The sequence below is a fragment of the Salarias fasciatus genome, chromosome 19, assembly GCF_902148845.1.
Source record: "Salarias fasciatus chromosome 19, fSalaFa1.1, whole genome shotgun sequence".
In the NCBI taxonomy this organism is placed as follows: domain Eukaryota; kingdom Metazoa; phylum Chordata; class Actinopteri; order Blenniiformes; family Blenniidae; genus Salarias; species Salarias fasciatus.
The window spans coordinates 8,033,261-8,295,211 of record NC_043763.1 but is presented as its reverse complement, the minus strand read 5'-3'; the positions used below and the strand labels follow the sequence as shown (position 1 = coordinate 8,295,211).

The 261,951-nt window shown below is 44.1% G+C and overlaps 17 protein-coding genes and 1 long non-coding RNA gene across 29 annotated transcripts; 9 read left to right on the top strand and 9 right to left on the bottom strand.

Annotated features, from left to right (window-relative positions):
* Nucleotides 1-18,711: 18,711 nt before the first annotated feature.
* clic4 (chloride intracellular channel 4) lies at nucleotides 18,712-35,112 on the bottom strand. The gene is made up of 6 exons (XM_030117279.1): nucleotides 34,768-35,112; nucleotides 24,629-24,738; nucleotides 22,084-22,209; nucleotides 21,783-21,889; nucleotides 20,902-21,083; nucleotides 18,712-20,403 (listed from the first exon to the last, which is right to left on the bottom strand). Exons 1-6 carry the CDS (start codon nucleotides 34,834-34,836, stop codon nucleotides 20,239-20,241), a joined length of 759 nt encoding a protein of 252 aa, XP_029973139.1. The 5' UTR covers nucleotides 34,837-35,112; the 3' UTR covers nucleotides 18,712-20,238.
* A 1,547-nt stretch (nucleotides 35,113-36,659) lies between these two features.
* On the bottom strand, nucleotides 36,660-46,643 carry srrm1 (serine/arginine repetitive matrix 1). 3 transcript variants are annotated; one of them, XM_030116342.1, is made up of 17 exons: nucleotides 46,546-46,643; nucleotides 45,604-45,693; nucleotides 44,489-44,611; nucleotides 42,393-42,563; nucleotides 41,791-41,891; nucleotides 41,482-41,706; nucleotides 41,203-41,388; nucleotides 40,947-41,078; nucleotides 40,613-40,821; nucleotides 40,308-40,385; nucleotides 39,335-39,421; nucleotides 38,994-39,132; nucleotides 38,801-38,890; nucleotides 38,241-38,720; nucleotides 37,966-38,155; nucleotides 37,611-37,787; nucleotides 36,660-37,508 (listed from the first exon to the last, which is right to left on the bottom strand). In XM_030116342.1, exons 1-17 carry the CDS (start codon nucleotides 46,564-46,566, stop codon nucleotides 37,398-37,400), a joined length of 2,610 nt encoding a protein of 869 aa, XP_029972202.1. In that variant the 5' UTR covers nucleotides 46,567-46,643; the 3' UTR covers nucleotides 36,660-37,397. The 3 variants fall into 3 exon arrangements, with proteins under 3 accessions (XP_029972202.1, XP_029972203.1, XP_029972204.1); XM_030116343.1 differs by having other exon boundaries at nucleotides 37,615-37,787; XM_030116344.1 differs by lacking the exons at nucleotides 44,489-44,611; nucleotides 45,604-45,693; nucleotides 46,546-46,643 and adding an exon at nucleotides 44,124-44,386.
* LOC115406366 (uncharacterized) lies at nucleotides 42,802-62,529 on the top strand. Its single transcript, XR_003933528.1, has 3 exons — nucleotides 42,802-42,873; nucleotides 45,848-45,865; nucleotides 62,516-62,529. It is a non-coding gene; the product is annotated as an uncharacterized LOC115406366 (long non-coding RNA).
* tdh2 (L-threonine dehydrogenase 2) lies at nucleotides 47,519-50,385 on the bottom strand. The gene is made up of 8 exons (XM_030116347.1): nucleotides 50,193-50,385; nucleotides 49,649-49,691; nucleotides 49,493-49,563; nucleotides 49,244-49,393; nucleotides 48,994-49,166; nucleotides 48,805-48,895; nucleotides 48,438-48,707; nucleotides 47,519-47,736 (listed from the first exon to the last, which is right to left on the bottom strand). Exons 1-8 carry the CDS (start codon nucleotides 50,383-50,385, stop codon nucleotides 47,591-47,593), a joined length of 1,137 nt encoding a protein of 378 aa, XP_029972207.1. The 3' UTR covers nucleotides 47,519-47,590.
* Nucleotides 51,753-57,397, bottom strand: LOC115406362 (myotubularin-related protein 9). Of its 2 annotated transcripts, XM_030116345.1 has the most exons (11): nucleotides 56,877-57,397; nucleotides 56,576-56,632; nucleotides 55,866-55,974; nucleotides 55,648-55,773; nucleotides 55,011-55,184; nucleotides 54,719-54,936; nucleotides 54,477-54,638; nucleotides 54,212-54,353; nucleotides 53,218-53,438; nucleotides 52,955-53,106; nucleotides 51,753-52,829 (listed from the first exon to the last, which is right to left on the bottom strand). In XM_030116345.1, exons 1-11 carry the CDS (start codon nucleotides 57,059-57,061, stop codon nucleotides 52,729-52,731), a joined length of 1,647 nt encoding a protein of 548 aa, XP_029972205.1. In that variant the 5' UTR covers nucleotides 57,062-57,397; the 3' UTR covers nucleotides 51,753-52,728. The 2 variants fall into 2 exon arrangements, with proteins under 2 accessions (XP_029972205.1, XP_029972206.1); XM_030116346.1 differs by lacking the exon at nucleotides 56,576-56,632 and having other exon boundaries at nucleotides 56,877-57,396.
* fam167b (family with sequence similarity 167 member B) lies at nucleotides 58,915-61,387 on the top strand. Its single transcript, XM_030116348.1, has 2 exons — nucleotides 58,915-59,367; nucleotides 59,767-61,387. The coding sequence occupies exons 1-2, from the start codon at nucleotides 58,930-58,932 to the stop codon at nucleotides 60,028-60,030; spliced, it is 702 nt and encodes a 233-aa protein (XP_029972208.1). The 5' UTR covers nucleotides 58,915-58,929; the 3' UTR covers nucleotides 60,031-61,387.
* Nucleotides 62,530-63,965: 1,436 nt separating the features above from the next.
* lck (LCK proto-oncogene, Src family tyrosine kinase) lies at nucleotides 63,966-79,895 on the top strand. The gene is made up of 13 exons (XM_030117108.1): nucleotides 63,966-64,152; nucleotides 65,666-65,778; nucleotides 66,425-66,485; nucleotides 67,317-67,407; nucleotides 68,426-68,524; nucleotides 68,659-68,762; nucleotides 69,173-69,322; nucleotides 69,416-69,568; nucleotides 71,100-71,279; nucleotides 75,519-75,595; nucleotides 78,330-78,483; nucleotides 78,597-78,728; nucleotides 78,837-79,895. Exons 2-13 carry the CDS (start codon nucleotides 65,671-65,673, stop codon nucleotides 79,031-79,033), a joined length of 1,506 nt encoding a protein of 501 aa, XP_029972968.1. The 5' UTR covers nucleotides 63,966-64,152; nucleotides 65,666-65,670; the 3' UTR covers nucleotides 79,034-79,895.
* A 1,113-nt stretch (nucleotides 79,896-81,008) lies between these two features.
* LOC115406845 (probable histone deacetylase 1-B) lies at nucleotides 81,009-86,147 on the top strand. 4 transcript variants are annotated; one of them, XR_003933573.1, is made up of 14 exons: nucleotides 81,009-81,145; nucleotides 81,834-81,946; nucleotides 82,028-82,145; nucleotides 82,973-83,047; nucleotides 83,137-83,275; nucleotides 83,377-83,518; nucleotides 83,593-83,685; nucleotides 83,780-83,888; nucleotides 83,986-84,126; nucleotides 84,295-84,403; nucleotides 84,653-84,783; nucleotides 84,872-85,024; nucleotides 85,112-85,205; nucleotides 85,297-86,147. XR_003933573.1 is itself a non-coding variant. In XM_030117086.1 (14 exons), the coding sequence occupies exons 1-14, from the start codon at nucleotides 81,094-81,096 to the stop codon at nucleotides 85,322-85,324; spliced, it is 1,455 nt and encodes a 484-aa protein (XP_029972946.1). In that variant the 5' UTR covers nucleotides 81,009-81,093; the 3' UTR covers nucleotides 85,325-86,147. The 4 variants fall into 4 exon arrangements, 3 of the variants coding, with proteins under 3 accessions (XP_029972946.1, XP_029972945.1, XP_029972947.1); XM_030117086.1 differs by having other exon boundaries at nucleotides 85,154-85,205; XM_030117085.1 differs by having other exon boundaries at nucleotides 84,872-85,042; nucleotides 85,154-85,205.
* On the bottom strand, nucleotides 85,603-90,494 carry tmem54a (transmembrane protein 54a). The gene is made up of 6 exons (XM_030117088.1): nucleotides 90,322-90,494; nucleotides 88,494-88,690; nucleotides 88,292-88,351; nucleotides 87,928-88,125; nucleotides 87,632-87,769; nucleotides 85,603-86,612 (listed from the first exon to the last, which is right to left on the bottom strand). Exons 1-6 carry the CDS (start codon nucleotides 90,332-90,334, stop codon nucleotides 86,475-86,477), a joined length of 744 nt encoding a protein of 247 aa, XP_029972948.1. The 5' UTR covers nucleotides 90,335-90,494; the 3' UTR covers nucleotides 85,603-86,474.
* Nucleotides 90,495-98,720: 8,226 nt separating this feature from the next.
* On the top strand, nucleotides 98,721-106,763 carry pabpc4 (poly(A) binding protein, cytoplasmic 4 (inducible form)). The gene is made up of 15 exons (XM_030117570.1): nucleotides 98,721-99,383; nucleotides 101,515-101,708; nucleotides 102,697-102,812; nucleotides 103,786-103,925; nucleotides 104,008-104,102; nucleotides 104,184-104,321; nucleotides 104,392-104,487; nucleotides 104,572-104,841; nucleotides 105,382-105,472; nucleotides 105,624-105,719; nucleotides 105,841-105,971; nucleotides 106,052-106,142; nucleotides 106,229-106,359; nucleotides 106,446-106,565; nucleotides 106,645-106,763. Exons 1-14 carry the CDS (start codon nucleotides 99,191-99,193, stop codon nucleotides 106,545-106,547), a joined length of 1,884 nt encoding a protein of 627 aa, XP_029973430.1. The 5' UTR covers nucleotides 98,721-99,190; the 3' UTR covers nucleotides 106,548-106,565; nucleotides 106,645-106,763.
* Nucleotides 106,764-108,287: 1,524 nt separating this feature from the next.
* Nucleotides 108,288-112,323, top strand: ppie (peptidylprolyl isomerase E (cyclophilin E)). Its single transcript, XM_030117330.1, has 10 exons — nucleotides 108,288-108,327; nucleotides 108,765-108,863; nucleotides 108,962-109,005; nucleotides 109,809-109,835; nucleotides 109,946-110,027; nucleotides 110,108-110,211; nucleotides 110,300-110,423; nucleotides 110,514-110,699; nucleotides 110,824-110,966; nucleotides 112,104-112,323. Exons 1-10 carry the CDS (start codon nucleotides 108,297-108,299, stop codon nucleotides 112,170-112,172), a joined length of 909 nt encoding a protein of 302 aa, XP_029973190.1. The 5' UTR covers nucleotides 108,288-108,296; the 3' UTR covers nucleotides 112,173-112,323.
* A 752-nt stretch (nucleotides 112,324-113,075) lies between these two features.
* Nucleotides 113,076-114,497, top strand: gjb10 (gap junction protein beta 10). The gene is made up of 2 exons (XM_030117685.1): nucleotides 113,076-113,146; nucleotides 113,566-114,497. The coding sequence occupies exon 2, from the start codon at nucleotides 113,674-113,676 to the stop codon at nucleotides 114,460-114,462; it is 789 nt and encodes a 262-aa protein (XP_029973545.1). The 5' UTR covers nucleotides 113,076-113,146; nucleotides 113,566-113,673; the 3' UTR covers nucleotides 114,463-114,497.
* A 5,941-nt stretch (nucleotides 114,498-120,438) lies between these two features.
* gjb3 (gap junction protein beta 3) lies at nucleotides 120,439-123,712 on the top strand. Its single transcript, XM_030117159.1, has 2 exons — nucleotides 120,439-120,613; nucleotides 121,303-123,712. Exon 2 carries the CDS (start codon nucleotides 121,373-121,375, stop codon nucleotides 122,231-122,233), a length of 861 nt encoding a protein of 286 aa, XP_029973019.1. The 5' UTR covers nucleotides 120,439-120,613; nucleotides 121,303-121,372; the 3' UTR covers nucleotides 122,234-123,712.
* A 131-nt stretch (nucleotides 123,713-123,843) lies between these two features.
* hmgcl (3-hydroxy-3-methylglutaryl-CoA lyase) lies at nucleotides 123,844-130,366 on the bottom strand. Its single transcript, XM_030117157.1, has 9 exons — nucleotides 130,240-130,366; nucleotides 129,955-130,038; nucleotides 129,760-129,867; nucleotides 129,547-129,642; nucleotides 128,999-129,147; nucleotides 128,834-128,897; nucleotides 128,567-128,755; nucleotides 128,329-128,454; nucleotides 123,844-124,537 (listed from the first exon to the last, which is right to left on the bottom strand). Exons 1-9 carry the CDS (start codon nucleotides 130,333-130,335, stop codon nucleotides 124,436-124,438), a joined length of 1,014 nt encoding a protein of 337 aa, XP_029973017.1. The 5' UTR covers nucleotides 130,336-130,366; the 3' UTR covers nucleotides 123,844-124,435.
* Nucleotides 130,367-132,580: 2,214 nt separating this feature from the next.
* zbtb8a (zinc finger and BTB domain containing 8A) lies at nucleotides 132,581-136,772 on the bottom strand. Its single transcript, XM_030117664.1, has 4 exons — nucleotides 136,617-136,772; nucleotides 133,910-134,784; nucleotides 133,399-133,568; nucleotides 132,581-133,306 (listed from the first exon to the last, which is right to left on the bottom strand). The coding sequence occupies exons 1-4, from the start codon at nucleotides 136,679-136,681 to the stop codon at nucleotides 132,983-132,985; spliced, it is 1,434 nt and encodes a 477-aa protein (XP_029973524.1). The 5' UTR covers nucleotides 136,682-136,772; the 3' UTR covers nucleotides 132,581-132,982.
* Nucleotides 136,773-137,143: 371 nt separating this feature from the next.
* On the bottom strand, nucleotides 137,144-143,879 carry gale (UDP-galactose-4-epimerase). 3 transcript variants are annotated; one of them, XM_030116834.1, is made up of 12 exons: nucleotides 141,470-141,590; nucleotides 141,021-141,094; nucleotides 140,806-140,935; nucleotides 140,493-140,617; nucleotides 139,459-139,572; nucleotides 139,145-139,321; nucleotides 138,961-139,074; nucleotides 138,239-138,305; nucleotides 138,038-138,123; nucleotides 137,866-137,943; nucleotides 137,606-137,720; nucleotides 137,144-137,443 (listed from the first exon to the last, which is right to left on the bottom strand). In XM_030116834.1, the coding sequence occupies exons 3-12, from the start codon at nucleotides 140,924-140,926 to the stop codon at nucleotides 137,379-137,381; spliced, it is 1,062 nt and encodes a 353-aa protein (XP_029972694.1). In that variant the 5' UTR covers nucleotides 140,927-140,935; nucleotides 141,021-141,094; nucleotides 141,470-141,590; the 3' UTR covers nucleotides 137,144-137,378. The 3 variants fall into 3 exon arrangements, with proteins under 3 accessions (XP_029972694.1, XP_029972692.1, XP_029972693.1); XM_030116832.1 differs by lacking the exons at nucleotides 141,021-141,094; nucleotides 141,470-141,590 and adding an exon at nucleotides 143,792-143,879; XM_030116833.1 differs by lacking the exon at nucleotides 141,021-141,094 and having other exon boundaries at nucleotides 141,470-141,601.
* A 16,882-nt stretch (nucleotides 143,880-160,761) lies between these two features.
* insm1b (insulinoma-associated 1b) lies at nucleotides 160,762-163,614 on the top strand. Its single transcript, XM_030117722.1, has one exon. It carries the CDS (start codon nucleotides 161,047-161,049, stop codon nucleotides 162,610-162,612), a length of 1,566 nt encoding a protein of 521 aa, XP_029973582.1. The 5' UTR covers nucleotides 160,762-161,046; the 3' UTR covers nucleotides 162,613-163,614.
* Nucleotides 163,615-165,370: 1,756 nt separating this feature from the next.
* Nucleotides 165,371-261,623, bottom strand: ralgapa2 (Ral GTPase activating protein catalytic subunit alpha 2). Of its 4 annotated transcripts, XM_030117720.1 has the most exons (42): nucleotides 261,329-261,623; nucleotides 245,278-245,385; nucleotides 244,798-244,847; nucleotides 236,313-236,370; nucleotides 234,697-234,740; nucleotides 234,345-234,525; nucleotides 234,068-234,183; nucleotides 233,258-233,396; nucleotides 232,704-232,912; nucleotides 231,768-232,007; nucleotides 230,749-230,931; nucleotides 230,391-230,525; nucleotides 230,149-230,297; nucleotides 229,889-230,000; nucleotides 229,318-229,555; nucleotides 228,216-228,395; nucleotides 226,311-226,457; nucleotides 225,803-225,925; nucleotides 224,343-224,413; nucleotides 224,164-224,254; nucleotides 223,855-224,028; nucleotides 222,541-222,723; nucleotides 221,712-221,905; nucleotides 221,530-221,628; nucleotides 221,221-221,376; nucleotides 217,075-217,203; nucleotides 215,709-215,837; nucleotides 215,509-215,567; nucleotides 214,427-214,535; nucleotides 204,837-204,947; nucleotides 204,508-204,576; nucleotides 204,111-204,248; nucleotides 201,553-201,730; nucleotides 199,342-200,176; nucleotides 198,703-198,774; nucleotides 197,417-197,540; nucleotides 197,170-197,325; nucleotides 193,985-194,143; nucleotides 191,589-191,716; nucleotides 173,822-173,943; nucleotides 170,016-170,057; nucleotides 167,832-167,967 (listed from the first exon to the last, which is right to left on the bottom strand). In XM_030117720.1, exons 1-41 carry the CDS (start codon nucleotides 261,432-261,434, stop codon nucleotides 170,053-170,055), a joined length of 6,009 nt encoding a protein of 2,002 aa, XP_029973580.1. In that variant the 5' UTR covers nucleotides 261,435-261,623; the 3' UTR covers nucleotides 167,832-167,967; nucleotides 170,016-170,052. The 4 variants fall into 4 exon arrangements, with proteins under 4 accessions (XP_029973578.1, XP_029973581.1, XP_029973579.1 ...); XM_030117718.1 differs by lacking the exon at nucleotides 170,016-170,057 and having other exon boundaries at nucleotides 165,371-167,967; XM_030117721.1 differs by lacking the exons at nucleotides 170,016-170,057; nucleotides 222,541-222,723 and having other exon boundaries at nucleotides 165,371-167,967.
* Between the last annotated feature and the right edge of the window lie 328 nt (nucleotides 261,624-261,951).

Genomic DNA, 261,951 nt, shown 5'->3' with positions numbered 1-261,951 from the left:
TGACGCTGGTCAAACTTTGAAATCACAGATACCCATGAGCAATTGGTTGGATGAGCTTCCTCCGTGGCAATCAGGAATTATAACCACCCACTCATCCACTTTATATACACCCAGGGCCGCTACGAGTCATTCGGGGTCATTAAACACAACTGCTGTGTGCTAAGATAAAAATAACGGACAAAAACTGGAATAGATTAGTCATGAGACCTGCAAAGAGAGCATTATATCTATAAATCCCCCCCAATGCGACAGCAGCACAGTAAACACTCCTCTTACAAGACTCACAGCGACCCTGCTGAGGTGTTCTTCTGGATGAATTCTCTGAAATGTCCAGTTTCATCCACTAAAAAGGGCTGTAACCATCAACTCAAAACATTTTCTTCAATTTCCCCATCTACACGTGGTGAAATATGCGATTGCGCCCAGCTGAAACAGCACGTCATGCAGACCTTGGCATCACACTTGTTCTCGAAGGAAACAAATTAAAGAACAATAATCCGGAGAAGTAGCAAATTAACACCTGATATAAACCGCCAACCGCAGCAGAGAGCCCAGAATTTAACCTTGTGAACCTGTTCACCCCGTCAAAGTTATGTGAAAACAAAATCGCACAACGCATTCTCGACCAGCAAGTTTGATTCCCAGTATGCAAATTCTTCCCAAGCACAATGAAAGTGCCAACACAGGTGACTGATTACAAGTTTGCACAGTAAAACTACATGAATTTCCCTCTGGGATTATTTCAGTATTTCTATTGTGTTAATTCTAGAAACTGTCGTACCACAAACAACTGTTTGCAACACAAAGTTCAGAGGCTATATTGTAAATATGTGGCTTCACTGAAAGTCCTGACCAGGTAATCGTCATTTTCGTAACAACACCCTCAGAAGAAGAATATATGAGGCCACACTCTGATCATTGATGGCACAGAGACAAACTCTTTTACAGTGGAATTCGGCAAGGCCAGATGAATTTAAACGCTGAGCTAAGGAGCCGCCTTTTAACACTCCATTGAAGATGCCAAGATATAGCAAGCAAAAATACAGATTCATTCAAATCTGGACTCCCACTACACTGTTTATTGAGAACCGTTCTCTTACCCGACAACATTTACAACACAACACATAAACTCACATGGAATGACCAGCTCCATAGGTTTTATTATCCAGTCTATGTATGGTGTAACATCTAAAAGAGGGCATTTCAGTACATCTGCACAGTGTGACCTTGAATATGCAGCTGTAGAAATCTGATATGAGTGTAAAATATGCATATTTTCCCCTTTTTTCCTGCCCTTAGGGTGTGAGAAGGAGTTTTTTGATTTGTTCATGTTAATAACAACAATAAAGTTCTTGGAAAGAAATAGTTTATTAAAAAAAATTGAGTGCAAAAAACGGAGTTTTAAATTCGATAATGGTGGCAAGTTCCTGTAATTTTATCTATTTTTGAAGATTAATGTATATATTCATGAGCGTATCAATTCCCTCCATTCCGTGTCCAGGGGTAGAGACAGAAAATCCAAGGAGCATAAAATTTATGTTGGATTTTATGTTGAAGTGAAGTATATGTAGAGGTTTGATGGGAGAAGCACAATAATTGTTTTATGAATGAAGGTGGTGGAAAAAGACAACTATCTTATCTAAAAAAAACAAAAAAAAACAGGGAAGAATAATGAGTGATTTATAGCCTATAATGAATCTTAAAGCACAACAAGAAGAGACATCTAATGAAGTAGAGCAGACATTAATATCCTGCACATCACCTTGGTCTAATAATGGAGGAAAAGTAAACCTCATCATCATCATCATCACAACAGCATCTTCTTCAAAAAGAAAAAAGTGTTGGCAGGTTTTCAAAATGGGGTTTGAAAGTCAAACTGTCATCAAGGATGATACCGAGGTATCAGAAAGCAGAAACGTGCATTAAAGCTCGGTTCTGCTGTTCACACTCAGGTTAGATTCAGATGAATTATTCACCGTCATATTCCTGAAAATGATTAGCCTCACTGTAAAAATCAAACCCATTATGGATGTTGTATAATTTTGAAATTCAATGCTTGAAAGTCTGGTTGGAGAGAGATTTTATAGCCTAACAGGGGAGGTGTGGAGAGTGCAAACATTAAAAATAGAGCCACAGTGTATAAATCTCGCCTAGAGACGCCCATCAGCTGCGGAATGAATGAGTAAAAACCCCATAAAGATACGTGGGACCTGATTTCGTGCCAGCACATTTGGATTGTTCGCGCTGAGCGTCTTTGGCCTCATATAGAAAATACCACACATGCCTGTGTCTCATAACTCCAAACAGTTCATTTGTAGTTTTTTTTCCCCCCCTCAATAACCTAATAATCATCTGGTTTTCTCCCATTAGTGGGACTCTCTCTGGCAATTACCCACACCTCTCAAAGGCCCGACAACGCCTCAGCTGTCAACACGCTGGTACCCAGAGCGTAAATAAAGCGCGGCTCAGGAATCCAACACCGCCCCGGCAGTCTCCGCGTTAGCGCACGTCGGCAAGTTGTCACTTGTTAAAAACAAAACAGGAGAAGTTTGGTATGTCTGCTGCCTGCATTTTTTTTTTCACAGCTATGTGCTGGTTAATTTATACCGGGCTGATGGCATCTGCTCGGCCCATTTGAAGCCGAGCCGCGGGATTAAACACTTGAGATGCTACCTTACGGGGTGGTCCGATTTCATCAGATGTGGTTAACCTGAAATGCAATATCCACAATGCCTTGCTCTTAAACTAATGCCACCTGTCGATGTGTCATGAAAGGGCCTTCACTTCTAAATGCTTTTGTTTTAGTCTAATTTTTCACTCCATTATTTTCCTTGTTTCGGCTCCTCTTTGTGTCTTTTATCTTTTCTTCTCATTCAGGGCCTTTTCTTTCCTTCTGTATGGCTGACGGAGTGTGTGTGTGTGTGTGTGTGTGTGAGTGTGTATGTCTGCGTCAGGCCGTCTGTGGGGCCGACATTGGCAGGACAACAAAGCCTCAGGAGGCACACACATACATACACACACGCACGCACGCACGCACGCAGCCTCGACACACACTGTATTCAATTAACTCGGCACACTCAAAGCATTTCCACACACACACACACACACACTTACACACACAATCCCCTGCTGACAGATCTCACACCACCCTCCACCCACACCGTCTGAGCTCCACGCTGCAGCGGACTGGATGACAGTCTTCCTTCAGGTCTCCTCAAAGATTCGCTCCTCGCAGATCCACCCCCCCCGCCGCCGCCGCCGCCGTTCAGGAAGCACAAAGAGAAGATGATAAGCTTTCAATTAGGCCCGGCTCAGGGGAATTTTCCAGCTGTCTTCACACACTCGGAGAGACCAGACTGGTCCACATGTGGGGAGCAGAGGAGCTCTCATCTGGCTCCGACTCTCCGCTCCCCGCTTCCCGCTCGGCTTCGCCCAAAAACTGTAGCTCTTTAGGAAAAAGGTTAAACGTTTGCCCGGCCGAGGCTTCGTGTCTGGATGCAATTGTAGTCGCAGGCATGATGAATTGGTTTACAAGAGGACGCAAAATTGGTTTTTAAGTGGATGAAATCTAAAGAGAAGTGGAGGCATGAAAGCCCAAGTCTTTCAAAGAAAAAAAAGTAAAACAATCAGAATCATTGAGGAGAAAAAAAATATTTATTCCAGTGAACAACACAAAGTCTGGATGTTTTAACAAAATCAAGCGTTGTCCCTCCCTGAGTTTTAACTTTAATCATCAGGACAGAGGAGAAAGATTAAAGCTGCATTTAGAAATTCAAATGAGAGAGAGAGAGAGAGAGAGACAGTGAGAGGAGCAGAGCAGGAGGGGAGAGAGAGAGTTTTGGAAGAAGCACAGAATCGTTAAACCCCTCTCATTTCTCATGAACACAGTATCCCGTGTCGCTTCTGCGGTACCTGCATACGAAACCCATTAGGGCCTCTCTTCCAGCCGCTGACCTCCTCTCCCCTCCCGGACCCGTGAGAAGGAGCGGGCTCGGACCGGCTCGGTTTGGGTGCCTGGTACATGACCAGAAGTCTATTTTCTAACCGGCCTGGTGGTGGGAACGGAGGCTACCGTCCAAAATCAGGGTTCCCACAGATTGACCGAGAAACGCAGAGGCCAGGGGCTAAGAAACCGCGAGAGCTGTGATGCAACCGTTCTCACACGGACGGGGCCGGCGCCGACCCGCTGACATGGAGGGAGACATGAAGAAACAGGGCTCTCCCAGATCGCAGGGATCCCGGGGAAGGTGGTTTCTCATCCACGGCGGGTCTACAGAGACCACTCAGTGTTGCGATACAATAAGCAGCTCCCGGTTCCCACAGTGGAGCGCCTCTCCACGGGGCCGGAGGAGCCGCTATCAGATCGATCCGGAAAACTAAATAATTTCTGGAACTCAGGCTTTGTGACCAATGCAATCGCACAAGTAAATACCCTGAAAAAAGAGACTGCTGCTTCTCAGAACACAGGATTTGGAGCTTTTAGCATGCACTGTGTAACAAATGCATCTATGACTTTCATGTTACTTTGCCATCAATGAGGTCGCCAGCCTTCACTGTAGCTCTCAGATTGGCACTTGCAGCTACTCTCACTGACGTTTGCTTTAATTAACATAAAGAGCCTACCTCACTGGCCTGGAGCGTAGCCTCTGTTGGTTGTGAAGACGTCTCCGGTGAGACGTGGAAAGTTCAAACATGTTTGATTTTCTTAGAGATCTTTTCCAGTCTCCAGTAGATCTTTGAGACGCCTCCGTTAGTTGTGGCGACGTCACGGAGACTCATTTGTTCCGTGCTTGGGGACACTGGGAAGATGTCACTGTGACATCTCCATGAAGTCTCCGAGACCTGCTGGAGAACCAGGAGGCCGAGGAGACGCCAAAGCAACGTCTACAGGAAGCTGGCTGATGCTGACTGACCCACTTGATGCCTCAATGAGAGCAGAAGCCATTTTTTTTGGTCTCCAATAGGCTCTCAACTGCAGCTAAATTCTTGTAATTTCCACTCTTTGCAGTCCACATCCAGCAGTCTCTACTGTGAAATCTTGTGGGTCAGTTTTGGTTTCACATCTCCCTGCACTGTCGTATGTAAGACGTAAATGAATGGAACAGAAACGGGAAGTTTACTTGACCTCAGAGGAGAGGAGCTGAATGACTGTGATTATCAGTGATTATCTCTGAAAGGAAGAACCACAAACAATGTGGCTGTGCATGAAGCAGATGATGATGACAGCGCGGAGGAGTTGCGTCGACACGTTACTCACTCTTTCTTTAATGAGCCTTTCAGGTTCCCGACAGCAGAAAAACTTTTTTAATGTTGTGTGTACATTTCATAGCCTGTGCTTGAGTTTTATTTATATCCTGAGTTCTATACTTTTTTTACAACTCTTGTTACTCAAGTGCAACTAAAAAAGTGGCAACATTGCTTAAATAGGGACGACTTAATTTCTAAGAACTTTCCTTGACTTTTACCGTGCAACCCAAAGATAGAACTGACGAGAGGCTCTTCGCATTAAACGGCCTCATGACTAAACTTGGGCCCACTCGTATTTTCACACTCATCTCATCGGCGGAAACCAAGAGAAGAGTGACTCATAACCAGAAGGCCGCCTTTAAAGATGCCCGGCACACGGCAGGAGGGTGGATCTGTGGCCCGCTCATGGTTAGAGGGTATTCTGACTGAAGCCACAGCAGCAGGCCGACCTCCATTGTGATGTCCTAATGGTTTGGGTTTAGATTCCTCCCATTGCACAATGACCACAGCTGTCTGCGTCTAACCGACCAGTCCTTAATTTGATTACTTCATTAAGGGAGTGAAGTAAAACATTTATAATAGCTTGAAGTGTTTCAGCGTTTATCGTCGACTGGAATAATGAAATGACACGCTTTTCAAAGTCTGATTTCAGATATTGCTTTCGCACTTTACCAGTGAACCACAATATGTTTTCAGTAAAAGAGCAGGGCAGCTTCCCAGAAACAATGTTTCCCATAAAGATTCATGAGAATTGACACAAAGTTTTTTTTCCTCCTCTTTCTGTCCTTTTTTTTTTTTCTCACAGAAAACTGAAAATCTGAATAACGATCTGTACATGCGAACACAGCTTCCTCTATAAAACAGGAAATCGACATACACACAGTGAGTCTCACACACAGACACACACACGCAACACACTGCAGCTCTCTGCCAGGCACGCCCCCATTCAGAGTGGAGGGGCGGCAAGGAGGCGAGAAGGGGAAGCAGGGATCCCAGTGGGGCAGGTCTCTGTTCGCCTCAGCAGGGGAACTCGCTAAATTGGCCGTTCACATACACACTTTCTATCTCTCCGTCTTTTTTTCAACCATGTACGCAAGCAGAGAGAAAAATAAGGATGATTGCTCAAGTCTGTTTTGGATCACGTGGGAACACAAATGATCATAAAAAGCAGGGTGGCTTTTCTTTTCTTTTTCCGTTTCTTTTCTCTTTCCCCCCCCCCCCCCCCACTGTCTTCTTTGGCGGCTTCAAAGTCAGATTGCCACAACTGTTTGCACAGATTTCTTGGACGCTGCCACAGAGAAAGTAAATTAAACTGCAAAACTGACCGCAGATCTACATGACTAACTCCCCGTCGCCAGGGCTTGTGTATCGGCAAAGATAGCAATGAAAACCACTGAAGCACAACTGCAGTCTCTTAAAATTCACAAAAGCTGCCAGCCAGGGCAAAAAACATTCAAGGAACTTTAAGAGACCTCCGAGCTTCAGCAAACCAAACCTGAAAATCACTCAAGTTCCTTATCTATTGACGGAGCAGACGAAATTGGAACGTGCAAGAAAGCCGTGGTAACCCTGAACTTACGCCACAGAAATGTAATAAAATCATTATTCAGTGAGACGTGTGGGCCAAATTTAAACACATTTCCTTAAGGAGTTTTGGAGAATAATGAGAATGTGATACACGGCCAGACAACTGAATCCTCTATCTGCAGCCAACAGAAACACAAAGTACTCCTTAAGTTGGACAACTTTATGTTTGATCATCAAGAGTTTCACATTTTGGCAAATAAATGTGAAAAACTAAATTGTTTAGACTTTAGTAGCAAATACCAGTTCATCTGAAGCTATCAATGAGAGAAGAAGAAAAAAATCATAAAACCCCAACAAACAGTCCAGTTTTTGAAGTTAAGACAGAATTTTTTGTTTTTTCAAAGATGCATCAAGGTTTTTCTATTGGAGGAAGGTTTGGACTCCTGGACTCTTTAATTTAAAGCCACGCTGCTGTGAAGGATGCAGTATGCAGCTCAGCATTAAAAGGGTGACACTGTTCAACCGTGTGCTGATTTTGCTTTAAAAACTATGAGCACTTGTCAACATTAACAGCACGTTTCTAGTCGAGTTAGCTCCCAACGTCAAACACACTAATGCAGCCCCATATTATCAGAGATGCAGAACTGAAACTGTGCTGAATTACAGGCCAGAGGGTCACTTTTATTTTCAGTTTAAAGCCTAAAGCAGCCAGTCAAAATGACTGTTATTAACAGTGTAAAGCACTCTGGGAAGGCTAAAGCGAAGTGAAAACAGACTTCACTATGCACTGTGATCACAGTGATTTCTGAATCCATGCAGTGGTTTTCAGATTTTCTTAAAGCACTGCCGTACAGAAGAACACAGATCTGACATCTCTTTCCTAAATTCCTAAAGTCATGTACTTTATAGATGGGAGTGGTGGAATTTTCATCATCTTCACAAATTTTACAAAGGTTCAAAGTTAGATACCTTTCAGAAAAAGATCGGATCTCTTACTTCTAACATCTGTTATGCTGTCCAAGTTCGACGGAGAAATAAATGGGATAGCAAAATTGAACCGGATATATATTTTTGGTACTGGGTTTGGATAATTCGGGGGTTGTCAGTAAAATGAATTCTACAACTGTTGCCTTTATGTTTTTGCACTAAGGCTGTTTTATTTTTTTCCCCCATTACACCGACAAAAACTTCAGTAAAACAATGTTTCTTTCAGCAAAATAATTCAGTTTTACCCGTCATTTTTCATCGTGATGTAGAAAAAACCTTAAAGGGGAAAAAAACATGTCTGACAAGGGGCAGCCTACGCTACGACCCTTCCATTTATTTATCTTGCTGTTGCTAATGGGTACGAACCACATCTGACTGTCACTCTGGGATGTGAGAGTAAATCCAGGGATTACAAGTTGAGGCTGATCCTAAATCCTGAGTTTCATTTAAAAACGCAACTTTCTTTTTTTGGGCTTTTCACAGTTCCACAATTTAACCAACAGTTAAAGTCAGGATATTAAAAACTCAGAGGATGTAGTAATAGCTTCAGAGTTGTAATCAAACACAAATGTCCTTTTCAGAGTTCTGATGTGACACTGACTCACCAAAACAGTATTTTGCGACAGACCACATATATACATGACTAATACCCTTTTTATCCTGATTTGGTTGTAAAGAAATCAGTGAAAACCACGAAGGAACCACAATCGACAACTTCCTCTAATCCATAAAGCGCTACCAGTCAGAGCAACGGCTTTGAAACATCTTTTCTTCATTGGCGGAAGCGTCACGAAAGAGCTTGACAATCCTGACACCGTCGAAGAGTTCGAATGTCACGAATCTTTTGTTCAATCAAATCACTGCTGTGTGACTTATTGTCACTGCTTGACAGGTGAGGTATCTGTGCTGTGGTGCGTCTGTCTGTCTGTCTGTCTGTAGCCTGTCTGTCTATGTGTGTGTGTGTGTGTGTGTGTGTGTGTGTGTGTGTGTGTGTGTGTGTGTGTGGCAGTGTTCCACACCCCCGTGTCTGACCGCGGCTGCCCTGCAGGCCTCTCCAAACCAGTTCCCATGGTTCCACGGTTCCACTATAGTGACTGTGCACTTCCTCGGGGGACACCTCCCACTCACTGGCTTGTTTTCATCCTTAATGGCAGATCGACTTACACACTTTACAGTCCATGCATGTGAAGTAAACAGTTTACTGTTTTTCTTTGCATGCATCAGCATGTGGAGGAAGACCCATCGTCAAATACAAGGGTGTTGGTGCGTGTGGGAGGTTTATACATATACATACGTTGGATAAAACCGGTGCATGTGTGTCAGCCTGCAGACACCAGACACCTTAATTTCTGCCCCTTTTGTTTTTGCCCATGAGGCAAAGGGAAAAGATGAAGGAGGAAAAATATCTTTCAAGTATCTGGAGAAGTTAGAAAGCGTTCAGATTCGGGGAATAATTGCTGAGATATAACAGCCAAATGGGCCGTGGAACAAAGAGGGATTGTGGAGTGATGGAAAATGAAGCATTTACATTTGGGGCCTGGTAATGACGGGGCTTTCCTGAGAGATGACAGTGAGGAGGAGGATCAGAGAGAGACGGAGAGGGGAGAGAGGTAAAGCAGAGAGAACACATCAGATCAGGAGGCGCCAATTACACAGCTGATCTGCACAGGCTTTTAAGGCTGTAATAACGGCTGCAGACTGTGACACACTCTGACCAAAGGATTGTGCATGCGTGCATCTGCGGACACGCTTCATTCGCAAAGCCTGCAGGTGTTTGTGCTTTGTGGAAGCGCGTGTACCGCGGCTCAGCGGGGGGGGGGGGGGGGGGGGGGGGGGGGGGGGGGGGGCCGCGGCAGCAGAGCAAAGCCAAGGGGATTTGGGCTTTGGGACGCCTTTGCGGATTCATCCGTGTTATCAGGTGCGGCCTTCAGGCGGGCCGCGCACAGCGGGGGCACGGCAGGCCTGAACATAAACACAGTCCGTTCTTAAAAACCATCCATCACACGGATCCACCCGGGAGTAAAACCCATCAATCTCTCTCGGCGAGACGGACACAGAAAAAGATTACTGAAGACATCCCAAAAATATTTCTGGCATATGTTTGGCTGCTATGGCCGACGCCTGGCTCGCTTTGACATAAAGAAGACATTCACTGCTCACAGAACGAAGCAACACACAATGGCGTTCTCCTGGAGTTTACTGAATTTCACTCTGCTCAAGGCATTTTGTGTTTTGCCAACAAACGTCTCTGCAGTTTTGCTTTTGTGGTTTTTGGAAATGCCCCCACTTTTCCGGCCCTGCTCCAATTTTCTTTAAATACAGCCGTAATTGGTTTGATTTCCTACCTCCGGCTTGGTGGTGGAGCGAGTGGGGATGACAAGCTGTGGCGGCAGCGAGCGGGGGCCAAGTCAAAGGGAACCCGGCCTACAGTAAGCGAGCGGCACGCTTGGGTGGCAACATAGTTTGACTGGTCCTCATTTACAGGCTGTTTATGGGTCTCTCTTGAAATTCCATCAGTTGAAACTGGCATAAAATCAGCACTGAGGAGTCCTGAATACCTGGATGTGTCTGACCTTTCTCGCTTATACAACTGACTGTCACAACACTGAAAACAAGTTCTACGGCATTATCGCGAACGCATTCCAACCCCCAAATCAAAACCAGCCACCTACAAAAAAAAAGTCCTTTGTGATTCCTCTCAGGCAGACAAAAGAGGAGTATGAGTGTGGTGCTCATCAAGCAGGCGTGAGTAATCAAAAAGGAAACAAGACGTAGCGTCTGGGACAAGCCAAGGAGGCCCCTACTGATGTGCAGCCAGCTCATTGTTCTCTACTCCGATTGTTTCCCGCTTGGCTGGCAGAGCATTGAGCGGTCTGCCAAGCAGAGGAGCAGGCTGGAGATGTCCTTGAATTGGAGGACCGCCGACATGCCCCTCAGGTGGTATTTGTCGAGCACGGGGGCATCCTGGAGAATTACTTTCAAAGAGATGCTGGCAACCTTGACAGAAGTCTTCAGAAATAAATCTAAACTAATGAAAACCAAGTCCAGTGACAATAAATAATATTGACTAAAGTTTCACTTGGGAGAATTGCATATCTAGCAGCGCGATCCAAAACATATGGCATATTTGTGTTTACCTTTGAGTGTCCACATGACCTAAATAAAGCAGTAAGTGGTGGTTAATGTGCGCCAAGGGGGCGCTTGATTTAAGAGCATCAACAAAACCAGAGAAAAAATAAATTGAGACCCTCCAGAAATTAAACCAACACCTTGAAATCTTTATTTTAACAGTAGTATTTTCTGTAATCAAGGGCTTTCACGGTCAAAAAACTGTTGAGATGCTTTCAGGATACAGACTTAATATGAAACTCAATGAGAGATATCTGTGAAGATTACAAACGCCACGACAGATGTCTAAAAAGCTTCAGGCTGAGCTGGAACGATCCAGATCACTGGTTTCAGCCTGCACCACAAGCCAAGCACTAAACCAAGCAAGGCTCCATGGGCCAAGGCCGTGGAAGACACGACGACTGAAGGAAAGGAACCAAGTAAACAAGAGTTACTGTTACAATAACAGTCGCCGATAAGCCACTGTATTTCTCTGATCATGTTCTGAGAACTGATGAAATCGAAGCAGAGCTCTCTGGGAATGCAATATACTGATTTGTTTAGGGTAAATGAAGCTGATAAAAAAACGCAAATATGCATCCTCTGCTACATCAGAAATATGCTATGAAATGAGAAAATGACCCGAGAGTCGAATGCTGTGCAGTGTGAAAAAAAAAAACAGTTTATACCTAAGGCCCAAAGATTTCAAGCCAATTAACCACCCTCCAGTTAAAGGTCCTCATGGGCGAAATACAAACAGACACCCTCGATGACTGAGAAGGCCAAGCGCACATAGAGGGAAACTGGATCTGCACGCTGAAAAGTCTCAGTCTCGGGTAGGAGAGGTGTTGATTTTTACTGTAACCAGCAGCAGGCCAGAGAAGGCCTGTCATGGTGAGTCCAGGGCCAAACAAAGCCTTTTAATATAGGATGGAGGACAGCAGGGGGGGGTTGTCTTCTTTACGATGGCTGGAAAAACAACAGACACGTTTCCAACCAAAGCAGGAGGCTGGGATAATGCGGCCCGGCCACAGAAGAAATGGACCCAGGAGGCTTCCGTAGCCGGAGCGCTGGTGCGGAGAGAACACAGGGGCTTGTCCAAAAATGGCACAAGAGCGTGCACACACATACACAGGAATGCGCACAGCCTTCCCGGCAAGCAAAAGTCATCTTCGGTGGAAAAATAAGGTAACCGATGCATTAAAGGCCAAGGACTTTGAGGGTTTGCAGGGACACGGCGGCATGAAAGAGTCGACCACAGGGTAAAACAAACCACACCATACCCAAGGAGAGGTGGCCTTTGTTAGAACTGATGGGTCAGGGGAGGAGCGTACGCATGAACGTTAATGTCTGATGGTGTTTGTGTTTGCATTTCACTCTACTCTCAATTGTGTGTCAGTCCCCTCCACATATCAGATTGGAAGTTTGTGCATCACCAGAGCCAGACTTAACCAGTAATTACTGTGATCTGAAACAGTGTAGGCCACAGTGTCTTTTTCTGCACATAGAAGGGACCTAACTCCCAATAAACAACTTTTATAAAAACAAGATGGCTTTAAAAGCAGAACCAGAAAACAGCTCAACACAAAAAAAAAAGCCTGCCTAAACCCAGCCCACTTTGCCTTTCATGCTCGCTGAGCCTTGTGGGTCTGTTGCCTTCCAAACAATGCATTTCTAACCGTGCTCCTATTGAGCCCCATTCAAAGTATCCAGCCACGGGTCTCTCCTCATTAACTGAACCGTGCAAATGTTTTGAGCTCCTGGCACCTCTTCATGTTTGTCGGCGTGAGACACGGCTTTGACTGCACACAATCCCGGACACTGGGTTTACAGGGAGAATGAGGCGCAGACTTTACAGCTCAATCGAACAAATTCCCAAAAGCCTTACAAGTTGATCCAACTGAGGGTTTACCAGGACCAGCGTAGCCAGAGAGGCACTGACGACAACGGTAAACCAGCCCTTCGGCAGTGTGATCTCCGCTTGTGCGATCCTGATGAGCTGGCAGGCTGGAGAAGTAACACCAACCGTCTTATTAATGCTTAAAGCATTCTGACGGAGCCTTTTGTTACTTACTTAAACCACACTGCCGCCAACGACCTAATGGAAGTCTAAAAGCCATTAGGCTAGAGGGGCTTAGCCGATACCAACCACGCACAGAGGCTATGAGAGAGCAGCTAAGGGCAATCAATACACCGCCCCTCATCCTCTTCATCCTGCCGCCTTCCTCTTCCAGTGTTAATGCTGAATGTCATAGCATCCTCCATGGCTGCTGGCGAGTAAAGGAGACGCTCTGAACCAGATCAGAGAGAACCCAGGGACAGAGAGTCGGCACCTGCAGCGTGGGCAGATCTTATACGGCAATTACCATTGGTTGCAGGTTATTGCCTTTTGCCCCGGGCTTCAGTTGAGTCTACTGTACTCTCATGTCTATCATCTCGGTTCAGCTGCTTCTACCAGCTGTCCTTTTAAAGACAGCACAGACAGAAGAAGGAAAAAAAATGCACAGAGAGAGGAGCTTTACAGTCAGTAAGGGGCAGTATAGTCTGTTGTCGTTTTGCCATGGAGACACGGCAGGGAGGAGCCGGCTGGGGTGTTTCTCTTTAAAGGCCTATGCAGGGGCTGGCTGGCATGAAAAGGAAAAACCAGTGAGCTGGAGACGGATGGCAGAACCAAAACTTCAAAGACCCTCATGTCCTGCTCTCTCTAGTAGATGTTCTGAGATACTAATCTGGAGAGGAAACCAGCAAATAAAAAAAAAAAACAAACACCTGGAACTACTATCAAGATGTCCAACAGAGGTTCCCTGATTCCTAAAAGAACAATGGGACTTTCACAGCATCGTAAAAATACTCTCATATACACATAGCACAACACACAAGCACAACCACAAAGACAGCAATAAATCAGAGACAGATACAAGCCCCGGGCTGTGACACACACTGCAAGGTGAATTCTGCTCGGTGTGGAGCGAAGGTTGGGGTGTGGCTGCTGACAGGGCAAAGCCTTTTATGTCTAATAGTTTTTTCCCGTCAGACTAAATAAAACAGGTCACTATTGTTGCCTTATAAAGAGACTAAACAACCCGGACAAAGACGGCTGCAGGCATGAAACCCGACGTCACACAAGGCGTCTTTCAAGTACGCAGCTGATGAGGGTTCATCCCCCCCCCCCCCCCCCCCCCCCCCCCCCCCCCCCCCCCCCCCCCCCCCCCCCCCTTATCGCTCTAATAGTTACTCACTTTGAGATCCACATTTCCCTCCTTATCCCTCACTCCCACTTTTCCTCGCAGACACAAACACACCACCTCATGCTTCCTGTGAAAAAAAAAAGTGCTGACCATGTAAAGGAGATAAGAAAACCCCCAGGAGAAGAGTCTCTCAGCTTGGAGAAGGCCCTTTCCTCTGGATCACTGTGGCTGACTCCCCTCTAGTGGCCGAAGTGCTGAACTGCAGTTCTGCTTTGGAAATTTGCATCCTTGAACCCTCACTGCACCTCTTTACCCGCCAACAGCTGCAGCCAACCGCAGCTCCACCGCAGGGTGTGACTGCAGGACACAGATGGGGTGAGCTGCAAGCAAAAGAGGGGGGAGGGAGGGAGGAGGCGAGGTGGGATTCTTTCCCTTTTTCTGTGGGCCGCCCAAGGGGGTCCACCACAGGCCCCTATCTCCCCACCACAGTAGCCACCGAGCCCCGGAGAGAGAAAGCCAAACTACCACATTTTAATGAGGGCTAAAATAAACAATGTGAACACACAAAACCCACCCGGCGAGCTGGCTGCAGGGTGAGGGTTAGGGGGTGTGGCGGGTGACACAAGGAGCTGCTCTATGATCCTAACCTTGTGTCAAAGAGGAATGAAATTTCACATGCTTCCAAATCACACGCACATTTACATAGAAAATCATACAAAAGCAGCAATAAATTACCTTGGAGAATGCGATGAGACATGACACCATGCATGAAGCAAGACACTGAGAAAGGCCGCAAGTAGGCTACTGTATTTTCAAAGAATTTTCTGTCATTTCAAAAGTAATATTTAGGGTTAAATTTTAGTTCTCGGCATCATAAACATTTAGTGTTAATAACACCTCTTAAAATCAATGAGAATAAGTGAATTCTAGGTTATTAAAACATTAAATTACGCAACGTGAGGATCTTCCTGCACGTGCATGTAACACACATAGCAACTTCGTCCAGTGTTTAGTTCGTTTGAAGCAAAAATTTATCCCGTATCGTCATGACGGCCGTAAGCAGGGTTAAAATATCCCAAATGTTGCCATTTGCTGCATTTGAAGATATAACATAAGGATAATCTCGAGTTTGGGGCTGTTTGGTGACACTCTGCGTCAAACTTGAAACATGGACATATTTGTGCTGGACTGTCAGAAGAAGACAGGGACGTGAGGTTTGTTACTCACATGATCAAACGATTACTCAAATGATGTATTGAAAAAGTTCAAATAAATGGTTTTGCAATAGAAGCAAAGTAGCGTTTTCACCTGTCACGTGCTCTGAGTGAAGCGCACCTGATTTAATCCAGATTATCACAGGATATCCGGTATTTTCACTGAAGAACTAAAAACAGTATGGTTTTCTTTGTTTTTTTGTTTGTTTGTTTGTTTGTTTGTTTTATTTTCAAATTAAATACAATAAGAAAATGATTTCAAATCGGTCGTAGCCTACTGCAAAACTGCAATAGATTTAATGATCAGTAAATGAGGACTGCTGACACACACTTCTTTTAAATAAGGTCTGAAAAGACTTTTATTTTCTCAGACTTTACTGTATATTCAACCTTAGATTTTACCTATTTTACTACCCATGTCTTGATAAAGGTTTAACGTCTTTATTATGCCTTTCTTAATCACATTGTTTGAATTTATTTCCTCTATTTCTTTTTGAGACTTGCTTTGTGTGTGACACAGTGATCTAGATAGAGAAGTTGCTGTTCATCTCTGTAACTGGAGAATTTATTGTCCCACTTTTGTCCTGCCTGCATCATTATATTCATTACATTTTTGATTGATAAAACATAAATATCTAAAGCGTTGTTTTTGTTTCTTACCCTCTATTTCCATTATGTATCAGCATTTTCTATTATTATTATTATTATTTCTTGCTTTTTGTTTTTGTTCTAAAAAGTGTTGGAGTGTTGGAGAGAAAAGAAAAAGAGTTTATTCTGATATTTTATTATTCTGGCTCAGCCAAGATTAAATTAGGCTGTTTGGCCCTTGAACTGAAATGTGTTTGACACCCCAGGTGGTGAATGGAATCAGCAGGTTTCATAAATACTTTTTTTGTATTTTGAGCCGCTCGTCTTACAACATAGATTATTTTACAGTGTTCTCCGGAAGCTCCCTACACAGGCCTTTGTGCTGTCAATCAGCAGCGTGAATCAAATGCGAGCAGACGTACAGCCACATCAGATGTCAGGTGCACAGAGTCTATATGCAAAGAAGCTTTTTCACACATTGTAGGTCGAAAACCCAGCAGGGATATCAGTGTGTACCCTTGAGCGAGCTACTTTACCAGTGTCAATATTTAGTCAGCTGGATAAATGGGTGTTGTGTAAAAACCTGCAAACTGAACTGGCAGCGCACAGGAAGGGGATGCCAGAGAGGGACGGCTCCGCCGAGCTATCCAACGTCAGAAAACACACTGCTGGCGAAAAGTGAAAAGCATGAGGGCAGAGAGGAAGGTTTTATTGAGATGCCAGAAATCCTACTGAGTTACATTGTTCCCCCTAAAGCAACATAGAAAGATCCCAAAATATCTTTATAGCCGACTTGTTGGCTCCCTCTGATGGTGCAATAACAAAGACACTCACACACTCCTGACCCTGCTAACCTCCATCTTTATTCCAGCTTCACCTCTGAAACTGAGTCTGAACTTTGGAACTGGGCGTTTGAACTTTCATTCAAAAGTCAGAATAATGTCTAAAAGTCCTTTTACAACAACAGACATAGACACACACAGACACACACACACACACATGTCTGAGGAGAAAATCTCAGCCACTCATGGCTACTCCTCCATTACCCAATTACACAAACACACTCTTAATGATGGTGTGGTCTGAATGATAGCCAGCACTGTGTTCATTCTAACCTCTCTCACACACCTTGTTGTGTCTGGGTGAGTTTCCTCCTTCTACAAGGGTAGAGCGTGTCTCTGTTCTCCAGTGCGCCGGGAGTCGAGAATGTCTGAGGGTGAAATGTGACACTTTAATGATCTGGAGACCATCCAAAAACTCAACGCCCCCACACCTTTTTTTTCCTTCTTTCTCTTGCATAACTTTGGCTGCAGTCAGACCCACAGAACAGACTTGTTTGTGCTCCAGAACAGAACAGGAGGGAATTTGCTGAAAAACATCGGCGGGTCGGCTGGAAGAGGGCGTCTTCAGGGGAAGGAGGTGGCACCCACAGTGGGAGAACACCCACACGAGACATTCCTCGCCGAGAGCTGGCCGAAAACAAGCACACTGTAGCCCGGAGGCTCATAAACTTTTAGTCTGTTTCTGAATCAGTGACCACAAGGTGTGAAAAACTCAGTGTTTCATTATGTTGTTTGTGTTCACCTTTCAGAGTGAAATAGAAGTAAGTTCACCTTCATGTCCCTGGATCCTTGGGGGATTTTTCTTTCTAACATCTACTGCCTCAAAACATGCAAAGGTTCGAGACATACTGATGAAAGCAGAAAGTCACATATTTATCATCACATTGAATTTGAATCCAGGGCTTCCTCGGTGGAGTTTGCCCAGAGACAAACAGGAAAGCTCAAATCATGATGATAAATTGCCTGCACGTGTCGCAGCCCTGAACTGAACGAAGCAAGATAGAACATGGATGGATGGATATGATTTATGTGTGGATGCCACAGAATAAAGCCTGTTTTAGAAAGTGGCCACATATGCATCAGACCTCTGTGGAAATGTGAAAATATCTGTATTAGTCTGTATATTTCCGGAATATTTTTGAATTTTGAATGTCTTTTAAGCACCTGTAGGCCTGAACACTTCAACTTGTGCTCATTTCTGTATAATTTTCAAAAGTTAATCAAAAATAACAAATGGTCAGGCAGATTGCCACTGTGCCGTATCACTGTAACGTATTAATTTATGCATGAGACTAATATAACTATTAGTGCTGTCAATTTTAATCGCGATTAATCCATTGAGGTCTGCCAATTGGGTCAAAGAAAAGAACTAGAGGATAATAGTGTTTTTTCCTGACATTGGGACTGATTTATGAGGATTAGATTCTTCATTGCAATTAATCTCAACTTTAAAAAAGTTAATTGTTGACAGCTCTCCATGAATTAATCACGATTAATTGCGATCAATGCGATTAAATTGCGATCAATGCGATTAAAACTGACAGCACTAATAACTATTAAGCCAAGCCAAAAGCGTAAAGTGATTAGAATTCACTCGGTCTGAACCAAGACTGAGTCGACACTTTCAGTATTGTTAAAACACTTTTCTTTTCCATTGCGAGCCTGTACAGCTCCTCAATCAATGCAAGTACAAAGTCGCCACCTCCATCTGATCTGTTGCAGTCATCAATGAATGCTATAGTAAATGTTTTGATGTTTCATTGGAATGTAAAGCACCCGGAGATGCTAAAATGAATTTAATTTAGCCTGAACAATCTAATCGGTTCATTCATATCCTCTGGAGTGACGTTCAGGGCTGCATGACCATTTTCCATCCATGCAATCATCATCTATGGTTAACACACTGTCTGGGGTGGATCTTTAAAAACAGACCAGAAGGTTAAGAGCATACAACAATGAACAAAACGCTTTAGTGTTGAGTCCTGTGTAGCAGTAAAACAGAGCCTCAAACTGTGCCAATAAGAAGTTTATTTCAATTCAGTCAACATTGTTAAAAAAAAAAAAAAAAAGCCATGACATAGCTTGGATTTTCCTTTGTACAACGCAGGACGCGCATTGTAACGAACCGACCTCTATAAAACAAACCTTACTGCAAAACATCTGCAAGGACAAAAATAAGTAAGGCAGAGAGGAGCTGCTGAATGGAGAGCTCCGACCCACGCAATCAGCTCGTTTTTTCCTCTGAACTCCGGTGAAATGCATCAAATTTACACATCGAAATCCCAGTAATGAAAACAAATATTTACAATTCCTTTTTAGTCAGATTTGTCTCATAACAAATGCCTGAAAAAGAAAAAAATGGTGGCAAACGGGACAAAAACAAAATCTGGTTTTGTTTCGTCCACGCTAAAGCACTTTTTGGAGCTACTGTATCAAAGCATACATTCGCTACCGTAGAGATCGACCTACACACTGAAGAAAATGTGGAATCTGAGCAAATGTTGTTGATTAGTTTCAATCATCAATATCTTAAATGCCGTCAGACTGCACACACTCCACACGGGCGTGGTTTTCTTTGACTCGTCCAATCCACAGCGAGAACAGAATCATTTTTGGTCCACAATGTGTATTTCAACCTACTGCTAGTCAGTACAGTCGAAGTAAAAACCTCATGGTAATCCTCGACTCATGTAATGGCGATGTGGCGGCTGACATGTCTGCGAGCTACATATGGTCGATGTTTCTCCGAGCTCAGGCTCTTCCCGAGGACGGATCCTACAATTCTACTGAGCTACAAGTCCTTTATGCTCATGAACGGCAGGTAAGCTTTACCTGCAGTTACAATTCTTTACATTAATAATAAACAGTTCCACGTTAAAATAAAGCAAGTCTCAGTTGATATGTTGACCGCTGAAGTTGGGATTACCTTGTCAAATACTCGAGGCGAAAGAAAACACTGAAGCTTCAATACTGTTTGAAAAAAATCTCTTAATGAGCCAAAAGAGACAAAAAAAAAAAAAAAATTCAGTGTTTTGTTTGAAAGCAATCTAAGAAAAAGCAAATTCAGTTTTAGACAACAGAAACACAACAGCTTGTGACGGCTCCCCTGCACACAGTGAAAGAGTTGGCTTGAAGGTCACTTGTCAGGGAGCGCGTCTCCAAACGCTCCCGGCCTTCCATGACTGCTGAAACACGTGTGGTTGTTTCTTCGTGGCGTCGCAACATTCAGCCGCGGAACGACAGAACATAAAGCTTTTTTAAACAGTGGAAATGGAACGAGCGCGGCCGTTGGTAAGTCGACTGAACAGACCTTCATAAAAACCGGAGGGCGGGCGTCAAAAATACAAGAACGAAAACAAAACGGGTTCATGCAGGTTCGCTCTAGATGAGGAGAGAAGGAAAAGAAGTCCAGAGTTCATTTGTTTTTTTTCTTCTTTCTCGTGAATGAGCACATCAGTTCTGGTGGAGGAGAAGGAGGGGGGGGGGCATGGACAGTGAGGGGGCGGGGCTTATGGTGGCGGAGCAGGGTGGAGGGGCTTATTTGACCAGCCTCTTCGCTACGTCTCCGTAGGCGATCTCGATCTCCTTGTCGCTGGGGCAGGTGTTGGTGAACTCGTCGCGGGTGTAGGCGTTGTTCAGGTACTTCCAGATGGCCGTCATCTCCTTGGGGATGTCGAAGCCTCTGTACTTCTTGGCGACCACCTGATGGAGATGGAGGAGGAGGAGGAGGAGGGGTCAGACCACTGTCCAAGCTATAATCCCAACCTGCAGCAGCAGGACCCTCTATTTCCCGGTGAATTCACATGCTAGAGAAAAACATCCTCTACTGTAATCATAGTACCAAGGAAACTGGTTCAAATCTGTTGACGACGATCCTTCAGCATCCTGGAGGTTGCAGTGAAGGCGAGTTAAAATACAAGATCTTGAAAATTCTACCTGAATCCTGATACTACTAGAAAGCAGACCAACAGGCAGAATTTGACGTTCTTTCCACAGAGCTACTGTTGTCTTTGTTTCACTCTCCACACTCTCATGCTGTGGTTCTGCCTGCTCTCCTCCCACAATGCATCTATCAGATCAGATTTTGTATTTACTTCCAGTCTGTCTTCTATTCACACCAATACAATATTGAATTAATGATGTGTAGCAGCAGCACCACCTGAGGATTGTGGGACTCCAGACTCGTCACAGCCTGCTCACCTTGACTATGTGCAGCTTGGGCAGCAGGTTGCAGTCAGCCAGGGTCATCTCATCTCCGTCCAGGAACCTGCGGGTGGAGACCTTGACGTCCTCGATGCTGTTGTGGTCGATCTCGTCGGGCAGCGGCGAGCGCAGGTACTCGTCCAGCTTCTGCAGCGTCTTCAGCAGCCCGCGCTCCAGAGCTGCACAGAAGAGGGGGGCGTGTGTTAAGTGCTGCTCAAAAACAAATACAGGCGCTTATTGTTATGCGCTAATCAACCACACGAGGGCGGCATTTTATTAAAAAACGTGCACAGAGGAGGATCTTCGGTATCTGATTTACCATATGAGTTCAGCATAATGCACCCGCCTGCTCCTCAATCATACACTATGTCTGAAAACACACTCATTTGACTGCACAGGTGATATGCTGTCCAGCTTCCATCAATCTGCAGATTATTCATTAACAGAAACTATGATATGAACGTGAAGAAATTGGCTTCAGGAGTCCAACAGAAGTCTGAAAGGTGATTTGAGGGCAGATATCAGTGAAACACGAGATTCAGCCTCTGACTGTTGACAGAGTTCACACATGGTTAAATATTTTCCCCAGGGTGGAGAAAACATGTCAAATCTATTCTGTCCAGGTTCGCGGTGTCATTTATTCTAGATTTTTTTTCAATACTCCACCCAATTTAAAACTCTGTAGAACTGTATCCTCTATATTGTTTTAAGTATTCTGAAAGGTTTTCCAATACATAGAGGCTGTGTGTGTGCTTGTGTGTGAGATGTGCTGCATAGAAACTCACTACACGAGTTCAAGAAATCTTTATTCAAACATAACCTGTGCACAAATCTACCCATGCGTGCATACATGTAAAGGACTGGTGAAGTTAACACACCTTCATTTCCATCTGGTTTGGAGTTCTTGATGTATGCAGAAAACTTGGCAAAGATGTCCATGCCGGCTGTGTTTGACTCGGGGTGCCTCGCACCGAGCTTGATGTACCTGCACACGACACAACAGCAAGGAAAGTGTGTGTTAGAAAACCATGTTCCCCAGTGAACTACGGAATATATTAGTTGTTCCTGAGACTAACATTGAGTTTTGGTTTCTTGTGCGTTTCTGATGAAAAGTATGAGGAGCCAGGGCCGGTGTGAAGGTGTGGCAACCCGTTAGCGCAGAGGTGAGAAAGGACTCACTTGGGTGGGCAGAGGACGTCCTCCAGAAACTCCTCGATCTTGTTGACGTCGGTTTTGACCTCTCCGTTGAAGGTGATGAAGGGCGGGTGTGTGCCGGGAGCCAGGTTCTGGAGATCGGCTGGCTTCCTGCAGGACAGAGCGTATGAATTATAAACACTGATGAGATGTGTGAAGAAAAAGAAACCCGTCTCCAGTTAATAGGGGAGCTGTGACCAGTTCAGAGACGTAAAGCTCAATGTCACTGCTTTATGAAGTTCATGCATTTTCTACATCTCATAAATAGTCTGGGAGTTATCCTGCCTGGATAAGAAGACAAGGATGAATCAGTCGCAGACAAAGGCACCTGGAAACATTGACTTTTCGTAAAAAATGTTCCTTCGACCTTCAAGATAAGAGTCCTTTAAACGACTGCCTAACAAGCAAAATAAACAAGATAACTAAACTGACATGCGATTTTGTATTAAGGCTAAAAAGTTATATTATGCCCCAGTGCAGTGTGCTAAAGAGTCCCAATTTATCATAGAATTAAACAAACAAGAATTTGAAAGTGTTGTGAATAAATGACAAACTGGCATCACGTTTGAACATGTTTTTCTTAAAGGATCCGGCGTATTCTCCGTGCATGCGTCTGAGCGCGACTGTGCTCTCCTGTCTGTGTGGCCTTCGAAGCAGCACATAATGTACCAGATGTCTCTGGCAGGCAGATGACACTGACATGCAAACAAACACACATGATCATGTGCTGAATGAGTATTCCGAGCACATCCCCCTCGGTACAAAGCCAGCGTTAACACAAAGGGGTGAGTCAGCAGCTGGAGGGCCCGCGTGAAGAACGTCTGACAGTAAATATGAAACCGAAATTACAAGGAACATGTCCATTCATTCAGATTGCAGGTTTTCATTGCCGCAACAGGCAGCTGAGGTTTAGGACGGGCCATTTAAGGGCACAAGAAAAGGGGAAATGACTTCAACTCTTCGGCATGCACATGGGAAGTTTTACCAACACCCACCAATAATCACTGAGGAGCTGCCTTCAAATCCACAGGAAAAAAATATTGACAGAGCAGCCTTGAACCAAGACATGAACTCAGGAAAAAGAATGGATTTACAGCAGTGGCAGCCATGAAATAGACAATGTGTACTGTTCTTTTATTTAAATACTATAATAAAAAAAAGTCATAAATCGAGCAAACAGAGGCTTTTACAAGACGGTGTCCAAGTATTGACTCAAGAGCACACACACCACACAGCATGGTTAGGTCATGGTCAGGTACATCCGTCATGCACGGTGGATTAGTGGTTTACACTTGCGCCTCACAGCAAGAACATACCCAGCTTTCAGTGCAACGTTTGCTGTTTTTACCCGGAGTGTTCAGCACAGTGAGAACGGGCAATCAGCGACTCTAAAGTTTTAATGTGTGCGACTGTCCGGGTAGATTTAGGATACACCCCGGGAGGAGTCCATCCCAGAGTTAGCTGGGATGAACTCCAGAACCCCAAGATGGACAACGTGGTAAAGAAATGACAGATCTGTTGCGTTTTTGAGCCCTCGGAGTCGCTCTGCTGAGGCAGTCCCCGTCCAGACAGACTGCACTTTGGAACGAGTAACTTTCAGTCTGTGAGTCAGAGTTATATGAGCAGTAAAAAAAAAACAACCATGCCATAGATACCAACTAGGCATCCATCCCACTGCTGGATATGACCAAAGATAATATGGCAGTATTATACTCCAATTCCAGTGGTGCTGAAAAATTAAATAAAAACTAAGTACAGGCTCTCCGTCAGAACTTCGGCAGGAAGCGAGCCGAGTCACGGACCTTAAAATAGCCTCTCAAGAGTCTGCATGTTTATTTTTCTCCAATTTTCTGCGGCATGGGAAGGGGTCATGGGAAAACCAAATAAGTAGCAGGGAAACAGTGATGGCGTTCGAGGTGGGGCTGGATCAAAGAGTTACGGAGAGGCTCAAGTCTCCAAGGAAACGCCCAGAAACACTGCTGCACACCAGCAAAGGCGGGAAGAGGAGGGGGCGATTATAGGAACCAGTCACAGCAATGGAGATGATGGAAAAAAAAAAAAAAAAAAAAGAGGAAAAGGCATGTTCCAGTTTTAAACCCTGTCAGATGACTATTTAGAATCACACAAAGTAATTACTGTCAAGCATTAACCACTGCATGCAGTCATGCACAGTATGTGGCATGACTGTGTGAAAACGAGCTTCTTTTTTAAAGTCACTATACAGATATGAAAAATACCTCAGATGCAGTTCTGTTCAATAACCACAAGCATGAGCTGTGCTTTTAATGTCGCTCCAAATCACCTAAAACATTGGATGTTTTTATCTTTTTATTGTTTCCACTGGTGAGAATTACAACCTCTTTTAAACTTCTACAAAGAGGACTAAAACAAACCTGCGATAACCCACATCAGCCCCACTGTGTGCAACGAGCAAGACATGATGCATCCATCTGTACTGTCAGCTGCAATATCTGGCCAGTTTAAATCAAAACACTTGTGATTGTTATATCTTGAACTTGTAAAAACTCACCTCTTGAGGTCCACCGTGGTGACGTTGAAGACGACTCCTTTGAGCCACAGGATCATGAAGAGCCTCTGAGAGAAGGGGCAGTTCCCGATGCTCTCGCCATCACTCCCCGCCTTCAGTAAACACAGAGAAAAGAAGATTTTAATCTCTGGGATTTCATACAGGTGACATTCTTGCGGACTGAGCGCACAAAATGAATGGAAACATCCGTGATTTAATTACTGCAGGCATAAAATGCAAAATATCTCTGAGTAGGATGTGTGACTGATAACAGTTTATAGCTAAGCCAAAACAGGAAAAAGCCTCAACAATCTTGACAGATCTCTGTTGCGGCGAGTGTGTTTCACTGCACTCACCCCACACAGGGTCTATTTCAAACAATGTTCCTTTCAGGCTCCCCTCGATACGACTCCGGCAGGAGGGAGGGAGCGGAGAAGCGGCCTCCCCGTTTTAAAGGCTTCTGCACATTTCCCCTCCATTAATCTGCACAACTGCGGCCCGAGGGTAAGGGGAAACTGCTGGAGTGATTAGGGCCTGAGATAGGCCTCTTGTTTCCTCTTCGGCCAGACTGCACAAACACAAGGCTGAGCAATGGCTGGAGAGTGAGATCAGTGAAAGTGGCGTGTGTCCTCCAAATTAATGACGAACGCTCATCAGAGAGAGCTCTGGGAACGAGATTAGAACTGGGCATTAGTTCAAAAATCAAGTTTGTTGTTTATTTTTGGGGAACAATGAAAAGCCGCAAAATGGTCTGACACCCACAAGTGATTAAAAAAAAAAGTTAATGGAAGTGGATTTTGTTCCCCTCTCCCACTCAGCGGTAATGGGAAACGCTATACGGGGGAGTGGCAGACTGTCAGAGATATCGCTCATCTTCCCAGCAGGCATTCTTTCTCACCGTGCAGTACTTTCATTTCTCACTACTAACTTCACATCATCCCTCGTCCTGCTCAGCTCGCAGCCATGTAGGGACAAGTGTCTGGATTCCACATCAGAAAGCAGAATAGGCATTTCATTTCATCAGCCAAGCTTTGAAAGGCTATCTTAATAAAATCTGAAATGCCGAGTGATGCAGTTACCTCTCTTTTTCGAGATAACTATGGAAATTTGATTTAATCCACTTCAAAGACTGCTACGTAACAATCTCCGTCATCTTTTCAGAGGAACAGAGGGTGGATATCAGGCCTGTTGAGCTGTGCCACTCGTTTCACAAGGACACGCATTGAGGTCATTCAAGTACTGAATATCAGGAATGCACTTTCACATTTAGTGCCTTGCTACAGCAGAGCCTCTAACAAAGGTTTCAGTCCTTGTGTGATTCACTCACAGGTTCACAGATTAAGACCGTTTTGCCATATTTTCCATTAAGTTATTTTAGTTTTGACACGAACATGTGCGACAGACGCAGGTTGTCTCAATAGAAGACTTTGTCTGGCGGAGTTCAGCCAGTGCGGCAGCTCCTTGCTGGTGCGGACAGGCCGGCTGCTGTTGGCCTCTGCGTGACGCCCAGTGGGATGGCTCTGTTTGATCTGCCTGCTGCCTCCCATTGTGCTGTCACTGTCCTCTCCCGCTCCCTTTCCCCCGTCTGAATTCAATATCTGAAAAGCTCGGATTAGATCACTGCCATTGTTCGTCAAATGAAAGTCCCCTTTTCACACGTTACATGATTCCATTCCAAAAGCAGAGCGCAGCCTCTGAAGTCTGAGCGTACCGCCGTTCGAGGCCAACGCCGGACCCGACTGGCCTTAGCCAATCCTCACGGAGATCAGAAAGGCATCAATGGGACGATTACTCTATTTTCTCGGAAGCGCCGCGCCTACGGAGAACCATTCAGTTCTGGCTGAAGGGTGGCAACGCAGCGCAGCAACTGTTCCCATGGCAATAACCCCAGCATATGACACAGAGCAGAGCCCTCACAGCAGGGGGGGGGGGGGGGGGGGGGGGGATTACCCATTCACAGGTGGACTGTAGGAAGTCAGATCATCTCCTGGTAGAGATTAAAAAGAAATGCAAAGCAGGTGCGGGGACATCATTTGGAAATCAAAAGACGAACTGTGCTTCCGCACCGCGAGCCGATTTTGAGTTCATCTCAGTCCCGCGTCTCGAGTGGTTCAGAAACAGGCCACAGCAGCTGAGAGAGACATCCTGCACTTTTTCTTCCTCTCTCCCCGCCTCTTCTCGGAGACATGGCAGGCCTTTCGGCCCTCTGGAGTCTGCAGGACGACTGCGGCTCTGTGCCAGAGAGCTGCTGCACGAGGAGAGGCGAAGATACTGCAGGAAACCAGGAGGAAATTAGGGATCAAATGTGGCGCCGCCATACAGGAGAGAGAGGCGGCAGTAATCAATGCATTAACTAAGAGGAAAAGCTGCAATCTGCAGAGGCCGTGCACTTTTTGGCCCACTGCTCATTTCTTCCTCCTCCTCTTCGTCTTCTCACCCCTGTTATCCCAGTCCCCCTATCCTGGGCCCCTCTGCCGTTAGAAGGGGAGAGGGGGGGGGGGGGGGGGGGGGGGGGGGGGGTTGGGCATTTAGAAAGGAGGGAGAAACTATTCCAGAAATGTGCTGCTTCTCCTGCCGAAGAGGGCGCTTTGTTCAGTTTAGATGACGATGTGGCTGGAAGAGACGCTTTTTCCCCCCCGCTGTTCATTTGAATCAGCGGCTGCCCTACATTTTGCCCGGTGAGCCAAATTTAGGTGATCATCTACAGCGTTTTGCTGGATAACACCAGAGTTAATCTGCTTTCAGAATATCAGGCAGTCGTAGCTCAAAATAAAGTTACAAAAACTTTCAGGACAGCCCTCGAGATATCGTCCTTTTTTCATCTAACGCTCTCCAGCAAGCTGCAATTATAATGTGACATTCAGGGGAAAAGGCTTCTGGAGAGCTTCCTATACACCGACAACACAAAGCTCTTTTTGTTTGTAGCACTTTAGGTACGTCATCTGTTAGCAGGGAGAAAAAAAAAAAAAGGAAAACACTCCAAAACACCCGAGCGAGAGGCGAAATTATGTCAGAAGAGCCCCTTATAAGGCAAAGCACAACAGTTGAATAAGAAATGCATTTTCCAAAAAGTAAACTGAGTCACTTTCCAATCCAAGAAGCTTTCACAGCAAAAGTACATAGCAACAGTGTGTAGCTTGTGATTTTTTTTTCCTCCAGTGCTAAAGATGACTCAGATTTTGCAGATGGTCGCACCGTCTTGGTCCCAGATTTCCATGTGGTGTGAAACGGCTACCATAGTAATAATAAGGTCTAAAAAGGCAGCAACAGCTGGCCGCTAGCAACAGACTCTCCAGCTTTATTTAGGCTCGTCGGATGGCAAGTCAACATATGCCTGTTTATGCGATGCCAGGCGCATACAGCTGCTCGGTGGAGGCTGTGAGTCATGTTCAAAGTTGGATGTTATCGAGGAGTCCGTGTCCAGGACAGTGTGTGGGGCCCACACAAGAGGACAATGAGATTCCAGTCAAGCGTGTGTGTATAAGTGTGTGTGTGAGGGGGGAAAAAAAACATCTCCTCATTGACCAGATGAGGTCATACCTCTTAGCATTTCCCCTCTGACCGTGCCCATGTGCTCACTGACGCAATGTTCAACATCCGAGCAGCAACCGGCATGATTCAAGGCCTCCACATGTCTGAGTGGTGATTATCACTCACTTAGCAGGCACAAACGGCATCTTCCTCCCAACTTCAGCCCCATAACATTTTAACAAGCAACCACATAAAGAGCAAATCCACTCCTTCCCTTTGTCACTCACTGAAAGGCTCTCTGGCGATTATCTAAGAGACGTTCTGTTTCAGAGACAATGTATCCTGTTCATGTTGGCCACGGTCCTCCCAGTCTCTGCTCACCGCCTAATTTTAGCAACATGGTGGCCTGAGCTTCCACACACACACACACACACACACACCCCTCCCTCCTCAACTCACTCCATATTCTAAATTGGCTGAGCTGCTCAGCAAGTTCAAGCCACACTTGACCGAATAAGGAACCAAAGATGCAGCAGGCGCTCCAGCACTCCCACCTCCTCCTCCTCCTCCTCCTCCCCTCACTGCCTGACGTGAAGCAGGAATGTCCGTTGGTGGGTGGGCAGCCATAAAAGCGTCATGGAAACGGCTCACCCTCGCCACGCGTTCGCTGGACAAGCGCGCAGGTGGGGCCGGGGTCTGGACGATGGCTGAACTAAGGAGTTGGACCCAAAAAGTGTCTATTTTTGACATGGCTGCTCAGATCACGGTGGCCTTAGCCGAGTTTGCAAAATGGAGACATATTGAACAATAAGAAGAGTCACATTCCCTGGGTCTAGTTCCAGAGGAGGGAAGACATCAGGGTAGGCTGTTCTACTGTCAAAAGTATTAAAGAAAGTAAAGTTTTCATAAACTTTGCAAGTCTGACGCCAGCAAGCGCTTGTTAGTAAAGTGTTAAAAATAACGACTTGGGCTGAACGGAGTGAGTGACAAAAGCTCCCATCATGCTCCGAGGGTGAGTGTGCAGGCGAGACTGTGTCTGGAGGAACATGGAAACGGCATCACATCCTCGCTGTGGCTGTGAGTCAGGCTGACGTCACCCAGTGGAAACCTTCAGTCAGACACAGGGCTACTGTGCTGGAGCGCTGGATCTCCACCTAAGAAATCCTGCGGAAAAGCTGGAGCCCGACGTCTAAAATCATCTCAAGGCACAACCACGCCGCAGGACTGACGAAAGACTAGTCAATAATATCAGAACAGCTGAATTTAGCCTCATAAAACGGAGATAACTCCAACACACACACACACACACAGCTCGGGTTTCTCAGTGTACAGAGTGAGTGTCGGTGATGAGCAACACAGATGCCGAAAGACAAACAGCCAGCCATGTGGGAGCGAGCGTGAACCAACATTCATCCACACTCTGGCTGTTGTTGCAAGTGTCTAAAACAAACAGCAGGCTGCAAACTAAAACAAGCCCCAGCACCACCTCGCAATCCACAGTGCACATCCACCAGCCCCAAGGCGGACTCACACTCCCTTACCAACACACACAGATGCAGAACAAAGTTATACAGTTCAATGAAAAAGAAATGGAAAACTGGGAAATAACTTCACAGTGCCAAGTTGAGATGATTCAGTATCATGTTGAAATAAAAGCTTTTACCATGACCACACAAACAGTTCCTCATCAGTCATTCAGGACAGAGAGCCTCTACTCCGACTTGCCACTGGGCCGCCTTTCATTGCCAGTCTGGTACACGGCGCTCTGCTTTTCACATCTCGGATCATGCACAAGTCTTGTGCTCTCCTTGCCTCCTTCTGCCAGGGCTTCAAAGACAAAGGCAGCCTTGCTGGATCACTCAGACACTTGACACAGCATCATGCAGAGCCAAAAAGGAAGCCCCTGGTCACCTTATCCCATCTTTAATGTTTGGATGCTGCACTCTGGGTTGCATACCCTTAGGTAGGCTCTGAAACACAAGCAGTCAAGATCGTGTGGAGTGGGATTGGGTTACACTTGCAGCGAGCCGGGCAGATTCCTCATTTAAAAGGAGGGAGTCGCAATTCTTCTGACAGTGCTGGTGATACAACAGAGACAGAGCTAGAGGCTTCACTGTTTACTCAGAATCTTGACGTTACAACTGCTGAAAAAAAAAAAAAACCCAACTAAATTCCCATTAGATGCTAAGAAAAACACACTAATCCATGAAATCAGACTCTATAGTTGGCTCATTTCCTCAGAGTCTGCAGTCTTCTGTACCTTGCTCCAGGCTGGACTCACTTCCTGTCAGGCAGTTCATATGAAAACAGCTTCATTAACTTTCAGCTTTCTGAGTGGGCCGCCCAAACGAGACAAGTTCTTCCTCCATGTAATGAGCTTCTAAAAGGTGGATATGTCTACTAAACATTATTACAGGGTCACAGCAGAATTTCCTTTTCAGTAAATGGTTATGTCAGGGTTTGGTCAGTGTGGATTTTCATGCCGCCATCGGACAGTAGTAGATCATCAATCTACAATGATATCAGCCTTCCAGGGGAGGTTAAAATGATTTGGGCCGCAGTGTTATTGAAGCACAGAGAAATAGAATTTGCATGTTATCCACAGCGTAAGGAGCTTGAACAAGTGGCAATAATGAAGGTGTCTGGACTAGCAGCTCATTACTCGGACTGGCTGTACCGCCCTTCCAGCCTGAAGGAACACTCATTAAACAACAAAGATAAAAACATTCGGAACAATGAAGTGGCGCTCTGAATACTCTTCAGTGTCATGCTCGTGGTGGATTACAGAACATTACAACCTGCTCTGTCTATGTTTCAGTCCTTTGATGCCAACATCGACGTTCACGTCATTCAAAGAAAAAACAAAATTAGCTGTACCTTGCCTAATAAAGGAGAAGGATCTGTTGTGTTGTCTTAAACCGAGAGGTATCTGATTTTAAGACTGTTACTTCAGCATATGTTCTACTCTCTGCCTTCTTTATCAGTTAACAAGCGACAAGTGTTTCCATATGGCTGATTGCCTTTTGATTTGCAGAAGTAAAAATCAAGCTTTTTTTAACAACTTTTGTTGACTTACTGCTGATGTTTTGGGAAGCAAACTGGCTCATTCCTATGAGATTTGCATTGAGAACACAATAACAAGAACGTGCATATGATTTCTGGCTCTATGCAGCCCTCTACTATGAAGACCACTCAGTTTTTCTTATAAGATTGTTAGGTTTATAGCTTTCTGCTTGGCTCCATGGCAGCTTCTTTCCCAAGCTGGAGATAATGAGCTCCATTTTGAGCCAGAAACAAACTAAGATGGAAGCAGATCTGCCACAGTTTTGTTTGTACTGTGGAACCACCAAAGGAACTTTTTCCATCAGCTTTTGTTAATTTTTCTTGGACCGCTTCAGATGACCATTAAAAGTTACATTCTAATCTATGAGTTACAGTAGACCTCCTGCTTCGACAGGCATTGAGGTGAACTATGGCAGGACTCAGAGAAATTTAGATCATCTAATCCAAATGATCCTCTGCAGTAAGTACCCTACTAATGGATAAAAACACAAAGACAGATGTCAAGCCAACCCTTGTAACTGATGTAATAACACACTACCAGATCGATTAGGCAAGCGGCCAGACAGCCAGTCAACCAGTGACTGACAGGTGCTGCAGAAGCAAATTCACAGAGCTGAAAACAACGGCACACAGCACTTTACAACAGCAACAAGCCGTTAATCTTTGTTCCCTCACTCATGATGCTGATGGCAGCATTGCTACTTGGGGAAAATAAACTGCTCCATTGATTTTTACATAAAAAAAGAGCAACACCGAGTTGCCTCAATCCCTCCCAGGAGGTGAAGGTATGGTTTATTTAAAGATTACGATCAAAACGCAAACGAATGAAATCAGGTGGAGAAAAAGGATTACACAATGCATACAAGCAACACTTGTCCTTGTATGCAGTTAAATGCATTAATAGGGTCATTGGGTTTCCATAAAAATGGTCCATCACAAGGTATATGACTGATGTCACATGTTGTAACTGATAGCAGAAGCAGGACATGGGCAGAGCTTTCATAGCCCTTTGAAATAAACCGACAGACTCTGCACACTCAGTGGTTTTGTCACAAACAAGCTGTGACAGACTTAAATCACATGATCTTTTTCTACAGACTGGAATGGGTTGACAATGCTTCATCCTGATCAGGTCAACAGAAGCGCTGCATTGTCAGGATCTGTCCTTGGCATGCGGCAGGCGGTCCACGTCTGTGGTTCCCATGCGAGTGTCCCGAAGGACATCCACAAACAGACGGGCATTATACCATTCAGAATTTCATAAGCAATACTTAAACATGCTTCCTGGCCCCGGTACAGACGCTGCTGGCAAGAGCAGGGACGTCTGGAGGCAGCAGAAGGCTCTGCGACCAGCCGTGTGATCCTGGCGAGCGCTTCCCCCCAACAAACACGCTGAAGGAGAGATAATGCCCGTCTGTTTCTCTTCACTCATCTGTATTCTGTTCTCAAACATACAGTCGGGTGAGAAGCTGGTGGAAAATGACTCACTTAGCATGCACGTCCTGAATTAATTTAGGGAAGCTTTGCATGGCGGCAGGGAAAAAAAGTGAATGAAAACTGAAACTAATGTGCAAATGGTGAAATACACAGAAAGAATAGCAATAAATCACCACCCTGGAAAATAAGTGGCACAGTTGAAGTCAATTTTACAGGGAAAAAAAAAGAATTGAGTCTAATGACTCAGCAATAAGATTCAAGAGTGGGAAAGCTTTCAAAACAACTGAGCTATGGGATATCTCAAGGCTGCCGTTCTTTGATCGTTTTCGACACAAGACATCAGCATACTGATAGGCATGAGTAAAACCATACTGAAACTGATGTGGCGCAATCCTTTCAAGGGTCAAACCCCCCCCAACAAAGTAATTAAACTTCGTTTAAACGAGCTGAGAGCAATAAACAGATATGATTACGAACTTGACCACCACGCCTTCAGTTCAGCGATGAGCAAATGTTAATATCGCCATAGCAATATGACAGCTGTTGCTACAAACACGACTTGTAAAAATGCAAGACCGGAGTATTCTCCACTGGGACGGTCAGCTGATTTTAATGTGTAAACCTCGCTGTCGCGGCTCAGCCTACACAAACACGACCCTGTGGCACCCTGTGTTCTGGATGTGTAATTAGTGAGCTCGGAGATGTGGCAGCCCTCCAACAGATCTGACACCGCAGTGTGTGGAGAGCACACACAGTTTGTTATCAGCGGTTCCCAGAGGCCTGGCTCACAGCAATGCACCTATAGCAACCTGCATGCCTGCCTTTGTCTCCCGTGACTGTGTTTAATGCGCCTCTGTGAGAACAACGGCATCAATAATAGATGTGGACGTGTCAGACACAGGTACTGGCACGGACGTCCGTGGACAGGGAAGGTTATTACGCAAAAAAAAAAAAAAACTGCAATGGAAGAAAGTTTGGGCAGCAGTGTCCAGAGAGGGAGGGGTGGAGAGGGAAGAGCTGGCCACAAGTGTAAACGTTCCAGACCTTGGGATGATGTAACCTCTCCTGCAGGCAGTGAAAGGTAGTTATGGAAATGGTGGAAATGGGAGGCAGTTTGCTCCCATCTGTTGATTGTTAAGTTTAAACTGTGCCGCCTTAAGAAGACTACCCCTCAAAAAAAAAAGCAGGAGATTCATGAGAGATATGGTTTATCCTGCGTGCCAATAGCCATAAATAATAGCAATAATATATCATGCTGTTTAAAAGCATTCCAAAGATTTCAACTAAACATCTACAGTTTGCATGTGAAAAATCTGGGGCTGCAAAAAAAAAACAAGAACCCTGCGCTAAAACATCAGTCAGCAACATCATCCACCTCCTCTCCCAGGACTCCAAAGCTTCCACCCACAGCCCGACCCCCCCTTTGTCCCCTCTTTTCTTCTTTCCAGTGCTGGTTTCCCGCCCTGGAAAGCAACAGGCTGAAGACAGAAAACAACCATTCACAGGCTTCCACCATCATCACGGTGACCACTGAGGCAGAGATGCATGACTGCACTTTTGAGAGTAAACGGTAGCGCCTCAAAGCCGACAGAAAAACCTGATAATATTAATCTGAGATTAAAAAAAAGAAAGCTATAAAGTGCTGAACTAGCAGGAAAATGATGCAGACAGATTACAGTAGTTAAGGATCACACATGCGAATGGTGACATTTAAACAGTCTTAATAGATTTTTAATTTATCCCTGCACACTGATTACCGATCCCTGTTATAAAACATGCATTCAGATTTCTAGAATGAGACTGGACGTGTGCAGTAGAATCCACACGTTTAGCGTGCTGCGTGTCCATCCATCCCACGAAGGTGCAGAGCAATAATCCAGCCGCTGCAGCCCGGGTTACATTGTGGAGGCTTTTGTTCGCAGCATGGCAGGCTGATCCGCCCTGCTCATGACACTGCAGGCTCCACATGGCCACGATGCACCTCGCAATCCAACTCAATGCGGCAAAGAAACCTTTCTGGAGCAGCTCCTAAAGTGAGAGAGTCACAGCTAGCCTGACCCAGACAGCAGTTCACACTCCTCCGATCGGTTTATAAAAGCCTGGAATAACGCGCGTGTGAATCCCAGTGCGCTCGTGTGGATGAAGACGGGCAACTTCTGGCTCGGTCTTACCTTCACGAACAGCTCGATAACGGGCTCGTTATCCGCCTTCACCCCGTTCTGCGGCACCGACAGCGACATCGTGGCTGCTACGTTCAAGTTTCCCCGCTAAAGATGACTTTTTGTCCCTTCGCTACCACGCCCGACTCCGAGAAAGACCTCTCTCTTCTCCTTTTCTCTTTTCTCCTCCAACCCTTTCTGTTTGTCCTCCTCGCGGGGGGGGGGGGAGCCGGGGTCCTGGAAGCAGACGGAGCGGGAGAAGGAGGCGGCACCGCCGGGTAACAATAGTTGTTGGGCTGCTGTGAGTCTGGAAGCTAGCTGCCTGCAGGCGACCACAGCCCGGCCGGAGGAGACTGAGGATGAGGACGACGGGAGGAAGACACGGGAATATTTAAAGGCGTGATGTCATCACACGCGCGAGAGAGGTAGGAGGGTTCGAGAAAGGCGCGTGCGCGCAGACCGAGGACCCTCAGCCACACACGCCCTGCTTTGAATTTTATTTAATTCTTTTTTTATTAAGCTTTCATTCAACCACTCACATTACTGTAACCAACAAATATTTTTTGGGTAATTTTTATCAATGTTCCAACTTTTTGAAACAAAAAAAAAATCTGCTTTATATCTTCGTTCCTTTTTCAAAGAAAAAATACCATGATGTAATTTTTTTATACTTAATTGTTTAATTGATACATGAGTTGTACAGATAAAGTAATTACATTTTGATTTCAAGTACATTTTTGCACAAAAAACCCAGAAAGATTAGCTTCTATTTTAGTTTAGCTTTAGTTGCATGTAATTTGTATGGAAGCATCTAACCTGCATTTTTTAATTAAAAATTATTCTAAATACGAGATTTAAACAAATGTTGACAATTTAGCTCTACTAACTAATCTGGGAAATGTAACTTTAAACGTTATTTCGTACATTAAAAAAACTTCCTCTAACAACACAATTGTTATAGGAATGTGGTTAAAAAGTAAAACTAATTGGGCGCGTTGTTTTAAAACAACTGTATCGTTATTTGTAATTGAGAACAATTTAGTCAATGTGGTTCAGTTTAGAATTTCTGGAAAAAAGTGCATGTCCTATAATATAGGATTACCGAAAAATAGTCATACATAAACTCCATATGCATGAGTTGAGTGCTGGTGTTGCATGGAAAAGGAGTTTTTGTTGCTGTTGCTTGCGTTATTAATCAGAATCCTAATCATCTAACCTGGTGCAAAACAGCACATCAGAAGAACTTTATTACAGAGGAACAGTTTGTACTGTGGTGAGTGAAGATGAGTTTTCTCAGCAGAAAACAGCATGGCACACTTTAAGCTTCACTAGGTGAAACCGCATCAGAGCAGAAAAATCCTGCTGCACCATGCAACTTTTATCAGCTGGGTTAAGATACAAAAAGATAACAGATACTCAAAAAGTGATGACAACAGTTGGCAGATGCGTGATAAAGTCCAACAAGTTCATCAGCTTGCTCAGGACCTGATGCAACTCAGCAACTTTTAAACTAAGAATTGGATCATGCAGGGCTAACAATGAATTTAATAGTGAAAACAGAGAAGCTTAAGTTAATTTCTACATTGGAATAATGGGTATATTAAAAAAAGATGAACGCCCATTCTCTCTTCTGTAGACAAGCCTCCAGTTATTCCCCATGCCCTGTCCAGTCTTTCAAAATTTCACACCTCTAAGTTGCATCATTCAATAATTACATCAGAAATGTTGGATTTGCTTTTAAATGCTTTTGAAAAGTGAAGGATTAAGGTGCATAAACAACCTAAAACAAGTGGAAACCATTCGTGAGTGACGAGCCAATACTCCCACTGATCAGGCAATCCGCCCTGTACGGGTTTCTACTCCTCACCATCAACAGTTCGAATCACGACATCCAAAAACACTTCTCCTATAAAAAGGTTTTATTTCTGAAAGGATGACAAGGTGACAAGAGCCAAGGTTACTAAATACAAATCATACTATTGCAGTCCCACAAAGATTAGCTTGGTACAGGGGTACAACTGAAATTGCATATCAGTCAGTTTGGAAGAAAATTTAAGCATCAGATCATTTTAGTCTTCAAAATAAAATTTGAAGGCAGAATAAGAAAAAAAAAAAAAAAAACAGGTTAGAAGTTGCCAAACATGAAGTTACAATATTGGACGAAACATTCTGTTACTGCCTCTTTAAGAGCACTCACAGCTGTGTGATGGTTTCCCAGCACTGAGAGCAACAGTCACCATGTTGCTGTCTGGTGGTTCTCCCCCTTCGCTTCAAAAGTCTGTGGCTCATGCACATCAGAGACAAATCACTGCACATGCAATCGTTTCCTCAATGGATACAACTGGAGACTGTGGAAAATATTATCAACCTGCCCAACTCAAAACATTAGCTTTACCTGTTTCCCTGTTCAACAATTAAAAAAAAAAAAATTATGGACAACACAAGCCTCTTTACAGTTTAGGTAACACTAACCAACAAATCAAGCTCTTTGAAGAAAAAACACACTCTTCAGACTGTACCAAACCGGTAGAAAGAAAAACAGGATTCAGATCTCAACAATTTGAACATTCTAAAGCTGAACCAGGTTGATGGCAAACATCAAAAGTGAGAGGAAAATATTCAAGAGGGAGCCGCCCTTGTTTTCAGGACATCTGTGATGGAGACAGCTGGGCCTTCCTCATGGAGCGCAGAGCCTTCTCTCTTAGGTGCTTTTCCAGGTCGTCCAAGCTGTCGTCGACTTCACTCTCCGATTCCTGAACAGAAGACGACACACACTTTTCACTTGACGCGCGCTTCCCAGGGCTTTCCTGCGTAGCAGGCGTCACCCTCCTGGTTCCTGCTGAAAGCTTCTGTACCTTCCTGGATTCACCGTCCTCTTCCGCCACCTGGTTCTCTTGTCCGTCTGCAGGCGCGGCGGCGCTGCTGCTCTTCTCCTTCTTATGCTTCTTGTGTTTCTTATGCTTCTTCTCTTTCTTGTGTTTCTTCTCCTTCTTCTTCTTCTTTTTCTTTCCGCTGACGTCAGCATCCGAATTCTGCATTTGGAGATTTTGTGTTTAAAGCAGGTTTCAGATATATTCTGTGCCTTCAACTTTTATGCATTGAGGACATGAAATACTTTCTTGAAAAAAGTAATTTGAAGTGCTTTCTATGTGATTCAAGAGTTCCTACTGGAAGCCTGATATCACAACACACTGCTACTGAAAGACCCACCTTGTTTGGGGACTGGCTGGCGGAGCCACTGCTGGGTTTTTTGGCAGGAGGCGGAGGAGAGCCACTGGCAGAGCGCGACGGCGAGGGGGAGGCAGAAACCGGGGCTGGACGTTTCTGAGCAACTGGCTGAGGGGAGACCGATCTGGATCTGGAGGGCGCTCTCCTTATAGGCTGCGGGCTCGGAGAGGGTCTGCGGGAGACGGGAAGGTGACGTTAAGGAAAACAAACACCACCACACAGTTGTTTTACAGAATGAAGGCTGGCTGGTCGCGTACCTCTGGTTGTTGCGCGGCTCTGGGGTGCGGGACACTCTGCGGATGAGTTTACTAGAGTGTGAGGGCGACTGCTGCCTGCGCTGGTTAGATGGAGATATGCTGGAGGTAAAACGGCCCTGGGGACTGCTGGAGCCCCGAACGGTGCGGCCGCGGTTGGCAGGCAACGGGGAGAGGCGTCTGGAAGCTGCAACGGGGGAGCGAGCGTCCCTGCTCGGCCGGGAGGAGGGCAGCATGGGGCTCCTCCTCTGCCTGGGCGGAGACGTGGAGGAGGGGGGCGAGCGTCTCCTCGGGGCTGGAGAGCTTCTGCGTTTGGGAGACCTCGACGGGCGACGCTTGTTTACTGGCGAGGAACGTTTTGAAGGTGAACTGGACACCTTCCTCTTCTGCGGAGGTAAAGGCGAGGGGCTATAGCGGCGCTGGATCGGGGGGGAGTATCGCCTCGGGGATGGAGATCTACGGCGAGGCGGTGGAGACGGAGACCTGCGAGGCACCAAATGAAGTCAAAAAAGCCGTCCGAATCGTGAAAACACCAGCTCCTCCTGCGACAGAACATATCCTACCTGCGTCTTGGAGGAGGCGACGGAGATCTGCGGCGCCGTGGGGGGGAGGGGGAGCGCCGTCTGCGCGCAGGAGAAGGAGAACGTCTCTTCCTGGAAGACGAGAAGGAATTCACAACAACTTCAGATCTGAGACGAGCGGCCTCATTTTGGGGTCATTTAGATAATGACGCGCAGACTGTGCCAAGTATCTGACCTTGGTGGCGAAGCATCTCTGTGCCGTCTCCGGGGAGAGGGCGTGCGGCTGCGTCTCCTCCTCACTTCACCATTTCTGGCGGGCGGCCCTGCCGCCGGCCTCTTGGGCGCCTCGTCTTCTGAAGAGGAAGATCCTGAGTCTGAAATCACACAGGCCAAAACATCAACAGCTGTTTTATTGTCTCACTTTGCTGGATGCAGTGAGAAAAACAATGACCAGGGGCAAAGCTCTGAAAGCCCATGCAACAACAGAAGACGAGCAGGATGACAGGGACAGACACTTTGCCAGAAACAATGTGAGGGCATGGCAGACAAAAGAACAGGCGAAAACAAACTCTTAACCTGAAGACGACTGTTGATTCTGTCGGCGATACTGACGCCGCTGCTGCACCGAATCTGCCGTTGCCCCTTTCTCATTTTTATCGTCCTCTGAAATGCAAAGCATCAAGCGTCCAATCAGTGTGAGCAAAAACGACAAAAAGGATGATAAAAAAAGAAAAAAAGAGGGACATGTTCCTGATGCCTGCATCGCTTTGGGTTCAGTTAGCACACATTGACAGAACTAGTGAGCCAACTTTTTCTGTTTTGTTGTGACACTACAGGGATAAATAAATTAACAAAGCAATTTGACATGTTGAGTTAAAATGGAAATGTTACAAGTGTTGGGCCGAGTTACACAGATAAACCCTGGTGGTTGGAATCATGGCTCCTGTGAAATAACAGCCCAGCTGAAGATACAGGTGAAGCAGATCCATTTTCACTCATGTGACAATGCTGTGGCTGCTGATGACATATCTGTGCTTAAAGTCACAATAACAACTGACCATTTGATATTAAACTGTTTTTTGAAGCTGTGTTGTAAAGAAAAGCAACTAAAACCACTTTCTGTCCAGCCAACTTGTTTTTTTTCCACTAAATGTTCAAAATTGTGGATTCGGTGATCAGTTATAACCATGAATGATGTAATTTATGTCCCACATAGGTTAAAATACCACCTCGCCCACTGTCAACCCAGAAACCCGGAACTGAACGAGCTTTGTGAAAAGAATAATCTTTCTTCTCTTATTGGCATCATAATGACTACAGTGTATTTATATTGCAACTTAAACACAACATGCAGAGCAAAACAACCTGCAATGGGTTTAACCAGGTCAACACTGGGGATGTGCACCATTACTCAGCTAAACAATTAAACGTTCTCTTCCTTTTGTTGACTGGCTGATCAGCCAGCCAGGTTTCCACATCCCTAGTGAACACCAGCATCATGCCTCTTCAGTGCATCAGGTAAAAGGACAGGATGGCGACTGGAACTCACCCGACTCAGACCCTTCAGATGGTCTGACTGGCTTCAGAGTATCCGGAGAATCAGGCCTTCCCTGTTTCCGCTTAAAACCTAACAAAAAAGACAGACAATAATAAATACATAGTCATTAAAAATCATGATATATGGCAATACTTTCATACTGCGATAGGAAAAAAATCACTTCAGTATTACAAACATAACAGTTTAAATGCAGAGATATAATAATATTCTCATTAAACTCATATAAAAGGAAGAACTGCACCAAGAGATAAAGACAATTTTCCTCTGAAGCTGCTTGAAAAGCTTGAGGATCTTACCAGATGATCTGGGCGGGGAAGCTGAGCCTCGACCTCTTCTGGCCCGCGGGGACGGGGATCGCCTCTCCTTCCCCGCGGGGCTGATCGATGTGTCCAGATGATGGAATTGTTTGCGAGGTGGGGTGTTGGATATTCTTTTCACTGCTTTCTTAGGGGACCGTGAGCCAGAGGAGCTGCTGCCAGAGGACGAAGCAGAGCGAGTGCGCCTTCTGCAGGACACGAATGACAATGACAGTTCAACATCTTCATGGCAGGTGGTAACGTGCCAAAAAGGAACACGATAAGACCTAAACATGTTGCATCACATCATATACACCCTGTCCAGTGCGCTGACCTGCGGACTGGCGAGCGCCTGTGTCTGTGTCTGGAGCCGGAGCCGGAGCCGGTGGGACCACGTCTGGGAGGACTCCTTCGACGAGGAGACATCCTCCGCCGGGGACTTGGTCGTCTCCTCGGGGAGTAAGATCTAACAACGCCGACAAGAAAAGTTGATGGAAGCTTCAGCAACCTTCAAATCGCTTTGCTTTTTCACAAGTGAAAAAAAAAGAAAAAGAAAAAGTGAAAAGACACTGCAACAAAGGATTCATCACCTGGAACGGGAGCGTCGTCTGCGCGAGCGGGAATGAGAGCGAGAGCGGTGGTGAGGTCTGTCCCTCCTGGAGTCCTTCTCCCGTTCACGAGAACGAGGTCTTTCTTCTTTCTTGTGAGTTTTCTCAGGGGAAGATTCTTTGACTTCAGCCACCGAGTCAGCCTTAGCCACCTCCACAAGTGGATCACTGCAGGAAAAATAATTGATAAGACAAAGCGTCCTTATTTATGACCAATTTCCCCAAGGGGATCAATGAAGAACGCAGCAGTGTAGCACTAACCTGGAGGAGGAAGCTTCCTGGACGACTGGCTCTGGCATCGCTCTCCCCGATGTATCCGGCTCTGCGGGCTGCTCCACAGGTTTGGTGGCCAGCTGCATGAGGGGAGGAGGGGGCGAACTGCCGCCGACTGGGCTGGGTTTGCGTCGTGGGGAGCGAGACGGGCTGCGTTTCCTGTCCCTCTTCACTGGTGACCTTCGTCTCGGTGATGGCGATCTGCTCTTTCGCCTGACGGCAGAAAGTTGGAATATTCATTCATCACTGTGCTCGTTCTACTTTCACAAACTGGTGATGACATGAAGTATTTCTCACCTTCGTGGGCTCTTTGACTGAGCCCTCTCTCTTATTTCCTTGTCCTTCTCCTTCTTGTCTTCATCCAGTTTCTTCAGAGATGCAAGTTTCTCCTGTTCAATCTAAAATTGAATGAAAAAAATTAATACTAACAGTGAACTGTAATGTATACACACACTATTACTTGGTGTTAATGCTGATTTCAGAAGTGTTTCATTCCTGTTGAAACACAGTAGCATCTTAATAAAATTAGATACAATGACAATGAACCATACATGTGCTTAGATTTATTACATGAACTGAAATATTTAATCTTTGCTTTATCCATTTATCTTGGAAACATTATCAGAAACAGATTAAAACATTTCATGATCTTAGTGGGATTTTTGTTAACTACTCAGAAACCATCATAATCGAATTAATAAAGCTTGAATGTTTTTAGTTTTTGTAGAAATAACTGAACAATTAACCTTAGTATAGTCCAAAAGATTCAAGAATTAGTATCATACAAACTTACTGACAAATACTACAAAGAATAAAGTGTCTGAATAAACACTTTCCTCCACACGTCGTCATCTACTTCTACTAACATTCTAGCACACTGGAGCTACCGTAAGGCTCACCTGTCTTTGTTTAATTTCCTCCTTCTTCTGTTCCAGAAAAGCAGAGGGGATGCCAGCAATGTTCTCCTGGGCGCTCAGCAGCAGGGGCCAAAGGTCCTTCATGAACTCGCGGGCATTCTTCCCATTCAGGAAGCCTGTCAGGTTGATCTGCATCATCTTGCTATCCGGGTGCTGTAACATACACACGAAGGGGAAAAGAAAAAACACATATAGCCGTTGAAACAATTGAAGTTAAATACATCAGGGGGAGGTACGGTCCAACAAGTGGCGCTCCTCCCTCCTACTCCTCTCTAAGCTATGCCTTTACATATTTTTTTTTTTAACTGTAATCAAAACATGAAATACTCTCGACTACAACATTTATATTCCCAGGGTCCAAAATTGGACTAAATGCCATAAGAAAATACAAATGTGACATTTAAACTGCACTCACAAACTCATAAAACTGAGGATGTGAGTTTTCTGAGAGGAGACATACTTAGTAATCTACAAATTGCATGCAATACTGCTGTTGTTAAAATACACAATCTAGAGTCTTTGACAGTGCTAACCCACTAACCCGCTTCATTACATCCCTGAAATGTTACCACCCACCCCTTGTTCTCCAGTCTCCCCAAAGTCTACTCTTCAGGAGTTTAACAAATAGCCACAATACAGAGTGCATTAAAACCCAACAAAGCAAGTACAGTTCCGGTGTCTTCAGTGAGTCCCGTGGGATCAGTGGGCAGGGAGCTCCCTTGGCTTGCTTCCGCCTCCCTACTGCTTGAGACTCAACCACCATGAGCTTAATGTTATATCATTTATCTAAATTGCAAGAGACGAACAAGCAATAATGAGTACACAGTCACACAAAAGTGGGCTTTATTTCAACAACTGATAAGAATTACTCAGAGATACTGCAATTGCAATATTATTTTCTTTACAATAAGCATCAGTACCAATTAAACTTAGCTTCAACACCCCACCCAACCCAACACAAACAAAACACAAACAAAAATAAAGAGATCAAAAATGTGTATGTGGTGCCAATGTTCAAAGTATATCTTAAAATCTTTCTTAAAAAAAATGAAAGACATAACTTAAAGCTTCAGTATTTTAACTGATTTGATAATTATATAGTATTTGATCAAATAGACATATTTCTCTATGATGCAAACGATGAAAATTGCATGTTATTGGGACATTATCTGTCATTGTATGTGTCAGTGGGGTACAAGTATGGCAGTCCTGGACATTACTTCACTAATAGTAGAAAAAAATTGACAATTTACTCTTAAAATTAAATGTACAACATCAGTGGGGATTTACATTAAGCATTCAGGAAAAAGGGATTTAAATATTTAACCTTAATAATAGTATCCTATCAAGCGCCAATGTGAGACGTCTTCTGATTTTGTATTGTTTTGGTGACCTCCAGTGGCTAAAAACTTGTTGCACTTTCAGATCTCTGCAATGTGTGGTTGTGAGTCCATTAAATGCAGCTCCAACCACACTGAGCAGAGATGCAAAACACTTTAAACTCCCAATGAGGACAGTCAGAAAAACAATACTTTTCAGTTTGGAGAATGTAAAGAAAAATGTGTTGAACATGTTCTGAGGAAAACTCTAAACGCTATTGGCTGATTACTGCAGTAGAGGTACTCTGCAGAAACCTACGCAGAGCATAAGTATGGCATTGTTCAGTTGTGTCGTTCACTGACATGATATAGGTGATCCCTGCATACAACTCACCTCAAACCACACACTGCATCATGAAGGGAGAGTTGGGCTCAGTGACTTTGGGCTCAGGAGAGAGCTAATTAGGTGTTGGTGCTATACTTCTGATGCAAGGTATAACATCCATATTGGTTCAGGCCTTTTAAATCATAAATCACATCATCATTAGAAGACTGCTGGATAAAGGCACTTTGTCACATAACAACAAAACATGGTCAAAAATCATAAATCAGCTTTACACCAATTGTTATTTTACCCATTCAATTTCAGCTTGACTAGGATGTGCAATTATTGGCTTTTAACCCTTCTAATTGACAAAGTAATGCCTCCAAATTTACAGTTCTGAAGGAAGGAAAAAGAAACACAATGAAGGACATTACCTTCTCCTCCAGCTGGTTAAATATGAATTCTATGACGACGTCGTCTTCAAATCCAAGAATCTCTGTCACTCGCTGGGTTATCCAAGGCTTGATGACTTCTAGGTTCACCTTGTGCATGTCCACCTGAAGATAAAGCAAACCACCAGCTTGTTCATACTGGTCATGGTCATCTGAACCAGGAGGGCAAAGATTTTGCAGCATTACAATCTTCAAGAGCTACTCTTTTTGATGAGGTCTTTCATTGGTTTTCTTTTATGTTTTGATCAATGAGATGTCAGTGTTGTTTGCAAGATCCAACATGTGTTTGTTCAGTGATTTACAGATTTGACATGACCCTTTCAAGAATTAATTTCTGTCCATTTCTCTATAAACTTTAATCATAAATACAACACACCTCATGGACACGTAAGCAGATCAACCACAGGAAGTACAAAAACAAGATATAAATAGCATCAGGATGAAAGTCTCACTATCAAGGCTGCAGAACTTGTGAGGCTTACATTGGATGGATTACAAACGCTGAATCACCAGATTTAAAAGCACACATAAACGTCATGTTACTCTTAACATTTTTTTTTGTAAAGAAATGCATTATGTACAAAACTTTCAGAACATTGACATATTTCATCACATCAATACTACAAAAGTACATCATCATTATTGATATGTAATTTCTCTGCAGCTTCAGATCCAATGACAGCAGCATGGACTATGTGGCACTTCCACTAAATAAGCTGGGGAAAAGGAGTTTTAATGCTACTTATACTTTCAGTTTCAGACTCCTTAAACTTGAGTAAAAAAGTTGAATTGCATTTGAATCTCCAAACTTGTGATCCTAAGACCACTTCTCTAGCCTCCAGGACACCACTGCCCAAATATTAAAATGATGCTGTGAACAAAAAATACTAACATATTAACAACTATTCTTTATCTCTTCTTCTTTGGCAACACAAAATGAACTTCATCTATTTGAGCCTCCACAGAGTCAGACCATACATGAAACAAACGTCATTTACAAGGGTACATCAAGCGTTCCCTAGTGAAGAATCTAATACACAGCGGGAAAAAAAAACATTTGAAATAAACATATCTTGTCAGGATTGGAGATTATTTACCTTCTTGTCCAGACATTCTGCAAATTTCAGCTGCTTCAGCAATTTCTTCTGCTTGTTGCTGAATCGGTTGTCTTGCTCCGCACTTGTACCCTACGAAGAGAAAGAAACACAAAACATTCAATGAAATACAAGCAGACTTGCACAAGGCAGAAGATAATTGCATGTGCATGCACATCATATGAAGCACGTGACCAGGCGGGTCACTTTAATTACCGTATATCAGTCCAGTATCACGTTTGATAAGTTCATGTACATAAAAACTGTTTTGGAAAACGTAACTCAGATTGAGTTATTTAAATACGTACGGGAACCGGAAGTTTAACTAAACAAGGATAATTCATCATGCTAGCAGACACAAGTGAAGCTAGCCGCCAATTTAATCCTCCTGACGAGATAGGCTAACTTCAGGGCCAATCTAGAGGCATATTAAAACAAGTGCGTTGACATTCACACTATATTAGACGGAATGATACTGTTGTTACTCTGCATATTTCCAGGTTCTTTTGCGCAGGTAAACGCCGGGGGAGTGGTGGTGGTCGTGACCATCCAGCGGAGACCGACGCGACACACCGCCCGGCCGCCATCTTTAACACGGGCTAGCATGTTAGCTGGTGTCTAGTTGCTGCAACAATGTCGCCAAGTTACTGCATTAAAAATGCATTATAATAGCAATATACGGCAATGCAAGGCTACGATACAGTATACAGCCCCGTTTACAAATACACATGATTTCCGGAAACAGCCTAACTAAAACAGGACTGATGGGAAAACAGAAGATCGGTTGTGTCCAGTGAATAGACGTCTCCCTGGCCGTCCCATTTCTTACCAAATGGCCCTCCACATGAAACTATACGGCTAAATATTTCAACAGACTCACACTACACGGCATCGGAGATCAGCAGGAATGCATTACGATTTCAGATAAAAGTTTAAAAGTCTTACGCGGAAGAATCCCGCGTCCATTATCGGTGAAAATTATTCGTCACAGGCGAGGGAGACGTGTGTTGCTCCGGTGAAATTCAGAGGGGCGAGCTGAGAGGACAGAGCGCCCCTACAGGAGGCTGCTGGTACTGTAGCGGCACATGAAAACATTACCGCCCCCACAGGTCACTGCCAGTACTGCAGCGGCACACAAACGTGTGTGTGTGTGTGTGTGTGTGTGTGTTGCAATGCAATATTCAAGAAAATAAAATGACTATTGCAGTTTTACAAAATTGTTTATTACTCAATGCTTGATTTAAAGAACACTGCATTTTGATACACTGTTTATCAAACAAATTAGGATTTATTTCATATTGGTACAAATTCATAATCAAAATCACACTGCTGGCAAAAGAGGCAAAAGAATACAGGTCTCCTGGTGGATGCCTCAGCAATGGTAATAGTTTGTATATAGTGTGTGGCTTTTATGTTTGATAGACTATATATGAAAAGACTGGTATTATAAATCTGAACAGATAATATGTTTTTACTGAATCAGGTATTTAAATAATCCTGTCATTGAAATTTAGTTTGTTACTTTGCATGCTAAGCTGGTCCATACGTATTCATCATTGTAAAAGACATTGTAACAGACAATTGTGCTCATGCACGTGATATACATGACTTAGCCTTAAAAAAAGATGCATTCCTCTGTTCCATATGAGGCATCATGTGTAATGTGATGCGTATGCCACGATGATAAAAAACAAAGATGAAGAGAAGGTCTGACAGTATTTGATTCCCTGAAAAAGACTGGAATATGAGCATATGTGGTGTACATGTGAATGACGCCTCACTTCCTCTTTGTATATGAAGAGATTTTGACTGAAAATTTCTGTTTTACAGTCAGTCCCTGGCTGGCACACTGCTAAAATGTGTCAGGGACACAGGAAACAGAAGCAGACAGTTTGTAAAAGTGAAGGAAAATGAAGTGTCTTCTTGGTCAATGCAGGCTGAAGAAAAGCCAGTGGTGGGGCATTGGTCAGTCTCTGCAGAGCAGGTTTTGCTAGCTGACCGGCAAACCTTCACTGGTCCTCTTGTCTCGAATGGAGCGCAGCATGTCAGAAACCAGCTCCTCCAGCCCGAAGGCCGGGGCCCATCCCCAGTCCCTCCTGGCATTGGAGTCATCGAATCTCACAGGCCAGCTGTCTGCTGCAGAGCGGCACACAAGAGTACAACATCAGTTCAGTGACCTCTGTTTTTCCAATTTTCAACATTTGATTTCACTTCTCAGTCAGAGAAATGCATCTGAACATGATCACATTGGAAGATTTTCCAATGGGAAGGTGGTTACTCGACATGGCAGTGAGCTTGTAGTGCGTAAATACATTTTATTTCCCGAGTTTCATTTAATCCCCCTCTTGGTTTGTTATTGCTATGTGAACACTATTAACTAGAAAATGGAGACTCATAACTCATAACCATCCCAGCTATCAGCTGCATAGCACATCATTGGAAGTCATTGCTTTCAGTGATGTACAATGTGGCTGAATCAAGAGAATCAGTTTAATTCTCCTGGAGACAGAATTGGTGTGGGGTATCACAGGATAAGCTGTGTTGATATGTTTCTATGCTGATGACACTCTTCAGATATTCTTACAATAAGTCAAAGCCATTACTATTCCTAATGTCTGAGTCTAATCAAGTGAGGCAGTGAATGCTGGTCAGTCAAAAGAAATGTACAAAGAGCAGCAATAAAGTCCAATGCTTAACTAGTTAAAGTGGGAATTTCTTGCCAGACATCATTTACAAATATAAAACAGTTTTTTCACCTCTTATCACTAATAAATCTTTGTCACTGTTAGTCATATCACTTGGATTTCTGTTTTCAAGAATGTGCATCACACTCGTACCGATTGTCTGGCGGACAGAGTCGGGGTTGTAGGTGACCTTCAGGTGAGGGAGGTGCTTTCGGATTTCTTGAGCTACCTCTTCTGGGGTGAAGCTCATAGCAGCTATGTTGTAGGTACGCAGCGACAGCTGGCACTCGGGAGCCTGCATGAACTCTATTGTAGCCCTGTGGCAGTCGGAGATATGCATCATGGGAAGGCGGGTATCAGGTCGCAGGTAGCACTCATGGTGGCCTGTGCTGAGAGCGTCGTGGAAGATCTGAACTGCATAGTCTGTGAAGACAGGGCTGGTCAGGAATGTGTCGTCCATTGAGCTTTTTGTGGCATGTTTTTACAACATGTCCTGATGACCGGGGAATGTAAATGATACCTGTTGTTCCCCCACCAGGAGGAGTGTTAACTGATATCACACCGGGGTAACGAAGGCAACGGAAGTCCAGGCCGTATTTATGGTGGAGGTACTTAAGAAAAGGAGGAAAACATTGTTGAGAATTGGCAGGTAATACAGTTATGCCATCATATATGTTCATGTTAAAACAATGGAGATTTAAGATCTTACTTCCCCCATCAGTTCTCCGTGGACTTTCGACACGCCATAGATGGTTCGGGGTCTTTGAACACAGAGATCGGGGGCCGGATCACGAGGAGAAGAGGGACCAAAAGCTCCAATGGTGCTGGGAACAAAGAGGCGCAGGCAGTTCTCCAGAGCCAAGTCCAGCACATTGTGGAGGCCTGGACAGAAAGGGAGAGTTCAGACCCTGATTATCCTGAGAGACCCTGCTCATGGAAACCGTCTGTAGCAGCCAGACCTGTGATGTTGATCTTTCGTGCCAAGGCGACGTTGGCCTCCCCCACGGCGCTCAGCAAAGCGCTGTAGTGGACCAGCCAAGTGACGCGATTGTTTACAATCAGCTCTCGTAGGAGTTTGTAATCCAGCACGTCAGCATATACAAATGGGCCTGAAGGGGAGTGAGAGTGAGAATCAGAGCTGATTGAGACGTAGTTTTCTGTGAAGTGTGAAAAACCACTGGAGGAAGGGAGCTGAATCCGGTGTTTACCACTGTTGAAAACATGCGGCGGCGGCTTCTTGATGTCCGAAAGAATTACGTTCTCCGTTCCATATTGTTTTCTAGACAGTAATTAAAAAGTCATGACAAGTATATACTGGACATTTACATACACTTGGAAGTTTCAGAAATTTGAACAAATCTCACCTCAGCATTTGTGCGAGTCCAACACCCAACTGGCCAAGACCACCTGCACAGAGACAAGGTTTAGGATTTGACCTGCTCGGAGGATAACAGATCACAAACATGTCAGGAGATGGATGGAAATAAAATCCACTTCTTATTGTATGGTGTTTCAGCTGGAAAAAAAGAACGTTTTTTGTTTGTCCCAATGCTTTATCCGCAGACAATAAACGACAACAGGCTATTCTTCTCACCACAGTCCCTCACCAACCCTTTTATGTCACTAGTTCTGTCTGAATGCACACCTATTGTGACACTCCAGCCACCAGAACAGAGTGAAAACAACACAGCACATGTCTGTAGTATTTCACTCATGGTGTTGATGCCACAGTGCCACGAAACTGTCACTCTTTCACTCCCATGCTCATTTCATTTATATCTATAAATCAAGTTGGAAACTAACAGAGTATTTACAACACTTGAAGAGTCATCAGCAGGAAAGCCATAGCTACACTATGTTTTTTTTTTTCTCATAAATGAACAAATGAAATGTTGTGATGTGTCTGACCTGTGATGAGGACGCGGGGGTTGTCCTGAGTCGGCTGGGGCCCACAGGTGTCACGGGTGTTCCACCGGCTCGTCTGCCTCGGAGAGGAACTGAAGGTGCGACCAGGTCTGCCCCGAGCCCTGCCGAGACAGCCTCGACAAAACAGACCCAGCACAGCCACGGGGGGCCCGCAGACCCACGGGCCGGGCGTCATGTCCAGCTACAGTCCTTTAAACAGTGGAGCTGAGAGCAAAAAACACCAGGAGAATCACATCAAACCTGTACCCCACTGTGAATGTCAACAAACACAAAAACAACAAATGTGATTCTATAGAAATATGCAATAGAAATTATACATTACCTGTGTGCTGACAAATATATAAATCCCACTTACAATTTGATAATCCAAAGGCGGCAGGTTCAGTTAAGCAAAAAAAGGATATTTTGCTCCGAACTACGTTATGAAATAAAACCCAAAAAGGCAGCAATTAAGTGTCAGAAAGAAAAGATGACCATCCAACTTGGTCCGTGTTTCAGTAAGCAGTAGGTAAATACACAGGTGCAGAAAGTCATGCTGGGCTATGTGGTTCTTTGTGTGATAACGGGGGCTGGTGGAAGTGACAGAACAGGACTACAGTGTCCGGCTTGCAAAGCTGCATGTGTGAAAACATGCTGACTTGCTGTGCACAGGATTTCTATTGTGTGGAGTGTTTAGCTGAGCTTAACAGGACTGGAAGGCGTGTCTGTCACACAGCCTTCTTCTCCTTCTTTATCAAAATGAGAACTTTTTTCAGCATTGCAACTACATTTTCAAGCTAAGCACAGACGCAGACAGAGGTGGCATTTAATTTCTTTTTATTGCCCTGAATGGCAGTTTGTTTATTGTTGGAGGACACTATTTGTCACACGGAAAAAGATGTTCTGTTCCGAGAAAAAAGGGAAAAAAACAATCTGGTTTTTGGTTTTATTGTCCGTCGTGTCTTGAAAAGTGATGACAGTAGTCAGGTTTAAGTTCTTGAATTTATATATGACTGAAACTATGTCTGTACGCTCGGCACTCCATCGGATTTGTTCAAAGTCTCACCTGGTCGTTGATTCTGTTGGTGATTTTCAGGAACAGGGTGATGAAATGCAGCAGAGGTCAGGAGGGCATAGTGTGTGTGTGTGTGTGTGTGTGTGCGTGGGGGGGTGGGGTGGGGGTAGAACCTCTGCTGTTTGTGGATGAAGCTATCTGTTGTTGGCGTTCACTGGAACAGTTCGAGTGCGAGGTGGTTTGGATGCGGATCTGCCCCTTCAAATCTGAGTCCAGGGTGGGGAGTTTAACTATCTTGGGGTTTTACCGGGAGTGATGGGAGGAGGGAATAGAGAGATGAAGCGACTTTGAGGCATCAGGTAAAATGAGCCACTCAGTTTGAACGTCCCAACGCTTTAAATCCAAACAGTGTGACTGAACGGTACCTTCAGCTCATTAGCTGCTAAGACTGATTAGTGCACATATGTAAATAGAAATATGAAAAACTTATTGACTTCATCAAGTATAACATCATGGACAAAAGTTGACTGAGAGTGATTGTTTTTCTTATTTATTCAACATTAATAGCACAGATATTTACAACATATTTAAAGATGTTTTTTTAAAAGGCTGACTTTCAAATGCTGAAACCAACTGAGACATACAGATGTAAACAATGCTGGTAAGCCATCGTTAATAACTTTTCAAGCATTTTTAAATGCGTGAATAGCTTTAAGGTTGAAAGGTGTGTTTCAGAAATATGAATGACCTCTGGTTTAAATATTAACCTTAACTTTTTGTGTGTATTTTTGTAATGAAATGTAAAAAATACACTCCATGAAACAGAACAAATAAAGGCACTGGTTAAGCTGACTTCCACAGAATTTGTAAACACAATGACATTTCATGTAGCTGCAGATGTTGCTTTTTTTCTAAACACTTCCAAGTGCAAAAGCCGAGTCAATATGTATTTATACCTGACATGTTGGAAGATCCACATCAATGCAAAAGTCCCAGTCGAGCGCAGAAATTCCACAGAAATGAAAATGGAAATATTGGAAAGACAGTTTTCCCAAGGGAACGGAAGCCAGATCAAAGTGGTTATTCAGTAATTACCACCGATAGTGCAAATGCAGCGTCCAGCAGGGATCAGGAGTTAGTGAAAAAGCGCAACGGTGGCGGTATCCATTCTGGAATGCAAAAAATAAAAAGATAAAACTAGTCTATAAATACTCTTCAGGGAATTCTTTCAAGGGGACACTACCTCCTCATCATGGGGAATATCAGATCAATGTGTTTTGTTTTCTGAAGTTCAGTTGGCTTCATGTAGAGTCTGACGAAGAGCCTGACGTTCCAGCTGTTCTCCTGGCTGTGCGGGTGTATGACTGGGCTGGCTTTAAAAAAAAAAAAAATCCATGCTCCCACATTATCTTATGAAATAAAAACAATGTTGTGCTTCTGTGGACATTGCGGTGTGTTTTGAAAATGATAATGCTATTCTGACTTTAATCCTCTGGTAACATCCCTCCTTGAAATAAGTGGGAATCATCTGAGCATCAGCTTCCCGCACTCGATGACCATGTTCCTGATTTCCTCCTGAGCCTCTTCCAGGTGACGAGTCTGTGGCGTCCACCGCAGGAAGAAGCCTGGCGATCAAACAGAAACAGTGGGTCCAAACTTTACAAACTAACAAGCCCATCATGACCACAGTAGAGGCTGCAGCTCCACTAAAGCTGTTCAGATGTGAAATGATGGGAAGTAGACATCTCACCTCTCCAGAGCTGTAGGGACTGAGGGTGAACTGAGGGCCAGATAGCGAGTTCAGTGGGCTCATACAACGGGTTACAGTAGTAATCTCTTTCCTCAAGCCTCAATAAGGCTTGGAATAAACAGTGAGTCTTGGTCTTCACTCCCAGTGTACATCTATACAGAGAGGAATGAGTGAAACACAGAGAAAACAGCTTTGATGAGTCATTTCATTGGGAGGATCTTTACATGACAGAAGCGATCAATCTGAATGCTAACTGAGCCGACCTTTCCTGATCGCTGTTGCACAGAAAGGTGCCGTAGTTTGAAGCGTAAACCTCAGTGGCCAGTCGCAGGAGCAGCGCCTCGGAGAAACCCAGCGCCAGCGGGAACTGCCGCCACAGCTGCCACACGCAGTCCAGCAGCAGCAGGAAGAGCGGGGACTCCTGCTGGAGGCGAGCGTGGGAGAAGGCCGAGCGAGCACATCTCTGCTGGAACGGGTGGCCCGCCTGCAACGACAGAGGAACCCCGATCACGTAAACACACACAAACACGCTGTTATTCGATTTGGACATGCGGTGATCACAGGGTAAAAATAAAAGACATTTAATTAATAGATAATAATATAGATAAGAATTTTAACCAACATTAATGTATTTACAGGAATAGTTGTCTCAAACATAACAAGGCTTTGGTTATAAAAAAAATAAACACTTGATAACATGCAAATATACTGTGTAACATAGCAATGGTCAAAGTACAAGACTGTAGAGAAAACTAAAATCATAGATGACTGATTTTCAGCTCAATGAACTGAAAATCTTTTTTTCAGCAGGCTGATTTGAGAAAGTAATTAAATCTGAAAGATAAAGAGGAATACACCCATGAGCAGTGCAGACTGAGGCGGACATTGTTATTTTTGATGGTATTTCCTGTCAGGGGTGAGCTGTGGAGCAATATCCTTTCTGCGAGAGATTTGGTCATAACCACATATGTACTCAGCAGTTTGGCCTTCAACGGCACTGGATATGTTGTTTCTTCATACATACGAGCTGCATTTAAATTTATTTTACATTGTTGATAATCCTTAATGCTCTAAAAGGGAATGGCAGTCAGACGTATTTACATCTTGTGATATTGCTCAAGACAAATTATTTCAATTTTGTTTTAGAAAAGTCTATTTTCTGTTAAAAACTGTTCTCTGTATACATAGAGCACAAGTCCCTATATGAAAAAGACGTTTAGGCATCTTCTCGTACCAAACACACGCTTCAGTCCTCACCTGGACCCACTCCCTCTCCAGCAGAGCCAGGAAGCCCTCCATCGTACGACAGTGTGGATCCATGATGATCTGAGCCAGAGTGCTGATGAGCAGAGAACAATCTCTCCCCTCGGAGCCGTGGACCAGGACCGAGTGACCGTCCCTTGATGGAGACAATGGACTTATTGTGATTCGGCTTCTTTTCATGGACAAGAAAACGCACGGAACATAAAACTACAACAGATTCCCTGTTCGGGAAGATGAGATGAATAAAAACCAGCTTTACCTCTCCACGCATTCAGCCAGCAGGCCGGCGGTAGACAGAGCCGTCTGGATGTGAGACAGCCACTTAGAATTCTCCAGCTTACTGAGCCACCGGTCCATGTTGTGAGACTCATCGCCACAAGCCTCCACCACTTTAATCAGGCTCTCCTGGAGGGCTTTACCCCTGCGCTCACACATGACGAAAACTGGATGAGAGAGGTGAATAAGACCAGCGTCTCCTCCCCTTACACGGTTTATACTCACCTCTCCATCTGCCTGTGCAGCCTCTTCCAGCAGCTGTAGCTTGATTTGGACTCGAACCCTCCACCGGTCATGCGGGCCTGCTGAGCCTGCTGACTGGAGCGGGTATCGATGACGTAGCCTTTGTCAGAGTCTCCCATCACGGCCTGGAGGAGGAGCTCGTCCTCCCTGCAGCGCTTTCTGTTGGCTCCGGGTAACGGCTGACTGCTGCGCATGATCACCTGCAAGCGATTTCCTCAGTTAGGGACGTTAGGGTTAAACCCGGCGGCCAGAGGGGGAACGTGAAACAGCCCACCATGCCGTTCTTCTTGTGGTAGTAGCAGAGGACAGGGAAGCGCCCTCCCTGTCTGAATTTGGCCGCCTTCTTCAGCGTGTCGTCGTCTACGCCGTTTGGCACGATGACCGCTGGGGGATACGAGGGACACACCGAGTAGTCTCTGTTCACACTGCTCAGCCTCCAGCCCGCCTGCTGCAAACAGCGGAGAGAGACATTTTACATTTTCCTGAGACAAATGCGTCAACGGGACATAAAAATGTAGATGAACCAGTTCCTTCTGGATGAATAAGTCACTAGGCCTGACCTGAATGTACAGATATTCTACATCTTGTGGACATGAAACACACACTGTGGCCCTCGAGGTCCACCCATCACCACAGCAACTCGCTCGTCCCAGAGGAAGATGTTCATGCGTGAACACATGAATTCAAGCTGTGTGCAGCACATTCTGGAGTCAGTGGAAAACAAATGAAACCTAAGCAACAGGGATATCCTGAATGTTGACCCCTACTTTCACCCTCCCTGACATTTTCCTGTTACTGGATAAGGTTTGGAAAAGGTTGCCAGTGAAACTTTTGTGTCTACAGTTTTTTTTTTTTTTTTTTTTTTACGGTACATTCTTTTACAACAGAAACACATTTTATAGGTTCCTTACAAGTGCCTTCATTTGACTGTAGTGTTTTTCAGGCGATGAGAGCCCCCACTGGTCCTGCAGGCTGAGAAAGGCCGGTCTGTAAAAGAAGGGGTACATCTCGCACACGCAGTCCAGACAGGACAGGGTCTGGGGAGGGACAAAAGCAGACAGAAGTACTGAAATATGTAACCAACATGCCATCACTCTCCTGTGTGTGGATATTCTTTAAGACAATATACCTCAATGGAGCGTGCGATGTTGAGACACTGTTCCATTCCTGGGATGTCCAGCTGGAAAACACGCAGGTCTTTACACTTGATGGTGATCGTCCCTGATGATCCTGTCATCCTGTTCGCAAATACATAAAAACACACATGTGATCCTCGTACAAAACAATGAAAACAATACCCAGCGCCGGGGTTTCGGTTTGAGCGATGCAGGACGCTTGACTGGCGACAGAACAGGAAGGCCAACCCCAGACATCTGGGTGTTCTGTGTGTGTGTGTGTGTGTGTGTTTGTGTTACTGCATGGTCTTGTGTTTCTGTATTAGTGGGGCCATGAAAACGTCATGCAGACTGTAAGGCACAAACAAAACACAAAGCTCCACAATAAATGATTGTGAGGGTTTGGGTGTGGTTGTAGGTCTGAGGTCACAATTCATTTTACGGTCGGGGTCATACAGTGGGCCAGAAAACACATCAGATCAATATTAAGGCTCCACAAAGATAGTTAAAGATAGATGTGTTCGTATGGCAAGCAACAAATGTGTGAACAACACTTGTCTACAGTGCAAAATATAACACGTGATTTTAGCACAAGCTCAGAAAGTTTCTGTTAGAGGCCAGCAACACACAATGTGACACACACAGCTGCTGTAATCTTAATGACAAGTTTCCTTCTTCGACACACATGTAGCAAACACTGAAGCCAACACCAACAAAGTCCAACCTTTCACTGAGGCCTGCATTAGAGAAGAAGCCAGAATAGCCCAAGAGGTTTTCCACACTGGTTCAAAAGATGTGAGGCTGGAGTTAGACACGGATCATGCACTGATTGGAGGTTAGTACTTTGTTTTAAGGCAATCAAGCACGTGAAACTGAAACTGATCTGTCTCAGTTCTGATTTTATATCTGAATCCAAGTAGAAAAACTGAAACAATCCTTTTTTTTTTCTTTTTTTTTTAAATATTCGTCCAATTTAAATCTTTGAGGTTTAATCCTCAATCAATCGCCCTTATTGATCCCTTCACCTTTTCTCAATGGCATCGATGTTCCTGAGGAGCAGTAGAAGCTGGCGGGATCCTCCGTCCTCCCGGTCCGAGAAGAGCAGGTGGTGTCCGGTGATGCACAGCGTGCCCCGGCCCGGCGGATTCAGCGGCTGCCGCAGCACCACGTCCTCCACATTGGCGGTCTTGATGTGCTCGGAGAACTCCATGAAACAAGCTCGGACCCTCTTCCTTTCAAATCTTTCAAACTGAAGTCACTTCTGTTTTTTTTTTTTTCCTCTTAATGGAGAAACTGAAAGTGCGCTCTCTGCCGTGCGCGCAGCGTTCGGACGCGCGGCGCTTTCACTTGCGCGCTGTTTGCTTGTCGATAAGGAGCCTATAAATAGAAGAGGTTTCATGTTTTTCTCAGCATCGCTGCCAGTTTATGTGGCGACACCTTGCTCGCCCGGGGGCCTGCCGAACACTGAGGCCGCTCTGGAAATGGAAAATGTGCCGTTCGAGGCCACAAAAGACGGAAGTGCACGTTTCCTGAGAAGCGGAGACTGAGAGATGTGTCACATCTTACTTGTAAAACAGTTCTGCACGGTGAACGTTGTTTGACACACCTGCAAGGAGAGAAATGGCCACTGGATGGCGCTAGGCTCAAATCTAGAAAACTGGTTTTCTCAGTGGTCCAAATAATCCTGATGATTCTGAAGGCCGCAAAAATGTTCAATTTGTAGCCAGTTGCATCCCCTGAAAGCGCCGTTTCTACTAATGAAATTGAAAATGTGAACTGTATGTCTCTGATTTTTGTATTTCGAATGTTTAGTTAAAAAAAATGTGCATGAGACAGGACAAAAATATACAAACCTTTACAGAGATTTGGGTCTGGATTTTTTAAAATGGAGTTATAAGCATATTATAAATCAAAGATGGGAAACTTTGATTATTTTCAGGCTGGACTACACGTTCATGAACAAAATTTTTAGTTTGGGATCATTTCTTTGCAGAGTTTGCATGTTTGCCTTGTGCATGGATCAGTTTTCTACCCGATACCTTGGTTTCCTCCCTCCAGAAGATTGCATTTGAGGTTCACTGACGTCTCTAAATAATGAATGTGTTGTGGCTGTTTGTCTCCCTGTTTTCGCCCACAGATAGACTGTATTAAACAAGTGGGAAAAAAAGGCAAACGGCAGTATAATAACACAGAAATACCAACAACTTTGTGTTTTTCCACTTCGTTCTTGCGTGAACTACATGAAAATCAAAATGTTCACTTTGATGTAATCTTAAAAAAAAGAAAGTAAGAAAAAAAAAAACCCATGTCTGAAATTTCTCAGTGCAGTCGGAAATCAGATAATGTTGACTGTCACTTGGGCTGCAAAATGTCTGCAGCCTCCAGTTTGCACGTTTTCACAGTCTCAGTGCGGCGTTGAGGTGGCTAAAGTTCACTGCAGTGTCTTCTTGCAGTGTGATGTACAGTTCTAGTTCCCAGTTTACATGAGAACATTAGATTGTAAACCACAGTCTTTGCTTTTATGTTCCAGAAAAGTTTCACACACTGATGACGATGTTTTGATAATGACAACCGAAAACTCCAGAAAGAGTCAAGCTCCTTTTAGTCGTCGCTGTTAGTCGCACAGGCCCATTCAGTATCTGGTTTGTAGGAAATGTGTCTCCACCGATCTTGATAAGAGTGGAGGAAACACACTTTATACTTTAAAAGGTGAGTTGCTCAAACAATAACTGCAGTACGCCATAATTCAGCTTAGCCGTGTTTCCATTTTTTTATATTTAAATCGATGCATTTCCAAGAATTTGTACCAACAAAAAAAAAAAGTGTATGCCTCAGTTTACATTTTTAACTTGATATCGTTGTCGTGTTATGTCTATTAATCTCACTGAAAATGTGTGATTGCAGGTGGACAAAGTGAAGTTCATTGTGATGTTTGCACTGCAAAGTCACTTGGCGGCCAGACTGGACAGCCAGGCGGCCCTTTTCTGACACGCAAACCATATGTTTGACACCCCTGCTGCAAAAAGTTCTCGGAGAAAATCTCATAAATTGCCCACGGCCTCCCTGCCCTGCGCGGGGATGGGCGGTCACTCCTTGGTTTCTCCTTATAAAGGCGCGGCGCAGGACCTGTTGCGCTCTGATCCCGGCTGCCGCCGCACCGCACCGCTCCGGGTCTCCAGCTCTCATTCACACTCGGGGAGGGGGGAAATGATGGACTTTAAAGAGTTCGGGGACGAGTCCTCGGAGGGGGACGCGGAGGACCTGGACAGCGTGAAGGCGCTGACGGAGAAGCTGAAGCTGCAGACGCGCAGACCCTCCTATCTGGAGTGGCAGGAGCGCGTCCAGAGCGGACCGTGGAAGGACGCGCACCCCGCAGAGGGACCCGGCACGGGGGAACCGGGACAGGACGTGTCCGTCCCGGCGGTGCTGAGGAACGAGAACTCGCAGCTGGTTGTGCGCAACATCTGCGGATTTGACACCATCGATGATGCTTTGGAGTTTCTGAGAAAAGAGCTGGTGGGTTTATTTCATTCCTATAATAATACTTGAAGTGAAGCAATAACACGTGAAGGTGTCACGCCCATTCCACAGAACGAGGGTTTCTCTTCCTCCTTCACCTGCAGAACAGATAGTCATCTCTCCAGGTGTCAGTGATTTGCTGTGATGAACACTCGGCTTGTCAGACTGAATGCAGTCTCAGAGCTGGAACATAGTTCAAGTTTATCACACAATAGATTGACTGTTTTCCTCTAAGTCCCAGGCTGCGACCCATATATTCCTCATGCCAGCGATTTACACCCTTTGATTAGAAGATTAGAACTATCACCTGCATACTTTCTCACAAAGGCTGTTGTTTTTCCACCTCAGCCTCCACCCCCTCACCCGCTCTAACCTTTTGACCTGCTCTGCCCTCAGAGGGAGATGCAAGTCCAGGACAACCGTCTGGCCCGTCAGCTGATCCGCCTGCGGGGGGAGATCCACCGGCTGAAGGTGGAGCAGGTGTGCCACCGTCACAAGGAGATGCTGGACGACGCCACGTACGAGCTGGAGGAGTGCGGCGAGGAGTCGGACCTGCTGTGTGACATCCCCATGAAGGCGGCCTTCGCCCTGTCCACCCCTCTCAAACATCTGGGCCTCACCAAGATGAACATCAACTCCAGGCGCTTCTCGCTGTGCTGAAGCTGCTGAGGATGTCCCCATCGCCCTGTCGCTCTGTGTACACACTGTTTGTGTTATTCCCCCTTCAGGAGGTGTCGGGCGGACACAGTGAAGAGAGGCTGCCAGACACTTAGACACACCACTTCAGTTCAGCCTTGGCTGGATGTTACACAGACAGCAGACCTGAAGGGCCACTTATTTACTCCACAGTCTGGTTCCTATTGTGACTGTTTTGTTTTTGTTTTTTGGGCACAATGCAAGAGCATAGATGAAGATTTATTTGTAGAATTCAAGGAGGAATGGGCATTATGTTAATAACATGACTGTTTGGTGTTACATTGAAATGGATAGAAATGGTTACATTTAGCTTACAGAGACTTTAAACCATTGTACTGCAAAGCAGTGATGACGGCCTCATGCTCTCAAAACCGTGAAAGTCGGCATAAAACAGAATCAAGTACAAAACACACTCACACACACACACACACACTCCAGCTACTGGAGTCTTCACTGGGCCGCTGCCTCCAGCAGTATCCTCACAGGAAGCCGGGGGTCGCCCTGCAGCATTTTTACACCTCACAAACCAAAAATATCTTCACAGCCTCGTCGCTGCAGTGACAGGATCCAGTGCTCTGCGTCTGATGCATTTTGTTTTCCATGACCGTGTCCAGATGCCGCCGAGCACAGACTGCTATACATGGCTCGATCTGACATAATGTAATCTGCTGCTCCGGCGGCTCGCCGGATGACTTGTTAGACTTGGTTAGTGGGAATCCACAAGCATGATATAGTTTGCTGAATGGTAGAATGTGTCATGGTTGTTGTTATGGAACATTTACTGACATTTTTACAACTCTTTATATAATAAATGATGCAATTGTAATATAAAAGTATCTACTTTTCAAATTATTTTAAATCCAAGATGTGTTTGAATAAAAATTACTGTTGTTTTTCCAATAATTAAATACTAAAACACACTTTTTTAAATATCAAAGCAGAAACAAACGAGACAATCGAATCATACACTAATTTGACCCAGAGCAATAACAACTGATAAATAGTTTGAAGTGGAATTAAATAACTTTCATTACCATTGTTTAGAAATTATTGGAAATTGTCTCACAAAGAGTGAAGATTTCAGTAACATGCTGCCCTCAGACTGACGGTTACTAATGTCTGCTGAAAACAGAGTGGAAAAAAAAGTTATGAAAACAGTCAATGCAATATGTTGAATAAAGGCTGTAATTAGAACTGAATGTTAGTCAACATGTACAGAAATTTCGATTTTTTAAAATGCATGTGTAAAAATCAAGTTGTATTATTTTGTAAGTAATTAAAAGCATTTTTTAATAAAAATATGACTTCATGTTCCTCTGGATTACATGGAATTATTATGCAGACAAGCTTCTATTACTGTGCTTTCAAAAAATGTTTGAATTTATGTCATTACCGGACAAAGAACACAAGATTTTACTGTTGAAAAACTTATTTGTCCAGCTAAGAGTTTAAGTTGAGCATTTGTTGTGAAGAAGTCACTGTGAAGTGATGTGTTGCTGTAACATAATTTTTTTTGGCAGTCACTATCATATTGCTATTATACCTTTAAATTTGGAGTTGCAGAGCTGTCATGTTACAAATTCACTTGACTTGTGTTTACTGGAAGTGGAGCATCTCAGTTCAACTCCTGACAAAAATGTAAGACGACTGACTTTAGGTAGCATCACCATCGGCATGTACACACAGGAGCAGACATGTATTTAGTCTATGTCTCATCGCAGCAACAACAATTATGACAGCATACTCAACTCAAATGTTATGTTCCGGAAAAAACTACTTCGATTTTTAAGCTTTAAGTCTGAATTTCTCAGTAATATACTGTATATATAAAACAATTATCTTATCAGTGCCGACAGATCAGCTGAAACCACCCACAAATTGCTTTAAAATGCAGTGACAAGATTTCGAAGTTTACTTTTGGGTTATTTCAGGATATTTAGTTTATGCAATCTGGGGTAAATGTCACCACATGTTCCATTAGATCCGTCCTGCTCATCCCGCCTCGGTCCCAAGGCCAGCCGCTCACAATAGTGTCTTCTTTCCCTCCACGTGATGCTCGTGATACCCAAACGTATGAATGGAGCCCCAGAGGCTTGTGCAGAACCACAGACATTGTGGGACATAATTTGTTGAACAAGAAACCAAATATGCGTTGGCGGAGTGAGGTCAACGTGTGAAATAAGAGCAGAGCTGGAGGAGCTGAGATACTGATAGTGCGGCGTACGTCAGGTCAGCGGCGACCTCGTACGGGACCTCGATAGAGACCGAGATGGAGACGAATACATAAATGTACAGAAGCTCAAGTGATACACCTGGAGGCTTTCCTCTGAAGTTTATACTTACACAATAAAGAGATGCAGACTGGTGTTTTTTTTAGGCCACTATTTGCCCTACAGATGGTTTCCATTCAACGGATTCCCCTCATCATACATCATATGTGGAGCCGAAGAAAAAATATGCATTGACTGGTTTATCGTGAAGCAAAACAAAGCGACACGACGCAAATGAGTAAGCGTCGCAGGCAAAACAGACGTCTCACTCACGGTCACAAAGAGGTCGGCACCTGCAGAGCGCTGGAAACCTTTCTGCCTATCGATGGGATCGCACATACACAGAATGCGTAACAGAAATGTGATTTCCAACCACATTTGGAAGTAGTGACAATCGAGGTCGAGAGGAAAATAGAAACATCTTTGAAGCCTCACGAGGCCTGGTGGTAACGCGGAAGACGGCGAGGCTTTCTCCAGTAGGTGTTTACCGATTAGTGGTATGAATCATCCTAATGACATTTTACCAATAAGCGATATCATGAACAGAGCTGGTTTACTCAGTTGGACAGTCAGACAGTCTCTCACACACACACTCACACTCAGATCTATGGGGAATGTATAGTCACCAGTGAGCAGTTTGGGACTGTGAGAGGAGAAAAGACACACATGCAGAGGGGGAGCGAGCAAACTACATAGAAATCCCCCATGCCCGGACTCAAACCAAGAACTCTGTTGTTGTGAGCTGACAGTGCTAACCACTACACTATTATGCATTTTTCCCCCCATTCATATTAATTAAAGTGAGCTTCTCAGCATAAATTACTATCAAAACCTTCTCACGCCAACTTTGATTCACCCCCTCATGCAGTAATGGAAAAAGAGTGAACTCAGGTGGCTTCATATAGAGAGTGACTTTACATGTGCTTGGCGGTCTTATGAGCACACGTTTCTCTGTATTTCCTGTCAAGTTTGGACCAACATCCTGCCCGTGCACGCTGCGTCGCAGCACACTTTCACCACAATAGAGGAGCTGCGACCCACAGCGCGAACAGACTCAGCTCCACAAAAGGGCGACAGCATGGGACTGAACCACCGGGAAGGCTCGAAGTCTGACTGAAAGACTCCGTGCTGTGGCAGTGTTACTAATTTTAACCAAGAAAATCAAGTTTTAGAAGATTTTTTTGGCCTTAAGCAGCACAGTTCAGCAGAGTTTTGATTATTTTAAACTACATCTTCTTTAAGTTCAGTCAGATGTCATCAGATCTAGATCACAGAATACTTTTAAATAACTTTCTTTTCCACATTCATGGTGCTCCACACCTCAAAGGTCGGCGATTTGTCTCAACGCCTACCACTGAATCCTACACATTTCTTTAACAGCGGCGCGCTGGAACGTTCACGCCTTGTTTCCCACTTTTGGGAAAAGGTGCCGCTGCCCTGACCCCCTTTACTGTGGAGCCTGAAACGTTGCTTGCACACAGCTGCATGGCGAGCACCTGTTGAAGGTTTGCAAGAGCAACCCTCAACCCTTCAACGACAGGAAACTCTCTGGTTTGTGTGTGTCTCTGTGTGTATCTGTGTGTATCTGCGTGTGTGTGTGTGTGTGTGTGTGTGCAGACACCACAGCAGCACGCCCGAGACTGAGATACTTAAATTAAGGGAAGCGGATGATGACATCTTCATACCTAAGCTTCACCGGTTAAAAAGCTTCTTGCTCAATACACCCGTTGATAAATCGAGCAATAAACAGCCTAAATGGAGGGATTTGAACTTTGACATCGTTGGACTGGAAAAGAAATACTTCAAAATTCAACAGGTGAGTCTTGCATTTGTGATCGTTACAAGTTTATCTTTATGATTTCAGTTTCAAGGACAGAGAAGTGACTGGATATCAATATTGTGTGTTATAATACACATCTTACAGATACTGGATGTTTTGTTTTGATCGTGATCATGTAAAAATGACATGAAGCTAAAGAAAAGAAACATTTACAAAACGTTTCCTACATATGCTGACATCGATCTCTTATTCGCATTTGTGTTGAATGGTTTAACAAAGATTAGGACAATAAGCCTTGTGTAGAAATTTTAATTCCAAATAAGATACGACCACATAAGAGACATTTAATTAATGATGTAAACTGCTACAGTTGTGGGCTGATGGGTGTGGGCTCAAGGTTAAAAAAACGGAAACAACGCATCGATTTCAACTGTGAAATTCTAAACTTGGAAAAACAATTCTATTTGAAGAATATGTTTTTAGGTTCTGGTGACATTGTGGTTGACCTTTTTTTCAGTTCTCTAGAAGACTTCATATCTATACACCCATTAATCTGTGCAAACAGTGAGAATCAACAGCGTCTGTTGAAAGGGGGCTTCAGCTGCACATCCTAAAACAGAGGGCAGACCCTCAGTGGAAAACCCTGACTCCTGTGACTTCTTAACAGCCAGTGTAGGAGTGCTGACAATTCAGGAAAAAAAAAGCACTTTTTGGTGATCTCCCTGCGATTGGTTCTTCGGGCTCTTGCGGCGATCGGCGGTGGGCTTGTTACTGCCGGGTCAGGCCTCTCCGGATCTTTCTCACGGCTCTGAGCCTTTGGGACAGACGTCTGCTGCGATTAGCCCACTGACCCTGTTCCACGGGGGGCCCGATGGGAGCCAAGAAAGCTTGAGAAAGATTGTTGACGGAGAGCAGCAGAGAAAAACCCGACGCGGAGCACGTGCAGACGCTGGATTATAAGTGATTAACACTGGTGCACTTCTGAAAAAGTTGGCTGTTCGAGTTTGAATCGGAGCTTTACAGGCCTGTAAAGTTCAGCTCTGCACAACATGTGCTCACATGAGGAGCTGTTGTATTGTAGGTGTCTATTCTGTGAAGATTCTGTGCTAAGTTACATCTCATCCAGGTATTAGACTTAACTTCATTTATCACTGATCCTCCATTTTGAGGCAAGGCCCTCCCTCGCTTTCGACTGCGGCAGTTTCCAGAAAACATAGAGGTTGACATCGGTTACCGGTGCTTTTGACTCACAATGACTCAGTTTTTGGTAGATTTAATATTTAAAATAGCTTTAACCCCATCAGGAGGGAGATGTAAAGCTCTGCCGCAAACAACATACATTGATGCACTAATTACTAAATACCTAAATCCATGTAACATCATTTTCTAAATACAATTGTTAAATTTCAGACACTACGCCACATACAAACCACACAACAACTGAAAATAGACACTCAACAGATTATTTCTGACAAGGGATTTTTTTCCATTTTTTGAGAAAAAGCATGAAAAATGATGATATTTTTCAACCAAATATTTAAAACCACAGAAAAGATGGGCTGTAACTGCAGCTCGGACTACTCAGACGGCGAATGGATGGAGAACTTGGACGAGATCTGTGAACACTGCAACTGCCCCATATCGCCCCAGTCCGGCAACCCCGTGAGTACCATTGACCGTGTGTGCAGTTTCTCCATATCAACAGTGTCAAAACTCATTTTCATGTCAGTGGGCCACATCCATCCCAGTGTGAATGCAGTTGGGCTGCGCCAACATTGCATTAAAAAAATTAAATGAAATTTAACGGCAGTGAACTCCTCGATATCACTCTTCTTGAAATTTTCCAAGAAAGAAATGTGCAATCTAAAATCCTGTGAGACACACTGGTTCTCTCCAGACTGTTGCGTGATGCTGGATGATTTCTGCGGCCTTCAGCGAGCGTGTTTGATATAAATTTTTTTCAGTTCAGCACAGGTCAGAATTTTTGTTTTCATTTTGTTGTGAATACAATCTGTTATTCTGACTTTGGTAGAGTTTGTAGCTTACGTAACTGCAGGGGAAGTTCTCTTTTGTGTGCGCATAATTAAACTGAAGCCTTACTACTCCATTAGCGTTGTTTGCTTCCCCTCTGCGAATTAGATGTCCCATTAGATTAGAAATAAAAGAGAAAACCACCTGTGTGTGGCACAATGCAGTGAGCCAGTGAGACAACAACAAACTGGCTTCGATTCAGAGTCCCGATCTGCGGCCAGATCTTGCTCTTCGGTAACATGAACACAAGTCTAATCTTGTTTTCCTCTCTCACCAGTACACAAATCAGCTGATCCCATATGCATCACAGTGTTCCCCTCCTACGTCTCCTTTACCAGGTAACATGATGGATCGCATGTTTCTCCTCGTGGCTGAGTATCTGCGGCTGAGCGTGTGTGTTTAATAGTATTAATAAGTAACATGAGGAAGTGGGTCAAATTAAATTCATTTGTCATCACATAGCCTGGAGTCACACTTCGGCTTCAGAGGGTTTAAAAAACTGAACATATGATACTCTTGACTTGGATCAGTGAAACCACATAATAAAAGCCTTTGATAGACTTAAATAGGGTGTGAAAGTACAACTGAAAATATGGCTAATTTCAATGACCTGTACTGGAATTTCACCCATGGCACATAATAAGCAAGGATAATAATCTATTTCATTTTGAAACATGTTTACTTACAATTGATATATTTTTTTACTGCTCAGTTTACCATTTCCTTCAAGTTGCAGTGGAGCCAAACTATTTTCTTGTGTGATTGCGCGAAGAGCGGTTAATTTAGTGAAAAGCATCAGACAGCAACATGACTTTCTCCGGTGCTGTCACATACTCCACATCCCATATTTCTTCGCGAAAGTACAGAAACTAATCAGTGTATGCAGGAATTCGCTGCAGCTTCGTGTGTGGTCGGTGGAAACAAATCACACTTACTCCAGTAATCAAGGAAGAACAACAAATCCGCGCTGAAGATATAGCTTTCGTGAGCTCAACTGTTTGTGTAGAGAAATGCGGCCGTGCAGCGAACATTAACAGCAACGAGCAGCCGTTACGAATCTGTCACTGCGGCACGACTTGGCAACCCAGTTTTAAACCATGACAAAATGTTAGAAATATCAATATTAATAGAATTCAAAGAGCAAAAACCTTTTTGGCTTCTTTTCGTAGACAACCTTGTGGTGGCCATATACAGCTATGAACCAACACACGAAGGAGATCTGGGCTTTGAGAAAGGAGACAAACTCAAGATCATCAACAAGTAAGCTGGCAGAAACCTTCAGTACACACCAAAATATAACGCTTGAATACTCTCAAGGGTAAAAAATATGTCCATCAAATGTGAGTCATTCTAGTTTCCTGGTGGTCTGTGAGGACACATACAGCGGGTATTGTTTTATAAGAGGTGGGGGGCAATTTGCATCAAGTGTTGATTCGTTATGAGTTCCACAAATACAACTTTGTGATGCTTAAATAACCGGACGTTCCCAACACTGCTGCTCTTCTGGGGCGTTCCAAATGCAAGGGAAGGAAAAGGAAATCAACAAAAGGTTTTATAATACTGTTAATGTGATATGGTTTTAAGTCAAAACCTGAAAGGATATGTTAACCGTATCTGTTCATTTTGTGATCGCAGGGCGAACTCATGCAAGTGAAGAGTCGTGTCTGTATTCATGATGTTCAGACCATCATAGAAAAAAAGGGGGTACTTTTTACCATTCCCACAGACGTCAATATAGCTTAGGCTGAAATATGAGTCATTAATGAGATAACACTGAAGACAAGCTGCCGTCATGAATGCTGTCATATCAATGGAAATTCCACAATGCCCACTCATGTGAAGAGGAGTTTCCTTCATTTATAGCCATGCATACAATTTAATATGTATACATATTACAATTTTTTGGTTTGAATGCTGATCTCAACAAAGCAAAAATCATATTTAGTTTATTAAGATCAACATGATTTAGTAAACGCATCCTGTAATGATGTAGTGAGACAAAATTCTAAATTATGAACAAATGTAAATAGATAGTAATTTATATTTTGAAGAACATAATCTGATGACGAGTCAAAGGTTTAATAACAGAAATATAATATGAAAATGAAGCTTCAGCTTGACATTGTGATCTTTTAAATGATGAATAACCTACAAATGGTGACGTGATTCACTTACACAAAATGCTGTTGCCGAGGTTTAGGAAGTTGAGCCTGTCTGCGAGGCATCACGGACATATGAACCATGGTATCACTGTTCCTTTCTCTCTTCTGACCTCCAGGGATGACCCGGAATGGTATCTGGCTGAGTCTCTCATCACAGGCCAGCGGGGATACATCCCTCACAACTTCATCGCAATGACCACAATGGAGACTGAGCCGTACGTCACACAGGAAGCGCAGCGATGGCCCCATGTCACTCAACCCCCGACACCATCTCGAACGACGCACATCCCTGAAGGAAGGGAAGTGGTTAGCTTCAAAGTCTGATAGGCGTCTTGTGTTTGCGCTGCAGGTGGTTCTTTAAGAACATCTCTCGAAACGAAGCCATGCGGCTGCTGCTCGCTCCTGGGAACACGCAGGGCTCCTTCCTCATTCGGGAGAGTGAGACGACCAAAGGTGAAATAATCTTTGTGGCATCTTGGCAGAGCTTATCTGCTGTTTTTTTTTTTTTTTTTTTTTTTTTTAACACAGTGGTTTCTCAGCAGTGTGTCTGAACATGATGTTCACAAACATTAACTGAAAATGAACAAGTGAAACAAGTTAGATCATGGTCATTATGATTGGTATCGTATTTCCCCCCCTTAAGTCATATTGTCTCATTGTTTCTAATGTTAGGCCCATTTCCCAGAAAACCCACTTCCTGTTTCCTAATGTGCCTCATGTGTTTGATCTCAGCATGTTATCTGCACAATTAATCTTTTTTTTAATCTCATTATAAAAAAGTTGAACCGAGCCTGAAGCATCAGCCCTACTGAACGAATGAGTACTATTTCTTCAACATGCTCCCCACTTTCTGCTTTCCCCAGGGTCGTACTCCCTGTCAGTCCGAGATCTGGACCACAACACCGGTGAGGGAGTGAAGCACTACAGGATCAGGAACATGGACAACGGCGGCTTCTACATCACGGCCAAGATCTCCTTCAACTCCCTGAAGGAGCTCGTCCAGCATCACTCAAGTGAGTTCGCCTCCCAGTGTCGAGAAACTATTTGTCACTGCTGTGGTCTCCGCTGACACAGGTTTGAACTTATTTTCTCTCTGTGGCATCCAGGAGACGCAGACGGTTTGTGCACGAAGCTGGTGAAACCGTGTCAGTCGAGGGCACCGCAGAAACCCTGGTGGCAGGACGAGTGGGAGATTCCCCGAGAATCCCTCAAGCAGGAGCGCATGCTCGGAGCCGGACAGTTTGGAGAAGTGTGGAGGGGTGAGTTTATCTACCGGTGTCGCTTCAGTGTTTGCAAGTTTTGTGGGTCTCGCACAGAAACTGACTGCTTAGTCTTTATTTGACTGTGCGTCTACCAAAGAGGTTTCAGAAGGGTTTTTCCGCAGTGTCTGCAGAATGACTTTTCTCATTGTAGGCTTGTTTGGGCTGGTTAAATGAAGAATGAATTTGAGGCATCAACCCGGTTACGCAACGTCGCTCAAACTACATTAATCTAGCTTTTTGCATGAGCGCGTGAATCAGAGGAATTGTTCCTAATGATACACGCAGGTTCAGCGAGATCAAAGTCTTTTCATCAGGAGGGTTTTTCAGTAGACAGATCTATACCACAAGACCATTTTACTCCACCAGCGGGAATAAATATCCCGCCGTATAAGAGCCACACATGGTCAGCCATCCACTTTCTATTTACATCACGTCTTCCATGCAGTCTGGAAACTATGCTTGTCTTTAGTTTCATCCAAACATTGGTTATGTGACATACTTACATAATGGGACCAACTGTTTTTTCATGAAGACTTGTCTGTGATCGAAACATGACGCTAATGTGGACACGATCTTCAACGCTGATAAAAGAAATGGGGGAATGCTTCGAATAGTAAATATAACTTGTTCCCAGCATTGCTGCGCTTCATGCAGGGTGTGTGTGACTGTCGGCGCTGAGGGTAAAACTGGTTGGATGTGGATCCGGTTGACACTGATGAGTAGATTTTGTTTGCATAATGTGTCATGTGGGCCTGGCGAGGCACATATTAGACCACAGCCGAGAGAAGTGCTTGTGTTTGTAGTTCTCACAGGATAAACTTGCCGCGTCTACTTTTACAGTATACTCAATGGCGCTAATGCAGAACAACACTAGATTTGCATGTCACGCCACACACAAAAAAGAAAATTTTACATTTGGCACTAATTCAGCTCAATTCAATGAAATAATCCCAACTAAAATGCTTATGTGGTAGAAATTAACGTTTGATTTAGCTTAAAATATTAAAAGTGTTACTAAAAAAGTAACCCATGGTTGAATATATATTTATTGAACAATATTATTAGTTTTATAGCCATGCAATTATTCATTCATGTTTGTTGCTATAGTCATTTTCTGCTTTTGGAAACAGAAATTATGTTTGCATAGCTCAAATAATGTTGTTGGTACTGGAAATGTTGGCAAATCATCAGTTTGTACAACGCACCTCATAATTGGTTAATTATGTGATCATTTGAAAACGTGCGCAATTATATTTCTGGTTAGTGAAAAAAGTTATAAATTATTTGGTGCAGATCAAATGTTTGCTTTAATTTATTCTCTAGTTATGACTGAATAATCTGAATTTTAAAAATCAAACAATTAAATGTGTTTTAATTTCTATGTTTTAATCTAAACATAAACTAAAAAAATAAATTAATTTAGTTTAATTCAATTTGTGTGTGAACTTTTTCTTCAACTCTCCAGTCACTTGCTGTGAAGTGATTATCAAAAAAATAAATCCCCTCTATCGTATCTGCCTGTTTCCAGGTGTCTACAACAATGACAGGAAAGTGGCGATTAAGAAGCTGAAGATTGGCACGATGTCGGTGGAGGCCTTCCTGGCGGAGGCCAACATGATGAAGAACCTGCAGCACCCTCGCCTGGTGCGCCTCTTCGCCGTCGTCACACAGGAGCCGATCCTCATCGTCACAGAGTACATGGAGAACGGTGGGTGGAAAGGACCCCTGTAGCAGAAACATCAAACTCAGTTTAATCAGATCCATTCCATCTCAGCAGAGGAACACATGTTGCAATTTGGAAAGAAAAATAAATATAATATCAACATGATGCCTGCAGGAGCAAAATACAGTAAAATGTCACAAAACTGATTCCTGCTGCTTTAATAGTGATGATATTTCACAAGAATGAACGGCGGCAAGCTTTCATTCTCCAATCTGTTCGGGTGTCAGTCTGTACTACTGTGACTGAAATACCAAAATTCTCACAACAAAAAATAGTAGCAACAGTTGATTTGAAAATAATGTTTTTAAAGAAAATCTAGTAAATGATTTCTTCTTAATTTTTCAACTCAGACAGGCTGCAATGAAAACTCGGGCGACCTTTTTTTGGCTCTCAAACTGTATGTTTGACACCTCTGACCTAGAGTATTTTATTATCATGTTATCAACACTGCACATCGATGTATTACTGGAAGCATGCAAAGAAAAAAAGATAAATGTTGTCTCTGGGTTTTTCCGTAATGTGAACAGACATTTGAAGGATAATTAAAAAGAAATCCTCCTGTGATCACGCCAGCTCATTTCCGCTCACTTCAGTCGACTGAAATATGCCCAAGCCTGCCTGAAACGAGTTTTTTCCTTAATCCTCCGCCCCGTCGCCGTGAACACCTCAGACAGCGGTGGCGTCACTGCGCCTGAAGCAAACGCCGAGACACGGTGTTGTAAGTGGGTGCAGTGGTACAGATGTTCAGGATTAAACATGTCGATCTCTTATCGGACTCTGGGCGAGAGCGCAACGCTTGAATAAAAGGCTGGGCTGCTTCGTCTGCTGCAGCGGTTTAACTGGGTCATTATGTTTTCACATGCCTGTCCCAATCCACGGATTCTGTTGGACGACATCAGATTCTGTTGGGTATCTGATGTGAGATGCGTATGGCTGGAGCTCTGCAGTGTATTCTTCACTTCGCCTGTGTTTGGGAATGAAATGCAGCAATATGCACAGACGTGAATGAAGGAGCAGCAGCAGCTCATGAACCTGGCTTCTCTCAGCATGCTGCTCTGCTGAAGTGGCTCAGCTTCTGATAGGCTATTTTCAGCTTCTCTCCATGATCCCCCCCCCCCGTATTCGCTGCCGTGTGCGAAAATGTTTCGAAGCAAATGTGAACTTTCCCTTGGTTTCCGGGCCCCTCCAGACAGGTTACTGGTGTTTACACATCAGGGGGGAAGTCTCTGCTGGCCAGTCTGGGACCACGGGTGTTAAAATAGGAGAGGGTGAATCACCACTTTATTGTTCTCAGAGACCTCTGATGATGCCTGGCACTCCTCCAGGATCTGTGATTCTCACATGCACCGACACATGGGCACAAAAACTGGAACAAAACACACAGCCGCAGAAGAAAAACACACTCTGTAGTTCTCGGTCAGGTAACAGAACACAGAAATAAGGCATGCAATTGCTTTAAAGTGTTTTCAGTACACTGGATTTCATTAGAGGGTTGACTCCAGGGTTGGAGGTTTGTTAATGTGGAGTTTCATTGTTCTGCCCATGATTTCTCCAGGTACCCTGCCTTCTTCCCACAATCCAAATAAACACTTGTTGAATTGTCGACTAAGTTCTGAGAAGTTGTATGTAAAACTTTGCATGAGTGTGTGATCGTGCATCTCCTATGTTTCTCCTGTGAAAAACTGGCTGTGATGTATCGCAGCGCTAAATTGGATTGAGGAGATAGAATCTAGAATCTACTATCACCTGCTAAAGCCCGACGGTGTTTGCAGATCAAACCAGTTATTTGACTTGACTTACTTTAGTCAAACACGCTGAAACACATTGAAACACTTTGAAGTGCCTCGGGGTGTGGCGGTGATCACTGTCGCTTCACAACAAGAAAAACTGGGTCTTTCTGTACGGAGGTTGCATATATTATGATTACTTCCATCATTCACTCAAAAAGCTGTATGCTCGGTTTATCTGTGACTTGAAAGTCTTCTTAGCTGAGAGTGTGTGTGTGAAAGTATGAAGCACAATGTCAGGTTGGATCAGCTAAAGATGAACTGATGTCCTTAAATTTTCAACTTTAGCGACACTAATTGTCCTTTATTAATCTTATGTAGCATTTTATACATTTTTGTTTTGTTTTTGCTGATCCGAGGTGATGTTGTGCATGAGATGTAAATGTAAGTAAATGTCGAAAAGCAAAAGTCCAAAAATGAACTTAAAGGAATACTCCACCCAAAAAACGATTTGGCCTCATTTTCTACTCACCCTCATGCTGAGAAACACTCTGGAGCACTTTTTTGACGTTTCAAATGCAGTTAGAGATGTTTGGGGATTTTCGTTGTCAACAAACAGGGACCGACAGAGCCCGACAGAAAAAATGGTCCATAAAATCCACAAAACGTTCCCATTTTCCTTCATACTGCTCGTCCGCTGTAATCCAAGTGTCCTGAGCGCGTAACGTCCATAATTAATTCTTAACGAGGTCATTTAGTACATTTTAAGAGCCCAAACAGTGCGCTCTGTACAGCTCCATTGCATGTCTGCACGCGCACCCTGAACTACGGAAGCCGCGGCAGACCAAGCAACACGCTTGTGCCCTTTCAGCAGGACACCGAATTCAAAGCTTTAAAACAGTAGCCAATCACTTTTGTGATTGTCCACAGCTCGGTTACTCACAGCAGAATATATACAGCGGAACTTCTTCTTCTACGCTTGCAATTTAGAAAAGTAGTCGCTGAAAGCGCGCAAGCGTCTGGCTTGGTCTGCCGCGGCTTCCGTAGTTCAGGGTGCGCGCGCAGACATGCAATGGAGCTGTGTGAGAACGCCCTGTTTGGGCTCTTAAAATGTACTAAATGACCTCGTTAAGAATTAATTATGGACGTTACGCGCTCAGGACACTTGGATTACAGCGGACGAGCAGTATGAAGGAAAATGGGAACGTTTTCTGGATTTTATGGACCATTTTTTCTGTCGGGCTCTGTCGGTCCCTGTTTGTTGACAACGAAAATCCCCAAACATCTCCAACTGCATTTGAAACGTCAAAAAAGTGCTCCAGAGTGTTTCTCAGCATGAGGGTGAGTAGAAAATGAGGCCAAATCGTTTTTTGGGTGGAGTATTCCTTTAAGCTTGTAGAAAGAAAAACGTGACTACCTCCTAATCAGATGAACTACTTTGAATGTTTGTGTGCGCAGTGCAATGTAGCGTCCACTGTGGCAGCTTGTTATTGGATTATGTTCCCCCCTCCTCGGTGCATGCGTGGTTAGATTTACACATAGCCATAAGTCAGTGTTGTGACAGTCGTTGTAAATCTTCTCTGTCATGGTCTCTTTGCTCAGTAAAGACTTTTCCCACACATATGAAACTGATTCCGGATCTTTTTTATTCTGACCTTGAGGATCTTTTCAATTCATATTCACCGTGATTTACAATGGAAAATACAAAGAGGGATGCTGTCACAAACACAACAACAGCCTTTGCAGCTGAACTGAATGGCGAGGCTTTGTATGGCCCTCTGTGAGTGGCCTGTAAACCAGCAGCCGTGCTCCTGCATGAGACTGCCTCTTTGTCTGGGATCCACGTGTGAACGGGACACAAATGTCGCTTCTGTTGTCGCAGCGGAAAAAAAAAAAGAAAATAAGGACAGCTCAAAGTTCCTGTCTTTTCAGTTTGTCCTGTCTTTTTTATTATTACCAATGACCACAAAGATGGAAAATAACAGGCGTGTTGTCCCGACTTCCCTTTGTGACCTTGACAAAGAGTCCTACTCTCGCTCTCAGACTTCAAACGTAGGCTTCCGGACTTAAGAGGAGAAGTGAATGCCTCGTCTTTCCTGGCACGGTCATTCCTCTGAAACTGTTTCCCTCGGTCTGACTGGGCTGGCCGGTGTGCAGAGGTATTGTTTCACGCTAATCAAAGCCAAAACAAAGTCAAATGTCAGAGACGATGCATCAGCATGAGTGACGATCCGTGCACTTCCTCTGAGTGTTATGTTCGCTGGTTTGAGCGGCTATTCTGGGCAATCTCAGATTATTTATGTCTGTGGGGAATCATGAGGTTATGTTTTCGTAAAGGAAAATCCCATTAGTCTTCTGAAGAAATCATTCCTTTTGCAGCAATACCAGTTTCTATTGTTGTTAAACCTTTTGAATGTAGTCAGTGCGTACTAATGCAATCCTAATTTGTGCTATTATAAATTAACCCAAACTATAATTTCATTGTGTTTTCCCACAGGTAGCCTGGTGGATTACCTCAAGACAACAGAAGGAAGCTCTTTGCCCATGAACACGCTGATAGACATGTCATCTCAGGCAAGACATCTCTGTTTACTACCAACGTCCCTGTCCTCTTATCTCCACAGTCCTTTCACTCCAGTCAACAGATTCCCTTTCATGTATTCCTTGACTTCCTTCTCCCAGTTTTATCCTTCTGGGCAGGAAACAGTTGTCATGAGCCTCATTCAACACTAATCTTATAATCAGAACAGAACTGGGTGTGTGTGAGTGCGTGTGTGTTTGTTATAAATGAAAGATGTTCAACTGACACAAATGAAATTGTATTAGTAACAATTAAACAGGAGAAAGAAAAGGACACAATGCTAATTGATAAAAGATAAAAGATCAACATCAGGGTGTGTTCAACAGGTTTAGAAATTAAATTTGATGTTGCAAAGTCATTTGTTTTACTGTTTGTGTCCATTCTTAATGATAAAGAATTTAAGAGAAAACAAAACTTTTTCTTTCATTCATGATTATGTCAAATCATACAAATGACTAAACCTGGTCTTTCACCCTGTAGCACATGTAAACACCCTATTTCAGAGTCTCAGATTCCTGGGATGCAGGTCATGATGTAAAAATAATTAGGTAATGCAATTTGTTTACTTCCCTCCGTGCCTGTGCTGTCTCTCTCTGGATAGTCTGGCATCACACCACAATCCAAATCAGCTGCAGGCAAGAATGTGTGTGATTATCTGCTTCATCCAGGGTTTGCATGAACAGGCTGCAGGCCCCACATGACTGCAGCTACATAAGACTTTAGGTGTAGATCTGCTGCTTTGTGGAGATCTATTGTTAAATAAGTAAATCCATCCATCTTCAATGCGGCTTTTTGCCAAGTTGGACCAGATCCCCTGGTGAGAGAGTCAGGGTCCACCCAGCACAGGTCACCAGGCCAGCCGAGGCCGAACACAAACAGACAAATCACACATTCACACCTGCAGGCGGCACAGAGTCACTTATTAACCTCAAACAAATGTTGTAGGACTGCGAGAGGAAACAGAGGAATTATATGCAGCCAGTAAAAATAAGCATTGCAGAAGCTGTCAAAGCTCCAGCCCAGTGGCAGCATTGATCATGTACTTGAACTAAGAGTCAAATAATCCCAGCTGTGACAGTGAGTGACCTGGGTGTGTGGGGTCCATTAATGCTCCTCCTCTGAGACAGTCCTGCATGGTGATGAGACAATTCACATCATCCTCTGTGTGTTTTTTTTCATCTGTTTTAGTTTGTTGTTACAATTGAGAATGTTGAACACTTTACTGTTCCAAAAGTCAGCTTTATAAATGGCATTATTTTGGAATAATTACATAATCAAAAGTTAATTATAAAACTTGATTAACTAATTATGAAGCCAAATACATAACATTGTCCTCATTTCCTCTGGCTCACTGTTTATTTTTTTTTCTTTTTAAATGAAAGTGAATGTAAAATGCTTGAGAAGGAACTTTGACTTGCATGTGTTGTCAGTGCGGGAATGGAAAACTTCAACCACAGGAAGACAGACTGATGTTTCAGCTTCTAAAATGACAAAAGGCTCCTCGTTTGCACAGCTCAGTGTGGAGTCTGTGCAAGAGTCCTGTGGTGAGCGTATTTTACAGACAGGAGGCTTTCCAGCCAGCCGTCACGCGCTGGTGACATCTGTGGTAAAAGTAACTCTAACCCTCATGTGTTGGGCAATAAAAAAAACTTGAGGAGATAAATGCTCTGGCTTTAGCTGCAGTTTTGGAAACATTGTCCACATCTGCAGACGATGTACATGTATGCAATCAAAAAAGATCAAATGACTAGTTACTGCAGGAGTCGAAATCTGATCCTGTCTGATTTAACAAATGCAAAGAAGTGATTGAAAGCGAAAACAGGATCCTTCCCAACCCAACCTCGTGAATGGTGCAGTGCTGGAGGTGGTCGTCATGACAACGGCGAAGGTTTATGAAACACACAGACACATCGTGCGTACATCTCAGGGTTTTGACCGACCCTCCAGGGCCGCCGGCACCCATGTGACAGATTCTTGCTCCTGAGATGTTCCAAACCACTCCCACAAAATTCAAACCAATTTCCACAGATCCCTTTCATGTGGTGATTTCTCTGTATTTTTTGACACCTCTTTAAAGTCGTTCATTAGCAGAGATATCAGATTCCCTCTGAGGTGTACAGTCACTGGAGTGATAAGCCAGTTTATGCTGAGGTCGAAGTAGGACTGCTGCTTTTTGCACAAGGAAGTGGAGCTGCAGGGGCCCGACTGTGCAGCTGGGTGGGGTCTGGAGGTGAAGGGCTTTGAGGAACTGACCTGGGGAAGTGGTAAACTCCCTGGCTTTGTAATCTTACTGCTCATCTGTCCAACACACACACACGCAATGTTACAGAGTGCTGAAGAATGCACAGGTCCCTCATAACCGACCATTTAAGGCTTGACGACGCAGGTACACAAGTGTGTATACAGGTATACATGCCTTATACACACGTATGAACGACACGACTTGTCGGGGCCACTCATGGAAGCGAGGTATCCAGGGCTATCTTAACCCGTTCATATTTGAAAGATGAGCAGCATTTTGGCTGCTGAAATATTTTGTCAGACCCCTTGAACCACTGACTGTAAAACTGGAACACACGTACACACAGGTTCATGCATCTGCCCCCAATTGTGCACATGCATTGCCTTAGTTTCATTTACAGCCCCCCCCCCCCCCCCCCCCCCCACGCACACACACACACACACACACACACACACACTTCTCTAATAATGTGCTGCCCCCTGCAGGTGGCTGACGGAATGGCCTTCATTGAAGAGAAGAATTACATCCATCGAGACCTGCGAGCTGCAAACATTCTGGTTTCTCATGAGCTCATCTGTAAGATTGCTGACTTTGGACTCGCACGACTCATCGAGGACAATGAATACACAGCCAGAGAGGGTAAAAAAAAGATCTTAACTTTCATCACACATACACAGTTGAAAAATGATGAAATATGTCCTGTTGCTCAGGTGTTCAAGTCTTGAGAATAAAGATTACTTCTTCATTCATAGGTGCCAAGTTCCCCATTAAGTGGACAGCTCCAGAGGCCATTAACTATGGCACCTTCTCCATAAAGTCTGATGTTTGGTCATATGGGATTCTCCTGACAGAAATAGTGACATATGGACGCATTCCTTACCCTGGTAAATACATGGATTTCATTCTTTCTGATTGAATACATAACACTATTCCATGAAAAACTTGTTTGGTGTGTGTTCTAATTGCTGCAAATTCTCTGACTTGTTGTCTAGGCATGTCCAACCCAGAGGTGATCCAGAACCTGGAGCAGGGCTACAGAATGCCGAAGCCAGAAAACTGTCCCGACGGGCTCTATAATGTCATGTGTATGTGCTGGCAGGAGAACCCAGAGGACAGACCTACTTTTGAGTACCTGAGGAGCGTCATGGAGGACTTTTTTATTGCCACAGAGAGGCAGTACCAGGAATAGCTCGGCTGGAGCGTAGAAAAATAAAGACACGTACTGAACCAAACTCAAGCCTGTGTGGAAGGGGAAGCTGGATTTTGATGTGCTCCTTGAAGAATGCATGCCTTTCGACAAACTTCTGTGGTATAAAGTGAGATTTCCCAAGTAAGAGTACTTTGTTCCTGCAAGAAAATGTATTCTCAAGTTGTCTCTTATAAATCAATCACTTATGGAGCTGTGAACCTGCACCAGAAACAGCTGGACTGCAGCCAGCTGCCGAGAGCAGAGTAACCCCAGTCTTGCCTGAATAAACAGGGGAGTGTGTGATAGCGCTGGATAAGAATCTGCTCCTCTGGTGCTCATTATTAACATGTAAATAAATACTGTCAACTGCTTCTTCAGTGTTTCACCTCTGCAATGTAATGAATGTTTTTAAATGTTTCTGCTTACAGTAAAGAACTTTTACGAGGTGTTTGCTTCTTGCTGCATTTAGAAGGACTGACGCAAAATAAAATAAAATCAGGTGGAGCAGTTAAATAAAAAAACTTCACATTGGGGCATTATGTCAGAGCTTCACGACCTTCCCAAAATCACAGGAGACATACAGGTTTGGGACCCACTGCATTATAGTTCAACAAAGAGTGCTGAAATCATGAATCATTCATTTGGCTCGTGAGTTTATTTAATATATAGGTAACACTGACTTGCCAGTGTACTGTAGCATCTCAAGAATAGTTTTATTCATTCTACCATCTGGATGAGAAGGTCTTTTTCCTGATGTTTGACCGCCATCTCACAGCATCCACATGTCCAAATGTTGAAACTGATCCCAATTCCTAGTTTTTCAGTTAGTGTATGGTAAATGGTAAATGGTCTACACTTATATAGCGCTTTTCCTCTGCATTAGCAAACCCCAAAGCGCTTTACACTGCATTAACACATCTACCCATTCACACACACACCAGTGGTGGCGGCCGCCCTGCAAGGCGCTCAGTCCATCCACTGGGAGCAAGTTGGGGTTCGGTGTCTTGCCCAAGGACACTTCGACATGCAGAAACAGGAATCGAGCTAACAACCTCCCGATTGTAAGACGACTGCTCTCCCCACTGAATCACAGCTGCCACACAGTATGCTGAGAACATTTACTGAGGTACTGTCGAGAACAGACTTTGACATTATGCGAGCCGCTTGTGGACCTCAACAGCCAAAGAGGGGTCATTCAGAGTACATGTTCCACAGAAGTACTTCATACTTGTGGATGTACATTGGTTTAATTTGTTGTATTCAAAGTTTAGGAGTTGCAAATGCATCCTTTTATTATAGATATAGTATGTTTATTTTGTGCACTAGTAAGGAAAAGTACCTGAAGATTTGATCTTCTACAGTTAAGATTTGAAAATTAAATGCTCACCCTTGCTCAAGAAATACCTGACTGCTGTCATTTGATGCAACTTCATATTTGAATACATCCTTAATCCTAAATATCCCACAGAAAACTTGAGTCTTTTTATGTGACATTTCCATGTTATTTAGGTTTTTTTCTGGGTGCTCCAGTTTTCTCCTTCAGTCCAAAAATGGATGTGCTTCTTATTTAAACCATTTGAGATGCACTTTTGTAACATTTAATAACTTCTCCAGCTCAGTGTCGCAGTGTACTGAAGCGTATCCCAGTTATATATGTGCAACCTTAACACACTCACAGTTACACTAAACAGGCAATTAAGTCTTTCATTAACCTGAAATAGCCTACATGTTTTTGGACTGGAAATCCCAAAGAAAACTCCCATGCACATTCAAGAATAACATGAAAACACCCCAAAAGGCCCAGATTTTAACATACAACTCCATGCATTTCTGATTAATTATATTTATTAGAGGTAAATTTTCATGTTTTAACAGTATTTCCACAATTTAAGCGACAGACAGATAGATACTGCACCTTGTCGCCGCTGCTCTGTCGCCCCCTGCCGCCAGCCGCTGGCACTGCGCCCCTCGTTGACTGGCCGTGGTACAAACTCTCCGCCTCTTGTCGCTGTTGTCTCCTGCGGCGTGTGCGCTGAAAGCCAGCCAAAAAGGACTAAAAAATGGCGCTCACTTCCCAAGGAACAAAGAAAAAAGTTTGCTACTACTATGACGGTGAGTACTCTCCGGGCACACGCTCCGGGCGACGGGATGCACTCCGGTACCGAAAGCGGGCACTTTTTGGCCCCGGCGGAGATTTCCGCTTCTTTAACCTCCTGCTAACCTGGCACGTTAGCTAGCATGGCTAGCTTGAGCAGCTCCGTCTCGTACTACTCATTCGCTGGCTCCACACGCACACTCACATACACACGCGCTCTTTGTGCACGAATATCATCTCCCCACTTCCATCAAGTGCTCGCGCTGCTGTCGAAACCCCGTTTTGCGCCGTTTCGACCGATTATTTGTACTTTAATTAGATTAGTTACTAGCTAGCGTGCTAACAATGGTGATACGAGCACTTCATTGTCATTACAATTAGTTAACACCGAGCTAACGCTCAAGAGGCGCAGCCTGGCTTCCCCTTTCATACCGATTTCTAAAACCTGATAGCTGGGTTTTATTCGCTTTTTTTTTTTTCCACTCACTATTGGATTACTCGGAGTATCTGTGGCGTGTGCAGTTCCGTGAAGATTAATTGATTTCAGTGTCCACGGCAGACGTGCACACAAAGGTGTTGTTGAATTCCTTCACTGACTGTTCAGAGCGTGAAAATCCTCTCCACAGTATCATTCTATTGGTGCAGTTATGCCTTAGTTAATTTCAGTTTTTGCATGTTAAATCGATCATTTTGTTCTCATTTCAGGGGATGTTGGAAACTACTACTATGGCCAGGGCCATCCCATGAAGCCCCACAGGATCCGCATGACACACAACCTGTTGCTAAACTATGGCCTCTACAGAAAGATGGAGATCTACGTATGTGGAATGGAAGACACACCTCTCTCAGAAAGCGTCTGCTGTGTTTTCAGGGTCTATATTTTCCTCTTGTTTGTGCAGCGTCCACACAAAGCCAGCGGAGAGGAGATGACCAAGTACCACAGCGATGATTACATCAAGTTTCTGCGCTCGATCCGGCCGGACAACATGTCAGAATACAGCAAACAAATGCAGAGATGTAAGTTTGTTCAGCTGTGTGATCTAGGCAGAAGCCGTGTTTGTCAAACTTAATAATCTATTGCGATAAAGGGATCAGATTTTCCAATATACATGAACACTACATGTACAGGGAATGTCATCCTTTTCATCCAGTGGATCAATCCAGCAATGTTTTGTCTTGTAGACTTTGGCCATTTGTGACATGTATTCATGATTCTGCTTGGTAGAAGCCCACCGGCATTGAAAAAAGATTTGTAAGCTGCTGGTGGACTTGGTTAAGCCCGTCATTATTGCAAACTTTACAACTGTTTCTAGAATTTATAAGATTTTAATATGTTTAAAAGCAGTTTTCCAATGACCAAGAATGACATTTTTTCAAATCTATATACTTAAAGCATGTGACGACTCCACATAACAGACATGAACCCAGAGCTCCGGCGGTGGGAATCAATCTGATGAGGCATTTACATGGACCTTGATCGAATCATAAACGGGGTTACGCCACTATCTGAACATATTTTCAGTATTCTCTAATTGTCTCGAAGAGTTGCAAATTTATTTTTAGATCAGTTATTGATTGGATTGCTTTCGGATCATGTAGCTGCAACTATTGTTTGATACCTTTTTAAAAACATGCATTTATAATGTTTTCTGTCTGAACATGGATCTGACCCTGGTTTGAGGGATAGGAAATTCTCTTTTTTTAATTAATTTATGCTGTTAGAAGTCATATTGATTCTGGTTCTGTCAGTTCAGGCATGTTTCATTGTTGGTGCCAATACTTTGACATCCTTAAACCGCCCGTAACACATCATTCTGATTGATTCTGCTCTGTTTGCCCTGCAGTTAATGTGGGGGAGGATTGTCCTGTGTTTGATGGCTTGTTCGAGTTCTGCCAGCTCTCGGCGGGGGGCTCAGTCGGTAAGTTTTTGGCAGACAGTATTTGTGCCATCATCACATGACCACTGAACAGCCTGTTTAATTCTCCTCTCGTGGTTTTTTTTCTCCAGCCGGTGCCGTCAAGTTGAACAAACAGCAGACGGACATTGCCATCAACTGGGCTGGAGGTCTGCATCACGCCAAGAAGTCCGAGGCCTCTGGTTTTTGCTACGTGAACGACATCGTGCTGGCTATTCTGGAGTTACTGAAGTGAGTAGAAAAGTCCACAGAGCAGCTACGGAGAAGTCTTCTTCTCGTTAATTGAGTGGTAGTCACTGCCCAGTGTGTAATCTTTATTTGGTTTTCTTCAGATACCACCAGAGAGTTTTGTACATAGACATTGACATCCATCATGGAGACGGTGTGGAGGAGGCTTTCTACACCACCGACCGTGTCATGACTGTGTCCTTCCACAAATACGGAGAGTATTTCCCTGGAACCGGCGACCTCAGGGTAAGTCTCTAATGAATGTGGCTTAAAATAGGAATATGAGAACGTGGTGTGCTGATACTGTCTGTTCTCTTCAGGACATCGGGGCCGGCAAGGGTAAATACTACGCTGTGAATTACCCGCTCAGAGACGGGATCGACGACGAGTCATATGAAGCCATATTCAAACCCGTGAGTGAATGAGACGCTTTGTAACTGTTGCAAGTTGAGAGTTTGATGTACAGAAGTTTTTGCTCCTGAGACCGGATGTTTGTGGTTGGCGTAGATCATGGCGAAGGTGATGGAGATGTACCAGCCCAGTGCCGTGGTTCTGCAGTGTGGGGCCGATTCCCTGTCAGGAGACAGGCTCGGATGCTTCAACCTCACCATTAAAGGTAACCACGCCTTTCAGGGTTTAGCCTTTTCAACAGATTAACAAATAACAGCAGGGTTCTGAATTTTCTGATGGATTTGTTTCCTTGTCACGCTTAGGACACGCCAAGTGTGTGGAGTACATGAAGAGCTTCAACCTGCCGCTGCTCATGCTGGGCGGAGGCGGCTACACCATCCGCAACGTGGCACGCTGCTGGACATACGAGACAGCTGTCGCACTCGACAGCTCCATCCCGAATGGTGCGTCAGTGTATTGGTGTCTCACTGCATAAATGAACCACATAAGAAATCTTTCTTTTTCATAACAAGACATTAGATTTTCTTGGCCGTATATTGAACTGGTGGATAGCCTGCAAAATCACAAAGTAGTTCAACAATATTTAAAACTTTCTCTTTAATCCTCCACAGAGCTCCCCTACAATGACTACTTTGAATACTTTGGGCCGGACTTCAAGCTGCACATCAGCCCCTCCAACATGACCAATCAGAACACCAATGACTACCTGGAGAAGATCAAGTAAGCTCAATCAGCTCGTCTAACTTTCATCTGAATAAGTGGAAGGACTTCACTTTTTTGAGTTCTGATTCAGGGTTTTTAGATGTTTGGGAAATTACTGGTTAAAATCCTACAGCCATTGAGGTTAGGCTTGTGAAGGCCTCAGGACGGCCATCTGGTGTAAAACTTGTGGATCACATGATTTGCTATGAATTCGGAAGAAAAAGAAACAGAAGTTTTATTAAATCAAACCTGTAATCGGTCCTGTAGACAGCGCTTGTTTGAGAACTTGCGCATGCTGCCTCACGCCCCTGGAGTGCAGATGCAGGCCATCCCGGAGGACGCCGTGCAGGAGGACAGCGGAGACGAAGAGGAGGAGGATCCCAACAAGCGCATCTCCAGTGAGGGTCCCTCCACTCATCAGTCCGCCTCCACACACTTCTCAGAGCCGCAGCGCTGTTTAATCCCACTCCGTCTGATCACTTCCAGTCCGCGCTCATGACAAGAGGATAGCGTGCGAGGAGGAGTTCTCCGACTCGGAGGATGAAGGCGAAGGAGGCCGCAGAAACGCGGCCAGCTTCAAGAAAGCCAAGCGAGCCAAAACCGAAGGAGAGAAGGAGGGTGAAGAAAAGGAGAAGAAAGGTGAGGAGGAAACAAAAGGTATCTATGCTTTTTTTTTCCCTTCTCATTTAGTTTTATCACATCAAATTCTTAATATTTACTTTAAAGCTAACTTCCTGTAATGAATGTTTTCCCTCCGCCACTTTAAAGAAGTGAAAGAAGAGGAGAAGGTCCCAGAGGAGGAGAAAATGGACACGTCAAAGTGAGAACCCACCACACACACAATCTGAACATGCTGCTGCGCAGGTGGGTACTTCATGGTGGTAATCCTGTGTTTCCTCTGGATCCTTTAGGCCTAAAGAGGAGTCCAAGACCCCTTGAGTCTTTCAGCACCCAGCGACGCCCATGCAACAGATCAGTGAGGACCGTAAAGCAAGATTATTTTGGATAAATCATCTTTTCTGGCTGCTGCAGAGGGAAATCAGTGAAGGACTTTACCTTTTCCAAGCGGGATTCTCCTCCCCGAAAACAGGGCGGAGAACCAAACCTTTCAGTTCTGTTTTTTTTTTCTTTTTTTTCCTAGGACGCCTTTTCAACCTTGCTGTTGTGGACTGAAGTCAAACTGAAAGTTTTCAAGTATGATTTTGTATAAGTTTTCAAGTTTGTTTTTATGCTTTTTTTTTTTTTTTTTTTTTTGCTTTTTCTCATGAACAACTCTGTAAAAATGGCTTAGCACAGTACATACACACACACGCACGCACACACACCTGCTTTTATATATCTGAGGATTTAATTTATTTAAATCATAGATATTTTTGGCTACAGTTTTCATGTCTTTCTGTCCCACCTTTGTCCCGTGCCTTTAAATACGTAGTTAAAGCATGTTGGTACAGTAGATCCTGTTTCTGTAATATATTTGTGTCGCTGGGCTCGCCTGCTAGGGTCAGTGATAGGGTTGCATTCTCCTGAGTAGCTACTACATGGCACTGCATTAGCAATTTCCATTCTTATGTTTTTGGTTATTATTTAGTACGTGCTCTTTATCATTGCTAAATGTGAGGGGCTCCTGCCTCACAGTATGTGTTTTTGTGCTGTTAAGTTTGTGTTTCACTGAACTTTGGACCTGAAAGTCCGATGAAAAGTGAGACAGATGTCTTAATAATTTGTTGTATATATTTGTACTCTTGACAAAAATCAGTAAAAATGTTACCGAACAAAGAAAAGAGCTTGAAGTGTTCTTCTGAAAAGTGATCGGCTTCAATCACAAAACACTGAAGGCAGCTGTGAAATGCTCTGACTGAGATTAGTGGAAGTGAAATTACGAAAAACAGACACAATCCAGTTTTTAAAAAGGTCATGATACATGTAAACAAAAACATCATTTCAAACAAACATCAGTAATGTTTCTTAAAAAATAACTGAGGAAGATAAGATTTCCTTGAAGTATAACTGAGTAACAGATGAATGATATATCACAACTTCAGAAGACAGTATTTTAATCCTGCTGATGAATCCAGCAGTGTTTAGCTCTTCAGAGCCACTGACTCTGCTCCGCTGCAGCGCCGCCGTGCAGCAGGTCGTCCTGCTCCGCAGGCTCCGACTCCACGTCCACATCCGAGTGTTGAGGTGGAGGAGACGTCGGCGTTTCGACCCGCCGCTGAATACGCACCTGAAAAATGGCACGAGGTGTCACTTTACACCTACTGAAACAGTACAAGTTATTCACACCCATTATTCTATCCTTTTTAATTGCAATGTTATGTAATTATCAGCTGGTTTCACAAATATATAACCTGATGCCTGAGAAAAATAAAAAAAACTCCACATCTTTAAACAGCCACCAGACACAACCGCTTTCTGACAAGCCTGTTAAAACGTGCCTTTCTTCCGTTAACCATTATTTGAATAAATCACTCTACAGGAGAAGAAATGTACACAACTCAAAACCTGAGCAACTTGTCTGTGAGCTGCAGTCGACATTTTCCTTCCTGACAACACACTGTTTAGTATGTGGGTGTGAAAATATTACTAAATTAGGCTCAATAAAATAGGCTGTATTTTGTTGTTACATGATGACAAAAATCTGGATGAATTGTATTGAATACTTCTTTTTAATGACACCTTTAAGATGTCGGCACGTCTGCACCCCTTATGTCTCTTTGTGAGTCTTCAATTCAAAGTCACACCGCAGTTAGTAGATATCAGTTTACTGTTAATATCACATATCAGGAAATAAAAATCAACAAATCGACGAAAAGTTCCCAGCAGCCACATGACTGAGCACATCTCCCACAAGGACTTATGGGAATTTTGTATAAAAAGCTGCACAGTAAATAAGAGAAACTGAACTCTGGACACTTAAATCATCCTGCAGTTATGTGTGAAACCGATAAGTGATTGATTTTTGGAAATTTGCAGCGTGCATAAGGGGATGGGGGCTGCCGGTTCCTCATGCTGCTTTAGACTTCAGAGCTGCTACACAGCTGGAAACAGATCTATTCTAAATATTGAGACGACTTTTTTAGGTTTTTGTTGATTCCAATCCTTAATTCTAATAATCCTTGATACAAAGCAGTAAACAGGTTTACTGAGTGTTACAAACTTTGTCATTTATCTGCTGAGTTCCTGATACATTTCAGGCCGCAGATCAGCTCATGACTAGTGCTGCAGGTCTAGTTAAAAGCTTACCCTCTTGGCCCGGATCGGCCTCCTCCTGCAGGGACAGAGGTAAAGGAAGGAAGCGCTGGCAGCAAAGCAGCGGAAGGAGAACACCAATTCCACGACGGACATCAAGATGAGCGGCACCCACAGAATGATCGTAGTCCCCTGAAGGACAACGAAGACGCCAACAAATTATTAAACATTATATAATCTCTATGAATGAAGTAAAAATTGGAGAATCCAACTATAGCGGGGCTGCTTGGCCTCACACAAATTATGCTATTAAGTTTGTTTCTGGATTCTCATCAAATTATTCATCTTACGTAGATACGGGTGGGATCGAAGGGGCATTCATATGTGATGCTGGAGGAGCCGACAACAGGGTCAGGAATGACGTTGCAGTGTGTCAGCAGGCTTCGTCCCTTATGAAGAATGGCTTTCACTACAGAAACCGACAAACCGAGAGTGGAGGCGAGAGCCAGGAGACCCCCAAAGAGGCTGAAGACAAGCAGCATCCACTTCTGGAAAGGCATGAAACAAAATGAAAGGGTATTTTAGGAGGAATTCTCTCACTTCTATATTCACACAGTGTTACTGTTCATTTTCTGTAAAAAAAACAAACAAACAAGGAGAGCGTTAACAGGTAAATGAAGGTAGGTGCTGAATGGAACAGAAGACAGTCGGTACCAGGATCTTGTTTTTCTTGTTTTTGGACAGAACAATGGCCGTTATCCCACTGATAATTCCCTGAAAGAAGAAAAAGAAGTTTGGGAAACTGATCCATACAGAATTTTCAGTCACAAACTGGTGTGTTAATAAAATAATATGCAGATATTTATCTACCTCAGAGTCTGATCATAAATTGCACTGTTTATGCCCCATCGCTTACCAGCAGGCCCGCCACGATGGCAATGACATTAGCGATGGCGTACACCATAGTCCGAGCCTGAGCGTGCACGTTGATGTGCCTGAGCACGGCGCCGTGCACCAACGCGCCGAGAAGAAAGTTGACATGTCCCACCAGCACGAGCCCCAGCCCCATCTTCATCAAGGTCTTGCTGTCCTTGAGGCTGGCGCAACACACTCCTGGAGCGGGCAGAAATGTGGTATTTTGACAGTTCAGTGGGATCAGTCCCCAGCAGAGTGTGTCAGACTGCTGTTTACACTGCCATCCCTAATCGGCAGATGTAAATGCCAGCTGTGTGTACGCCATTATGTGTTGGTAGCAGGAGCTAATGAGGATCAGCAGGCGCACAGGCTTGTTAGATGTGATCTGAAATGTGCATTAAGCTGTGACTCCGGCACACTGTGGGAGCTCACTGCAGCGCTGTGGTTTCAACAGAACACACACACACACAAAAAAAAAAAGGGGAAGCGAGGCGGCAGTTAGCGTGTGACACTTGAGAGCAAAAGCAGATACCACAATTATCTCCGACCCCTGCAGAGGTGGTTGAAGCTCTCACACGCTGCAGACGCTTCATGGTGATGGTTTTTTTTTTTTTATTCCTTCTGCTTTGGAACGGTAAAACACCCCCACAACACTAAGGAGGTTAATATGAGACAATCTTTAAGCCAACAGGACAAAGCTTTAGGGTGGGGTGGTCTAATGTTCACCACTGTGTCTACCTGCCCTGAGGGGTCAAGTAAACACCCGCTGCTGCTCTGTCTCATTTATTACTGCAGGGTGGTAGAATAACTGGATGCATGCACAGTGTTTGTGGTCATAATATTGTTAGTTTCGCATTTGTTGCCAGACACATTTTCAGCGTGGTGTACAAAAGTGTGGTAGAGCAGTTAGATCAAGTATTCATGTTGATGCGTGCACCTTTTTCTTTTATTTGCACGAAACAAAAGTATAATACAGAACTGTAAGAAATAAAAACCCCAGGAGGTTAAATGCAACATTACTGTAATGACAATAAAAATAAAAAAAAATGATGAAGGAACAACAAGTAGAGAAAACTAACAAAGGAGCGACAAGCACCTGCACAATAATCAGAACAAAAATCATACCTGCAGTCCAGCTGTGTACCACTTACTTTTTGCAATTAAAAGATATATGATGCTACAATCAGTTTCCAAATGAGCTCAAATCTTAATTATCTACATAGAAAAATGTCTAACTTCCAAAAATGTCTCAGCCCTAATATGAATAAAAATCCTTCAAAAAGATTATGAATTTAAATAATGCACATTTTAAATCAACTTTGGAAGCCTCGACAAATTCCAGAGAGCCAGACTGGATGCTACAGAAACTCACAACCATCACCCAACAAACAAAGCTGGTATTACTGACATATTACACACACTGAACCTAACTGTATTTTCACAAACAGGGTATAAGATTTTTGTGTTATAATGCACCTTTATGTGATTTATTCTGCCTGGCCATGTCTCACATGTTGACTGTGTTTTGCTACAGGCAGTTCACAGCAACTAAATCCATCCCACGAACAGTAATCACTCCCTCCTGTTTCACTTTCCCACTTGGAAAACATTATCAAAACTCCATATAAAGCATGGCGCTAATTGGATAAGTCAACTACAACGTGAAGAGTGAAAATACACAAAAAATAAGGTGCATATTGAATGCTGTACAACAGAAAGTAAGTTATCAGTGTTTTTTTTCCCTTCTTTTTTTCAGTTTACAAGCAGACAGACCACACCTAAAAACTTCAGCGTGCATTCTGCCACTTCCGCGAAAAGTAGGAACTTACCTGAATTCAGCATGTTGGACTGTTTATCCCGCCTCAGCTCACGATATCAGGAAAGTAGCGTTTCAGTCATTTTTCGGGGCTTTTTGTCTTCTCGTCTTTCCGCGGGTCGTCGTGCTGCTCAGCTGCCGCTCACCTGAGGACAGACAGCCAGGCTGCCTGTCACTCACCTGCGAGAAGCCCCGCCCACTGTGCCATTAAGCCCCGCCCCCTGCACCCCCGGTACAGGAAGTCATGCAGCTTTATTCACTCCACGTTTCATGCATGTTCTCTGTCAAGGCTAAACCAGAGCCGTGGATATTTATTTTAATTTGACCCTAATTGTGGAAAAAAAATGAGCCCTTCTTGATCTTTGGTACAGTGCCTTCCCTGAAGTAGTTCTCAGCTGACTTTGTGTCATTTTCAAAATAAAATAGGTATTTCAACAAAATGTATTTTCACTTATATTTAAGTCCAATTTACACCATGTAAACTTTGCTGTGGACAAATGTGAATGCTTTATATGGGAGAAATGTCATCTAATGGCAATGCGGAGAACACAGTAAACCGCTTTTATGAGTAATTAAATAAAATTAAAATGTATACATTGTTACTGCAGTTGCATACAAGTTCACGTTTTCAGTAATTTTCTATTATCAAAGACAAGATAAAAGGCATACATACACAAATTACAGAATTGTTTTAAAGATCAAAAGCTATTGAAAAAAATTTACATTTTAGTGGGACACTTTTTTAATCCTTGACTTTTAAATCATTTTGATGGTATATTGTATATTTACATTGTATGCACTGGTGGTCAGAAAATAGCTGCTGGCTGCTCTTTTGGGTGGAACTGAACAAAGAAAACACATTTTTCTGTGCATGCCCTGTATATACTACAGCAGATCGTTCTTGTTTTTTTTATTTTCATGAACTCAAATTAAACTGTTTTACTATTCATGGCCAATGAACACTTTGCACCATGCAAAAGAAGACAGACAATATAATTGGTGTTGCAAACAGAAAGGTTTCAGGATTGGATGTGGCTGCAGGTGAACTTGCTGTCAGCCTCATCAGTTTGATTTTCACCAGCTGTTGCTCGGCCTGCAGGCCTTATAAACGGCACACCTGTCCTTGCAGAGCAAACAGAATTGGGCCAGTTTGAAGCTCATGATGTGGATGCTGTGGAAAGGCCTGGTTCTGGGTCTTTTTGTTGGAGATTTCATTGCAGCTCAACATGCGGGAAGATATCAGGATGCTGCGTTTCCTCCAGATTTGTCACGCTTTTTTGAGAATTTCATGCCATTTCCGTTTGAACGAAGCCCAGGTTTTATACCGTATGATTCCAATCTTGGCCCCTGGAGGACCCCGGAGATTACTATGTTTGCTGACTTACCGCCCATCATGGCTGTTCCCAGGGTTGAAGTCTTCTGTGACGACTCGACGCTCACAGTGGTGGTTGATAAGAGGTCATTTGTCCATACATTGGCCAAAGAGGACTTGCAATTGGGAGATAGCTGTTCTAGTAATTCGGAGCGGCCAGATAAATTTGTGTTTTCTTATCGTCTTGATCAGTGTGGAACCACACATGTGGTAAGTACAGCAAAATTGGTCACGGGTTTCTTCCCCATGCTTATATGCTTTCTCAGATTTAAAATCTGTGTTACAGATGCAGGGCGGCCGACGCGTCTTCACAAACTCCCTTCACTTGAATTTGAAAAAAACCTCTGCAAACTGGTGGCAGACTCCCCCTTCTATGCACATCTCCTGCATGCCAGTGAGGTGGGTTGATTGCTTTAGAAAACTCCTGCAGCTGGTAATTAATGAGATCACATTTTTATGTTTTCAGGTCAAAATATCCAAACGCTGCCTGGACACCACCTGAAAGGAAGAGACATTTCAACATCAGCCCCATGAGTTGTGAGTAATGCTGCTTTTTTCAAGTGCTTACTGCACTCGTGGATTATTCAAGGTTATATTTGTCCTGCAGTGTCTTGGAGCCGTTCGGCAGAATCAAATCTTTATGAAAGAGGCCAAGTCGTCAACCTGCAGATTTCTGCCAGCATTAACCCGGATCAGCAGCTTTTCATTCAGTCCTGCTTTGTCTCTGCATCCCCTGAGCCTCGGACAAGACCCAGGCATGCAGTCATATTAAACCAAGGGTAAGCAGACAAATTGGCAGCCATCTTCTTCACTACAACTACAACTGCTTGAAACTTTGTTTTCTGCCAGGTGTGCAACTGCAGTAGGATCTCCTCATCCTATTGTACAATTTGTGACGTCGGACAGAACAAATGTGGTCAATTTCGTTCTGAATACATCGCAACTCATATCCGAGGTGAGCATTATGGGATTTTTTTTTTCCAATTCTTTCAGCTTCTAGATCTTAACTTTTCTTTCTATTGCAGCTTTACATCCACTGCACTGTGCTTGTCTCAGACATTGGTGTCACATATGGCTCTAAATCCTGCAACTATAATGCGATTCGAGCAAGGTATTTGTGTACATATCAGGGTTGGGGGGGGGGAGTTTGAATGCATCAGGGTTATAGTGTCAATTATCTCTTCAGGTGGGAAGAACTAACTGGTGATAGAACGGTGTGCGATTGTTGCAGTTCAATGTGTAAAGGCCTTTGGTTTCAGACCCTTCCTGGTAAGTATTTGGCTTTTATCAATTGTGACCTTAGTGGAGTTAAACAATCGCTCAGTGCAAGCCTGTCATTTCAGGTACCAAGGCCACAGTCAGCACTGGCCCCTTAATCATTGTAGACAAATTCGATAATCGAAGTCCTACGCATCTTCACCATGAACCACAAACAATGAGTGAACCTATTCCCAACCACACCGAGATGGAAACTCCTCATCTTGCTGAAGACGTCATTCTTTCTGGTGCTTCTGTGTCAAGATGCAAACTCTCATCTCCCGGACGCGGCGTAGTGGCTGTGAGTCAGAACGGCGATGGCAGGCGGACACTCTGGCTGCCTGGGCAGGCTGCTGAGGACTGTGATGACTCTCCCCCTCGAGACGTCTCGCCGCTTCCGTCGCAACGAGGAGACGGCGTGTCGAATGGCGTTACTGACCTGCAGACTCCAACTCCACAACAAGAGTCTCCTCCAAATCTGAGCAATGAGCTGGAGGGAAGTGCCATCATATGGGATGCACATGCTCTAACGCTGGTGGATGGGTGGCCCGTTTCTCCACAACCAGGCATTGCCCTCATTGCTGAGGAATTCAAAAGAGAAGGAAGGATGGGAGATCCTGTGAAGGGGAACACAAAAATGGCACAGGATGACGACTTTCTCCCAACAGAGGTTGGTCTTGACATTATGGTGGTTGAGGATGTACCTTCAGCAGAGGTTGTGAAGAAATCCCAGAGGAAAAAGCGCTTTTCAGATGTTAAAGTAAATGGCAAGCAGGATTTTAAGGAAACCAGAGATGAGCCAGGTTCAACGCATGAAGATGACCGAGCAGACATAAAACCAGTACATCGTGCCAAGTTTGAGTTTTCCGAGAGTGCGGATGGTTCAAAGAAACTGAGCTACGAGGAAGAAGTGACGAGGCAACGACGGGGCAGAAGTGTCATCAGAGGTTTTGTAAGGAATATGAGAGAACGACGGGAGCCAAGCCTGAAGGGGCTCCGATCAGCATTCCTGTCCTTGTTGAGGTAACTTCTCAGTTTAATGTCATATTTCATGTATATCTCAAAGTGACTAAATCTGTTCTTTTTCTCAGGAGGCTGGACAAAGAATAACTGAAGCTTTCTATAGCTGCTTCTTTAACTGAATAAACATTGAGCAATATTCTGGTTTGTATGTTTTAACTTTCACACATGGGGATGCAGCTTGTATAATTTACAAGTCTTAAACATTGTTAAAAGCCCTTTATGCATTAGTGCTTTAAGGTTAATGCCACCTGAATTGTTTTCTTCACATGGCCACAAAGGTGTGACAAGGAAAGCGACACTCTGGGGGGAAAAATGGTTGAGGGTTCAAAGGGTAGCATGTCACTCCTCCAGAACTGAAGTCTCCATATCCCAGTATTTGACAGGAGCAAATCTAACGGGTAGCAAATGTGTGGAAGTTTAAGGTCTCACTCGTCTATAAAGATTCATCCTTGGAGGGACAAATGACAATCGAAATCTGTGCCCTCATATTTTTGCGAACAATGACTGGAGATGATTTCCAATAGCGCAACTGTTGGAGTAAAATGATGGTACAAGATGCAGCCTATTAAACCACATTATGAATTGTTAAAAGAACTGAATTAACTTGTGACATTAGTCTCTTGTCGGCAACTAGACCTGTTCTTGTCTTCATGATTGGCAGTGTAGAACTAGATGTAAATTCGCTGTAAAGGATATTTATGCAGGTTTTTCAATTTACCAGTAATACTAAATGATGGTGATGAAATTAGGTTTTGGAGTGGACCACTAACTAGCAGTGGACTGCTTACAATTGTGCTGAATAACTAACTGTGCTGAAGAAATGGATATCACCATGACCACTCTGGCAGCGGTGGCATGTCTAAGCTAATGCTAATGCGTGATGTCATACAGTTTATGCCTTCTTTGCTAAAGTAATTGATAAAATGAGAGGCAAATCATCTGTTTAATCAAATGTTATTTCCAAATTCAACATCCTTTTCAGTGGCACAATGGGTTTGAGGATAGTTTGCATGTTGTCCCTGTTAGTGTGTTGGTTTTCAACAGGTACAGTCCTCCGCCTCCACTACACATCCAAAACAATCCATTTCAAGTTAATTGGTAACCCTAAGTTGCCTGCTTGAATGTGTTTTCAAGGTGTCTCCCCTACCTTTTGGATATTCAGCTAGGATCTGCTCTCATGCCCTGCGACCCTGAATTGTCTAAAGAGGATGAACTTTCATCGGCCATTCTTGAAGCAATAAATGACTTTTGTTCGCAGCTGACAGAGGCTTTAATTTTGAAAGTATAGGCAAAGTCTCTGAAACGCAATGTTATGATCCAACAATTTGTTTTGTCGTGTTTTCTTAATTTTCCGTGACTGTCTTCCATGTAAGATAACAAATTGCACCTTGTTTACAATAATCATGTATTTTAGGATGAATTGAGTGTAGGTGCCTGTATTTAGTAGACTAAAGGAATTAAAGCCGCAAGCGGCATTGGACGGGACCTCGCCCTCTGGCAAGGTGGCCCGACTGAGGTCGTCCTCGTACCTTGATGACCGAAGTCCAGGTCACTGGGAACCTTGCTCCTCCATAGACTTCCAGCACCCTGTCACCGAACATGGAGTTGTTAGCATCTCCCATCCACTAACATGTAGCTGTTAGCATCTCACATCCACTAACATGTAGTTGTTAGCATGTCCCATCCACTAACATGTAGCTGTTAGCATCTGTCACCCACTAACATGGAGTTATTAGCATCTCCAATCCATTAACATGTAGATATTAGCATCTGTCTTCCACTAACCTGAAGGTATTAGCATCTCTCATCCGCTGACATGTAGCTGTTAGCATGTCTCATCCGCTTACATGTAGCTGTTAGCACTGAAGTCTCAGTCATTGGGAACCTTGCCACTACATAAACATTCATTTTCATGACTTGACCTCATTTCTTGTTGTAATTGGGCTTTTCTTTGGAATGAATTGTTTGCTTTTATTTGGTTTTTTGACACCTGGACATTATTTATAGGTGTGTGCCTGCTCATTTATTCACTCAGACAAACATCATGCAGCTTGGAGTCCTTCAGAAGTTATTTAGATCCAACCGATTCAGTGGGGGCCACGGCAATGGAGCTTCCCGCACTGAAGCTCCGAGAGTGACTTCTTACATCGCTGAAACTGTGAAAGAAGGATGAATTTGTTGTAAAGAAGGTTGAATACTATGTTTTTGGCCTTCAGAGACCTATATGACATGACTGAAAAATAGCATCATATGTACCCTTTAATGACAGCTGCTGTCGACTGCACTGCATGCCCATATATGGTCAGTAGTGGACTTCCTGTTGGATTTAGGTTATTGTTGTCAATGGGTGATTTTTAGATCTCGATGAGATGAACACATGAGCAATTGGTTTTATCTCTCTACGACATTCCTACGGGCTGCAGCGGCCATTTTTTCCAAAAATGTGACTTTTATTTTGAAGGGCATATAAAATCCACACTGTGTGACTTTTGACAAAGTTTGAAACATCGTTTGTAGAGAAGCTTCTCCTCTTTCAGGCCGCATTACTTTGACGTCTCTACGACAAACGGTCTCGGACAAGATAATTTTTAAATGAGGAGTGATTTTTACTTTGAAAGGGAAATAGCGGACTTCCTGTTTGATTTAGGTAATGCATGTCAATGGAAGATTTTTAGATCTTGATCAGACAAACATATGAGCAATTGGTTTGATTTCTCTACGACATTCCTACGGGCCACAGCGGCCATTTTTTCAAAAATATGACTTTTATTTTGAAGGGCTGATAAAATCCACACCGTGTGACTTTTGAAAACGTTGTGCACATCGTTTGTAGAGAAACTTGTCCTCTATCAGGCCACGCTACTCTGACATCTGTACAACAAATGGTCTTGAGTGGTATAACGTTTTCTTGAGAAGTGTTTTTTACTTTGAAAGGGAAATAGCGGACTTCCTGTTTGATTTAGGTAATGCATGTCAATGGATGATTTTTAGATCTTGATGATACAAACACTTGAGGAATTGGTTTGATCTCTCTAAGACATTCCCACAGGCCGCAGCGCAGGAGTTTTTTTTTTCTCAAATTTTACACTGAAAGGGAAATAGCGGACTTCCTGTTCACTTTAGGTATAGGTATGTCTCTTGGTAAATTGTAGAGCTCGATGAGACGAACTCATCCATGTTGATTTTATTTATCTGCGACATTCGTGCGGGTCGCCCTGTCCATTGTAGTGTTGCAAGTGCGTTTTCAGACTTCAAACTTTAAGGGTTAATAAAATCCACACCCTGAGACTTTTGAAAAAGTTTTGAACATCGTCGGAAGAGAAGCTTGTCCTCTTTTATTTGGCACCAACCTGACGTCTCTGCAACAAGCGGTCTCAGAGCAGATAATTTTTAAAGGAGGAGTCATTTTTTGCCAAATTTTACACTGAAAGGGAAATAGCGGACTTCCTGTTGCATTTACGTGAAAATTATCTAGGTCGTTATTTATAGATCTCGAGGTGACGAACGCGTGAGCGGTGGTTTGATCTCTCTGCGACATTCCTGTGGGCCGTGGCGCCCATTTTACTGTTTCTAGGTGGCGCTAGAGAGCGGATGGGGTTATGGGGTTAATTTTTTAATTTTATCAAGTGGTCCACCGGTCCACATGTGCGTGCCAAATTTGGTGAGTTTTCATGCATGTTTAGGGGGTCAAATTAGTGCTTGAGTGCGTCAGTAAAATAATAATAATAATAGGGGAAACAAACGGACGAAGAACAATAGAGGCCTTGCCCTCAGGCAAGGTGGCCTCAGTTGAGGCCACCTCGCCCTCGGGCTCGGTCCCTAAAAATATACCTTACATTCAAAATGATTAAAGTCACCAGATTCACATATTAAAATGTCTTTGTATTCCTGTTGAATTTTATAGTTTTCTTATTGTCTTATTTGAAATCGTACTCTTTGTTTCAACCATGGTTGTGTGAAAGTGCTTTATTTAAAAAAAAAAGTACCATGTGACATAAATAAAATCTGCATTAATAAAGAGACACATTCTATAACTTAAAATACCTGAAATGGTTTCTTCTAAGTTATGATAATACACAAATCAGACTGGGCTTGTCTAATTTGTCAGACATTCATTCATTATCTACTGCTTCTTCCCTTTCGGGGTCAGTTTGTCAGACATTTTAAATCAAATAACTTCAAATATTTTAACTTATCTCTGAATCACCTGCATCTTTTTGGACTGTGGGAAGAAGCTGGAATGCCGGAGGAACCAGGTAGAACACGCAAACTCCAAAGGACTGGACACTATTTGCCTATTTGAACCCAGACCTTCTTGGTGTGAATCGAGAGCACTGACCACTGTGCATCCATTCTCCAACAGCCATTGAAAAATTACTGTATGCTTCCAATCCAGATAATTTTCCATTATGAAAAAAAAAAAAACTGAAGAAGGAGAAAAATCTACTCTTGCAACTTAATCCAAATATGCCTGCATTAGGGAATTATTGTGAATTTTGAAGATGTAATCTGTCAGCTTGTAGCCCTCACTCTGTTCATTGGCTGCAGCGGCGGGAGTCTGCAGCATTCCCACCCAGATGTCGCTGTGGGGAGCAGAGCTCTGTAGTTGGGACAGCAGTGTGCGCTCTCTCTTTTACACCGCATGCTCAGTGTTGTGGTTTTTTTTTTTTTTTCCTCTCCCAAGTTTGACCCTGGCCACTATTTCCTCTCTATAAAGTGCCCATGCTTTCCTCCCAGCAGTCTCTTTCCCCGGCCACAAAACAACCGTGAGTGTCTAACTCACTGTTCTTGAAAAACTTAAAATAAAAAATATACAAAAAAATATAAAATATACAAAATCTTTATAAAAAACAAGTACCGCAATACTTAAAAGAAAAAAAAAACATACATTTAAAAAAAATAGCAAAAAATTAATTTCTTGAAAAAAAAAACACAACCAGGAGGCCTCGGGCTCATCCCGAAGTTGGTGTCTTTTTTTTTTTTATTATTTAAGGAAGGAATTCATCAGAAGACGTCGATCTTTAATTTTCTTTTTTCTTTTTCATTTTGGTCTTTTTCCCACTGCGCTGCGTGTCGGAGCCGGCTGCCTGCAGCGTGTCTTCTCCTGACTGAAGCGCGTCTCTCGCCCGGATTACACTTCAGGGGGCTTCTTCTTTTTAATTCTTTAGGCTTAAATTTCTCTTTTCTCTGAGGGGAGATCCGCTTTTATTCACTGGCTGACGTCCGAGATATGAACACTGCGACCGGGAGTTATCCGATGGCTTCTCTCTACGTTGGCGACCTGCACCCCGACATCACGGAGGCTATGCTGTATGAGAAATTCAGCCCCGCCGGCCCGGTGCTCTCCATTCGGGTCTGCCGCGACATGATCACCCGCCGCTCGCTCGGATACGCTTACGTGAACTTCTCGCAGCCGGCCGACGGTAAGAAACGTGCACATAGCATGCATCCTTGCAAATATTGACAGTGTCAGCGCATGTGCTCGGCGGGGGAGCTCTGCTTTAAACTGTCTGCATAATGATAATAATGATTATTAAAAAAAAAAAAATGAACACCTTTGCCTTTGCAGAGGACAGCCGGTTGACCTAAATAAGACTGCCCCACTTCTTGTGATGTATCACTTAAAGCACTCAGCATATAGGTTTCCCTTTAACTGAGCAACAACTGTCATTTTTATTTCTGCATTGTGGTCTGGTTATACTTCTGCTTCTGTCTTATCAAGCCCAAAACGACCCATTTCTGCTCCTATTTAAAGGGCCAATGAGTGAATTCCCATTGCCCCCCTGCTGCCATAGCCACTGAAAGGGACAAGCACAGCTGAATCACTTCTTGTCAAGCCAGTTCCATGTGTTCCCCTAAAGTATTCCTATTATTTAAGACTTGATCCTGTTTCTACTTAGCTGTAACTCTAGCTTTATAGTCACAATTACTTAATTCCTATTTTTTTTTTTGTTTATTGGCTTGCCTGTTATGAATCTATTAATCTCACTACAGATGCATCAACAATGTTGTAAAGAGTCTTTGTTTCAGAGACCTCCCGTTTACTGTCCATGCTCTCAAAATGTTGAGCAAAGGTAGCAGGTGTTGGACATGGGGGGAGGGAGATGACACTGTTTACATTGTGTGAGGCCCCCTCTTCTCCACATATCAACAAAAAAACAACTGTCACGCTGTCGCATCTTCACCACGCGGTGACTAAAAATCTGGCACGGTGATAGGTTACAACTTAGATTTCTTCCAGGAAGGTTTTCGCTTTCATGTGAGAAAAAGCTGCAAGTGAGAAGACACCATTTGGTGTTGTTGAGGGGGGGTTTCGGGGTTGTAGGTGTGGGGTATTTAAATGACGTCCTAACACGTGTGTGTGGCCTATGACATCCGAACAATGTAAATAGAATTAAATAGGTATACCAGAGGAGCACTGGAAGTGGTATAAGCCTAAATCTTCTATAATTCTTTTAAAAATTTGTCGGATCTCTTCACACGTCGATTGCATGTGTGAACATTCGCATGACCCGGTGTTGCTCATCTGAGCATTCTTGTTGAATGTGTCTCTTCCCCATCAATGGTAGAGAATGCTCTACTCACACTCCATGCCAGCACATACCTCTCAGGACCCCTCTCTAAATATAGACCTTCTCTCTGAGCTGCTCAAAAGTTGCCTGCTCGATAATACTTGAATAACAATAACAAGTGATTCATGACTTTTGGCGTTTTACAATACGATACATTTCACTGTTTCACATGATCTAACACTGCATTAAAGACACAGATTTTAGAAAACACTTTGACTTTTTTTAAAGCGACGCTTCCCTCTCTGAACCTTCCAGAAGTGTGTGTGTATCTGACAGCGATCACACACCTTCCCCTCAGCACACAGGTTGTGAAGTACAATTGCGAGCCGAACTGCTGATGCCAGCAGACGCAAGGCAGCTCCGTTTTGTTTACCAGACACTTTTAGCTGGAAAGCCTGGCCTCTGTATGAGTGTGTGCGCGTGTGTGTGTGTTTCACTGTGGTGTGACTGAACAAAAGGCTCTTTGGCACGTGTGCCCACATTGATGTAAGAGTTGACGCTATAGATAAAGAGGAAAATAGTATAAACCCACATCATAGGCCTAACAGAGTGGAGACAATTTTAGAAGGTTTTCAAAGTGAAGCTTTGAAGCGATCCTGTTACCTTTTTACTCAGTACCAGGTCTGTATCGTGGTGATATTCGCACGAGGGCCTGGTGCGCTGCTAACCGCCTGCTGCTGCTGTGTGCGAGGGAGACATGTGCTGCCTGCTAGGCCACTGCAGCTGCCCCCACACTCGTCCCAGCTGCTGCCAGACGGCCCATCAGCCCGGCCACATGCTCCACTGCAGTGTCTCCACCGTACTGCACGTGTTTGCTAATAGGCTGGCGGCAGGGATTCAATATTGTGGCGCACAAATGTGGCTTTTTTTTTGTGTGCGTTTGCTGTCATTTGTGCGAGTTTTTGACAAAACACACACACCCTCATGTTTTGTGCCACCTGTGACCTTTCCCTTCACCTCCATATCTCTCCTCCCTCGCCAGCCGAGCGGGCCCTGGACACCATGAACTTTGACGTGGTCAAAGGGAAGCCGATCAGGATCATGTGGTCCCAGAGAGACCCCTCCCTCAGGAAGTCGGGCGTCGGCAACGTGTTTATCAAGAACCTTGACAAGTCCATCGACAACAAAGCCCTGTACGACACCTTCTCTGCCTTCGGCAACATCCTCTCCTGCAAGGTACAAACGTCAAACATGTCAAGCATCTGTTCGCTGAGAAATTTTAATCATACACTGAGAAAATGTCTCCTCAGAACAAACACCATCTGAACACCTTCAAACTGAAATGTTTACTGAAGTAAAGTGTTCTTCCAGCAACACTTACCTCATTTTTCTTGCTATCACTTTTAATAATCAGCTCAGCTTTAATCAATATATTGAAATCATTATTTCTTATGTTTATTTTTGATAAGACAAGCTTTGCTTTTCTGTGAATTGTCACTCATATCTTCCAGATTTCTGTAAATCTTTGTGTACAATAACATGTTTTGTGTTTGGGCTGCTCCCTTCTGGGATCTCCACAGCAGATCATGTGACAAGCATGTTTGATTTGCCACAAGCCTAACATCTAGGTCACCACGGCCTTTCTTAATTTCCTCATATAACTTAACTAAATCGATCTCACCAGAAAATCACTGATGAACTGCTGACAAAGTGCAACAAAGAGAACATATCTTAGCTTCAATGGCCTCCTACATGATGGTTTTTAGGTCATCAGGCTTTGCTGTAAATGCCTCAATGTTAAAATCCTGTTTCTGGCAGGTTGTGTTACTGATTTGAGGATCCAGACTAAACACAGAGAGACTGATCTTTGCTGTTGTGGCTCCTCCGTTGCTCTAGATGTTACCTGCTAGAGAAAATCAAACGCATAGAGCTAACCTACAGGCTAACTGGAAGCTGCAGTAACTCTCAGAGGCACCCTCACCTGTATATCAGAATAAAAGAAGTCAAACTGAATCCTGATTTGCATCATTTCAAATTAAAATCAGTCATCCAATCATGATTGATTTGGCTCCTGACTTTTATAAGCTAATAATATCTGCTGTTTTGTTTCTCGTTGTTACTCACGTTGTACGACACGCTACACTCTGTGGCCTTGGCCGACTTTACATATTCGTCCCTATACAAATACAGATTTGAATAAACGAATAGTTTTCCTCTCTTGTAGGTGGTGTGTGATGAAAATGGCTCTAAGGGATACGCCTTTGTCCATTTCGAGACCCAGGACGCAGCCGACCGCGCCATCGAGAAGATGAACGGCATGCTCCTGAATGACCGCAAGGTGTGAGTGTCTGATCACGTTGGTGTCTGGGACAACGGGGCGTTTTTGTTTCTGGCAGTGAAGGGTTGAACCGCAGCAGAAGAGTTACACCGCGTTGATGTCATGACATCTCATGCGCGTCCGGCGGTGATTTACTTTGTGTCTCATGTTAAAAAAAAAACCAAGAAAAAACCAAACCCTGATCTGTGTGTTCTACATTTGTGTTGAGTGAACTGACCTGTTGTGTCTTTTATTCCAGTTGGTGGGTTTGAATGTGAATAATATGACTAACGTGCTCCTCTCTCACCACCGCCAGCCTGAAGATAACCTCTGAACTGAGAGATAACACACTAAAACCTCTGACTCTTCTTTCCTCCCAGACCTCTTTTCTGTTGCCTCATTCGCCCACTTGCGGTCACCCATCTTTAGAGCGTTTGTGCGTGTGTGTGTATGTGTGTGTGTGTGTGTGTATGACCACGCTTGTGTGTTTTAGTGATGGATCGAATGCAGGAATGCAATACTGGATGGCGGAAGGGGAGAGGTCATCGTAGCAAGGTATATAAGATCATTTGGTCCTCCTCAGCTTTCCTTTGTACTGTGAGACTCTGTTCCTCCACCCCCCTCCATCCACCTCCTCATCAAGTTTTGGACCAAGACTTAAGCTGGTTGTCGCCATCTTGTCGAGCATGCCAGCATACCTGCCTGCCTCTGGTGACCTTAACAGCAGCTGGATGTTGTTTTCTTTCTTTTTTTCATCGTTTCTTGCTAGGAATGATGGGTGTTGAAATGCCGTTGTGAATTTGTCTTGTGGATGTTGTCCTTGTGCTATGTGCTTGCGGATCTCGACATTCGTTACCTGGAAGCGCGGATAACCACAGTCCTCTTTAGATCGGGGGGAAAAAAAGGAGCTCAAAAGAAACGGAGCCTGGTTTGGTGTCCGAGCTCTTTCCGGGACTATTTTACAAAGAGTGTGCTTCGATACTCTCCCATCTTCAGGTTCGTGGGCCGCTTCAAATCTCGCAAAGAGCGAGAGGCCGAACTGGGCGCCAAAGCCAAAGAGTTCACCAACGTCTACATCAAGAACTTTGGGGACGATATGGATGATGACAAGCTGAAGGAGCTTTTTGACAAATATGGTAAACTGAGTAGAGATTGATATGAATTTACCAAGAATCCAAAAGTTCTGCTATTTCATTCACTTGTTTGCCTCGTTTGTAGGAAAAACACTCAGCGTGAAAGTGATGACAGACCCAACCGGCAAATCCAGAGGCTTTGGATTTGTGAGTTATGAGAAACACGAGGACGCCAACAAGGTACTCTGAAGCCATGGAAATGTGGCAGGTGTGTCTTTATCAGGTAGACGTGCTCTCTGATAACTGTGGCGTCATCCAAAGGCCGTGGAGGAAATGAATGGCACCGAGCTCAACGGCAAGACTGTGTTTGTGGGCAGAGCTCAGAAGAAAATGGAGAGGCAGGCCGAGCTGAAGAGGAAGTTTGAGCTGCTGAAGCAGGAGAGGATCAGTCGCTATCAGGTCTGCAGAAGCTACATCCCAAAGAAAATTAATCCAGAAACTTGAAATTAAACTTTGCCTTTTCCTTCAGGGAGTTAATCTTTACATCAAGAACCTCGACGACACCATAGATGATGAGAAACTGCGCAAGGAGTTCTCTCCATTCGGGTCAATCACAAGTGCCAAGGTGTGAGCAGATCTCGCACACTGTACATATGTCATCAAAATCTGTGTGTTTTAAGCCACTAAGACGGTGTGTTTCATATTTCAGGTGATGCTGGAGGAGGGCCGCTCCAAAGGCTTTGGCTTTGTCTGCTTCTCCTCGCCTGAAGAGGCCACCAAGGCCGTGACCGAGATGAACGGACGCATCGTGGGCTCCAAGCCCCTCTACGTGGCTCTCGCCCAGCGCAAAGAGGAGCGCAAAGCCCACCTCACCAACCAGTATATGCAGCGCATCGCCGGCATGAGGGCCATGCCGGCTAACGCCATCATTAATCAGTTCCAACCCACCAGTGGCTACTTCATGCCGGCCGTGCCTCAGGTGTGAGAATCAAACCAAAACTCGTGTGTTTGACCTTCATGTTGCTTTTTAAGTTATTAAGAAGATGCAGGCAGGTCATTTTGGTAAAAAAAAATTGTTTACATTAGATAATATGACCACTCAGCACTATTTCCTTCAGGTTTTCTTCCAATTAGAAAATAAAGCTAAATTTGGTTTTTACATTCACATCCAAGGATTTTCTTTCTGGGATTGCTAAAGTATTTTTTATTCTGTATTGTCAGGTACATTGGCTCAGGATTTGAAATTATTGTTGAGTTTTGCCTAGATTACAGATTTATATGTGTCACATGTTTTTTGCAGATTTTTAGTGCTTGCAAAAAGTCCCAAAACAGTTTTAATAATTGAGTAAAGATAGATTTTTCACACATTTAGCTCAAAAATATATAATAATTGTCCTTTTGAACTGTTTTTGGAAAAATACTGCCAACACCGATTAATGTTTGCCCCATTATCTGTTTGATTAGGGGCTTTTCTTACCTGTTAATTTTTACATTTACCTTTCTGTGACATCCCCATTAGGCTCAGAATAGGACTACCTACTACGCGCCCAATCAGCTTGCTCAAATGCGACCCAACCCCCGATGGCAGCAACAAGGCGGCAGAGGTCAAGGTGAGCGTGTGATGCACAACGGAAGATCTGTGTGCGAAGCAAACCCTCAATTACTCTGAAATCATAATCATTTAATCACGATAATCATCTGTTTGGCAGATGTTTATACGCTCATTAAAGTCGTTTCTCTCCTTGCTGTCCTCACTGTCAGGTGGTTTCCAGGGGATTCCCAACTCGCTTCGCCAGCCGGGACCTCGTGCCAACCTGAGGCACATGTCCCCAAACAGCAGCACACAGGGGCCGCGAGGTGCGTGACGAAATACTCTGGACGTGGTCATTTCAGGAGTTTTGCTTTTAGTTGATCTCCTAACAGTCTGCCAATCAGCCTCAGTCAATTCTGCCACATTTTGTCTCCCTTGCTGCGCCAGCTTCTGGGCAGAACATGGCTCCTCGTCCCTCGATGAACGTCCCCGGCCCCCGGGCCATGCCTCCTTACAAGTACGCCTCCGGTGTCCGTAACCCCAACCCCCAGGTGGTGCAGCCCATCGCCTTACAGCAGGTATCTAGTCATCCCTGTCATCTTAACACCTAAACCTGAAAGCGCTTGGTATTGCAGTGGTTTTTCTTTGTGCTCCTCAGGCTCAGCCAGCGGTGCACGTTCAGGGTCAGGAGCCGCTCACAGCCTCCATGCTGGCTGCTGCGCCGCCTCAGGAGCAGAAACAGATGTTAGGTAGGAGTCGTATCCCATGAAAAAACAGTAATGCTTCTCTTTTTCACCTCTTTGACTCTTTCTTTTCCCTTCCTTTGGTAAACCAGGGGAGCGTCTTTTCCCACTGATTCAGGCCATGCATGCCAACCTGGCAGGAAAGATCACCGGCATGTTGCTGGAGATCGACAACTCCGAGTTGCTACACATGCTGGAGTCTCACGAGTCTTTGCGTTCTAAGGTACGTCACCACCTCAAATCATCTGGCTGTCCCTGTACTTGACGGTGCCTCCACTCGTGTTTTGTGACATGTTGTTGTTCACACAGGTGGAGGAAGCTGTTGCAGTGCTGCAAGCCCACCAGGCGAAGAAGGACGCCACTCAGAAGGTGGGCAGCATGGCGGCGACCACCGCTGCCCCCACTTCCTGAAGACTCAGCATTACCTCGGTATGATGACATAAATAAAGTAAAGATAATCATTGCCATTGATTTCTGATGCTAACGAGGTTTTTTTTTGTGGTTTCAGGACACCGAAAGACCAGCAGAGATGAGGAGAAACAAACAACAATGACTGCAAACAACAGATTATACAAAAAGAAATTAAAAAATATTTCTAATTCAAACTCTACTTGAACGTTTTGAAAATAGAACACTGCATAATTTTCTAGTTCTGTAATAAAACTGAAAAAAGAAAAGTAATAATAATAATTATGCTAATAAATCACAAGTGAAGGTCCTTCACTTTGTGGCAAAGGAGAGAAACCTTTTTCTAAAGGAAATGTGAGCTCGTTTATCTTTGCTTGAAGGCTTTAAGTTTGATTTGATGATAGATCTCCTCCATCCTATCATGTGTGTCACGGGTGTGTGGTAATCTCAATAAAGGGATGATTTATCAAAGTTTCCTGCTCTGTCATTGCTTGCATGTCATTTCTTTAACTCTTTTTCTTTTACTTTGTACTTAGTTTTGTTCCTATAATAGCTAGGAATCAGAATAGAACAGTTACAGGCCAGAAATTTTCTATTTAAGCATGTCCAGTATGAATCTCACAAAGGGAAAGGCAAACATTGAGCAGAAAGGTTTTTTTTTTATTATTATTTTTGCTGAACTAAATGCACGTGTAAATAACCATTCAGTTTCAACACTGATATTTCCCACAGTGTGACTCACATCACCGTGTCATGATTTGACTGGAAACTTGAACAAAGGTGTTGTTTGTCATTATGTGTAGTTACACCACACTTATAGGTGAAGTGACAGGCCACACCTATTTTTTGTGTAATCCTATTGAATCCAATCTCCCTGCCAAGAAACTTCTGCTCGACTTTTGAGTATTGGGGCTAATTTTGTTTTTCTAAATGCTGGTGCAGTTCAACCCTTTATTTGATAGCTTCTACATTTCTTACAATTTCATTCAAGCTAATAATTGCACTTGGAATATGAATAAATTATAAATAATAAACTATTTAAACCCTGTGGTGTATAGTGGAGCAGTGTCTGCAGCTGTCACTTCAACTTCAAATACTGGTGGCGACTTTCTGGATGGAGTTTGCATGTTCTCCCTGTGTGTACATGAGTTCTCTCCAGGAACCCCAGTCTCCTCCCATAGTTCAAAAACATGCTCATGAGATCAGTTGGTGACCCTTGGTGTGACCCCGCTGGGGTCAGCTCCAGTGTCTCACAACTCTGCACAAGGTAACGCAGTATTATAGGAGAATATGGAGGATAGGCTTGTTTGAACAAAGCATTGTGGACATAAAACTTTTTTCAATGCTATGAGTGCGTCATAGGGTTGAGGTTAGAGTACTTTTTGCACATTTCATTACAAAGTTGTGCAAATGTACTCAATTGCATTGGGTAAAAAAAAAAGGGAGAAGTCATGGTGAGTTAATAAACTGTTTTCCAAAGTGAAAATTGCGCATCAGCGTACTAATTTACCTTTAAATGTATTGAAATATCCTCAGGCGACCATCTGGACACTGGTGTTTGAATAAAGGGATGCAGTCTCTCTGAAATATCAACTTTCACCCGGTTTATTAGGGGTTAACGTGTGATATAGTCAGTGAGACGCTTCTTCCAACAGGGGGCGCTGTGGAGGCGGCATCTTGCAGGAGGCGGGGCTTAGCTTCGCTCCACCAATGAGAGGCTGCCGAGGTCAGAGTTGAAAGGTGAAATCCAACATGGCGACTAACAAGCGGGTGCTGTATATCGGTGAGTTCCTGCTAGTTTTCACTAAAGATACCTTTAGCGTATGCTAAAAAAGATCACTCAGCATAAATGATTTAACGTGAAGATTAAAAAACAAAGCAGACTCGGCCAAACATAAATTAGAGACTTAAAAACATTAAAAACTTTCGAGAGAAAAATCACCGGTGTTTCGGATGAACTGGTTTCCTCGTTAACTGTTGCAGATGCTACAAACATCAGCGATCTGGAGTTTGCATAGACTTAAAACAGTAAATTCGGGCGCTTAAAATGATCGTACAAAGTTTTTTTTACTTATTTTAATCAGGGCAATAAATTATAATAATGAAAAACTATAAGTTACCAATGCTACGTGAAGCTCCGTGAACGCAGCAACACCACGAACAATGCAAACACAACAGCTTGTTCCTTCAGTCTGTCTGACTTCTCCGTCTTCTCTTCAGGTGGTCTGGCTGAGGAGGTGGATGAGAAGGTGCTGCATGCAGCTTTTATTCCCTTTGGCGACGTGACAGACATCCAGATCCCCCTGGACTATGAAACAGGTGAGATCTTCTGCTCAGAAATGTCTTGAAGCTGCAGAATAAATCAAAAATAGCAGTGGTTTTAAGCTCATTCTCTTCTGTTTTTTTTTTTCTTTCAGAGAAGCACAGAGGGTTTGCTTTTATTGAATTTGAGCTGGCTGAGGTATGTACAGGTTACTCTGGAACACTAAAACCAGGCTCCAAATAGATTTTAACATCACATATCCCCATATATTTGCACATTCAGCATATCTGCAAAATCTTTATTATAGACTTGACAAGTTTCAGAAGCATGGTTTAATACACGAGTTGGAGTCTTGATTCGTTTTGGCTGCACGCACACAACATTCCATTCTGTATAAATTTTCATTCGTTCTAATCACTGGAACAAGATTGTTAACTCTTGAGATTTTTCTTGAAGTAGTTTTACCAGTGGCGAGCTCACAGTCACTCTCATTTGCAGTAAAAATACAATTACTGGTACTAAGGAAATGGGTCTTACATCCGCTTATTTGGTACACACCAAGATTTGAATGTCAGCCTTTCTATAAATCCTCTTAACAGAGCTGAGGCAGCAGAGTTTGTTTTAACTTAACCAAACCTGAACACACATTTACTAAATATTGCATGGAATTTAATCAAGTACTATGGTTTTGGGTTTGACCCAGGCTCAACAAGGGTTGTTTTTTTTTAACGACAACACACTTTCAGACAACACTGAGGTCTCTAACAATGTTCTAACAGGAGTATCTCTGAAATGTGTTTCTAAACATTACTCCAGTTTCTATTGTAATATCTGTAGTTGATCTGAGTTAATTTTGGAAATTGTTGCGATATTAAGTCACTAACCAACAAAATAATGTGATCATTCCTCCAATAGATGAATTATTACTAAACTTAATTGTTTGTTATAACATAGTGGGTCTGTTGCTGTTAATGTCTCTGTGCTGGATGTTTCCTCCGCAGGATGCTGCAGCAGCCATTGATAACATGGTGAGTGACCTAAATAGCTGCTACTCCAGTGGAGTTTCTGTGACCTATTTTGACTGAGCATTCAAAAATTTGCAAGAAATAAATCCTTTCATTTTCACTTTGACAACCAGAACGAGTCGGAACTGTTTGGACGGACGATCCGCGTGAACATCGCCAAACCGATGAGAATCAAAGAGGGCTCCTCTCGACCAGGTGACGTATTACAAACAAGCATTTTGGGGCTTCTTCTTTTCTGCGACGCAAATCTCACTTTAAGTTGGACTTTCCCTCAGTGTGGTCTGACGATGACTGGCTCAAGAAATTCTCCGGTAAAACCTCCGAGGAGGCTGAGGCAGAAGCAGCAGCCGGTGAAACAGAAAAAACGACGACAGAAGAGGTGATCAGGCCGTCTTTCTAACCAGTGGCGTTGTTGGTTTGGAGTGGATAAGTCTCGGTACGAAGACGGTTTCAATTTGTTGTTGCAGGCGGAGCCCCCGGCTAAAAAAGGGAGAGTCAATCCGCAGGTCTACATGGACATAAAGATCGGCAACAAGCCAGCAGGAAGGCTGCGCTTCCTCCTGCGTGCCGACATCGTTCCCATGACTGCAGGTCTCTAAGCATGAATGCGGAGAATTTGACATGAACCATAAAGACATGTAGAAACTGTGTTTACCATAAAAATGATTTGTTTTCCAACAGAGAATTTCCGCTGCCTGTGCACTCACGAGAAGGGCTTCGGCTACAAGGGCAGCAGCTTCCATCGCATCATCCCACAGTTCATGTGCCAAGGAGGCGACTTCACCAACCACAACGGCACCGGGGGGAAGTCCATCTACGGCCGCAAGTTTGACGACGAGAACTTCGTCCTCAAACACACTGCTCCAGGTGAGGAGGCTCCTGTGTGTTTTTAGATTTGGGAATGAAGCTCCTGGTTTTGTTTACTGACAGGTTTCTGTGGCAAACTGGCTCAATGCTGCTTTTTTTTTTTTTTTTTTTCCCCTGCTCACAGGCCAGCTCTCCATGGCCAATTCCGGGTCAAACACGAATGGCTCTCAGTTCTTCATAACCACTGACAAAACAGACTGGCTGGATGGGAAACACGTGGTGTTTGGAGAGCTGGTGGAGGGGATGGACGTGCTCCGGGCAATGGAGGTACGGGATCCAGGGACTGGATGAGTCATCCTTCTATACTGCTTTATTAATGTTTTATAAATCCTTATTACATGATGTTCTAATATTTCATAAACTGCAATTAAATTAAGCTATTCACTCTAAATTCACCCACATAGACATAAACTACAGTTCAAATGTTGTTATGAGTTATTGATCTGTGCATAATGCATTCACTTATTTGAAGCAGGGATCATAACATTTTGATCAAAACAGTCACAACAAAACCACGAACATTATCAAAGCTATACAATAGATTCAAATCACTGAAAACAATACAAAAAAACAAACAATATGTGTATGTTACCAGGTAATACACAAGTCATCAGCAGCTCATCATTTCCATCTCTCTGTTAATCTGTTGAGCGTCACAGAGTACTGAGCCCAATCCCAGCTTTATACACATCAATGACTACTTCATATAATGCAACCGTTTTTTTTTTTTATACAAATCATAGTGAAGGCAGTTAACACTCTTAATAGGTAGCCAGTCAATCACAGGATGAACACAGAGATGCAGAAAGAAGCACAATCATATTTAGGAATTTAGAATTATTAATTTACTTGCAGAAATCTCACACTTGGATTAAACATCCAAACTCAACACGGTTTTATTTCTGTTACAAAGCTGAAACATCACTAAGGGTTTCACTATAATTTCCTAAAAATAGTACAAGAAACAAACAGAGAGAATGAGATGAAAGCAGGTCTGTCTAGAAGAAGGAAAAGTATCTGTTTCCAGCTCAGGAGGTAACAGATCTTAGCTTAGCAATTTTTTTTATTGGGGGAAAAAAAATAACCCAGAAACAGCAGTGATATTTCCTCTTTCCTGCTGCCGCATACTAAAAGCCAGTATTTATATTGTCTGATGAGCTCAACTAGACCTGAACATTTTCACCATTGTCATTCAGGAATTACTGTTATGAGGAAGTAGTGGTGAATGTATTTCATGTTTCAAAAAAAGAAATATTTTGATCACACTGTTAAAATGTGCTCCAGAATCAAAACCGCACATTAGTATTTTCTTACTCTGCTTGTTGAGTTTTAAAACTGTCTTCTTGTTTTTGTTTTATTCGGGTAAATTGATCTAAATCATCTAAATCTGTTTTCTGTCTTCAGGCTCAAGGATCAAAAGATGGCAAAACGAAGCAGAAAGTGGTCATCTCTGACTGTGGAGAATATGAGTGAACGGAGAGAGCGCTTGCCTGTGTGTGTGTGTGTGTGTCTGTTTGTAAAGACAGTATAACTCTGCAAGTCCGGAGTGTGTTCTTGGTCTTTTGTACTTTGACGCCTCGTCTACTGCCATGTAAATATTCCAATAAACATTTTTTAAATAAGAGCTCATTTTTCTTTACAAAAAAAGTCATGTTGTCTGGATCAGTTTTCATTGAGTATATTTAATATTTTAAATGTGCTTTTACGAGTCAGCCTTGTGTGTTTGTTTCAGACATCAAAAATGACTTTCTATAGCTATGTCTTAGCTTTTGAAGATATTAACTGGGTCCATCAAACTGTTCTTAAAATTATTACTTCCAAACTATCGATTTGCCCTCAATATAAAGTTCAATGGAAATTCTCTGAAGAAAGAAAAAATCCTAAGTAACTAGCAACATCTTATGAAAGTCACAATGCAGATGAATGGACTGAATAGTGCAAACAGAAAATCATGCATGAACAAACAAATGAAGTGAGAAAAAAATTGGCCTATTTATTTCTAAATTAGTCACAGAAAAGAACCAGGAGAGGTTCTCTCTGTCAGTGTCATGACATTGTTCAAACAGAATCCGTGTTTTGAAGTTTGTCGCAAAATATGTACATATCACTATTCCATGCAAAGGATATGGAAGGAATGTATTCATTTAAGACACTTGAAGCTCAGTAAATGAGTAAATACGTTTTCGTTTCAGATTATTTGTTTCACGCGTTATCATCGACCCTTTTAAAACCTTTCCTTTAGAATACGGGTATTATTCGATGTTGAAAAGCGGCAGAATCCCCCGGGCTGTGTGGAGGTGCCACACCTGGGCAGGTTGAGAGGTGAGAGGACACAGACAGCAGCAGCCCCGCCTCCTCCTCCACTCCCGTCCTGTTGAGAAATCCGCAGAGATTCGCTTCGATTCGAAGAGGCTCATCCGGACTCCGCTCCTCCGCTCCGAGACACGGTCAGTATCCACATCGAGAAATCAAACCCGGGTTATCGTGAAATGTTCGGCTTGTTTAGGGCGTGCGATTTATGTTTTCTACTCGGTTTTTTTTTTTTTTTTTTTTTTTTTTTTGGATACGCGTAATTACGCACGGAATGTGGAAAGTTGGCGGAAAAGTTTAGCGCAGTCTGAGGGAAACGAGAGGCTGATTCTAGTGAGAGCAGTCCGGATTGTGTTTTCACACTGAGCCACATGTATTTTTTTTTTTACTTTATTTAACTGAATATTCGCTGTTCTTACATTCCTTTTACGCTCGATTAAACCAGGCGGACACGTGAATGACTCACTTCCAGCCTACTTTGTTTGCCTGTTGACTCTGTTTTTTTTTTCTTCTTCTTCTTGTACTGTGACACGTCTGTGATTTCCTTCTCTCTCAGACTGCTGGATATCTGAAGCTCGCCTGTGGCGTTTCAGCCGTAAAGAGCTTCCCCCTGCCTTCTGTCACCTGGAAGACGAGCGAGCAGCGTCTGTGAACAGAGCCCGTCATGAACTGGGCATTCCTCCAGGGACTCCTCAGCGGAGTGAACAAGTACTCCACGGCGTTCGGCCGTGTGTGGCTCTCCATCGTGTTCCTCTTCAGGGTGATGGTGTTCGTGGTGGCCGCCGAGAAGGTGTGGGGGGACGAGCAGAAGGACTTCAAGTGCAACACGGCGCAGCCCGGGTGCCACAACGTCTGCTACGACCACTTCTTCCCCGTGTCCCACGTGCGGCTGTGGGCCCTGCAGCTCATCTTCGTCACCTGCCCCTCGCTCCTGGTGGTCATGCACGTCGCCTATAGGGAGGACCGCGAGCGCAAGCACCGGCTCAAGTACGGCGAGAACTGCCGCCGTCTCTACAAGGACACGGGGAAGAAGCGCGGCGGCCTGTGGTGGACCTACGTCCTGACGCTGGTCTTCAAGATCGGGGTGGACGCCACCTTCGTCTACCTCCTCTACCACATCTACGAGGGCTACGACTTCCCCTCGCTCATCAAGTGCGAGCAGAAGCCCTGCCCCAACAAGGTGGACTGCTTCATCGCCCGGCCCACGGAGAAGCGGATCTTCACCCTCTTCATGGTGGTCACCAGCCTGGCGTGCATCTTCCTGTCCTTCCTGGAGATCATCTACCTGGTGGGGAAGCGCTGCCGCGAGCTCTTCACCTCGGTGCACCACGCTCACCACAGCATGACCAACACGCTGTCCAGCGGCAGCAACCTGATGGAGCCCAACGCCCTCAAGGCGGGCAAGAACACCCCCGAGACCCCCGCGCCCTCGTACAGCGTCGCCATATCCTGAGAGACGGACCAGAAAAAGACTTGATTCAGAACAAAGCGGGACACAAGATCCGCGTCTCCTCGTTCCTCAGACAGCTTGGTGTAGATTCGTACGGTCTGAGGCTGCACTGCTGTAAAGTTTAGTTCCCTGTTTCCAGAGAGTTTAAAATTCTGGACTACAACACGGATGTGTCATTAACCTGGAATGTGTGCACTATTGAGTGTTTCCCTTATTTTTTCTTTTTTATTTTTAGCAGATGGATATCTGTTATTACAGTGAGTGAAAGAGAGATCAGGCCTGGAGATGAATTGCATGAGTCACTCAGTGGTTTTGGAGAGTCGCCTCCGGTTTTACAAACGCGTGTGGTTTCTCTGTGTAAGATTTTCCCCCTGCTCACGGCCGCCCGCCGCGTGTTTGTCCAGCCCATACTTGAGAGTCTTTTCCCCCCTGAGTTGGACTCTATGAACTTGTCATAATTTATCAAAAAGGTTCGAACAGCTGTTCCTGTGCATTTTACTGTGCTGCTTCTTTTTTTTAATTTTTTTTGTGCCATGATGTTTAAACTACAGGCAGTAGAGAGCAAACAGGGACACTTTTATAAACACAGGTGTTAATAATATCAAGATGTGCATATTTCACTGCACTGTGGTGAACGTTGTTTATATTTGTGAATATTTTTTTCATTAAAGATGAATATTTTTTGCTTTTTGAACACGTTTCTTTGTTGCTGAGTACAATAAAGACAGTTCAGGTTAATGTACAGTGGTATAGAAGTAATAAACGCTTTAGGAGGGTTTTTAGTGGACTGCAGAACGAGGCACCCTGAGAGATGTGTTGATTCTGCACAACTTGTGTGGTTTAGCTGAGCTCTCACACTTCCTTTCTTCAGCTTTTTTTCCATGTTCTTCATGAAGCTCTCCCTTCCCATTGGCCACACGGATCGCCTTGTTGCTAAGAGCGGCGCGCTCATTGTTTTGGTTGATTGGTACTCTGTGGAGGGCGGAGGAGGAGTCTCCCACTCCTCGGTTTGTTTCATCTTTGCTGACGTGTGGACCCACCCAACGCTGGAATTCCGTCCGTCGGCGCAGCCTCAGAAGAGGCGATTCCGATTATTTGTCCAGCAGTGTGCCACAGGAGCGATGGACTGACGCTGAACATGGTTTCTTTCTCTTTCTTTCACTCTGTTTGCTCTTTCGAGATGGTGAGACTCCTCTGGCCTGGCACTGCGACGCCGTGTTTAAAAACTCAACAGCCTTTCCACAAACAGAGATGGGATTATCTGTTAACAGTTTGCCGCCGAGGCCAGTTTCAGATGCGCTCTGGGTAATGTCAGAGTCAGTTTGAGAAAGGCTGTTCCTGAAATCTAATTCTTTACCTTCGTGCCATCAGGAACGAGACAGACAGCAACCTGACTCCTCAGCCAGATGAAGGTCAAGATAAGAGGAAAAAAATGGTTCGAACATACATTATGAGGAGCTGCTGCTGTTTTCAGGTTTATAGGAAAACACATCAGGAAAGAATATAAATATGCTAAAAGGTTCATCTATGTTTGGGATTAAAATTAGACAAGTCACTATGGCCAAATTTGCAATGTGTGTGATTAGAAAGTGTTGAGTTAGTCATCACTTTTACACTGGACTGTGTGTGTGTGTGTGTGTAAGTGCAATAACAATGGAAACAGGCCCAGAACCTTTCAGTGTTTTCATGGTCTAGGCCTTGTTGACCCCCCCCCCCCCCCCCCCCCCCCCCCCCCCCCCCCGCTTTTTGAGGAGCTTGTTTTTAATGTCTATATTTTTTCAGTAAATATTAATATTAGGTCTTGTCACAGAGTCAACATCAAATCAATGAGCCACAGGACAGGAAAGTTCGCCACAAAATATTGTCACAATTCAACTTGTTTCGGATGACCTTTGCCATTAGATCATACGAGCCAGTTTCATGCGCCAAACGCAACTCCAACCTCAAGGAAATGAAAGTCAAAAAAACCCTAAATTGACAGTTTCGATGCTGGAGCTGTGCCACATTTCACCACACACACAAACTTTACAGGAAATAAAAGCAGAGATTCCACAGATGGATGAAGATTTGACCTCTGATGTGACTGTGACTAACATCCAGGTCTCAGACAGTCTTGCAGACATAAATATAACTTCAGCTTTATCTTCTCTATGCGGCTGTGAAGCTTTTTCAACATTGAGAAGACGAATTGGCACCAATCATTATTTTTCCAAAACATTGTTATCACTACCAGGTTGAAGTGGGGACAACAACGATTCCATAAACAATGAGCCGAGCTAAAACATTTCACCAGACTGTCTGCTAATCTGAATGCAGCACTTTGCTGGATTTTGATGGGATTTTTTTGTGGTAAATCCTGCTCATACGGCTTGACGGTGTGTTTGCATGTTCTGCCTGTGTTCTCTGATTTTCTCCAACAGTTCAAAACAAGCATTAAAGCTTGAGTGGTGGCTCTAACTTGCCATATAGGTGTGTGATTGAACATGTGTCTCTCTGTTATGAGTACTTCAGACAGTTGATCAGTACCTACATTTTGACAAAGCGAACAAAGACTCTCAGTATTTGAAACTCAAAGGTCTCTTTCTTATGATGCGGCCTCAGTTCAAGTCGCCGTGATTCTCCTTGTTTCTGCCCTAACATGATCGAGTCACTGAGCAAACGAGCCAATAATTACTCTGAATAAGAGGCCATCAAAGCTCGTCCAGGAGTATCATTTGTCATCTTATCCCAGCTTCCTCTGTTCTGGTAGGTTTCCTTCCTCTCCCAGCGGCGGCAGCGAAAGAGTTGTGTTTGTCCTGTCGTGTTGGTCGGTCTTGTTGAGACTCGCAGCTGGCAGAGGTTGAGTCACAGGGTGCATTTCTCCAGGCGTGGCCCCGGCAGACTGCCTGGACCAGTTCTCAATCTCAAGCTTTGAGGAGCAACGTTTTCTTTCCCTCCCCCAGCCATTATGCAACCCACTGCGGTGGAGTCTGGCCGGGAAGATGTTGTGTTGATGCTTCCAAACTCAAGGCCAGATGCCTTTCCTGAAAAGCACAACGGTCCAACAAGTTTATGAGAATGTCTTTGTGTAATCCTGTTTAATCATCAGTGTTTTTCTAACAGGAGAGAAAACAAACACAATAAAAGGGTTTGTGTTTGAATTGAATGAGAGTACATATTTAAAGTGCTGTAATCTCAACGGTTATCAAAGTATCAAGATGATTTCTATCTCTGTTTAGTGTGTGACCATAAAACGAGGGCAGCAGTGATGCGAGAAGTCTTTTTTTTTTAACGTCCTGAATCGGTTCTTTCAACAAAAGTAGTTCATCCAGCCTCTGGCTGCGTAGTCTCCTCATTCACTGAGCCCAGACAGTGATGGATTCTCCTCTTGATCCCCATCTTCCGGACCGAAGCAGCGCTGTCGCTTTGACAAACACACCAAACTTTTTTTGTAATAACATTTTCACCAGATTCTCCCCACACATCAGAGATGAACGCTGACATCGGGTCTTTTGCAGCGGGAAAGTTTCCAGCAGGTTTGAGCGTCGGATGATCACTCAGGACGGACAGTTGTTGCATTCAGCTTGTGAATCTCTAAACACACACAATTCCTTTAAAGAGAAAACATGCAAGACAGTTTTCAGAATTGTGTTTGTGTGTGTAGACTGCACAGAGGCGTACCTCACTGGTTCGTGTCTGGATCGGGCTTCAGCGGCCTTTCTGTGTTGAGTTTGTGCGTTGGGAGGCTTTCAGTGGGTATTTTCAAGTTTGCTTCCACAGGCTAAAACATGTGTTTGAATTTAATTGGTGACTAATCTTACATAATGGCTCACAGCAGGCTGAGAGGTCAGATGAATTAAGGAATTGATGAAGAGCTTATTGAAAGATCTGGTCTGTGCTGGTGCAGCTACAAACTTGCCTACTCAAGTCTTTTTTGGCACTTGGAGGGTTTGGAGTCCCTTCTATGTTCTCCCTGTGCATACATGTTTTTTGTATGTTTATCCTGTTATAGACTAGTGACCTGTCCAGGATGTACCCTGCCTCCATCCATTCACTGATGGGTAATTATTTTGATGAAGAAGTATAGAAGGTGGTCTGTGATTGCGGTTATTTTTTCTTAACACATTAGCTGAGCTCTCAGCACTGTGTGGTCCAATCCAACGATCCTATTCAGCCGAAATTACACCAATTATCTGAATCATTCAGTCATCTTTCAGTAAACAGGAGTTTGTGATAATAGTAACAAAGTTGCTATTCACTGAAGACCACAGCTTCACGCCCAATAGACTTTTGAGTTTAGGGTTGAGAGTGTCTGAAAAGACACTTTTAGAAACTACATCTCCGGAATCCAAACACCACCTCGTCTCTCTGAAATATATAAAATCCCACGTGCACACTGAGAATGAAGCTGATACTTTTCCTGCACACATGCAACTGATCATCTATAATAAACAATGCTGGGTTCCAGAGTCCTGCTTATGCTCTCCTCTCCCTTGTATTTAACAGTGCTCTTCCAGAACAGAGTATATTTTTCCGACACCTCATCCAGATCAATAGAGACGCATGTTCATTAGCTTATTCAAAAATGTGAATTTTATTTGTACATTGTGATTATGATTGGAAAATCTAAACACACTCCCTATAAAAAAAAGGACATTCTTTACATGATGTTAAGTATTTCTCTTCAGAAAATCAAAGAAGAAAGTGAAACTAATCTAGCTTGCGTGTCTGGTTTTTACTGCTTTTTCTCTTCCTGCAAACTTTGACCTTGGCTGAAGGATGTTGCTGCTGAGAGCCTGAAACGAACCCAGTGGAGATATTTAGTGACACTGAACATCTGTCAAACTTGACCCGACTTGAGCTTCAACTTGCTCTCTTATCCTTTTGTAATCACGTAAACATGAGCTCCAGCTCTGAAAGCAGACTCTGGTGGGCAGGATCTGGCAAGTCGCAGCCCAGCCCTGGCTTTTCAAACAAGGTAATCCCTGGTATGATTCACAATACGAAGGGGCTTCTATTAATGTGCAAATACACACCAGTAATAAAAAGTTTTTCACTTCAGAACAGGAACAAACGATGGTCTGAGATTGTAGGAAACAGAAACGCTGTGAAAACACCAGTCTGGCTGTGAAGTAGAACAAAACAAAAAGACAAGAATCTCTGTTCTTACAATGAGGATGAACTTTAGCGTACTGGGAATTCATGAATTGTTACAGTGTCATCAGAGAAGAAGGAATGAAGGAAATACAACACGTCTTAGTTGCAGCCATGGGTATCGAGTTAAAAAGTTGGCTGAAGTTTATACTTAGAGAAAGAGGAAATAGAATCTTTTTCTGATGACTGGACAATGAAAGCTTCTTCAGAAATCTTTTGCCCTCGCTTTAACCCACCCCAGGATGCCTCACATTTGTCAGAGCTTTGGAAACATCCAACAAAAAAAAGACACAGGATATACAACAACTAAAGGGAAAAAAATGCATTCGCCAGGGTGTGCCCGGCTCTTACGCACACTCACTTAAGCATTCAGAAACAAGTTTAGACAATGCAGCAGTCTTTTTCCTGGAGACATGAAAACAATGACAATTAAGCCCCTAAAACTTTTTGACACAAACACTAAACCTTTCCACAAAATTCTCAGCAGTTTAAGCTCATCTGAGCAGACTGTAGCTCACAGATAAATTCAATTTGTGCCTTTTGATTAAGTGACAGTTCACATTTAAACTCTCTTAAACTCTCTCATGAATTAAAAAAAATAGTTTTAGAGTTTCCTAATGGCCCATCCAGGGAGTGCTGATGGTTTGGGGCTGAGCAGGCCTGAAGCTGTCTGCTGGCATGACTCGCATCCAGACGTGATTTTCATAAATTCAGTCAAAGTTCCTGGTTATGACTGTTATGAGAGAAAAAAAAAGCTTGAGCTGTCTCCTGGCAGTGGCGTGTGAGTAGGCGAGAGAGACACAGAGGAGGAGGGAGGAGAAAGCAACATCTGGGGGCGCTTCAGTCTTTCTTCAACCACACCCACAGGCGCATTTCCCAACACTGCTGCGCTCCTCTACCTGTCGGAGGGAGGCAAATCTGTGCTTTGGAGGATCAAAACGACCTGAAAGCAACGGGAAATCCTTTGGACGTACGCACGCGAGCGTCCCCTCTCCCGGCGATGGACTAACGTGGTTTCTTGGTGAGTGGAAAACTCGCGCTGAAGCAGTTTTGATGTGTTTGGATGAATTCCTGGACGCGAACTCGGATCGGGACTTTACGAAAGAGTCAGTGAGACCAGTTCTCATTATTCGTGGTTTAAAGATGCCACATGTCGACAGAAAAACCAGACTTATTTGTGTCAACGCGTTGTAAAATGCGCACGGCCCGTGCGTAAAAGGCGGCTTTAGGTGTTGAGACTCAAGAGAGAGAGAAAAAAAAGTCTGCTTTCTTTATTACAGTGACAGATTCACAACAGAGAGCTGAAGGTACCAGCTTTGTGTATGCCTTTAATGTTTGAAATCAACATACCTGACAGTGTGTGTGTACTTATAATAGAATATATAGGCTCCAGTGTGTGTGAGGGCAGCGGGTGTGTTGGAGACATTCGTCTAACTTGTTTCTTTTGTGAGGAGCTTGTCCTGAGGCCTACACTTAACTGCTGTGGTGAAAAGTTGTCTCTCTCAGGCTGATAAATGAGTCGTTCTGACATTAATTCATCTCAGGAAGACTGATCACTGGCTTTAAAAGCGAGAAAAAGCTTTTTTTTATATATATAAAGCGGCTTCAGCAAGACAATTATGACACTGATGTCCTGAAGGTGAGAGCAGAAAATGAAGCAGATTTTTAAAAAGAAGCGTGTTCACCCCTTCTTTATTCTGTTACTAACAGGTCTGAAGATAAACGACGACCAAGAGGAGATAAACTTAAGGGAAAGGATATTTGATTGCCAGCCAAGAACATGGACTGGAAGACCTTTCAGGCCCTCCTCAGTGGGGTGAACAAATACTCCACGGCGTTCGGGCGGGTATGGCTGTCGGTGGTGTTCGTGTTCAGGGTGATGGTGTACGTCGTGGCGGCGGAGCGGGTGTGGGGCGACGAGCAGAAGGACTTCGATTGCAACACCAAGCAGCCCGGCTGCGCCAACGTCTGCTACGACCACTTCTTCCCCATCTCCCACATCCGCCTGTGGGCCCTGCAGCTCATCTTCGTCACGTGCCCGTCCTTCATGGTGGTCATGCACGTGGCGTACCGCGACGACCGCGAGCGCAAGCACCGGGCCAAGCACGGCGAGGACAGCAAGCTGTACAACAACACGGGGAAGAAGCACGGCGGCCTGTGGTGGACCTACCTGATCAGCCTCTTCGTCAAGACGGGCATCGAGGTGTCCTTCCTCTACATCCTCCACCGGGTCTACGACAGCTTCTACCTGCCCAGGCTGGTCAAGTGCGAGGTGTCGCCCTGTCCCAACCAAGTGGACTGCTACATCGGCCACCCCACCGAGAAGAAGGTCTTCACCTACTTCATGGTGGGAGCCTCTGCCCTCTGCATCATCCTCAACATCTGCGAGATCATCTATCTGATCGCCAAGCGCGTCGTCAGATGCGCCAACAAGGTCAAGAGGCGCAACCGCAACATGCCGGTGCCGCCGGACGACTACGACGACCCCTTCAACAACTGCAACCTGCCGCTGAATAAACACGAGCTGAAGGACAAGCCCCCGTCCTTCAAGACGGCGTCGAAGATTCCATTCAGGCCGGCGGCGCTGAAGCTGGAGGAGAAGATCCGGGCCTCGGCTCCCAACCTGTCCTCGTATTCGTGATCATCGCGGGATTCAGGCCAAGGAGAGGGAGTGCGACAGGGATTGGGCTAGATCCCCCCCAAAAAACAAAAAAAAACTCTGAACTTTGAGCCAAATTATGAAATGTGTCAGCGCCTGGAAGCTGAGTCATCAGTACTGGATTCATCCCACGGGCCCCTGAGTCCACAGACTCTTCAGGAGCTCCTGAACTTTTGTTTCCCGGTCAACATGCACAATATTTACAAATCAGTCCGGGAATAACTGATTTAATATTGATATGTGGTTTTCCTTTGTATTCAGACTGTAACAGTGCCTTTTCCGAGTCAGCCCGGCTATCAGAACATTCCAGGAAAGGTTTGCTCTTTTTCAGTTGAGAGCGGAGTGTTGACATGAGAGGGGAATGGAGTGAAAAGGGACACACCTGGCAGAGGTATTCATCGTCCCTGCCAGCGTCTCGCATCGTGTTAGGGCGCTATTCAGGCACTGGGAGCTTCAATCACATCTTTTGATTAATTTGAACTCAAATCAAAGGGGTTTGTCTTCAAAATTTTAGGTTCTAATGACCAAAACCCAGCGAGAAATGGGGAATAATTCAGCACTGACGCCCAAATGCTCCAAAAGTCAAAGGATGAGTCTTACTTGAATGTGTGCAAACTGGCCCAGAAACGAGGTTTTTCGTTGCGTTTATGGCTCAGAAAATGTTTAGCGACAGCCAACAAATTGCTTTTTTTACATTCCTTGTACTTCAACTCCCAGCAGGCATATTGCTTGTTCCGGGGTTCATGCTGCACAGCCACACGTTGTCCAAAGCCCGCCTGTGTTTTGACGTGCTTGTACACAACCTCGCCTGATCCATGACCACTGTTGATTTTAATAAGGCGACAGGAATGCTGCTGTTTAATGCTGTGTGGGCCGTACTGGAGCACAGTGGAGGAATCAGGACGAGCAGACCGCTCATTGAACTAGAAAGTATTTTTTTGTGTGCCACTCAATGGAAATGTATATTCTGCTATTGTTAATATTTCATATGGTTTTTATAAATGTAAATATAATAAATCTATTGAATATATGTGCGTTTGTTTGGTGTTTTGACTGGATATCACTTAGTTTTTTATACAGGACCTGCTACCTCAGGTTCGTACAGGGACTCTCTCTGCCTAAACGTGTTCTCATTATCCTCATTATCATTAGAAAAGTCCAATTTTTCCACTGAAGCTGAGTCATAGCGCCAATTCCTGTACCGACTGATACCAGGCTTGCATGCTGGGTCATTTTCCGTCATGGTAATTCGCCGTGAATCACCACGACACGGTCCTGCCTGTGACACACACAGGATACATGATTGACGACGTCGTTGGAGGCCTGCTGGAAGAATCTCAGTCTGCCGGATGGACCCGTCAGGCGGGTTTTTAAAGAAGGTGCAGCGAAGAAAACGGTTTTTGTTTACTCTGAATCACTTCTGTCACCTTAAAAAAAAAAAAAAAAAAAAAAAAAAAAAAATCACTAATAAGTGCTCACTTGATGCATTTTGCTTATTTTACATAAAATGCAATATTGTACAAACAGTAGTAAACACTGCATACAGGCTGTATTTCTGGCCTTGTAGATCATTTAAACAGGCATATTTATGAAAAATGACAATTTCCATTCAGAAAATATTTTATTTACACAATGCAAAAATCTCTCGATACATGTTAAATATGAAGAAGGCCATCTCTAAATTAAAAAGAAACTAACAAATGGATTCTACACACATTAAGGTGTTTAAACTTCTTTCACATCCACACTTTCTCCCACACAATGCCCGTACCATTTCACATCTGCTTCTGGTAAATACAGGGTCCCTGTAAAGACGGTGATCACTGCATGCAGATAGAAATCAAAACAACACCTCGGCTTTGTTTTACCAGTCTCTCGAGACATTAACACTGGATAAATTATTACTATAAACTATGTGTGTGCTTGGTTTACCCAATGCCCACAAAGAAATGTAAGCAAATCGTTAAAAATGGGCGACAGCTTGACTCCTGTGATTTTTACATAAGGCACCGTTCCAGCAACGCTATCATGTAGTGTAAGTTATAATCCAGTGAGAGGAAGAGTCAGTATCATCCACGACGGACGATAAATCAAACTCATCGTTCTTATGACAAGAAGAAGTGACCATTCAGAGGCTCTGAGTTATCTCACAGGCTGTGACGGAGACCAGAGTCTGGACTGTCTCTACAGCTTGCAGGTGGCCTGGGCGACTTTGGAGCTGGTTTTCCTGTTGAGGGTTCGGCAGATGAAAGCTCCTGCATCCATCAGCTTTGAGAGGTCCACACCCTGAGGAAGGAGCAGGTAGTCAGAAGGGTCACATACGGGTGTGGTAAGTTTGGACACTTTCAAGAAATTCAAGACATTTTTTTCCCCTAAAAATTGTATGATTAAAAATTGACTTCATCATTCATCGTGTTAAACCAAAACTTAACAGCTGCCACTGGCTGATGTACGCTGCTTCTGCACTGTGCGGTCATCAAGTCATTACCTTTTGCCACACAAAACCTGCTTTTAAATAAGCACAACAGAAAAGGCAGCATCAGAAAGCAGTGTTTCTCAATCCTGCTCCTCCAGCACCTCTGCCCTGCATACTTGAAATGCCTCGTTTCTCTGACGCACCTGACTGAAACGAAAGGCCTGCCGTCAAACTCCAAACTGGTAATGAGGCCAGTTGTCTGAATCAGGTGTTTTGGGGGAGGGGGAGATACAAGACTGTGTTCACACTTACAGCTCTGTGCTATATTAAGTCAGTCTTATTGTTTATTTCCTGCTGTGTGACGTGGATTTCAATACAGTAAGTCTGACTGCACGTCAACCGTCATCGTATAAGAGACGACGACCACAGCAGCCTACTGCGATATTAACAATATCCTGTTAACGTCTACGTACACAACCGGTGCCTTCAGGAAATAAAGAAATAAAGTGAACTCAGCATGACGTGTTTTTTCCCCAGCTGCATTTATCTTCAAGGAAAAAGCTTAATTTCTAAGTAAATGGAGAACATAGACAAAGTCCAGAGTTTTCCTCCATGGAAATCAGCAAATTAATATTTCGGTGTAGTGTTTTTGTAGCTTTCATTGTTTGGTCATCATCTGTTGCACCTTTATTGGTTATAAGAAGTAGTTGTAGTCATATCAGACATAACACTGTGTGGTGTCACAAGATTATCTAGCTTCAGTCGCAAAAATCAGGCAATTTTCATCTGTGAGAAACCTTCACACTGTATGACACGATTTTAAAGGGATACTTCAACATTTTGGCAAATTGGCCTATTTCGCACAATTCCTTAGTCATTTTGAACAGTATACTTACTTTTTTGGTGAGGGCGAGCTGTTGTTTATTCAGAGGCGAATCGGGGAAGGTTTTTGGGATGGACACAATGGAAGTGAATGGCATTTTTGCTTCCCCTCGTCAAACTCATCAAATACACAATCCAACAACCCCAAAACACTTTGGTGGACACGTTATAATCCGCACATTCACTACGCTGTGGAACACCAACAAATAATATTGTAGCGTTTTGACACTGAAGCAAATACTGGGAACTACTTTTTCTTTTCAAATCACTACGCCCAGACGCCATGTTTAGTAAGTCTTAGCAATCTTCGCATAAACAACTCAATCTCATAATTTTGCATTAATATTTCACAGCGTAGTGAATGTGCAGATTATAACGTGTCCACCAAAGTGTTTTGGGGTTGTTGGATTTTGTATTTGATGAGTTTGACGAGGGGGAACAAAAATACCATTCACTTCCATTGTGTCCGTCCCGAAAACCTTCCCCGACTCGCCTCTGAATAAACAACAGCTCGCCCTCACAAAAAAAGTAAGTATGCTGTTCGAAATGACTAAGGAATTGCGCTAAATGGGCCAATTTGCCAAAATGCTGAAGTATCCCTTTTAAGACACAAGAGACTTGTGATTTCTCATCCTGAGTCTGAGACAGACCAACCACAGAGACATATTCAGATATGGAAAAGATCACGTTAGTCTCGTTAATTCTCCAGCGTCATTTTCAAGGTCATGCCAAAAAGAACTAATTTCATAAATAGGAGTCACACAATATTGCTGGACATTAAGTTAAAAGCACTCAAGGAATATTTGGAGTGATTTTTCCAGTGACTCTAAATCACATGAAATTATGTGATCAGCTGCAAGTTTTAATTTATGTAACATTCTGTTTGCGTTTGCTACACTTTTCACTTTTGATCATCCCAATGTGAAAGAAGGGCAGTTCTGGGAATAAAAGCAGCTCCAGGTCAGCCATTGTCACAGTTGTGTATAAGTGTGAAATCACCTGAAACTATTAAAAAAATGTAACTGAATGCCTTTCACAACATCACAAAGTGTGACCGCTGCCAATAAAAACAGCAGTAAAAAGAAAACAAACAAAACAGACGCGACAATCACATCAACACCATCATCGTATCAAATCAATAAAGACTCACAAGGAAGTGATCATGATCACGTTCATATGCAAATGCTACGTTTTTCCTCTGAACATGAATATGACTAACACAGTTTATTTGTTATCTTTGGTTCACTAAAGTTACTGGCACAGGATAACGTCATATCTTGAAATTTAGCAGTAGTTGTCACCTCTAATTCAGTGGAGCAGTGTTGTTTTTGGCAGCCTGCTTTGATTTAGTTTTAGTCTTAGTCTTTTGGACGAAATGCTCATTAGTTTTAGTCTAGTTTTAGTCATTTCAACACTTCATAGTTTTAGTCGACGAAAACCAAACGGGTTTTAGTCCAGTTTTAGTCATAAAAAAAAGGCTGAAACAATAGTACATGAGAAAAAAGACAGACAAAGGAAATTCTAAACCAAACAAACATAATAAAATATACTTAAATGGCACAAAACCATCATAACACATTGATTCCTTGTGAATTAAATAATAACTGGACTAGTTTGATACTTTACAACCTCAATGCAGTGCTTATATGAGCTCTGCAGACAGAATGAGAGAACTAATAGGAGTTTTGCTGATACTTTCAGGCTATTTTTATGATGTCCATACTGATATAAAGGCTGAGATCTTTTATTAAAACTGGTCTGTTATGTTTCTATGTTACTGATTTGAACTGGTCAGAGTAACTGCCTGTTATTACTTTTGGAGGAGAGATAACACCAATATTAAGATGGTTATGAGGAAAATACTACCATTAAAACAACTGAAATAAACTAAATTAATTCCTTGGGTAAACTTGATGGTATGAAACACTTGGAAGTCTTCAAAACTGAAATGACAAATATAACTTGAGTTTAATAAACTTTGTAAGTATTCCTTACCTGAATTTTCTTTATACTAATTTTAAATAAGAGTGAAATTACATTTCTTCAAAATAAGACAACACCTGGATTATTTTTAAAAAAGAAAAGAACAAGAAAAAGTAAAGATTTATTCGGTACTTGGGGAAAAATCTTCACTAATTAGTGGTGGGCTCCTATTGCAGTTTCACAGTAAGAACAAACAGTCAACAGTTGGATTAGATCCTCCGTCTCCCACTACGAGGCGTTCTGTTTTATTTTCTGCTGGATTCTGATTAAAGTACATCCATAAATCGCTGCATCTTTTCCTCCCGCCGAGCCCGGGCGAAAGTTGCTGCCCACTCTCTAGTGCGCCGGCGCATGCAGTGCAGGCATGCAGGAAGCAGCTCGAGAATTGCTGATATTTTCAGAGTAAAGCAGCCGATCTGCGTGAACTGGCTGGGGGAATCGCATTTGTTTTCATTTATTTTGAAAGTCAAAATACCGACATTTTCGTCTCGTTAACGAAAATAACAGATACGTCTCGTCACATTTCCGTCTTTTAAAGAGATATTTTTAGCTCGTCACGTCTCGTTTTAGTCACGGAAAAAAGGGTCGTTGACGAAATATTTTCGTCGTCGTCATCGTTAACGAAAACAACACTGCAGTGGAGAGTATCAATGTTCAAGTTTAGAAAGTCTTGTTGCACAGAGCAGCAGATAAACTGCTGAGGTCGAACGCTGCAAGAACCTCCAGACGTATTTGGGCTGTGCTGTTTTTTAGAGCTGGTCTGGGTGTTTACACTCATTTGGCAGCAGTTTCTTACCGTTTGAATGCCGAGTCCATTTAGCATGTAAACAACATCTTCAGTTGCAACGTTCCCCGAAGCGCCCTGAGCGTAGGGACAGCCCCCGAGCCCGGCTACTGATGAGTCCACCACACTGATCCCCATCTGGAGGGGGGGAAAAAGCTCCTATGATTACTGAAGACAACAACAAATCAAGAACTACTGATAAAGGTGTTTAATGGTGTTTCTGGCTCTCATCACTCGACCTAATTCTGACCTGTAAGGCTACCAGGATGTTAGCCAGAGCCTGGCCGTAGGTGTCGTGGCAGTGCACGGCCAAGGCGCTGACCGGCACCTCTCTGCTCACTGCCTCCAGCATTTCAGTCATGCTGCCAGGCGTTCCCACTCCGATGGTGTCACCCAGTGAGATCTCATAGCAGCCCATGGAGTACAGACGCTTAGCGACCTGCAATACAAAGGAGCAACAAAACGTTACTTTTATCCAAGGGGTATGTACGGATTATTGTTCCATGTCAGCACTCACATGTGCAACTTTTTCTGGTGCCACCTTGCCTTCGTACGGGCATCCGACAACGCACGACACATAACTGCAGTGATGAGAAACACTGATGAGACCTGGCCAAGAGCTTAGCTGCAGCTCAGATGATTTAAGGTTTGCTGACGGTCAAGACGAAGCCAAGAATCTCACCCTCTAACTGGCACGCCAGCCTCCTTCGCAGCTTTCATGACTTCGTCAAAGCGCTGTAAACTCTCATCCACTGAGCAGTTTATGTTCTTCTTACTGAACTGCTCTGATGCAGCACCAAATATGGCTACCTCAGCAGCTCCTGCCTTTACCTGCAAGTAAATAGGAGCACAAAAAAATTGGCAATGAGTACAAAGGTTTGCCACTTTTCTTAATACTACATGTGTCACTATCATGTTTACACAGCAGGCCACATCAAAAAATAAAAATAAACATGACCCCGATGAAGGATTTAGAACTGTACTTAATATTGGTCACCTTGACTAAATCTATTTTTAGAAATACATGTTTGTTGTTCTTTTTGCTTTGGAACAATTTGTGCATTCTCATGTGTTATGTCTCATGAGAGTGATTGAACTTGTGATCTTTCACCACAGTGAAATGTACTTAAATGTTCTTTTGATTAATAAATTCTTCCTGAGCCTTCATCAGCTGGTTAGGGGCAATCAAAGAGTCCCTTTCGGCCTGATGGGAAAATGTTGGACACTCACAGCAGCCTGGAATCCTTTGAGATTTGGCGTGAGGACTGGATAGGACACTCCCGGCTTCCTGCTTATACCCTTCATCACCTCCATCTGATCTGCCATCTGACAGTTGCAGGATAGAAACCAGTTATCAAAGAGGAAAAACCAGCCCTATTCATTCCTTATTTCAGGGGTGTGACCAAACTTTCCATATGACTGGCTCTGTGAGAAACCACTCACCTGCGGGACCCATTTTGGAGACACGAAGCTGGTGGCCTCGATGACTTGCAGTCCTGACTCTGACAGCATGTTAATGAGACTGATTTTAGCCTCTGTGGGCACGATGCTCTGAGTGGAAACAGATCGGTGTAGTGATGAACATTTTAGACACACTGTGTACATGAAAGCGTGTCATCATGTTTACTGGTTATTTACCTTCTCATTTTGAAGACCATCTCTGGGTCCCACCTCCACTATTTTCACCCTCTCTGGTAGAGCTTGACCCGCTCTGACACCAACCTATAGAAAATATGCATACAGGTAAACATGCAGCGTGATATTGTTAGAAATAATGCACATGTACACACCAAGCCTAACCTCCTTCACATAACTAGCTAGCGTTAACCCGCAGAGGACGCCCTCAGCTCGCGCTCAAACCTCGCTCTCCCACCGCACACGAAGTGCAAACTGTCGGGCAGTAAAAGCAGGGGGGACACTCACGGCCTGGAGCTTCGCTGCGGAGCTGAACAACAGGTACTGCTGCCCCATGGCCGAGTTTAAAGCTCCTCTGTTTACAAGCCTCATGACGGCCGCCATGCTGGTCCAGCCTCCGCGCTGACGTCACCGCGTTCCCGGGCGCGTGGATACGTCACAGCGGGACAAGACGCCACACGCGCGCCATCTGCAGGCCGGAGTCTAATGCTACAAGACTTTTTTTTCTAGAAAGTCTTCCAAAACTGATACAAAGTAACACCAAAGCATCCACTTCCACATTTAGATAAAAAGTAGCTAATATTCACACAAAACTATTAAGTGGCGATTCCACAATCATGAAATGACTTATTTAGCATTCCCTTTTTCTCAATATTTCAGATTGAAATTCAAATTATTGAGCTAGAAAAGCTTCTCAGGTGGTTTACTGGAAAGAGAGAGACAATCTCGCAAACAATTAATGAATAGGGGCATTGAAGGTCACATGAAGGTCACACTCATATGCATGTTTTCTAATCCAGGAAAACTGCACACTCCTGGCCCAGATTCACTCAGTGATCTTAGAGCAACTGCTGCACCACAAATTACAGAGGGCACAAAGAAGTTCAAATGCAGCTTGGGGATGCATCAGATGTGTTTCTGACGGAAAAAGCTGGGACATTTCTGTCTGTAATGTTAGATCACACTCAGCAGCTTTTCTCGATCATTAAACTACATCAGAAAACAAAACAAACAAAAAAATACAGATCACTGCTAAAAGGAATGTTATCACTCTCTGGAAGAGTTCTCTAAAATCACTAGTCATAATTCAAAAAAGAGCAGTTAGGGTTATAAACAGAGCAGCTTATCGGGATCACACAAATTCACAGTTTCCAATAGTGTTAAAGTTCCATGATTAAATAGCATATCAAACAGCACAAATTATCTTTAAAGCAAAGAATAATCAACTACAAGAAAATATTCAGGGCATGCTTAATCCAAGAGAGGGAAAATATAATTTAAGGGGATTGTTTTATTTTGAAAACATAAAAATAAGAACTACAAGGAAAAGCTTCAGTGTTTCCATGTATGGGGTGAAACTTCCTTGTTTAGTTATGCATTTACTTTTTTACTTAGTTTTCTTTATTAACATTATTTCATTTTATTTATATTAATATACTACTGGTTGTTTCTGTTATGTTTCTGTTGTCAGTCCATTTTTTTACATGAAAAAAGGACAAACTAATTTTGATTCTCTCACTGTTGTTCGATGTTTTGTGTTTATGTGTTTAGCTTATAGTATGGTTCTATGTTTGAATGTTTTTCATGTTCAAAAAAATTAATACAACAATGGATTGCAGAAGTTTCTCTCTGTGTATAAATGATCTACTTGGATGTATTTCTCAGCAGAACAACCATGTGATAACTATTTTTATTCTACTTGTCCAGAATTTTGTCAAAATGTCAGTTAGTTTGTCAACAGACATTTGCAATGGAATTTTAGCCACTTGTTCTGTATTAATTTCCAATATAAGCATACAAATAATATATTCCTGTTTTCATACTATTCATTGTCCTTATGCAGGCTGATCTGGACCTTCCTGCAGTCCACTTTTGGATCACAAGCCTCATGTTTGACGCCCCTAGTTTAAAGGTTTCATATGTTTAGAAATTGAACATAAAATAATTTCAAAAAGTATTTATCAAAAATAATAAAGGGACTGCCGTTCTATCCTATTTTTATTCCACATATTTCATGTTAGCAGCATCCTCACTGCTTCCACAGCTAAGAAACCTCGTATGATAATCATCAGCATGGATCTCAGTCTCTGCCTTAAAGATTAATGAGCATCTGCTCGAGACATTTATACAGCCGGCAGCAGGAGGTCAAACTCATTTTGGCTCAGAGGCCGCATACAGCTCAGTTTGATCTCAAATGAGCAGGACCAGTAAAACAATTACTTTATTACCTATAAATTGTAACCGATCCCTAATTTAACTTTGTCATGGAGCAAACCTGCAATCTGAAGTCTTGGCTACTGTAGCGACCGGGGATAACAAAAAATCCTAGAAGCATTTTATGAAAGTAGAAAAGATCTTCAACAAAGAATATGTATTGTATTCATACAAAACACCTTTCCTCTACATTTTTTCAGTTTAAGCAAAACCATCCACAGTTCTTCAATTATAACTTTATATTTACTCAAATAGTCTTTATTTTATATATTTAGTGAAAATCTGAAGCAGAAGATGAAAGACGCCGAAACAATTGTATAAAAATATCTTTTAATGTGTCAAAAAAGTAAAAAACAAATAAATTATAACTGCTTGCCATAGTGCATATAAACAAACAATAAAAGTGCCATAATTGTGCGACACCGGAAGAAAAAAAAAAAGAGGAGAAAAAGACCTTCGTTCAGTTCATGTCGCTTCATTTTGCTTAAAATTAGAAAGTCCAAAATGTAGGAAAAGGTGTAGACTTCTCTCATGCATGTATAATATAGCTGGAGTAACGGAAACACTGAATATGCATGCTACTGCATATCTTTAAAGAGCTTAACAGAAAGCCTCCCATTCATCACAAAGGTCAACAATCTTAGTCAAAGAAAGACTCCAGTTGTATTGAACTAATAGACAACTAATATATCTATATAAATGCGTGTTAAATCAGGATCCCATACATAATGCAATCAGTCGTTGCATGGCTTCAACGCACACATGGTCCACATCTGGGCATGCATCTGCATCTGCACGCACACGCTTTGGTCCCGCGCTACTGCAGCTCCTCGTCGCTGTCGTCCACCTGCTGGATGATGAGGTCGGCCCCCGAGTCCTCAGCCAGGTCGTCCTCGTCGGCCACCATCCAGCCCCGCTTGGAGTCCCCGCCCCCCTCCTCCTCCCCGTCCACGCCCAGCAGCAGGGCCGGCTCCTCGTTGGACCCCTCCAGACTCTCCATGGGGATGTCGTCGCAGCCCACTTCCTGGATGCACGCGGTGCACATGCGGTAGCGGCGCGTTCCCTCGCACACCACGTGCCCCGTCTCCTCTGTGACCTGACACTTACACTTCCTGCACACCAGCTTCCTGGCTTGATGGATCTGCGGAAAACGGCACAAGATAGAAGGAAACATTAATGTAACTGTCCGTCACCGTCCTGTATGCATCAGCTGGAGGCGGTGGCTCGACTAACCGTTTCAAAATGGCTGCGGAGATGCTCGAGGCGAGTGAAGCGCTTATTGCAGGCTTGACACGGGTACGGCCTCTCCCCGGTGTGACAGCGCAGGTGACGCTTCAGGTCTGCCTTCCTCTTCACGGTGTGTGTACAAAAGGGGCATTTGAAGCGCATAATGGGGTTGGAGTCTGCAAAAGAGGCAGAGAGAGAATGTTATCTATTCTGAAGAGCCAAGGCCTCCCTCAACAAGCAGATTCACGCTCAACGTTTAGTGAGACTTCTGAAAATTCTAAATCAAAAAGACTCAAACCCTGAGTTTTCTGCGACTCAATTGACTGTCTTTATGTTTCTCTTTGCTTTTTCTGCCAAGTAGACTGTCCTTGATTATATTTGGCCTCGATCCAGAGGTGCCTGTTAAGTGTTTAATTGCTCATTTAGTGAATTATGTGGCCGGGAGACCGAAATAAGAGCTTCTAGTTGTAAAAACCCCTGACTTTTTCATTTCACTTCCTTCATCATCCAAACACACCTTTGTTAAAGTGTCCGATCACACCCACTATGGGTGGCAGCGTGGCGTACAGCTCCTCTGCCTTCTCAGCCTTCTGGGTCCTGGCCTCCTGAATGTCCAGGTCCTCGTGCTGGCTGGAGCGAGAGCTGTTGGGCGTCCTCCTCTTGGTCGCCCCCTTTCCGCGTCGACGCTCCGATCCGGGCAGGGTGTACAGGGGGTCCTGAGGGTCTTGCAGGTCATCTGCTTCTACGCCGAGCTCGTTAGCGGGGCTGCTGGGATTAGTGGCCAGGGTGGAGGCCGAACCGTCGAGATCTGGGTCTTTCCCCATGAAGCTGGACTGGGATCTGGAGTTGTCCCGCGTCCAGAGCGCCGGCGGCGGGCTGACCGAGCAGGGTCCTTGGTGCTGCTGCTCCGAGGACTCCTCTCCTGCCCCGCTGGTGAAGCTGCACGTCTCGGACAAGCTGAGGCAGCGCTCGCTGTCTTCGTCTTTCAGGCTGATGTCCAGCGAGGACTTGATGAAGTTCTTGCAGTAGTTGATGACATTGTTCATCTGCAAGTAGCTGGCCGCCGACATGACCTCGATCACGTTGTGACTGGAGAGGTCCAGCTGTCCAGAGTAGATGAAATCCAGGATGACGGTGAAGGTTTCCGGGCTGAAGACGTCGAAGGTGGCGTTGACGGAGTCGGGCAGCCCGTCGGGCCCCTGGGACAGCAGCATGCGGAAGTACCCGCTGCTGGCGAACAGGACATTGCGGTGGGCCCTGAAGAGCTGGCCCTCCACCAGCACGCTGCAGTCGCAGAACAGCTCCTGGCGGCGCTGGTGGTTGAGTTGCTTCAGCAAGTTGTTTTGGTGAGCCACTGTGATGTCTGCCGTGTTAAACCACCGCTGAGGCTGCCTGCAGGAGACAAGACGGTACAATCAATGCGCAGCACAGAAAGAACTGCACGGCAAGGAAACTGCTTGCAGATGTTAGGGATTCTAATTATTTGAAGTGAAACAGTCAGACACAAATGTTCCATATTGAGGTGGAAAACACTGACTCCTGTCATGACAAATGATTTTCTAACACAAGGTATCAAACATACATCCTGAGGGCTAAAACCATCCCTCCAGGTGCCCAGTTTAGAGTGTTTGGTGAATATAAATATATGAAAAAAATTATAGAGACAATTAATTTTTGTTTAAAGAAACTGCCATGTCTAATTCATTTAGTTGCAATTTTTGAAGAAGTTGCATCAGCATCAAAGCCACTCTGTGACTGGCATATTTATAGGCATGCTGAGGAAAGCTGCAACATGCAGCAAATTGAGGATTAGATTTTTTTTTTCAAAAGATTTCAATGATTTCAATGATATCAGGGGCATTGTTGTAGATTGTTGTGATGCTGAAATTACTTTTCTTAAAAATGTTTAACTTGTTTAGTTGTCTTTCATATATAAAAAAATAAATGCAAACCTTTTCAAAATGGATATAAGTACAGAAACAAAATAAAATATTTGGATTTGTCCCAAAAAAAACCCCTAAATTTTAAAATTATTTACTACTCTTTTCCTGGTTTCGCCCTCTGGAGGTCAAACGCGTCTCTTGAACTTAAAGGAGGGTGACTGCTCTGCTCTAACAGCGTATTTAGTTAAATAATCATACAAACCACATAACCTAAACAGACAGCAGCAGCAGATTGTAGATGTAGCTGTCAGTTATTCCTTCTTTGCTCCGGACTCCCTCCCTCCCACCTGACTTCCTCAAGCATTGTGATTTGCGGGATGGGGCTTCAGTCAGGAGCATGTTTTAATGGGTGACACCCGGCTCCAGTCAGGCTGCATCGGGTGACAAAACCTCAAATAGTCCCTCAGGGCTCCGGACTGACGCGCTCAGGTAACCTCTGGTGTCTCCGAACGCACCAGACGGCTGGCGGCAACCTGGGGGAATAAAACACTGCAACCGGACATCCTCTCCAAAGATTGCATAAAATCTGCCGCAACCTCCTCCGGACAATAGTTATTGTTTTAAACTGACCCATTTCTAAGTCTTTTATGCAGCTTGCGAAATGCACGCATTCGTTTTTAATTAGCTATGCGACGTTCACTGACAGGCTCCGCAGCGCCCGACAACCCACGGCGCAACGCCCGCCCGCAAGACCCTCCCGCGCGCCTCGCGGGCCGGAGAAACCCGGTCCGCCAGCCCCGCCGAGCCTCCCCCCACCCCCGACCCCCAACCCGGCTCCAATCCAGGCTCCGTTCGACCTACAAAAACCGAGTCGAGAGTGCTGCAGTCCTGCGAGAGAAAAGCGGGTAGCGGCGCACCAGGAGCAGCCCAGCCTGTCCTGGAGCGACGCCCACTTCAGGCTCCAGCCAGCACACAATGGAAAAAACAAGGCAAACCTCCCGCAACTGAGCACGCAGCGAGCCGGGGCTGGGAGGAAAAAACACACACACGCACTCAACGCGTATTTTTATCTTTGTGTTGCGCTGCGGGGACACGACGCGCTAACACGCCCGTTTTCATCCTGGAGACCACCCCCGCCTCCCTCCGCCGCCGCCACCACTTCTCGCCGGAGGTCCGGAGCGCGAGCGAGCGCCGGGGAGGATTCGCGTGCCGCTGCCCGGCCGGAGCGCCTCTCTCCCAGGCGAGAGGTGCAGGCAGGACCCGCTTACGCCCCACGCCGTGGTACCCACCCTAATGATACTCATAATAAAGAAAAAAAAAAAAACCCATCGATATACTCACTGGTGACTGGATTCACCCGGCGCCCGGTAGAGTCTGCTCGCCCCCAGATCTGCCACCATATCCATTTTTATATTGTTTTTCTCCCAGCCTTCCCCCCTCCTCGTCCAGGGTCCACAGTCAGGCACTTCCTGCTCAGCCCTAAAGACCGAAGCCCGGTTAGAGGACTGGAGCGCTCTGCTGACGTGGGTGTTTATTAACTGGGTGCCCGAGGGTTCAAGGAGCCATTTAAAGCCCCAGTGCCCCGTTTAAATGCAGCCCACCTTCAGGAAGAACGGGTTTACTCCTCATATCAAATAAGCCTACTCCAAACTGACCAGTATTTACACTGGATTTTCTGTTCAATTCTTTAATTTGCCCTGACATTAAAAGAGGCTTGACATTTTATTAGTGTTGCTGTCATGCTCACCCTATTTTACTATGAAGCGTGTCTCATCCAGATCAGCCCTATTTTCCTGCAATCAAAGCGTTCTGGTGTAATTTGAAACGCATTTCTGTCATTCTTCAACACAAGACAAGGCTTCAGCTTCTTCTGTAGGAAAATTAATTTATTTTTACTCATCATACACGAACAGAAAACACAGATTAGAAATGAGAGCACGTAAACAAAGAAGGTTGAAAATAAGATAAAATGAAAGAAAAACACAAAGACTCCAGCTCCCCTTGAGGTCTCTCCACTGCTTCATGTGCAAAAATGAGGAGGTTGCCGGTTCGCTTTGGCTATTCAAAAGAGGATTTCACCACAAGCAGTTTGGAGAGGGGGCATCAAGAGGCTGCAGTTTTGGAAAATCCAGTGGGATTGTTGGACTGCCAGCGCCACAGATCCTCACCTACATGGAAACAGATGCAAGAGATTACACCGCTAGATTACAGGGGGTGAGGCGGGATTTGTACAGTTCTAAGTAGTTTGACAAACTACATGCATTTTCATTTCGGAGGAGTCCCAGGTGGGATGAATTGAGGTGTGCAGTGTGTTGTGCGTTTGCCCTTACACATTCTCTCCAGTTCAAAGTCAGCCTTCCAGCCCAGCTCCTTCTCGGCCAGGGTCGGCTCGGCGTAGCAGGATGCGATGTCTCCGTCTCTACGAGGGGCTATCTCGTATTTGATCTAAAAGACAAACGAGGTGAAAGGTGAGTGGCATCACCAAAATATTGACACAGACTTTCACACTCGCCATGCTTGATCTCGACAACCTTGATCCCGACTCTAACAGGGATTTAAAGAAAAACCAACACATTTCTCTGTGCCTCACATTTTTCCCTGAGGCCTTCTCCATGGCTTTCACCATCTGGAGCACAGAGTAGCCCTTTCCTGTTCCGAGGTTGTAAACCTGCAGACACACAGCCAGAAGAGAAGCCATAAATACCATGAGTTTGCACAAACTAAAAAATGCACTGACACAGTTTTTCTATTTCCAAATGTACCTTGCACCCGCAGTTCTCCTTCAGCTTCATCAGAGCTGCTATGTGTCCCTTTGCCAGATCGACAACATGGATGTAATCCCGCACACCTGGAATGACAGACAGAGGCTTTTTGGAGTGGTTTTCAACACATGAGCTTCACTCAGATATATAAACAGCTGCAGGTAACCTTCCAGGCAGCAGTCTGAAGACTTTCTGTGTTACCTGTGCCATCGACCGTGTCATAGTCATTTCCAAATACACTGAGATGCTTTCTCCTCCCAATGGCAACCTGTGAGTAACATGGAAAAATGGTGGATTATCAGATGACACAGTGCAGGGTTCTGTTCTTCAACACATCTGAATATAGCTAACGAAGCTCTGTAGAAAGCCCAAAAACGAGACGCTGTTTAAAACCAGGTGTGGTGAAGGAGGGAGACATCTGAAACAGGGCAGTGACCCCGCAGTGCTCAGATTGGACAACACCGACACAATGATTATCTGCTATAATTTTCTTAACACATGCATATGTTAAGATATTGAGTCCATTTGTCTCTATTTTATGCTTTGAACGACATTCACTGGCTTCTCAAAGCATGCAGATCTTTGGCTACTATGTCTCCCTGCAGACAGAAAAACGCTGTTCTGAACAAGCTGTTCAGGTTACTGTAACACCAGAACTTTCTGCTTGGTAGACTGTTTATTTCTGTTTTCTGGGTCTTTTGCAGCTGATCATTGAGTGTCGAGCCTTCAGATGCCGATTTAGGCCATTGTGTTCCCAATGAGACCTTCAGGGAGCACTCTGCTGCTTGGCTGGAATTTAGGGTTTGCATTGATGTGTGTGGATTTGCAACTTTTCAGCACTAAAAACACTATCAAATTACAATCAAGCAAAATGCACTCTCCAATTCCCATCGAGCCGTGTATCTGACAGAGAGTTTGCATACCTGGGCGACGTATGGCAGCAGGTTGTTGGGGATACCCTGAGGGTCTTCACCGATCTCTCCAGACTTATGAGCTCCGATCGGGTTGAAATAACGCAGCAACACGGCATTCCAGTCCTGTGCGGACAACAGCAATCATGACGCACGTTGTACTGTGTGTGGATGACTAAATCTGTGTGATTATCACCTTCTCAGCTTTACACTGGTCCTTGATCATCTCCTCAATGAAGAACTTGGTCTTGCCGTAGGGGTTGGTGCAGCCCCCCACAGGATGCTTCTCATCAATGGGAAGGTACTGGGGGTCTCCGTACACTGTGGCCGAGCTGCTGAAGACCAGATTGTGCACGTTGTGAGCCTGCATCACCTGCAAAACACACATACGGAGAACAGTAAGCAGAGCGCGGTCTTAGTTTAGAAACAATCACAGGTTCAGATTAAGGTGAACATTTAACCGGGAACGGACGCATCAGGTCAGATGATGAAATGCAAACAGAAGCTGACCTCCAGCAGGTTCATGGTGCCGGTGAGGTTCACTCTGTAGTAGCGTAGCGGCTGCTCGACCGACTCCCCGACAGCCTTCAGTCCAGCAAAGTGCACCACAGCACTGAAAGAATGCTGCAACAGATATACAGTCACACATGAGAGACGGACAGGGGGGGGGTTCATACACCAACAGCAGAGGTACATTGTTTTTAACCATTTGATTATCTATAGCAGCTAACTGGGACTTCCAGGAGAAAATAAAAGCATTTTTTTAAAAAGCTCTTAATAAAAAAATAAAAAAATAAAAAGCTGGTTATCAGCAGAAGATGCATGAGTAATCATATCAGCATTTTTAGTTTTAGTGTGGTTGCAGTGACCTCTCTCGTTCTCTGTTTTCAGATATTTGTAAATATCAACAATAATTCTAAAGTCCCAGTTACAGCCAGTGGTTTTGTGAGTGGTCTGTAGTTTACACATGAACTAATCATCGGTGGCTCATGGACAGAGAGTGCTATAATCAAAGCCAGCAAATCTGGAGAGATCCATGATTGCTGGACTGTGCATTTGTTTGACAAGAAATTTGATTACTTGGGACAATCGGTGAGTGTGCAATGAGGTGTATGATACACCTGTGAATCAGCTTCACTCTCCAACCATCTGGATTATGATGCCCCTCACAGTCCTGACTCCTTCCAGCATGTTTTGGAGTTTTGTTTGCAGTGAACAGATATTTGCCAGATGGACTGCACTGGCAGTGTTTACAATGATTATGCAGGTATTTTGTTTTAAGAGTAATGATTCAGATGGAAAGAATAAGGCCATTTTTATTTATTTATGGTGATTTCAGAATTTGGGGTGGAATTAAAAAAATCCCCTGGATTATATCAGGCAGACAAGTAAAACAAGATCACTGAAAGGTGCTCTTCTCTACTTTTGATATATTCTGTTTAAACAACAATGATTTCACATGTAAGCAGACAGGGGCTGCCATTTGTGCACTTGCACAGAAGTATCATATTTAACAGAACCACACAAAGTCTTTGCTTTCTAACCTTTTCAAAGAGCTTTTCCAGGTCAGGTTTGTCCAGAAGATCTAGTTTGTGAAACTCAATGCTGGTTTTCAAAAGCTTTTCTATCCTGCGAATGCTCTCTGGCACGTCTTCGCCTTCTCCATCAGCTACAGGATGTACAACACACACACACACACACACACACACACACACACACACACACACACACACACACACACACACACACACACACACACACACACAGATGATGACATTATGTAAACACTATGAAGGAGTAATTTTATGATCAGATTGGAAGTTATTCATTACCTCTGCATATGGAAAGTGTCCTTACCTTTTACAGCGTTGCTGAAGTTATCTATTACGACTGGGTGGAACCCGGCTTCAATGAGCTCCACCACACAGTGGCTGCCAATGAAGCCCGCTCCACCTGTGACCAGCACCTTCTGGCTCATCTTGAGGCCCTGTTTGAGTCAAACACATATTGAAACTGTGATGTAACTGGAGCTGAGCTGTAGATCTCACCTGAGATCTGTTTATTCTACACACCTCTGACCACGCCTGAAACAGGTCAGGTTGGCAAATGAATCCTCTGTAGTTCTCCACGTCAGCAGAGCCAGGCTCTCACCAACCACAACAGACAGGAACATTCAACATCCATACAGAACAAGTAACTTCTAATTTAGTCTTATATATTAAATGCATGTTGTATATTAGGATAACTTCTGTATTAGAGATCTCACCAGTTAAACAACAAAGAGTAACTCTTCAGGATGAACACTTCCACAGTTGCAGTGTATTTCTGACTTTGGCATAATATCCATAAATTACCGTTGCAAGAAAACACAACTCCAAGATTTTTGTTCAAGAAACTATTATTGTGTAAGAAACGCCTCCTTGATTTCCGCACCACTAAATCAAAGCCGGGACTTAAAGAGAGTCGAACTCGTGCGACAAATGAGCCAATTCAGTTCGGAGCGCGTCTGTGAAATACGTACTGGATTTGTTTCCCTTTCAGAGCGTAAAGCGGCTCAGTCCTGTCAGAGGGAGTCCGGAGAGAAAGGAGGTTTGTCTTTCACTTCATTCAGTAAAGTCTACTCTTCTCTGCTGAAACATTTTACTTCCTGTAAAACGTGGATTCCAGTCAATAGCATCACTGACGCGCAGTGGAACTTCCCCTTACCGCCAAAATAAAAAGGAGCACGAGGCCATAAATTCACTATAGCAGAGAAATATGCCTCTTATATTGTAATTTACCAATATCGTATCCCGGAGAATAATTTAAAATGTTAACAGACTAACATAAGTGCCACTTTTAGTCGCCGTTGAAGTTTTATTATGAGAAACAAAACGGAAAAAGCGCTGCATACTAGACAGCTTCACGTGACTCTTTCACCCACTGCCACGCTACGTCCGCAACTCATGTGCTTTGACGTCACGCCGTAAACCCACACAGCCACGCCCCCTGCCCATTCACACAGAGAGGTGTTTGTATTCTCCATGCACATCTGTGTGCACATCTGGAAATGCCACGTAACTTTAAATCAAGGCTGTGAAACAGCAGATCCAGAGCAGCTCAGCCAGTCTGAGCAGGAGTACATGTTTACTCAAGTATGATTAATGTTACGCTCTTTAAAATGTACTTGATTACAAGGATTAGAAGAAACCTTTTATTAATCCCTGGGGGAATTTTCGAACCATTTTTTAAAAACCAGATTCAAATCAACTGCTCATATAAGGTATTCTGTTTAATTTTCCTTGATGCAATTATCAACATTCAAAGCAACAATAAACACCATATAGAATTACAAAATGCACATGTGTATTGTAAAGAAATATAAATAAAAAGCAATGCAGAATTAAAAGGTTTCACAATTAATTCAAACACCCTCGCCTCAAGGCGAAATCCCCATTCAAGCCCGGGTTGTTGTCTTTCTGTGAGGAGTTTGCATGTTCTCCCCATGCTTGTGCGGATTTTTCTCTCATTATTCAAAGACATATTTCCAAGACCATAAATTGCTCAAATGCGGGAATGACTGTCTCTCTGTGTATGTTTTTTGTCATGGAGAGATGACCAGTGTACTTTGGTTTTCTCCCATTGTTGAGCTTCACCTGGATGAAGTGGGGATGGATGACGGGTGGTTGAAAGGTCTGCCATAATGAATATCCATGACACCTCCATAACACCAAATCTCTGAATCGCTATGTATTCATATGAAGACATGTTTCAGCATTCTTTCACAATCACTGAAGAGTCATTTGATGCTTTTAATCATATATGAAAACAAAGCCGTTTCTATATAATTTAGCTCTGTTCTCAAACTGGGATTTGCCAGATATCAAAACAGGCTCCTAGGCTTTGTCTGTTATGAAGATGTCAAAGCTAATTTTGCAGATCAAAGAAAACTTTCTACACTTTCTAGAATTTAGAGCACACATGAGAAACTGGCCCCGTTTTTATTCTAGGGTCCTGCTTTTTTATGTTGGTGAGGGTGGGTGTGTTCACCAGCATTTAGCTCCACTGACATCAGAGAGGGGGTCTATTCTAAAGGCCAACTGGAAGAGGGAAAGGTTGGGAATAACGTATCTAGTATGTTGTGTTAGAATTTTTTACATCACATCTCTATTATCCATGGCAACTACGTCAACAGGAATGCTATATTTGTTGTGTTTTTATCAAGGTGATAAAAGCTTCAAACAATAAAATCACTCTTACTGAAGCTGTGTATTACATTTTGTAACAAATACTTACGAGGACAATTTGAATCAATTATAAATATATTGCTATAATTCATACATTCGACACACATTGTAATGTTTACTTGAGATTAAAGGAGCATCAGCTTCAAATTAACTGAGTAGATGAAAGAAAGTAATGAGATCATGATACAAACTCACATATTGTGTAAAGGCAAATGTTGCCTCACTGTTTACTCGCAGCGGCCCATCTATCCAGATAATATCCAGAGAGCAATAATAAGAGGCACAGTCTATAGGAAAAGCTATTAGCATTGCTTGGTTAATGGATAGTGGAGAAGTAATGACTTCGTGTAGGAGTATTAGTATTAGAAGTAAGAATAGATTTTATGTGAGGGCTTAAAAAACAAAGCTATACCTATGATTTGCCTCCTTAACCACATGCCATATTTCCAGTTCAAGAGCAAACACTCTTCCCCACAGATTCCTGCAGATGGAGCTGGATTCTTTTATATCCTGTGCCATTTCTGAAGCCCATTCGTTAGTCCTGATCGGCCCAGACAGGCTGGCGCGTGAAGAAAGGCAGCAGAAACGTGAGCAAACACATGAAACCAAACGGATACCTGAGAGATGAAGTTCACTCCCTTTATCCACTGCAAATACTCTCCCTCGGCTGGTAGAGAGAGGACTTTGAGCTGATGAAGAAATCTCAAAGGGAGGGGAAACAACATGGAAACTTAATTCAGCGGGGATGTTAGGTAACAATGAGAAAAACTAATCCAACCATTCAGAAGAGGACAGGAAGAAAAAGACAGAAGGAAACGTTTAAAGCTCAGAGGAGGAAAAACACTAATTTCTCACTGTAGGAGAGCAGAAAAACAACAACAACTATCTGATTTTCATCGTCAGTGTTGTACATTGCAGGACCTGAACTGGCTGCTTTGAGGTTAGTGTGTGATGATGTGGGTCAGCTCTGCTTGTGTGTGTTTAAATATTGATGAGTGTGTGGGCAGCAGCGCGGTGGGTGGCTGAGGCTGCGGGAGGGAGGAGAGGGGCCTGCCGGGAGCACGGCGAGCACCTCTGCCCCCGAGTGCCGGACAGCTGCCCTGCAGATGCGGCGGAGGGGCTGCGGCGTTACCCAGACGGAGCTCGGCCTCACCGCGGAAAGGGGCCCCCGCTGCGCCAGAGGAAACTGCCAAATATGAGACGCCGGCCTGAGCCAGAGCCCACACGTGTGTGTCAGGAGAAAGGTCCTGTGTGTGGCTCAGATGGTTAGATCCATCCAAACATTTGCCAGTGGAAAAGAGCTGCCAGCTGGGGCAGCACAACCCTAAAGCTCACTGGGATGGGATCCTGATACCCTGGGCACAGTCAACTCTCTTCTCAGCAGGCCAGAAAAGACGAGATTCTTGGTTTTCTTACGTATAGTTTGACAGTGAGGAAACATCTCCCAGGGTCCTACTAATGAACCGTGGGGTGCTGCTCTCTTTTTTCTTGTTTAAGTGCCAAGAATCTCTCCAACGAGGAAACAACATCAGCTTTGTCTGAGAAATCTCAGTTTATCCTCTTTCAGGGCTGAATGGGAGAAAATCAAGAGGGAGCATCTTTATTCCAGAAGACAATCCATCCCTCCCTGTCCATTTATTTCAGACTTGAAGTTTGAAACACTTTTGATTTTAAAGGCCTGGATAATTGTGGATGGAATTATTATATGAGGAGTCGGAGACACTGAGGTCAGTTGTGAAAACTCATGACGATACGCTAGTTCTGAATCAACAATTCAACTGACAATAGTCTTAAGTGATCAATTCTCTGTTAACCTCATCACAAACTGCAACTTAGTTGTCCCTATCTCCTTTATGTTGCCTCTTATCAGCTGAGATTGTTCTCTGTGGAGATAGAGAGTGACCCCTGCTCCCATGGAGCATATATCAGTTTCCTATTAAGCCTCTGTATTTTAGAAAATAATAATAAGAGTAAAGAGTAATAATGTAGACAGTAGAGAATTCCCTTTTTATATCAGTTGATCAGCTCTAAGGGCAAAGGCAGGATCATTTCTGGAAAGGTCAACAGTCTATCACGGGGCGAACACAGAGAGACACGCATGTAAAATTTAGAGCGGCCAACTGACCTCAGACGCATGCTTTCAGACCGTGAGAGGAAAAATCAACACACTTTCTAACATGCGAACCACTGCAACACTGTCATTTGATTCTTCCTTCATCATTAATTGTAATTTTGATGTATTTATTTAATCATTTCTGTTGTTCTGTTACTGTTTTGTCACTGTTGTCTGTTTGGTTGCTCTGGCTGTGTTTTCTGTTTTGTTTGAGGACATTCACGTCACTGATAAGAATGTCAATGTGGCTGCTGTCAGGACAAGACAGTTCCACTAACAAATTACACACACAGGATCTCCTTTTCACATCTATAATACAAGAATAAATCACTTAAAAGTGTTTTTCCTTGATCACAGCTTGATGCCACATCCAGGACATCTGCATAACTGCAGAGAATCCTCCTCCGTGTCTCATTATGGGACATGATTGATACAAATTACACCCACGAGCAGAGCTGGAAGTCACCCCTAAAGCTCGCATCATTTCCTGCCCTCGCCACTCCACCCACAAACCGTACAGAGCATTTGAGCGGGTGATGGATGGAGGGAGCGAGGGCGTGACCGTCGGCGGGGCCTCCGTCTGCCTCTCTTCATCTCTCTCCACCTGAGTGCTGGTTAATCCTCCCCTCATCCCCCCCGACTCCCAGCTGGAGACGCCGGCTCCTTCTGAACGGCGAGCTGCATTAACGCTCAGGAACTTTCCCCCCGCTGTCTGTTAGTCGAAGCTGATTGGAGATTACAGGCCCGCCGTAGAAATAAAGAAACCCTCCATCTCATCTCAAATCACTTTCCACGCCTCCTCCTCCTTTCTTTATCTCTCCCTCTGCTCTTCATTTCTTTATCTTCTTAATCCCGGCTCTCCTCTTTTTCAATGTCATCAACTTTCCCCTCGGTGTTACATCTTTGCCACTGTTCATTGCTCTTTCTCTACGACTGAATGACAGGGAAAAATGAGGATGAGTAAGAGGGCGAGAGGGGAAAAAGAAAAAAAAAAAAAAACAAACTTCCCCTCCTGAGTGGAGCCAGAATGATGTCATGGGGGCATTTGTCCTCCTGGTGTGGAGGCTTCCCTTCCTCTGCTAATTACCTTGTACAAACTCGAATCTGATATGGCGGATATGAGGCCCAAATACAATTATTGTGGGCTAACAAAGAGATATTGAGATTCAGGGAATGAGGGAGAGACCGCAAGTGAGATAGAAGGAAAGGCACGAGCACGTGCAGCCGTCACGTGCACGCACGCACACACACGCACGCTCATGCATACCCACCCACACATGTACACAACCACTTGTCCTTCCCCTCCATTCCCTCAGATAGGCTAATGTTATTACTGGGGTAATTATCCTCATTAGTGCCAGCAGCTGTAGAGAGCCCATTGCTCGCTGTTCAAACTCCACCCCGAACCTTTCTGTCTTCACATCCCTCTTTGTGTTCCTGAGATCTCATTTAGAGACTTTCTCTCCATCCCGTGCATCCACATTGTAAAAATAGACCCTTCAAGTAGCTCGTAAACCAGAGCCGGCCCCGTCTCCTGACCTGTTCCAGCCTGTTTTGTGAGTAAATGAGGTAGGCTAAAGTGAACGACACCGGAAAGCTGCTCTGCACGAGGTGTACGCAAAACGGGGAGGAAAGAGAAAACAATTCCTATTTTACAGTTTTCTGTATGTCTTTCATATTGTTTTCTTTTTTAGGTAAAAATCTAACAATGGAATCAAAAATAGTGACAGTATTACTTAAAAAGGAGTTTACAAGGCTTTAAAAAAGCATATAAAGTTTGGGAAACATCCTAGAAATCCTAGGATGTTTCCCAAACTTTATATGCTTTTGGGATATTATATTAGTTGCTACACTGATGGGAATATTTCTTTAAAAGTCTCTCATCCCATCAAACATTTCTCTTTTACCTTCATTACAGAGGCTCGGTTTTTTCACATATTGTATGTTTTCTCTTCCCTCCAGTCATAAATGCCATGTTGCTGAACCACAGAGGATCCTGCATGCTTCAGGTGTCCAACACACACATATTTGTATTTCTACTGAATGAAGCCACTACTACAGCAACAGCTTGGCCGTGAGATTTACTTTCCCAACACAAGGTGGCACTGTTTAGTCAGAAACCCCCCTCCTCAGTGGATTTCCACCAACTGTGCTGCTACTTTTGACATCTACATCTCCAACACCTCCCCTCCTGCCCGAGCCTCACATGTTCCTGTTTTACTCCCATCCAATCAAATCACTAAAGGAAAATTAGCTGTCACACTCCATCCTGCTCCGACACCCTCCCATCAGGGCGGCTATCAATATGAGAAAATACCAGGATTTGCATAAAGATTTGACCTGTTAATCTACTTGATGTTTATGTGAAAGCACCATGAAAATGATGCCCCCCTCCCTACCGCTTGCTTCTTAACCACCCGCCCTGTCTGCGTCTTCCCACACAAATTATGAGGCCAGCAGCTGAAGCGGGCGGCTTTACGCACGGCGTCTGTGAGATTGCCTTTTTTGTTTTATTGCCAGGGGCTGGTGCGGACAGTGGGTAACCTGTATACCGCTAAGCCCCGCATCAGGCGCTAAATGTCATGCATAGCCTCTTTTTATTGGCTGATACGGCCTGTTGTGCCCTTCTCCCTTTCCTGGAAGCCATTGTTAAAGAGCTAGTTGTTAATGCTGCTGACCAGATGGGCCTCCTTCCCCTCCCCTCAGGTCTGACTGGGGAAGGGTGTTTACCATCCACTGGGCTGTGGATAACAGGTGAGACCACTCCTGGCTGGTCCACCAATCAGAGCGCAGCAGATGTCTGGCCTCTGCCTGTAAACCTTTATTTGGCATTTGGGGCCTTATGGGAGTGGGTTTGATAATAACATTGAATAAAAGTGGATTCTGGTTTATACGCTTTTTACACAAGGCTGTTAAAAGAAACGGCGATGCTGGGCTGTAACGTCCGCGCTATCAAACCTCCCACAACTCCCATGTAGTCAGTATATCCGAGACCTGGTTTTTAAATAAACCTTGCACATCTTTTTTGTGGATCCAGATTCTTCAGATGGCATAGCGCCCCAGTCATTTCATTTTCATTTCATGAAGTTCAGACATCATTTCCAGAAATGTTCCCTCATCCGTTGTGTGACAAAATGTTTCCAGCATTAGCTGGGCAAACACAGAGCATTCCTTTCCCTTTTTTTCTGTTTTTTTTTTTTTCCAATTCAGGCCATCTTGAATTACTGCAATTTGGTATCATGGCAACAGGCAAAGGTAAGGCCGGGCTGTGGATTGTTGAGGAACAGTCTTTTAAAGCTTTGAATCAATCTGCCTTAATGGATGACCTGTGTCTCGCATGCATGTATGGATTAGTTTGGCCGGAGCACCTGTCTCTGTTCTTTCAACAGCAGATCAGGTTACGGGCCACACATTCACCCGGCCGACACAACTCCCTGTGATTGACAATACGAGGGTTCTCCGCTCACGGCCGCCACACGAAGACAACTAACTCACCTGAAACGAAAAGAAAACACAAACAAATAATTTCTTATTGACCTAAAGAAAAACAAACGCAAGTGTTGTAATGCCCAGGATTCTTCTTTTGTCCCGAACTGTCCAGTGCGTCAAAAAAAACGGACGAGCAAGGGATGATCCAATGGTGTAAACAGCAGATAACCCTCATGTTGAAAAAAAAAAAAAAAAAAAAAAAAAGCAGTGCAATGTGGCGAGTTTGTGAACAAGGCTGGTCTCGGGTTGATTACAGAGTTAAGCTGCCGGAGCGGCCCGCTGAAGCGGGGAGGCGCCCGGGCTTAGCATCCATCTGAGGGCAGCTTGTAACCAGCAGCAGGCCCGAGCCGGGAGACAAAGCTCAGCGAGGAATGGGATGAACGCTCTGTCTGAACTTTGCTCTGGGGTAATAAGAATTAAAAACATTTAAAAGAGAAGAGCGTGAGTTGTGCACAGCTGCCTGGTGTCTGCTGATGTTCAGAAGAGGACTGGGAAATTAGACCATCTGACAGGACGTCAAGCATATCCTCGTCACACAAGACAAATTCCTCCCTCCTAATTAGGCAGACGTGTGATTGTAGTTTTTAAAAGTATAATCATGTTGGAGTTCAAGCTGGAAACCTGGAACACGAACTTTTATTTTGGATTCTAATGCCGTTTTCCCTTCATGGATGCCCACTTCTTTCACGCAGCTGGCATAAAGACCCGTCGTCTCTGGCCCTACGGTTGTGGGGCGGCCTCCATCCGCCGTCTCCTCCGCCGATGATGGATCCCCCGATGATGAAACGATTAGGTAGCAACCGTTAGTCTCCACCACAAAGCTGAGCGGGTGATAGATGGGCTCGCTGATAGACTCGGGGGCTCGCCCGGGAGGGGCTTTGTTCCCCCGTCCCTGACACCTTGTGATCCACACGACCACCTCCTCCATCCAACCCCCCACGTCCACCCCGGTTACCCCCACCAGCTGCCTCTGACCCCGCGCCGCGGCCCTCCGCCCTGCTTGCCATGTGCTGGGAGTCAAAGGGTTCCCACCTATCGCTCATCAGAATGGAGCCCCGCCATCAGCCGCACCCCCCCCCACCCTCCTGCACACTAAATCACAATCAATCGCTTGGCAGACAGAGATGGATTGGGACGCCCGCGACCCCGTACCTTTCGGGGAGGGGGGCCCCCCAACCGTCCGAAGGGCCGCTGTCACTGACAAATAATGGAGGTGATTCTGGGAGGAGTGCGCGGGTCAAGTCTGCCGCCCCTGGAAGGAAGTGATCACAAAGCAATGGAGGGAAATTCTTTTCTCTTTAGCAACAACAGTCACGATGTCTAACAGCATGTCTGACAGACGGTGGAGAAAAGTTCGCTTTCATGCCCCCCCCCACTTCTCCAAAAAAATGGCTTTATTTCAGATCTGTCTCAATGTGATCCAGGACACATTTTAGAGGCGCTAATTTGGGTTCTGATGGCACTTTTTTTTTTTCTGTTCACATCCAAGACAAAATATTACAATTCATCTGTCAAGCAGCATCTCTTTTGCATGATGTTTTCAGCTACATGTCCACAACACATTATGCTCTGAGTTCTGTGACTGGCAGTTCACTAAGAAGACAGACAAAGACTTTGATAGCAAGAAAAGACAACTTCACACATGGTTTATGAAAGTTATTTATCTGAATCTCTTTCCATTAAATTCAGTTTGTGTGAACAGAAACACAAAGTTAGACTTTGTGTTTTTAATGCTATGGCTGAAGAAAGTTTTGCAATTTAGTCAGTAATGCAAGTGCAATGTATCATAATACTTAAAGGTATTGGAATTAAAAAAACAACAATGTCCTGTATGCTAGTTACATCTGTAACTATCATTTCATTTTTTTTGTTGTCTGTCGATATTTTCTTCTTCTCTTTGTTTTTAAAATATGAAAAAAATGAGAACAACAGTTTTCCACATGACATTCTTAGATTTTTTCCAACGAACAAATAGCAGAAAGAGAAAACGACCACTGAACTTTACTAGACTTCAACGTTTGGGCTCATCCTCGCCTGGGGGGGCATAAAAGAACTTGAGAGGAAATTCGACAATCTGGAGGTCAGGGGGATGAGGGGGTGAAATCAAAACACACCATCCTACGAATGATTTTACTATAAATCTAATAATGCAAAAAAACAAACGCAAGTTATGTAATGATGTGCCAGATTTATAACTAACAAAAGAGGCATGCTACTTTGTGGATATTGTGTATCTGTGTGTAATGTGTATACTGTTAATTTGTTATGATGTGAAAAACAGAGTCGCACAGTGCTTAGCGGTCTACACAAGGAGAAGGTCATGGGGTCAAATAGCCAGGTGGAGTTTGCATGTTCTCCCCGTGGATACTCCGATTTCCACCCACGGTACAAAAACATGCATGGCAGGATAATACAGTAGGTGTGAATGTGAGTGTGTGGCTGTTTCTCTCATGTGTGGTGGACAGATGAGCACAAGTTCAACCCGGCTGAGTTTTTCAAGCCAGGTCTGAACATGAACGTCTTTGTAAACGGGTGACCGTACGGCAGAGACCCTCGTAGTACAGATGCTGTAGTGGCCTGTGAGGTGGTGACTAAAACACGCCTGGATACGTCGGTGTGAGCAGCGGAACGCCCTGTCTGTGCCATCTGAAGCGCACTGCCTCCATCTCAGCCTCCCGCTCATGCTAATTGGTTTCTACCCTCTCAGCACATTTCCTGTCCACTTCCTCCTTCACCCTCCTCTTTCAAAATAAGGCCGTCTTGACGTTCTCTAGTGGTTCCTGATTTTCTTCCCAGCAGAATGAGTGATTGCATCATTCACATGAGCATTGACAACAAATCCCATTCAGATATGTAAAAAAAAAAGAAAAAGAAAAAGAAAAAAAGTCTCCACAATGCCATAACACGGTGATTGGGAGTGAAAGATCTTATTGTGTATTCACTGGCGAGGGCTCGAGGAGGATCATTCACATGTAGATGTATCCTCGTGGAAGTGCCTCAGCTATACAATTTCCATTTAGATAAGGTGTATACACAAATAAAGGAAGGACATTGGGTTCTTCATTTGATTAACTAATCATAGTCTTTGTAAATCCACTCGGGGGCCTTGAAGGGCAGTGGCGGCCCGCGCGCCCTGATTAGCCGTCGCGTGATTGCCGCCGCTACGGCACAAATCAGTTCAAGTAACTCGGCTCCACACACCACACAGTGGCGGTGATTAAACAGGCGATTAAGACATAGAGCGGTTCGGCCCGTTTAATCCCTTCTCCCAGATAGCCGCGGTGTAGTCCCTGATCAACAATAAACCAACAGCACAGGAGTTGGAGTGGGAGGTGATTAGGGTCTCCAGAGTTCCCTGGGGGGGGAGGATGCAGGTTGTTCCTGATTAAACTTAAAGGTACATTCTGTTCTCCTTGACTCGGGAATTCATTATCTCATTCTTAAGCTGAGAGAGAGAGAGAGAGAGAGAGAGAGAAACAGAGAAACAATACACAGCCTGAGGACAGATGAGACATCTCAGAGTGACAATGGGAAAAAAAAAAATAAAGAAAAAAGAAGAAGAGTCCGCATTTGCAGCCCAAGTGAGGAAGCCAGTGTTTCACAGCATGTTGACAAACCAAACAAAACACTCCTCTTCCTCACGACTCGGAGTGCTTTAACCCTCCTCCAACTGCTCTTCATGCGGAGCAGTGGTGTCTGTGAATCATCTGAAGGCTGTATAGAAACTCTACAGCCCCTCTCCATGACTGATCTCTTTTGATAGAGCTCATTATGCAAACTGCTCCCAACTCCCGCCGCATAATTAGTGCTTAATTAATTTGAGTGAAATCTTTCATCTGTCTGTGTCCGGCCAGCTCCTTCCTTCCATTTACAACATGATATTAATTTCAGAGGGGGGAATGGTAGCCCAGCTGATGAAAAGGCTGATATAATTAATCAAGTACTGTATCTTTTTCCTTTATTTTTTTTTTCAGGAATAATAATAAGTGTGATGAGCAGAGTCTGATTAACCCTATTATGCTCCCTAATTAGGGTGATCATTTAATAATCAAGGAAGCAGCACAATTATAAGAGAATGCAAATTGTGCCATCTAATGAGGAGTGTACCAATTCGGGAAATTCTTTGTTGGGAAAATGTGGCATTCCCAAATCAAATGTCAAGACAAGGTTCTTCTGCAAGGTGCCACTCTTAATGCTAACATGTTGAAGACGCAGTTCAACAGCTGACAAGACGTCTCAAACACAATGTAGACCTCCTCGACTGTGTGTGAAGAAAAATGTATTCTGATATTAGGAAACACAACGAAGAAGGTGCAAAGCGTTGCCTATACTAAGCTAATATGATTACCAGTTATGACAAAAGTAGTGCTTTGATGTAGCTTTGTGTTTCCCAGAAAGTCACCAATACAATGGGTGGATGGATCTGAGGTTTTAATTGCCTCAGAAAATTGAAAATTTTAAATGAAATCTAAGCATGTAAAATAAGATAGACACCATCAACCTCATGGTAAAACCATTTCAGAGGTGCTTCTTGTCAACTGTGTCTACAATAATAAAGATTTTAGAGTTTGATTTGTTTGTATATGTATACAAAACCTTTCAACATGTTTCAAGTCTCTGTGTTGAGGAAAGCTAAACTAAGCAAATGACTGATTATTTTTTTTAAGATATATGACTATATTGAGATGTTTAAGCTTTTGATCTAATGGTATGATGTTGGTACATCATTTAACCTATATTTTGGACCTAGAGAGATGAAGAATTTCAGACAAGTTTTCCAAAGATACAAAGTTTAATGTTTGCATAACTGAGTGTTAATACATAAAAAAAGTTAGTTTGTCAGATTCATGACTTTGAAACATGTAATTTTAACCTTAAATATTTAAAAGTGTATGCTAACTACTAAAGCTTCCTGAAGCTTGTGTCAGTGGCAGTGCTGTTTGAATTTGTATTTGTGACGCTATAAAAAAAGACTGTTACCCAGGGAAAAGAAAACAAGCTTTAGAAAAATTGCCAATTGTGTTCAAAATCATGAACATTTTCTAATATGAGAGGTCTCAGCTTGATCTACACATTTGTACCACTGAAATCTGCCAATTTAAAGCTTCTGTGTTGAACTAAGCCAAAAAGCTGTAAATTTCCCTCACTAGAGAACTACACATGACATGGATTAAAGACTGAGTTTAACAACTTGCAGTCACTAGAAGCTATTTTATACATTTAAAATGTCTTGTTCACATTACAAAATCTTGTCCAAAAGGTCATCAGGATTCATCACAAATGTAAATTCCAACTTCTGAAGTTTCCTGAAGACTGCTTCCCCTCTTCTCCCCTGCTTATGCTGCACTCTCCCAAACTGTTGTCGTCAGTACTGTGATACTTCAGCGATGCATCGTGACCCCAGCATTTCCTTTAGTTTGTTGCTGCTTAACATTCACTATAAGAACACCGAGTCTTATTTCCCTCGAGCCCTGTCTGCTTTATGGAGCCTGATGCGGCTGCTGGCTTTCAGCACCACGGACAGCGGCCAGTCTTCTCCTGAGCGACACCGCCAGCTGGACACACACACACACACACACACACACACACACACACGCGTACAGCCAGAGCCATTGTTTAAAACGTAACTTTGTGAATAATTCAAGACGCCGACGGTTATGTTTTTAAAGGGAGGTTTTCACATGGGTCTAATGCGCCTTCAGATGAATGGATAACGGTGGATAGATAAAGGATATGGCTCATTAGGTCTGCCAGAGTCCATCTTTCATGCCCCTCCGTGATACAGCTGCTGTCTACACTCTCATCAAGATAATAGCGACCTCATATAAGGAGTCTGTGAGCAATGGCCTTGATTCCATTTATCGTACATGGAGTCATTATCAATACAATTACAGAATAATTACAATCCAGCCAGTGGAAAAACACACGATGGACTTTTTCGTTAATTGTTGTCTACTTGTGTGAGAAATGCATTGCCACGTGCCTGTCAGCGGGGCCGCTCTTGCAGCAGTGCATGCTTTGAATCTGAGAGGTGTGTGTGTGTGTGTGTGTGTGTGTGTGTGTGTGTGTGTGTGTGTGTCCCCACATGAATGTACCTCAATTTGCTCCTCTTTACCCCCATAGTACAGCTGTACCTCAGAGAACTCTTGCGAAGTAATTGAAAGGGCCGGGGCAGGAGGGTTTGAGGGCTGGAGGGAGGCGGCGGCGGTGGGGGGGGAAACCTGTGGTGCCCGCTGGCCTTATTATCTGTAATACAGCAGCCGCTCCGCCTGCGCTCTCTCATCCACTCATGAATACAGAAATGAATGTGATGGACGTCAGAGGTGAACACAGAGGGGAGAGACGGGGGCCGGGGGGGCCGCTTTAATCAGCTCCCAGATAGAACAATCACTTTATCCACCTCCACAGCTCAGAGGTGAATTAGTGTTTAACATTCCAGGGCATGCTTTCTGAGGGGGGGGACTCCTCCTCTGCTCCCCCCCAAACAACCAACGGACTGCAGAGATTATTGAGAGACACTCCGATGTTTTTGATGAGTAAATTAGAGCTAAACATGCCTGTGGGACTCCGGTAACCGATATGCAGGATATGCCTCTTTTTTTAATAAGAGGCTCTTTGCAGGAAAAGAAAATCTGGTGTTGTCCGTTTGAAGTCTTTGTTTGCATGACTGGTGCACACGCACACAATATCCGATGCTTGCCCTAAAAGCATCTGAGGTTTTTTTTGCCTTTTGTGCTTTATTTGCTTGTGACTTTATAGTAATCCCACTCAGCTTTCATATAGTGTGTATTGAAAAAGGAGCGTTTTACGAGCGCGCTCTGCATTGCCGCCTCCCAATCGCCAGTGAAGCCCCTCGGAGCGCCCGTCCTTGTCCTTGTGGAGTCATCAGCATCATTGTCAGAGACACAGATGACATCAGGGACAGTCCCAGTTAAGCCCACAAGGTCCATTAGTCTTAAAGCTCAGAGCGGCACCACTTTACAGGGCTTTTCGCAGCAACCTGGTCTCATGGGCATCCTCCTAAAGTACACTTTAAAGTCTAGACAGTGACCTCTGTGTTGCTCTCATGGCCAAACAAGCAATTTGCCCATTGATCTTCTCAGCGCTACAGTCCGACTGCTCTTCCACAAACCTTTCCACAATTGTTGCTCTTTTCAGGCTTGCTTCCTCTGATGTTTCACAGCTGCTCATTGGACTGAATGGAGATGGATTTACGGGGCTTTTAGGACCGACCAATCAAAGGGAAGTAAGAATATGTGACTCAGTTGACTGTGATGGACAAACTCAGAGGTTAGGATGCACGACATTATCTGGACCTTTGCAAGTAATGTCTGAAAGTTTATGTACTATCGCTTCCACTGCTTAGAGAAGAGTAAAGTCATTTCAACTACATGTGAACTTCTGTTAAACTCTGGTAATTACAGTATTAAAGAACTTTACAGAAAATGTCATGAAACTGTGAGGTGAAGTTTTTCTGGCCCACACTCTGATCAAAGTAATCTGATATGGAACAAGCTCATTTTTGTTGAGCATATCGGGAAATGTGATTTTAAAGATGCACAGATTCATGGATCTTTAAAGTAAACTCAAGCAAAGAGTTTTTTGTACTGAAACAGAAAATATAACTAATATCTTCTCTACCAAGTCAGGGACACTGAACACCAGCCCAACACAGAGGAAATGCACTCACAACTCGGTGCAACAACAAACATGAGAGGATTTTGTCAAAGTGTGTTATGTGAGGAAATTCATGCACACACAGGGAAGAAGATGCAAACTCCACACAGAAAAGTCCCAAGCACTGCTAACCACTCCAGGCCTTCAGCCCCGAGTTATTTCCACTGAGCAGTAAACACAACTCAATGAGTTAATTCTCTCAACAAGCGATGTTGTAAAATTCAGGCAGCGCAAGTTAAGAGAGTAAGTTAGTTTGCATCCAGAAGCTTAAACTACTTAAAGATTGAACTACTATTAAATTACTTTAATTTCTTTCAACATTAGGCATATGTAACATTTACTTTTATCAATTATTATTTTACTGTGCACACAGATTGTTAAATTTTCACCAAATTCTCTTCAATCAAATGTTCTTCAATCTTTCATAAGGCAGAAAAAAACAAAGTCCTTAAAAGCCTGTGTGACTGTGCTGTCTTTAGAAAAGCTGGTTTTATTATCAGGCATCCTGCTGAGCTGCTCTGATGCCTTCATTGGTAACAATCCTCACTCGTATGAGCAGATCAGGAGCTTGTTCTTAGGTTGGTTTAACGGGAAATTAAAAATACATACGTGTGTGTGTGTATGTGTGTGGCCGGCAAAAGCTCAAATGAATTTCAGGGCAACAGGCTAGCAAACAACAGATCAATTGAACAAATTAGGAAAGGGCAGGACTGAGGAGAATGGAAAAGATTTGAGGCATAATGGAGGAGCTGAAAGCTGTTTTCCCCGGGTATAAATAGTTTAAATGTGTTTTGGACAAACCCATTTAGAACAATATTTAAAAACCAATCACTTCATTAAACAGTGCCTGCTTTGTTCTACCGTGTCATTGTTCTCTTGTTGGTCCCTGCCTGCTCTCAGTTTTGGGGACAAAGGCCGAGGCCGAGGCTGTGCCGCGTCTTACAGGCAGTCTGATTAAATCTGGGTCCCTCGCTGGCTCTCTCCATGGTGCTGAAAGAGCCCTCTATCAGATTACACCCAGCCAGAATAGGACCTCAGCTAATCCATTACAATAATTGATTGACAGTGCATTGAAGGTGGCCCTGTAGTGAGCACCAATTACAGTCATGTTCTACTGCGCTTTCAAATTGGCTCGGGCTGTTGGCACGGCACATTGAGGCGATCGCTCATGTGGGAAGTACAGGAGGTTTTACCACTGCCATGAGAATGAGAGTAATCTAATCTTGGAGAAATAACCAAACTGCTCCGCGGCTCCCTCTGTAACCATGGTTAACGCCTCACAGGAGCGGCAGGGGCGAGGGCTGCAGAGAGAGCTTTGGCTCCTGGAGGCAAACTTTCCCCCTGCTCTCAGGGTTTCTCCTGCATCCTGTAGGTGGTGCAATCAAGTAAGAACACAGCTCACAAATGGACTGTCTTCATCTCAAACTTGTCACTGTACACTATAGAACAGAGATCTGCAGCCTGCTGCTCTCTGCGGCCCTCCAGTTCATTTACTGCGGCTTCCTTTAACTCTCAATAAATAAATGTCTGAAATGTTGAGTTCCTAAACCAAAGCTAACATGAATAAATATACATAAAGAAAAGTTTCAGATGAAAGTAATCAATTGTGGATATGTTCATTCACTTTCACTGGCATTAATGCTGGTTTTATCTATTCGGGGAGAAATGATCAAACAACAACAAAAAAAGACAAAAAAAAAGCATCTGAAATGACAAAAAATACTGAAGTGACTAAAACATGTGAAACTACAAAAACATAAACATTTGAAACATAACCAAACTGTTATATCTACTAAAAGCTGTAATGGTTTAAACAGTTTGAAAACATAAAACTGTTTAAGTTCCTAAAAAAGTTAAAACAGCTGAAACAAGTAAATAAACTAAAGCAGTTAAACTGCTAAATTGTCCCTCCGGCCTTCATGAATGACCGCTCTGATGTCCAGAGCCTTCAGCTGCTCGCCCCCCACCTCTGGAACTCACTGCCACCCAACATCTGAAACTTCCCATCTGTGGACACTTTTAAAATCCTGCCTTTAAACACGTTTTTAAAAAGCAAATCAAAGTTAACAATTTGTTATTCATCTGCAAATCCCTGAATTTTTTCAATGTTCTCACTATTTCTTTTTAAATCTGTATTTTAAGATGTATATTTTTCACAGCAACCTTTGCTATAAGGCACTAATAAATAAAACTGTATTATTGTTATTTTTTAAAAAAAAGTTGTAGATTTCAGCACTAGACTATGAACAACGTCTGCATCAGTTTTTTGCACTTTTAAAGAATTTCTTCTGGAAAAAAAATGACACCATATCAGAGAAAAACATGGTTTTACCTTTAAATGTAAACTTTAATATACAATCTGAGTGAGTGTGCGCTGACAGAATTAAAGTAAAATTCTTTTTTTGCGCCATAGCATGAGACGAGGCGGAGGAGGATGCAGCCTGTTAAAGCTCCAGCAGCTGTATGGTAATCAGGCGCCCGTGCGTCCCGTCCGCGCAGGGCAGCACGCGCCACTGAGCAAACACGCGCATGCGTCATTGCGCTCAAGACCGGCACACCTGCCCACGCGCCCCACGCACATGATCTCCCGGGAAAGAGGAACTCGTTAAAATGCCATCAAAGCTTGTAGTCCCAACAAACCACGACTAATAGACGCTCGGAATGAAAGAACAAGCCAGAGAGGAAGAGTTGAGATTTTTTTTTTTCTTTTTGTTTGTGGGTAAATTAAGGGAAAAGTAGCACGAGAGAGTCAAAAGAACTGAAACTAAATTAGATTATAACAAAAATATTGAAAAACTTTACAAAACTGGCCTTTTGACTAACTGTGTGAAATTGTAACTTCATCTCAGAACATTTTAAAGTGTATTTTGTTTTTGTTTTAACTATATTTCAAATGAAGTTTCACTTTCCGGGGCACTTTTATCCCTGAGGCTTGAGCAAGCAACATAACGGTGTGTTTTCAGGCAGGTGAGAAGGCACGGGGGCACAGAGGCCCATTGAAAGGAAGGCGCAGGCCTGCGGCTCAGCCCCGATTGTGTAATTATTTGACTTGGTCATACTGCAGCTTTATGCAAATGAGGGGGAACAATGTACGACGATGGAGATTAATTCCTCCCTGGTCTGCCGACTGAAAGGAAAAAGAATGCGCTCTGTGCCAAGTGGCGCACTGCCGCATACATTTAGCCATTATGAGGAAAAAAAAAAAAAAAGACAAGTAGGCCGACAGGACATAGAAAATACGCACAGGGAGAATAACCTGTATGTTGTAAAGAAAAAGAAAAAGGTCCAAGAATAATTATTTGTACACACAAAAATCTAACTTTTCTAGTGTTTAAAGAAATTAAAAGCTAGCGATCCACGCAAAATATGTCAACAACTCGTTTTTTATAGCATGAAGTACTTTTTTTTTTCTTTTTGTGTGATATTTAAGCAACTCTCTGTACCATCAGCTGGATTTGAACTCCCGGCGGCGCTGAGGTTTTCAGATGGGTTGCGGCCCTCTTTGTCTGGAGCGCTCATTCCGCCCAGCACGCGCCTATCTGTGGGCCAGATTGGCCGTGAGTCCCGTTTCACAGCTAAGAGGTCAATTTGCCTTTCAAACGAAAAAAAAAAAAAAAAAAAAAAAAGACAGGATATCCAAGCACGGGCAGACGTGGCTATTGTGCACAAAGACCAGAGGGCCTTCTTATTACTTATGTATGCAGCGAGATGTCTGATTTATATGTCGAGTTAAACTACCGAGACAGACACGTGCCCTAAAATAAAGACACTCTCCCTCTGTAGTGTCTTTTTTATTTTAGGGTATCATAAAATAAACTGGATCCTTTTGGTTTTGTGTGCGTAAAGGTCGTGCGTAAAACACTGGGTTTGCTCATGGCTGGAAAGAATAAGCTACAATTTTGCAGGTAGTAACAAACAGTTCGAGATTAATTTCCACAACAGACCTGACTGGATAAATGTGCTGACTATATTTTTGGTAAAGTTCTTTTTCGGGCAACATCAAAAAAAGGAAAGAAAAAGAAAGATTTTCTTCTTGATAGTAAACCAAGTTCATATTAAACATCCCCTGCCTCATTCTGGATTGTGATGATTATGGCAGTGACGGACATTTCCTTTTGGAAACTTGGGCCCCCCAGAGGAGAGCCACAAAAGCAGTGGCACGTGTGCATTTGTGTAGGGGCCCATCAGACCGTAAAAAGAGGAGGGTCCCGGCGTGTGCCTCCGTCGGGGAGGGGCCGAGCGCACACATTAATGTAATAAACCGCCAGTACATCTGCTAAGCTATCTGCACATCCTCCAACGAAATCCACCAAACCCGAGCTCTGAGCCCTCCCACAATAAAATCCTCTGGGATCAAGGTTTCCTCCGATTGGTCGGGGATGCTGCGATGGGGGGGCGAGAACAATAGCATCATTCCGGCATAAAAAGAGTGGAGCTATGCCTTGGAGACGAAAACATTTCAGCAACAGAAGGATCGATATACCGGGGAGATAAAGTCCCGTCAGCTTCTAGTGTTGCCATATTTTTAACCAACCTGGATACTCCAGACTTCACCCGCCTCCCCGAAGTGCCTTTCCGCTGCGACTCGCCAAGATGCCCAAAGGATTCCTGGTAAAAAGAAACAAGAAATCTGCACATGTTTCCTACAGGACCCGGTCAGACGAGGATGACCTCCAGGAGCCTCCCACCCCAGCTGCCTTGCCGAGTCAGACGGACCCCTCCCCGCCGATGTCCGTGGCGTCCAGTCCGGACCGCGCCTCAGCATCACCGGATTTCGGCGCAGCTGACGCGCCGGTGCCAAGGCTGGAGAAGCCGGCGCAGTTCGGCAACCCAGAAGCGGTGTGCCAAGCCCTGTACAGCCCCACCCGGCCCATCAGCAAGGAGCACGACAGGGGATATTTCGAGCGAAGTTTCAATCTGGGCTCTCCGATTTCTGCTGAGTCATTCCCAACACCCGCCTCCCTCTCCGGCTTGGACCATCTCCTGTACGCTCCGGTCGACCTGAAGATCGGCACCAGCAACAGCAGCCGGAGCGGCACCACCACGACCAGCAGCAGCAGCAGCAGCAGCAACAATAATATCAACATCATCAACAACAACAACAACCACAACAGCCACAGCCACAGCCACAGCCTCCCGGGACCGAGCCGGGTCAGCACCAAGCGACCCGCCACCGACGGAGCAGAGCGCAAATCCAAACCCGCGTCCAAGAAACCCAAAGCCATTAGAAAACTCAACTTTGAAGACGAAGTGACGACTTCTCCGGTGCTCGGTCTGAAAATCAAAGAGGGGCCGGTGGAGGTGAAGCCGCGCGCGCAGACATCCGGAGGGAACAAGCCTTTGGGGGAGTTTGTGTGTCAGCTGTGCAAGGAGGCGTACGCGGACCCCTTCTCCCTGGCCCAGCACAAGTGCTCCCGCATCGTGAGGGTCGAGTACCGCTGTCCCGAGTGCGACAAGATGTTCAGCTGCCCGGCGAACCTCGCCTCCCACCGCCGCTGGCACAAGCCGCGGGCGACCGGCGCGCCCGCCGTGCCCGCGGCGCAGGGCATCAAGCCCGACATGGCCAAACTGCCCCCGCTGGGCGTCAAGGCGCTCACCGACGAAGCCAAAGACACGAGCGACAGAGACACCCCGAGTCCCGGGCTGTCCGAGTCGGGCTCTGAGGACGGCTCCTACGACTGCCAGTTCTGCGGGAAGAGGTTCAAGCGCCAGGCGTACCTGAGAAAACACATCATGGGACACCAGGCCCTGCAGAAGAAAGTGCTGGAGGAGCACGGGTTTCAAACCAGCGACCGCGGGGCAGAGCAGGCTCCGGCGTCGATCTCCTCCTCCTCCTCCTCCTCCTCCTCCACCACCACCTCAGCATCCTCCTCCTCCTCCTCCTCTTCCTCTTCCTCAGAGGAAGCCTCAAACCAAAGCCCCCTCAACCTGAGCCCGGTGGACCGCCTGCTGTGCCCGGTGTGCGGGGAGAGCTTCACCAGCAGGGCCGGCCAGGAGAGACACCTGCGCCTCATGCACTCCTCCCAGATCTACCCGTGCAAATACTGCCCCGCCACTCTCTACAGCTCGCCGGGACTCACCAGGCACATAAACAAGTGCCACCCCTCTGAGAACAGGCAGGTGATCCTGCTCCAAATGCCGGTGCGCCCCGCCTGCTGAAGACAACTCGTGCCTTTGATGGAGGAGGGGGGAGAAAAGAAGAATAAAAAAAAAAAAGAAGAGAAAAGAAAGAAGAAACAAAAAAAAAGTGTCTTTGGGGTTTAAAAAAAACAAAGAGTTTGTGATGCTCACTGCCATAACTTTAGGCCAATGAAGGCAGTGCGGTTTGATGTTTAAGTGGTGTCTTTTCATGCCAATCAGTGATTGTTGAGCGCTTCTCTCTATATTTGAACTACATATAGGCCTATTTTGAGATTTTTCTTTCTCAAATTAGTTTATCAAGTGGAAAAAAAAAAAGAAGAAGAAGAAGAAGAAGAATACAAAGCGTTAGTTTGACTGTTAAAAGGGTATTTTTCTAGTACAGCACATGCTCAATGATAGCTTCTAGACCTAAGAAATGTCTTAAAAATCTCAGAAATCCTTCGGCCCAGCCAAGTCCTGACTCCTCTGTCACTGCAGCTTTAGTTTGTGAAGGACAGAACTCATCCAACTTTGTCTTGGTAGGGAGAGAAAAGAAAAGGAAAAAAAAAAGGTGACTGAAGATTTCCCTGTTAAGTAGAACCACAAATGCCTTTAGTATACAGATAAGCCTAGTCCGAAATAGCCTACACACACACACACACACACACACCCAAATCCTGCTGTATAACTGCCTTAAATGAGTCAACATAGATTGTTTTAATTTTTCATGCTGGCACATATTTTATTATTATTATTATTATTATTATTATTATTATTATTGACGATCGTTGCAATATTTTTCATCATATGTTTATTTATTTATTTATTCTAATTATTTTATGTAACTTATTGTTGTGTTTGTTGTGACTTTTTCTGTGAATCGTTCTGGCAGTTTACATGTCGTATAGCCAAAATGTTTTTCATTTCTTTAAAAAAATTTTTTTTCCTCCCCTTTTTTTGGGTTAAAAATTCATGAGTTGTGATAAATGTCGTGGGTCGGGTCTTAAATCTTCAATCTCCACAGCTCTTGTTTAAAAAAAAAAATAAATAAAAGAAAGAAAGAAAAAAAACGTAAAGCTCTTACCTTAGATGCAATCTTTTTTAAGGACAAGTTATTTTTCTTAAATGTTGGCTTTTATAGCGCTTTGATTGTACGTGTATATCGTTGTTGTCTATCGAAATAATAAAAAAAAATATTTTCAAAAGGACACATGACTCAGAGTGCTTCACCTTTTTTTATTTCCACGTGGATTAAAATCCTTATCAACGGGAAATCCTCCATTTCTCCAGGGGGTAGAGAAATGAACGGGTTTAGTGGCTTTTATTGATAAATAATTACTCTCCTCATGGTTTTGTATAGTTTCTGGCTGACTTTCAATGAATAAATTCATAATCACATCAAGATGTCATATAAAATAATAATTATAAACTACTTTGCATGAAGGCCTCTGAATTATTTGGACACATCAATTAAAGCTTCCAACAGATCTTAAATAAAAATACCAATTAAAAACACATTTTGCTCTGATTGTTTGCAGGTAATTAACACAATTACATCTATTTACACTCACAAGACAGAAGGAGGGCTGTTTAATCCAACTTTCTTTGACTGATTATAGTGGCATAAATATTGAGTTTTCTTTTTCTTTTTTTTTAAAAGTCAAAGCAACTTCTTTCTTTCCTGGACATTGTGAATGAGTGAAATCATCCTCAGAGAGCTCCTTCACTGATCATCACTTCATCAGGCCGAGTCTCAGTAAATCACGGCCGCAGCAGCTCAATAGACGCCGCTCCGCTGCCATAGTGAGGCACTTAGGGGCCTCGACATAAATTCCCCCCTTAATACCATGTCAGGACATGACAGGGGACACAAAGAGGTGGTGGATCAGAGCTCACCTCTGCAGCAGTAAAACATCTGTCTGCCTCTCGGGGAGGAGGGGACACTCGCGCGGCTCGATTTTTTTTGTTGGTGTTGGGGTTTTCAGTTGATTTAGGACACGCAGGGCCGCATGTGGCTTCATATCTGACCCGCAGAAGTCATAAAGCATCGCGTTAGTTGTAATTTAGCAGACAGCTTCCCATTGTGTCACTTGAGACCTAAAGACATGCACCGAGCCGACCTCCAAACACTGCTAACACGCCGCGAAGAGTGGAAATCAATCTCAAACTTTCCCTCATTAATGTACCTCACTGTTAGTCTGCAGCGGTTTGAGGCCACAGCACAAAGGTTTTCAGATGAGTGTCGCTCTCCTTTAAGGCGACGGTGACAAAAACGCCAAGACTGAGAGACATGGAGAGTGTGAAAATTGACTACAGCCAGCAGAGTAACACATAAAATAATTCAGTTTGGCAGTAATCACAGATAATGTCAGCCTGTTCTGTTGATGCATCCGTGAGTCAAACAGCTCTGAGTCCAGTGAAAATGAGCCAACATTAGGCTCCTTTCTCCCTTTTCTCACACACACACACACACGAGCTCGGCGGCTCCAATTAAGGTCAAGTGCTTTTCTTGAGTCTTTATGCGGCGCAGGAGAGGCAGGGCACCCGTAGGTGCTGCAGCCCACTGCACCTGTACCTCCCGGTGAGCTCCCATTATGCCGGCCTCTTCTGAGGCCGGGCCGAGCAGCAGGGGAGACAGATGGGAGGAGGGTCAGGTTACCCCCGCTACTGCTGCTGCTGCTGGAAGCAGGGCCGGGCCGGGGTCACGGAGCCCGTGAAAGTGCTGAAAACACACACACAGATACACACACAGCCTCAACACAACACGTGATGAGAAAGAGACACAATCAACGATGTGTAGAATTTCAAATTGATTTAATGAAATGTTTAAATTTTCACATTTCTAATAAAGATAGCGGGACTTCGGTCATTAAAAACAGTTTGATATGTTGACAAGTAATGATGGAAATTTTCAAGCTTTTTTCTCCTTTTCTCATATACAAAGATTATATTACAGGCATTAATATATTTATATTCAGGTGGGCTCAGAGGCCGTCAGATTTGACACAATGTACAAGGATTTTTCTAAAACAAGAAGAGGAAAAAAAAAAAAAACATACTAAGACTACGACAAGCTCTTTTTCTTCGCACGCATAAGACATACAATCTTATCTTGGTCCGAACTAATGCCTCCCAGTGACTAAGCCACCAAAACAGGAGAACAAACTCCTTTAACTGACGTCTTCTATAACCTACAATCTTCAGATCGACATCTTGGGGGGAGACGGTTCCTTCAAAGGGGATCATGGGAAGGGATAAAAACATTAGATGTGATCCAGGTCTATATCGCTATACATTCGTCAAAAAACAAGAGAAAGAAAAATAAAAAAACAAAACAAAACACATCTGTCAATGCTCCTGCGGTTTGGATTCCCCACATTCTGCTCGGGGAGGCAAACAAACACGAGGAGGTGAGATGTGAGCGAGAAATGAGAGAGGAGTGTGGGGAAAGTAAGGCATAGCAGTGCAACAGATGGGGATAGTGTTGCAGCTTGGGTGGAGCCCTCTGAGGGTGTGAGTCTATAGTGTGTGTATGTGTGTGTGCAGGGAGGGGCGGGGTACACCTGGTCGCCATGGCGACCCGAGGCGGCAGGTCGGAGGAGTGGGAGCGCCGGGGCCCGGCCGTTGCTAGGAGGGCTGATGAGAGTTCAGCTGCGGCATGCTGTATAAACCCAGCCTGCCTCGGGAGGCAGAGAGGATCATGGGAAAGAGGAGGAGTCAGTACCACTCGGTTCCAGCCACAGATTAAAACTGTGCGCTGCCTACAATAAAGTCTCAATCCGGTTGTTTTTTTTTGTTTTTTTCTTGTGGGAAGCACAAGACACTGAAGTGTGGAGAGGCTGAACGTCGGGCTTCGTCTCGCGCCGTGAACCCGGCGTTCATGTCAGACATCGGGGGACAGAAACGACACAGGCACTGTGAGAAGCTTCCTCAGAAACTCACATACGTGTACACACTCAACATTCTCACACAGGCTCTTACACACTTAAACACACACACACTCACACACCAGTGCATGGAGTTAAGATTCACCTGAGGCTCTGGCGGCTTTTTTTTTTTCTTCTCAAGACAGCAATACATAATACAAGACACCATCAAAATAATTAATCAAATAGTCCTCTCTCTATTTATATACATCTAGCAAACAAGACAAGAGCAAAATAAAAAGGTTTAAAGCAATTTACGCTCGAGAACAAAGAGACATTCGATGCTAACTGATGAGAGTGAGTGCAAAATAAAGGTTGGTCGGGAATGTCGGAATGTCGATGTCTTCGCTTCGCAGGACGAGGAGGAGACGGATGGCGGAGGAAAGAGACAGCAGGAACTTATTCAATTACCGGACATGAGCCTATGTTAACCACATCAGAAAACAATTACAAACGCAGTCTTTTCTCATTCCAGCACAGTTGCATAAATCAAAACATGACACAATCCATTGGAATTCATTTAAAAGGGAAAATGAGAGCAGTATTAAAGAAGAAGAAGAAGAAAAAAAAATCCCAAACTAATTTAATTTCGTCTCAAGTTAGAATGACGCCATTGATTGTCCACTTAAGGTTCGAAACTATTAAAAAAACAAAACAAAAAAACAAACAGTAGTAGGACTGCAGGTACCACAGGGTCTGTGTTGGAGCAGTGCGGCGAGTACCAGTCATTCTGTGGAGGATTTGTTACGATAATCCTTAAACATGATCCAAACTGGTTCAAACAGATTCAATCTGTCACTATGTGGGACCGAGACGTCTTGGCAGATGCAAATGGAGTCTAAAAAAAAAAAATAAAGAAAAAAGGCAGAGATGTGTTTCGATGGACACCAAAGCCGCGTCACTCAGCGCTTCGTTATGAATGAGGCGTGGACACGGGGCAGGCGGCCTCCCGTTCCCCTGCTGTAGTCCCAACTTGATCCAGTGCATTAGACCGAGCGCCGGGTGCTTCCTGTGACGCCGAGCGCTCGGGAGAAACCAGCAGGATGAACATAAATAGCTTAGTCTCATGTCCAGTCGACACATGAACACCACAACAAACTGAAATGTCGCGACAAAAATCATTGCCACTTAAATTAAAAAAAAAAAAAAAAAAAAAAAAATTGCAATATGCTCCAGTTATACACGACACGCGGAAACAACAACGGCAGAGAAAACAAACTGCTGCAGTCACAGCTGGGCGCGTGAGGTTTCTTGGAGATTAAAGGCTGCGGAGAGGCCGGGACGGGCTGAAGAGCTCAGTTGGAGGATTTGCTTATAGCGCTGGCCGAGCGGCGGAGTTTTCCAGAAACTCTGTTTTTAGTGGCCCGGGGCATTGTGGGAGACACCTGATCGACGGAGTCGGCCGCGGCCGTCGCCGTCGTGGCGGTGGCGTTTCCGGCTTCAGTGCTTGTGCTGCCGGTGAAGGACCCTGCGGAGAACAGACGGAGGAGGAGGGGGGTTTGTAGACGGAGAGACGGTCTGACGTTCACATCGCTTTGAATCGGACTGTTGCAAATCCCAGCATGCTTCCTCATGCATGTGGCTGCTCCCGAAACACCAAGATCACCAAGGTGGCAGGATGAGCACCAACATTCACAGAAGTTATATTACCAAAAACAATAATAATGTTAGAATTTGAATTAATTCTATGTGTGAATTCATTAGAATTAAGACATTAAACGTCGGAGGAGTGACATGCCTTTTTCACATGCTGGACAGAAGCAAAGCATGTTAGGAGAGAAGCTGCCTTCATTCCCGAGTTTTTCCAGATTCTCATAATGTAAAAAAAAAAAAAAAAAAAACAACCAGAGGGAACGTTTGAAGCTTAAAAAGATGAAAAAAAAAAGAAAAGAAAAAGCATTCAGTTCACAGTGTGACAGCAGAATGCTTTGAATGAAAATAAAATTACACATTACTCTCTTGTTGTGAACATGTGGAGCCTTCCCATTGTCAGACATTGTCCTTTCTCACAAAAACTTCACATCGGTGATTACGGGATGGCAAACAGTAATAAGGTGGGAGGTGGGCATAAAACGCCGGTGAGGACAATCAAGCATTGTTGAACGTGGACTTTCTTGCTGTGCCCCTGACCAAACCCCAAACTACCAGCTGCCCCCCCTCTGCCCGCCCGCCTCGGCCCCATGCCTCGAGTTTAAACAACTTTTCTGCTTTGTTGAGATGGCATCTGGTTGCCTATTTTCTTTCCTATCCTTTTATTTCCTGCCATTTTTTTTTTTTTTTTTCCCGAGGCATCTCAAGTTGCAGCGGCTAAAAGGAACGGCAGATGGCTGGAGTAACAGACACTCGGCAGCACAGTGGACACCGGCAGCATCCAGGGCCGCAGATCGCCGGGCTGCCGATGAAACACTGGGTGTGTATTGTGAAGAGCTTGAAGGAGGGAGGGTGGCTGAACATGCATTCTCCAAATCTGCATATGAATATAAAAAAAAAAAAAAAAGGAGGGGGGAACGGGCTTGGCCTCATGGGCAGAACTAATTCTGCATTCCCGTATTCTTCTACTCATTCCTACAGTAAACACTGCAGTTCAAACTCTAATTTTATGAGACGTAAGGCTTGACGGTTCTTTCAGCAGCCATTAAAACACACTTTCTCCCACTGTGGCAGCTAATGACTGCGGTTGCATCAATTTCTAAATGATGTTTTCAGTCCTACGCAAGAATTTGTTTTCCTGGGAAGTCGCTAAGTGGGGGGAAAAAAAATAACCCAGATGCGGAGCAGGCTAATGTGTCACGGGTTTCTCATCGCTATAACCTCGCACTTCCGCTTCGTGCTCATCCGAAAACCACCTTACGGCGAGCTTTGCTCTCAGACGGAGAGAAGAGGGGAGAGCCGGAGAGCAGAAGGAAAACAAAGAGTCTTTAAATGGCCCTGCTATCCCCATTGGTCCCCACCGCAGCAGTTCAAACAAGGCTTTGGATGACAAAGACGTCTTCCAGTGCGGCAGGTGTTAGTCTCAGAGTCTGCCCCAGGCAAACAGGCACACTCCAACAGGAGGAAATGAGAGGGAAAGAAGGGAGGAGGAGGGGGGGGGGGGGTGCACGGAGGAAAAAAAAAAAAAAAAAGGAGGAAAGAGAAAAAAGAAAAGTGTTTTCTGGGGGAAGAGATAAAGGCGCGCGACATGCAGAAGCGAGGGCCAGAAGTGTAGCCGTATTGTTCATGCTGCTACTTAGTCAGGTGCTAATTGTCCCCGCCGTGCATCGCTCTCAATTACCAGCCTGGCCTAAACAGTAGGAGACCCCGCCTCCTCCCCTTACCAAACAAACACCCGGGTCTCTCTGTCCCTTTCCCCCTTTGTCAGAGCACTCAGTAAATAAAGATCGGTTAGTACTGAACGAAAAGGGGGCGTTCAGGAAGGGGGGGGGAGGGTTACAGCCAAGATGAGTGAACGAGCGAAGGGTAGGTAAGGCTGCTGGACTCGACCCAAAAAACAAGCTTCCGGTCTGACTCGAGGCTTACCTTCACCACATACAGAATGTGGACCTTTAAGATATTTTTAGTCTAAAAAGAAAAAAAAAAAAAAAACAGTAGTAGATCATCATGTGAGAAGGGAGCAGAAACACCAGGGACCCTGCAACAACACAACGCCACGCTGCTGAAAAGCTCCCGGCGTCTCCGGGTGACCGCCGGAGGACAATCAGACAGCGTGTGCGGCGTTGGGGTTAGTGGTCACTGGAGGGTTTAAACAAGTGAAGAGTTAATCAACAAGTGCCGTTTCTCCTTGAAGATTTCACCATCTGACGGTGGAAAACAAACTCATTTGAGAGATTAAAAAAAAAAAAAAAAAAAATCCAAAGCACACAGACACAACAGGCTGAGAAACATTTACCAGCGGTGTTAGGAGTGGGGAGGGGGGGGGGGGGTAAAAGAGGATCGGGGCACCACAGAGGTTCAAGGGAGCTTTTATCCAGAGAGAACTGTTTTCTCATGTGTAGCTGAAGTAGAAGAATGATCACAAAATGACACAAACACTCAAAGCAGTGCAGGACAGTAAGGTCACAGCGCTGTGGGGGGAGCGGTGGGTCCACGTGACGGACGGAGGGGTTCATGCGGGAAGCCGTGATGCTGGGCTGTGGTTGCACGTCAATGAAATACTGACAAGCCAGAAAGGTAAAGACTTTGGACTGGACTCCGAGTGTGACGCCGTACGGATGAAACACTGCGGGAGCGATCAACATGCAACCGAAACAAAAACAAACAACCTGCTCTGTAAAGGGAGGAATCAAACACAACACTGAGGTATTTAATGACGGCGGGGCCCACGGGGACCTAAATGGATGGATGGGTGGATGTTAGCAGGCTGTGGCTGGGCGTCATGCCTAGTGTGGAGGAAGCAGGCAGAGTCTTACAGTCCAGCTTGGCCCAGGGGTACTCCATGTCCCAAACCATCCCCGGCCAACGCCTGCACGCTGTCATGGAGCATGGATGACATGTTAGTGGCAGCAATGGGAGCCGGAGCAGGAGAGTGCGCACAGGCGGATGGATGGAACACACACACACACGCACAGGTAGACACACGCACACACACTCTCACGCAAAACAAAAAGGCGCGGGAGAGCGGCAGGATGGGAATGAGGAGCGGCGTCTGCCAGCCATCGCAGCCACATTGAAACCTGATGGAACACAACAGGGGTCAGGCATGAGAGGCGACGCCAACACAAGATGCATTATATACAGCTTACGAGGCCCGGAGCCGCAGATCATGCTTATGGTTCTGAGAGATAAGAGGGACGCGACCTTATATTTGTAACCCATTAAAACGGGAGCGACATATATGCCATTATTGCTTTAGTGCCGCATGCTCCATGAACTCTCTTAAAAGATGTCATCCTTTTAAAAGATCTCTGACCGCTGAAACACAACGTGATCAGCAGCAGCACATGTGGGAGAAGGTTAAATTACTTCATGCTCATCTCTAAAAGGAGAAGCACACTAGCAGAGATGTTTATCTAGAGATTCACTGAAATGCTCTCTAAAGGGATAAATGGGTTCCAGCAAAGATGCTTTAAACTTCCCTCAAAGTTCTTTCTCTTTAATAGTCAAATAAAAAACACTAAATTCATATCAACTAGAGTTTAAGAGAATATAGTCTGTTCATGAATGAATGAATGGTGATGAATCTCCACTAAATTCAGAGAGAGAAGTAAACAGGACATTTAAAGCATATGCTGCTCGTCTGCTTGTTACAGGACAGCGGTGTGTTGCTTGCAACAAAAGGTGAAATAATATAATGGAATGTAGACGCAAGAACAGAGAAATGTGTTTGTTTTCCTGAGGAGAAAGTTAACTTTGTCCAAGATGGTCGAACGTTCTGAGACACCGGACTCATGGGAGGCTTCTGCTTTCCACATTAACCACGCTCACTTCACATTTACCATCCATCAGTATAACTGAGAGAGGAAAAAGTTCTATCCAGCTGATACATTGACCACTCCCACAAGAAAAAAGGATAAACTACTGCTTTGGCAAAAGTTTGTGAAACGGTTATTTCAGAAACCGCAAAACATTTCATGAGTGCTGACATTTTGTATCACAGCAAAAACTCCGCCTCACAGCCATTTCACCTGGAGTAGAAATGTAGAAATAATAAAAATCACTGAAATGAGAGGAATTTCTGGTAAAGTAGGAATAAAGAAATGCAACTTAACAACACTTCGTAGCTTAAAGGGAACACCACTTGCATTTCTGTGCAAGTGCCTGAATCTTTTACACGATATATAATCTAGCTTTTGAAATACAACTTCTTTTAACGTTTTCATCCATCTTTTATGCCGTCTTTGTCAGTATTTTCATCGTATCAGAGTCTGGTCTTTCAGCCGATTTTAAAGTGATCTGAAGTACGGAGATATTCCACTGCAGCAGGAGAGATTGGTCAACAGTACAAAAATGTGGCATCCATTTCCATCCTAAATATCACACCTGTCATCTGAGGGACTACAGTCCGACACACACGCTCTAGGAAAAAAAAAAAAAAAAAAAAAAAAAAAGCCAAAATTGCAGACACTTAATTTTCACATCCTCACAAAATGCGATGGGAAAACTTCATATACTCTAACTCACATATAAAACATACGCACCCTGACAGGTTTGAAAATGACTAGAAACCTGCGGTGAGCTGTTGTGAAGTGCTTTCCTTGTCAAAACACAAAGTGTGTCGGGATCCAATAGAGTGGAAAAGTGCAATCCTGTATTGATTTCGGTGCTGCTGCGGATCGATCAGAGCTGCTACGAGTAGGAAGAACAAGATAAGACACGTATTTCCATTCTATTCATCACCGGCTGATAAGAGCGCTGTGCTGACATCCGCGAGCGGCTGTTTGTCGGTCGGATCTGTTAAGTGTTGGTGAATGAGCTCATGAAGACAGAGGCCCACAAACACATGCACACGCGCACACAAAACACACACACACACGGGCACCGCCATTTAAAAGGCTGCTTATATTCATAGGAAAGTAATTGCAAGGAAAGATGCTGTTTGAAAAAAACAAAAAAAAAAAAAAAAAAGAAAGAGGGAACAAGAGATGAACAAAGTAGCGTGAGTGGAGCTGGAGGAAGTGGAGAAAGCAGTGTTTGAAGTCAGTCGGACGGCGTGAAGAGCCAGGGCCCCGCCGTTTGATATTCATCAGTGAGCGTGGGCGTGGAAGACGAGTGGAGAGAATGGAGGGACGGCGGGAGGAAAGAAAGAGGGATGAACAGGTGTGTGGTGGAGGAGGAGGACGTGGAAAGAAGTACGGAGAGAGATTATGAAGAAGGAAGGAAGGAAGCCGGAGTGGAAAATGCACGGGAGAAATCAATAATTAGCAGAGGTGGAAAAAGACTGAAGATTTCCTCTGAGGAAAAAGCTTCTGTTACACTGCTTGAAAAGTACTCCATTACAAGGAAAAGTGATGTTGTGATTCCACCTCATTGAACTGCAACGTCAGCAACAGGTTTTCAATCCAACAGCAGGAAACTACAACACTGACATCAAATCTTTTGGCAATACATAAAAATTTGATTATTATAAACAAGCAGGAATTTTGTTCATTAAATAATTGCTTATTGGCTACAAAAAAAACATAAAAAGGTTTGACAAGTATTTCAAATTGTGGTTACTTAGCAGTGACGTCTGAATGTAAAAGCAGAGAGGCAGTTTGTAAAGTAATCTGAGTACTTGTGATTCATTACTTCCACATCTGATGAGTGAAGAGTGAAGAGAATGAGGTGGAGTGGGGGGAGAGAGGAAGGAGGCAGAGGAAAGAAGGGTTCTGCGGTTCACTTCTCACCTGTTCCACTCATCGGGTATCCGGGAGAGGGAGAGAAGACCTGCGAGGCAAAGTCTTCAAAGGTCATGACCTCTCTGTGGTTCTGAACAATGGCCTCCAAGTAGAGCGCTCGCTCCTCGTAGCTGGTTGCTTTGTGTCAAGGGAGAATTTATAATGACATGGAGAAAATATTTTTTTGCACTTATATGTTGAAGAAAATATTAAAAATGTTTTGCACAGATCAACAGTGAGGAACGGATATATATATCAGCAGCTACATTTTTGCAGTGTTGCGCACACAAGGTGCTACGAAGGTGAGCAGGGGGAGCGAGAGGCAGCCCCACCGGGCCAGGCAGCGCCACCATCAGCGATTCCAGCCAGAAGCAAAGATGGAACAATCAGCCCTTCCACCCGGCCCCAAATGAGAACGCAGTCTCCAAAATAATCAAAAAAAGAAAAAAAAAAAAAAAAAAAAAAAAGAGAAAAGAAAGAATACATCACGACTGGCGTGATGCTCGAAACCTCTCCTCTCCCGCCTCTCGTCCCTCTCTGCTCTCTAATAGAACCCCTGCTGCAGGCAGCATGTCTAGGACCACCCTCCCCGATGTGCTGCCTGCCACTTCTCCGTGCCATCAGGGGGAAAATTGGAGCCATTTGAAATTCAGAGTGACAAGCAGTGAGTGGGGCCTGGGCAGCCAGCATGCAGGATGGATGGCTGGATCTGAAATGGGGAAAGCTCCAGAAAAACAAATAAATATATAAATAAATAAGCTCGGAAAATGGGCTGCTGGGTGAGGGCGGAAAACATTCTGATGGCCATTATCATATGATTATCATAGATATATCGCGCTAAGTCTGTTGTGGAATGGAGGCAAGTGCTGGATAAAATGTGGCGGAGGAAACTATCGAAGTAAAAAAAAAAAAAAAAAAAAAAAAAGTCGATCTGATGGCATAATGACAGTAAACACTGAGATTTAGAGGTGTGCATGTGTGTGCACATGTTGCCGGATGAGTCTGATTATTCTCAGCTGTCTGCTGTGGCCGTGTTTCCTTCAACAGACGACACCTGACAAATTGCTTGACAAACACATGCAGTCTCACTCTGAAACAAACACGAGTCTGGTTCCCCGACACCCTCCTCCCCCTCCCCTCATTATCGATGCCAGTGCGGAGCGACGCGCCGCTGCCGCCGATGCCAGGGCTGCACCAGGCCGAGCGGAGATAGGCTGGACCGGGCCGGGAGGCTCCGGTCTGGGTTAGATAGATAGGACGAGACAGTGGCTGGGCAGGCGGCCTGCAGTGGGCACATGCCGCCACAGCAGGGGCCACAGGCAGCCATGACCAATGGCTTTGAGGGGAACCGTGGCAAACCAGGGATGACGGGCACCTGAGCCGGGACACACCAGAGGGTTCGGTGGCCAAGCTGCTTGGAGAGGTGGAAATATACAGAGGGCAAAATAAGCCAGGATGCAGGCACAGAGGAGAAGAGGACCAGCTTGAATAAGACACAAGCGAGAATGGACCACACTTGGCCCAAAAAACCTGAAGACACCATCTTTTATCATCAATTCATCTGGGACACTGCATAAAAAAATAAGGTTCAGGAAGTACTGAAGCCCATCCCTACTAAATACAGGTCAAGATTCAAACTTGGAGGCTTACATTCATACCTAACGGCAGTATTAGAGGTATTATTATTTTGATTCTAAAGGCACTTCTGAGAATTATATTTTTATTTTTCCCTCATACGTCAGTCCCAAAATTGAAATTATGTTGGTGTTCTTCCCGAAAACAAATACATATTTAGACATTTACATGGCTGGAAATGTTTCCTAAAAACACAAATACACAATCAGTTTCATGTAAAACTTTCAATAGTGAATAACTACAATTTGAGGCTGCTTGGTGATAAAGCTTTTTTTGTTTGCAGCAGCATGCATTCAACACATAGATATGATTGAGGGAAAAAACACAGCAAGAGATCCATTAAAATAAAATCTCACACCTCAAGAGAAGGCGGACAAAAAACAAAACCCCAAAACAAACAAATTAAGTGAATTGTAAAACTTGGCCGTCGGCTTCTGAACTAATATCCTGACTCTAATTGAAATCCGTCTTTAAGACGCGGAGCAGCATGACTTTCAGCACGTAGAACCACTCCCCAACATGAGATCCATCTCAGCCTTCCAGCCATCGCCAGACATGCAACGTCACTGTTTTCTGTCACTTGCAGTGTTGGACAAAGAGTGGGGCATACCAGGCGCGGCTGCCATGGCAACCTGGGTCACAGCTCTGTGTGGTGGGTCATATCCAGGGTTTAGTGGAGGCCAGACAGAAGGGAGGAAAAAAAAAAAACAACAAACAAAAATAAATAAATAAATAAATAAAAGTGGATGCAGAGGTGATAAGTGGAAGAAAAAAAAATATAGAAGAAGGGAACTGATGGAAAGAAATGTGAAAACTTCGAAGGAAGCAGAGAAAGGAAAAACAGGGAAGGATGGGGAGCGAGAACCTCGGCACAGCGTGGGTCAACAGAGCCATATGGCTGTCCATTATCAGAGATGCAGATGACTGCAGGCCTGTTATTGAGATTCCTAAAGCAAATATTGACTCCAGCTGGAGCAGACGCTCTCCCTGACTCTGACACACGCCTCTCCTCCACCACTTCCTTCCGCTGCCCTCTCCCCAAGTTAGACAAATGGATTATAGTGGGTGAGAGAGAGAGGGAAAAAAAAAAAAAAAAAACTTCAAAGAATAAAATGAAGGGAGATGGTGTGGAATTATCAAAAGATGAGGGAAAATATGGGAGGCGGCGGTGCAGAAAGACAGGTGGTGAGGGAGGGAGACTAATAAAAGGTATTTTGGATGAGTGAAAGCGAGAGCCATCATCATCAGCTCACTTAAGTAAATGTACGACGTTATCTGCTGGGTGAAACAAAAAAAAAGAAAAAAAAATTGCTGTACAGAAATCAGACCTGATGCGCAGTGAGGGGTAATCTTGCCGTCTTTCCCGCACACTCTCATTTTTGTGCTTGCCTCTAATTACTAAGCCATGGGCACAGCTTGTTCCCCTGCATATGCACAGATGCTGCTGCCTCAGTGCAGTAACTTAATCAAGGGACACGTTCGGAGCCGTGACGCAAAGGCTGTGTCCATGTCACGGACACCAAAACCCAATGACACTGACCTACTTTGGGGGGAAAAATACAGTAAGCTGCGGCTACGGCTCGAAAGAGTTTGATAATGATTCAGGGTTATGACTGGTAGGTAGACCACAACATACAAGATCTTAAACTGTTCGAAATGTAACCTGTTAGAAATGCCTCTGTCTTTGGAGAGAGCTCAACTGCATCCTGCCCCACAAAAATGTCTCATAAAAGCAGGGATGAAAGCGAAAAAGAAAAAAAAAATTCAGACAGGTCTACATTTCTACAGATGGACTGCAATTCAAGTCACCCGTGACATAACTGTCATTTACAGCTGAACTGGGCGGAACAGCAAGACAAGCGAGCGTGTGGGAGGAGAGTGTCTAGCACCACTTTGGGAATTTCCAAGGAACCCCTGCGTTCCAAGTGGCTGCATTCCTATTAGGGAGAAGAGGGAAACCAATGTAATGTCTATGGAGCGTGGCGGCCGCGGCGATAGCAACGAAGGAAAAAAAAAAAATGTTCCTGGTCAGACTTAATGTAAAACAACTTTCGTTAGGAGACTGATATCTGGAGACATGGAGGTTGTTAAATTTGCGGATGTGAGGTTGGGGCCGGAGTGGAAGCTATGAAGAGAGGAGAAAGTATAGTCAAGTATATCACCTTGCATCATTTACATTTTCTGTCTTCTGCTTGCACTCACTTTCTTTTGTCCTCCCTGGTGATAAAGGCTGAGGGTGACTTTTAGAAAGGCACGACCTCGGACACCCTCTACTTATACCTGTGCAGATAAATGAGTGCGTGTAGGGCTCCACATACGTGTACATACATATGCATCAATGGGTGTGTGCACATATGTATACATATGCATGCATGCTGTCCAGATGGCAAGGGAGTGGCTCCTGGGGAATGATGGGGGGTCAAGCAGCTTTGTGGATCAAAGCCAAGGTCAGGGCAGCTGCAGTGGCCCATGTTCAAGGTGAATGGAGGCCTCAGATGGCTCTTCATTAGCAGGCTGCTCCATCCCCACTGGACCCCGGTCGGGCCAACCGCCACCAACCCTCATCATCATCTCTCTCCCTTTTTCTTGCAGCATCCACAGGGACCTGTCCTGAAAATGCCTGTCCACTGGGATCCATTTCTCTGCTGCACGTGACCCGGTCCAATGCGCGTAGGTGCACACATGCTCTCACATGGGGTGCCTGTGCATAAGAAGCATCGGGCGCAGGAGCACCCTCCATCTCACACGCGCACGCTTCCCCCAAAAGAGCCGAAGCTGACCTCTGAACCGGTGTCTCTCTGGAGAGCAGCATCCTGACTATCCGGCCTGAGTCTTTGTGTTCCTGGGTGTCCCTGCTGACTGAAATCCTCACGCCACCACTGGCCTCTGACACACACTCGACATCTTTCAAACACACAGAGCCTTTAAACACACACAAGCAGCAGGGGCGATTATGCATGGTGGCTTCAGGAAGCAATCCTTTACTAAAAGGTGCCCCGAATGGAAACATGCAGTTTTCGCCACACCAACAGATTGTGTCAACCTGAAGGCTCAATAAAGACGTGTATGTATCCCCCTGATGTAAAAACTGGACTTTCAAGTAATTTTTAATCTTGTGCTGTGAAGATGACTGACACTTGTAGTTTGGGGATTTCCAAGCTGAGAGAACAGTAAAAAAAATGAACTCTGAAAATGAGTCATGTTGGGCAAAAACTAAATGAGATTATGTGAAAAACACATGGGAAATTTGTTTTGTAGAGTAAAATTTACTCCATGACTGAAATCCACAATGATAAGATGCGCGCACACACACACACGAACGAACACACACACACCCACAATCTAATCTCTTGAAATAATGAGATGGAGGGGAGGGTCAGATTAGGCAAAGGAGAATTAGAAGCGGTCTTAAGATGCCCCCATACTGACATTTCACTACTTAAGCTCCGTTTCTATCCACTTCCAAGTCACAGAAGTCAAAGGATGTGTGCAGGGAGGGTGACTACATCCTCCCATTTCTTCTGAAGTTGGCATTCATCATGGACTTCGAATGGTGGCTGCATTCATGCTGCAGCATAAAAAAGAGCAATGTGAATGCAGGGCGATGAAAACTTTTCCAGTGAGATTCCTCTCTGATATGCATTTTACAGGACCTCCTGTTTAAGCTGCATCATTTTTAGGAGTTAAACCCTAGAAACAGTTGACAAAGAGAGAGACGATACAGGGAAATATTTGCAATGACAGAACCACTGATGTTCCTCAGGCCTCCGTGGCAGCAGCCAAGGTTAATCCTGTTTGTAGAACGCTCTGGTTAAAGGGGGCTCTTCTCAGTGAAGAGGGACAGTTTAGAGTTGAGGTGGAGGGGGCCTCGAAGGTGCTTGACCCCCTCCCCTCCCGCCTCTCTTAGCCCCACATCTGCCCATTAAGCTGGACCAATCAGCTTGACCTTGGTGAGGAGAGGAACTCAGGAGTAGCTCATAGTGCCATTGACTTCCAGCAGCCACATAATTGGCCTGTTGAGAAGGACAGGGTTTTATTTGGGACGGATGTGTGTGTGTGTGTGTGTGTGTGTGTGTGTGTGTGTGTGTGTGTGTGTGTGTGTGTGTGTGTGTGTGTGTGTGTGTGTGTGTGTGTGTGTGTGTGTGTGGTTTTGTGGTGTCTATGTGCTGGTGAAAACAGGACAAAAGCCAGATGTTGTCATTTAGTTGTAAGACATGGCACCCTATCTCATCATGTAATGCAAAGCAGCATTGTTGATCTGACCCAACGACCATAACTGTATAAACAAACAAACAAGATTCCCAGCAAAGCCAGAATGCTGCCTAGTGTATGTAAATGAATGGGTTTAAAAAGAAAAATCAAAGTGCTACCATGACAAGGCACATGCGTTTAGGAATGATCCAATAGCATATGGATGTACCGTTAGTCTGCAGAAAGGGCGGAAAAGCAGTTAGATTGGGTGATGAAAAAAAGGAGTGCACCAGGAAAGGACTGTCTGGGCTACAAAAAAACCCAAAAAAACAAGGGATACAACTATGGAGAATGAAAGGAGAAATAGAAGGGAGGGAGGGGGTAAAGATGGAAAAGAGGGAGCAAAGGAAGAGATAAAGCAGAGCAGGTGTTGATTGGAGAGAGGCCGGGCGGTGAGTGCCAGCGGTACCTGTTGTCACAGCGAGGGCTGAGGTGTGAAGCTCGTCTCAGCAGAGGCCCTCAGAGGTGTGAGGTGATTATGGGAAAACGGGGAGGAAGACAGAGACATTCAGAGGGAGAGATATGGGGAGAAAGAAAGACCGGTACAGGGGGGGGGAGTGAACGTGGCAATAAAGCTGGCTGCAGGAAGAATGGCAAGGTGGGAAAGAACAACAGATTGAGATGGATGAAGTGAGAGTGTATGATAGAAAGCAGACAGGAGGGTGATTGCATAGTGTGCATGTACGTATGGATGTGTGTGTGTGTCATTCCCATTTTAGCAGCTACTCAAACTTTGGTGTCTCATTAAACAGCTTTTTACGGCGGACAGCTGAAGCACCAGCACAGAAAATGCCTAAATGTGTCACAGGTGCACTGAGATGAATGGAGGTGTTTGTGCGTCCATTTTCGAGGTGAGCATAGACTTACACAACATCAGATGCTCTGGAGGAATAGCCAGTTTCTGAATCTCTCTCTCTCAATTTTTTTTTTTTTTTACAAGTAGCCTAATTAGTGGGTTCAGGAAACTGGAGCTCTGGAGCCCCTAAGGAGTCGGGTCAAACAGTAAGCCCAGGTTAATGACACCTCCTGAGGGGTGGCTTTCCCACAGCAAGAGCTTTCTAAGCTCCAACCTCCACACCTCTCTACCGTCCATCTGGCATTCAGACAGCGGGACGGGGAGTTATGGCCGTGATATCACTCCTAACCCGTGACATCATCACTGCCCATCAGTGATTTCACGCAGGTTTGCCACCGCCGCAGACAAAATCTGATGTCGGCGAGCTGGCATGACCAGGTTATTTACGAGGTGACTGCGGGAAGTAGTCACCCATTTTCTCAAGTCTCTGGCAGCCCACCATTCCTCTGGGGGACACTAAAAATCGATTTCTGCTTCATAACAAATCATAAGAGCAGCACCCACACTCAGGTCAATGTTGACCTTTTGACTTTGTGAGAACCAACTGATTGTTGGGACTTCACGGAATATAAATGGGAAAGCGACAAGTCACCTTCACACCAAACTCGAGACGCAGAACAGCCATAAGATACCTGGTGGCGTCATCATTTGTTGTAGCATGGTTTGTTCAACACAACATGACTGTCATCAAAGCCCACCGGGCTTGTGTATTCAGATGAGCCGGGTCTGTAACCAATCTCCTTTTCAAAAGGACTCTGGCCTCCATTGATGAGTCCTAACACAGCAGCCTTAGATGTGAAACACAAAGGATCGACATGATTAATCAAACACAGACCCATTATAGCCAGACAGTCACACAGGCCTCCACTGTGTATTAACAGAAAGTCATAATAAGATGAGCTACAAAAGGCTGATAGGGATGAAGATTAACAGATACAGTTCGGTGAGTGGCTGGGTGAGAGTTCTCTCTCAAGGTCTCCTTTGTCAGTGACGATGGCCAGAGTGACATGAATGTCTGAAACCTCTGGAAACAATATTAGGTCAGGACAAAGGTGGGCATCTTATGAGCTATCTGGGGTGGATACGCGTCATATTCGTCTTCCAGTTCCTGAAATTTGAATTGTTTAGAGTCGTGACGGGAGAGCAGCAGCATCTATCTGATCTCAATTTGAACTTTTAATAAAAAGTCAAAGATGAAACAGGAAAGGGCATGGCGATGCGAGATTGTGTTTCAAATCCATCTGTGAACTTTGAAGAAATTTCACCCCGTCTTTCTTCCAACTTTGCAAATAAAGCGTACAGCTTGATGAGTACTTCCAAGCTACACATTCATCTCACCTGTACTCAACAGAAAAACTGAGCATCTCCCAAAGCAGCTTGATATTCTCCAACGTGTTTGACACCTTGAAACAAATAGTCTGACACTTTAATTGCAAGAGTGAAAAGGCAACCCTGGGTCACGCTAAACGACTCAGATTTTAACCCTACGATACCTCTGCTCAGACAAGCTCTGATAAAATATTAAAACAAAATGAACTGAGGCCTTCTGCAATTTTAATGATGCTCGTGGCATCTGCAACACAATAACCGCGATGCATTAACGCGAGGCATCTCCATCTACTTCGCCGCCAACACATGTGGCATATAAAGTGTCTTGTTCCTTCATTGCCCCCTATGTGAAAGGTTCATTGGACCAATTAGGCTGCCTAGCCTTATGCGAAATGCCAGGCATTTAGTGGGAATGATAATTATTATCGCTAGGTTACATATGATGACATCCGAGGTAGATCCACAGAGCGGGCTTAGTTACTGACGGACAAGAAGGATTTCATTTGCATTTTTGATATATTTCAATAGATTCTATTATTCCAATGAAATCTAAGTAACGCACTGGACTGTGCACATAATATTTTGTCAGGAGGTGTAAATAATGGCTTCTCTCTTTGAGGGTCAACTATATAACACAGATATTTTTCCTTTAAGTGATTTGTCAAATTATCTCCTACGGACGAAAGTTTACATTGTTGCCTTCGCTGTGAAAATAAGCATGGGGGCTGTAAGCTCGCCAAAACCGAAGCCCTGTCTTCCACTTGCTAATGACTGTAATGGATGTGGCTGACTGCATAGCAAGATCTATGCATGTATACACACATAAGTATGCACGTCGAGAGAAAACCACACACTGAACCTAGGGGCTAAAAAGAAAATGGACTTCTGTGTTGGCAACAGATTTTTCCTAATCCTCGCCCCTGGGCTATATTGTGCAGTCAAGCAGGCTATTACATGGCAACAATTAGGGGGGCTGGAGCCCAACACCTGGTCGTCTCCTATTCTGGCCCTTCAGTGGCAGCTGACTGTACAGTCTCACAGCCAGGTGGCCCTCCTTCAATGACATTAGCTAGTCACTCCAGGGTTAATCAGGAGCCTGCCATCATCCAGTGGGCATGTATGGACCCCCATTCAGACTGGACGCTTTTATAGGGAGAAGGGACGATGGAGACAATGTTGTTAGAAAAACTTGTTCAGCTGAAGATCTCTGACAGAGACCCCACATAATCACATGTGAACTTGGAGGAGGGGGTTAGGGCCCCTCCGATTCATGGCCTAAGTTCGGCGCGCTGCCTTGATTGGCTGCGGTGAAGCTCGCAGCACGTCAACTGTGCATCCTGCAGATTATAATGGACCTTTTCATGGCCGGACAAAAACAGATGGAGTAGCGGGAAGTGCTATACATCCATGCAGACGGACGATGATGTGGGGGGAGGGAAACTGGATTCTGTCAAAGTCGGCAGATACAAAAACAAGTGGGTGTAGCTACAGCAGGCTCGGCTATATCTGCGCACACAAAGCCCCGTTCCAAAGCCCCCTGGCTTGGAGATCTGAGGGTAAATAACGCTCATTAGAATAACAAAAGCTATAGATTTGTACCCAAATCAGCTAGAGTGTCATCAATAGTAATTAGAAGCTATACATAACTAATGAAGATGCGCAAGCTACATTCAACAAAGGTACCAAGAGCTGCTGAGTGTCGAAACATGGTGCAGGATAAGTAGATGTCTGTAGCAAAGGGCCTGTCTTACTTTGTCACAATACAACAAGAAGACCCAGGTGGAGTATTAAAAGAAAAAGGACAATTATGCGATGCAGAGAAATTCAATTCAAAGTTACGGAGCATTACCAAAAGAGGCACAGAGGATCCCACTACCAGATGTTTCGACAACTAACAATAGTCTCTTTCTGTTCGGCAACAAACTCAATTTGATTACAGCCTGTTGCAGTGCAGCGACGCTGTAAGATCTGCCCAATATTTCTCATTGCTTCTCTTTCAACCATAGCCACCACTTGACAATGAAACGCAGAATCTCAGTATTAACACATCAAAGGCTGCTTGCTGTAAGAAGAAGTAGACAATGCACAGCGATGCGCACTTCACTGTTTTTTTTTTTTATTATTAATATTGCTTTGTTTGCCTTTGCCCGTCAATGCAGAAAATTCCATTTAGTGCAAAAATGCAAATGCTGCGAGGCACAAGGACACCCTCTGAAAGAGAACAATGGCCACAGGCCAGCGGAGGAGCAGACAGTGCCTTTGAACCATTTAAAGAGGCATTAATGCGCAACTTATAAATAATCAACTAATTCCGTCTTAAAACAGCCAATTAAGTCTGCAACATTAAAAGCAACACAGTCTTATGTGAAAAAAGAGCCAGTCTGGTCTGTGAACCAATAAAAAGAATTGAAAATTGAATGGCTATTTAGGGACAAAGACGCCCAATAATGTCAGGAGGTGTCTTCACAAGAGTCCCAGAAAACCCTGCCGCACATCAAAGACCGAGAGATTCCAGCGGAGAGCGATGAGTGACATTTCACTGACATTTCCCTGCAGCATTCAACGTGGCGCTGTCTGGAGACGGCGTCAAAAATATCTATGGATATGCTTGAATGAGACACAGGCGTTAAGGGATGCAGGTTCTTTCAGGGGACGGCCTCGGCTGTGGGGCCAGTGATGAGGAGCCTGGACCCTGGGAGATTGAATGGTAATCACTGGAGCACAGATAATGGATGATTGAAGGCTCTTTCTACGCCGCTGTTGGATTTCAATATCAGAGAGGCCCTAGAATTGGGATTCTTATCAGGGGCGGTGTGTCAAACAAAGGAGAGCTGAGCGTGAAATATGGGGTCCAACTCAGGCACACGACCATGGCGATTAGCACAAGGATAAAAAAGGCCGCGCAAACAAAAGAGGGCAGCTTTTTCTGCACAAAGGGCTGTCCACTGCCTTGTAGCAAAGAGACACGGAAGGAAGAAGGGACATAAAGGGAAAAAAAGAGGGACTACTTGGTGTTAAAAAGAGGACAGGACAAGAGTTTTCGCTGAGACGGCTGGAAGATGAATAGCGACAGGGCCGACTGTTAAAGAGTGTTCCAGATCCTCTGCTTCTGAAGAGGAATAATGGACCAGCAGGGATGAAATGCAATACACCCCGCCTCAAAGCCATTCATTCGCATCCAAACAAACTCACATCATCATTCAAGTACACACAAACACACATGGTGGCACGAGGCTTCACATGCCTGCCAAGTCCGTCACAAAAAAACAAAACAAAAAACAACAAAATTATTCCCATTTATCCCCAGATTCCAAGCACTACGGCTTGCCAGGAAAGCTCATTAACCCTCCCTTCAAGAACCCTGAGACAAAAGAGGGGAAAACAAAACATAACTAATCAATGAGTACGCGCCCATTGAGGATGGAGGGGGGGCGCATGAACACGCATCCATTTGGATAACCTGAGAGGGCTAACAGCTTTTTCTTTAGTGTTGCACTGGCTGGCTGGAGGGTGGAAAAAGAAAGTTCATTAATTAAACAGGGCTGGGGGTAACAGATGGAATGGCTAGCTGGATGCTAATCACTTAAAGCGGACAGACAGGTTTTTACACCCAAGCTCGAAGCTGCACCGCCGCACATCAATCACAATGAACGTGGCTTCCCAACGGCAGCGCGGGCAGCACGGGGCCCCGTGGCTACACCGGGGTCAGGGTAATCCTTACAAGGGTTCAAAGACTTATTAGCAAAACATTATTACCATTTTGAATCTTTGTAGCATTATTGTACAGTGTTTCCTAGTAGATAGCCGTCAAGAGGATCAACCAACAATTCAACAGTGTCCCAATCATTCCCATGCATATTATTAGAATGTCTGTAGCAAATTCTCATAGTTGGTTCCACACAGCCAAGTGTATGCAGGTATTTGAACAGAAGCATTTTTGTTAGAAGTGACTTCAATAAATATTGACTTAATAAAATGTCAAGAAAGCACTAGAAAGTTGGTAAAGATTTCTATAACTTACTGTTTTTGATTTAAACATAGTGGATGATTGAGGCACAAAAACTATTAGCTTCAAATCAGAATTGAGTCTTATGAAAATATTTTGTCATTTATGTGTCATTTGATAGTAAAATCAAATATATCAAACTATGTAATATATAATAGTAAGCCCCGTTATGGATATAGACAGCAAAAAAGAACACCTTGAGCTGGAGCTGATTGTAGGAGTCCAGTTCATGTTTTTTCTATCTGATCCACCCATTCTGAGTTGGGGATGCAAGCAATGGAGAGGTCCCATTCAAAATTGGCTTTCACTTTGCAGTGCACAGACAGACAGATGTCAGACATGAATGCATAACAGACGGAGAGAGGAGGGGCGGGAGGGTGGGGGTTCAAGTTTAAAAATACACAGAGCGTGACATTCTTTGGTTACACTACGCTACGCCGTTTTTACTACCAAAATCTAAAACTTTTGTGGCATTTTTTTGTGTATTATTTTACACTAAATATTTTTTCAAAATGGTACGGCTGGGTATCATGCACAAGCAATACAACTGTTTGCCTAAAATTGAAGCACATGAATGCCTAAGCTTCACCACAAAAACACATAGTATAATGACTTCATGATGCCAGAGGTGCATCAACATAAAGGCAGCTGAGAACATAAACAAACAAAAACTGAACAACACCAAGAGGCACAGCAGTTTGACACCAGCAGTTTGTGCGTGCTACTCCAGGCGGGGCTCTGTGTCCCTGCTGTTGGCCGTCTGGTTCCATGCCTGCTTTACCTGTGTTTAAAAGGGGGCGGCCCCCATGAAGCTCCAGACCCCAGAGTGCAGGCTGGGCCAAGCTGGGCCCCCGGGGGCTTTCAGGGTGTGGGTGCCGTACAGTGTACGCCTTTTGTTACAGGCTGGGTGGCAAGAGGAGGAGGAACTAATGTGATGGTGGTGGTGGTGGTGGGGGGGGGGGTTGTTTGGTGGAGAGAGGGAGAGAAAAAAAAAAGAGTAATGCTATGAGTCATTCTGCATTAGCAGCAGGAGGGGGCTGGGGGGTGGCGGGGGGAAGAAGGGAGAGAATACTTTTGCATGTTGTATGAAGCTAGACGCCATATGCCATCCGAGCTGGGCTGCCTCCTGAGTCAGGGCTCTTGGTTTGACAGGCCTGGGCTTGCCCCCTCTGCACCCCCCCCAAAAGCTTCCCCTCCACCCCCTCCCTCTTCCCTAACTAACACCCTCCTCCCTCTAGGCCTTCTGAGCTCCAGCAATGGGTTTGGCAATTGCTTCGGTTGTGCATGGACTGCACTCTGTTCATTTGTGTGTGTTGGAGGCAAAGGAGGTGTGTGTGTGTGTGTGTATGGTGTGCGGGGGTGGGGGTGGGGGGGGACTCAGTGATCTGAACACATCGGACATTGTCGTGAGTCCCGGCAGGAACAGCTGGTCAGCTGGAGAGAGGGGTGGGAGGTGGGGGGGGCACGGATAAGGAGGGGAGGGAAGGGAAAGAGATGGGAGGCAGTGCGCTACACTGATAATGGGATTAGGTTAAAACATTCAGTGGGGGAGACACCCCTCCTCATTCTGCAGCCCCTCCCCACCAAACACTGCGTAAACTCTCAACCAGCCTATCAAAGCCAATGCCATTCTCGGTTCAAAAAAAACCTACCATTGCCAGCTCAAAGCATGGGACACTTCATCTGCCACCCCCTCCAAAACAGCACCTACTTGGCCAACCACAGCCGACGGGATGGCTCCCGTCCAGTCACACCATACACCTCTTGTTAATCACGCAACAAGTAAAGTTGACGGACTCCCCGCGCAGCAAATGTGAGCCTATATGACAAATAGCTGCTCAGGAAGAGCAGGAAGTTGGCTAGTTACACTCACATCAGCTCGGGCCGTTGCATGAATCCAGCATATAATGACTTGCTTGGCGTCTGACTGTGCCCAGTCAAGCACTGTGTTCCACAGCGATATAGACTGCTGAGTATTATCCACGAGTCTGTCGACAGTTATGGCACAACAGCTGGCAAATTAGACCTATCAACGATGCTAAATAATTCATGTGAGACAACACTAACATGGCAGATCCTATTCATGACACCCTGTCATGCATACAGGCGCACCATCATCTCAGCAAGGTGATGAATCTTACAGTACACAAAAGGAGCCAGACAAAGACACAGTGAGAGTGGGACAATAAGTTGCTCCGAAGGGGTGTGAGAATATGTCAGTATCAATACATTCACTGTAATAATTATGAGTGTGTATGAGGATGTAGCTCCGGCACACAAAAGGAGCGCGTACAGGACGTCGGATTCATTATGGTGTCGGTATAGATCAGGAGAAATTATGTGCATCTTCTTTTTTTTTTCTTTTTTTTGGCCGGTGAGGGCTGGGGGACTGGAGATATGCTCATCTGAGCTGTGTGAGGGAACATGACAGACTTCAGCAGCTTTCTGGGTTTCACTGAAAGGATCAAGCTTCCCTCTCTTCTTCCTTCTACACACATACACATACACACAATCACAATCTCACACAGGCCACCTAAAAGCCTGGCTCGCATGACTGGCGATGGGCAGAAACAGATTATGGATATTGATCGCTGCCTGGAGATGGATCTGTGTGTGTGTGTGTGTGTGTGTGTGTGTGCGTGTGTGCGTGTGTGTGTGTTTACGTGTGTCAGAGCAGAGGATGGGGACTAAGGGCAGTGTGCAAAAGCTATTGATTGTGTCCAGTAGGGAGGCTATGTCTCTGAATCAAGGTCAGCTTCGCATTGTCTCACCTATTAGTAACTTGCCATCTCCCCAACACACACACACACACACACACACACACACACACACACACACTGATGGTTTCCACCTTTACCAATACCCCCATCACAAAGAGTGATGGATGGCACATCAAAATCAAGTGCTTGTTGAAGAGAGAAATGGATCCAACCTTTCGGATGAAGACATTATTCTATACTGACAGTATGAAGGATCTTTATCGCGCAATAAATGGCATCAGACAGCGGGGCCGTCCAGCAGCCGGCCGGGTTCAGGCGAGGCCCACAGACTCATCATATCTATCTGGAACGAAGGTGTTCTACATGTTGCCTGCACAGGGACGCGCTCCATTAACAGAAATGCAAAATGGCATTTACTAGTGAAGCGATGAATCAATAAAAAACAATTGCGGCTTAATAAAAATCAAAGTTGTTTTCGACTGAACATTTTGTGGTATTTAAAATGTAGCCGTGAAAGGGCGGACAAGTTGCAGGCAATACACTTAGAACACAAAGCCGGACCAGCTGCATTTTCTATCAGCTGTATAAATAATAAATGATACATTATGAGTTGTCTGCGAGGGCTTCGCGATACGATGCCTGTGAGGCTGAGGTTGCGCCCCGACAGCAGAAACTGACGCAGACTCGAACTGACACGGAGATCTGTACATGACACTGGGAAGCATATGCAACTGCCAGATTTCACAAATTAGAAAGAGAGGGGGAGAAGTATGTGGGACATGATGGGAGGAGGACGTAGGGAGATAGCAATGGGTCGCATCCATCTGAAAAACACTCCTGTACCCTATTCCGTTTTGCTTTTCAAAAAAAAAAAAAAAAAAAAAAAAGTTGCTGGTGGTCATTTTTCAATATCAAATCCTATTAGCTTGAGAGATTGTGCGAGGGTTGTGGCAGACTGCTGGAGTCCTCTCGAGCCTTGTGACGGAGTGCGTGAGGGGGCTGCAGAGCCATACTGGCCTTTTATCTGGACACACGGGGGTCATATAGCTTCTCTTTGAAGGAATATTCAACTAATTACCTTGGAGAGTGGCCTCACAGGCAGAGAGCAGGCTGTGGATTGTTAAGGGATTGTGGAGGGGTAAACTAAGGATGGGGATTTTCATCTTGCACACACACACACACACACAAAAAAAGTACATCCTGAAAAAAAAAGAAAGCGATTGTTCCAAACTGTGAGAGATAAAGAGGCACATATCCAGAAAAGATGGAAGAATTGAAATGACTGGAGAGGAAAAAGTGCAAAAGGCTGGAGTCATACAACAGCAAATCCAATGATCAAAGCATCTACACCACCCACCACTTAAGACATTGCTTTGGTAATGATTCATGCCTCGGCTGGACACTGTGCCGCTCAGGAGATCTGGCATTCTGGTGATACCATATCTTCATCTACTGATGTCACACGTCACCAAAAACATTTTGGTTAACTGCATAGTTTATGTGTCGCCTCTGTCCTTGCGAGCTCTCTCGCTCGGCAGGCAAACAGCAGGCAGACATGCAGATACGGAGTTTGGCAGTGGGCTCTGCCTGGCACGTCCATTCATCTCCTCTCTTGGAGTGTGTGAGGCCTGGCAGCCCGTCAGTGCCAGAACTCCAGAGGCAGCGCTTATCTCTTCTCATAGATCACGCCTTTGTGCTGACTGCTCCCTCTGCTGAGGAATGCCAGGTGAGGCTTTCTGAGGCCCGCCACGGGCCGGCTACCGCGCCTCACCCTTCCCGTACGCTCTCCCGCCCTCACCCGCTCGCCACCCCCCACCACCCGAGGCTCACCGAGGCAGGCAGGCAGGCCTGTGGCTGGCCCCCCTCTGGCACTGAGAGTCACACTGGGCTAATTCACTTGGCGTCGGGTAACAGACATCTGTCACTCAGGATGCCCCCAGGGACACTCAGACAAGGCCTGATATCAGGGTGGGGGGGTGGTGGAGAGGAGGGGGGGGGCAGACGATGTGATGCACCGTGAAACGCATACAGACAGACAAATACTTCCACACACCTCGCGCAATGTGCGCTGCTGTACAATTAAGGCCCAGAAGCCTTTGTTGTGAAACACAAAACAGGACCACAATGGAGACACTACAAATTTCTCAAATATAGCAAACAATACGTATCAGGCCTCCACCCATATGAAATCTCCTTAGGGGAGGTTTCTATAGCAACTGCCAGAGGGGCAGCGTGGTTCGCCATGAGGCGGTGCAGTACATGCTGTCCGAGGAGGAGCGGGGCGTTGAGGGAGATCAGGTTTCCCCCCTCCAGGGGCCATCTCAGCTCTGCCCCCCCCCCCCCCCCCCTCCCAAAGCCCACCCCCACTTCTCGCTACGCTGTGCGGCTAGCATTCACATGCTAATTCATCTCCATTGGTAATTACACTCTCTTTAAACCAACTGACAACTACAGCTGGAGTCAGGCTCTTAACGGCACACTGTTGGACGGATGGGCGGAGGGACCAGATCGAGAGTGTGTGTGTGTGTGTGTGTGCGTGCCTGCGTGTGTACGCACTTGTATGCATATGCTGATGGTGCTTTTATTTTGGCCCTCCTTGCCGCCCACAAAACGGTGCTGATAGATGATGACGCACTATGCGCGCTCCGACTCAAAACAGCCCGTCTACCTCCCATGTTGCTCCAGGCTGTGAAACAGCCTCAGCCTAATAGCTGTATGTAAATCAGGTCGCCCATAAAGATCAGTGTCAGCACTCAGCTGTGTACATTGGGTCAGGTGACAAGCACGCCACATGTCTCAGGGAATTTTCCACAAATGGGAGCTGGTTTTGCTAAAAAAAAAACCAAACAAACAAAAAACCCCAAATTATTTTACTTTCAAAACAATCATTTTAGGAAAGTAGCTTATCCAGTGTCATAAATGACCTCAGCTGTGGGAGTCTGAAGATTAGATGAAGCAGTGTTTGCGGAGTAAGGATACAAGCTCTGGTAGAGGGTCAGGCGGGACTTGACAGCTCTGCTGGCATTGATACAGGTGGCCCGTACTAAGCTTGGCAGCAGCGTCCCAGTGACGATGGCGCCATTAAACAGAGGCCCGAAGAAAGGAACCTGTGGAAGTTAAGAAAAAAAAAAGTATTAAACAGTAATTAGCTATTGAAACACACTGATCCCAAATTAATTTGGCCGGGGTCCAATCATTGTGTATGTGAGAGCCACAAGAAGAGAGGGCTGATTAAAAATCTTTTTGTTCTGTTTTAAACGGCTCCTCCATCTGTTTAGGGCAAAAGTTCAAGTTGAAATTGGATTTTACCTAACTTTGCATGACAACCACACATATCTAATGTGAATCAATGTTAGCTAAATGAAATTAAAATGACAATCAATATCACACAATGCCCTCATATTGAGCTACTGAACAAATACAAAGGGGCAATATGAATTTTAGCCACAGCGCAGGAGTGTGTGCCTACACGCGTCTGTTCATGCATATTGGAAGGGAGCCCTTAATCACTGGGGCTCAATAGTCATTGACCTGGAAGTTGACGTGGATGTCAAAGTCTTTCCAAAAGGTCCTGCTGTCTTCAACTCGGCAGCGCGGCGAGTATAATGACCAGTCAAATTAAACAATACGCAGGTTTCAAACAGAAATTATGCAGACCAATTAACTTCATTAATGTGCAGGAAAACTATGGAGATAATATATAAACTGTGATGGGGAATTTGAGTGGAGGGTTTTATAGGTTCTTGCAGGCGGAGGTTCACTTTGTTTGATTTGGTAGCTTGTTGAGGGTGGGGCTGTGGGGCTCCACAATGGCAGCTTTAGTTCAGCTGTATGTAGAATAAATATATTTTAATATTCTTCAACTGCTGCTGTTTTCAAGCTGAACTCTTCCTTGTCCCTTTATATTAGTGAGTAAATTGTGATGCTGCATCGTGCGAAATGTTTACAAAGATAAAAAAAAAGGTTGCAATCCATCTATCAGGCTGCAACCAAAACAGTTTTAGGACTTATTTTAGTAATTTGAGTTTATTTATTGCATGTCATCATTAATTTTTACATAATTTCTGAAAAAATACACCATGTTAGGAAGAACAACCAAACACGATCTGTGCTTTTAGAGGAAAAAATATGAAACAAAAAAAAAAAAGTGAAGAAATAATTTCAATCTCTTTGATGTAAAAACTCTTGTGAATAAATGTGAACATCTGAAGCGAGTTAGAAAGAAAGAAATTTCACTGTCCTCTGGGAGGCCACACAGTGAGTGCAGCGCTATGGAGTAACCAAGATGAAAGCTAGTCAACAAAGGAGAGTGACCATCTCTGAGAGCACATACCCACAGTGTGGGTAATAATGCACGGCTCGAGGAGAGGGGAACTGAGAGCCTTTAGACAGAGGGAGCACAACAGGAGAAAGAACCTATAAAATTTCAGAGCAGAGAATGAATAGAAGAGGAGGGACGAGGCTGCATTAGCTGACATATGGGTCCAGTTGACAACGTACTTTTTTTCTATGGGGGATATTATCACTTGTCGTGGAGGGGGGGAGCTTTATGATGTCTCACTTTCATGAAGTTTCCTGGAGAGCCATGCCCGTCGTCTACACCAGGGTGTCAAACCATCCCACCGCAGGGTCCATTCGGGCCCGCGGGGTATTAATGCAGAGTGTCAAAATTTACGAGGAAAACACTAACTTTAATTTTACGATAAAGTTAGCAGCTGTTTCTCACTGGCTCACTGGGAATCACACTGTTTCAGTGACAGAAGCAAAGCAGAGTTGTTGATTAACAGTGCAGCAGTGGAAGCGAACTTGCTGCTCATGAAGTAGCATCAGCATCAACATCATACTGATGGTAAATTTGTCAAAATAATGGAGGAGATGGCGCTTTTTTTTTGGACATTTCGCGATACTACGCAACAGGAAGAATTGTGAAAAACAACTTCATGCTGTGATTGCATTATTTTTCCTTTAATATTTAGAAAAAAAGGTTAAAGTTTTGAAAAATGGAGTTGTAACCATTTGCGTTAAAATTTAAAAGAGAAATTTCATAATGTCCAAAACTTGAATTAAAAATGAATTAGCGAGAGCATGAAAACCACCTGCATAGTATTGTATAGATCTTTACATTTCCTGGGCGATACATAATAAGCTCTGATTAAATGCGTATTTTGACGTCTATAAGAAGCAGCAATTCCTTCCAGCTGTCAATTTATCCTGCTTCTCACATCAACTCTGAGCACAAACCGTCCTCTTGTTACCCAATACATCCCCATCCACCAGCATGTGCAATAACAAAGACATCACTAGAGTTTTTATCATTTCTTAGAGGTTATGTTTTGACTGATCGGTGCACAGTCTGGTGACTGCAGTATTCTCACCTGTGGCTTCTTCATGATCTGGATGAAGTACATGTGGTTCTTCATCGGGTAGATGACAATCAGCACGTCTCCAAAGTCAGTCGGGATGATGCCACGTCGGTAGTCTCTGGTGTGCTCGGACCACACGATGTGCACCTCGTCATTTCCCAGGTGACGCAGCTGCCAGACAAACAGAATCCCTTTAATATAAGACCTGGCAAGTGAATGTGATCGCAGGTGGATTAAGGGGACTTCATTGGGTTTATTGGGTCTGTATTATGAAGCGCGCGTCACCTCTACAAAGATTCAGGAGCAAGCTGAAGTGGATGAGCTATGAAGGAGGGAAAATAGGTGGATAAAATACTCTTTACTGTTGAGTCAGGTTAGGGGAGAATAAAAAAAAAAAAAAAAACTACAAGCTTTCACTGCTGCATCCAGCAGGTGCAGGAGCAAGCTGACTGCTTACAGCTAAATAACAAACTTTGTATGAAAACAGTGGTTTAAATTGGGAGTCGGGCACTCTGGTTCTCACTGTTTTTCTACATCTTTTTCATTACAAATTCAAATAGCTGACACAAAATGGACAAAATTGAGCATTTTAAAACCAAATAATTCAAATCCAATTAACCTTCCCCATCACAGATTAAATTGCTTCCCATTTCCCCTCTATTCACGAACACAAATGAAACTGCGCAGGACAAGAAGGTACACTTAAATAACAGGAAATTGACTGATTCCACTTAAAAAAAAGAAAAAAAGGAGAAAAAAAAAAAGGTAAACAGCTTCACCATTTCCAAGATGAAAACAATTGAACACGGCTACATTATATTTTCTGGAAAGTGTGGCTCATTATTAGCTGGTAGACGAGTGATGAATCAAGCCGTCCTCCCATTTTCTGGGGTATCATGGACACTGAAAAGTGAGCCTCTACTCTGAAGAAAACATCTGCCAATGTACTGTTGGCCTAATGAGCCATTAGGAAACATGCCCTCGCCACCAAAAATGCAATTAGCACATTCTATTATAAGCCCTTAATTATGGTAATACGGTAATCTTAAACAAATCCACGGCATGCTGATTACTGGAGCTCGCCAGTTCAGTCTGTCTGTTCGAGGATCAGCAGGTACCAACCAGGTCAGTCACTGGGACAATTTCAGAGAAAATGTTGAATATGCATTTGTGCCAGACAATCAACACTGGGATGTTAATTTGGGTTAAGATATTAGCATTTGGATGAGCTGAATGACACGTTTAATGAGGATGCTTATGCTCGAGTCAATCATCTTCTGCACCAATCTATTTACCTCCTTTGTTAATCACATCCAAATGTTTGAGACTTCTTTAATAAAATGTCATTCAAGTCAAAGGCTCTTGTCCAATTAGCCCTCTTTGACCTTCCACCCAGCCAATGGCTTTTACACATGGAAACAGCAAACCAGAGTCCCCCCCCCCCCCAAGAACACAAGAGGCTCCTCATAAAAAACAACCTGCAGCAGCACAGTTAAGCTGCAGTGCCTGGGGCTGAGTGCGATGGCTGAAGCACCCGTCTATCTCACTCTTTCACACAACCGACACACAGACACATCCACACGGCCTACATGGCCTGACCCCAGCCCTGCAGGTCGCTTCTATAACCACATTACTAAAGCCAGCTGCTGCTGCTGCAGCCTGCATTGCACTAAAACCCACAATTGGATTGAGGAATTCATGGTTTACCCGCTTTTCTTTTTTGCTTGAGCTTTCCCCCAGCTTCTATCGTCTTCAAACAGGCAATCTGCTCAGCAAGAGCAGCCCCATCCGTCTCTCCCCCCACAGAATGCCTCTATGGTTACAGGCAGTAAAGTGGGTGACTGCTGGTCTAAAAGTGTTATTTTTAAATTGACAGAGAAACATCCTACTTGGACACAGACAATGCCTGCTTCTCATTCCACTTCTTCATACCACTCACCTCTTTTCTCTCCCATCTTTTTTTTTTTTTTTTTCTGAAGCATTTGCGCATGCAGCCAGCCTGCCAATTTTGTTTGAACCTCTGGCAGGAATGGAACTCTGTGGCTCTGAGCAAGGTGAGCACGAGCAATTACAGAAGTTCCTAGTGAAATGAATAAAAGTGGAGTGGCAGCACACTCTGCTCTGGGCACTGGCCACCCCTCCAGCGCCTCACTCTGGTCAAGCCAAGTCAAACTCTTTCCTCGGGCTTGCTTATTTTCTTGGACCGCAAAGTCCAGGTTGAGGCCGGGTTTGGAATGAGTCGGGGATTATTTGTGAAATGGAGAGTGTGTGTGTGGGGTCTGTTGTGGGCTGAAGTGTGGTTGGATATGAGGAGAGCCTGATGAATTTCCCTTCTCAGCAGGGTACTGTATGAGAAGATTGGCAGCACGGGCAGGGGCCTTGCGGCTCATTTCTCCGTGCTAACTGCTACCGCTGCACTGTAGCTTCAGAATCCCACTGCAGAACCCAATCGATCGCTCCTGTGGCGGCAGTAGGAATTGGATAAAAGGATCCTGCCGGCATCCGGCCGGCGCCTGCCCTAGCAGGGAGAGCTAATGGCTGAATCCAGGCCCTGGTCACAGCACACGGGGAGGGGGGCAGGGGAGAGCAGAATCATAGTCATTACCACAGCGGCACATGCCCTCTCTTCACTCACGCGCCCGCGATTCTCCACTCCTCAGGCCTTCCTGGGCAGGGTCACTAATCAATGCCCGCACTCTGGAGTCACACCTCCTGATCACAGCTTAACACAGAGCTGAAGGCTACAACAACACAATGCTCCGGGCAGGCAAGGCTATGCGGCCATTTCCCTGCGACAAACTGGCAAAGCAACATTTTCTCCTCAACATATTCAGCACTTGAGCCGGGCAGGTCAATGAAAGTATGCCCGACAGTCCAGAGGGCTCAGACAGAAACCACCAGTATCACTGCTGTCATGCAGTCATGCCCTTGGTTCAAGTCTGGCGTTGGGCTTTCCATGTGGATTTTGCATGTTTTCATGAGTTTTATAGTTTCTTTCACACTCCAAAAGCAAATACCTGAGGTTAACTGGTGACGATAAATGTCCCCGAACGAGAGCAAATATGAGCTGTGCTGGGCTGTGCTGTGCCCAGACTGCAGTTTGTCTTCACTCATGGACAGCTGGGATCCGCTGCTGATCCCCTGAACTGGGTAAAGCGCTGCAGAGAATAGACGGAAGGCTGAGAAACAGCTCTCACCTTTTTGGTGAGGCTGTCATCAGAATCTGATGGCATACGCGTTGAGACGTGGTAAATGACTTCCACAGTCGAGGTAGCATAGTATGGAGCTGTGAGACCGGTGCTGCCGTTCCTCTGGAGGCCGCCCATGAAGCCGCAGTGTGTGGCCAAGTCAACCTGAAAGGAGACATTTTACAGTTAAGCATGTTCTAAGTGTGCCTGTGTGTATCTGCATGCATATTCATGCCGTGACTGTGCTGCTCCGCACCTCCCATCCCAGTCCAGATACAAAGTCCTCGAAGGCCTGGCTGCCTGCACTGTTGGACAAGATGGAGCACTTATCTTCTTGGCCTTCTCCGATGTAAAATAGGGCAATCTTGTGCGTCTCCCGGCTATAGAAAAACAAAGCAAAACAAAACAAAAACAAACAGCACATGAGAAGACCAAAATATACAACAGCAGCTAATTTTACAAATGCAGAAACTTGAAAACCTACTACTTTAAGCCACTTCATGTGAAATGCTTTGACATGTGGATCCAATCACTCAAACCACTCCAACTTTGTAATCAAGGTAAATTGTGCGCCTCCGTGCACGTGAGTTTGAATGAAATCAGTGAAGCAGAGTAAAGGAAAAAAAAAACCCACGGTTTCCACCATCTCTTTAGTTTTAAAATCGTTTTATAAAGAAAGGCAGCAAACCCTCTCGCAAACACGTTTGCTGTTGCCATGGCAGTGCATTGTGCTGGGGGTAGATTTAGGGCACTTTGCATGCTTGTGCACAGGTTGTTTTGTTTTTTTTCCCCCAACCGAGTCTGACCATCTGGGAAAATAAGGTCCAATCCTGAGGGCATCCTTTAATAGGCTCTTGTCGTTAGCAATGTGTGGAGTGCTTATTGATTGGGCTGAGAGAGACATGGAAAGCAAAGGAACACAAGAGTGATAGTGGGAGACTTCCAGCGCTGTGATCAGCAGGGGACGGCACAGATTAAGCAAGCCACGAGGGAGGAGGGAAGATGATGCAGCTTAAAGACGCTGCATGAGCAATGCTATAATGTAGTAGTTAGCAGCATCTCATAGTGAGAATGTTCCTTGTGAAGTGTGGGTTTTTGTGTGGGGTTTGCATGTTATCCCTGAGCATGTGTGAGTTTTCTCCAGATACCACAGTTTCTTCCCACAGTCCAAAAACGTGCATAATGAGGCAAACTGGTGTCTGGAAATTGCCAGTAAGTGTTAATGTGAGTGTGTGTGACCATCTGTCTCTCTGTGTTTGCCCTGTCAGGGACTAGCAGACAACTGTCAGTACAAAAACTTTCAGTTTCTTATAATGTGTCTAAAGCTCTTCGAAACTCTCCAGAGTCCGGGGCATAAGCGTTCCATGATCATGTGTAATACTCTCCCCGGGCAAGTATTTAGAACGACAATGGCTTGAAATAACTGCTTCAGTTGCCCTACAGCAATTGTGCTGTGATTTTGCTCATCATTCACCAAAATGCCTTGAAAATTAAGGCGAAATTAAGGCTGGATAAAAGAGGATAATCTAATATAAGGTTTACCATTGCCTCGAATCCAAGTTCTTCAGTTCCCTTAAGAGTTTGGAGTTTTTCTTCAGTAAATGGAAGCTTTTCCTGTTTGACAAAAAAAGGAGTGTTGATTACACATCATATTTTTCAATTCAGTGCAAAAAAAACAAACTGAACAGTCCGTTGATAATGTCATCATGTTTCTTCCCTTTGATGGCTATAAGAAACAGATATTGTGGAATAAATGTATCACAAGCAAGTTGTAGAAGAGAGAAGTTTTTGTCTTCCGTGATGATTACCAAAGCAAAACAGGCACAGGTGCACCACTATCTCCTCCACGCTGTGAGCTTGTTGCACATCTCCATTAAGAGGTGTAAGCTTTTAATTTACAGAGTAGCACTGCGAAGATGTGGCTCGGTGAGGGAGAACCTCAATGAAAACAGCTGGGCACGGTTACCCTGTGGAGAGGCGATTAAGACGCTCCAGACTCCAACGTGCTTTTAAATTTACTGAGTAACAAACTGAAAGAAGAGTTACTTTCAAGATGAAGTAACTAACGTAGAAGACTTTATCTTTTCTGGCGACATTTGAGCAGATCTACTCCATCGCTCTCTTTTTCTATTTACAGCAATGCAAGCCAGAACGACTGTGGCCAGTTTCAGTAAGTAATACCTGCGATCCCACGAGTTCATGCCCAGATCATTAAGCAGCAGCCGGCAGAAGTAGAAAGGAGCCTTTGGTTCTTGGTGGGAGGGTTCCCTCTGGCAGGCGGCCCGGAAGCTTACGTCAGCCTCCCACCGCCTCACTTGCGCTTCCTCCTGCTCAGCCTGACGGAGGATGGCTTCCAGGATGGCGTTCTCTTGCTCCAAGTTCATGCCGTGGGGCGACGGGGCCGGCTGGTTGAGCCTGAGTTGTGGGTGGGGCAGGCATTCTGGGCTGCTGTGGCCGAGGCCGTCCAAGAGCGCGTCCAGAACATCCGCCTCGTCATCCTCGCCACAATGAGAGAGGGAATCCGAGACTGAACCATGGAACTTGTGGAGTCCCTTTGTGGGAGAGGTGGGCTGGCCTGGGCTGTGTGTGACTGTAGCAGTAGTGGCCAGAGGAGGGTCTACTGCACTGAACGCTGTTGGGTCAACAGAGTCCTCCTGTGAGGTGCAGTAGAGGATGGTGCCGTCCCATGAGTATTTGCCCGAGATGTCCCGGACTATGACGCGCACTTGGGAGGAAGGGTGTGGGGGCTGTCCCACTGTGGGCGGCTCGGCGGGGATCTGCAGGTACGACACCAGCGTGCTGTCGTTGAAAACAAACAGCTGCAGGTTGGGGCTTTTGAAGACCTCGGAGGACAGCTCTGAAGACTCCACATATGGGTTGTCGTGATTCTCGCTCACGAGGCTGTGGAGAAGAGCGGGGCCTCCGCTCAGGGGGTGATGGCCCAGATGGTTTACCAGGTGCGTCATGACCATCCGTGCCGTCAGAGGTATCAGCTCCATGTTTCGCCGTCGTTTTTCTGGGAAGAGAAAGCGGGAAGGAGGACTGAAAACACTGAGAGCGTCTCTGAAGACAAACACACGTGAGAAAGTGTGAAACGTGATCAATAGTAAAAGTGACTGAGGGGCTCCGAATACAGCTGCACCGGGCGGTCCTTTATCACATGCTCATTCAGACTGTGCCAACCATATTTAAAAAGCCCCACATTTGTGTGTAGACATGCTACCATCTCTATTAGATCTTTTTACACAAAGCCAAATCTCATTTATGATTACTAATAGCGCTACTTTATTCATTTCTCATAATAGGCCGGGCAGCACACTTCTAAGTAGGTAGCATCTCATCATGAGAGACAACTTTGAAAAGCCCATTGAGTCGTCTTACAATAGATAAGCGTTGAGATTGGCCAAGTGCTAATGAGAACCACCATCTTTACAAGCGGCTGAATAGATCTCTGCTTTGTGGATTGCATTTATGTAAATGCACAGGTTTTTACTCCCAAGTGAAAGGCATGCCGTGCTCTATTCCACAGTGATGTGGGAAAAACAAGAAGATGCACTCTTGCATTGTGACAGTGCTATCAATACCATCATCCCCCATCAAAGTGGAGAAAGCTCTTTAGAAAGCAGGCCAAGCTGCATTAGAGATGCACTGGGCCTTTGATGTGACTTGATCAATATGGGGTGAGGGCATGAATATAACTAAGCCGGCACTCTTTGGTTTGCCCTTTTGATAGCGTTTTGTTATTTTTTGCTAAGACTCTATGCAGCTGTGTGCTGGGGAAAAAAAAAAAAAAGAGGCAGCAGTGTGATGAAATTTTCCAGACAAAAGCTAATGTTTAAATCTCCGACATTGTTTCAGTGGACATCTGCACTATGTATTTGGGTTTTGGGGAGTTTTTTGAGAAGTTGAGGACATGAGAGGGAGAGAGAGGAATATATTGCCTAATGGAATCACAAGGTCACAAAAACGAAGGCTTAAAAAAAAAAAAAAAAAACATTTTTTTTTTTTTTTTTCATCTAAACCCCATAATGGGTCTTCTCTTTAGGGCTGAGCACTAATGCGAACATTCCATTCCGTGCGGTCGTTGATTTCCTTTTCATACTTTTAATAAGATATTGACATTTAATGGAGAGGCTCCAAATGGACGGGCTACTTAGAGATTGCTTTTACCTGTAACCTTTTTAAGGGTTTTTTTTTTTCAACATGATTTTGACGGGGGACTCCATACTGTATCAAATAAGTATGAGCATGAGTTGGCGCTGTCAACGTCAGCTGTGCTGTGACAGCAAACAAGAGCTTCACATTTTTTTTTACTTTCTCACTGATACACACATGGACGATGACACAATTAATACACTCGGCAATCTTTGGTACCATCGATGGACGCCATACCCTCAGCAACGGTGAGCAGGTTGCCAAAGTCAGAGGGGGCGGGCTGGGACGGCGCCGATTCGCAGGGCTTAACTTGGCCCAGCATGCGGTCGTAGTCGCTGGACAGGTCTGACAGACTGAGGAGATAGCGGCTTTGCTGTGTGTGCAGGTTGGAGCCGGACACACAGCAGTGCAGCACCTGAAGAAACAAGCGAGGGGGAAAGAACAGGACTCGATTATATCCAGATAAAGTGTGCCTGACGAGATTCTGCACGGTGCGGCAGAGAGAAACACTTTGATGACTTAATGTCAACTCTAATGTGCACAGGCAAGATCTCATTAGATATGCTGGTGTCTGTCGACTCCAGACAATGTACAGTGATGCTCCTGCAGGTCTGTTTTAGATGGACATGATCCAGCAGCATGTGAAAAAAAAGGGGGGGGGGGGGTATATGATCTATTTACATCATAAGGCAAAGGGGGGGAGGGAGGGAAAGAAGAGGGTCTTTATTGCCACTAATCCATTTCTCCTGTGATGTGTGAGTGTATCGATCTACATAACAGATGGCAGAGCATCCGTTGGCAGAGCTAGATAAGGCGCACTGGGGCAGTTGATTACAGCCATTGGACAGGTTTACACTGTTTGATTTAATTAAGACTTTATCCTTGTGTTCAGCGCCCACCACAAACGTGCGTGCGTGACCACAAACATGCACGGGCGTACAAACACACACCTGTGTAACGTATGATCTGAGCGGATGTGTAAGTCGTGCGCTTGGGGGGGGGGGGGGGGGGGGGGGGGGGGTAAGTCGCACGCCTAATGTATGTAGATGAGGGTGCCTCTTATTCTGAGTGGAGCAACTCGGGTAAAACCATGCAAAGGCTAATCCCATTCAGAGCGCACATACGCTCACACTTGGCTGAGAGACGCTCACAGAGGCGGTCTGGCCCTGCCATGTGAAACAGTATTGTGCGGGGCAATGCAGACAGTATGTGGATGATTCCACCGAGCAGACCTCTGGATGCATTGGGGGGGGGAGGGAGGGACTGGAGGCTTGAAGCTGAAAAGACCTGAACCAAACAGCTGCTACACCAAAGCCCCAAAGAGCTTCCTCTGTGGAGAGGTGGAGAGGGAGGGGAGGGGGGAAAAAACCCACGGCTGTGCTTGACAACTAAGTGACTGCACTTCGCATAGCAACAGTTCCTGGAAGGGTAACACACAGCGAAACAAGCCGACTGTAGTTAGAAGGGCACGCATTGTATGGAGATGCGAGTACGCCGTGTACACGCGCAAATCAAATAATAAAAAACACAGAGACACGTGTGCTTAAGCACCAATGTACCCAACGTCTCCCGTGCCCCTAAAACACACGCACGCACGCACACACACTCACTCACCGAAGAGCGGTGCAGCTGGTCGCCAAAGCAAGGCAGGGAGAGCAGATGGAGAAGCTTGAGCTGAACTCCAGTGAACAGATAAGGTCTAGTGCAATGTTGCTTTTCAGAGCAATGTGCATGCTATTAGTCAACGAAAACTCTCACCTTTCTGTAGCTGTCACAATGTGCGGCAGACTTTTCAATAGTGACATACTCGTACTGTGCTCAGTGTTTGACGGCTACGAAAAGAACGGGCTCTTTTTAAACTATAAAAATTGTAATTAAAGCGAGGTGAGTAATGAATGATCATGTCAGTGACACTGGCCAGAGATGGAATAAAGGGAGATGCTTCCTATTAGCGGAGCCATTCTTGGCTCGGTATTCAGAATCATTAGCAGCCAGTGTGTCTGTGGAAATGTATAGATTTCAGTCTTGATATTGCTTTAATACTGTCACACCTTGTGATGCCCCGAATGAAACCCAGAGGGGCCGTGCCTTTTGTGCGCCGATAGACAACCAATCACGCCTAATTGTCTTTGCTTTCATAGCAGCTGCAGTCTCTCTCATATTAAGACATATTCCATTCAAATCTCCAGGACAAGCGTTTATAGCCCGAGCTTATCAAGTGGACAAAGGGTCCTGTTTGAATAATTGGACCATTTCTTATCAGGGGTGACATCCTTACAAAGATCTGCCGTTGACCGCATCTGCCCAGACAGGAGGGAATGAATAATACCTCATTCATTTGTGCCTGAAGCTTGGCCCTCATCCTCAGGGTCAGACCATAAAGTAAAGTGTTAGAGGGACAAAAACACAGAGCTAGACTGAACTTTTTGTATGTTTTAAGCAAAAGCTAATGAGTGCTGAGAATGTTGTAGAGGTTTTCTGCATATGTCAGATGCGCGTCCGGTGTGTGTGTGTGTGTGTGAGCGTCTATGCTGTTGAACTACTATAATGTTAAATGAGGCATAGCCATAAGGTCACGGTGGAGTTGAGTCTAATTAAAGTGGCAAGCCCATGTGGCAGGGTGGGGGTGGAGATGTCAAAGCCGAAGTTGTGGTGCCGACGGCCAAAGGTTACATATGTTTCGGGGGACAATGGGAATCAATCAGTAAAAAAGTGCCCATCTTCAAGTCTGTAAAATGCTGTAACTGAATCTCTTGGCGTTTCCCCACTTCCCAGCTGCTTCTGGCGGTACCCACCCTGTAGATGTAGTCCAGCAGCGGGGGCTTGTGGGAAGTGTGGTTGTCCTGTGAAGGCATGGTGATTTGTTCTAGCAGCAGGCTCAGGGGAACAGCCATGCACCAGTCCAACAAGCAGAGCAGCAGCGAGACCATCAACTGAGAGAGGGGGGAAAAAAAGAGAGAAATTTCAATTGGCACCACAATGAAAATATGCACCGATACTGAAAACAAAGAATGGGCTACATGTGATAGATAACAATGCAATGATGTGAAAGATGTAGGTGGAGAGAAAAAAAATGAGACAAAAAGAATCACTTCAGTGGAAACATTCCTCTGCAAATGCCCCATTCCAACATGACACATCAAGAGCCTTCAGATCTCAGTCATTTCGTGTGCCCTCCTTTCCAGCATGTACCTTTTTGTCTGCTTCCACTGTTGAGTGCTCCGCGCTTGGCAACAAAAAGGCTATTGTGGCCACAAAGATCTGTGTTGGGACAAAACAAGGAGAAAGATAATTGGATGACACACTCCTATTCATCAGCTGAGTCAGGGCCGTGTGCTGAAATGGATGAGAAGCACTGAGATGTGGAGCAGGCATACGTATGAGTAATACCTCACGTAAGACTTACGTTGTAAAAAGCAACAATTATTTGCCAAAAAAAAGTTTTCTTTTCATTATATATATATTCATGTAGAGAAGATCATTTCGCTCTGTGAGTATGTGGGCATGTGCAGGTTTGTTACCTCAATTATTTTCTTTGGGAGAGCAACTTCCAGCCTCTGAAGGTGTTCCCAGTGAGAGATGAGCAGCTGAAACACGTCACAGGCTACCTGAGCCACTGCTTTGTTCCCAAACTGCACAGATGAAGGGACAAGGCAACAGTGGGTGAACACCACTTTTTCTCTTCTTATTTCGTTGATGAAATGTAATGCTGAAATAATCTGTTGTCGACACAATCTATGGCTGTAGTGCTCCATTTGACTGGATGAATATGTTAACATGCAGAGTGAAAACAAGTGCATGAAAACATATGTTGCGACTCAGTCAGCCTTTTAAGACTTGGATGCTGTAAATCTTGCTATCAAAATGACAATAAATGTATAAGATATGCAGACTTAATTCACAATCAATAATATTGTGTTGCCCTGAAGGCAGTTGTTTTCTATAATAAGTTCATGTGATTAAAAAATGGTTAAATATGTTTAAAAAATGTTTATAAAATTGTTAAAAAGTGTAAATATTGATTCAGAGATGTTCTTTGTGCAAATTTCATCATTATTTATGCATGTTGTATAAAAATACGGAGAAATAATTGTACTTCCTGTTTTGCCGCGTCACTTCCGGTTTCCCCCGCGCAACTTCCGGTTTCGGTTTCGATCGCAAACGACGCATGCGGAGCTGAGCAACATGTCTGTGATGATCTGATGCCATCCACTTTGAATCTTGAACAAGGCAATGCCGTAAGTGTGTGAATTTATTGTCATATGGCTTCACTATTATATTTTTGTGTTATTTCGTGATGATGAGAAGATTTGTGCAGAGCTGATGCTCTTTGTTTTGTGATGCATTTGTTGAAGGGAATGTTCTTGTATTTTGTAGTTTTCACCGACTGGAGAGAAAATTAAAGCTTCAAAACGTCCCCTGTGGTCCTGGTTCTTCTCTGGCGGTTTAACTCGGTGTCATATCGATGACGCTACAGTGAAAAGGCAGCATTCCAAGCTTCATCGTGGTCAAAATGGCCAGCAACAGATCTGCAGCAACTTCATCCGGCACCACAGCTTCATCTGCAACAAGCGCCGCTCGGGCTCGAGCTAAAGCAGAAGCTGCAAAGGTGAGAGCTTCATACGCAAGCAAGGAAGCAGAGCTAAAGATTGAAAAAGCATTAAGTGAACTGAAGAAAATGAAGATCGATGCAGAACTACAAGTGCTAACGCTAAACAGAGAAGCAGATGCAGCAGTAGCTGAAGCAGAGGTGTTAGAGGAAGCAGAAGCAATACAGGATGGATTTGAGAACAGAAGATCAGTTTCAGAAAAAGTAAAAAGAGAAAGAACAAATGAATATGTGCAGTCTCAAGTGAACTTACCTGAACCTCAAGGTCCCCCACCAGCTCCAGCCATCTATCACCAAAACACACTCACAGAGGGCACATTGATAACCTGGAACCCACCTGAAGATGATGCTTCAGATACAGAACCTCCACCCATCAGCGCTAGGCCAAAGTTCACCCAATATTCTGCTCCACCTTTCCAAAGTACGCCAGGCCCTCCCAAAGTTGATACTAAACCAAAAATTGAACAAACAAAGAAGGCTCTCAACCCATTCTCAAGCCCTTTCACACCTTGTAACAATACCCCTGCAAGCGTGTCACATCCAGCAGAGCCATTTGCACAATACATGGCGCGTCGTGACTTAATTACTTCAGGCCTCTACCAATATGACGATCAGCCAGAAAACTTCAGAGCATGGTACTCCTCATTCACTGGTGCTACAGCCGAGGTCCACCTCACTCCAACCCAAGAACTTGATCTCATGACAAAATGGTTGGGAAAAGAATCAAGCAATCAGGTGAAACGCATTCGCTCAGTGTACATCAATAACCCCTCTGTCGCACTGCAGAAGGCGTGGGAGCGACTTCATGAGTGTTATGCAGCCCCTGAAATCATTGAAAAATCTCTCTTTCAGAGACTGGACAGTTTTCCCAGACTAACAGCAAAAGATAATGTGAAACTGAGGGAACTAGGGGATCTGTTACAGGAAATCCAAGGTGCAAAGGAGGATGGATACCTACCTGGCTTGCTCTATCTTGACACTTCTCGCGGAATCGGCCCAGTCGTGGACAAACTCCCTTATGGACTCCAGGAGAAATGGATGTCCCAAGGCTCAGAGTATAAGGAAAACAATCGAGGCTGTTTCCCACCTTTTGAATATTTCTGTAAATTCATCTGCAGAGAGGCTAAGAAACGCAACGATCCAAGTTTCAACCAACAAAACACCCAAGTACATTTAAAACCAGAACGACCCAACCTGAAGAACTTTAACTCAGCTAAACCTATCTACGTGCACAAAACAAACGTTACACCCCCCAAAGAAGACATTAACAGGAACTGCCCACTACACAACAAACCACACCCACTCAAGAAATGCAGGACATTCAGGAACAAGCTGCTGGATGAAAGAAAGGCCTTCCTCAAAGAGAAAGGAATCTGCTTCAAATGCTGTTCTTCAGACAGTCATCTTGCTAAGGACTGCAAGTCTGCAGTGAAGTGCTCTGAATGCGACAGCACAAGCCATGACACAGTCATGCATCCTGGTCCTCCACCACAGACCAACAAGGCTCCTGCCCCTGCTCAAGAGGATGGCGGGGAGGGAGAACACCACTCAGAAAACCCTGAAGTATCCACAAGCTGCACAGAGGTGTGTGGTCCAAGTCAGTGGGGTCGTTCTTGTTCCAAAATATGTCTCACGCAGGTGTACCCTAAAGGGCGCAAAGACAGAGCAGTTAAAGCGTACGTCATCCTTGATGACCAAAGCAACCGATCCTTAGCAAAGCCAGAGCTCTTTGAACTTTTCAACATCAAAAACGAGCCTGTTTGCTACAACCTAAGAACATGTTCCGGCCTTGTTGAAACATGGGGAAAAATGGCTGAAGGCATTCAGATCGAGTCTTTGGACGGGTCAGTTGTAATTTCACTGCCTCCTCTTATTGAGTGTCAGGACATCCCCAACAACAGGAGTGAAATCCCAACTCCAAGCGCTGTACTGCACCAGCCACACCTCCAGTCCATAGCGAAGCACATTCCAGAGCTAGACCCACAAGCAGAAATACTCCTACTGCTAGGGCGAGACGTTTTGCGTGCACACAAGGTCAGAGAACAGGTCAACGGCCCTCATCATGCACCCTTTGCTCAACGCCTAGATTTAGGGTGGGTCATAGTCGGGGAGGTGTGTGTAGGGAATGTTCATGATCCTACAGTGAACTCATTCAAAACAGTGGTTCTCGAAAATGGCCGCCCCACAGTTTTTGGACGATGTGATAACTTTCTGCAACTCAAAGAAATGCCTCATACGAAAAAGCCAAGCAGGGTAACGGAACAAACTCTGGGACAGACGGTTTTCAACCAAACTGAGAATGACAACAAGCTAGCTCCCTCTCTGGAGGACACTCTCTTCATAGAGATCATGGATAAGGGCATGTACAGAGATGACGACAACAGCTGGGTTGCCCCCCTCCCATTCAAAGAGCCTCGTCAACAAATGCCAAACAACAGAGAGCTAGCAGTCAGTCGTTTTTCATCCCTGAAGCGAAACATGCAAAGAAAACCGTACATGCAGCAACAATATGTGGAGTTTATGGAAGGCGTTTTCTCCAATGGTCATGCAGAAGTAGCACCTGAGCTAAAGCAAGGAGAAGAGTGTTGGTATCTCCCAACGTTTGGAGTTTACCACCCTCAAAAGCCCAACAAGATCAGAGTAGTTTTCGATTCTAGCGCACAGCACTCTGATATCTCCCTCAACAATGTGCTCCTCACCGGCCCTGACTTAAACAACAGTCTGATTGGGGTGCTTCTTCGCTTCAGAAAGGAAAGCGTTGCAATCATGGCCGACATACAACAGATGTTTCACTGTTTCAGGGTACGCGAAGACCATCGAAACTACCTCCGTTTTCTGTGGCATAAGGACAATGATGTTGCCAAGGAGGTAATTGACTACCGGATGAAAGTCCATGTGTTTGGCAACTCCCCATCTCCCGCAGTTGCTGTCTATGGACTGCGCAAGGCCATTCGGGCAGGAGCAAAGGACTACGGTGATGACACAGTCAAATTTGTGGAGAGACACTTTTACGTCGACGACGGCCTGATCTCTTTGCCTTCTCCAGCTGAAGCAATCAATCTGCTCCAAAGAACACAAGCCTCACTCGCTGAGTCCAATCTGCGTCTGCACAAGTTCGCTTCTAACTCACGAGAAGTCATGCAGGCTTTCTGCCCTGAAGATTGTGCAGCGGTTGTTAAAGACCTGGACCTTGGTGGTGAAGAGACACAATTACAACGCAGCCTCGGCCTCATTTGGGAAACACTGACAGACGCCTTCACTTTCTCAGTGGCCACCACGAGCAAGCCATTTACTCGTCGTGGTGTTCTGTCATCTGTTAACAGTGTCTTTGATCCTTTGGGCCTGTTAGCACCTGTCACTATCCAAGGAAGAGCTCTACTCAGAGAACTCACTTCAGAAAGCACGGAGTGGGACACGCCACTTCCGGAAGACAAGCAAAGCAAATGGGAAGCTTGGAGAGATTCCCTTAAAGACTTGAAAGAACTCCACATTCCGAGAGCATACACATCTACCTCTCTCAGTCAAGCAAAACACAAAGAACTGTTTCTATTTTCAGACGCCTCTACCAAAGCCATAGGCGCTGTAGCCTACCTAAGGGCAGTTTATCCAGATGACAAAGTCGAGGTAGGATTTGTCATGGGCAAGGCAAGACTGGCCCCCCAATCAGAACCCACTATACCAAGACTTGAACTGTGTGCTGCCGTCTTGGCTGTAGAGATGGCTGAGCTCATTCAGGATGAGATGGACGTGCAGTTTGACGCGGTTCACTTTTACACAGACAGTAAGGTAGTCCTGGGCTACATCTGCAATGAATCAAAGAGATTCTACACATATGTCCACAACCGAGTGCAGCGCATTCGTCAGTCCTCAAGACCGGAGCAGTGGAAATATGTGCGCACCGAAGAAAACCCAGCAGATCATGCGTCACGCTCACTGACAGTCTCTCAACTCACAAAAACCACCTGGTTCACTGGTCCATCTTTCATGCATCGTCCTCCTGCGCTGGCCCAACGAGAAAGCACAAACTTTGAGTTAGTTGAACCAGAAAAGGACTGCGAAATCAGGCCACAAGTTAAAACTTGTGCCACTCACCTGCAAGTACTCAGATGCAAGCACTTTGAACGCTTCTCCACCTGGAAGTCCTTGGTCAGAGGAGTCGCCTTTCTCATCCACATTGCCAAATCTTTTAATGGCACTAACCCAAACAGTGAATGCAAAGGGTGGCACAGATGTCACTTACCTCGATCACCAGATGAAATGACTCAAGCAAAACAAGTCATTCTCGAAGAGACCCAACAGGCCGCTTTTGAAAAAGAACTGTCTGCTCTCAAAGCTGGTAAACCAATTCCAAAACAGAGTCCCCTACTGAAACTTAGCCCGGTCCTAGACAATGGCCTCATATCAGTTGGAGGTCGTCTGAAACACTCTGAGTTGGAGAGCTTCGAAAAAAGCCCAGTAGTTCTTCCTAAAGACAACCACGTCTCCCTCCTGCTCACTCGCCACTATCACGAACAGGTCAAGCACCAGGGTCGTCACCTGACAGAAGGGGCAACAAGAGCAGCAGGTCTGTGGATAATAGGTGGCAAAAGACTTGTGAACTCAGTGATCCACAAATGCATTGTGTGCCGCAAACTACGAGGAAAGCAGGAAGAGCAACGGATGGCAGATCTTCCACCTGAACGGCTCAAAACATGTCCTCCCTTTAGCTACGTTGGCCTTGATGTTTTCGGGCCTTGGACAGTGTCAACCAGGCATACTAGAGGTGGACAAGCTCACAGTAAGCGCTGGGCCATCATGTTTAGCTGCATGAGTTCGAGAGCTGTGCACGTTGAGGTGATCGAGTCTCTGGACACATCCAGTTGTGTCAATGCCCTGAGACGCTTCTTTGCATTAAGAGGCCCTGCCCAGAAACTTTTGTCTGATCGTGGTACTAACTTCATTGGGGCTGCAAAGGAGCTGGGAATGGACAGGTCATTACAACAGTATCTGAAGGACCAAGGATGCAGCTGGGAATTCAACCCACCCCATGCTTCGCACATGGGTGGCTCTTGGGAGCGCATGATCGGGATTGCTCGGAGAATACTCGACTCAATGTTGCTTCAAAGCGGAGTACAGCTCACTCATGAAGTGTTGTGTACATTAATGGCTGAAGTAACCGCAATCATAAATGCAAGACCACTCCTTCCTGTTTCATCTGATCCTGAGAACCCATTCATCCTCTCGCCCTCAATGCTGCTAACCCAAAAATCTTGCCTTCTACCCCCTCCTGGAGATTTCCTGGACAAAGACTATTACTCCAAACAATGGAGACAGGTTCAGGCTCTTGCCAACAAGTTCTGGACACGTTGGAAGAGAGAATACCTGCCGTCACTGCAGCCGAGACAAAAATGGACTGTATCCCACAGAAATCTGCAAGTTGGCGACCTCGTGTTACTCAAGGACAAACAGGCCCCACGTAACAACTGGCCTATGGCTCGAGTAACTGCCACATTCCCAGGGAGGGACAGTCATGTGAGGAAAGTCGAAGTCAAGGTCAACAATCAAGGCAGTGTCAAGAGTTTCATGCGACCAGTGAAAGAAGTTATTCTTCTTCTGCCGAAGGACTGAATTTCATGGTTGGAAGTTGTGGTGACCTCACTAAGGCCAGGCGGGGAGTGTGTTGCCCTGAAGGCAGTTGTTTTCTATAATAAGTTCATGTGATTAAAAAATGGTTAAATATGTTTAAAAAATGTTTATAAAATTGTTAAAAAGTGTAAATATTGATTCAGAGATGTTCTTTGTGCAAATTTCATCATTATTTATGCATGTTGTATAAAAATACGGAGAAATAATTGTACTTCCTGTTTTGCCGCGTCACTTCCGGTTTCCCCCGCGCAACTTCCGGTTTCGGTTTCGATCGCAAACGACGCATGCGGAGCTGAGCAACATGTCTGTGATGATCTGATGCCATCCACTTTGAATCTTGAACAAGGCAATGCCGTAAGTGTGTGAATTTATTGTCATATGGCTTCACTATTATATTTTTGTGTTATTTCGTGATGATGAGAAGATTTGTGCAGAGCTGATGCTCTTTGTTTTGTGATGCATTTGTTGAAGGGAATGTTCTTGTATTTTGTAGTTTTCACCGACTGGAGAGAAAATTAAAGCTTCAAAACGTCCCCTGTGGTCCTGGTTCTTCTCTGGCGGTTTAACTCGGTGTCATATCGATGACGCTACAAATATAGATCATGAAAGGGTTCACGTTATCAATTTGATCTAACTTTAACTTAGCCAAAAACCTTGAATTTTATTCATGTCTTGTGCAAAATAACACATTTCTTTGACTTGTCTCCCATCATTCCATTCAGTTCGCAGTCAGGTGGATGTCGCTGCTTGATCAGAGGAGAAAAAATGCAATACAACTATTTTCCAGATTTCTATCAGAACTTTGCGTTCAAAAAAGTAGAGGGATAATAGGAAAACATGCACTTAATAATAAATCCAAAAGTGTTATTCTGAACCGCGGCTAAAACGACAATGCAAGAGGCTTCAAAACACTTTGAGGAAACTGGATCAGTTATATCAGAAGAACATAAAGGCAGACCGACAGAGACCGTACCATGGGAAGATCAATACATCAGGCTTTGTGTGCTGAGAGACAGAAAACCAACTTCATTACAGCTGCACAATTTGCCAAATAAAAAAGCGGGACTCCATTCAGCCAACGTCCTCAAAAAGAGACCTATCGAGTGGCGGTGTCAGAGGACGAGCGGCTTGTGAAAATCACCACTCGGGAGAGAGAACAGGGCCAAATCTTTGAGGTCAAACCAGCATTTCACAGCTGACGACTGATGAATTCATGTAAGGGAATTGGAGCAAGCAGCAGGCGGGTGGAAGTAAAAATAGGAACAGGTGAGAGAAGGCTGCTGTGACGGACCGTCGACCTGTCCGGGGTGTTTCACCCACAAACAGCTGGGATCGGCTCCAGCACCGTGTGGTGCCGAGTTGGATGAAGCAGTATGATGACTGCACTGTATCAAATCTGGTTTTTAAACAGGAGGATTTAATTCGACGTGAGTAATGAAGAAAACATATCCAATAATTTCTGTGTCTAAAAATTGTTGTGACGCTTTTACCATTTGCTTGGTGATCTGGCGGGCTGGACTGGAGCTTCTTGCGTGCTGATTTTAGCCCACAGGCCTCATGTTTGACACACTTACTTAAAGACTTTGTGAAAGACAATACTGTACAAGTATTGCACTTCTTTATTTGCACTTTCCTTGCATGATAGAGACAAACATGTGCAATGGATGATACACATGCATACAAGTAATTCTCACTTTACACTTTCTGCAAAAATATTTGTCAAAGTTGACGAAAAGTTTTAAAGCATTTTTAGGGATTTCCACTGAGTAACACTTCAGGTGGATCTATTTGATTTGACTCAGCTATATTCTGAAACAGCTGAGGGTTACAGGTGTTCAAACGTAATAGTCGTGAAAGAAGTTTTGTAACACTGACTGTACAAAATGGTCATTTTCTTTAAATCCCGTTTTTCATTTACCGTGCAGATAATCAGCATAATTTCATTTCACTTCAAGCCATGGCTCATTTTCTCCGGGGCTCATTGGAGGAAAAGAATTGAGCTGTTGACAATTTTCTTTCAAATGTGGATTTCTTCAGTGATTTGAAATTCTTTGTGGAGAAATAGAATTTCCCATTTCTTCTGGCTGAATGCCTCTCAACATGTAACAAGGGCAGACAATGTGGGGAGTGCAGAAATGGCCAAACACAAAAAGGGGCCCTGAGAGTTCAGCACCTGCTTTTAGAAAAGAGACTCTCAGTGCCACTCTTCCCCCTAGATCCCCCACCCAGCCTCTACCCTCTATTTTGGGGCTGGCTGAGTCTGTGTGTCAAGTTGTACAGGGGAGTGATTACTGCTCCATTAGAGAAGGGGTGAGGAGGGGAGGCAAGGGGGGGTTGCTCGAGCAGGAAGCTGGGAGATGTAGCTGCTTAAATTGGCCCACATCTACTGAGAGCGAGCAGCCTGGAAATTACGCCACCGCCCCAAACCCTTTTCCATGAAACACACACAGACACACACACACACACACACAGATACACACACCGTGGTTCTCTGCATCTCTTCACTCAGGGAGAAAAGAGGGCTCTTCCAAAATACACCCATGAGTCACATCACTGGACATGTTTTATTCTCACACTTTTTCTCCCCTCACTATGTTGAAATTGTTCTGCAGTCCTTTTATGTAATCAACTATCATTTTTGTTGGAGCTAAACACTACGGCGCTTGCATGGTAAAACAAAAAGGCGCTTCTTGCACCTCCAGTATTCACTGAAACACACTGTAATGACGAATCTATATGATGCTGAATTACTGTATTGGCTTTTTGTGGTGAACACATCCACCTAAATCAAAATGTACTGAGAAAGAAAGCCATAACTGAGTATACATAACATATATGGGTATATATGAACTTTTCCTAAAGCTGAGGGTCACCAACCTTTAGTGTTACGCCCAGGACATTGATGGCGTCTTTAACCTGGGGATGGATGCTCTTTTGGGTCAGCTCCTCACACACCCACAGTCCCAGACTGCACACAGCGATGCACCTGCATTACAGAGACAGGCAACTCACACAAAGCTCAAAACAAACAAATTCTCGTCGAGAAATGTTATAACACTGACAGAAGCAGCATTAGACACACCTTTTAAGCCTAGTTTTCAGTTAATGGATGGAAGACGTTAACTTATCTTCCATTTTTCACTTATTGGATTGAATATATTTGGTGATAAACACATCTTATGGTGTTTCAACAGCAGCTCTGCATTGCCCCCTTTTTTTTGATAAATCTTCAATTTATTTTTTTATTATTCTTAAAGATTGTAAGTTTTGTATGTTTCTTTTTTTTATAGTCCAATGATGCCCTCATTTGGTCTGTCTTTGAATGGTGTTACCTTACAGAAAAGTGCAACGTTAATCAATGTATGAAGCAAGGTTTATTGACTGATGTTCAAGAAATATATGTTTGTGATTATTGATTCCTTGCCTTTCACTTGTGTGACAAATATATCTCACATCCAAGGAACATTATTGGAAAGGAGGACCGCTTTTATTCTCTTGAACTAGAAGCAGGAAGTTGTAAGTATGAAGCTCTTATAGTAGAAGCTATTTTGATCATTACTTTAATGCACAAACATCTGCGTTCACATTAGCCATGACTGTCACGTGTGATGCATGATAGAATTTTGTCTGTATGTGTACAGTCGTCTTGTGATCTAAATGGATGTTTGAATAAATAAATACACGGATGGACGGACAGATGCAATAAACTCAATATGAGGATTTTTCATGTATTTGGAATTTAGTTTTTCATCAAAAAATTGCAATAACAAGTCATGCTACCGGCAGCACAACTATAAAAAGAAAAAAAAGTGCAATGGATTCTAATGCTAATTCATGGAATCAGTGTCTGTAAAACAAGAGCTAAGAGTGATATTGTTAAACTTATCTGTGAACCAAGTACTGTATATGCAGAAGAGAGAGTGAGATTCATGCATCTGGTAACACTTCAATCATCCTACCTGGCCCCTTCACTGTGCTCCTTCATTGATGCCTGCAGCAGGAGGTTGACCAGATAATCCTGAAACAAAACAAAACAAATCATATATCATCCTCCTGATCTCGATGCAGAAACATACAGTTGACTACTAATGACTAAACTCACCTACAGTGAATCTAAATGTCCTCATATATGATTACAGCAATCAGGGTGACAATTTACCTTGATGTCCTCGGTGCCAACATGGACGTCATCAGAGCCCGGCACGTGCTGCAGTACAGGAATCTGGTGGTAAAGATTGGGGAAACACACCAGGGAGCCAAGGATTGTGTGAGCCTCCATCCTCGGAGCCTGGCGGAGATTAGGGATTAAAAAAAAAAATTAAAAAAAACTCTCTCATCATTAATTCCTTAAAACAACATGAAAACAAGCCACCACCAGTGAACAGGAAGACCGCTATCCATGGGGAAAGGATTGAAGGGATCCAGCTGAATTAATTTAATCTTTATTCATGATTCTGCTGATGTTCGAGAGAGAGAGAGACATGACACATGGTAGGCGTCGGGAAAAACAAAATGACTGATTAAATGTGGGATGAATGCAGCTCCAAAGCAGATTGAGCATGTTGTTGCACCTGATGAGCTGCTATGAAACTGAATGGAGATAATAAATCTATGCAGGGGGATATGAAATTATCTGTCAAGTACACCAGAGAGACACAGCACATATAAATGGCCTTCTGTTTTCCACACAACACGGAGTTAAAAGGAAGAAACAGTAGAGGTTTATATTCAAATCAGCACAGACTGGGATGACAAGTAAGCTTGTCGGCATCGTATGAAGATACATAACAGTTACAAAAGACTTAAGAAGAGCATTTTTCTAGCTTCTTTTATCAAATTCAGGGTTGTGGGAAAAGAGGAGTATCTCACACACTTGCAATGAGAAACATGTACTTAAACCAGGGATCTTCTCATCGCCACTACAACAGAATGCACACAGGATTATCACTAAGGTCAGTTCAATGCAGAGTCCGCATTACCCACTTGGTTTAAAACCATAATCACATTAGTTTCTTAAATTAAATAAACATGACTGAGAGTCGTAGTGACACTACATGTAATGCTCATGTGCATTTAATGAAACACTCTTCATTCAACCCATCTCTCTCATTACAGTCATTTGATTTATAATTAACTGCTCTTTGCTGCTTAAAAACAGCTGCATGCTTCTATTAGAGAGGTGAAGATGTGTTTACAGGTAGTAGGTGCCTGAATTAAAATGATTCACAATATTTCATTGCGTTCACTGAGACAGAAGAACGATCATGATTACTGTCTTAAGAGACAAACGGATGAAAGGGTCATTCATCGAACATGTTAATCGATCTTTTGACACTAAATTGACATCTTGGCATGAAAGGTTCTCGTAATTTCTCCATTTCCACTTTCTGCGACATTGAAATATGTGGAAAATGTTTCTGGATTTTTACTTTGAGATAACATGCAGCCAGCATTATGCAATTAGCTTAAAATAAAAAAAATTAAAAAAAATTTTAAAAAAAAGAGAGAGAGAGAGAGGTTTCTACCTCAGAGGAGTCCGAGGCGAGGATGCAGGCAGCGGCCATGATGAAATCTCCAATGAGCATGGTGAAGCCCGGCAGGCCGAGGAAGAAGAAGCGCGGCGAGCAGGACCGAATGATGGTGTTCAAGACATCCTGACGACAGGAGCAGAAGGGAGGTGAGCCATAATTTCTGCACCGATATCATAACGAACACCCTCAGGACGACACCGACAGGATTTATTTAGGCCAAAAAAAAAATCAATAAATGAGCTTCTCTTTCAATAATACAGTGTTTTTGATTGTACTGAACGTGGGAATATTACCTTTGGGTTAATTAGAGTGAGCTTCAGTGGAGAAATAAACCGAGTGACAACACAGCCAAAAGAAATTTCAGAGAAACTCCCAGTCATGTGTGGGTTTCTGCATTTGTTAATCGTGTTACTGTGGGTGGAGTGAGGCAGCAACTGTAATATTCTGCAAATGAGCCTCCGTGTGAGAGACATGGCAGCGAAAAAGCTTTTCACTTCAACAGGTAGGATATTTTAAAACGTGTCGAGGAGAGTAAAGCACTCAGGAGTTCATGTGACTAAAAAAACAAAAAAAACAAAAAAAAAAAAACAGTGAGTAAGAAAGATTGAGGTGTGAGAGAAAGAGGCAGATGGATATGAGGAAAGAAGAACAAAAGACCTCAACTTTCATGAGCTACACGAATGTACACACACAGAAGCAAACCTGTAATTAAAGCCAGAGAAAAGCTATTGTTTTGCCGCGGCGAGCGGCTCGGAGGCAGATGGGTGCTCTCACAGAGCTGACATATGCTGTTCATGTATACTGAGGGCTGTGCACAAACTGCTCAAGTATGTAGAGTGTAATACCACACCCGGCGAGAGCATAAAAAGATGTTAACAGCTTTTCCGCGCTATATTTAGATGGTAACCCTGCAGCAGAGAGGTTTAATTATTCACTGACAGAGGATTGACTCTCATTTAAGGGTAAAAAAAAAAAAAAAAACCACTAACATTGGTATGAGGCTGAAGCATCTCGGTAAGACAGAAAGATTTTTTCCCCCTCTCTTATCTGAGACATGCATGCGCATTTGTGTGTACAAAGGCAAGGTCCAGGCTCGGAAACACCTGCCTTCTTGGTCATAAACTTAAGTAAATCGGACAGTTCAAACATTAGCCTGTTTCCAGCTGAACCGAGTGGCGACCTTAACAAACACACAGTCACTCTCTCTCTCTCTCTCTCTCTACCTATCTATCTGTGACATTAATCACCAAAAGCTTTGGTAAACACAGAATGCAGGTGAACAGAAGAAGAATAGAACAAACAGCGAGGCAATAAGTAATAAGTCAAACCAACACTGCTTGTGGAAAATTGGTGGGAAGAGCTTCAGGATTGAGGACCCATTTTACCCTCATTTTGTTGGTAATTGACCTCTGAAGCATAATGTGCAGTGCAGTCAGAGGTAATTAGCAGGCAACAAACTGTTTCTTGATTGCCTGAAATGAGCATTTTAGAGGAAGCCACAAATGTAAAATGCAAAGTGCTTTCAATTGTATGTGTAAGTAGAGGAGACCTGGTTTGAGGTGTGTGTATAGAAATCAGAATTGAGAAATGCGGGCTGGGGACAGCCGCATGCGGCACCGTGCTGGCAGCAGGAATGGCCCCGCGTCAACAAAAGGTGCATTAACGTAACTTTGAATAGAGCCACCTCGGGCCTTTTTATGTGGCCTCGTCTCCAGTAAAGAACACGCTTTCCACCTGCTGGCCCCCGGGGTGAGAGGGTTCACTCCGGCATTACATCACTCCGCACCGCGTCCCGCAATTTTCGGTCTCATTTACACAACGAGGACAGTTCCAGTTGATTGCGTGGGGCCAAATTACGGATGAAATTTGAGAGATGTTTGCCTTCACGAGCTGCTGGGGAAAAACAGTTTTGACCAACCCGCATAACTATGAGCCGAGGGCTTTAGCCAGTGGACCGAGTGCCTGGATTCGTGGTCAAACTTCTGATGTGGCAGCACGTAAATAACAACTTTTTTTCTGTTTTGCTTTCATTAAAGGTGAAATTAAGTTAAGTAGGTGCAGGCGAGGAAGAGTGTTTACACACTCGGAGCGAGGTTGCTATGTGTTAATGCCTTTAATGGGTGCTTTAAGTGAATGAGTGACGCATGCTCTCACCTACAGGATGCATAAAGGCTTTGTGCGGACTTCACTATATTTCACAAAAAATACTATTGCGGTCCAGATTGTAGGCCTATTAGATAGATTACTGCTATTGTGCCGTGGTCAAGCCTTTGTGAGGCCAGTGACCAAAGAGTGACAGACAATCAGGACAATAGCCCTGACCTTGGCTCTCTGTCAATTGGAGGGAGAATCCCTCCGAGGGAAACTGTCATTTTCCTAAAAGCTTAGTGGATTTTAACTAGGAGGATTTACACTGGGATTCCTCCTGTGGTCTATAAAGACAGGCGGGTTTAGCTACTTGACGGAAATGCTGCTCATGTGAGAAGATTTAATAACACAAAATAGACAAAATAAAGATATTTTCAAAAGTGAGAAGTTTCACAGTGATCAAAGACAACATGATGAAATATTCCAGTTAAAAATTCATGTTTACAGTGTTGCTGTTACATTTCACTGCTTCCTTTCAGGCACTGCATCTGATTATTTTTTACTTCAAAATAGGAAAGAAAACATGCTGCAGTACATAAAAATGCCAATTATTAAAGCCACACCTAATGTCTGCAACAAGTTCTATTTAGAATTATTTGTCAATTAAAGTTTAAGCAGTAGAACAAGTGGGGAAAAATAGTGTGTAGTCAGTTTTGTACAGAATTTAAAAGAATAATTATATCAAATGTATTTTGTTTTTTTTTTTTGCTACAGAAGGTAAACTGTTTGCCATTTGGTCATTTAAATTTGACCCCATCTAGATGATACACAAGATACACAAATTCACACCTTCTATGTCCTTCAATCAAAATTTGAGATTGAACTTTTTGATGAGATTAATATCACAACTTGAATACAAGCTGGCACATACGACTAGTTTTTTTTTCTGACCTATAAGTAAAAAGGAAAACCTGCATGCATGATTTGAAAAAATAAATAAAAATACAAAAGTCGATGTTTTTTTCCTTGTTGTAGGTGCAGCGGGGGGTGGGGTGGGGCGGGGGCGAAGGCAGAGGGGAAAGGGGAGGCGGGGGTGGAATGAGAGCCACTTTCTTATGATAAGCAGGCGTACGGCTGTCCTCTATTGTGTGGCGTGAGGACTCTTTTCTCCGGCCAATTTGAGCATGCTTCAGTGGCCAGCCTGGCTCTGGCCCCCCAACGCATTATACAGAGCCACAACAAAAGCTGGAGAATGCTGCCTGGTCCCTCGGTGTGCCCCCCTCATTGCTCCACTCTGCTCTACCACGTTCCCCGGGCTCCCCCTCCCACTCCTTCACACACTCGCAACACACACACACACACACGGGCGGGCAGGACAGTCTACTCTGGGCCCCCGGCCGACATGTCAGTCTAACGGAGCGCGACAGACGTCAGTCCTTAATTAATCACGTATACTCGACAGGGGCTCAAAACATTATTTAACGACATGGAAAACATTCTAATAAGCTTGTCGCGCTGCCAAGGCGCAATAGAAATCCTGCCAGGAGGGCCTATACATATTACAGACATAAATACTACACATGCATGCAAAACACCAGTTTGCATCCCTGCCCTTTGTCCCGGGCTATTCCATTCATCGCCGCTGAGCCTCCTCACAGTTATGTCAGATTTCAGTAAGGGAAACCATGAGGCCTAAAGATGTGGAAGATGCCAAAACAAGCTTTTTTTTCCCCCCTCTCTTTTTAAAAAAAATCACACCCCAATAACTTATTGTGTGTATTTGATTGCTATTTTCCACCACTCTTAAGTTGATCGTCACTGCTTCCCAGTGCTTTATTACATGTAAACACAGAGGGAACGTTTAAGCTGAATGACAGCAGAAACCACTAGTTGAATATCAGTCATAAAGTATATGGCATATTAGCAACTCCAAATTACAGTTTGCAGCCTTGTGATGAGGGCCGGTGTGGATGTATTTGCTTTATGTGCCACCTGCCGGTGGAAAAGGCGCAGTCTGGCAGCCCGGCTGCGGGCGCCATCTGCTGGCCCTACCTGGTCCTCGCTGGTGAAACCCTTGTGCATGATGTGGTAGAGGTGCACCAAGAAGTCACTGTTCGGGAGCACGTCCTGGTGCCTGGTCATCATCTCACAGATGAGCTTGTAGGCCTGCAGCTTCCCAGCTTTGTACTCTGCGGGTAACATGGTGGCCTGTGGAGGGGCGAGAGAGGTCATAAGGTCAGGCGTTTTCAATAACATTGAAGAAGCTTGAGAAGATTAATGGATTAAATGCTCTTTGTATGTCTTTTAACTGCTTTGCTTTGGTTTATTTTGAATTTTCTAACTATATTGTGTCGTCTGTACCCTGAAGAGCCAGGATGCCAGCATTCGCAGAGGAGGGATGAAGGCCGGCTGAGGAGGGGACGACTGGTTGTCCACGCTGATCCCAAGATTGTCCCGAATCTATGGATGCAATAAACAACAACTGCAGTTAGAATGGAGAAATAGCAAACATGAAAAACAGTGCCAGTGTTTCATTGTTTTACCTTTGCCAGTTTGTGCCAGAGATCGTAAAGGTAGGAGAAGACCTTGGCGTGGATTTTGGGACAGCGGATATTGTTGACGTCTCCCAGGATCCCTAAAATCCTCCTCCACAGGACGAAGGCAGAATCGGCATGCCAGCCGGTCAGAGTCCCGCCGGCGATGATGCTGACATCGTCCGCCAGACACTCGCTGCTGTCTGCACGGTCGAAAACAAAGCATGGAGTGTTTCAGGGAACAGGAAAAAAATGTTTGACAGAGCGCATACTCGCTGGTACCAAAGGAAAGCAAACAGTATTTAATAACACTGAAGAGACGAGATTCAGTCAACAAGCGCAGTGAAACTTTCAATGAACTCTCTGAGTTTTGTGACGAGGTTAAGATTAAGAAATTAGAAGTTAGATTAAGTTATAAAAGATCCCTGAAAATCACACTGAACTGAATCTTGTGTCTTTCTGTACATTTCCCCAACTGTGTTTAAGTATTTAAATATTTGTCTGATCTACAGGTTAAAAACACTAAAAACACATTTGGGAAACTGGCACAGGTCACATGCGCTATGCAAACAAACTGTGGGAGAATAGTGCCACCTAGTGGGCAGTAAATGAACAGAGGGAACTGGACGAAACTGGGAAATGACAGAAGAGGACAGTGCTGCAGATCCCAGATGATTAAAATGTATTAAAATGCAGGAGCTTAAAAAAAAAACAGAGTATGAGAGGAAACGGAACAGGGAGTGGCAACAGGGAAGGAGTCATGACAAAGGGTGAAGAAATACGGAGCGGGGAGACTGATCGTCTTTTTTTTTGATGAGTAGCAGCTGAGCAGCAGTACCCAAGTGGTGTGGCATGTGTAAGACAGACGGATGCATGGTGTCGTCCAGGGGGCAGTCCCGCGGGCACTCGGTGTGCACCAGCAGGGCTGGCGAGGAGGGGGGGTTCGGGGGGTAGTGGTAGTGGTTGTGGAGGTGGTGGTAGGACGGGGGTGCGGAGTGGGGAGGGAGGGCACACTCAGGACCTAAAGATGACAAAAGGGGGACAGGAATAAAACCGGGTTTGAGGAAGGGAGCACAAGGGGCACTGTGATCACAATGTAGGAGAATCACGTACAGGGGTGGGACGATCACGGGGGGGGGGGGGGGGGGGGGGGGTTGTGTCAGCAAAGAGTTCAATAATAATGATGGACAGAGCAAACCTTGGGTTGAAAAGCGTGTTTTTATCTTCTTATAACAACATAGCTATGATGGAAATCCAAGAGTTGTCTCTAAATCAAACAGCAGGCTAATGACCAGCTTTTCTTTAAATAAATCTATTTCTCAGAAACAACGCGCACCAGGAGCTGACATAAAAGATGAACAGACGACCAGTAATTCATCCATCATGAGGTTATTGGAGACATCAAATCTGAGATATATGCAACACACCTCAAAGCGGCTGCAGAAGTAATGAAGTCTTCAAAGTCCTCCTCTCTGCCTTGAACTTGTTTCTTTTTTAGTGAGGACACTGAACTGTCTATAGGTCTGATTAAAAGTGAAAAAATGTGCAAAAACATAAAGTAAAACTGATCTAATTGAGAAACTTAGAGAAACTTAGTGGAACTGCAGCTAACAGCAACAAAATAACACGTCAGCGCAATGACAAAAACCCCCATATTGTGTTTTTCTTGCTAAATTTAAATTTTTGTTCACTGCAACTCACCAATTCATTGCTTACCTTTCTTCAGCACCACCTTCAACTCCATGTTCTCACTTTTTTTTTTAAATAATTTCTCTCTCGCGAGCACTCAGCGCTCCCTTCATTTTTCCATGACGGATGCGGACAGTAAAGATTTGTACATATTCCAGAGGAATCTCTCTCATGCTACAGACTATAAGACGTGTTTAATGGAGAAAACAAAGACGCCACTTTCATTCAGTCTCTCGGGAGTTCTGCACTTTCTCTGTTTTTGAGTAGTATGTGTCCAGCTGAAGCTCAAAACCCTCATTTAAATATTACAACGCACAAAATGTCAATAACTCTTAACTCATCATGCGTAAAACACACAATTAATAAAAGCGCTGTCAACCATTTTATTTCAGGTCTGACTGTCGACTTCTGTACTATAAAAGACGTATAAATTCATTTCAATGTGGTTTAGTGGCTGACATACCTGCGAGTGCCTCGTGGTGGCTGAGCAGCAGACTCCCGTGGCTCTGGGGGTCGGCCGTCACGTCCATGTGGGCCGACTGTGTGGACTGAGTGTCGGCCTCCTCGTCAAACGCCTGCCAGGTGACTTCAGCTTCGTTCAGGTAGCCATTGGATGTCTCGCTGCTTACACTCTCACCTGGGAAAGCAAGGAGGGTGAGCAGGTTCATACAGAGGAATGCAAATAAATCTAGATGTGGAACTAATTTTGCAAATCAGACACACATGTTTTACTTTCAAGCATCGAGAAATGACTACTACAGTAATTGCTAACTTTTTTCTCGGAGCTTGGGCCTTGTGAAGTTTGCGTGTCCTTCAGCGGTGCAGTCATTATCAGATGGATTGCTGCTCTGCCGGATCAAGATCTAGGAATACAGACCACAACAGAGAGATGAGAGGATTCTTGTTTCATTACTTTAACATAATGTGGCCGTGCAGGAAGAGCCGTCTTACCGCTGGTGGCTCACTGCTCTCTCTCCTGCTCTCAGAGCCACAGGAAGTCGGGGAGTACTCTCTCTTCTGGGCTGAAAGGCAAATTGAGATGTTTTAACTTTATTTAAATAGAGGCACTTTCCTTCAGTTGCATGAAAGACTTCTTAAGTTGAGAAAAATCAAATGTCAGCAATATTATCATAAAATTCACAAGATTGCTGCCTTGAATAACAATCATCTACAGACTTTTTTCTCTCGGAGATCTTTCCGAGGCTCTTGAGTACTCGTGAAAAAAAATCTGGCCTTGGTTTGAAATCCGAAAGCTCAAGCTTCACACTGCAGTAAAATCTCAGTTTTAACGATAACTTCTGGTGCAAAACACAGTGAAATGTTCAAAGTTCTTCTCCGACAGCAGCTGTATTTTGCATGTTCGTGCAAAATGGCAGTGTTGTCCTTCATGTAGCTTTCATGGCAGCACCACAGATGTCTCAGCTCAGGTCTCAGTCTTATCTTGATTCTGCTACTCGGTTTTGGCCCATGGGCCTTATGTTTGACACCGAGACGCAAAAGACTGTCTAAAGGGCCACTATAAGGTAAAGCTACACAATCACGAACAGCGGCTGTTATAAAACTAAATGTTATCAGTCAAATGTACTGTGATAAGGCATTTTGTGAAATAAAAATGTTTAAAGTCGCTTTAAATGGGAGGTGTCACTTTGTAATCACAACATTAAAGTGATCATGATGAAGTCTCTTAAAATGGAGTCCGCTGCTGCAGGAATCTCATCAATAACAGTGAAACAGTCTGACCGTTACTTTAACTGACACATGAAATTAGTTCTCAAACTGCAGATAGTAACTGCAAACCCCTTTCAGGTTAACATCCTCATAAAAAACAGACCAGAAAACTCCCACTGGGGATTTTTATTTTCTCACTTCTAGACTTTCTGCTGAACATTAAAAGGGTTCAAACTTTCTCAAGGATAAAACACTTTGGAGGCCACAGCTGCAGGATGGTAAGGGTGCACAAATCAATGGTATGGGGCACAAACTCGAAGATTCTGTGTGCATTGCTGTCCTTTCATTGCATGAAAAGTGCTTGAATTTTTTTTTTTTTTTTAAATCAATTGGAACCACAAAGTTGTATAAAGGTTATGTTATGTATGTATGAAAACAGAAAAAAGGTGAGTACGCCTGGTTCAATGTCATGCTTAGGAGGTTCTTTGGTTTCCTTCTCAGTCTAAATACATAAATATTCTGTGAATCGCCTGCATGTGTAAAAGTGAATGGATGGATTCATTTTTAATTATTTAAACATTACCTATCCATTCATATTCTGTATCATCCAGAATTTTCTATAACCAAATAGGTTTGAGCCTATACTACTGGGGTTATGGCTACATTATGCAGAATATTTGAAAGTGTTTTAAGAGTTGTTGTATCAAAACTGAGGGGAACTTGAATTTCGTGTCTGCATATACCTGGCAAGGCGTCGGACAGCTGCTGAGTGATGTCCGAGGTGCTGCTGCTACGTGGCAGAGGGCTGTCTCTGCCTCCCAGCTCCTCCTCCCCCCCACACTCTGACAGCTGACACTCCTCCACATCTGAACAGCCACAAAAGAAAGACGACGTGAGTCCGCGTCACAAGAGAGCGCCGAATGTAATGCAAATCTGAAAATGGGCACACACTGGGATGAGTGTCTTTGTTATTTGAGGGGATCTGAAGAAACAGTATGAATCTGACATTCATGAGATCATGATGAGAAAGTGGGGCATGCAGTGGCGCATACGCTGGTTACACAGCTGTCTAGAGAAGCAGATTTTTCAGCGAGCGACACCGAATCGGCCCATTTTAAAACTCTACTGTAATACATGTAGTGTCACAGCAAAGACCAGACATGGCAAGACATGAGAGATGGGTGCAGGAGGCATGGTGGAGGTCTCACACACACACACGAAAACACATGCAGCTCTCTCCAAACACTTTACCTGAGAGTCTGTGAGAGCAAGCAGAGTTACCAGAAGAGATACCAGGCAAGAAAGAGCTCACAGTGTGGAGCAGCATTGGAACACTTTTAGTAGTGGGCAAAGCCTCGTACAGATGAACACAGTTGCTGATGGACTGGCTTCGCTTAGCTTCCATCAGGGAAAAGAGAAAGAGAAGGAAAAAAAAGATTGGAGAGTGGAAACAGAAGAGAGGTCAAGGGAAGAAGACAGTATTCAGTGACAGTACAGAACCTAAAGGTGACAATATAACTGCTCCGGGAAAGCAAAGTCAAAGTGCAGCAGAGCCTCAGTTTCACCCAAACACAGTTTTAAGCAATAAATTTAATCAAGACTGCTAAAGAATTATTTGACCCAAATGAAAAACAATTCAAGTGAATCACATAAACTAGATTTCCAACATTCGTATCTTCAGCGATCAGTTGGGTGTTCTCCTCAATGCATTTTCAACATGAACCAAAAACCCATTGATTTTTTTTTTTTTTTAAATTTATTTGGATCACAAAAGGAAAGATTGTTACGTTATATTCCAATGTCCACATAAATTAGCGTGATTATTCACACTTGAAAAGTCCCAGCACTGGTTGAAAGAAAGCGCACGCTGGTTCAGCTGGGTTCGGGTGGCTATCGAGCCTTAATGAGGAGCAACATGAAATATTGAGATTTTCCCTCCTTTATCAAGAACTGATCTCACAACAATATTAATGAGTATCTGCATGTGTGAGTGCAGCTAAAGTTTGACAGTTGTCAATGCTGAGACATTGCCATTGTGCCTGGATAGCCCTTCAGGTTTAATCTCAAAGAGGGCAATGAAAGAGGAGATTTCTATTCTCTGCTTTCAGCACACTTTAATTACGCCTTTCCATGAGAGAGAAATACATAGTCTCGGATGCAGCCCGCCGCTGCTTCTCATTTATGCATATTAATGAGCATTAATTACACTCTTAATGAAACTATCAAAAAGTGCCGTGCAATTGATGTGTGGGCCGTCTCTTGAGGAGTGGGAAGGAGGGCTGTTGGGCCTTTGAAGATCAATGTGGGAGAAATCCAATTAGGCCAAAGAAAGGGAAGAGAATCTGAAGCGGCGATGTTTAATGTCCGTCTTCGCTCGCGCGCAGGCAGAAATAAACAGACTAACAGAATAGGTGCATAAACATGCGCTTGAGACGCATAATAGATCTGTTAGCGCGCACGCGCGCACGCACGCACGCACGCACACACACAAACCTTGACTTGATCATTCATGTGCAGATACATCTGCTCTTGGCTCAACAGGCTCACAATCTCAGAAAGTTGGTGGTAATTGAGGGAGACGGAAGGCCGACAAATATAAAATGGATCATCTCCGCCTTTTATCCTCCACATTAAGATTCTGTCTAGACAAAATTAAGACGAGCGAGAAAGGCACTGCAGCCACCAGCTACTCCACTGCCTCCCAGCTCGACTTATAATTAGCCTGCCAGTTTTCCATCAGATAAGAGGGTGTTTGCAGGGTCCAAAGCTGGCCTCTGACATGCTGTCGGAGGGGATTGTGCCGTATCCCCGCGATCAAGCTGACATGGAAACATGTTGACATTAGCCACCGACATATGAGGAAAACAATGGGGGCCATCTGCTGGCCTTTTTGTCCCTTGGCGTTGGGCCTTTCAACGGCACCTGGGTAAGTGTACACACGGGTCTGTCTGAGGTCTTTCACTCTCAACAAATAAGGCTGATAAAGCCTGTCTTGCAAAGCTGTGCTCCATAGGCTTATCTGCACAGTGACAGAGTCACACAATGGCTGAAGATAATGCTGCACGGGTGCAGAATTACACACGTGAGCAGTGCTTTCATGACAGTGTTGGGGTTCTTTGACGGGGCAGCGACACACAGCTCACGACAGGTACGTACCAGAGGCCTTCTGTCGGACATTGTTGCGAGCCTTCTCCACACCAGGTGCTCCCGAGGTGGTGGCCGAGCGAATCCTCATTGGCTCCTGCACCCCCGGCCCGCCCTGCTCCACCTGGTTCCTCCAACTCAGTGAGAACGAACGGGCGACTACTGAAGCCTTCTGCGAATCCTGGATCACTCCTGACATGGAAAAATAAATAAATAAATAAAAAAATAATAATAATTAAGAGCAAATATATTTGCATATTTGTAATTTCTAACCACGAGGCTCAGCCATAACATTAGAACCACTGACAAAAGAGTAATTGATTATCGTGAGAGGCATTAAAGACCCACCTTTAACACAAAGTTCTTACCTTTTATGCCAGAAAATGATATTTTGAATGTTTGATATGTCTCAGTTTGAATAAGCTGAATTATCACCCAAAGGTGTCGCATATTCAGACTTCAATGTGAAATGAACTCAACTTCCAAAGTCTTATTGTTTTACACAAACACTCACAAATCAATGGAGCCAAAGCTGCTTGCTCCAGCACATTGTGAGCTACTTGGAGTTCAGTATCTTGCCTGAGGACAATTTAGCACATGGACCGGTCGAGATGGGGACAGAGCCACCGCTGACATTGGAAGACAATCTGCTCTGCCATCTGAGCCACCCAAATCAGCAGCAGCACCAGACGTAAGTGAACAAGACGGCTGTCTTTGGCTCGGATGCAAAATAGAGTAGCCAACGCAATAAATATATCCCTCAGTGTTTTTTCTTTTTAAACCTTATTGAGGTCACTTCTACATTGGCAGCTCATAAATACCTTTGGAACAGAACCAACACAGAAGAAGTGGCTTTCAGCATCAGCGGCTTACTGCATTAAACTTTCATGCAGTGTTTATATTAAGTAAAACATCATGACGAGGCAAAACCTCACGCTTAAATGGTACCATTTATAGGCTCTGCAGTTTTATATTAGCCGACTATTCATGCGGTTCCAGGTGTGAGGGTTGGGAAATGTAGACAATTAGAAAGCAACACTGTAGACCAAAGTCTTTTCAGAACTTTTTCGAAGCAAAATGCAGTCTTCGATGTCCCAGAACTCCCCCCTCTCACCGCGTCCTCTCTGCTTCTTCTCCTTCTGTTCGCTGAGTTTGTCCAGAGGCAGGTTGGCCATGTCCAGGCCGTAGACGGAGCGTGCCAGCACAGCCGTCAGCGAGTCCATGATGCTGGCCCACTCCGTCACCAGCTCCTCCCAGCAGGTGAGAGAGGACAGCACTGCCAGCAGCTCGTCCCATAACTCCCGGGAGATGTATACGCACAGGTTGGCCCGCACCCACGCCACGATGATGGTCTGCAGGCAGAGGAGGGAGAGAGGAGACAAAGAATCAGCCCTGACAGCCTGGGCTGCAGCGAGACGTTCCACCTCCTGATAAGAAGAGACAACCGGAGTGTCAGTGTCGCGTCTACTTGTCTTTTTCTCAAGAAATATCCCAAGTGGCACACGAGTAACAATACAGTACAATCCTAAATGAGAGACTTGAACAGTTCTGTCTAAAATAAAACTTCTGGAAAAGAAACCATTAAAATGATAAATTTAAAGTGCACTGAGGGGTTAAAAATTTAGGGCTGATGTGCTGACACAGCTCTCCATTTAGCGATGCAAAAGAAAGGCATGGAAGCGTACCCTAAAGAGAATAGCCGCCAAGCTTTCAGCAAAGCTGTCTTTTCTTTGGTTTTCTTGTGGCCTCTTCATCACAGCCTCAGTGATCCTCAGTAGTACCTGCAGTAGCTGCTCCCTACAAAACACAGCCAAGTACAGCAGTGTTAGCAACAAAACATCCATTAATAGTTAAATCAGATTTTCTACATTGAAGGAATTGGTTAGAAAACGGTTAAAAAGCTCAATATGAATCCATTCTGTGTGTATTTAAACATCTCACTGACCATGTCTGTGTATTCATGGTGTGCTCCATGATCATGTGCCGGTAGATGCTCAGAACACCTTTGCACACCTCCACCTGACTGTCCAGGAGTTTGGGTACATCCTGGCATGGCTCCAACAGAAACACATTGGACGAGTTGGTCAGAAACACCTACGCACACAAACACAAAAATACATTAAGGGATACCGTCCCCAGACACCAGCTTTCCTCTGCACGAACATAAAGCGATGGATGAAAGCAGACCTGTAGTGTGGGCTGGATGCCAGCCTTGATGTCCCTGTTCTGCTCCTCTGTGAGAAAACCTCGATTGATCGCACTGCTGAAAGAGTACGTTCTCCCCCAGCTAGACGACCGCTTGTGACCGTGAATCTCCGACATCTTGCAAAAGAACAGACAGACTGGTCATTTACTCTGTAGACTGGAGGCAATGCAGATGGACTAGATAGGATAAGGTACATACAATATTACAGTTCAATGAGGTATATTTCTATCCTGCCATGTAATATGACTGAAAACTAACCATGAAAAGATCTGAAAATGAGTAGATGAATAGAAGTGACAGGTAAATAATTGGCTGACTGCATTTGTCAACAGTTTCCACCTGTATGTGCATGCTGTTTGTCTCTGCGCTGATCCTCTGCTCAGAGCTGGTCTCCACTTCATCCTCCCGGGCAGTTTTGTCAGGCTCCGTCATGAAGGCGGGCTTCTCCTGCAGGATCCACTTCCTGTAGACTTTGATCACCTTCCTGGTTGCCGACGCCTCACATGACGGCAGCAGGAAAGCCTTTGGAGGGAGAACAGGGATTTCCATAACTAACTTCATTAGTGTCAAAGAACTGGAAAAATATTCAAGAGCTGTTAAGAAATCCGCCACCAGGGGGCAGCACAGTACACGTTACTGCAGTTTACCACAATCCCCTGTGGTTGGGCTCCTGTGTGTGTGGATGTATGTCTTCATTGGACAGCCTGGTTTCATCCCACATTCCAAAACCAAATGACTTTAAATTACATGCAGGTGTGAATGTGTCTCTGTGTTTTCCCAGCAATGAACTGGTGACTCGTCCAGCATGTAACTCTGCCTTCAACCCGAGTCAGCTGGGACTGGCTCCAGCCTTCCACATCCGTGAATTCGTTCGACAGTATGGGAGACTGGTAGATGAGATAGTCAAGGAAGCAGATTGGGAAATCACAGTTTAACCTTGAATGTCTTTACCACGGGCAGCTAACCAGGTCTGTCATCAGTGATCATTTCCATCCCTGACACACAGAATTTCTGCTTCTTTCAAAGGTTTTTTTTAGACTAAAATAATTAAAAATGATACAAAAACAACTGTTTGCAGCTGCTGTTCGGGTGACAAAAACAAAGCACTTTCTGCACATCTTTCTCTTCATTTACTGAAAAATATATTTACTTTAAGTGATTTCACCGTCCAGTGTTTTCATCGGATGATGATTAATATTTGTAAGTTGTGGTTTAGGTTAGCACTAAGGATGTATTTTCCTTCTTTCTTAGTTTGTCTTAAATGTCCAGAAGTGTGTATTTCTTCTCTCTGACAGCAGTATAAATTCACATACAGGTAATGAAGTGAGCCTATATATTGTACATCAAGCCAGTTGTACCTGATGGAAGACCTCGTTGACAAAATTCACGTTGTCCCTGGTGGACAGCAGGATGGACTGCACCATGTCGTAGACGTGCCGATGCTCCTCCTCGATGCTACACAAACTGGAATCGCTGGGCCGCCGATCGGACAGCGTGCTGCTGTTGGAGTGGCTCTTCTCAGGCTCCCCCGCCGGCCCGTTCGCATCACCGTCTGACGTCTTATCCTTCTCCTGGCTGCTACTGCCCGCAGTGACAGTCTGCAGAGAGAATCAGAGTCCCTGGTGATGAGGATGATGAGGACGATGCTCAACATTACATAACAGGGTAAAGATACTGACAATGAGCTGCTGCATCATCTGTACATTAATATTCAATGTGCATGAAATTCTATTTAGTTTTTTTTTTATTTAGTGGTACATTGCGTATGTTGTAAAAACTGCTTTGTTTGGCATTGCAGCCCGTCACCCAAGACCTGCTTTCACTTAACTTTGGAGATAGAGGTTTCAGAAAGTTAATTTTATAAGTTTTGACTGCTTTCCGAGAGGAAATCATTCACGAAGAACATTCCTAATATAATTACAGGGTCATTCCCCATCATTCCCCACTCCAGCAGCTATTTTGTCATCAGAGTTCAAGCAAGCAACCCTGTGACTCACACGAGGAAACTGCAAACGAATGTGAATGTTTCAAGATATTTTAGAAACTGCATTGCAAATACCGCTCCCATTTTGTTTGAAGGTAGTTCCTACAATAACAAAATGATTGTACACAAATATGAATGCAAAAAGTTCCCCCCCCCCCCCCCCCCCTTTTCTGAGTAACATCCATTCCAAGCGTCTCCATATAAATACAGGTGCTCAGGAGTTTGGCTGCAAAGACATTTCAACATCAGTCTGCCTTCGGAAGCATCAGAATAAAATGAGAAATCGGCACAAAGGTACTGTCATGTTCACCTGGATGAGTTTGGGAATGACCTCGGTGCCGTTCTTGGCGCTCTGCGCCGCAGCGGCACTGCTGACATACTTCTTCTCCAGGAAGAAGGTGACCAGCCAAGTGATGAAGGCCACACGGGGCGCCAGGTACTGGTCCCTGGTGCAGAAGGTGCTCTCATTGTTCCGCGTCACTGGCACATACAGGGGTTTCGGTCTGTGGTGGGGGAGGTCTAATCGAGCAAGACAGAAGAAGAAGACAGTAAGGGAGGGGCGGTTAATAATAGAAAACTGCAGGAGAGACAGACAAAGAGAGAGAAATATTACGCATCAACTTCAGATGAACCGATAGCTTTGATCGTTTACAGCTGAAGGAAAATGTCCACTCAAAAATTAAATCTTAGCTATTTCTTCTGCTTGACGTAATTGATGCTTCTTGTTTACACGTATAACAGAACAGGGTTTAGCACAGACCCTCTGCTCCCGACATTACATACAATGAGTTTAACTTTACAGCTCCATTCTCTGGAAAGGCTGCAGCAGAAAGGCCATTGTTCACATTCAGTGTGCCAACGTACCTAATAAAGGCTTGTAGAGGTTTGTGAGCTTGGTGAATGAGGGGAATAGATGTGGAAGGTAGTACTTCTTGAACAGACTGAAGAGAAATCTGAAACCCGTGTCCTGGTTCTCTTTGTTCCTCCATTCTAAACTGGATGCCTGGCAGACAGACAACACAAAGGCAGACAAGGTCAGGCGACAGCGAGAGGAGATGCTTCCAGCATCACTGACAGTCACAGCACATTGTCTCCAAACACAATAGTTTGAAGGTTCCTCTGAGACAAGAAACAATACACAATCAGTAAAGATGGACTGGGTATGGGATTCATAACATCGTCACTGACTTAACTGTGAAAGGTCTTTGGTGTTAATTGGACTGTTGCACACTCCCATTATAAATTATGTGAATTCTAATGACGTGAACAAATACAATGAGACACATTAACTCATTTATATGCAGTTAAGTTATTGTACAGGGTCGCTGTTGCATTCAATGTACATACAAGAGTCTTAAATGTGTGTATGGGTTTGTGTGTGTACATGAGAAAACAAACAAACAAATATATACATACTGAAACCCTATCAACATTACAGAAATCAGACAGAGATCAATACACGCCAGGCATAGTTGGTAAATGAACATCTAAATTAAAACTGATAACAGTAAGTAAAATGCAATTAAAACAAAATACAGCTTAAACAAAATATTGACATCAGATAGGTTAAAGTAAAGAGATGAGGTTAAAAGATAATAAACTACAGAGCATTATATAAAAGTAAAACTGGGAAGGTGTGAAGTTTTGCCTTCTTTCATCAATGAATGGACTCACCTGGATGACCATGAACTTGAGCAGTGTTTCGAGGATGTAGCAGGTCGGGTCATCTGCCGTTTTTTCTCCCAACACAGCAGGAACCAGTGGGGTAATCTCTTCAGGCACCACCTTGGCTGCTCAGATCAACACAGAAAATAGATCCCAGTTAAGAGCACAGGATGATTAGTTCTCTCTGTGTGGTTCGAGTGGTTGATAATTATCTTTGCAAACACCACAGACAAGGTGAACATGCTCCGAGACCCGTATGTTCCTGTGGATGTGCGTTTTGGCTCACCGTCAGCGGGGGTGGAGAAGGGGCTGTAGATGATGGTGTCGAGGGTGCAGGGCCCTCGAGAGGAGGGCACAGCAGGGAATCCTGGCACCAGACAGGCAAAGATAAGGAACTGCTCCTCAGCACAGTTGTCCCTCAGGGCCTGCAGCCACAGCAGGAAGAGGCGGATCCCCTCACAGCGGATCTGGACGAGAAGAGAATGGCTCATGGTAATGTATGCACAGAACTGGCTCATTCAAACTACTTAAAAACCAATTACCGAACGGAATATGTGTAATTCCTCTTTAAGACATTCTGTGATCTGCAGTGTGACTACAATCCACATGGGTGTTACAGGTAAAGCAGATCCTCTCACCTTGAATGAATTTCCAGTGTGTAAAAGCTTTTTCAGTATAGACCCTGGACAACAGAAAAAAAAAAAACAAGCGTAAGGATTGACAAAAAACTTCTGCAATCAAATTTTTAACAGACGCCTCTGACACAACAAGTGAAGACAGCAAACAGCACAGAGTCGACGTCTCCATTGAGACGCATTGACCTTGATGACGGGTGGTCTTGACAAACTAGTGGTTAGAGTGGCAAGGCTTCACATTTTCCTGATGAAAATTAACATCGGCTGGCAGCGGAATGCATTTATGAAGGCAATCTGGTTCCACTGTAATCAAATGAGACATTGCTCTGATTGCTAAATGCCTTGGGAGGAAGAGGTATGTGCGTGTGTGTGTGTGTGCGTGTGTGTGTGAGGGCATGCTCTTGACAGACTGCAGGCAGCACTGGGCTTATGAGGACATTGTGGGCTGTGTAATATTTTGACTGCTTGAAATTGTGATTTTAAATCTATAATCAAGATTTTTTTTGTTTTTTAAAGTATTTGATTTACAGATAAAAGGTAAACTACTCCAAGGATGAGTTTGTTTTTTTTTTTTTTTTTAAACTAGAAGGCCTTTAACTGAGTGCTTTAACACTGACGTGTGTGAAAAGTAGTGACAGAAATGCAGCAGCTGATGTGTTGAAACGCACGCCTGCAATTTTATAAACACGCTGGACTCCCATCAGGAAGTTGGAAACATAAAAGCATGAAAGCATCCGTTAACAGGTCATGGGTTTAAGTTCAAATAACAATAAAAGGTATGAGAATTTCCCTCATGCCATCTTAATGTGAGATGGCTGTGACCTTGCAGTCCTCACTTAAAAAGGACAAACCCACCATGTCGTTAATGTCATTCCTGAGCCTCTCTCACCACCATAAGGTATTTGCCAAAAGGCGCTGGACTTCTATCAGTAATGGCACTGGATGCAAAATGCGATAAAAAAAAAAAAAAAAACAGTTATCTCAGCTGAAGCATGTGAATAACAGCGCTGCATCTTGACCAGTGACACCTGAACAGATGAGAGGAAAAGGAGATTCTATGCGGGTGCAGGGAAGGCTAAGAGGCAGCTTTAAAACCTGTTAAGATTTGCTGTCCGTTGACAGACAAAGACAGTAAAATTGTCTGGGGCACCCTCCCAGAGATGAGCGTTGATATTTGAAATTACAAGCCTGAAGCGAAGGCCAATCTGCAACAGTGATCTAAACCGAGACTGTTTAGCTGCCAAAGGCTGACAAACAACAGTTATAATTGGGGTTATCGCTTCTTGCAAGGTTTTTTTTCCCCTGTTTTTTTGTGCAGGACTGAAATCATGCAAGCATAATTCAATTACTTATTTGCATTTCAAATGAAGCACTCATTTGCATTTCCCATTTACATCCCCTTCTAAGACTAATTATTTTCTCCTCATTATGGCAGGCTTAGGCATGGCCGCGCTAACATTTTTTTGTGCTGGAGTGTATCTAAGAGGTTACAGAGGTTCAGGGGGGACTCACAAAAAAACACGGTGTCTGACTATCTGTCAGGTGCTGCACAAAGACAGACAATGGTTAGCATTAAAGGGAGAAAGAAGTCTTCAATTCAGTAAGTTTCAAGTACATACCTATACTGTGAAACTGCCAACGGTTGTAGATCTTCTCAGGCAGAAGTTGCAGGATTTTCTGATGGAAGACAGAGGAAATCAAGAATATAGTTAAAAGAAAGCTACATTCAGTTTGATTTGTTCTAATTTGAAGATTTGTTCTAATGTTAGGGGTAGTGGGAGGCGACGACATGTGACTCTGCTTTGGAGAGTGGTTTGGCTAAAGCAGTATATATTTAAGAGATGCATCGTCTTTTGCCCTTTCCCTCCACTTAGCCCAGCCTGTCCGCAGAACTCTGTGACTCCAGACGGCTCTCATCACCCGGCCAACAACCGCTTTACAACTCAATTAGCGCGCCCTAACCTTTCAGCAGCCTATCATTATTCTTAAATGCGGTGACAGGTTAACAGGGTCCCTCTGGAGAGATGAGGGGGGGAAAAAAAAAAAAGGACCCAAAGGTTGTGAGGACAGCAGATGTGTGCGCTTTTGCACACACGGCTAGTTAGTAGTCAGTTCACTGAGAGCAACTGATGCTCCAATGGCTCGTTTCTCATCAAACCCTAATCACTGACCCAATACGACTTCATGATTGCAATGTGGAGGTCAAGCCTGTCCTTTCCTGCTTTACATATGCAGCTTTGACCCACTCAACCACAAGGCCAACGCTGGTCGAATGATAAGAAGCCGATCTGCGACGGAGAGCGAGAAACAGAGGCGTGCAGAAGGGAAGAAGACACAGAGCGCGATGGAAAAAAGTGCAAGGCAAACACTGAGTTAATTCCAGACCCGGAAAACAAGGTTAAGAGCTGAAATGTGAATTATTTGATCAACAATCAATGACAAATGATGTGGAACTGAAAGAAATCATGAGTGAATAGATCGTCTGTCATGTTTCAGAAAATCAAAGATCCTGCAGAATTCTATGAAATCCTCATTTGATCTCTGGAAAAAGACACATCGTTCTTTGGCCCGGCGCTTCGCCGCATTATGCGGAGTGCTGCGGTGGCCCAGAAGTCATCTCATGTCTGGAGTGTCTCAGTTTGTCAACAACTTCCTTCTTCCCCTTATCATCCTCCATCTTTAACTTTCCCTCCTTGTCCTCTGAGACTAAATCCATGTCATTATCAGTGACAGCTGAGATATTGAAAGGCATACATCACTTTAAGAGGACGCTGGATGACTATCTGTGCTGCTCAACTTCTCTCTGATCCTCAGCTGTGATGATATGCGCGTACAGGCGTGTGACTGCGCCCTAGTATTGATCCCTCGTGGGATTACCGCGCCTCCGTTCGCGGTCCGTACCGGCCTCCTTTACTCCCGTCTCCTTGGACCGGCTGAGACATTATGCGAGGCGGTAACGCAGCGGGGTAGCCTGCCTAAGCCTCTCCCTGCGTGCGCGCGTGTGCGCGCAGACACAATAACACCGTCTTTCTCTCTCCTCGCCGAGCACCAGGGAAAGGAGAGTGGGAATGAGATGGAAGAAGCTTGCTCAGAAAAACTCCCCGCGGAGCTGGAATGGAGGCTGCAACAATGAGGAATTTACTGGCTGATATGAGGCGAATGCAAAGTCTGGTCGACTGGAGGTTGGTGGAGTTACTCTAATCTGCAGCCATACTCCAGCATAAAGATTGGGGCATTATTGTGGTACAACTACAGCCTTGACACATTTACATGATCCGCACTTAGGTTTCCAGCGGTCGAGTCTGAACATGACAAAGAATATACTGCTCGCAGAGGTGGTCTACAAGGGCTTTTCGATGGCGGCCGCACACATTCAGCACTCTCAAAGGATATGGAGCCATTCATATACTGCATTTTGTTTTGTTTGTTTTTTTTTATCTTGGAGACATTTATATCATGTGAGCACCTGAGCTGCATGAAACGTAACTTTATGAAATCTAAGTAAGTAACTGGAAATGGTTTTAAATGAAAACAAAATTAAAATGATTGTCTTAAAAAAAAAAAATAGTGAATGAGGTGCAAAACACACAATTCCAAATGTTTTATTAGCTTCATTTTAAATTTCTCAACAATTTATTCTCCTTTTTTAATTACCTTTTTTTCTTTGTAGTTGCGCTTTGGTTTTCTGATGGTCTGTTTTGTTTCTGAAGTAAGTTTCTGTTTCTTTCTCTTTGTGAAGCACTCTGAATTGTCTTGTGTATGAACAGTGCGATACAAAGAAACTCATCTTGCTTGAATTTTTAAAATCCAACTTTTACCCTTGAAATTCAGTTTCGCAGCAACAGAGCTCCACTCATGTCTGTAACTTCATTCAATTTAACTTTTTTTTGTTTTCAAACAAGTGAAGTGCACAGCTTTGGGTGAGAATGTTCACTTGTGTTGTGAAAGCAGCTGAAAATAATGCCTGTAGTCCCAATCTGAGTTCCATGTTCAAGTTAATGTTACTGCATAACATGTAGGTCAGCGTTTACATTTCAGCCAGTGTGAGAAAACCAGTCGACAGAGTGTTTGACAGTTTTCTTGCTCAAGAACACTTTGGCACACGGACCAAGTATAATGAGACTGGAAGTCAACCCAATCTGACAGCTGAGCCACAGTGACCAACAGGTTGACCTTCACCTGTCGGCAATAAGAATGTGCAGGACTTCTTTGTTCCTCTGAATGGAAACGAAGTAATGGAGTTTTTTTTTTTCTATTTTATTTCCTTGTAGTTCAAATCAATCTGATAAAAATAATTTTCAATGTTGATATTTGAATTCAGTTTTTAAGGACAGAGGTTTCAAGATGTGTTTCATCGACCTGAGCACTGCAGTCACCTGCATGCTGAAGGCACGTGCTGAAAATGACATGTTATACACATGCTTGGTTTAAAATAGGTCAAGCATGACTGGTTATTTACATGCTAAACAAATGTCTTTGCTTGCCCTCATTATGCTGGATACAGGTCTTGATTAATTGAAGCTAGTGGCCCATACAAGTTCAATTAAAAACCTGACTTCCAGCCTGTCTCGTTTTCTCCATGCTGAGATGTTCTCTGCCAGCAGATGGCAGCAGCACAATATAATCTGACTCCTGGCTTTTGCTTTAAACAGTTTCAGGTATTTTAGTTTTATGTGACAGCCAAGCTATAACATGCTGCCTCTGGGCTCAGCCTCCTCCACACACAAAACCAATTTTCAAAAGGTTGTTGTAAATCTGTAAATGAATCAATAATCTTGCTTGTGGAAAAAAAAAAAAAGTGTTAAGAGTTTTGCAACACAACGTGCAAAACTCAATGGTTCAGACTTATTCCGGTTCGTCTGCTTGTGCAAGTATAAAGCGCAGGCCTGTGCTACACTTTGTAAATTTGCTTTTAAGCATTAGCCAATATTCCCCTGCTGGGGAGCTGCCAGTCACGATGAGGACTGCACAAAGAGGAATTAGAGAGAAAAAGACATCACTTAGCTAAATGGCCCAGGGAAAATTCCTCAGTCAGTGATTAGAGGGAAAGTGGCAGCTACTCTCACTGAGATTCACATCCAACAGACACTGATGCAACGACACCAAAGAGGCGAAGGCAAAACTGTAGAAGGTGTAAATGAGCCCAGTTCCATATGAATGTTTAAACACAAGTGTACTACTTAAATCAGAGAGAATGTTTCTGCCTCCAAGAAAACAGCACTCAAGTGTTTTTCTTCTGCTCTCGGTCAGTCAAAAACGAGGCGGACAGGGCAGATTTTTCCATTCAAAGCAGCTCAGTAAGTCTTAAATCTGCATTGGGGAGGAATGACAAGGGAAACTCAAAATGCTGAGTCAGGTCCGGATGGCAGACGGCAGGTCACAGTGAGGTCACATCCTGGACAGAAAAGTGAATGTGTCCAGGCTTTCTTCGGGGGTTTGTTGATCCAGGACCGTCCCTCGACCTGTCCCACAACCTCAGTGGCACCGCCGTCGAGCTGCACTCATGACTGCAGTCATACGGGAGCGTAAACAAACCGGAGACCCTGCAGGCCCGAGAAGTGCGTTGTAGGTCTTGTGACAGCAAGAATGCCTCGCTAAAAACGAGTTGTTTCATTCTCACCGCTTTAGTTAGTGGTTGTAGACAACAAGTCTTTGAGTAGTGCAGCTGTTAGGATTCAACATCAGAGGATTTCATCACTTGTTATTCAAATGAATATAACTCTGTCTCCAACATAAACTGTAAACACCAACTTACACTGTGCCAAAGAGACAGCAGGATTAGTAAACTGCTCACAGGATCAGTTACTTTTTAACAGCAATCATTTGCAATTCCAACAGGAGGCATTTGATCCAATTAACCCGAGTGAAATATCTAAATTTAAAGCACATTCCCCAGACAACTCTGGCAATCATTAACTTGTATTTTGGGAATACTCAGTAGCAACGGTTCCCTGTTTATTAATTTCTTGTCTATAGAAAATTGGATTACTGATTGTACTACTGTATATGCCATACAAATGTCATACTTGTGTTTTTAAGACCATTAAATTGAATCTTCAAACTTGTAATCCAAATAAAATCGGAGGAACTGTTACTTCAAGTATGTATTTACTGCATTTCTGCCTTTTAATTATGTTAGTGCAACACTGAGTCTTTCCGAAATCAGTGCTACATGCCTTAACTTTAGCTTGTTTTCACACAAAACCGTTGGTTATTAGATTATTTATATGAAGAAAATGAGTAAAGAACAGTTGATTTTCAATTTAATTCAAGTTTAAACTTGGCTTTTGAATATTTCACTGTATTTCATCTTCAAATATTGTTTATCCCTTCAAAATTCGTTCTTATTTCTCTGTACATTTTCCAGGTTCATGTTAAACATACCTTATCATACCATAATTGTACCCATTTGTACTCAGACAAAAGACAAAATTAATTTTTGCTGCTCATTAGGCTTCTTACTCTACATACACTGACCTTCTGACACCTGCTGCAGACAAGCATCTCAACGTTACTGCCGAGTCACATTCAGACAACACTAAACGTAGCATTTATTGCCAAGTCTCCATTTCACACAAGTGTTTGATCTGCTTCGCTGTTGTTACTGGTAAAGATAGAGCTTATCAAACATACAGAGGAATCTATAAGTGTATATAGCACAGGGTTGCACTACAAGAGAACCCGTCTCAAGTGTTCACTGAGGTTCTACTGTGATTTATGAAAACTATGCTGATTAGATCATATTTCAAAATTAACTCTTTTAGTTTGACTGATATGATAAAAGACAATTACCAAACTCAGGTTACTACTGTGGGTTCCTGAGCAAGACCTTTGACCTTCCGCAGCTCCCTGGGGGCCACAGGGTGGGTCAAATATGGAGAAAATTACAACAAAAAAAGACAATGACCAAGCTCAGTGGTTCTGATTCCCACATCCACAGTGAAACCAAACACTGATGGGCATACTCGATTTCATTAATACATAAAGCAATGCGCAGCATCGCGGTCTGCTCTGGACTACATAAAGCGTCTTCTTACAACGGTTTTCAATCTCATTCTAACAATCCAAAAGCAGACAAAGCCTCAAGCCCCCCTGTGATCTCTGGCACCTCCAAGGGGGTCTGGGACCCAGCTTGGTTACCACAGCTTGGCTTATATACAGTTAAATACAGAAATCGAAAAAGGTGATTTAGTGTAAATTAGAATAAGAAATACACATATGTTATATAATAGAGTTAAAAATTTAAGGAACTTTTAAAATGTATCAAACACTGAAATAAACAGCAGCACAGATGAGACTGAAACGCCAACAGGAACTTTGTAAACACTGAAAACAAAAGAAATCTGAAAATTATCTCATTATGTAGTGACAGATTTATTATTTTGTAGTATTTCTGTGTGTCAAGTTACCCAGTAAAAAAAAAAAAAAAAAAAAAAAAAAAAAAAAAGAAGCGGTTTGGATTTTCCTGTCCTGCTTCCTCAACATTCTCACAGAGACGGGGTCTCTTGTGTGTCAGTCTGAGCACCATCAACAGCTGCCACCCTGGATGCCTCTGTGGCAGCAGACACAAAGATCTGGCAAGGAAATGGCGATGGCTGTCAGTGAGGTGGGGGTGGAGTCTTCCAGCAGAGTTTAGGGAGAAGGACAAAAGATTACCCCCCTCTAGATATCCATTACTCAAACAGGCTCACACCCTCCCCCCACCAGCAAAACACGAAAAAAGGGGTCACATACCTCATCATGACAGTAAGTAATCCGGACACCAGCCAGCTCAAAGAAAACACACTGGAGACCTGCACTGTATGTGTCAGCTGGATCTGAGCACACAGAGTCTCAGGTGATGGAGAGTGTGTGAGGGGACTGTGTTGAGCACATAAATATGGCTTTTTGGGAAAAATACCGACACAGAATAACAGGAGCAGCTGTGCTGAGCTGTACTGCTCATCTTAACCTGTCATGGAGCATTAAAGTGTGTCACAAAGCATTGTGCCGCAAAAGGGGTTTTGTCCCAGCGACTATCCATTCATACACTGCTCTACACACCCTCCGAGGACGGCAGGACAAAAGGCTGCTCCAGCTTTACTTCTCCTCTGGCGAAAACTGATGATGCACACCGATAGAGGACATTACGCTGCACGGAGAAACTGGATTTATGACGACTTTTAAATTCAACATTAGCCATCCAAAACACATAACAATATGAGATTGCACAATGCTCAAAGTACTCTTATTAGGTTAATCTTTCCCTCCATCTGCCACTTGCTTCCATTATATAACACAGAGGCAGCAATAACATATCTGCTGTGTATATTAGTGGAGGCAAATGTATCCATTCATAACACATTCATGACCAACGTCTGATCCAACACGCCTAATCTAATATGGCATAAAGAAAAAAGTCCACACAGTGTCCCAGAGCTCAGGATCAAAGCGTCCATGTATCTGTCCTGTACACACCACTCTCAGCGAGCTTATCTTCTCAGTGCACGGGTAAAAGCACACGTCGTCACAGGCAGGGGCTAAAAGGGGACAAATGAGGGTTAAGCTGCTTTCAATATTAGTTCTTTCTGAAAAGATGACTCCATAAATATGGAGAAGGCATGAATCCAGGCTTTATTTACAGGTCAGATGACTGGGTGTGTGCTGGCTTTGATTTCCCCGAAACAGACAGGGCACCAATTCTGCAAAACGGAAACTAACTTCTGATGTAACAAAGTAAAAAAAAAAAAAAAATACAAAAACAGAGAGGGAATTTATGTTTACTTGGTTATTTCTTTATTGCTTCTAAGCAATAACAGTTACACTGTTGAAAAGCCAGATTTATTCCCTTTTAGATAGCCCATTTTTAAGGAGCCTTCATTTGTGGGATGAGCCGCAGAGCTGAGCACGCGGATCGCACGGTTGCACCAAAGAGAAATTTTCCAAATCCTCTCCACCGATTCCAAACAGCTTTGATTTGCTGCTGACTGTCAGCGGACTCAAGTACGAGGAAACAAGGCATATTGGTAATTTTACAACTGATGTACTGTAACAAACAGGAATTTTGGCAGCGTGTGGAGGAACCATACGCAGCCGCAACAGCCTGGAGCTTCTTCCTCATGGTGATCACCAGCCTGCTCGGATGACATCCATTCTTCCAATTTGTGACACCATTCAAAAGACATATAAATAACTGTGAACTTTTTTTTTTTTTTTTTTTTTTTTTATTCCTTTCAGATGATGTGGCTATAGATGTGCCCATCTATGAACTGAAAAAGCGTAAAACTGTAAAAGGTGAAATTTTACACAGAGTCTGCTGGAAAACACGTCTGCAAAAACTGGATTCAAAGCATGGTCCCGCATCGACTGCTATGTGTAACAAGTAAGACTCAGATCCAAAAATGAGGCATGATATCAAGAAAATATCTTTTCCATGATGTCTAAGCTGCATGAGATATGGATGACTTGCAAATTAGGAATCCATAGCTAAAGAAAGATAGCAGCACAATATCTTCATGCTAGCAGAACAAACATGAATTGATTAAAAAAGATAGGTGCAAAATTTCAAGATCCTCCGCTTGCCTTTTCTAAACTGGAGTGACTTAATACTGGACAGCGTTTGAGGATTCAGTCTGACAATGTTCCCAGGTGATTCATTAAAAACTAGGACAAGACATACCGCGCACACAAACGGACCAGACGGCCTCGCGCCTCATTTTGATCTGCTGCCATCTTCGCAGCCTTTCCCTGAGCAAATGTAACCAGAGAGCGGAGTGTTTGTATTGGAAACTGGAGCTGCCTTCTGAGTCAGGTGGGAAAACAAGGTAGGGGACTTTAACCTGCATGTGCGACGTGAAAACGCTGAGGTAAAAAAAAAAAAAAAGAGGGAGGAGCCATACGGCTACTATGTGCTCCCCAAAGAGTCACAAGATGTGCTTTCTGTAATTTGCACTTACATTTTAAGAATTAAAAAAAATAATTAATACAAGAAGTACCCAGTGTTGCAGCGTGGCACCATGGAAACTAGATTTCCATCCTGGCGTTTTGGAGTAAACAGGTGAAGGTTTCAGCTGCTGTCAGCGACTGAAACAGTGAAATCAGCACAGAAAACTGTGGATGACTTACTTCAAAAATAAAGAGGATAGAGTCCAGCTCCTCCCGTTGAGATTTGTTCCCTGAAACACACACACACACACAGCGTACTTTGAGAACTCGGGTTTTAAACACATAGCCTGCAGCTATATTGCTTTAAGGTCATCAATAATGTAACAATAATATGGGCTATTTTCTCAATACTAATTCAAAGGATTTTTGCGTTACCAGGAGGGCATACTCCCACTGGGAATGAATCATGCACCTGAGTGCGGAGGCAGGCTCAATCCCCACAGATAGACCGAATATAACCAGAAATTGATTCGCTAAGTGCTCATATGCTCATCACTGCCAGAATGTGGGGCAGAGGGAAAGTAACTTTCACCGTAAAGCGTGCCATCCAGAGCAAGGAGAGGGTTAATTATTGAACCGCTGCTGTGTGGCAGTTTAACAGTGAGTGCAGTTTGCGCACAACAAAAAAAAAAAAAAAAAAAAAAAAAAATTGATACTCACCTTTTTGTTTTAAGTTGCTTTCCAGTGTAATGAAATTTTCATAGAAGATAAAATAAATTTGAGAACAGTTGCTCTCAAAGAATGCCTTCAGTTCACTCTTGTCGATATCTGTGAGGAGAAAAAAAAAAAAGAGACAAGGTCAGTGATTAAAACTCTCTTATGTATCCCCCGGTAAACTGCTCCTCTAGGCCGAGTAAGAAAAGTGACGTCTCAGAGTCTGTTCAACAGCAAACCTCATAAAACAGACAACAGATCACGTATTTGTTGAGCAGAACTTCCATCCTCTGATATTAACAGGGAACCAGAAATGTTTCCAAATGGCTTCCACATAAGTGAGACTGGGAGCAGATTCAGGAAGATAGAATGAATTTCCAAATTAAGGGCTTTTTGGTTCGGTAAAAAACCGGCACACCTCGAACACTGAATGTGTTTGCCTGCATACTGACACTGAAATACCCGAAGCCTCCTCATCGTGTCCGTCTTCTATCAGTAAATTCAGCTGTAAAGCTGCAATCTCAGATGAAAGACGACAATGGTGATGGTCAGATCTATTTTTGTGGCTTGAAGTCTGTGGTCTTGTGTTTGAATTGAAACAGGTCCGTCTTGCTCTGGTAACCACAGACAGAGTGAGATTTTTATTTAACAGTGTGACACATTTCATGACCGCTGCCTCGCTACAGCAAGTGAAACAATCGCTTTGAAATGGGTGAAATTCTGGACCAGAAAACTTCACACACAAAAACCCAAAAGCAGCGACTGCATTCTCAGTCAGCTTTGTTTATTTTCTGAAAGCACAGGTGGTGACATGCAGATTAACTTCGTCATGGTTGGGCGCTGGAGTACAACATAGCGGTTCGTCAACTCTGAATCAATCGACCGTCTAACCCCAAATTTAAAAAAAAATATATATATATATACATTGCATGGTGTTGCATCTATTAAGCTTGCTAAAATCTCAGTCACTAGGAACGTTTACTCTCACTTTAATGAGTGTTTAGCGTCACCGATGACTTCCCATTCTGCAAATTGCATGTATTTTACAGTCAGATTGCTTCACTTCCTAACCCGCTGCAGTTTCAGCCACTCCTCTCCACTGACTATTAGCAGAGCTTTGCAAACATGTTGAGAAACATGCAATGATTTTTTTTAAATTATTCCCTCTCCGTGTAGGAAGTAGTGCAGGATAAACTATTCCAGTAAAATCTTTCTCTGTGAGGTGGAATAATTTCTGAATCTATGCACATCTTTTTGCACGAGCTCCCATCAATGTGCCATTTCACGTGTTCAAGTGAAGTATGGAGGTGTTTGAATAGTGTGTTTTAGCAAAAGCACTTAAAAAAATGCAATGCGAGCCAACAGAATGTAATTTATAAGGATAATTCCAAGACAAAACAATGATAGAATATCTGAAAATAAAGACAATAGTTTCTGAAAACTGCACAGCGGCTCCACCTAAGACGGTAAACGATTGTTCTGCCAGCTCTTTATCTAGCACAACCGCTTGACACTTCTGGCACGCAATCAGCAACTTTCAGCAGCCAGCACAGCTTCCAGTTCATCCACACTAAAGAACAGACAACTGACATTTTCTTCTCCGTCCCACAGGTGCTCTCTGGGATTTAGGTCAGCGCTCTGAGAGGGCTCTTCTAAGAACGACTGTCTCCCCGGAGGAGAAGACTTCCAGCAGGCAGCTGCGAGGCTTTGGATCATTATCCTGGTGAAAGATCCACTTCTGTTTCCTGAATGATTCTAAACCGAGGAGTATGTTCAACACTTTCTCAAGTCAAAACCTTTAGTTTTTTTGTTGAGAGTAGCACTAATTGTATCTTCCAGTCAGTTATGTACAGTTTTACTAAACTGACAACATCCCTAATTCCACATGTAACAAATGGCCATCACTGACCAAGCTTATACAAGTGGAGATGAGGCTGATCTGAATAATCAAATATAGGCCAGGAGGATTTCTGGCAAAAACACAGCAATTAAGGTTCACCTTCTGTCGCAGTTTTCCCTCCAACACATGGCAAACTGGAAGGCAACCAGAAGCTGTCCAGCTCCCAGGGAGTGCTGGAATGATGAACATGTTTGTGACAAAAAGACTCACATGACTTATCTCTACCTTGAGATCAAAGCAGAGATAGCAAAAGAGGCAAAACTCAAGTCAAAAGTGAGGTTTGCTTCCAGTTGGACATGAACATCAAACATGCAGCACGTGGGTAAAAACTGAAAAGAAAAAAAATAATTACTATTTCAGTAACTGGTATCCATAATGTTATCCAAAAGGGTCACTGGGCATAATATCATACTGAAACCCACAATTGAAAATTACCTATATTGCCAGGAAAAACCACAGAAGTTCATGAAAACATGTACGCAAAATTCATGCGTCAGCCTTTAGTTTAACACTACATGTTTTCAGATTGCACTACTCACTGTTGAGACATTTCAGGTAGTGTCTGTCTCCTGCACTAAAACAGTTGGACACTTCTGACATTTAAAAAATCAGCAAAACATCAAAAGAAAATTCCAGGAAACAGAAAAAGGCTTTTTGAGAAGAAGAAGGCAGTGTAATTAAAGTATTACACTGAAACTGACAGTCAGGGCTGGGTAGGTAATCACATGGAATAATGAACTCATATGAAGGCTATTTAAGGGACAGTTTTGCTTTTCTAGGTGAATTAATTTCCTCATGTCACTCTAAGCTTAATGTTTGGAAGCTGAAAAGTTTACCTGTAACAATGACAACAAATGAGTTCATGCACTCATGCTTTTTTTTTCTCTAAAATTACATTGAAGACAATCAACCGCAGAAAAATGGGTGATGTGGATCAGTTGTTGAAACATTGTTTTTTCCAAACCCAAGGTTGGCTGTGTGTGCGTGTGTGTGTGTAGAGTGCTTTGAGTCTGCCGGAGAGGTAAAATACGCTATTAAGTGAAGCCCATTTACTATTTTTAACCTCTCAGTTGCGCTGTAGATGCTACTCTGACTTTCACACCGAGGAACACGAACACCGACTGCACAAGCTTTAAATTCTCAGAGAAAGCTACACCTCATTAAATATTCCTTCCCTCGGGCATTAAACTAATCACACCTACTAAAATCAGATTTAAGCACATTCCGACACACATGAACACACACACTCTCACAGGCACACACTGGAGACCGGCAGAGAAACATTAAACCATGCAGTGATCTGGTCACACACCTGCCCGTGACCTCAAATTGGATGAAGCAGCATGTATTATGCATGGATGTGTGTATTGATGCAAAACACTGGATAGTGGATGAGGGCAAAGTCTCATCAAGCTGGTGTGCTTTCATGAAATATGTCTAGTAAATATTCTACTTAAATGAGACTGTTTTCATCCCAGTATTTTTGGAATGGGCTGAACTGGCTCAGGAGTGTGTGCACATGAAAAGATAAGCTGTTCTGCAATGACACACCTGGCTGAAAGTCCGGTGGGGATTTGCACTGGAGATGAAGTCAACCGGAGAGAATGAACTCCCGGTTAGACCCTGACAAACAACACTCGAAGACAAAATCTATTTAATTGCTGAATGTTGCTGACAAAGCTTTCAGGAACTCTACAGCGTTCCGCTCTTTATTAGACGTGAATCTAAAAATATATCGCCCAGCTGTGTGTATAACCCTATTAATAACCTTGTCTTTGTTGAGTAATAAGAACGCAGGATCCTGTTGGATCAAACCTGTTTTCCTGAATGCTGCTTACTCTGCAGGCTTCGGTGGATTAGGACAAAGCACACCAACAAACAGCTGCTCCAATAAACCAACTCTGAGAGGAATTGCATCAGCCTCGTTTCGATTTTTTAAAAATTCACCTGAAAATTCTTCAGCGAGAAAACACAAGCTGTGACCTATGTTCTATAATTAGAAAACAATTCTTAATGTCAAAGGCTTAAGCCTCACTGACTAAACCATGGAAAAAAAAAAACTTGTTTTACCTTTGCTCTAACTGAGCCAGCCACGTGTTTGCTTGAGAGAAACCAATCAGCGTTTAACTGGAAAATTTAAATACCATAAAACTGAACTGGAACCCATAACATTGTGCTGATATCGAAAAGTTGACTAGTAAAAGTGTTTTATTTGTGCATGTGGGAGAGACAGGAAGAGGGGGAAATGCAGGTATTCTATTATTCTCTTTTTCAGAGTGTAATTTGAATACCGCCGTGCGCAGAAGACTTGTTAGCGGGTGAGTCAATTTCAGATGTCATGCTGCATGTCACACAGCTATCCGAGCCTGTCACACTGAGCTTTCCAGCCTTCAGACTCACTGCTCCCCATCTGCTCAAATACCCCCAACCAGTCACTGGAGCATGACGGATAGTGGAAGAGGCCTTAAGGGGAAGGGGAGGGGAAAAAAAAAAAAGCATCTTTTATTGGAGATCACAAGACTTCTGACAGCAAGCAAGCATCTCAGGTGGACACAAACCTTATTCTTGGAGAAGCCTGACAGTACACAAATCAGCCTTCCAATGCTAAAACTCAAACAAAGACAGTTTGTCCATTCAGGGTTGGAGTTTGGAGTTTACTGAATCAAATCCAGCAGCAGAGCTACGATCTCAACCATTGACAGGAATGACAAACAGCTACAGCGTGCATTACTGATGGCTTGTTTCAGCAATAGTGATCTAAAGGATGAGAAGCCGTCCTCTGTTCCTTCTGCTGCTCCAGGGTTTGCTTTTAACCGAGAAAAAGTTTGTCTGAAAGGGTGAAGTCGTACAATGCAGATACCCTTCGCTCAATGGCTTTTAGCCACTTATCAAATAACAGCACATGGATGGGAAGAGACAGAACCTGTTTCTCCAGACCCTGGGAATGCTGCGGATGACACTGTATCCCCGGAGCCCTCCACAAGATAACGGTGTCCCTCAGCCGACACCCCCACCTCAACAAAATACCTGTGTCAAAAAACAGGGAGGCATCGAGGAGCACACGCTTAAGAAAACTGGGATCGCAGAGGGCTTCTTGAGTGGGAGGGAACCTTGTGGCCTTAAACTGGTGTCTGCAGCCCAGTAAAATGGAACTCTGTCTCACCTCCTGAAAACACCTCGGCAAAAAGAAAGAAAGAAAAAAAAAAACCCACTTCAGTAGTAACACAAGGATGTGCAAGCGTATCCACCAATAACTAAAAATTAACAAGCCAATTTTGAGATCACTTCATTAGATTCTGTTTCATTCATATAGCACCTTTCATGAACACAGCACGACAGTTGGAACAAGACAGACCAATCTGACATCTTGTGACTGTAGAGGAACATAAAACTAGAAGAAAAAAAAAACCCCAATCAATTTTGAGTTTTAAATGTCTTAATCATAAAATGATAACCGTATCACCAGACTGGTTCAAGCTGAGCTATTTTAAATCAGAATTGTGTTCTTGAGCTAATACACTCTGACACAACCTTAAATGAACAAAGCCCACTGAGGACCTTTCACAGTAGAAAATGTGTCTGCTAAAATCACAAATTTTATGTTGTAGTCAGAAAATCATCTTCAGAACTGGTCAGTGGAAGACTGAAAACTGAACTGTTGTGAACCATTTCTGCAGCGCCACATAGTTTGGCATCAACGGTAGTCGACTGTCATTATGTAAACAGCAGGTACGTGTGTGATTAGTGGGCTAAATGATTAAACACACGCCTGTTTGTCAGCATTGCTTGAGTAACTTAACAACATGCAGTTTAACAACAGCATGGCGAGAAGTTGGAGCTGCCGGGTCTTTCAGTATTTTCATCAAGAAAATGAAGACAAGGTGGTGTAGACTGTGTCCACCAACCAATGCACAACCACATTCAACTAAATCATTTGGATATTACTTCCTGCATGGAGAGACAGCTGCTGCGGCTGGCGGTGGTCTCCACTCACAGGTCAATGTGATATCCTTTACCCAGAGACCCTGTGGTGCTGTGATTACTTTGCTCAAAGTAAAGGCTGTATGAATTAATCACACTGAGCCTGAACATGCAGTGCTAAATTTGGACAATCTGGGAGCATTTTCTCTTTTAAAGACTAATTTATTAGTCCGCAATAACATTTTTATTAAGACGGAGTAATTCATCGTCACGGACATTGTGTTCCTAATAAAATAAACAAATATAAATGTTCAGGTGACGCTCATTGGCAAAAAAAAAAAAAAAAAAATCCTGAAAAGTGATCATTAAAATGGTTTTATCGTTAACCATAAACTGTCCAAACAATCATCCTCATCCTCCTAAAAATAGCTTCATGGATTTGAGGACCTGCATATTAATTCTACAGTGGGATTAATAGGCGCATGTCAAATGCACCAGCCATGGCAGATTCGGTTTGGATGACACTGTTCTCCATTGTGATCTGCTTCCTGTTAACTGTCAGCGAAGGGCAGATGTTCCACCCCCGTGTCAGAAGACCAGCTGGAAAATAATAACATGCAGCCGCAGCCGAGGGCCGCGACGTTGTAGTTTGGTGAAGCAAATTACCGCAGTATTGTTTCATAACAGCATATAATAGCAGCTTGTCATTTCCAAATAGCACAATGAGAGAGAAAACCATTAAAATGATGTTATTTTGTCGCAACTGCTTGGTGTTTCACATCAGTATGACGCCTCTGAGCTCTCCCTGCCACCCAGGGCACGGTCTACAGCTCTTTTGCATGCCTTTGGTGCACAACAACTTCCCATCAAGAAGAGCACTTCCTTCTTGTGGGTGAAGTTACAAACACAACAAGCTCCCACAAAAGTGTTGGATGACTGCAACTTGTTTTTCCTCCTCCAACACAGGGATAAAGCCTTCTCTGTTTGATCCAGCAATCTATCTAAAATTCTTGTATTGGATTTACTTGTTTAGTTTATTGTTATTCTGTTTTTTAGATCATTGTCTTTGTTATCACTTTGCCTTTCTTTGTCCTTCATGTGTGGTCACCTGAACTTTGGATTGGTTGTTCTTGGTATGTGCTATCCATATAAAGTGTCTTAATATTTTAAGCTGCCACAGAACAATTAGTGTCTATCGGGTTGCTTGCTATTATGATGAACTGCGTTTGTCCAGCAAGCACTAAGAGAGTGCACACATCGGTGCGCACACTGGGCTTCTTAGCCAAACAGGTGAAGGTCAACTTATCCGCTGAAGTCCCTGCTACATTTGCATAAACACCAGGCAGGCTGCTCTGTCCACCCCACCCCTGTTTAAACTTAATCAGCATACAACACAGACAAAGGGAGCGCACACTGAACGTTCAAAGGTTATGCCAAAGCATATTTAACTCTCTAGGCAACTTCCAATGTATGCTGCTCAAACCACTTAAAGCCCAGTCATTCATACGCCATGTCTTGCTCAAAAAGCAGTCTAATCAAGCCTTTGATCAGACACACACTCATTTGCATTAGTTCTGGGCTGGCGAACACTGCAGGTGCACTATATTCTTGCCAGAAAGGAGCCGAGGACAGAGAAAGGACTTCCACGTCTCTTTGGCTGCATGCTCAGATTAGACACAGAGGTCTCTTTAAGAGCCCCGGCAGAGGGATGCCTCGGGGGTGCCAACGCTCAGTGGAAATAAGGGGTGGCAGCGGATGGGCGCCCCATAAATGGCACGTTCCCTCACAACTGGTCCGCTGAAAACAAAGAGGGACCAAACAGACCGACAGAAGACAGAGTAGGATATTGATAGTTTTAAATAACAGGGAAAAGCTTTTGTTTTCGATCTAGTCAGACACATGAGGGAGACCCAAGGAGACACTGAGAGGGGTTATGTTACAAAGGACTTCTCCAAAGTTTGATTCAAATTACTAAACTGTTTCTGTTCAGTTGCTACATGGAGCACACAATTATCACAATACAGGCAACAAAATCCCCCCTATTAAAAAGGTAAACATATGAATTGCATTTTGGGTTTTGAAAAGACAAGTAAAGTATGAGTGGTTATGATATTCTTGGCAAACAAACTATGAAAATAACACAAGTGTCTTGATTCAAGTGACTTCCAACACTTGCAATGCAGAGAAACCTGGTTTCAAGTAGGGATGCACATGAGCTGTCATCTAAATAATTCTGTCTGCCAGTCAGGGACAGAAATATTAGTCATTAAAAACTATTTTGTGCTTTATTCATGTACAGTAGTAGTAGATCTGCCATTAGTCAGGTCGATTCATCACAAATCCCTCACCACACAATGCAGGTTTGCAGAGATGTCCTCTCACAAAACCAAGATAGCACGTAGGCTGTGTCAGGAAAAAAAAAAAAGCCATACAATAGCTCCACTGGAGCGAAAAAACAGGTGTAGCCAAGCCAATTTGGTATCATTTACCCGGAGACACTGTGATCCTGCCCAGTGTGAAACGACAAAGCAGCTCATAATGACAGTGACCTCGCAAGACCTGCGTTCACCGAACTTTGTTGAAGGTAAAGACTTAATATGATACACTAGACCTGAATACACAATGCTAAATTTGACTGCTTTCTGAGCACTGTCCTCTTTGCAACGACAACAGACTGCAGCTAACAGAATCAGACAAAACTGTTAGAAAATTAGGCCACAAAATAGAGGTCAAGTACAAATCAACAAATACCAAGTGAACAATAAGAACATAGACCTTCAAGGATATTCGAGCCCTGAGTATACCTGAAAATACATTACATCTGTTAAAAAAAAAAAAAAAAAAAAAAAAAAAGCAAGATGTGACAAAAAAAGAGTACATGTCAGCAGCTGAAAGTACCTCGTGACCCAGGAACGGCCGACATTTGACCACAGTAAAACAAGGTTAATCATAAATCTGTTGAGCCCATCACATGATGCAATAGGTAGCAGTCGGTATGGGGACGTTTGGGTCATGATAACACACAGCTGCTTTTAATACTGCTCAAAATGCGCCAAGTCGTGCTCGTCTGGAGATGTCACTCATGATTCAGCACTCCGGGACAAACTGGTTGCTCCTTATCAGGGGGTCAACAGTAGAAAAATAACTTTTCTCTGTCCATAGTGACAAGAGGCCTCTATCTGGGGCAGTAAATAGTAGTAAAATAAACTGTGTGGAGAGCTGTGTGCATAACTCAATTTCTTTAGACACACTCCTTCTTGATATTTGTGTGTGTATAATGACAGTTGCATGTGTGCAGTGTTTCGTATGAGTGAACTGATATTTGTGCATCTATAAGGATTTGTAAAAGCTCCTGCCTTCATCTGCACCTGATCTGGACCTCTTGGTTTTCAGTCAGTACTCACAGCATTCAAACACAAAATTTTGATACACATAAAAATTTAAATACGCACTCACAATACATTTTGCCTCTATATTAGCTCTATAATTACCTTTTCTGGGTTAATTTCTCCAACAAAGCTTTTAGTACAGTGCTTTGTAAGTCTGCATTAAGCTGGGCGATTTTAAGCCGCCATAGTTAATCAGAAGAAAACATTAATAGTTGCTTGCTTATGCTAAGCGCTACCCTCTCCGGGTAATGTATTCACAGAGAATGATTAACATACTGCCAGGTACTAGAGCAAAGCATGAGCCACAATTCATATCTGAGCACACATGCCTGCATGCGATAGCTTCGCTGTCTTTATGGTGAAATCCCAACAGGCTTGTAACGACACAAAAAAAAATGTAAAATGCTGCTTTGGATAAAGTGTCAAGTTACAACATGCCATTCAGGGATCAGTGCATTAAAAAGCATGGAACGGTAATGTAATGAACTGGCTCATTTCTGCAATCACATCACTTTCGGTGCATGTGATTTCATTACGATGTGACTGTGCCAAACGCTGCATGAATGCCTCTCCACTTGCACTCAGAGTCTCGCTGTGCAACAGATTGGAGCCTATGGGTCGACACAGAGCGCAGTGGAGAAGCAGTCATGCTAGAATTGGCAAAGCCTGACCCCAGCCCAGTCTGAGCCCACACATTAGAGAGTGGCGTACCGCAGCAGCTGAACTCTAAAGAGCTGCTAAACTGGCAACTTTCTCTCTTTTTCTTCAAACTGAATTCACTTTTAACAGATTTCCTCCAGACAGAGGCAAAATAAGTGATCCGATATAGTGATATCTTCCTTGTTCATCCGTTCTGGAAAGAGATCAAATGTCAGATTTTATAGCAGGTCACAAGGATGCTAGGTGTGTTCCCATCACAAAATACTCCTCCCAAGTATTCCTCGTTTCCACAAATATCATTACTGTGCTCTTCAAAAACTTGAGGGCAGCAAACTTTAAAACCATAATCCAAAGTTAAGTGTTTATTTTCCTTTGGTTCTAAATCCGCTAAAGATTAGTGGGAGCTTTTCTCTCAGAAAGGTAACAAAGTGTAAATCCACTGTGCGATCGACTCTTGATAATGTGCCAGAGTGAAGTGCAGGTCTGAGTTTAGGTTTGGTCTATTACACAGTCAAAGTAGGACCAGTAAACAGCCCGACTCGACCGACTGGTTTTTTCAGCGACTGCTGTGTTCAAATCAGACTCACCATCTCCAGCAGGGCACGGGGGAGTGGTGCTTTACTGCGTGTTTCAAAGAAAAAAAAAAAAAAGGCCTCTCTTTCAACAGCATGTGATTTATCGCATGTCAGAATTCAAAGGTTCTGAGACACATGACAGTGATACAGAAAAAGCAAGGCAGGGCCCAGCATAGAGATATAACACATTAGAGATGTTAACTATGCAAGCTTTTATTACAAAAGTCGATGGCACTTTTGCTTTTTTATAGTTACTTGGACCAGTTCCAAAAGGACACTTTTGCAAATGGCATAGGGGAAGATGTAGTAAATGACTCATCAAGCCTTCCGATGCTTTAAAAAAAAACAGGTACTCAGAGTCTCCCTTCACTCAGAATGACATCCTGTGAAATCTGTGACCTGAGTGAACATGCTACTGATGTTGACAAACTGCCACTTCAGGAATGATCACGAAAAAACAACACATAGCAGTAATATCTGTGGCGTCACCATGCCGTGTAGGGATCGAACAGATGATGATGGAACTCAATACCCGTCTCCTCTGCTTTATCCCGGCAACATTTGCAATTCTAATGACCGAGGGAGCACAGCACAGGACTTCTTTATATTCGAAAATGCTTATCTTAACCCTGTAAGCTCAGAAGCCTCACGCATAAACAGAGGGAAGTTATTTTAAAGATTATCAACGCGTATCTGAGACCTGCAACTCTTTCTATGATACATTAGTTTGAAGTCATTTCCACATCGATCCAGGGGAGCAGGATACACCAACACGAACATCTGTCGGGCGCTGATCAACAGCTGTATGAACAGTTCGTGAGGTTGAAGACTGACCGGGATCGTTGAAAATTCTGCAATAATGTGGCTGAACTGGTAAAATATGGAGGAGAGAGAGCTTCTGGTGAGCCGTGGGGACATGGACATTTGATTAACATGGATCACGACTTGATCTTGATATGTCACCTCAGTGATGATGATAATGATGAATCAGCTCTGAATCACAGAGTCTGATCCATTTTAACACGAATCAAAGTGGGGAAATGTAGATTGCAATTCAGTTTGAAAAAAAAAATAAATCCTGAAATACTTGACTGAACACCTTTCAAAGAACGCTTCTCAAGACAATAGTTTTTAAATAATCCTGTAGCCTTGCAGGTGCAACCTGTTAAAGCAGTCTTTTCAGAGCCTACCGTTTATTCATTAACCTCTCCCTACCTTTGACTTTTCTCATAAAACTAGTCATCTGGTTTTCCACCACAGGGCCATAGCCAGGGCTGTTTTCCTGATGACAAACACCTGATGGTGAATTCCCCGTCAAACATTGTCTTGGCTTAAAATGAAGAGATCGGCACCACATAGTCTCTAAGTAGAACCTCAGTCTCTCCATCCTTTCATGTTCAGTTGTTTTGGATTTTAAAGTCACACTGGATGACATTACTAATTGCTGCAAATGCTAAACTAAGACACCAAATGTTTGAGCAATGAAATCAGGAAAAAACAAAAAAAAAAAAACACGACAAATAGACCTCCCAACTCTCACCATTGGTTAGGTTATTGATAATAACTCACTGTAAGTTACATTTAATTGCCACTATTTTTGGTTTAGTCAATAAATGAGAGCTTTAATACAACAAAGAGTAGGTAAAATCCCTTCAGGGTGCAATATGCAACACAATTTATGCAATGTTTGTAGATCAGTGGCAATACTGAGTCACTGTAGTGTAGTACTGAGTTTATACTCTGTCCAGCGTATGAGTTTATTATTTGTATTTATGAGCCCCGGCTTCTTAATTGTTGATGGTTTTATTGAACTGATGACAGAGGAGATGCCAGATTTACAAGACTGGAGGCAGATCAAGCTGGTGAGCTTTCTCACTTCAGTAAAAACCCAGACGCTAATACAAACAATAGTGTTTCTTTTAAGTAGCTCACTGTTCAAAGTTTAATTAAAAATAAAACATGCTGTACCTTTAATGAGAGTTCAGTCAGATATTCTTCCACAACACTGAAGCGCAGTACCTTTTAAGTGTTGATATCTTGCCTATATAGTGCGAGATAAAAGAGGATAAGAGGCTGAGGCTGTTCCCCAGTCTGACCTGAGTGTTTTACAAAAAGAGGAGAACCAGAAGTCGAGTGATCTCAGGCTTTACTTCAGCCACACGGAGGACCTTCTTGAGAGCCCTTCCAGTGTTGTGCTCATTGTTCCTCGGGCTGCTTCAACTTGTGATTTCCTCTTTTAACAGCAGCACTTTCAGTTGACCCTGACCCACACAACACCGAGAGCCCGCACAGAGAAAAGGTAAAGAGGAATGACACCATATTTCATTTCCTCTGAAAGATGAACAGAAAACCCACTTTAAAAACTTCTTTTTTTTTTTTTACCTCAGACATCTTCACCCACAAGCAAACACAGCACACTGTTTTAAGTAGCAACACCAGCACGCATTCACTGTTGTCCCCAAGCTAACACCAGCTGAGCCTGTAAGGAGCAGCTCCAGAGAACAAAAGCAAACAAACGGCCACTTGGCATGGAGATATTCAGATAACAGGATGATTTAGTTATTTGTCCGACTCACTGGGTCCAAAGCTTTAAGTCCAACAACGACTGCTTACAATAACAGAGCCTGATCTATAGCTGACTGCACAGATCTATAGCTGACTGCACAACGTGAATCCCCAGCTTTGGGATTTAGAGGGTATTCCTGCAAACAAACAGTCCTGTGTACACGCAAGTCGGTGGATGATTTCCCACTCTGTGACCTCGGGTGTCATCGAGGCAGCAGTGTTCACCAGAGCGACCGGAGACAGTGGACGAGAGACACTTCACACAGGAGAGACAGCAGCTCTTCGAGCCACCAGTAAAGCCAAGCAGTGAGCGATCAGGTGGTTTCGCTGAGTTCCTGTAATTAACAACCTCAGCCAAATGCAGCCAGGCATGACCGGCAAATTAACATGCAGCAGCTTTCACACTCTATCCCACAGATCTGCTCAGTGAGCAGAAAACCAATACGGGGCCACTCAGAAAATAGCCCAGACTGCAGAGCGCCCTTTCTCCATGCAATACCACCGATACTATGGTCACACTCAACGAGCCGGCTTAACACATTTCTGCTCCTGGGTGCAAAGCCTGACAGACAAAGAAAGAACTAAATTCAAATTGTAAACTGCAGAGCGCCTGTCCAACTTCGGCTTGACGCATTTTGTTCGTGCGCCAGTAAGAGCTGAACGACATCAGGTCAACAGGCAACAATACTGTCAGCTATTACAATTATGATTTTATTTGCTATAAATATAAACACGTATGCAGACGATGTTGATGTGTTTGTGCTTCCAAATAAAATTGATCTCTCATCTTGAAACAAATTTTATTCAGACATGGTGGCACCGTTACAGTGGCAAGCGTTAAATTTGAGAGTCACACAGCTCTAATTCAAATGACGGATGTCACTATCGGGTCACAACAGAGGCTACGATCCTGGGTCTGGGGGGGGGCACATCAGGAAGCACAAGAGGTCCTGGGACTTTGCCCACTCTGATGTTGTATATTTCCATCCACACATGCCAAAGAAAACCATAAAATGAACCATAAAATAGAACATTGTGCAATGTTTTGGCCACTCAGATATCAGAGAGGTGGTCCGCAACTTTGCTTACAGTCAATTCTGGGGCTCCAACAAAAATACCAAAAAACAAGTCACACCTATAAACTACAATTTTTGAAAAATTACAGACATGTTCAACAGTCAGAAATTAAATTCACTGCTGGTAAACACTATTATTCAACACTACAAAATACAGTAGGACTGCAGCCCTTCTGCAATCATGAGAAAGGAACCAGATCCATTAAGTTTTCAACACCTGTAAATGCCTCTCCTGTGACTAATATTAAAAACATGATTTCCTGGTTTTAAAAACACTGTGGCAATGAAAAAAAAAGCTCAAACCCGTTCCAAGTCCCTGTCCTGTCCTCCACAGCACCCCGTCTCTCATCAGTGCTTCCTGCCCCACACAGGAACCAGCAGCACCAGGAGGAAATCCTTCCCTCCCTCGCTGAAAGCACAGCGAAATCTGGCACTTTGGGGAACATCAACAGGACCTGCCTTGCTATCAGCTGCCGGACAAACAGCCAGGGCTTATCTTCAGCAGCACATGAAGGAAAGAAAAACACGAGAGGACACGCAGAGCGCCGGGCTGACCTCCACCTTGGCTGCTCTGGTCTTGACATTGAAGGTGTGAAATGAGCAGAAAGATCTGACCAAAATGCCCCCTGTCAGTTTCTGTCAATGCTTCCAGACACTGTGAAGCAGGCAGCGGGTGCAACAGATGGAACAGAGCTGCAGAAATGGCCAAACCTGACAGTGCAACACTATAGCCAGGCTTCAGGTGGCATGCATGAGACAAACTTTGATCAAACAAAGATTAAAACTTCAATTGCAGAGATCTCGTCTCCTTTGATATACACACTGACTCTGCACAGCAGGTACAATATGTCATAATCATGGAAGCACACGCCAGCAAAGATTGCACAACTAACGAAACTGCATTTCCCAGAAGTTGATTTTTACAAGAGCCAGAGAGAGAAAAAAAACGTCTGAGTTGCCCACTTTGACCAAAACTCTCCACTTCTAACGAATCACTTGCAGTTCTGTACTTCACGATTCCCAATTGACAACTCAGTGCATCTCCACACTTTCCAAAAGAGTGCGGTGACCCCAATTTGTCTGTGATTCACTGAAAATAGCAAGAGTTTTAGTTACAAGCACCAACAGAGGTAGTCTCATTGCAAGTTGTCTATGTTACACAGTCATAATCAATTTCTATTATTGTTATAAACACCCTGCAAACTCGACCCCATATTCAGCCAGAGGAGAGCCTTTATAAGATATTTATGATTTCAACAAGCTTAACAAAACACTCTGATGTGCAGCACAAGTCAGACAAACACAGACAGTCTGGATGGTGCAAGAAGACAAAGTGAGAACAAATACCAAGCAGTTTTATGGCTGCCATAAAGGCAGCACTTCCTAGTCTAATGAGAGAAACAAAGGACCCAAACACTGCAGAAGTATTGCATTTCAATTCATCACCTAAATCCTACATCTCAGAGGTGATGTAGCCTGATGCAGCCGAGCACAGAGTCAGAAAAGAGCTCTGATCTCACTTCAGTCTGAATCCTCAAAAGACAGACTTCTGACTGTGCTGCTCGGGCTTATTGCTACATTTACAGATGATCACGATGACAAACAAAACAATGACAAACAAAGGTGGTGGTGGGCATCTGCCTCTGGGAGACTGATGATGCTCTGCATCACTTAGCAATGCCAGGCTAGCTAGCCGCAAGGGAGCTAGCGTGTGTTAGCAGGTGTCCACGCTCCACACTTTTCTCATATCAATGCACTGCAAAAAAAATATTCACGCAAGCGATGGTCAGGCGTTTTGTCATGGAGCGACAGCGTGCTACCTGTCAGCGAGCCAGAGGAAGGAGCTAGCCCTACAGGCTGTCAGCTAACCTGACGCCTTGTCTGACGTTAGCTAGCTTAGCTTAGCCTCGGCGATGGAGCAGTGGCGGCGGCGGCAGCAGCATCCCCGAAACCCGGCGGGTTTAAACTCACCTAACAGCGCCCGGAGGTGTTTGAGCCGGGTCAGCACATCCTTCTTTGGGTCCAGAACTTTCTGTGTAGATTTCTTGACGTCTCCATGCCCTCTTCGAGTGAACATTCCGCTGTGAAATGCGATGGTGGCAGCCTGGAATCACCTGCGTCTCACCATACACCGATCCTCCAGTGTGCCTGTCACTTTCCGCACCTCCCCTCTATGCTTGCTCGGTAAACATCGGTCCGACGGCCGCCGCTGCCTCCCGTGTTTTTCTCCGTCTGCGTGTGTGTGAGTGTGTGTGGGTGTGTAAACACGGAAGCGGCGGCTGACACGTGGGCGTGGCCACGGCGCGTGAATACGCCTCCTTGTTTATAGCCGCTTCACCTGCTTCTTGCCACTGATCATCTAGTGATCCCAAAAAAAAAGAGGATGAAGGAACCAAAAACTTTTTTTTGCAACTAATGTTCCACTATCTATTGCATTCGAGTTCAGAAAAGTAGTGTTAGAGAAGAATCAAGTAAAATTGCTTCTCTTGGAAACCAGCTACTATTCAACTGCATTTATTTACATCGAGAAATGCAGGAATAGTTTCTTTTATTTAAAAGTATACAAAAATGGCACTTTTTTCTTATTGCAACCT

Bases quoted from the DNA above. Each gene is read 5' to 3' on its own strand.
- clic4 (XM_030117279.1), bottom strand. From the start codon at position 34,836: ATGTCGCTGTCGGTGCCGCAGAACGGGGTGAAGGCGGATAACGAGCCC. The intron at 21,890-22,083 runs GTGAGTCCTTTC...TGTCGTGTGCAG, and splicing joins GACGTCCTCTGCCCACCCAA to GTACATCAAGCTCGGTGCGA. The intron at 21,084-21,782 runs GTGTGTTAACTT...TCTTCTGTGCAG, and splicing joins CAAACCAGATGGAAATGAAG to CTCTGGAGCGCGGGCTGCTG.
- srrm1 (XM_030116342.1), bottom strand. From the start codon at position 46,566: ATGGACGCGGGATTCTTCCGC. The intron at 41,707-41,790 runs GTGAGAAATACT...TTCTGCCGTCAG, and splicing joins CAGTCAAAGAGCCCACGAAG to GCGAAAGAGCAGATCGCCAT. The intron at 38,721-38,800 runs GTAGGATATGTT...GGTGCCTCGCAG, and splicing joins TCGCCTCCTCCAAGACGCAG to GTCTCCGTCTCCACCGCCTC.
- tdh2 (XM_030116347.1), bottom strand. From the start codon at position 50,385: ATGACGCCCGGCCCGTGGGTCTGCGGGCCCCCCGTGGCTGTGCTGGGT. The intron at 49,394-49,492 runs GTAAACACCGGA...ACTCCCCTTCAG, and splicing joins GCCGCATGTTTTCAACAGTG to GCCCATTTGTATATGCTGAC. The intron at 47,737-48,437 runs GTACGAGTGTGA...GCCGCTCTGCAG, and splicing joins CTCTGTCCGCCAGACAATCG to CAGACAGCTGGCCTGTGAGA.
- LOC115406362 (XM_030116345.1), bottom strand. From the start codon at position 57,061: ATGGAGTTCTCCGAGCACATCAAGACCGCCAATGTGGAGGACGTGGTG. The intron at 55,975-56,575 runs GTTGGACTTTGT...ATTTGCGAACAG, and splicing joins AATGCAGGCCTCAGTGAAAG to GATGACAGGATCATCAGGGA. The intron at 55,774-55,865 runs GTATATTGTCTT...GTCCCTCCCCAG, and splicing joins ACATCGCACGCTCCATTGAG to ACCCTGTCCTGTCTGGACTG.
- fam167b (XM_030116348.1), top strand. From the start codon at position 58,930: ATGGGCGGTCACTCCTTGGTTTCTCCTTATAAAGGCGCGGCGCAGGAC. The intron at 59,368-59,766 runs GTGGGTTTATTT...CTCTGCCCTCAG, and splicing joins AGTTTCTGAGAAAAGAGCTG to AGGGAGATGCAAGTCCAGGA.
- lck (XM_030117108.1), top strand. From the start codon at position 65,671: ATGGGCTGTAACTGCAGCTCGGACTACTCAGACGGCGAATGGATGGAG. The intron at 66,486-67,316 runs GTAACATGATGG...TTCTTTTCGTAG, and splicing joins TCCTACGTCTCCTTTACCAG to ACAACCTTGTGGTGGCCATA. The intron at 67,408-68,425 runs GTAAGCTGGCAG...TCTGACCTCCAG, and splicing joins AAACTCAAGATCATCAACAA to GGATGACCCGGAATGGTATC.
- LOC115406845 (XM_030117085.1), top strand. From the start codon at position 81,094: ATGGCGCTCACTTCCCAAGGAACAAAGAAAAAAGTTTGCTACTACTAT. The intron at 81,146-81,833 runs GTGAGTACTCTC...TTCTCATTTCAG, and splicing joins AGTTTGCTACTACTATGACG to GGGATGTTGGAAACTACTAC. The intron at 85,206-85,296 runs GTGAGAACCCAC...TGGATCCTTTAG, and splicing joins GAGAAAATGGACACGTCAAA to GCCTAAAGAGGAGTCCAAGA.
- tmem54a (XM_030117088.1), bottom strand. The intron at 88,352-88,493 runs GTAAGCGATGGG...TTCTTCTTTCAG, and splicing joins CCATCGTGGCGGGCCTGCTG to GGAATTATCAGTGGGATAAC. The intron at 87,770-87,927 runs GTAAGATGAATA...GTTGTCCTTCAG, and splicing joins TCGATCCCACCCGTATCTAC to GGGACTACGATCATTCTGTG.
- pabpc4 (XM_030117570.1), top strand. From the start codon at position 99,191: ATGAACACTGCGACCGGGAGTTATCCGATGGCTTCTCTCTACGTTGGC. The intron at 99,384-101,514 runs GTAAGAAACGTG...CTCCCTCGCCAG, and splicing joins CTTCTCGCAGCCGGCCGACG to CCGAGCGGGCCCTGGACACC. The intron at 104,488-104,571 runs GTGTGAGCAGAT...TTCATATTTCAG, and splicing joins GGTCAATCACAAGTGCCAAG to GTGATGCTGGAGGAGGGCCG.
- ppie (XM_030117330.1), top strand. From the start codon at position 108,297: ATGGCGACTAACAAGCGGGTGCTGTATATCG. The intron at 108,328-108,764 runs GTGAGTTCCTGC...TCTTCTCTTCAG, and splicing joins CAAGCGGGTGCTGTATATCG to GTGGTCTGGCTGAGGAGGTG. The intron at 110,700-110,823 runs GTGAGGAGGCTC...CCCTGCTCACAG, and splicing joins CCTCAAACACACTGCTCCAG to GCCAGCTCTCCATGGCCAAT.
- gjb10 (XM_030117685.1), top strand. From the start codon at position 113,674: ATGAACTGGGCATTCCTCCAGGGACTCCTCAGCGGAGTGAACAAGTAC.
- gjb3 (XM_030117159.1), top strand. From the start codon at position 121,373: ATGGACTGGAAGACCTTTCAGGCCCTCCTCAGTGGGGTGAACAAATAC.
- hmgcl (XM_030117157.1), bottom strand. From the start codon at position 130,335: ATGGCGGCCGTCATGAGGCTTGTAAACAGAGGAGCTTTAAACTCGGCC. The intron at 129,148-129,546 runs GTGAGTGTCCAA...ATTTACTTGCAG, and splicing joins TCAAAGGATTCCAGGCTGCT to GTAAAGGCAGGAGCTGCTGA. The intron at 128,898-128,998 runs GTGAGATTCTTG...TCATCACTGCAG, and splicing joins GCTGGCGTGCCAGTTAGAGG to TTATGTGTCGTGCGTTGTCG.
- zbtb8a (XM_030117664.1), bottom strand. From the start codon at position 136,681: ATGGATATGGTGGCAGATCTGGGGGCGAGCAGACTCTACCGGGCGCCG. The intron at 133,569-133,909 runs GTGTGTTTGGAT...CCTCTTTTGCAG, and splicing joins GATCGGACACTTTAACAAAG to ACTCCAACCCCATTATGCGC. The intron at 133,307-133,398 runs GTTAGTCGAGCC...CGTTTTCCGCAG, and splicing joins TCCGCAGCCATTTTGAAACG to ATCCATCAAGCCAGGAAGCT.
- gale (XM_030116832.1), bottom strand. From the start codon at position 140,926: ATGAGCCAGAAGGTGCTGGTCACAGGTGGAGCGGGCTTCATTGGCAGC. The intron at 140,618-140,805 runs GTAAGGACACTT...TACATCCTGTAG, and splicing joins CTTCAGCAACGCTGTAAAAG to CTGATGGAGAAGGCGAAGAC. The intron at 137,444-137,605 runs GTAAGGGCAAAC...GTTTCCATGTAG, and splicing joins CTTTGAACTGGAGAGAATGT to GTGAGGATCTGTGGCGCTGG.
- insm1b (XM_030117722.1), top strand. From the start codon at position 161,047: ATGCCCAAAGGATTCCTGGTAAAAAGAAACAAGAAATCTGCACATGTT.
- ralgapa2 (XM_030117718.1), bottom strand. From the start codon at position 261,434: ATGTTCACTCGAAGAGGGCATGGAGACGTCAAGAAATCTACACAGAAA. The intron at 234,526-234,696 runs GTGAGAGGATCT...CTTCTCGTCCAG, and splicing joins ACACTGGAAATTCATTCAAG to ATCCGCTGTGAGGGGATCCG. The intron at 232,008-232,703 runs GTGAACATGACA...TTCTCTCTGCAG, and splicing joins TCATTCCCAAACTCATCCAG to ACTGTCACTGCGGGCAGTAG.